General features: G+C 41.1%; 2 protein-coding genes across 2 annotated transcripts; both read right to left on the reverse strand.

Moving 5' to 3' along the window:
• Nucleotides 1-10,046: 10,046 nt before the first annotated feature.
• LIMCH1 (LIM and calponin homology domains 1) lies at nt 10,047-174,205 on the reverse strand (the record flags this gene model as incomplete). Its single annotated transcript, XM_079534909.1, has 35 exons — nt 10,047-10,072; nt 12,569-12,671; nt 13,399-13,507; nt 15,325-15,411; nt 16,333-16,456; nt 17,847-17,971; nt 18,726-18,862; nt 19,629-19,733; nt 20,772-20,864; nt 22,220-22,303; nt 22,907-22,935; nt 23,684-23,758; nt 24,905-25,010; nt 25,601-25,773; nt 27,029-27,122; nt 35,129-35,350; nt 39,355-39,757; nt 39,954-40,108; nt 42,445-42,571; nt 47,701-47,736; nt 48,621-48,869; nt 50,156-50,389; nt 50,956-51,240; nt 51,942-52,286; nt 54,047-54,301; nt 55,514-55,804; nt 60,581-60,844; nt 61,509-61,758; nt 66,072-66,267; nt 70,711-70,821; nt 73,770-73,800; nt 76,916-77,022; nt 100,421-100,490; nt 112,533-112,603; nt 174,110-174,205. The coding sequence occupies 35 exons, from the start codon at nt 174,203-174,205 to the stop codon at nt 10,047-10,049; spliced, it is 5,268 nt and encodes a 1,755-aa protein (XP_079391035.1).
• Nucleotides 174,206-196,258: 22,053 nt separating this feature from the next.
• On the reverse strand, nt 196,259-200,455 carry UCHL1 (ubiquitin C-terminal hydrolase L1; the record flags this gene model as incomplete). The annotated part of the gene is made up of 9 exons (XM_079534833.1): nt 196,259-196,345; nt 196,626-196,684; nt 197,041-197,110; nt 197,488-197,535; nt 197,611-197,696; nt 198,941-199,091; nt 199,995-200,123; nt 200,332-200,343; nt 200,423-200,455. 9 exons carry the CDS (start codon nt 200,453-200,455, stop codon nt 196,259-196,261), a joined length of 675 nt encoding a protein of 224 aa, XP_079390959.1.
• Nucleotides 200,456-265,478: the final 65,023 nt, after the last annotated feature.

Here is a 265,478-nt window from a genome sequence, read left to right on the forward strand (position 1 = left end):
TCAAACTTTTTTCCTGAGATTTTGAGACGTGTACAAAAATTCACGTCCAGATTTATCTTTAAAATTGTTCAGAATCGGTCGTACAAAACCTTGTATGCTTAAAATAATTCTGAACAACTTTCTTTCTCAGGTATTTTTACGAAAATATTTTGAAGTACTAAGAATGAAAAAAAATCACTCGAATACTGCAGTGAAAACCCGTAATTTCTAAATCTTTACTTGTGAGTTCTGAACAAAAGGAGTCTCTCTAAGCAATGAAAAATACTAACGATACAAGAGATGATTCAATTATATAACTGTGTATTGTAATTCTCAGTGCTTTATAAAAGGCAAAATTCAGATATGCTATACAATAAATTATCATTAAGACGAGACTACGGTTTGGTCTAATAGAATCCCATTATTTAGAAATGGATGAAGAAACCCTATTAGATTATATAGTTAATTTTCTGCCAGTGCTGAGGTCACTGCTCTTTCACTCTCAGGCTGGCCTACATGAAAACTGTTGGTACAGCTGAGCATCTTCTTGTGCAGTGGGGTTTTGGAAATAAAGGGGAGCTCTGTGTGGACCATCACTTTCATAAAGGAATGAAAATAGCTATGCTGGACAAGACATCTTCATATATTATTTTAAAGAAGAAGAAAATCTACTCCCACTGTGGGGACAAATGCACCAATGGCAACACAACCCCATCAACAGGTACAGGAGGATTAGGGGCCAACCTGGCCATCAACACTGCTGGGCTCTACCATTAAGCACAGAGCAGTCACTGTGGCAGGCTGCCTCCTCTTGCTCCTCAGCCCATGTGTGTGAGCTCTCAGGGCTCAGCTGCAGCTTCGTTCCCATTCCCCGGAGCTGTCCCCCTCAAGTGGGCCACCTTTTCCTCCCGGTGATAAATTAGCCACAAGGGCTGTGTTCTCTGGAGGGGCTGTCACTCAGTACTTGTACTCTCCCAGCACAGCAGTTCCAGGACAAGAAGAGCACAGATTTCAGCCGGCGGTATCTTATCATCCAGGGAGGAGCAGTTCTCCCATCTCATTCTGATACAGTGACAACTTTTTCTGCAGGGACACAAAAGCTGAGTACATGTCCTTCGAAGTGCATCAAATTTTATTCAGGGAAAAGTGCACCAGGAATATGACTTATCCCACCCTGTTTTAACTAATTCTTCTCTCATTGTTATCATGCTGCTTCCACTAGAAACGTCTGTGAGGCCCCATGTGATGCCCTGCAGGGAGATGCAAAGAGAGCTCTCCAAGTGCCTGAACAGCCCATGGATATCAACAAACATGGGCTGCTAGCAGCCCCCACCTGTGCTTCAGACAGCTGGGAAAGGAGCAAGTGTGAGTGAGGTGCTTCAGTCTGGTGGCACCTCTGCAATGGGATCTGTGGAATTAACAAATTCATCATTAACCACACTGAGGGCTGGACATACTGAAATGATTACTTGCTGTCAGTATTTCCAAGAGAACTGAGAAATAAGTTTTGTACAGTGCCATGTTGGGAGGCACAAGTCACTGTGTTCTGGAGTTAGGCAAGAAATGGGTGTAAAAAAGAATCGAATACTGCTAATGGGTGTAACTCAACAAGGACACCACACCAAGGTGATGTGCTGAAGAAATAACAAAAGTTGCCTTATTTTATCGTCACGATGTGATTTATTTTTGTAACCAAAGTCCTAGCTGGGCAGTTGTCTCACCAGCATAGAACTCAAACAAAAGAGATGGCACTGAGGTAAAACTGATAGAAAAGAAGATCTGAACAATTATACAAAGCAGATAAGCCATTAACTGCTGCCAGGATCCAAGGATGTGCTCTGCAGGACATTCAGGCTGCAGCTGTCATTAAGGCGGTCCTGAGTCATTCTGGTGCAGAGCAGAACACTAACATTGGGAAAAGTGCATCTGTAGGAGCTTCTGGGCAGCCTGGGTTCAGGCTGGTGTCTGCCGCAGGTTGGGGCTGAAGTATCTTTAGGGTTTGGGGCTGTGAGACAGAATTCACTTGTCTTTTCTTTCTTTCTTTCTTTTTTTTTTTCTATTATGTTTAACAGGCTCTCACCTGGAAGCATCATCACATCTGGCTAATGATTTCAACCTGCTTTTCCACACTGCATCACCTGTAGGAAGGTGACAGTGTAGAAATTACATTTATCTGATAAATTAAGTGCAAGAAATAATACATGTGGCCAGTTTGTTCAACTGATCCAGAGAGCTCACTGCAAGGTAGGAAGAGCAGTAGCATGTGCTGCCCCAAGAAAACTGCTGATGCTCTTTGCTGTTCCTGAACCACCTCAAAATCGCACAAAGGGGCTTTTAAATAAGCACTCATGCAGCATCACTCTTGGCTGCAAGCTCATTCCTCTTCCAGCAGCACTGCAGTGTACTCCTTGGGGCTTTCTGTTAGCTATGAGGTGACTGGAGGAACAAATCGTGAATATCTAGAGTGAATGGGATATTCCCTCCCTGAAGAGAGACATTTTAAGTGTTAACTAATAATTTTTAAAATACTTTGGTGAAAATATCCGACATGTTTAGTTTTATTTTCACTGATCCATTTGAAATAATTAAATCCATAAGTCTTTTTCAGAAAGCGAATTATTGTCACAGCCTCACAGCACCAATTTATTACCCAGGGTAATAATCTTGGCCAAAATGCCTATTTCAGCTCTTGAATAAGGGCTTGGTTCACATGTCCAATGCCCTGTGCAAGAGAATTAGCAGAAACTCATCTCAATGTGGTTTCAAAAGAGGAAACTAAGCAGACAGCCTTGTTAATTTAGCATATAGACTTGGAATAAAGCACAACATCCATCATCTCTTGAAATTCAATTAAAAATTGGTCTTGTGTCCAAGGAAAAGGAGCCAATTTTCTTCTGGAAGCAGAGCCTTGGAAGATCACTAAAACCCTTAATGGTTCTTTCATTGTGGGAGCCAACATGAAAGGAAATCAGTTTGGGAGTTCAGATTACCCCTCCCATTAAGAGCCAGACCCTTCACAGGCGGGCCTCTGGCTGCTGGTGATGCTCCCTGCCTGCACAGATACAGAGCTCTGGCTCCTGCTCTTCCTCCAGGCCCTCCCACTGTCATGGCTGAGGCCACACTGCCTGGCTCCATGCACTGCACTGCAGCCCGTGTCCTCCTGCTACCACGGTGGTAAAAAGATGCTTGCAAACATGTGCTGAGATTTAATACCTTGGGAAAGGGAAGCCTGAAAATATGTTAACAAGATTTTCAGCATTAAAAACAATTTTGTTTCAGATTTCAGCTGTTAAACATCTTAATTTGTTTTGCTTTTTACTCCAGTACCATAATGCTAATAAACTCTGACAGCCTGTGACTCTGCAATGAGGAGGTTTCTCAAACCAATCTCTTTACTTGAAATCTGATTTACAAAGCCTCAGTCCTTCAGCTGGATGGCAGCAGTTGCATCAATGGCTCGACATAGGAGCACACGTTGAGCGTCTTAGGGGAGGGACATCTTTTGCTTGTGTGCTTGTTTTCTTCTAGTGGAGCTAGAGGATTTGCTGAGATGAACTAATTTTCTTAACCCTATGGTATCCTCCTGTATCAACAAACCCCTTCTAATAATTGCTGTCATGCTGTGTTTGCTACACTCCAAAAGAAATAGCGGATATTCTTCTAGAACAAGCATAGAACTCTTGGTGCACAATATAGGTAGCGTCCATGCAGTTTATTTTTAGGTTTTATCATGCTTTTCATGGTACTCTTCTGTTTTTGGTTAGTTCAGAAAGCTTCTGGACCCCCATGTTCTCATCTCAGCCCTGCCTTGGTTGGCTTCTCCTTGCTACTGATATGTCAGACTACTTGCTGGCCAATGCTGAGACACCAGGGCCATCTGCTCCAGCTGTGGCCAGTCCCAGCCTCATGTGGGTCATCATCTTCCTGTGAAAGCAGGGATTTGTCCTGTGAGAAGTGCATGTGATGGCTTTTCACAGGATGGCTGAGGTGCAAAGGGACATTTGGGTCTACCTGGCCCAATTCCTGCTCCAGCAGGGACACCCAGGGAAGTGTGCCTAGGCCCATGTCCAGGTGGCTTTTACAGTTCTCCAAGGATGGAGATATTATATCAGAAAACCCTGCAAAGCAAGCATGAACAATACCAGACAAACACAAATGTCTGCTCTCCAAGGTGTTCATTCAGATTGCTGCCTGCTTTTGACTCCATGCTGAAGAGGCTGGGTGCTCAGGTATTGTGGTACTTAAAATTGTTCAGAATCTTGTCCAAATTGTGTTGGCTTACTGAAGTGCAGAGGAAACAACTGATATTGTATTCAGTCTGCAGCTCACTGTCAAAATGGGGACAACTGTTAAAACTGCAATCCAGTGGAAGGATGTTGTAGGATTTATTTTCTTTCCATGATGAAAGGTGTGAGGGCAGACAGTGGAGAAATGCATCTTACCACGTTGTCCATGCTAGACACGGGGATCTAATAAAAATTATCAATGCAGCATGCATGCAGCTTTGCCAGACTGGTGCTGCTTCAGTTATTGATATGGTCCTACAGGAGTTCCCACTATAGGCAGAGGCTGCTTGCAACTCTCCAAAGCCCATCAGGCAGATGCCATAGTTATTGTTGGCCCATTTTCCTAATTGGGATTGGACAGCAATAAGGTGAAAAATGCTGCATTGATAAATTGGGAAGAATTTCTGCCCTAATAGCAGAATGCCTGGCATCTGAGGGGAGGTTGGTGACTGGCCCAGGCCTCTTCCTCCCCTACACCTCCCACCACCATCAGCACAGCATCCCCAGCACAGCACTCTGCCTTTGCCTCACCAAGCATCCATCAGGCGTTCATCATCTGAAGAGATGATGCAAGTCCTGCAAGTGGAACTACAAGCATCGTGAGGAGTACTTCCAAGTACATATTCTATGATGTCTCACATTCACACAAAAATACGTCCTTTAGGAGATTAATGATGCTGTGAGGCAGCAGTATATTTGCCATGCCCTGCTGAGCACGACATCCCACCCTCAGGTACTGGGTACACACATGCAATTGTTTTCTTTTGCAAAAGACTTCTCCCAACAGCAGCACTCATGCTCTCTCAGATAGAATTAATACAGAAATTTTTCTTGTTTGCAGAGAATACTGATCTTCATAGTTTACACCGCCGAACCTCTTAAGGACTAGAATGATGGCTCATTTCTGGTGATTCTGAAGCTCCCATAGTTCCCAGAGACGTGGGTGGCGTATCTCTGTCCCCATGCTTCTCACTGGAGCAGTGTGTTATCCATAATCAGAAGTGACAGAGAAAAGGAATTTTTTCAAATCTTATTTTCTGCTTTCTGTTGATAAATCTTATTGTTCAAGGAAAGATTAGCATTTCTATTATTTTTTCTTTAATTTCTACAGACACACAACCAGCCCCCAGCACATTTTAAGCAGCATGTGACCTGCTTAGAGCACATGGGTCTGCAAATCATGGATGCAGCATTAGCTAGGAGAATCTGCAGTGCCTCATATGCGGCGAAGCAGATGGACTCCACAGATGAGTTAGCAGTGACTCATCACATTGTATCCAATGATGGATTATTTTCACCCAAAATGATTTAAAATCCCATATGCTTTGGAGAGGATAGATCCAGTTTGGGGAGGAGGGCTCCAATGGCTCCTCCAGCAGAGTGCAGGGGCTTTGGAGCAGAGCAGCAGCAGCACTGAGGCAAGCATCCAACCTCTTTGCTTCATTCATGTTATATGTTATGAAACAGATGACCAAGAAAAGTGAAAATCCCCAGCTTGCAGCCCCGCAGCACACTGTGAGGACAGTCACAGCCCAGCCGTGCCTCCTATCTCTGTTTTGGGCTCTTACTGCTCTCAAAACTTGAGCAGTTTCCAGTTTAGTCATTTCCCCTTATCAGGAAATTCAGATGAAATTACATTCCTACCGGAGGCTTTTAGTAGTGTAGCGGAGCCCTATTCAGCCTTTAAGGAGATGCATTTTTCTGGCACTTGCTTTCCAACCCAGGGGGAGGGGGTGACCTGATTGGTCCCAGTGCCCACAGCCCTTCCTACCCTCATTGTGGACGTGTCCCTGAGATAGAGCTGTTGTCACCTTGCACTGCTGCCACCCAGCCCCCAGGAGAGCAGAGAAGAGTGATTGCCCTCCCCAGATTCTTTGAGCACCATCTCTAACCACTGCCTGCTGTCAGGAAGGGGACCATTTGACCACATATATCACTTTGCTAAATCAGACAGCCAGAGCTGCACCTACAGCTGATTGTCACAGAGCTGAAAGCAGGCAGCAACCACTATCCCTGATGAACAGTCACCAAAGCTGTGCCCAGCAGCCTCGGTGCCAGCCCCCACCCCCCCCTCAGGACACCTGGTGCACCCACAGCTCCTGGCCCTCAGCTATGCAGAAATGGTGTAGTTCCATTAAGGCAGCTAGGATCCAGGCATCAGGATAAAAATCTACTTTTGGAAAAAATCAAATTGTCCATGCTTCCCTGTGACTCATCTAACAGTTGAGATGTGCTTCTGGCACAGAATCAAACCGGCCATCCAGAGTGCCCAGATAAAAGGAAGAGAAAGGGGCTCAGAACTTGGTGTGAGCATTCTGCTGGTTACTGCTGAAGTAACCAGAGACTGATTGGGATCCACAAATTAGCACATGCACAGCCAAGCACAAACTCTTAGAAATACCTAGAAACAGAATTACCCAAGCACAAGTTCAGTTCTGCAAACCTAAAGTGTTTTATTGAGCCATCATCTGAACCACAGCCCACTGCCATCAGTGAAAAGCCTTCAGAGGCTTTGGGTTCAACTCACAGCCACAACAGCCACAGGAAGCCATCTGTGCTTGCTATTTCTCACATCAGGCACACGTGCCCTTCTACATACCCTGGAGCAGTAGCCCTGGAGCTGTGTCCTTCCCCTGCATGCCTCCCTTCCTGTCCCACTCCACTTCTGCGAGGCTCAGCCTACACCAACCATGTGGCAGCTTTTTACTGTGGGATGCTCACACCCCACAGTCCCACAAATACACCACACACAGCACAGCAAATTAGTTACAATAAGTAAAGAGACACCACCAAAGGTAATCAACATTTTATTTATAAACATACATTTACTATAAAAGCTGTTGCATTTTAGACAAGTTTTCCCAATTTCCAGAGGCATTTTAGAATAAATAAAAAGAAGGAAAGATTAGTGTAAATGGTATTCAATATCAGCACAGCAAGGACAGCAATCCCTGCCCTGACTGGACACGCACATAGGGATGGTCCCCTCCGGTGCACTGACCTTTGGGACACTGATTGGAAACTACAGATGTGCGGTGTCAGTAACACTACACAGCAAAGAAAACACACCACAGGGAGAGGGACAGTGGGACACAGATGGGCTATGACACCTAGTCATGTTTTCTGGAGTAATGAGAGGCTAAATAAGTTTTGAAACATTTAGAACCCATTACATACATTGTACGTGCTTAGCAATAATAAATCCTTTTTGCAACGAATGCATTTACATTGTAATTCAAATGTCGTGAAGCGTTATTTTCTTTCTGTGCTTAAAGTTCCTGATAAGAAATGTATCATAGTCATGGGTTGAAACAGGAAAAAATGGAAATAAAACAAAAGAAATTAGCCTGAATGAATTTGCCATGCAAGACTCCAAAGGAAATACAAATCAAATGTAAGCTGTTGGTATGTATGATTTAGAAAACTGTTGAAAACTATTCTGTGCTGGTGAACAGATGCTCACTAAGGGAAAATCTGAAGCCTGAGGACTCTGCTGCTTCTTTTTGCTTTACATACAATCATATTCACTACAGCATGCACATCTGACACTGTGGACAGACATGGGATAAGCTGAGCAGCCCAGAGATTCTGTGCCCAATCCCTGCTCATGCACTTCAGTCCCATGCATGCTCCAGACATCTGGGGCTCTCCTCACAAGGTTAAGGATAAGCACACCCCATCTGTGACGCCAGCTCTCCTGCACACCTACACTACAGCATGGGGGGAAGCTGTGTCTGGGACCAAACAGACACACAAGCATGCACTAAAGGTTTTCAAAACTTAGGCCCAGGCACTGTGTATGTTCACATACCCTTAATGCAGCACATGGAACTGCGCAGATGAACGAAGCAGTGTATAGAATCTGCTTTTTGCTTTTTCATGTTATGCATTATCTGCAGGAAAACATTACATTGACCACATGCAAAGGGTAACCATGCTGGTTACCAAAACCTGCTAACAGTAAATCATGCCACAAATCATGTTAATCAAAATATTGGGCTTCACTCTTCTACTCCCAAAGCATTTTTCTGATTTTCAGTTTTTTAAAAATTATTCCCCATGTGAAGCCCATGAAGGACTTCAGGGTTTTGGATATATTGCATCCGTAAGTCATCGCTGACGGTGTGCAACAGCTTTGTGTTTTCTAAGGCACAATTTAAGGAGGTGACACTTCCCAGCCCATCGCCACGATGTCCCCAGATGACAGCACTGCCCGTGTGTTGGCAGTGACGTGCAGTTCTCAATCGGTGTGCAGCTCACATGCAAGCAGTTGCCTTTGTTTAAACAAATCGTTGTCAGCTATGTTACAACCCCAAATTATTGCTGTCCTAATAACAACTTGATTTCCGTTTCCCAGCAAATCAAAAGAAAATGGATGAGCACATACATAAATCTCTATAACTTAATCACGGTTCTAAGGCAAAATAAGTTGATGTTTTTCCCTCCATTTAAGTTGCATTGCAAACAGCTAAAATGGGATACTGCAAATAACCATTTCCTTTGTATTTTACAGCTGTACCACATCACCTAAACTCATCTGTGTGTTCTGGCAAGCTCACACAGCTCTAGCTGCTGTTTCCACAAGCTGCAGGAACTCTTCACAAGGAGCACACACTTCACCGAAAAGCATAAACACTGGAGCAAGCCACTGCCTGTCGCTATCAGCTTCTGTGCCCGTGTTCCACGCTTGTCGGTTTTGCTCATTTTGTCTGAGAGGATGGAAAACAGAGCTTCACAGCTGTGTAATTCAGTGCTGAACTAATGGGAGAACTCTGGAGAGGGCCAAACACACGCGTATTTCTCCCCATGAGATTTCAACCATGCACAGTGTTTGCAAGTGGAACAGCAGACCTCAGAACAACTCAGCCCCTCAGCAGGATGCTGCACAACCGGGAAAGCTTCACCGTAACCATCGCTCTGCAGCTCACAGACTCACAAGGCATTGCGTCCGCCCATGCCGCAGCCTCCCCCTGAATCACCCCATCCTTAAACCTGGTAACAACACTGGCTTCTGAACCTGCTGAGGAGGACTGCTCCTGACGGGAACCTTGCAGTTGTTAACGGTATACAGTCTTTAGGTTTAATGAAGAAATCTTTATTTGAGAGAATACCAAGCTATAGTCATGAACATTACTTGAGGTACACAAACAAAAAATCCTATTGCTAAAGGTGCAATAATTTATTTGTATAACGCCTACCCTCCGCTGAAGGTAATATAAACACAAAACGTCTCAGAATTACAGGATGTATTATCAAACTAGTCTCCGTATAAAAAAAGTTATAGCTTCAGTTATAACAGAGCAGTCATGTGCTGTGATGCTTAGTTTTTCAAATGCAATGATTAGAGGCTATCTTAAAATTACTTCTCATCTCAACTTGGCATATTCTATAAAGGCTTGTAAACTCAAAATTTTAATTCCTAGAAATGTTAACACAAAACAGCTTTATTGCATGTTTATTTTCTTATTACTTTCAGGAGAACAAAGTAACAGACTGAAAATCATAAACATACCTGAAAAGGTGGGATTTGTTTTTGTTGTTATAGTACTTAGGCTTTGCCTTAACAAATACGGTCATACATATTCTGCAAATTTCTTAAGAAAGGGAAAACCAACATATTGCATTTTAAAGGAGCAGGTGCAGCACTTGTATGAGCTTTTCAAAATGAGATGAGAGCCACGATGTCCATGAATTCAAGCTCTTACAAATGATTGTCTGGAGGCAGCCGATACATGTGAGAAGAGAGTTCCTCCTTGAAAGTTACTAGCACTGAAAGTCATGTCACAATGTAGTTGGCTGTCCAGCAGCTGGAAAAACAAAACAAAGTTGTTAGCTTACAAATGTTAACAAACATTTTTCCTGAAGAAAATGGAATGCCAAGGATTTTCTTCCTTCCATCTCTATCATTAAAAAAAAAAACAAAAAAACAACCGGAAAATATGTATCGTTTGTGCCCTGATTCTCCTCCTCCCCGCAAAGTTGGGGCACCAACTGCAAAGAATTCCGTGCCATTTGCGATCTGCACGCACTTTTATTTCATTTGCTCTGGAAGTACTTGGGGGTACATTTACTTTTAGGCTCTGCAGTGGCAAAACAGTGAAGCAAAGGGCCGATGAGTCATCTTCAGCTGTGCCTGGTTTGTGTTATCTGACAATACAGAGCCCTTGTGTCACTTGGCCACACAGAGAATCTCTTCAATTTGCTGCTCGCCTTTGACTTCAACATCCACAGATCTGTAACTGTTTGTATGTTTATCATTCAATATTGAGCTCCCCTCAGTAATTGCCATGGGGAGGTTCTGGGGTAGAGAAATAATCTACCAAAATCCCTTATCCGTTTTCATTTAGAAAGCAGAAATATACCCTGGGCTGCTATAAAATCTTTAATGCATTTTTCTCTTAAGGTTTTTCAGACTTGATTTTGGAAAAAAAAAAAAAAATAAAAAAATAAAAAAATCACCCCCAGTTTCAAATAAGCAAGATGCTGGCAGTCAAAATATTTCACTGAGATGTCTGTAAGCATTTCAGAGCAATACTGATCAACCACGGGTTTGTCAGAGATCATCAGCTGTGTACACTGCTGTGTAGGCTTTTTAGAGTTCAACAGAGGAAAGCAACTCATTTTATATTTAGCAGCAGACTCTGTCGAACCAGAAAGCAGCACATGAGCATTGCACCAGTTTGTTTTTCATTTCAGAAGTGGAGTTCATCAAATTTAAGTTAAAAATGAGAGTGTAACCATGTTTGCAGGTTGATGACATCAAAGCAGGTCCCTTTGAGCTTGTCAACATGAACCAGTTTTTGAGATTTTGCATGAGGCACAGACACAGCACAAAGAGGCAGTATGCAGGAAAAAAAAAAAACCCCAAACCTTTGCCATTATTATTTTTCAGAAAGTATCCATCTGCACAAAACCTATTCCCACAGTCATCAGCCTGATTCCTATTGTGTTCAAAATGCATAAATGCAAAATCTCCCAGCACAAAACACTGTACATCACTTCTGTGATGCCTCTTCTAGCAATGCTGCAGTAGAAATGATAATGGAATGATTTCTACAGCATACAGGCTGACACATAATCTAATTAAGCTTTCAGCTATCCCTATGGGACCTCAATTCTTGTTTAAGCAAAAAGGATTATGAACAAAAGAAAAGAAAAATATGACTTTTATCACATTCTTCTCTTTTTCGTGTAGATGCAGATGTCTAAATGTGCATTATAAAGATGAGGACTTGACCTACAGGAGGGAGTTTTACGGTATCAAGACTCGAGGGAAAAACTGTTTCTAAGTGCACTAGGTTAAACAGTTAATACAAAACGTCGCTAACATTTCACAGTAGAATTCAAAAAAAGCACAAAGGAAATAATTATACAACAGCACCCCCTAGCTCTGCTGATGGGGAAATGTCGCTGACATGAAATACCTGAGAGAAAAAAAATCAGAGGCGCTTTCCCGACTCCTGGATGTCTACTGCTTTGGAGGGAGAGGAGGAGGAACAGCAGGAATAGGAGAAAAGTGCTCTATATCCCTACTCCTCAATTACAGCTGTAGGCAGTGTATACACAGAACACTGACAGGTAACAGGAAGGCAAAGATTACTCCATCTTTTTTTTCTGCGCCTTCCAAAACGCTCCAGCAATTTGGTAACAAGTCTTAGAAACCCAGCACTAGAAAGAATTTTCAAGTGACTGACTCCAGGACTGAAAAACACATTAGGATTTCTTTGACATGCAGTTATCTGGCTCAGTCTTCAATACTTGCAGCAAACTATGCCTGAAGATCCCACCACAAGGGTTCATTATGGGAAGTTACAGATAGTTCCTAATATTTTCCCTCAATTATTTCTGTACAAATAGACGTTTAGAGACATTAAAAACAAAACAAAACAAAAACTTCACCAAATAAGGCCCAGAGTTCTAGACCTAGTGGAAGTATCTGTGTTGTCTCACGTGAGGTGACAGATCCAAGCCTCCAGGACACATAGTGTGTGCACAGTATAAAGCTTGTGTTTATACACTGGAGCGACCTTTAAGCCTAATATTGCTGGACAGATATTTTCTGGGCAAGATTTACTGGGCTTGAAAGTATTTATGTTACAAGAGGATGTCTCAAATGAGGTTGGGATGTTCCCCTTCCAAAGGCAAAGCTATGCCTGAGTTGCAAAGCCATTTGGGCATAAAGCACTTCTTCCAGGAGGAGAAAAGCCCATCAGTTAAAAGCATGGAAACAGTATTATTAGAATTCACTGTGAAATCAGAAAAAAAGAATGCACAGAGACTGTAGGACAGGATTTGGTACTTACTTCTGGATCGAATGTAACAATCATTGCAGTTCAGAAGACCATTTCTAATCCTGACATCTGTCCCACTTGCTGCATCTCCCAGCTGTCCCTTGCAAATGCCACACTGCCAATTGAAGCACAGTAAAGGACAACAGATCACGTCCTAGCATCTGTCACAGCTCTCCCAACATTTTGACTTTTGTTTCAATAGCTTTGAGAACGGTCAGAAAAAATAACCCCCCCCAAAACCCAACCCATAGTCCTGTAGAGCAGTGCAAACCAGTGACAAGTTTGCTCTAGGCCAAATGGAATTTTAGGACTGGACTTCAGCAGTCGCCACTCACACAGAAATGAAGTCTAGTGATTTTAAGAGACATTTGATTTTTACGTTGCATTCTGGAGCCAATCTGTGCAGGACAAAGCTTAGAAAGGCCAGAGGTTTATTCTGAGTAGATATCTAAAAGTAAGGTTTCACAAACAGTTAATATCAACTGGGATAGAGATATCTCCAAGGGACACTTTCTGAGTTACTTAGCCAACACTATCTTGAGTCATTACCTGAGACATGGTTACAAAGTATTTCTGTGGAAATAACTGGAAAGTTATTAGATGCTTCCCTCTGCAAGCAAAGCTAAGTCTACTTACTAAGTGATAGGTTTAACCTAATATGTCTGACAACAAACACATTAGCTACAGTTAATGTTACTTTCACTTGTCCACAAACAAATGTAACAAGCGTGCAATCCTCTATTCTCTTTTCCAGTTCCATATCTGTAGACCTCAACACACTTTCTCCTCTCGCTGAATGATGACTTGAGATTTTGTGCAGGTGGACACAGTAAGAGACATACCCTGAAACACTGAATATGGAAATAAAGACCAAGCGTTTCAATAATCATGGCAGCTCCCTTGCCAAGAGGAAGCCCACAGGTGGAACAAAGCTTCTTTCCACTGACAGACCTAGGAGAAAAACACTGCTTTAAGAAAACAGACCAGAAACTAAAACACAACCAATTGCTTAAGGGGAAGGACATAATGAGGGGAAGAAGCACTAGGAGCAGCCTATGGTGCTGCAGCTACATGCCTGTTATACTCCAAGTTGTTAGATTAGAGCTGAAGTCAGACTTCCATCTGCAATGTGAAAATACTTCAGCTTTCACCTCAGATTCAGTCCTGTTTAGACATTTCTAATAGATCAGCTGTTTGATGACAGCTGGGCCCCACACACTCTTTTTCATAATGTTTTTAATGGCAGTACAGGTGTACAGTTGTTCGCTTTTCACGCTCTTCCCTTCTCACCTGTGTGCTAGCCTGCCAGAACTGATGTTCATCTGATGAGATGAACCTGAGAACAACTGGAATCTCTTGTGATTATGTATCATACAAGTTTTTTTTTCAGCCAGGGCTGAAACCAAGAGAGAAATTTCAGGATATGTCAAGAACTTTGAGGAGATGGTTTGATGAAATTATATACAGATAAGCAAGTTTACAATATTGTGCTTCATGTTTCCAGTGCAGCAACCTAGTGAACCACCAATAGAGACAGATCTGGGCTGCATCACAATTAAAAAGCTACTTTTTTTTTTTCCCCAGAAGAGATAGAAGCAGAGAAAGACTCATCACAAGCAGAAAACTGCATTTGCTTCCACCTAATCTCTGTCACTACTGCACTTATAATTTTTTATCCCACCACATATACTGGATAGCACAGGCACTTCACTCCCTTTTCATGTTTCATTCTTTTTATTATTTCTAGAATAACTTCCTTGGGTTCTTCTCTTCCCTACGACAATAAGCAATCTGCTCTGATTGCCTTATCTTTGAATTCACCTTTGTCTTCACTTCTTTTCCACTATCAGAGTTACTATATGGCCAAGGTCAAATGTCAAATCAAAGAATAAAGTGGGTGGGGAAAAAAATTTAAAGGAAGTTTTAAAGGAAGTTTTCTAACACTTTACTGTAAGAATTAATTACATCTTATCCATTATTTTCAAAACTCAGATTTATTTCAGGAGATCTTAGAAAACGGAGACATGTCAGGTTATAACTTTTAAATACTATGAACTAGCTATCATGATTAGCTGTAATGTGTAGCAATAAACAACGTGCAATACCACCAAAACTGCAGCTACTGTCAGAAAAGAAATGAAGAAATTATTAACACTAAGAATTCCCAACAGTTTCATGACAATGACAGTGGCTGTCAAGCCTGAAGAAAAATGTAATTTAAATAGAACAAAGTCTTTCTAAGGTTTCTGTGTTGTATGATTGTGCTATTTAATAAACCAATTGATTTAATACATGAGAAGTTATCAGTGATTCAGTCAAGCTACAGCTGCTATCTATTTAGAGCTGGAAAATCTATTCTCTGCAAAATGCACAGCTCATTGCCTGACAGAATCAGGGACACAACTTACTCCTGAGCATGTGACTGTTGACAATAAAGACAATATCCTTTGGCTTAACTGCTCTGAACTCACGCTTAACTGCCTGCTTTTGACTGGGGCTTATATTATCCCATTTCAGTTTCACTGAAGTTTCAATGATCAAGCAGTCCTATAACTGATTTCTGAACTGTGTTATTTTAAAACACAACAATATTGCTGAAGCAGGCAGGAAATAAGGGAGAGGGAGCGACAAATTTATTATGTAGATGGTTATGAGCTGCAACACTTAGAAGAATTAATAGTGCATCTACATAACACAAATATAGTTTACACTGTAGCAGTTCACCAGTGACCACGAAATGTATTCAGTCTGCGGAATTTCTTATTGACCTTTTGTACCTGTTGGGTGACTGACTTGGTGCAGCAGGTGAGCAGGGAGACGAAGGCCCGGATCGAAAGTTCTCATGACAGCCTGCCCTAAAGCAAAGGAGAGAAAATGTATTGCTACAACTGAAAAACAAGCGAAAACTGAGGTTTTGTACTGAGAAATTCTACTGAATGAATCTCAGGATTCCCAGCTCCAAAGATTTTGTTGAAGGAAAACAAGCTATAAATTTGCTGTCCCCTGCTGTTTTGATACAATGAAAAACAACACACATATTTTGGTTCAGCACCTCAGTTTGCTTGCTATTGCTCACAAGGCAATCATTCACGTGTTGACCTCTATCCACCTATCAACACAACATGTGTTGATGATGGAGGCTCAAGCCAAGAGGATGTGTGTGGAGGCACACTGGTAGAACAAATGTGGGGTCACTGACAGAGGGTCTGTGCCCTTCACTGAATGAAAGTAAAGCTATCAGCATTGCGAAGTGATTTGCAATCTGCACCCATTCTACCTTGCAAGAATTTGGTGAGAAAAGTCATGTGTGTTTTCTGTCATCAGAAACCACAGAATTGATTAAATCTCTCACTGCTTAAAGCTGTTTACAGATTAAAAAACTAAAGATAATTTTCAAATATTAGGCAAATATATCGCTTGTTTAGTGAAGGAACTGGCATTCCCTTTCAGTAAGATTTACACACACACACACAAAATAAAAACCAAAAAAACACAAAGAAAAGTACCAGAGAAGGAAAAAACCTCATCAACCAAAGTTTGCAGCAGAAAGAAAATACTACTCTCTACATGTCTCCTTTTAAATGTCATAATCCTTAAAGAACTGGAATGAAACAATCTTTGCATGTTTAGAAGCTGGGGAAGAAGCTCTCAGATACTGACTTCAATGAGGCAGATTTTATTGAGCCAACTTAACCTACAGAGAATGCTGAGCAAGAATATAGAGGAGCCAGAACGACTCCTCACACTCTACAATAACCTCTATTTTGTATCCTCACCTCCTCCCTTCCCCTGCGGAGGCTGGCTGCTGCCCTGCACTCTGCCCCAGAAGTGGTCTCTGCCGGGCGTCTTCTGCGCGGTGCAGGGACTGCTTCGTCAGCAGCTGCTGGTTCCATGGGACATCTGAAATGGGAGGTGGGGACATCTCAAAGCTGAACACAAAGTCACAAAGTGCTTTTTGTCAGTGCTGATTAACCAGTATTGTGGGCGCACCATAAAGCATATGAGAGGTAAAGTCGGAATGAGGTGAAGACAACCATCCTGACTCTTGTAAGAAAGCACCAGGAGCTTTCAGTTACACACAGTGGAGTATTTTCACATTCCCAAACCTCTCCTCAGATGACCCACACCTCTTTGAAAGCACTGCTGTTTCTATTACTTCACTTAAGTTACTTATGTTTCAGATGGGTGCATAAGGCTTAGTGACAGCAGCAATACGCAGTGAACTGTAGTGCACAGGCAGCTGAGCATCCCGCCTGTGAGATGAGCATGCCAAGCAGATCCTTCCTGACCAATTTTGTGGCTCACTGGTCAGGAAGGGCCTTACCTTTCAAAGCACCAACCAACTGGGTTAGAGGAGAAAAAAAGCTGTACTTGGGCCGATGAAAGGCCCGTTACCTACTTTTGATATCAATGTCAAAAAAGTCCTAATCCTGATTATTCAATGTCTTAAGGAGGGAACAAGATGTGATGTGTCAAGAGAAAAGAAGGGAGCATGTCAGAATACTAATGGTGGAACAAGTTGTGGAAGAGAACCTAGAAAAAGCCTTATTAGCAGATGTTAAGCTGTCAAATCTTTGGGTTTTGCTTAATCACAACTACAAAACCAACATGCTGGGCAGCATCTTCTGTTTTCTTTACTTAAGCAACATTTACCAGAGCACTAAGAACACAATAAAGTTGCAACAAGGTGAGTAAACCTGTTAAATTTAATAAACTGAATTTGCATTTGGAACAAGTAATAATACAGAAACCTTTCCTATCCATAGACAGTTCATTTCTTAGCATCATCAATTTTTATGCCAGACTGAAAACAAAGACTTAAACTTGCTTTCAAAATCTACATTTGCCTCCTATACTTTGTCCTACTCATTTTCTCTTTACAGAGAAAATTTTTCCCTTTTTTGAGGGTGACCCTGTTGACAATAATACCTTGGAGAAATTCTTTCACTCCCAAAACAGCAATATCCCTGGAAGCTCAAAAGAGATGTATTAAGATAAATTCTGTGTGTATGGATGATTACATAACAGATGGAAAATAACTCCAAGTGAAATTATTGAAAATGAGATTTCTACCTACAGTCAAAGCATTAATTGCTGATGTAAATAAGGTTTTAAATTTCACCTCAACACGCTTATCTTTACTAACAGAAGACAATTCTTGAATCCAAGATATTCATTTTGAGGAAATAAGCATACTGCAATTTCCGAACTTTCCTGAGTTAGTTTGCTAACCATTGTAAATACCCACAAGATTCCTATTCGGAAAAGAATACATGCACATGTCTCTCACCCTGAGCCAGTGGCAGATTCAACTGGGCAGGCGAGCAGCGCTCCATCACTGGCACCTGGTGCTCCTGGTCACCTCCTTTCAAGATACCCATCTCTGGGAGTCCTGAGAGTACCTTATTTCCACTGCTAAGAAAAGTATATAGATGCATAGATGAAGCCACAAAAAAAATCCAGCAATGGCATAATCGTAAAATCAGACTTCTGAATTTAAGTCTACTACGTGCACAATTTTTGTCTGTGGGTCAGCACTGACAAACCAATGGGTAACAGTCAGGAGTTAAACAGTTTGACTCTAAACATATCATGCGTCCTTCCTCCCTCATACATTGACACTTACATACACTAGAAAACACTTTGGATTTGTGGAAAATGGTTTATTTGATACAGAAACAGCTTTTCTCAGTGTTAATTATACACTATTCAGCACCATCAGATGCCTCTCTTGTGAAAGCTGTGTTTACCAGTTTGATGAAGACCAGGACTTTGAACACCACCTAGCAAGTCTGAATATGGCATTTCCAAGGTAACCAGGTAATCTCAGAAAGATTATGAGTGAAAATAGCTACTGCTTCTCCATTCATCCATACGCCTAGTGAAATTCACATGCAAAGTATAGTGCAATGACATACTCAGATGTCTGTGCTATCTAAGCTGTAAGATCTAATTCTGATCTGGATGATGTGACAACCTCTCAACAAAGCTGAATGCTGAGACGGTGAGGTTTCTGATACTAGCACTGTGTATGCCATACATGTGTAAGCCTGATCAGGCTGTATTACACCTAACACCAAGCCAAAGAGGTCAGATGCTCCAGCATCAATCATAGGCAAATGTGATGTTCCAGAACTCTACAGCACAGAAAGCTCCATGGGGTCCATACCTCCTCTTTTCTTGCCAGCGTTCATTTTCCTTGTTTTTCAGAGATGGCATACTGTCCTGTTCCCAAAGCAGCTTTTTCTGCCTTGTAACTTCTTTTGGTTTGCCTTCCTCTGGAGAGCCATTTGAATCACTTGTGTTCTGGAAAACAGCAGGAGATGGAACCAGGAGCCTCCCATGAACTCAGCATTAGCACACATATGAGAACCGCACAGGCTGCACTGAGGTATATTGTGTAGCATTGTAAATAACAAATAAGCTAAAATAATAAAATAATTATATTAAGTGGAATGTGAAACAAAAAGTTATATATTGACCAACTATGAGACAGCATTCAAGATACCCAAGTAAAATTCCCATCTGGCGGAAAAGCTTGAATGAATTTGAGAAGCTAAACAGACCTTACTGGTCTGGGAATCCTGCATTTATTCTACTGATATCCTCTGAGGTGTCATTCTCTGTTCTGTGGCAAACAATTATATGCAAGATACGCCAAGTTAAACATTCTGTATGGCAGAATGCATAATGCACTGTCCTACAGTTATGATTTTGGATGCAGGGAAACAACTTCAGATTTTGTTGGCTTTGAGAAGGTAGGTAAAACAAACTGGAACAGGTGACTTTTTTCACAGCACCAGTCAAAGAAGAGAAGCAGCTGCAAAAGAAAGAAAGTTTCACCCTCTATTCTAATAAAAAATGGGACTATGGCAGTTGGCTTGGGATTTTAGTTCTTTGCTTGTAAAAATACACAGGCTACACTAATCTGAGGTATCACCAGCTATGAAAGCCATCCAGGAAATACTCTTACTCTCATTGTTCCCACACTGTTAGCCTTTAGCAAAGATTGAAACTCTGCACTCAAGATGGCTTTGACTTTTATTGCCTTATGACTCCACAAGAAACTCACCGCTGTTTTATTTCCTTCAGTGGTAGAGGAAGAAGAGGATAGGAGTTCTGCAGAATTTGAAGAAACAATGAATGGAACTACAGTATCCTCAATTATCTTACGTTCCTAAGAAAAAAAGAGAACCAGGAGAGAACAAGATTTAAAAAAAAAAAATCAACGAACAAAAAAAAAACCCAACACCAAATAAGCAGAACGTCACCTATATGCTAAAAAATAGAAGCATTAAGTTTTGAATACATTTTTGTATTTAAATGGCTAGGTAAGAGCTTGTCTTAACATGAACAATGGTAATAACTCAATTTTTAATTTACTTCAATGTTTTGTACTCTTTTTCCTTTCATTTTACTCCTTTGAAATGGGATGTCCAAAACTAGCCAGAATATGGGATTGGGATGACACCTCTGTTTCTCACAATGTCAGTCAATGAAATTACATATAAAAAAATGAAATTACACTTGGTACATAAGAAATGTATTCCAGAACTTGAAAAAAATTACCTCCTGTTGAGACCACAAGCATGATCCTCAAGCACAGATGATAAGACATCAATTTGTGTAATGCACAATTAGACAGACAACATTAATATTTTCCAATTTCCTGCAATAATGACTTACATATAACAGAATAAAAATATTTTTTGTCTATATTGTTATTACTCTACAGCTGCAAGCTTTGAACAGTTTCTGCTTTTTTTTTTTTGTTGTTGTTGTTTTTTTGTTTTTTTTGTTTTTTTGTTTTTGAGAAACAAGGCTGTTTAACAACACATCTACATGATGATGCCCAAGGCAGACAATTTCACCTGGAATTCCACCAAGGCACCAGGTATATGCCAAAGCACAAAAGGCTCTCTCTGGAGGGGAGCCTGAGCATGCCCAAAAACAACCGTTATGACTCACCAGACTTGCATAGCAATCAGGCACCTCCACCTGTGCAGAGATTCTGAGGATACTTATCTAAATATTCAGACAGTTTTCCCCAGAGCCTATGGTAGTATTTAAGTGAAATAATTCTCCTGAGAATTCAAACTTGAGAAGACTTTTTGCTTATTAACTTAGTATGGGATTTTTATTTTATTTTTTTCATAACTGAGCGCATTTAAATAGAAAAAAGTCAATAAATAACCTCCTCCTTTCAGCTTTATACCTCCTCGTAGTATCTACGCTCCTCCTCTTCAACTTCTCTCTGTGCCTTTTCCCATTCCTCCTTCAGTTTGTCTTGCTCCTTCTGATACTTCTCCTGTAAGTGGAGACAAATAGAGGTGAGTACAAAGCATTTTGTATTAGAAGTAAATTCTGTATCACCTCCATAGTGAAAATAAGCCTGTCAAGAATGGCTTTATAAGAAACATGATGAAATACAAACGTGAAGATTAGATACATCCATGCGTCTCAAAAGTTTCCTTTCTTCTTCCTACTAATTTCTAGCTCCTACAGTTAATACAAGCAACCACAAGAAATTTAATTTGTTAGATATTTTTATACACTTTGCAAGAAATGAAATTTATTCTAGACAATGTCAATAATTCCTTGTTTGTTATCAAGTTTTAAGAGTTGCAAAAAGCTACCATACATCCCAAGGCACTTAAGCATGCATTTTGGCATTAACAATTTCAGCAAAGTAGCATAGAAACAAACAGGTTTTACAGATGCTGATATTGGCACTAATGTAAGAGAGATGCCAGTACTATTTAGTGAACGATGAAGGCATGCACAAGTTTAGAAGATAAATAGACAGTGTTTAAAGGTTTGAAGAAGGTAAACTCGTAATTGCTATGCAATTCTTTTTCCTCCTTGATGGGATCATTTCTTGAGAATAGTTTTCACACAACTTTATGTGAAGATTTAGCACAAGGAGATCTTGAAAGAGATTTTAAAGACAGGGAAACTCAAGTTCTCAGGTACATTGCACTTCTCCCAGCTAAGACAAAAGCAAATTTTTTTTTACAGTATAGCCTCACCCCAGGCAAAAACAGTGATTGTTGAGAATGGGTTTCTTCCCCTCGCAAAATAAAGCCAAACCAAACCAAACAACACAAAAACCCACTACCTCTGTGTACAAATTTATTTGATGTTCTCTAAGAAGAACATGTAAATGAAGCAAAAGTCTACAAGAAGCTAATTAAATTACCATTTTAAAGAAGAATTATGTTAAGAGTCAAGGTTAGTAAAATATCAGTCTCATGAAAGAGGCTCAAAGTAATTAACAGTTTACACTGAAGGTAATTTAAATATAGTGGCAAATTAACACTTGGCTGAACTCTGTAATGGAACCCAGAACTAAGACCTTCCAGATTCCCTGAGGGTGGGAAAGGGAGAAGTAAGAATGCCCAAGCCACAGAGAGTGCACGGCTCATTTACCTGCCAAAGAACTCACTTAACTATCCACAAGGAGTGGTGATAAATACAGCTGGCCTTGATACTGCCAGATTCATTAAGGTGTGATCTACGTTTTGATACTGAAAAATTCAGCCAATCTTACCAATGCTTCAAGCGTGGAAGACATGACATGAAACACTCTACTTTAGTGCAAAGGAACAATGTAGCTGGAAACAGCTGAGCCATGGAGTGGAAGAAAAGGATCGTGTTCCTTACCTGAAGTAGGCGTTCTTGCTCGTGCTGCCACCTCTCCTGCCGCTTCCGCTCTTCTTCGGGGTCCCAGGACCAGAAATTGAAACGCTGGGGTGAAGGAAAAGCAAGCTGTTAGACTTCAACACTTCACAAGGCTACCACTTCACCTAGTCTGCTCTGACAGTAATGCTAGAATGGCAAATTCTGAACTAGATAATGGTTCTCTTGGTGAGCAGACAATATTCTGAGCTTCACTGACACTTGGGATTGCCTGTGGGTATCTAAGTGAGACAATAACCACTTGGTTTGCAAAGAAAGGCTTGGGAAGCTACAGCTGGGGGGGAGAAAGAAAAAGAACTGAAAGAAAGCTCTAAGCAGCGCTGAACAGAGATGCCTGCAGGTACCCAAATTTAAGAAAAACTTCTATTTTTTTTCTCTGCAATCTTCTTTTCAATATGTAAAGCAATTTGTGAAGGTAAAATACATTCTCTCATTTCATGTCTACCAGCACAACAGCTTAAGGAATTGCTTTACATTTTTATCCAGAAAAGAAGACTTAAGTTATGGATTCAGATGATGTCTTGATTTGGGTTCTGTTTTTCTTCTCTCATTCTTAACTGGGGATGTTACAAGACAGTTTGGATAAAAACTTCATTTTTGTTAAATACATATCTCTAAACCAAAACAACAATGCAAAAAAAAGGTACTCACATTTGATTTGTCACTACTGCCAGGATCAGCTATTAAAAAAAAGAAAAAAAGGGAAAGGAAAAGTTAAAACACAGCAAAAGAACCCAAAGAGCTCAGTCTGCAATTAATGCTACGTTGTATCTGTACAAAAATCAGTACAAAAAAGTACAAAAATGTACAAAAATCTGTACAAAAAAGCTTCATGTTTGCAACCAAATGCAGAGAGGAACTGCAAGCAAAGAAACCAGAAAAATAGATCATGCCCAATACCAACAAAACTACTTCTGATTGGGATACAGAAGAGCATGATTGTAACTAACATCAGATGCTACTCTAAAACTAGCTACTGCCATCTACTTCTGGCCACAGCGTTAGCGGGATCTGGACACTGAGTGCTACCTGCTTTGATCTACTTTTCCCTTTCAGGCTCTGTGCAAGAAAGGAAAAAGCACAGGAAAGCAACAAGGATGGAACTACACTATTCAAGAGCCACAGTTACGAAGAGGACCATTGCCATTTTCTACTGAGACATCTTTGGATTAGGTTGCTTAGAAGAAATTGAGGAAGAAGTATTTACAGGTAAGTGATTCCATTCGGGTGCTGAAGCCAGAGCACCACAGCAATGCGTAACCCAACAGCTCTTTGTCAACTGTGCAACAGGAATAGATGTTTTCTACAAAGGCGAGAGGAAGGATGAGTCCCCGTGACTGCTGGCTCTCACCCACCCCACAGCTCAGGATGCCTCGCACTGGAGGCAGTGGAGGGGTTAAGCTGCTCTGCCCTTCAAATCGTGATTACCTGGCTGTGAGAAAAACCGGGAGCGCCGCCAGTCATTCCGCACCCTGAGCGGAACTGTGACCCCGCGGGGCGGCTCTGCAGGAACGGCACAGGGTCAGAACAAGAAACTGTGATCAACAGGTGAGGATGGGCCATCAGACCCATCAGCAGGGTTCTTACTGCAATAGCTTTGTAAAAAGCAGCCCAACACTGCTAGCTCTTGAAGGACTTGTAGATCTCATGGAGAACACAGATTTGAATGCTACTTTTGCAATATAGTCCCTAACCCTATATCTTACAGAGAACAGCTTGGGTTGGAAGGGACCTTAAAGATCATCTAGTTCCAAGCCCCAGTATGAGTTCTAGCAATAGTGCTAATTCACTCTTACATTCGTTTCTATTGGAGATGCACATTTTAAAGGATTGTGGAACCTTATTTGTAATATACGTGCTGTGAACACTAGAGAGCAGCCAAGTGTTTCAGCATCACTCAGAACATGCCAGGGAGACCTACACTCTGCTATCCAGTATTTGAACTGATTTGTGCTTGAAACTAAACAGTATTACGTTCAGTTATTCCTATCCTGAAAACACTCTGATAATCATTACATTACTTACACATACACAAACAAGACAGCTTCAGATAATTATTCCCTCTTTCACGATCCCCACATATATGCATCTCTAAAATCAAGATGAAATAAAACAGCTAAACATTACCAATCTCAAGCAAAACTTTGTCAGGAAGGCAAAAGAAAAAGTTCTGCTTTGCAGGAACTTGTGATCTGCACTGGTCAAAGATGTGGCCAGATACAAGCATTGTTTATCTATAAACATGAGCTACAGCTGAGTGCAGAATTAATCTCTGGGAATTTTTGTTGTGAGATAAAACCAATCATTAAGCCATTTTCATCTGTGAGCAGCAGTACTAGTAAAATATAATAGTCATGGCCATAACACTGCATCCTAACAATTGCTAAGCTTGACAAGTGCAAGTTAGTGCCTATCCTGTTCCCCCTCCTCCATGTCACAATCCTGCTGTTGCATTTAAAGGGAACAGCAAGAAGAGTCCTTTGCATCACAGAAGACAGACTTCTATCAGTCAGATGCAAGTAGAAATAAAATATTTTATCTCTTGAAATCTCCAGTTCAATAATTAGGCATTTCGCCCTGAACACAACACACACATCTAGTTATGTTCAGCCGAGTTCTTTGCAGCTTCCAACCTTTCTTTTTGCTCACCTTGCAGATCAGAATTATGCAGAGTGACCTGGCTGGTCTCTGGCAATTTCTTCAAAAATGGCAATACTACACTCCCTTCTTGTTCTAGGGCATTCGGTTTCATTACCTGTTCAGACATTTTGGAACAGAAAACTGCATTAAAAAATCAGCAGATACAATGAAAGGTTAACTTAAAACCCTTTCCATTTATTTTCTGAAACAACATTATTAAAGATCAGTAAGCTTCTGTCTCCAGAATTACAACGTAGACTTGCAGTATTAAGTTCTGGAAAATAACCATTAGTTCAGTATTCACACTATCCTGCACACCAAAGCTCATTCTAACCTAGGACCAACAACTAGTGTTATCAGTATGGTCACAGCCATTCTTTAAAGATGTGCTTATTCAACACTTTAAGAAGACTATGCAGCAAGCCCCACTGCTTACACCTTCTTAATGCCTTGCTCTCCCAACAGTGGAGGCACTGGGCTTTGCAGGCTAAGCATCCAGTTTCTAGGTTCCTCCAGAAGGAGGGACTCTTGATGATCACTGGATTTGGCACAGAGATCAACCTTCAGCATCTTGACATATTTTGAAGGAACTCCTGATGTAACGTTACACAGAGAGGAAATATCAACCAGCTATTTGCACAATACACATTTCTTTGTGAGGTCCATCTTTGCTTCCTTTTCCACTCCCTTTCTTGCTGTACATACCTCCTGCATAGCAGGGAGCGCTGCTTTCTTCTGCTTCTCCACTTCAGGTTTCTTCGCATCTTTCTCACATGGAACAGTTTCCTCAGGAGGGACAGGACTAGGAGAAAAGTCTAAGCTCTTCACAACAGGGCTGGCACAAACTACAGTTGACTTGAATTGCTTTTGTTCTGAACCTACTCCACATATACAAAAGAATGTCATTAGGGTATGATATTTTTTCAAATAAAATACTGACTTATTTCTTACAGTCCAGTTTCTTAGTGAGCATATTTTGAGCCCATAAACTGGTTATGTATATACATACACTTTAAATCTCCTTTCTGCAACACAAGTAAAGTGAATCTCTCAGGGAACACAAAACTTTAAGGATGAAATACACCTGACAGAAAGTAGATGCTGACATTTCACTTGGTCACCACCATGGGACATCTATCATGGTCAACAAAAGCACAGAGGCACTTCATGGGGGGAAGGACCACTCTATTATATCAGGTACTTCTCATTCTCTGAAATGAGCTGCAGCCTACAACATGCCTGCTGAGGTACAGATCTCTGTGCTGCACATTCCAAAGCTGTGTGATGAAGCCTTCTCTAACATGCTATCCAGTTACGCACATTGCCTACTCTACAAGATCACACAGCTTGGACGGCATCTACCCCTGCAAAGCAGACACCATGAAAATCCACCCTTTTACTATTTTAGCTTTTACATTCTCTCAGTTTTCTTAGTCAGTTTCCTTTGCTATCAGTGCTTAACATTTAGTGTTTCTCACAGGTGTGGAGCCCGACAAAATGCAGCTTTGTGATTTGTAGACAAACATCCCCAGCTTCTCACCACTGACTGTTGAGAAGAAAATTGGCTGGTTCAATGCTAGACTGCAGCTTCTGTGTGACTTACTAGGTGGAATTCCAGATTGTTAAGCTCTGTGCTGCTATGCAATGATTTTCCTACCTGAAAGGCTGGTCTGTTTCCATTTATGAGACCAAGTATTTAAGTAAGCTGACATTGCTAACAGCCAGTGTGCATCACAGCTGTCAAGAAAAGGCTGGATGTGCTTCTGATCTTGGGGTGATGGTACCCATTGATGCTTGAGAGCAAAGCTCTCATTAGATCACATTTATCCTCAGAAATCACATCAGTGTATTTACATGCCAATTACAGGAAGAGATTTCCTTTAAATACCTATTTCAAACAGTACCTTTAGCTTACCCACATCAAGCTGAACTTTGATAGATCCATTTAAAAAAAATGGACAAAAAAATGTTCACGATTTCAGTATGATAAAACTCGTATTTTGAGACTTTGAGTAATGCTTCAGAAACACCCTCATGAGCAGCTTTGCATTTTACGAGCAAATTAATCTCCCCACATGAGGGAGGCTCTTCCCTGGATGGGCAATCAGCCTGGGGCAGCAGCCATCCACCCACCTGGGGACAGCTCTGCTGGGCTCCCGTGTCCCACTGCTCCAGGGCTGCCTTCTGCCTGCTGGCTGGTGGCCGGATCCGCTTCCCCCAGCAAGGTCTGTGGAGGAGTGAGACAGTCAGTACAGTGGAAATGGAAAGATGTATGACAGAAGGTCAGGTGCTTGCTGCTGCTCTGTAACCTGACGGGCTGTTTAGAGCTCATTGGGAAGCAGCACGCAGAATGAGCTCGTGAGCAGCTCTGCTGCTCTGGCACCAAGTCACTGGGCCTTAATCTCCTCTTTTGAAAGTTCAGCAGCAGCCATTATGCAGTTGCTTTAGAACAGCTCATAACAGCTTTTAGAATTGTAGGATATCTCAAATTGTGTTAGCTGGAGATAAGCATACATTTCACCCCCAGTTTTCTCTTCCAGAATAACACCAAAATGTATGCATCAGTGAAAAAACAGCACAGAGGAGGGCTTTAAAAGTGTCAACGGAATTAAATACTTCCCTTATTTCATGGTTGTCTAAACAATCTGTTATCTGAAGGGAAAAGCCAGAGTTGGTATTGAAGGTAATGAAATACTTGAAAAGTTATTGAAAGAGTGCTGAAAAATACGGTGAGACCATATCAAGCCCATAATCCAAATTGCTGTGAAAAGGCAGCTTCCTGCCCCAGCACAGCCTGCTGCATAGCTAACCACATCAGCAACACACCAGCAACATTCCAGCTGATTGATTTAGCAGCTTCCACTTCACATCCCACTTCCCAGTAGGCAAATGAAGAAACACTGCAGCAAATCGATCAGCGGCTGATCTAACACAGAGAGAAAATGGCGCATTCAAAGGGAAAGGAAAAAAAGCAGATTACTTTTCAGAATGAAAAGCAACCATATCAGAGCTGGCCTATCGTAGATGTCCTTTCCTGTCCCTGTCTCTCATTTATCAACAGCTGCAAGAGTGGAATGATGAAATTTGCTCCTTTCTGGGGGTAAGATTCACACCTCTACCTTCTGCATGGATCTGTTCTGCATCCCCAGAGACAACTGTGAGTCTACAGCCCCTCAGCCACTCACACTCACACCCCATGGGCTGTCCCAGCTGTGTCACCAGGAACATCTGGTCAGTATGCCAGTGCCCATGGATACGCGCCGGCTTTGGAGAGCTTTTCTGTCAGCAGTGGGAGCAAATCCCTGTTGCCTTTCTCCTCTTTCTCCTCTTGGGGAAGTGTACAAGGGGCGGGGAATGGTCTGGGAAACCACTCTGTGAGCAAGGTCTCAGTGCAGGGCTGTGGTTAAGGAAGTGAGCAGAGCAAGCCCACAGGCAGTCAGCAGCTGGGAACAGCAGGAGCAGCCAGGGGCTGAGCCCTCACCTTGCAGCAGGACAGACGCCAACGGCAGCTTTGAGCATCCCAAGTGGCAGCACATCCCCACCTGTGCTTGCTGGGGAGGGCTGCCCCAAGCACTGCCTGCTGCCTTCCTGTACACCTAAGGCTTACACTCCAGGCAAGGCAGAGGTGGCAAATCCAGGCAAACACAGCAGGTTTGCCCTGTGCCATTCTATTGCTCTCTTCTTCCGCATAACACATCTGGGCCTTCCCCAGCTCACCTTTTCCCTCCAACCTTGCCCAAAACAGATATAAGTATTAATTTCTCCTCTAGAACAACCAGGCAGCGTTACAAATTACCATTTCCATCCTTGGAGGCTTTCAAAGCTTCAGTGAATAGTAACTCGGTCTGCTCCCACACCTCTCTCTGCTTTAAGCAGAGGACTCCATTAGAGACCTGCAATCTGAGTTATTCTGTGGTGCTACAACCTCTAAAAACTAAATAGCTGACATTGAAAACTCAGTGTTTGCCCTCAACAAAGCACATTTTAACTGGAAATTCAAAAGGCACCTACCCATCAATCCTCTTTATCCACTGCCCTAAAGCATAAATCTTCCAACTGTTGCATGTTTCAACCATTAATCTTCAGATTATTATTATTTTTGTTAAAGCAACAGAACTCACGCTCCCCTCTCAAAAAGCAGCTGCTCAAACTGCAAATTTAAGAGGTTGAGCAAATGCATTGAGCTGATGCAACCTTCTCCAGTTCTAGGGTTCTCTTGAAAACCTACACATGGTGCTATGTGCTGCTGCTGTCCTGCATAAGTGAAAGTACAAATAAATCTACCTACAATCTTAATATCCAGTACGAAGGTTGAGTAGGGTATAGGTACAGATGTTATTTATGGAAAAGAGAAGTTTAAAAAAAGAAAAAAAGAAAAGAACTACTACTTGCTGCAGGAAAAATGAATTTGAAAATGACACGCTGCTGCAGAACCCCTGCTCCTGCTCATGAGACTTGTCTCTTCTTCCCTCCACTGAGAAATTATATGTTAGCAACATAAAGCTAAAAATATAAAACTGATTAGTAAGTAATTTACAAAAAAAATTAAATGAACATCACTGGGGAATGCTCATTCCCAGTATATCTAATTCTATTTAAAATTCCACGTGATGTAATATTTTCTTTTATCCACAGGTATATGATACTTTTAAAAACGTTTTACCACAGATTATCACTTGCATTTCATAAGTATTTTGTAGTCAAAGTATGATATTATCACTGGATATGGAAAAAACATTAAACATTTTAATAGCAGCTGCAAAGTCTGTGTTTTGACATGGCCACTGAAATCTCACAGATCTCACACTTGAGGACAAAGGACCTACACAGACTGTATGCACCACAGGTATTTGTGTGGGAAGAGGCATCACTTACTCTGCTACACGTACCTCAGAGGGAAGCTCCTACGCTGTGTTACCAAACGCCTGCTTGGTGTGACAATAAATCAGTTCAGCTCATGGCAGAAAGGACTTCTATCCCACGAACAGGCATTTCTTTAATTATGACCGTACAAGCCAAGAACAGCCACAATGCTTATTGCTGCATCAGATCATCATTAAACCCTAAAAATACTCTAACTAGGAACTCCCAAAACACTGAACTTCACAACTTCTACAAGAATTCAAACTCCAAATGAAGTTACAGTAGAACTTTATTAAACCTCATTGTAAATTAAACCAAAATGTAGGTCAGTTAACACTACTTGTACACAAGATCACATAAAATGTTAATACTGTATTTTGTATGAAAACGTGACAAAGCAAGCTGTCTAGAACCAGCAAGAACACAGAGAAATATGGAAGAATTAGATTAGAACTGAGGTTTGAGTTCTGTAAAACCATTCAGGGATGTAATTGGTTGCAGTATCAATAGCCACATGTACAAGTTACCCAATACATCTTTTAAACTTCTTCAATGGAAATTGTATACATAGCATTATTTTCCATGTTCTACTGTAAGATTTTAAAATGCCATACCATGGTTTTCTAATCAGAGCCAGCATTTTGTCTTCTGAATGGTAACACTAACATGACCGCGGGCTGCCACAGCCAAGTGCTGTGTGTGCCATGTCCATGCAGTACTACCGCCAGAACACTGCTCTGACATGCTAAATCATCTGCCTCTTTTACTGGCAGCTATATAATGCTATAATCAGATCAGCTCTTACAGCCAAAGACAGGGTGGATCAGTAATTGACAGAGAAGACTTCAAAGTGTTGAAAGAAACAGTGTTAAGTATTCCTACTAGAGTTATTTGTTCTAGTTATCGCTCAGTTGGGACGTAAAATCATCTCCCATCACTGACAGACACTGAAAATTGGATGGGGGCCTGGAGGATGGGAGACATGGATATTAAATTCATAACCACATCTCAAGCAGAGTTCTGTTCTACCTACTTCAAAGTTTCATTGCTCCTATATCTCACCCTAACTATTCAGGTAACCCAGCCCTCCTTGCATCTTCCTGTACATGGTTCAAGGAAAAGCTGTCAATCTGGAACATATCTACTTACTCTGCAAGTGTTTCTTGTAATGAATCAAAGAACAAAGACTTGTCTTACCAGATCTGTACAAATCAAGATTTCAGTCCTGTTCTCTTGTAGTTTGGCCAACAATCCCCAACCACAAGAAAGCTTATACTTTAATCTCAGTTCAACCAGTGGATTTTTGAAGATGAAGGAGAGTATTACTGGGATATAGAAAAAAGTTTCTTCTTGTGCCAAGTAAGCAGTGAGTAGAAATGGACATGTTTAAACCAGCTAACTAAAAGTTAAAAGAAAGCCTCAATCTCCCCCCACCCGACCCTGATTGTTTTAAAGTTGCTGTCTACATTTATTTTCTTTGTGGTTGATCAGAGCAAAGCTATAATTAGAACTATAGCAAGCCAGTCATTTCTAAATTGTTATTCAAAGTTTGGTTAAAGTAAAGTGATGTAACTCTGACAAATTATTCCCTCTATACTAAAATCTGCATGAATATTGTTTTAAAACAAAACATTTATTTTGCCAACTTCTAATTCAAAGAGTAAGAGAATACAATTTCTCAGTATTTGTAATGTGTGTAACTGCTATGTATATCAGAAAGAAAACAGAACCTAATGGCTGACAGATAGGACCAGGCTCTGGAGATGATTTTCACACTGTTGCTGGCACTATCAATGCCTGACCAGAGAATTCTGAGCATTTCAATTTTGGGGCCCTTGCCCCAGTTTTTGCAACTGGAAAAGGGAGCTGTGTTTTTTCTGCCACCTCTCTTAGCTGCACATTGCTCCGCAAATACTAGTGGGATATTTTCATTCTGCTGATAGGCCAAATTTACCCTTCCATGCAAAGTCACCCTTCAATCAGAGACAAAATATGACAAGCTACTTTGAATCAGGGCAAGTCTGCTGTAAAATCCAAAAGAATCTAAGAACCTAAGAACATATAATACAGACACAAGCACAGTTTCTTGAAAATATTCTTCTTTACCATTCATCTTACCTGCTGCACCTTTTGCATCCCAATCCATAATGAATTCAGACAGGAGTTGCCTCTATTTCCTACTCAGTCTCTGAACACCAGTCAATACAGAGTTCACGTACACGTGAGGGTGCTTCTTTGTCAGAAGCACAACCTCCACTGAGGTATTACCCTTACAAAAAGACTCCTATGTCTTTCTACTCCCCAAACTCCTAAATCATACTGGCGTTTCAAGAGGTACAACTCAACTAAACTTTTTTTCCAAAATTCAGGCCAAGAGAGCTGCTGAAGTACAGCTGCACAGCATCTACCCATATTGCAGACAGTGCCTGAGGCCAGCCGAACAGATTTAGAGCGGGGCTATGGAGCTTCAAAGGGAAGGCTGCCAGGCAGAGAGAAGACAGGAACAGCCACTCTGACAACTGAACTGAAACAGCAGGGGAGCAGCCAGCAGAGGGATGGAGGAGGAAGGGGCACGCAAGGAACAGGAAGAGAATCAGATGAGGAGGACAGGAGGGACAAAGGTAACACGTGTATGAAAAGGAATATATGTTCTCACAACAGAGAGAAGAGAAGGAAACTGAACAAATAAAATACAAAAAGAAAACAAATCCAGAGGAACTGGAGGGAAAAAGAAACACCCTACCCTAGAAACAGCATCTCCTAGCAGACAGAGGAACAGCCTGATTCTTACTCCAGGCTTGGGAAGGCTATAACTAACAATTCTCTATAACAATCAAGAAAAGCGTAGAAATAAACACAGTGAAAGTGAGCTTAGAAAAGCCTTTGAAAACATGCATTGAAAATACTGCATCTATTTGTAAATTTTCTTCTCAATGGAAAATACATTAGTTGCTTCTTTCATTTTAGCTAGCTCTGCTTTTTCATCTTGGCTGTTTCTTATCCCTGCTCACGTCTTCTCCTCTCCTCAAAATACAGTAGGGGTTAGCATCAGACAGAAATTCTGTAAGTGGGTCAAATTAAGCATATGCTTGATCAGCCCGCTACAGAGAAAAACTATTCTTTTGAAAAATGCCACACTATTACCTTCTCACAGAAGGACAGAGTGGCCAACTGAGCTGCTGTTTCATGTGACAGTAGCAACATTACCATTAGCTAGAAGAGTCTTAACTTCAGCCTTGCCCTGGTTTCCCCAGCTGGCAGAGAAGCAGTGGCAGCTTCATAGGTTTTCCTACTTCCAAGGTGTTTTACAAGGAGTGGGACAAGCCCAAATGGCTCTTTTCTTTCCACACGTGGATTCTCAGCCTTCTTAAGAGGAGCTGTATCTTCAGAAATGCACTTAATGCTCTGAACTCTGCAGATATAGGCTGACATCACTGTACAAAGTTGTTCAGAAATCAAGGGAAAACAGGAAGGTGGCTGAATGAAGTGACCCCACAGTAGCAGCTCAGTTTCAGCAGGTAATGCCCCAGACTGATCCTATCTGTATCGAGCTGCCTGGCAGCACTGGCCTGCGTACCAACACATGGTGATGAAGCCAAGTGTAAGCACCATACCCCAACTCTGTAACTTGGTACCTAAGCCCTTCGTAGCCATTAACTAGAACACTTCTGTGTAAATTACTAAATTACTGCCTGGAAAATTAAAACTAAGGATCTGGGTAAAGAGAAATAAGTTGCCAGACAAAACAAAACTGTAAATCTCACCTCAGACTAGCAAATTCCCTTCCAGCCATAGGCAGGTCCCCTTCTCTCTTCCCTCACAATACCCAGGACATTCCATTTGTTTTTCCCCACTGTAAATTCCCTCAAAGCAGCCTCTTCACCTTGCTTTGCCCTTACTGTGCTTGACACGCACATCTTTCTTTGAGGCTGATGCACTTGGAGTAATTATTACAATTTGCACTAGTCAGTCATGTTACTGACCAGATCATGAAGCTAATGATATGAAATCTCTTCTAAGAACAGAGAAGTTGCACTATTTGTGTGCATGCTCATTCTCTCTAGATGACTTTATCATGAGTTTATCTGCCACAACTATGCTGGTCTGGAAATAGTAAAAAAAAGAAATAGTAATATTTTATTCAGCTACTATTCTGATTACCATCATGCTTTTAATCTAGAGCAAGCTGAGGACTCTCTCCATCCTCCAACCATTCCCATTACTAGCTCTCCCAGATCAGATGCAATGCCTACCTGGCTTCTCTGTTAGACCCAATTTATTCCGAAACTAGTCTCAGCTCTGCCACCCATCTGCTTTCCTGCAAACCGTTAACTCTTGACTCTACAGCAGCTCCCCCCGACAGGATCAAGTCTGTGCTCAAGACACATTCCAGTATCCATGTGTGCTGGGCGGCCTGTGGCCAAAGACTGTCATGAAGCAGGGAAGTAAGGTAAGATGTACAACTTTTGACATGAATGAACCATCACTTCCCGCCCACTCCCTATTATCCACCTGGACGATATTTGAAAGAAACCTAGATAAAAGCAAAAATTATCATACTCCAACTCTCACCACATCTCTGATTCTCTTTGTAGTTATACAAAAAAGGAATGTTAAAATTCCCATTCCTGACACTTGTTTGCAATCCTTTAACATGCATTATTAATAGTCCAGTCCTTATTTTTGTGTTGTTTTTAACCATCTACTTTTATTACAGTTTTGTGGCCTCTAGATTTCTGTTGTGATATGCTCCAGTTTTGTTTTTTTTTTTTTCTGCATTCCTCTCTGGGGAAGGGGAGAGAAAAATGAAAAGGTAAAATTAATTTGCTTCTCTGATGAAGCAGTTAAGAAGTACATTGGTCCTTCGAGTATTTCAATAGCTTCTCCCCTTTTTGAATATTTCTGAGAGGAGAATGAATGCTCAAAACTGCCTGCGCATTCAAATCCTCATTTGAAAACTGAAAACTGAGACTAATTATAATGGCTCACACAGTCCAATTATGTTGCTGATCTAATCAGCTAACATCAGGAGAAGAGTTGAATAAATGTGCACAATGGCTGGGACACAGAGTCAATTTCTCCATGGCCCAGCATATTTGAAGTATGCTTATCAGTTGCATGCCATCCAAAAAAAAAAAAAAAGAAACGCTGGCTGCAAAAAGTTTTTGAACCTTCCCTTCCCATTTCTGTACCCACATCCCAAAGGAAGAAACCTTTAATTTACAAAGGATTTTTTTTTCCTGGTCTGGGCACACCCTCTAGAAATAAAACAAACATAACCATTTGGGATTCATTAGTTAGTGATTAAATACATCATGAGACAGAAAATTGGCAAAGAAAGTAAGGCTGGTTTGTTCGTGTTGCTCTTACTGTTGGCTCTCTGTGCACACTCTGAGTGGCAGGCCTCTGTAAACTGAGCTCAACACTTGTGGGGTCCTTCTTCAACTCCATGGGGGGCCTGTCCCCGCTGGCTACTCCGTCAAATTTCAGAGATCTGCTTGGCGATTGAGTAAATATTACTGTTGTACACTCTTTATCCTTCTCTTCAACGCCGTTGAAATTCTCTCCATTCATGCTAACTTTTCCATCTACCTGCAGAATACAGTTAAATAAATACATTGAGGAAATCAGCACTCAAACAAGCTTAGGGAATCAGCAATTCAATACAACATCACCATCGTTAACAGAGTCTACACCATAATTACAGGACAGAGCCAAGCACACACTTCAACAGGACAAGACAGCAGAAAACTCCAGTCTAGATGGTGTTCCTAAAGAAAATACAGAGCAGAAATTATGGATTTTCCTGGATTTCCCAGTTACCCACATTTTGTTCTCCCAGTAACAAAAAAGTAACCTTAATGCACAAACCCTGGATTTGAAAGAAGAACAATGCTTTAGGCTATATTTAGACCAAAACTCCAGGGTTTCACATTGTGTCATGCAAGAGGCAAGTACGCATTCCAGGCTGACCTACTCTGTAACCTGACAGCCTCACCACAGCATTACTAGATCATACTTCAGCCACATGAATTTGGAAGGATCAGGAGCAGCAGTGTTCATCTACTTGTTTATCTACTGTTTATAACAGGGAAGCAAGAAACTAACAAATAAAAGTGTGCATTCCACCTTCTCTGTGAGACCATAAAATAAATACCCTCTTTCCCCAAGAAATGACTTTATGCAGTCACTGTGGAAAGGAGAGAGTAGAAACAATTTAACTACTTTTTTCTTAAGCTTAAGCTAAGAAACACCTTGACAGCCCTACATTCTCACTCTTCAACAAAGAAGAAAATACAAAATAAGCATTAGTTTCTTCCTTTGCACTGATTCAGCTTTCTCTTAGGAGAGAATTACATTTTAAATGATGCTTTGGTAATGCTTCAACAGTTCCTTCCACTTGGCAAGCTGTCTGTAGAAATGCAGCCATACACAGTTACTCACAGTAAGAGATCCCAGCTGGAATCCACAGAGGAATCAGAAGAACACCATCTATGAGTACACCCCATTGCTCCTGCTTACCTGCAGCAAGAGATGCTTACAGGCTTGTCAGCAGGGCTCAGTTTTAGGTAGATTTGGAGAAGGATTTTGCAACTCTGTGCATAGAGATCCTTCCATGCAAGAGGATCACCACAAGAGACATGAAAATGGTAGAGTAAATGTAGACAAATTGTTCCCTGCTACTGACTGGACTTTGGGGGAGTAACAGCACAGACCAGTGATTTCTTTAAGAAGCTATACGGGACACATATGGTGATGAGTTCTTTCAAATTTCTACACAGGTGCCACACAAATGAAAAGCAAGTAAAAACAAGCTCTAAGGCACATCTTTCTTTGGAAACTTTCTGTTTATTTCACTGTTATGGAAAACTGATGCAAGAAGTGTCAAAATCACCTTATCAAACTGAAACACAGTTTAAGAAAAGTTCTTCCCAGCTCATCCTCTCCGTCCCACTCCTTAGCTCCTTATTCATTTAATTTTGGTACTTCACTGGAGTAAACTCAGTATATGCAATCAGTGCTGTGCTAAGGACAAACTACAACTGCTGACTTCTTGTATGCATGTATCCAGAGATTCATTCTTCCTCTCAGGATGATTAACCCAGAGGCCATTCCCAAGGCTCGGGGCATCCTCAGAAGTTCAGGGAGGTGAAGGTAATCAGCACCTCACACCACTGGTCCCCATACTGGGGAGAAACAGCTCCGCAAGCACTTTACCATTACTGACTGCTTTTCAAGTGAAAAGTTCCCTTCCTTTCCACACTGCCATCACTCCCCTCTGCACAAGTTTAAGGGTTTATTTCCAAATGCAAGTGTGGGCAGACACTGATCCCCAAGTCTTCTGGGACTGTGTGCTGGATTATCTACTAGAGAGACAGGTCATGAAAAACCTCAGAAATATAAAAGCCAGAAAAACACTGGCAGGGCACACCATCCATTTTAATGTCTCTGTTTAGACTAAGACATTTCTCTATTTATATTAGAGAGGAAAACCAAATGTTTGAATGATCAGGACAGATGCCCTCGCTTCAAAGTTAAACAAACACACTCCTCTCCTTCTGATCTGGAGCAAGTCAATACATTGTCACTGGAGCCAAGAATCACTGAAGACTGGTGTTTGAGTGCAAAATAATGCAATAGCTACATAGTCTAGGGAGTCATTCTAACTAACTCACATTCTTTGACATCAAGCAAACAAGATCTAGACAGATTTTTAGTGGGGGCTAAGGTGAAGGAGCATTCACGTGTTAGTTTCTCCCTGTATATGTGAACTATATATAGACTAATGTAATGTCCAAATCCCACGAGAGATCACAGAAAAAAAAACAAAACTACACACAAAAAAATTTGACTGGGTACTAAAATGTATACTGTAGGAGAAGACCAAACGAGGTTGAAGAAAAATAGGAATTGCCAGTTTCACATTTCATTAAAAAAAACATTGTGTGGGAGGCGATTTCACAAGAGCTGGGACTGATTTCAAGCACTTACAAACATCACAACATGCTTCTTCACCATCTGTATGAAGCTAACTTTTTGTAAGGGTAAGCAACCTGAATACACACAGTAGCAATGCTACTGGGACATCAGCAGGGTTGCAGGGACCACAATCAAAGTAGCAGATCGCCATGGCAGAGACAAGGGACCAGACGTATGTAGGTTTGGGACACTCTTGCCAGTAAGTTTCACACTGCCAATTGCAGAGGCTGCCATGAGACTTGGGGAAGCCTCAGTTTTTGTACAGGCACTGTTAGAAGCAGATTTCTTCAAACTTAGCTTATCCCAGCCTGTTCTAACACATCCCAGGTCTTCATTTTCTCCACTGTTTCAGCATCCTACTCTCATTCTCTGCACCTCCCTTCCTTGTTTAAAAACAAAAAAGGCATGATAACATACTCTTTCCTAACCTGTTCCACACAAAATGCCCCTTCTTTATTCTGTCCTCTGAAGAAATTTAGCCTGATGAAAATGACCACTGCAAATATTCTTATCTGAATGGTCAAGTTGCTAAGAAGGTTGGTAACCAAGAAAAGACCATTAAGTTGAAAAGGACAAGGCATGCAGCTGAATTTTTTAACGTCAGTATAATTCTAATTTTTTTTTTTAACTTAAATTGCATTAATTGAGGGGATAATGGCCACCCTCAGCAAGTTTGCTGATGATACGAAGTTGGGAGGATTGGCTGATACGCCTGAAGGCTGTGTTGCCATTCAGCAAGACCTGGATAGGCTGGAGAGCTGGGCAGAAAAAAACCGGATGAGGTTTAACAAAAGCAAGTGTAGAGTCTTGCATCTGGGGAGGAATAATTCCATGCACCAGTACAGGTTGGGGGATGACCTGCTGGAGGGGAGCTCTGCGGAAAGGGACCTGGGTGTCCTGGTGGATGACAGGTTGGCCATGAGCCAGCAGTGTGCCCTTGTAGCCAAAAAGGCCAATGGCTTACTGGGGTGCATTAAAAAGAGCGTGTCCAGCAGGTCGAGGGAGGTGATCCTCCCCCTCTACTCTGCCCTGGTGAGGCCTCATCTGGAGTACTGCGTCCAGTTCTGGGCTCCCCAGTACAAAAAAGACAAGGATCTCTTGGAAAGAGTCCAGCGGAGGGCCACGAAGATGGTGAAGGGCCTGGAGCATCTCTCCTATGAGGAAAGGCTGAGTGAACTGGGTCTGTTCAGCCTTGAGAAGAGAAGACTGAGAGGGGACCTGATCCAGGTCTATAAAGGGCAGAATGGCGAGGCCAGACTGTTTTCAGTGGTGAGTGGAGACAGGACAAGGGGAAACGGCTGGAAACTGCAGCACAGGAAGTTCCGCACAAACATGCGCAAGAACTTCTTTACAGTGAGGTGACGGAGCACTGGAACAGGCTGCCCAGGGAGGTGGTGGAGTCTCCTTCTCTGGAGATGTTCAAGACCTGCCTGGATGCCTACCTGTGCGACCTGGTGTAGGGAACCTGCTTTGGCAGGGGGGTTGGACTCGATGATCTCTGGAGGTCCCTTCCAACCCCTACAATTCTGTGATTCTGTAATCATTTACAGGTTGTGATTATTTAGTCAGGATCTCTTTGCTACCTAACTTACTTACAGGAGTGTGATGTATCCTACCTTAAAATTCTTTAAAACTTCCTGTGTATTTTTGGGTTGAGAATAAGGCTTGGGTGTCAGCATAGGCACAGCCTTGGAGACAACACTTTTGCTGGGAGACGTGCGGCCTGTCGAAGCACTGGGCTCTAGATCAGTGGTGGGAACAATGGTTGCTTCAATGGTGGCAGTGAATTTTGGAGCAGGCAGCGATTGTTGCCTTAAGTATCTCAGAGGATTTGGGTCTTTCAGTGGGGAATCTGGCTCCACTGAATGGCTTCTTTCCAGGATTTTTGGCATCTGCAAACGCTCAAGGACAGCTTCACTAATGGTGAATCTCTCGATGTACTGCTGGAGAATGCTCTCAGCCTCCTCCTGGGTCTTTGCGTTCTTGTACGCCTCATGAAGCTCCCGTTCTCTTCTCTCTCTGCACAGGAGATGACACAAGAGAGATCATCACATTAAAATTCACACTAAAAATCATTCCTACTTCCTCTGCTCCATCATTATCCTTCTCCTTCCCTTACTCCAGCCCTGCAGGCACGGCTGTTCACAACCACCTATCCCCTATGAAGCATACAGCATTTTCAGACATGCCTCTGCACTTCAGTAAGAAAACATACTTCTCTTCCACAATTTCTCGGTAGGTTTTGATGCTTTTTCTGCGCTCATTTGTTCCCTCTCCAGACAACAATCTTTCCATTTTCTTTCTCTCAGCTTCTTTTTTAATTAAATCCTGGGAAGCACTCCTTCGACGACTCTTCCACCTAGCCAAGTCCTGTGAGAGAAAGAAGGCAGCTGAATGCAGAATTGCAAATAGCTAAAAACCAGCCTTAAAGAATCAATGAATCCAGCCAGCCAAGCTTTGTAATGCTTGCATCTGCCTGTGGACCAGGCTCTGGTGTTTGCTTTAAAGAGAAACGGTGATCATATCATAAAATGAAAATGTTACTTGTCTCTTCCTTACAAGCGTCCCCCAGTTATTTTGGGCCCAGATCTCAGCAACACTATGGACTAAAGTGGCTCACACCTGGTAGACTTGTGATATGACAGAGAAACAAGACTATCATTTGCACGCAGCAATACAGAATTATTGTTGAATACGCAATACATTCTTGTTGAAGTACTAATCATATTCTACTTGGAAGCCACCTGTCCAAAAATGCCAAAAAGACCCAGTGACTCTAGTTCCTTATCCTTCCTGCAAAATCAGCCTGACTCTAAAACTAAAAAATACAGAGGAGGCACCTCATGTGGGACACAACTATGTCCTGCATCCTGCTTGGGTTATGAATGCACAAGTAATATATACAGAAAAAGAATTTGTTTCATAATAAAACAAGCGAAGAAGTGTTTCTAAGCTGTAAAATTTCTCAATAATCAACTAGAAAAGGAACAGAATTTTACAGTAAAAATTAACCTCCACAGAAGTTTTGCAAAGAAAAATAACCTCACAGGAAACCATGGGGGCACATTTGCAATTAACTTTACAACATCAGGAGATTAGTATACAGATTATATTTCATGCACTCTAACAAATTCTGGTATTAATAAAAAACAGAGATTCTGTACACATACTCAGTTCAAAGGTTATTTCATTAATTACATGGTTTTCCAAATATTTTAATTGCATTTCTATTGGTAAACAGCAGAAGGTACTGCAAGAATAACTTATTTTATTAAAACCAGGAACAAACCTTGTCACTTTTAATTTAGCTTAAAGCCACAAATTATTGGCATTACACTCAAGGGAGTGCTCATTAAAGTATTTCTTCACGTGACCTACATATATCAGTTCATAAACCCCTCCATGAAACGTGGTCCTTTCCTCTTCCTCAGTTACTAATAATTCTCATTGAAGTACAAAAGCACTTCTTTATTCAGCTACTCCCACTATTGCTTATTGTTTGGAAATTAGTTTTTCATTAGCAAATGTCATAACATAAGCCTTTCTCTCTCTGCAATTAAATAGAAGACAGGTTTATATTTTTTCAGCTCTTATTCATTAGAAAAACAACAGAAATAGAAAAAGCTATGAAACTGTTAATTGTTGGCAAATTTACAGCATGAGCACGTGAAGAATATGAGACCATGAATGTAGTGTCATCTCTACAAAACCCTCGGAATGCCAAGGACATTCCACTGCTGGAATATTTAGTAGCTCTTCAGAACTTTTAGTTTGGTGTGTAAGGTGCTAAGGGCCTGGAAAAGTTGTGCACTTTAGCTCAGAGGATTTTCCATTCAATAGCGAAGAGTTCTCAAACCTCTTGAATTCCTCTGGGCTCATTCTTATCTCTGCTGGGAAATTATGGCTTCCCACACATACAGACCACTCAGCTGAAATCCTTCATTGTTCTACTAAAAGTTTTTTATTAGCTGTATATACTGTTCTTTTTTGGGGCTTTGCCTTGAATTTTCTATAAAAACCTGTTTCATAGCAGCTGTCCTCACAACTGGAAATTACTGTACTAGCTGTTTGAAGAGATATAAAAGAAGAAAAACAACTCCAATATTCCTCATTTAAAATCAGTCTTTAGGAACTAACAGGATTGATGCTGAAGCTCTCATACTAATTTGCCTGCAAATTGTGAACAATGTTTTTCTAATGCTTTCAGTTTACTGAAGATAATGCAAAATTGCCACGACAACTTAAAAATGCTTAGAATAAAGGCAGTTTGGAAAGGGCTTGCAATGAAAGCAAGGTGTATCTAACTTAAAGGGGAATGTGTTTGCTTGAATAAGATGGAAAATCTTTCTGTAACCAAATCTATTGAAGCCAAGTCCAACCTATATATTTATCACTTTGACACTTCAGGAATTTTCTACTTAGAAAAATTTGAGAAGTTACCAAATGGGAGTGCTCTGCTTTCATTTTTATGCAATCAGATTTTAGATTTTAATTACATTTTCTTAAAAAGCAAAAGAGCTGGTTCATCTGTGTGTCCTGTAAAGCACAACAAAATAGGAACTTCTATGCTTTTCTCAACAAAGCACTGAAAAAAATGAAGAAAAAGAGTTCTGATTGAGAGAGCAACCATAGATTTAGCAAGCCTTGCTTTTTTGCCCAGCTGGCTGGCCCTAATGCCAGCACTGCAGACACTGTGGTACACTCACATCTTGCCACCTGGTCTCGTCCTCCTTCAGCTGGTTGTGTATATTCTGCAGCTTTTCATGGCGAGCTTTGCTGTGAGGCTGAGCCATGGCTTCTTCCTCACTTCTCATGTCAAACATGCTCACGCTCCTAAACAAAGAGGGAATAATAAGCAGCACAGTGTTATTTATAACCTTATACTTCTTCAGCTTTGCAAGAGCTAAAGCCACATGAGGGTGCTGCAGCAGGATCAGACACCTGCACTGTTACGGAGCTCCCAGTGCAGCAATCCCTGAGAAAGATAATTAGCACCCATACGACTTCCACGCAGTACTTCAGGCACTGTACTCCTCAATTTTCTCTTGTTTTTGTTAGCCAACAGCAACTTTGTCTCTCACTGTGAAGCATTTCTAACCATAAAACTCTGACACTGGCTTTTGTTAAAATTATCCTTTTCAGAGGTGGGTTCAGAATATTTAAGTTTTTGAAGATGTTTCCTATTGGGTTCTCACTGACCCACTGCAACAATATTGCAGACAGAAGCTTCCATTTAACTGTAAAACAAGAGAGGCTTGAGAAGTACATCATGGGTAGTGTGGCTGGCTAAATGCTACTGCTACAGGAACCAGGAGAGCCCGCCCAGAGAAGCACATGCAGCGCACACAGCATGTTGCCTCCTCTTCCCTCCCTGCCTCAAAGAAACTCAATGCTATCAGCAGCAACTTGTTCATACAGTTGACCTAACAAAGGGAAAGCTGACTGTACAACAAACAATTGTGTTCGGGACAAAACAGTTTCTTTATACACATGCTATTTTTGTCTCTGACCTTTGGAGAGTTAAAGGAAAAAAAGGTCATGGTTTGATACTATACCATCATTCATATTATTTAAAGATCTTCACATGAAGATAATGTACTTACTAGTTCCCCCCACTACCTATTATTAGTGAGACATGACCTCAGCTGGGCCATTAAAAGCAAAAAGGGGGGAGAAAAAGCCATGCAGTTCCACAGGAGGTGACTTCACAGCAGTTTCCAAATGATTATCTGCAGCTGTAGGTGAGCAAACTAGCAGGAGAAGCACCAAATGAAGAAGAGTTGTAGGCAACTGTGGACACAGTAATTGAAGTGAATACACACTGAAAGCTGTATATACATGTATTTAGCTGGCATTTATATTCAGGCAAGCAAAGATGTGAACAACTCACTCTTCAGGGGAAATGGAAGGGTCTGGACAGTGGACAGAAAAGGACATGCACAGATCCCATCCTGTTAGTGGGCATATATTCAGAAACACAAGACAGAATACACACCCTATAGCCTTCAAGCACAAAAGGTAAGGTTAGCGCACTACCATGCTTCATCCCTTAAAAAGAATGCTGAGGGGGGTACACTTCTTTGGGTTTCTCTGTGGGTAATTTAAGAGTTGCATTGCTCAGGGCTGGATTGGAGTACTCTGAAGAAATAGAACCCAAAGAAACTGCAAATTTTGTTGTTTTTAAAACTGAAAGTCTACTAAAGAACATTTAAATTTCAGTTCTGTTTTGCAGACTAGTAAGGTAAGTTGGGAGATGCATTAACACAACCCATTAGTGGATTTATTCCAGTTTAAGTGCATTTGAAACTCATACTAAGGAAAAACCTTTAGTCTTAAGTATTTGCCACTTTGTGCCTGCCAGGTCTGACTGACTGTATAGATCCCTTCTCATACCACTCCCCCATATCAAAGAATATTTCATTCGCATAGAGTAGGAGAAAACAGAAGACCTGAAGTGCTGATAACTGCTCCTGCAGAGGGTGTGAGCCCTCTGTCATCTGGGGTGGGAGAATAAAAATAAAAATACTCTCTGCCAGGTATACTGACATTCCAATGAAAAGCTAATTTTTTGCTTCTCTTTTTCCCCACCTTCACTTGGAGTAAGCAAAAATAACAGAACAAAGACTTTATAGCTATTGACAGTGCAATACAAAAGGCACCCTGGAAAAGGCTTTAACCTACCCCAGGAATCAAGCCATGCACTACAGCCCCATATGCACCTTCTGTTTTAGCTATTCCCTCATGCTGCTGGGTCTTCACTGCCATGGATAAGCAACCAGATAGGTTCAACCAAACAGCAGCTCCAGTAACATGTTACTGTGCAAATCTGCCTCCCCAGGGGAGCAATTTGAAGGAGTCATCTCAAACCATTCTTTCCTGCAATGACCAACACATAACAGCCATTGACAAGATCCATCTCATTTCCTGAACATGGGGAAAAGGCCAACCAGATGGCCTACACAGATTTCTCTGCCATGCAAATTCATCTACGGAAGAAAACCAGAGGCCAGAACTCATAGCTTCCATCAGAAGACACTTTCACTATGAGTCCAACATCATTTCTTCCTCTCCCTTTTTTATATAATTTACACATTGCTTATATAAGCTACAAATGTCTCCAGTCTGTCAACACCTGCATGAATAGATAGAATTACTTCTTCCTTCAATCACATGCCAGATCAACAGGCACAGAGCATACATGTAAATGGGGAGATTTAACAATACAGAACTCATAATCACAAATCTTCTGCAAAGCTCTTGGGATATCATCTACACTGTCTGGATGAAACAGGCCTCTCTTCTGACCAGTATCAGATATGCTGTTCTGACAAAGATCTGGAAAAAAAAACATTGTGCAAACCAACACTATAATTTGAAGGGTTGATTCTTTGGAATACTGTGATTGTTTTTAAGTTACACTACTTTGTTCTTTCAAATTACAGTTATTCTTGTCAGCGGTGCTATAGAGCTTTTTTTTTTTTTAAAAAAAAAAAAAAAAAACACAACAAAAAACAAGTCCAAGTAAGTATTGAATAAAAACGTCCTCAAGGACTTGAGTGGTCAGACTATTTAATTTAAAAAATGAGAAATATGGCAAAAATTTTTATAAGAATATGTTAAAATACTTATGCAGAGCATTTATTATGTGGCTGCATTACCATTTATAAACACAGTAAGATTTAAAAAACCCTAACAAAACATAAAAAAGAGACAGGATGGCTAAAGGATCAGACTCCAGTAAATAAATACTCAAAATTCTCAGTCCACTATAATTCATATGTTGGTCTTAAAGTACAAAGTCTAAGCCTAAATGAACACTGGGCTGTCACACTGCCAGCAAAATTCAAAGGATCTCTTTGAGAGATGGGAGAGGGACCGATCAGCAACAACATGCTAGGTATGTGGAAGGCAACTCCAAGGAGAATAGATACATCCATGAATTTCAACCACATGAAATTAACCTTCTTCTATGCCTTTCCCTTTTTAGCGGAGACTGTACTGCCAACAGTTTGCCACAGAACAGCGTGCTCAGCTATATCACAGAGAGAGTTTTCTCTCTCCATTTCGCTCAGTCTAATCTGGAGAGAAATGAAGATGCCCCAGAATATTGGCACAGCCCCTGCCAGACACAAAATGGCTCTAACTCATAGGCTGGGCAGAACACAACAGGAAAAGCACTGAAACGCAACAGGAACTGGAAACCTGACAGAAGGCCACAGAAGAGTCTGGGAGCAGAGAAAGAAAAGAGGGAACCACAAGCCACCTTTGCTGCCCTCCCGCGGTGTTCACACAGTTGTCCTCTGCCTTTAATAAAGGCTGTGGACTCCAAGCAATCACAACATCTAGACAGGGCTGTCTCCTTTACTCCAATTTATGCTGAGGATTGCCTTTTTGGGAGCTGGAGACAGCCCTGGGGCTGCTGACACAATTTGGTGGTGACCAACCAGCAACGGGAACTTGGTTAGTCTAACATGGCAGTTCTGCTGCTGGAATAGCTCCAAGTTTAGGGCTGAATACAAGTCACAGTTTTCAAAGGAGACTCGACAAACATTTGGGAAGCATTTAAAATGTCAGTTCAATTTATTTTTCCTACTTGTGAGCCCCATTATATTAGATTTTTTGCAAGTACTTCAGAAGGAAAAATGCAATCTTACATTTGTAAGAACTTTACAGGCAGTTTAGGAAAACAGTTGCTCTGTAAACTGTGGCACATCTGGAAAGGATGACAATAAGGCTTGAACATGTATTGTTTTGCCTTCTTAAACAAAATGCATGTGAAATAAACAATATGATTTATTCATGTCTTCGCTACTCTCAAATAATACAACCAAACACACTCTGATGCCTCCGTGTATACTTTCTCTCATGTTTCCATTTAATACAGACATGCAAAACTGTGGGGAAACAAATAAGCAAATCAATGAGATAGGTAATGCTCTACGAAATGGCAGGAGAGGCACCACTGTAAAGCACAACAACTCTGTGTTGTTATGCTATCTAATCTCTCATTTTGATCGATAGGATTTCTGCTTCTTGAAAATAATTATATTTACTCTGTGGCTCTGTGGGCAGCGGACACAGGCTTTGAACAGCATGAAAGAGATACACTTGTACACTACAGATCTTGTAAACTAAAAAAAAAGCCTCTATGCCATTTTATTTTCTGATTTAATTTGGGAGACAGGAAAGGTTGCATGCATTTCTGTGAACAAAATAAGGATATTAAAGACACATTATGTGAGTAGTCCTTAATTATTTCTTTGCTTCTGAACTCCTGTACTTTGTAATTTTCCAACACGGCTTTTTAAGTAACACTATATATTATTCTGTTCATATTCATCCACAGACGAAAGTTTTAATTGCTATAAACCTACTCCTTTGGTTAAATGTAAAGCACAGAGGTGAGAAGCTTAAAGAAGTAAAGTTTAGTGTATTATTAAAGTAAACCCAACCTAGAAGGAATTCAAAAGAAAGCTTTAATATACAATAATGCAACAGCTGAAAATTTGTATTCCTGACAATTATTCTGAAGATCACAATGAATTTTATCTTGCTTTGGGCTTTGTTATAGGTCACACTTGGGTTTTTTTTTTCCCTCCAATACCCAGTCCAGGTTCAACCCAAATCTCCTAACCTACAGTGGATTAGAGGCAATGAAAACTCAGGAGAAGAAAAAAAAAAAAGAAAAAAAAAGGAAAAAAAAAAGAAGAAATAATGCTTTAAGCAATAGCTGCACATCAGTGTTATGCTCAGTTTTTATGAGTTTCTATGTATAAATTATTTTTAGCTGCAATGTAAGCCATGTTGCATTCCATTTTTCAGTACATTTCTGAAAAATTTATTTGCTGAAACACTGCAAAATAATTATGAGGCATCAACTGCATTTTAAATTAGTAGGAAGACTGGAAAGCATGCAGTGTAAGTTGTTTAAAACAGAATCTTGTGAACACAAGACAACTTACTCTGCGTCATCAGACACAGCAGTTCTGGGGCCGAATCTACAAGACCAAATATAAAATTAGAGCGTTGATAAACACATTATATATTAATTGCAACTGGACCCATAAAATCTGGTTAACAGTCCCTTGAACATCCAACCTGTCCTGGTAAAGCAAACCAAAAGAAAATGTACCATACTGTTCAGAGATGATCTATTCAATACACAGCACTTACCTTATTAATCATTCAAAGGTCAGACTGCCCAAAAACATCATTAATCCCTGCCTAATATCCCCATTATAAAAACGTGCTACAGTATACCTAAAGTGGGTGTAGAAAATAGTTTTTGAAAGTAGACAATATATTGACATTTACATTAAAGTGCCACGTATATGATAAATGGAGACAAAACTTAATGGTTATATTCCACAGCAGTGCTCAAATCAACATTACCATACGATTTCCTTTTTTTGTTTGTTTTGGTGCAGCTGAAAAAAGGTACTGGTAATACACAAGTCAGTGTCATTCACTGGAGTGCCTGCCTTGTTTAGAGTGCCTGTCATGCAAATGACATGTCCGTATCTGGCATTTATCATAAAACAACATCAAATACAAAAGTCAACACTGCAATATTTTCTGATCACAAAAAAGCAAGACATGCATCTCTAGAGATGCCCAGCAGAGCCTGGCTGAACTTCTGCTACTCATAAGCGATTCTTGTATGCGCACAAATATTGCAATCAAATATTTGTTTTCATTAGTTGTAGAAAAGAAAACGTTACACAAATACTCTTTTTGTTTTTTCGAAGTGTGTACAGACATACAGGATTTTAGTCTGGACTGAAAACACACCAGGCAATGCAAAATCTGAATTCTGAAGTGCACACACAGTAGAAGAGCAAAGAGTGTACAAGCTGCGTGATTCACACCATTCAGAGCTCACGTTTGCAGATGCTCATCCTTGGATGACAATGTTTCAGTTCTGTTTTCCTCAGGAACCACCTGAAGCTTAGATGTTTGATCAAGGTGGACTTCATTAACGATATGATCACCCACTTGGGCAGTGCACACAGTATCCTCTTGTCCTGCAGAAGGGAGACTGCATCTTTCCTGCCCTTGCTGCTGCTCTCGCTGAGGTGGAATTACAGGTTTTCCAGAGCTAGTAATGCAGACTTGTGGACATTTTTCAGGCCTGAGTGAGCCAAAGGCAGCAGTGCAAAGAAATGTATTAAACAACATTTGAAAAATCACATATACATAATGAAAAGTGTGACTGCAAGTTAATAAGAAAATTCTACAAACTCACAGCTTTAGGTACACAAAACAATTAGAGCAAAATGTTTGTATTTCCATTCTTCTATGCCAGTAACATAAAATTCCCAAAGATTGATATTTTGAGAACGTATTTTAACTAAGCTATTCAACTGAAGGTCTTCTCAACACCAAGCCACTCCTGGCTAAGCTGCACATTATTTTCCATTTATGTATGCACAGGTATCTGTGTATCTTTCCTCTCTCACAGAATCACAGAATCACCCAGGTTGGAAGGGACCTCAAGGATCATGTAGTTCCAACCCCCCTGCCTAGCAGGGCCACCAAACATACACATTTAGATCAGGTTGCCCAGGACCCCGTCCAACCTGGCCTTGAACACGTCCAAGGACGGGGCATCCACAACCTCCCTGGGCAGCCTGTTCCAGGGCCTAACCACTCTCCTTGTAAAGAACTTCCCCCTAACATCCAACCTAAATCTTCCCTCCTTCAACTTGGATCCATTTCCCCTAGTCCTGCTATTGTCAGCCCTTTTGAAGAGTTTACTCCCCTCCTGGGTGTAGGTTCCCTTCAGGTATTGATAGGCTGCAATGAGGTCACCCCGCAGCCTTCTCTTCTCCAGGCTGAGAAGCATGCACTTTGAAGAGGCTGATGAGCGATAACTTTCCAGTCTTGCTTGCACATAGCTCAAACAGCCAACTCATGGCTCTGTCCAAAGGCTTAAACCTCCATCTTCCCCACACTGTGCTGCTCATCTAAACAAAGACACCAAACCTTACCAGGAGGAATCTAATTCCAGAACTTTCTTATCTTGTTTAGGAGTCATTGACACCATCTAAGCTATAGACAAACATTCATCTACTGTATCCACCACCTCTGTTTCTAGCTGGAAATATTTTTAATGATTAGCACCTATTTAAATAGAAACCTCTACAAATGTCACACAATCTTGCTATATAAATACCTATTTTCACATGCTGTTAGAATTTTGCATCCACTACCTCTTTGGTCTAAGACTTTACAAGGCTCTACCAAAAAGGCCAGAAAACCTACATTGCTTACTAGAGCAGAATGAGTTAGCATAGATTCAAGGATGAGTATGGAAGAAATGACTGCTGGGCCAACAGCAACTCTTCCAGATCAAGAGATCTTGACAAACAGTCCACAGGACTCACTGCAAGGGAAAGAGAGAACAGAATTTCTTACCTCACAGTTTTCTTTTCAAGTTCTCTAGCTGTGCCCTGTTTATTCTGCTGCTTTGAAAATGGCATGGGAAGGAACTGCTTAACACTTGGCCCCGGCTGTTTTAGAAAAGCTCCAGTTCTTCTGGCCAACATGTCATCTCTTTGTGGATCTGGAAACTTCACTTTGTTTTCTGTTCCACCACTCTGCTGAGGAGGGATTTCAAGCTGTTCTTGGCTCTCTTCTTGCGTTACAGTACTGCTCAGAGAGACAAGTGACACTGTTCCATGATAATGTTCACTTGTACAGCCCAAAGGAAAGCGGCTGTTGAGGCAATGTGGGATACTGCTACTCAAAACACAGCTGCAGGGTGATGAACAACCAGGCATCTTTAACTACAGTGCAAGGAGTGAGAGCAAGAGGAAACTACACTGAATGCCACACTTATGTAGGTGTTATGTTAGAAGCTGGAGACTGCATAAAAATATATGCAAGGAATTATTCTCTTAGAAATTGGCATAAAACTCTGGGGAAAGCACCATGGATTGCAAAAAATCCCCCCAAAAGATGAAAGACTGTTTTCATGCTGAACAGCAATTAACAATTGAAGTATTTAAATATTATGAAAGAAAGCAGACTGTTTTATGTTCATAGGATACATTCTTGTAAGTAATTTCATAAAACAGAACACATGCCATGATGAATGAGTAAAACACATCTTTAAAGGCTGAATGCAGAACGGAATAACACTGCTGACTGATCCAAGTTCACACCACACACAAACCAGGCATGAAGCTCAGAGTGATCTGCTTCTGTTCTCTGACCTCTCTGCTTCCCGTGGAGTCTTCAAATCCTTCTCCTGAGCTACTGACAGAGGAGGACAATGTATTGGAACAGTGCTAGTTGTGCGTCTCTGAAAGGTCCCCATCCTTCTAACCAACATATCGTCTCTCTCAATGTCTGGTAAATGTGCACTGCTGTCTTCTTTGGTGCTTTCTTGCTGTTTGTTTGAGCTGCACAGGGCTTGTTTCTCAGAGATGACATCAGTAGTAGCAACAGGTGATGGCATGCTTCTGCAATGTTCATCTGTACCTGGCTGCGCTACTTCACTAGTGAGGGGGTCATGAAGAGAATGAGGTAGACAAAATGTTCTCAGGTCAAATGAAACAAAAGGGGAGGAGTCCTTCAACTCAGCTTGCTAAATAAGCACACAAACTTCACGGAAAGAATTGCTTGTTAAATGCATTCATTAAAAAAAAAATCTTGCTATAGCTGCAGACTAAGCAATTAAAGAAAAGCCAAATAAATTTAGGCTCTGTTAATATGTTAACTTCCCTGAGCTGTCATTCTCTCCAGATAAATGCCAGAAACACAGAGCACAAATACACCTTAGTTTCACAGCACTACATCTTCAAAAAGAAAGTAAATCCATTAGGACTGAAGAAAGCATTTTCTGAACAGCAGTGAGGCCAGAAAGCTGAGCAACAAATTCCTAATGCAGTGAAAGCAGACAGAGAAATACTGCTGAAGATCATGAGGCAGAAAGCTTTAAAGATAGCTCAGCTTCTGAGATACCAGCGATTTCACCACTAGCCAGAGCTGTCGAGGTAAATGCTTGGAAGGCATATGCACAGCATTGTTTTCCATAACTCCAAACATGTTATGATGCTGGGAAAGCATCAGATGCCTTCTGAACAAGGCTGTGCATGCAAGCAGCTCCTAAGCATGTGCCACCCCCATGCAGCCCAGCCTCCTGCGGGAACAGGTCCAGATTCCAGCTCAGCAGTGCATCCTAAGCCACACCAAATACCTGGGCTCATTCTGTGGCTTAGATACTGCATCACTGTGCTCAGCAAACTGGAGACTGCCAGAAGTGGTTGGAAGAGAGCTTTCAACATCCGAGTGAACCTTCACTCTGTCTTTCCCGCTTTCTTCTTCTGCTTCACACCTGCGTGAAGCTCTGCCAATGCTGAGCTTGTCCCACTTCTGCTGATCAATTTCAGTTACCGGCCCAAAATGCACAAATTTCTGCTTGAGGCTACCAGCCTTTCTGTTTGCTCTGGCTTTGCGGACAGCAAAATCATCCTGGACTGCTGCTTCCACTGTGACTTCAGCTGCTGGTGGAGTGTCACTGGGACATTTGCAATCTTCTTCACTAGTCAGAATGAGGAATAAGAGAATTCATCCCAAATGAGACCCCAGACTAAAGCAAATTAAATGCCCTTAGTTTTTAAAGGGGTCTTTTTTAAAAATTCAAGGACACAGATAAAAAGAGGTGTGGCACACTGTGATCTGATAGATAAAGTCCATGGACCTGTTGGGAAAACTCCAGGGTTACAATAATGAAAGCCCTTCCTTAGGGGAAGGAAGATAGCCATGACCCACTCAGAAACAGGGACTTTGTCCTGATAAAGCTTTAGCTCCCTTATCAGTCCACACAGACCTGGGACGGCAGCACCAGTGCACCCCACCTGTCATGCAGGGGTGCCAGTGGCACAAGAGCATCACGAAGGGCAATTCACCCATCTTGAGAAGGGGGAACTGAATCTTGATTTGAATAATAATTTAATAATTGACCTCAAATGTAATGGAGAGATTACTAATATCTTTGAGATGAGAGAATGGTTGATTTTTGGTGGTTTGTAATAGAGCTAGAATTACATACAGTACTCACATTGTTAACAGAATGCCTGAACAGATGGCTACCTTTAATTGGAAAATGGCATGCGCCTAAACAGGAAGCCCAAGAGTTGTTACCCTTTCCTCCTGAAGTCACAAATCACCTGCATACATTATGGTCCATCTCCGCAGGGAAATAGCTTAGAATAACCACTTTTTACCAGTTCCCTTTGTGGAGCCTTAGCTTGTGATATAAGCATGTTGATGCCATATGACAAGGCTCCTGCAGCCACTGCTGCAGTGACAAATAGCAATGGCATATTTACCCAGCATCTTGCTTTACAGTAAGATGCCATGCAGATACATTAGCTCAGGTCTCAAACGCAGTACAGACATATTAATACAAAGAGATGCTGATCAGTCTGGGGCCTCTCAATACAGTAAAGACATTGAGGCCCTGGAGAGTGCCCAGAAAAGGACACAAAGCTGGTGAAGGGTCTGGAGAAGCGGCTGAGGGAACTGGCATTGTTTGATCTGGAGAAGAGGAGGTTCTTTACAACTGCTTGAAAGGAGGTTGTGATGTAGGGGTGAGCCTCTTCTCCTTGGTAACAGCAACAGGATGAGAGAGAATGGCCTCAAGTTGTGTCAGGGGAAGTTCCATTTGGATATTAGGAAACATTCCTTTTCAGAAAAAGTGGTGAAGCATTGGAACAGACAGCCCAGGCAGGTGGTAGAGTCCCCATCCCTGGAGTCACATCTACCTAAGAAAACGTAGATGTGGCACCTAGGGAAATGGTTTACAATATTGATGGTGGGTAGATGGTTGGACTAGATGATCCTAGAGGTCTTTTCCAACCTTAATGATTCTGTGATTCTCAGTTAGTTCTCCCAAGGTACAATGCCCCATGTTCTGCAGACAGCTCTATTAGCAGCACCATCAGGCTACTGACTTAGCAGTGCCATGTGAACCTTTGTGCTGTTCAGATTAGAGCAGCTTCAGAGCAGACTGATTCTCAAAACAAAATGAAAACTTTGCTGAGATGACATTAAGAGCAAAGCTCAATGGGGAACTACTGTAATTTTCTAAATAATGGACACGTTTCTGTTTCATGATAGATAGCACTCCTACAAGGATTTTTGGATGCCTCATGAAAATTTTAATAGGTGAAGACTGGTTGTCATCAAGGCATTCTTCAAGGTTAAAAACACAAATGCACACAAACAGACCATGACAAAACGAACATGCAGTGTTCATCCTACAGTGCCAATCCTGCCATCCACAGGGACAAACTATACCTGGGCTCTCCTGACAGTTTCAATCTTTTCCATGTCTCCAGATCTGCTTTTGTTATAGAGGCATTCACAAAAATCGTATCTTCTTGTAGCTGAGGAAAGACACACTGAGATTTCCGTTTAGCCAAATCATCTCTCTCAGCGTCAACTACTTTCACCTGTTCTTCCTCCTCTGACTTATTCTTCTCAGTCTGCAGAGGTGGGTTCTCTTTGCATGTCACTGTTTGTCTTGCTGATGCCAAGTGCACCTGGCTTCCTCTAATTTAACACGTTCCATTTCAGCAAGAAAAGACATTGTGAAGGAGCAATGATAAGTCAGTATCAATAGAAGAGGTTCAAAGCACAAGAAGAAAAAATTTATAGCAGATTATTTTTACATTTAGCTTAGGAAGTAAACATAAGAGTTTCAACATCCAGTGACTTCATCTACACTGCTCTGCTCATGTACCACTGAGATCACTTCATTGCATGACTTCTGTTTCTAGATCAAGCAACAGAAATCTTGGAGTTATTACTGTATTAAGCATTTCTGTAATAAGCCTTCTCTTGAATTGTTACAAATATGTCATTTGCATATTATTAGCAAACTGAATTCAAGTTTTGCCTGCAAACATACTAGAGAATTTCTTTGATCTTAGAGTCATGTCAATAACATTAGAATACTAAAATGTGGCTGTGAGTTCTTCAGATGCCCTGCCAAATCACTCACTGAAAAATGTTAATATAATCACACCAGAAACCAAGAGACAGATTTTGCATAACTGAAAAGAGCTACTAGATATTAAAAGAATTTTTGGAATGTATTAGTTATGACAATCAAGGTCCCCATGCAATGTGTATATAGTGGTTTTATCTAGGATCGTTTCTCTTTGCACAAATAATCAAAATACTTGATTCCTGAAAAAGACGGGTGCCTCGCAGATACTTATATACAGCAACTTAATAAGGGTTAGTATCACTGATCTGAAGAAAGAAGAGATTTTCTAGGCTGAAACCTTTAAGCTGTGCTTCATTTACAAAAGCATTACCATAAAAGAAATAACAGGTTTATATGTGACAGTTAAGTCTGTGTAGCAGGTACAGGTATTCAGTGCATTAACTTAAGACTTATCTGAGCCCATGATTTATGCAGAGTATTAAAAAAAAAAAGAAAAAAAGCATTAGATGAAAAACTTGCATTCAAAAGCATGATTCTAAAATGTTCAGCAAAAGATGGCACTGGCACACAAAGCATATCTTCTATTTTACACTAGTCACACTCATAAGCTGCCTCAGGTTAAGCTCTCCTGGTATTGATACTCTGATAGAAAGCTACAGTAGGTAAGCTATATCTATTTCCTGATCATTTTTTGATAAAGCATTTATGTCAGTTTACCCTGAAGCTTTTTGTAGACAAGACAGCTCTAAGCCCTACCCAGTGACATGCATTGTGAAATTAAGCATTATAATAGAAACAACATGAATGCACACCTTGCACGTTCCTGCTTTTCCACCTTCAACGGCTTTTTATTGTCTTCCAATTTACTTTTATCTTTCTGTGTATAGGGTCCAATTATAAAGGAGTTAAATGGAACTACGTGTTTGGGTTGATTCATCCTGGCTCTCCGAGTGGCAAAGTCATCCTTTTCTAAATCAGGAACTTTGCTTGCTGCTTCATCTTCTGAACCAGAATCCTTCCCTTGATAACGTGTCATGAAGGGGTTTTCCCTGCGAAGGATGATGTCTGGGGTGCTTCCGTTGTCTTCACTTGTTTGCTTTTTACTGACACAGATCAAAATTAAAGAAAGCTCCTGGTGCACCAGGGAAGGAGAGGGGAGTGGCAACAGGCATCTCCAGGTCATAACACAAGCACAGTTAATCAAATGCGCTTCAAGCTGCTGTTAGACTTGGCAGAGACTTGTTATAAATAAAGTGAATCATTTACAGGTTACAAATCTACAAGGACTTCACACAGAAAATCAGCCATGTTGGACCTTTACTTATTTTAGCTATAGCTAGAAGAAACAGTAAGAACTAGTTTACCATACAAGATGCACTGAATGCAGTACTGTGAATGGCATTATTAAACTTCTCAAACACCTCAAAGCAAAAAAGATTCAATGCAAATACCTGATTCCCAGCCAACACTGCTGAATCCTGAAATACCAGGTTTTGGAACTTAGGCTCAACTTATTTATTAATTATTTTATCTTTAAGATCTGAGTAATCTCTGAGGCTGCATGCCCATATATTGCTAACTGCTTTTTCTTCTCATACACATCCACACATAATTCTTCCCCTAACCACCCTCCCCTGCCCCCCTAAATAAGCCCTCAGCTCCCATGCTGATATACAACAGGGTGTTCAGTGTGCTAGCGATAACATTATTCTGGAGCACAGGGCCATCTGCCTTGCTCAGAAATTACACCACTACCTTGTTGCTACTGAAGATTACCACAAATACCCTTGACAGCTGGTGCCTAGAAAGACTAAGCTTATTGTAACTTGTAGCAGTCAATGTTCTTAACTGAAGAGACAGATGGCAAGAGCTAGGTGACTCTCCTGTCTGAAACCAAAATTGTAATCACTGATATTTCGAATATTTCTCCAATTTCAAGAATTAGAATATTCCACAAAGCTATTTGGTAGTTTGCAAATATTTCAACTCTTGCTCCAGATTTCCAAACCTCCATACTCAAGTACTGTCCAATCCCTTGGCTTCCATTCACAACAATATCTTCTACTTTTTTCCCCTGTAAACCATGGTCAGTAGTTTACTTTGGATGTTGTCTCTGCAAACACAAAAATGAAGAGGCCTACAAGGTCATCTTCATGTTCGAATTTCACAGCTGAACAGGTATGTCACGTCACTCAATCCTAAATAATGAGTTAGCAATACACTGCTGTAATGTGCTCAAATTCACTTTGTTTTGCACACTTGCAATACTGGAAGTACAAACTGACCACTGGGGAAAGAGGCTTAAATAATAGTTACAAAAAAAAAAAAAAAGTTTGCCTTTCAAGTTATGGTTGCCTATGAAATTTGGTTCACCCACTATGAAAGCTTTAGAGAAAATACACTGATCTAAGTTAGATGAACTGTTCTTCTGAAAGTTTTAGGCACCAAAGAGAACAAGTACCAGTTATATGCGCTTGGACTTGTTCTGCCAAGTAAGCCAGGGAATATGATTAAATTGATGAATCTTCAATTGGACTTGACTAGTCGTTCCACTACCCTTCCTTTTTAAAACTAACAATTTGGAAACAATTTTCAGAACTCCAGACACACAAGATGTGTAAAATCACATAGTACTCCATTAAATCATGTTTACATTTACTTCTTAAGTGAAGATCTGAAGATGAATGATTATTTGTGTAGGTAGGTTGAGGGCATTCCTTCATGCTTTTAGTTTCTAAGATTAAGTGTAACCAAGTGATTCTTTAGTAAAAAACAAATGGATTTTTCCAGTCTCATGTCCACCAATGCTACAGAGCATTTTTAGCCACTTTTAGTGTTTTTAGCAACCAACAAATTGGGACTTAAAATTTGCAAAAAATAACAACTGTGAGTCACTGTAATGAGTAGCTGAACAACTTACAGCTTTTCCTACATAACTAGACTCCCACAATAGTTTCTAGGTTAATAATATTTTCCATTCATTTACATTTTGTTTTTACTGGAGTCAGAGATAAGCTGTGACATTTTTGGGTCTCCTGAATCAGTGTGTGACAGTTCCAGAAGTACCTTTAAGGGTCAACTTGCAATAAAGAAAGCAGAGTGTAGTTGCGAAGCCTGCAGTGGGTCAGAATTCACTACAGATTGGCCAGTTGTGCTTGCGCACCCAGCTCCAGCCCTCACAGAAACACCACATGGTCCATGCTGATACAGCAGCTGCTACCTTCCCGAGTGTCAGACCCTGGGTGTTTGTGCTCCATGGAACAGGGTCCCATATAGGCTTGTGGATACTTGTATTGCATGTCGGAATAATGAGAGGCTTTTGCATGCTTATGCACCATCAAAATTAGAGTCCATATTCCTTTTGCAAAGAATGTGTCAAAAACTCTTGATTTGGTTCACGTTTCTCTCCTTCCCTCCCCTTCTCCATCATCTATAAGTTCTCCTCTTTTTAGGGAGTCTCTGAATCTGATCCGTATCTTTCAGATACAGTAGTGTAAATAAGAGACAGATCCACAGCCAAGCATGGAGGATCATATGGCAACAAAACATTGTGTTATAAAGAGATGATACACTCCTTTGGGAAGGATGAATGCCTTTTGGCATGCATTTGTCGATTGAGTCCTTTCCTACAAAGTGCTACAGAAATGGAGATAAGTACTTAGATTCTGAGCAGACAATGTATTTGCATACAAGTTAAAGTTCTTCCTGTGCTGAACCCAGCAACATCCCCGCTGAGTTTCAGCTTAGGGAACAATTAGATGGCTCCTAGAACACAAAGTCACAGCCGGTGTCATCTAGAAGTCAAGAAGTTGAGAGGAAAATGCCTGTAAACAACTCAGAACAAGTGGAAAACAACTGAGCACCTCAAGTGAAAAAAAGAGAAGCTGACATTGTAGAAAGATGTTGGAAGAGCAAAAGGAAAAGGTCACAGTATAGAATTAAGAGAGACAGAGAACTATTTGGTGCCCTTAGTGCACAGAAATTTGAATTTGATGCCAAAAAGATAGAAATTGTGCAGTTCAAAGAAGAGGGAATAAGAATGAGACGTTAAGAAAGATGATCAAACCCTCTGCTGCGTCCTCAAGTATCACCACTCAATTCTTCCCTTTCCCTCACTTGTTAGTCTTCCATTTTCACAAACATATCCTTGTTCTTTCCAAACCTCTGTCCCTCTCCAATATGTTTTCTACAGCCCCCGGGAACAGGCTTCTACTTCACTACAGTGAAGCCTGGGCTGCCAAGCTCTGCTCTTGACTCTCGGCTTGGGTAGAAAACCAGTGGCTCCTCCTTCTCCAAGCTGCCGAATTCCAGGATTTGCTTTTCCTGAGAACATGCTTGTTATACCTGCTCTTTCTTCCTTCAACCGAGACAGAACAATGGACTGTCCCAAGAAAGAGATCAATTCTATGCCAAAGAGACCCAAACATTTGCATATATGCACTTCTTACTTGGAGAAGAAGAAAGAGGATCAAATGCAGGGTTGGAAAAGGGGCTCTAAACTAATTTGGTGCACATTCTCCTGATGCAAATGCAAATAGTGCTTTTTGTTGTGTGCAGAACTGCTAAACATGAGCTAATGCTACAGATCACCTTGAACAACACAGACTTAGACTTCGAAGTCTACTGGTTTATAGATTCCACATCAACTGGCACACTAACTGAGCCACTAATTTATAATTTAGTGAGGGACTAATTTATAATTTACACTTACTCCTTATTAGTATTTGTCTTTGTAAGTAGTAGACCACAACCACATGCAAATACTGGCTCTTGACAGCTTCTGAGTGACCAAAGAAAAGGATGTATGACTACGTGACATGCATAAGGCTGCAGACAAGCTTAATTGTATCTACAAACAAGCTGCATAACTTATGAGCTGTACTTTCAACTACTGCTACACTCCAAAGCCCAGATTGTAGACCAGCATCTGCTAAACTACTCACTGTCAGGGTTTCACCCCATGTTTCACCAGTTTGGATCTCAGGAAATTTCCTCTATCAGAATAGAAATGTGATGAAGATTTTCCTCAACAATTCGAAAGAAAATGTTTCAGATGGGAGGACACTTGGATACTCACCCTTTAGCTAAATCATTTTCATCATTTGTTAGAGCATAGCCCTTGGACATGCTAAAACTCTGTTTATGCAGGCCATCCCCATGAGGATTTGACATCAGATCATGAAAAGGCATGGGCAGTGAGCCTAGCCATCATTCAGCTATTCAGTTAAAGAACAGGAAACAACCAAATTGAACTACATCCAAAAATAAATAATGCAGGTAATAAGTGAATAACTACTGATACTCTATGCCAAAGCGAGTCAAATCATGATTGCTGAACTATGCGTCCATGCTTTAACTAGCACATGTATTAACAAGCACTGTACTTTTACAGTTCCTGCCTTTAAAAATAAATGCAACATTTATTAACACAGCTAAAAATATTAACCACATTAGAAGTGTGAGTCAGTAAACTAAAACACTGCATTGCCAGCAAGTATGTCTATGAAACTTCTGCCCAAGGAAAGCATTTTCAATATACATTTACATGTTTGTTTTTTTAATTAAATGCAAGAAAGCATTAAGTAGAAAGTGACAAGTAGTTTGTGTAGCAGTTTCCTTGGTGTTTGTTTACATTATGCTGTAACATAATTCAACCACTCAACACAAACACAGTTAGCATCAAACAACTCTCCAATGCACTACTGCCACATCACAAGCTTTTCCATACCAACACCTTCCTAAAAGGCTAGCCACTGTGAGTGCTTAGCACGCTGGATTTTTGTTAGGAGAAGTGAAACTGCAATGGATTGAGGAAGCCCACACTACAGCCAATCCTAAAAATGTGAAGCGTGCACAAATTCCCACACTGTTGGGCTAACCTGCTATAGCGCTGGGCAGCTGACATGACTTTAATGCCAGCTTGTTCAAGTCTTCTTAACTTTCTGATCTCTGCTTCATCTTTTCCCTTGAGTGATGTTTCTTTTACACTACATGAAGGAGACTGATCTATGGAATTTGCTTCATTTTGATTCAAATCTGCTTGTATTTTAACAAGGCTTTCCTCAGGAGCCATGGAGCCCATTTTCTCCTTTTCACACAGTCCTGATGTTTCACTTTGTTCTTCTTCTATGGTTTCAGGTTTGCTAATGAATTATACATACAAGGTAGTTTAATGCATGTTGTGCCTGGTACATAGATTAGCAAATTCAGTTTCTATCAAGAAATCAAACAATATTCTGATGAATGAGGCAGGAAGATGATAATGCTCTTTACCAGAAGTTGCTCTACGGCCTAATCAGAAGTGAAATATCAGTTGACAAAAACAGCAGGCAGAAGCATACAGTCACAGTTACATAAACCATATCAATGTTTAAGATACAACAAACAAATCAATTAAAAAAAACCCCCACAGCACGAACATTACTTATTTTAATTAGATACATCAAATATTACTTATCAGTATCATCTGGTATTGAGCAATTGTCTTGAGAACTGAAACAGGTTATCCACAATATTTTCATCCAGCCTTGAGTTTGAGATCACAATCGTGATATTCGCTATAAACAATATCTTGTCAAACACAAGTTATACAGTACATCGTATAGTAAAATACTGACATCGAGACAAGGATTTTTCACTCTTTGCTTTTCTACCGTCTTCACTAATTGCTACAATTTATCAGTACCATCTCAGCAAGAATTTATTACAGTGCAAGGCACTTCACATGTCTTGTGAAAAGGCAACAAACTGGCTAAGGGTTAAAGCATCATCACCAAGGAAGGGAGAAGTTGAACAGGCCAGTCTTACCTGAAAGGTCTGTCTCCAAGTGGTGAAGTTGCAGTGCTCCAGCTCTTTCGATACTCTTCTCGTTCAGCTTTCTTTTTCCGAAGTGGAGCAGGTACATAGAAAGTCTGATTGCTCTTGTTTGGGAGGTACTGGTTAAAAGGCACAGCTGATTTAGGTTCACCGTGTGAGGTCCGCCTCGCCAACATATCATCTTTTTTCACATCTGGCATCTTTCTGTGTGGCAGGTCAGTTTCTGAGTCACTTCCTCTCCCTAGTGAGGAAGGAGAAAATAATCATTCTTCTCTTCTTTTCCATCTAGGTTTTTAAAAAATCATAAATCAGAGGAGATGTCAACAAAAAAAATGACAGCATGTGAGCACCAATAATTGAAGTTGTTCTTACCTGTGTTCGTATTTTAAAATCAGCTAGTGAAGGTAGAAGCTGCAGTATCTACATAGATAATAGACAGTTTTTCTAACAACCCTAATTTTTACCCCTGAAAAACTCATCTTCAGCCACAGGTCACCATGCAGGATATTCCAACTTACTCTGGGTCACATTAGTCCAGATCTGTTACTCACACAGGACACTTAGAGCAGCTTACCTGACTTATGTCCAACTGACTCCTGGCAGCACGTATGGGTACACCTGACCTGGTTCACTCTCTTGAATCTAGACTTACAATTCCGTATCCCAAGCTCAAACACCCTGCATCACCACAATGGCAGGGATCTGTGGATGTTTCTGCAGACATGTATTAACTGCACTTTAAATGCGCACAGCATCATCCTAGATCAAAATTTTAGAATAAACATCAGCTGCTACAGATCAGAAGACTCAGGTGGTCTGTCTCCAGTCTCACCTGGTTAGTCAGTCCAGTGCAAAAACAGAGAGACTTCATCTTCAGATGTAAAAGGAAAAGCTGTAGAGTTTGTGGGTTAGAGCAGCACTGCGAAGACTGAATAATACTTGTTGACAAGGAAAACAGGTGAGAGTTGCAGAGAATAAAATGGGAGATGAACAGAACTCAGAGATTATTTTGTACAAATGAAGTAAGCTTCCCGATATTCACAACCCACTTAAAAACTGTATTCACAAAGGTGAGGAAAATGGATTTTCAGGTTGAAAATACAGTCGCAAATAGAACTCCCCAAGGGTAGGGCAAATATGTTAAAGAGCATTTCCAGTGGAACTGCCCTCACAGCCATTTTAGGAAGTACTTTGTGGACATTCACTAGATTCCCTGCACAATCATGAGCCTTTTAAAGTAATTCACAAACAAGCCGTACAAATAGTTCTCTCCCAGAAGTGCAACTTCATCAGAGGCCCTCATTTGAAGACTGAAAGTGAGTGAAACACACAGCCAATTCTCCCACCAGCATTCGAACGCTCTCCCAGCTTTGGAGCACTGGCTCTCTGGCACTTGGCCCCTTGGCAACACTAGCATATGCAATAGCTGTTCTCCCTGCCTGGGGAGAGGGGGAAGCCACCCAGACTGTGTCCTCTTGCTAATTCACTGTGCTAATAAATTACTAGCTAATTCACTGAGCTACCTCATGAAACACTGAAAACAATGAAGTCATAAAAATCACAAGTAGCTTGCATGTAATTCAAAGCAGGGTGAAGGAATAGAGGTCTAAATATGGCAGGAATGTTATTTGCAAAGAGCTTTTGCAGCAGATTTCATGATTCAGTGTTTGCATGGAGAGAGATGAAGAAGGAAAGGGAACAGTAAAACAAGACAAGACGACACAATGGAAATCAACTAGAAAGACAAAATTCACAATGTGCTTTTTGTCAGAAAGGTTTTGCTTGGACAGTTTTGGTTAAGAGCATATGACAGCTAGCACTGTGATTGGCAGCCTCTGCCTATGTCTAAGCAGAAATTGGAGACAGCCACAAAATCACAAACGTCTGAGGGCAGCAAAGATTTGAAGAGCTGTAATACCATTAGATTAAGCAGGGCCATAGAGGACCTCAAAGTAGGTGAGAAGATCCCTTCACATTATTTGCTATTCTGTTTACTCTTCCTTTTGGTGTTTATTTTTGTATTGCATGAAAACTAGTCTTGAAGAAGCGGACAGAAATACTGGAATAGATAATCACAGTAGCAGACAAATAAAAAGAGATTCCTCTTCCTCATTAGCTGTGTGCCTACAAGCATATCCACGCTTGGTACTTCAAAGGAAAGCAGCTTATTTAATTATTCATCTTTTACTCATAAAATTATTTTCAGCTGAGATTAAAAAAAATAAATAAATCATCACTTTAAGCCAGAGCACTCAGTAGAAGATGCAGCTGTGCTTTACATTCATAACATTAATTTTGTTCTTCTGCATTTCCAAGCAGAAGAAGCAGCCAGTTTCCAAAACCCATAACAAGCAGTTATATACTACAGATTTGGACACAACAGTGTGTCAAGAGACCTACATGAGTTCATAAAAGGCACTGTGCACAACTGCCAGCCACGCAAAAGATTTATATGCTCCTGGATACATCAGTGACTCTGGAGCAGGTCAGACTGCAGTTCTACTCATTTTAACATACTGTTCTGCTCTGTCACTAGTCTTGTTTCTTTTTGCCAAGTGACAGAGGCCATGTAGGACACCAGAGCAGCACCTGAACAGAGATGCTGATCACAAGTGGCAACAGGGAAGGTGGTACTACTTAACGCTTCTAGCTTAAGTCATCACTGCTTTACAATCACATGATCTCCATCCATTTTTTTTCTAGGAGTACAAGGTATCATAATTTCATTTTACTTCCTATTCTTAGGTTTATAAAGATCCTATCTGCGAAAAGCAAAGTGAAGAGTATCTTTTCCTCCCTCCAGCTTTGCATATATAGTACTTCTATCAACAAACATATGCAGCTGAGTGAAACACTGGCCTGTTGGGGCTGCAAGGGAGAGGTTAGATAGAAAAGAGGTCAGCCAAGCGACACCTCAGCTGCAACTCTTGGAAGAGACAGCTGTGAAGTCATGGCAGCAGCAAGTAGGGAAAATGGGATACATTAGAAAGAGTCTTCACAATAAGCCATACACATGCATGTTACATCTGCATGCACCCCCAGTCTGGAGATGGTTAAAGATTAATTTTTAAGAACAAGCTTTGTACGCTTGCATCTTATCTTGTGATTGTTATGGACTCAAGAATGTGACAAGACAGTATGTCTTAGCTACAGCAACAAGCAACCAAAAAAACCTTACAAAAATCTGCTAACACAGCAGAAGTTCATTGGAAGCAGTTTCAGGAAGGGTGTAACAGGCTGCCCAGCAGCTCCCAACAGGCAGGGAAGAAGTCAGAAGGAAGCAACGCTTCTCAATTAGGACAAGCAAGGTGCTCCTATTTGCCAACAACACACTTTTGTTTAGGAAGGCAGAAAAATGGTTTCTAACATGGAGACTGAATTCAGTTCTGTGTCTGAGGGGTCACAGGCTTTTTCAAGCCATCAGTCCCAGTGGCTGGTTCTGGATGGCTGTCCAGCAACAGTCACATAACACATGCCACTCAAAACAGCTGAGCAGCAGAACGTAACCATACTTGCCCCATAGCTCCTTTACAACCCATCTGTGTTACTGGCTCTCCCTGCCAACTTTTCGGTTTTAAGGAGTTCCCCATCACCTCAGGAAATCTCTCAGGCATCCGGTTAAGATTAGCACCAGTTTCCTTCACGCTGCCAAAAGCAGTATGAACATCTGATTCCTACCAAAATATCTTTTTGACCTTCCTTTTTTATTAAATTAATAACATTACTAAGGAGAAGTGATTCATGCATTGAATATAACTTCATCTGATGATGTTCAACTTACCCATTCGTTCACCATAAATGCAATCAAGCAGATGGAGTCTGAATCAAGCGTCCTTTGTTCTGACCTAGAATCCTGCTCAACGCAGGCAACTTGAGTGCATGCTCTACACCTGCCTCTACAATACCCTTCCCCACATTGCATGCTGTATTTGCAAGCCTCAGGAAGCATCTGGGAATCAAACAAGAAAGATGGAGAAGCAGCATACCACCTGCCAGGCAAGAGCTGGACTCAAAGGGGTACAGATATGGCCACAGCTCTGATGCTGGGAGCTGTTCAGTTGCCCAGTTTTCTAAATATCATGAAAGCTCACATGGCACTTGGTGGCATGTTTTATATCAGACTTCAAAGCTCAGACAAGTATCAGACATTTCCAAGATATTTCTAGGTCATTTATCTGTCTAGGGTTTATTTAGGCAACATTTTATTCGCTTCAATATTTCCCCTGTTCCTGCACTTTTATTTCTTGCTCCAGCCTAGCTTAAAAGTTAAAATGAGTCTGCATAACATCCTCTTACACCATAACCCAGAAAAGCACTATCCCAATAATAAAATTACACTGCAGTGATGTAACTCATTTTCCAAAACTCTGCTATCCAAATTGAGGCAGACTTCAAGTTAGCTGTTGGCAAAGTCATCTGAACCTCGGGGAGCACAAATCAGCATTCACAGTGAAGCTCTCCTGCAGGATTAGCGCAATTCAGACGCTGTGCCCAGCTTCTGAAAGGCACATTTACTCCAGAGACAACGCATGCCTCGTGGCGACAAGTACTCACCATCACTGCTTCCCCTGAGCACTACATCTGGGGATGGTGTCTGCTGTGAGCGGGAGCCAAAGGAGTCCAGACTGTCAAAGGAATCATCTCTGCCGTGGCGCGGGGGGGAGAGGGAATCACTGCGCTCCGAGTCCCAGCAGTCTATGTAGCCGCTGTCGCGAATGCTGCGCTTTGGGCTCTCAATATCCTCTGTTTCCTAAATGAAGTACAGTAGGTACCTCTTCAGAAAGAAGCCACTGACATACCAATGAGATTCATTACACATCAGATAACGCAGCATCTTCCAAATAAAAACTTCTTCACCTGAAAAAGATTTCCTTGCTTTCTGTCCCCTTTCCCCTTCAAAACAGAAGTGCAAGCTTGCAATAAACCCAATTTTATGCTAATTAACAGCCAAGTATGCATATTAGATTAGATTATAAGCTGTGAAAAAGTTGCAACAACCAAGTCAATAAAGTGATCAAAACCAAGAGAAACCTGAAACGTGACTTGTCGTTCATAGTCCATAGCAGCAACAAAAGTACTACAATTCTAACATCATGCCTGCATCAGGTTTAAGTCTGTTGCTTTGCAAAGGATTCCCCCTCCCCTTGGCTATCTATTGTATCTGGCTGGGACACCAGCAGACAGCATTTGTTGTTGCTGCTTCAGCTCAGCAAAATAATGAAGCAGTGTGCCCCAGCCTCCCTCTACCTTGAAGAGAAATTCCTGTTATGAAAGAGGGATGTCTTTCTGAAGCAATCAGCAATGAAAAATATGCAAAATGCTTTTCCTGATGCCTCAGAAGAATTCAGTTGTGCTCTTTACTCTTTGCCAGCTCCTGGCTCTGGGGGATATGAAAGCGCTTGTAGCTGACCCACATGTTCAGAGCAGTGAGAACAATGGTTGTCTTTGACAGCCCTGTGATTATAAATTCTTTCCAGTGCAAGCAGCACATACTAAAACACTGAAACTCCAGCAGAGGGAAAAGGTCAATAGAAGCCATCCTCACCCCTGTATTATAATAAATCCCTTGTTTTAGAGAGTGTCTTAATATTAATTACAATAGCACAGGCGGAGAAAAACAAAAATAACTTTTATTCAAAGATAAACCTGTTTTTTTTTTTCCCTCGACAGTAAGCAAAGTCAAAAATGTGGGTGCCATTATCAGACTGACATTTTGTGACCCAAGGAGGTTGGAATGTGCTTTTTTTGTTGTTTCTCTTTTTCCTTCCAGAAGCACTTGAATATTAATTCCTAATTAAGAAGCACCCCCTGGTCACCACTCACTGGAGCACAAAAGCTACGTTCAGTTCAGCTCCCACCAGCCCTGACTGCCCGGGCATTACCCATCATTGGCACAGCCAATGACGAGATCAGCCTCAAACATCCCCATGTGCTCTGGCACCCCTGTGACAAAGCACATTTGCTGGAGTAGTGACTACAGGAGGAGAGCACTGCAGGAACACACAAACAGGAGGCTCGAGGACTGCAGAAAGCAGACTCACCATCCTGCAGACTTCTCAGGAAGAAGGCTCAATGAATGCCTATTATCACTATTATGCTGCCAAAATACCATGTTAAGGACAGCAGCAGACACTTAAGACCAAGCTAACCTGTGATAACATCAGTGAGTAACCTCATTGCAAACAAAATTAAAATACGTTCTAAACTAAAAACATATCTAACAAAGTAGTAATTGAACCCTATGTCATTTCCTTCCCCACTCCTGCCTAGCACATGGGTTAAAATACTGCCAGAAATGCCAGACAACAAAGATTTGTCTCCTAGAAATCTGCATGGGTTACACAGACCCAAGAACAAAACTAGAAATCCTATCAAACCCTGTTTGTGACATGATCCAAAATCCTTCTAAAATCCAAATTCCCTAAATCCCCTCGGCTCTTCATACCAATCAGCTATTCTCAGTCCTCAGGCACACTTCCATTTTCCCGAACTACTGTGTCTGAGTGACACAGAAATGCTCAGCAGCCACAGGACTTAAACTCAGACAAAAAAGCCCCGTCCTGTGCTTGCTATCTTCCAGAGTTTGAAAACAGTCCAATTGTGAACTAATGAGTTCTGCAGGCCTTTCTTTCAAAAACCTGTTTATGTTAATTCCGCATGCAGCTCACCAGGAATTAGGAGGCAGGCACCACGATGGTATCCTAGACTTCTGCAAACACGTCCTTTATGCCTTCCCCTTGGCAAACATCCCTCCCAACCAAATGCTGTCTCACAAATGGGTGCTTGTCCTGCCCTGAATGAACGTCATCTCCCAGATGTTGTCAATGGGAAAAAGAAAGTGGTTATCTGCAGGACTGATAGCTCAGAACAGCTCATTGCTTTTCACCTTATCGAATTAAAAACATAGTATGTCACCTTACTATGGCAACGGTATAGCATGTCATTTTGCAGTAGCAGAAGGGTGGCTGTCCAATAGAGGATGCATTTCTGCAGGAAATTCCACCCCCCGAATATGATCAGAAGCTATGAATGTTTTGTCATTGGGAATTTCCAGTTTAAAACTAACAGAGACACATATCCAAATAGTTAATGAAATTAAAAACAGAGCAGTACGAATAAAATTAGAAATGAATAGTCTTTTCAGGATGGGAAGTAGAAAAAGATTAATCCGAGACAACTTACATCTAGCTGTCTTTTGATTTCCTTATTTAAAAAGGAGAGCAGAGGGGATTTATAGTGGAAGAACCAAACCAGACTGAATTTATGGTAGATTTAATTATTAAATTCTGTGCAAAAAATTGCCTGTAGAGAATGTGATAAAGTGTCTTTTCAGCACTCAAGCTCAGCTATAAAGAACATCAGAGTGTTACACAGCATGATTAACATGTTCCATTTTACAACCAAATCCTCTTCAAATTTAGAAAGAGAAAAAACCACGACAGCTGATACGGAGTACCGCAGGGGAACAGGAGCAGAACTCAATATGAGTTGCCAGTGACCCTCATTACCAGCACCAGCTGAACAGACTTTTCAGGATGGTGAAATGCTCTGTTTTTACATTACAGGAGTATGTAGCTTTCAGCTTTTATGAGATCTCTGCTCTGCTCCCAGTTCCAACATCTGCAACAAATCAAGTCCCAGTCTCTTGCTTTGTCTTCAACCTGCAGGCTCTGCCCTGCTTGCCAGGCACTCTGCTGTGAGCTCTGCTGAGATCTCTTCCTCTGGAGTCCTGTGCCTTTGTCCCACCAAATGCCCCTTCAGATGATTTGTTAGATGAGTAAAAATGACATGGAAAAAAAAGGAGCCTCATGTTGTCGATTAAATATTAAAAGATAAACTGTAGCACCATGCTCCACTAACACTCCATCAACCTGCACTTTTTTCTGCCTTAGCTTTGATGGTTATCTTTGTTTTGCCTTCCAGATTACAAACTTTGGAGTGGGGACTGCTCCTTCCTGCACTGAGCAGAAAACAACTCAAGTGTTAGCTCAATTTCTTTTGTGCTTAGTCTCAGTTGTACTGCTCCTGTATTGCGAAGTCTTGAGTGATTAGTGAAGGCCCTTTCAAATGAAGACCATAACAAACCTGTACAGAGAAAGAGAAATGTTTCTTTTCCTTCACATTGCTCTGTGCTCACAAACAGAGACGTTATCAATCTGAGAGCCTCCTGACACTAGAATGTAGAAAATGTAAAAACTGATATCAATCAGCCAAATATCTCTTCCTGTCCAGGGGCAGCCCAGTGCCAGCCCTCTGAAATCCAAGAGCAAGGATCTGCAGCTGGTGCAGATGCAGGAGTTCAGAGTTCGGTTATGACAATGTGAAAATAGTCTCCCATGGTCCCCAAACCTGTGGGATGGGAAGGAAGTGGCAGGCAGGAAGCTGTCTGAGGACCAGAGAAGGTACCTGCACACTACTTCACGAGCTGTATGCCCAACATATGTAACATCAGGACCAGGTGTCTGCTGCTTGCTGCTTCCAATCCCAGAAAATGCATAAATGGATGCCAATGCTAACCACTGCTGAGGCTGTATCCCATAGCGAGGCTGCAGGCATGCTGTAGGGCTCAGCCATAAGTCTCTATAGCACTCTACAGCAACAGCAACTTTTCTTTTCCAACAGAGCTCAGCTCATCATAAGCCACCAAATATGTTTTCAGTCAGAATTTAGGGTCTGCCAAAACACAGGTTCACCATAACTATGCCCTTTGTAAAGCATAATTTCTTCCTTCTACCCTTCAGCTTTATTTAGATACTTTGGTTTGATGCTTTATGTTACAACTTAAAAAAGAAAGAGCTGTCTGAGAATGAATGTTTTAAAGAAAATAAATCTCTCCAAAGTCCCACCAGCCTACTTTTGAGTCTCAGCTCTTCTAGCTAAAGCTCTATGTCATAAATGAAAATAATTCAAACCAAAAACTGTGGAAATGAAGATGACAGAGCCAGATGACATTTCTCAAGCCCTGTTCCACATCAACTGCTGCATCATTAATATCACCACAAAGCTGGCTGCCAAAGAAAGTCATGTTTATGGCTTGGTACAGTCAGAAACATTTTCAAAGGAGGTGGGGGTTTACAAGTAATTTGTACTCAAATCCACCACTTCTCTTATGTTTAGCAACAAACATGTTATTTATGGGAGTAATCCTTTGAACTAAATTTTTATTCCCAAAACATAACAAAAAGATAGATACCTTTCTCATTTGTGCCAGTAAACCTTCAAACTCCTTCAGGTTCAGGGTTGATCCACTATATGATGTGCAGCTGTTTGCTGCTTTTCCTAGCCAGTAAATGGTGACTAATACCTGCAGAAGTTAATAAGAATTAATTGAAGCCATCTTCACAGTTACTTAGCTTGATTTACTTCCCTTAAGCATTTCTCATTTATTCTAAACTGTCCAGTAGCACAAGACTTTGTTATAAATCTCAGTTAAAAGGGAAGAACCTGTCGATGGTTAGGCATAAACACATCAGGCAACTATGCAAATTTAATCAGGCCAGCAGAAGATGTAATTTAATACATTACATTCCTGGTATTTCTTATAAAAAATGGTCCTGTCATGTCTGCCTGGAAAGTAAACAGCAAAAATAAATCTGAATAGAAAAACCAGGCAAGAAATTTGAAACTGTCCAGAAAAGACATTTGCAAATATGCCTATTTGTACATGCAACAGGAAAAAACCAAACACCTAAAGAGTACCTGTACTAGTGGTTGTTAATTGAAACACTTACAACTAATGGAATAAATAGAACATCTGAAATGTATTTCTACCCATTTCAAGGAAATAAAAGGTAGTTCAATTTTAATCATCTTAATGTACTTTACCAGATGATATGGGAACATTTACTTCCAGTATTCTGCTAGCTTAAGAAATGCTCAGTGCAAGATTAATCAAAGGCCATGAACATCTGATTGTTTCTAATACACCAAATGGGAAAGAGTTCATGGTTTCATTCAAGTTCTGACTTTATTTCTATCCATAAAACAAGAGTGACTTCAAAACCAGCAAAGAAGAAATGCCAAGAATTGCACTTTCAAATGTTTATGTACCCTCTCTCCTTTAGGCAGCAAAAGAAATCTGATCTGAACTGAACATCAGTGCATCAGATCAGTGCAGCGATTGTTTTAGGGAAGAAGAAATTAAGGTGCCTAGGATGGTCAAACTCAGCACCTCCAAAAGCAGTGACGTTTATGTCATGCAAGGAGAGCAAACAGTTCTATGGACCCACATGTGTCCGCAGTTATCAGGCAGCAATATCTTTAACAGAACCTGTGAAACAGTAATTTGAACTGGAAACTGCTCATCAAAATTACCTCAGGTCAGTGTTTTGGATTGGTTAAAAATGTCTAACACCTCAGAACTTACAGCATTTTCTCATATAATGCTCATTATTTTTGCCTATTCCATGGCACTGCAAAGCATTTAACTGCAGAATAAATAGGAAATATTTTGGCGTGGAAAGCTGGTGCAACCAATACTAAACTATAATTGTCTGTAACAATTGCTATTAGTAATCTTCCAAAAACTGAATAAACTGAAATACAGTATTTTAAGTACTGACAGGTCTGTATAATGTATACTACAAAACATGGTATGAAAGGGATGTAAGACAACCTGAGGGGATGCAGCGACAGGTACTGTTCTTCCCTAAAACATGCAACCAAATTCCTTCAGTATTTCCTCCTCAGTCACATTTACTAGACTTCTGATTGCCCTTTTTTCATCCAACTTTCTCTAACGTCCCCATTTCTCATTCAAATGTGATGTTCAAAGTCCCACACAGCGCTGCAGCTGAGGCCCTGCTAGACAGCACTGCGTATCATGCAAATTGCCCGTTGGAAAACACAGCCATGGTACACTGTATAAATAATACACATACCATGAAGTTGCAGAATAAATTTTTTAATAATAAATTTTTAATTTTTAATACAGTTCAAAGTTGTTTTTTTTTTCTTCTCATTTTAAGAAGTGCATACATGGTGACACTACCGTCACGAGGAAAACGAGGTAGTTTTGCCAACATATTTTTTTTTTTTTTTAGTCTTTTGAGGGGAAAAAAAGTATTTGAACTGTTTTCATTCAACAAACACTATTCAACATAGAACAACAAATTTATGTAATATCTCTTATAGTATGTGTTCTCAAGTGAAAACACTTGCAAACCTTGTATTATAGCAACGAGGAAGCTGTCCAGTTCATTTGGCTGCTCAGTACTCTGGTGAAAGTTGTGGTATTTCTATTTCTTTCTGCTAGCATTTGATCACTCTTTCTCTTCTGTTCTTATCTGTGGCTTTTTCCCCCCAAATAATGTCATATTTGCGAGCAATTCTGATTGGCTGCCAGCCGAGACTGCATTTAATTTATATGCACCTGGAAAATATACACTGAAAGTATATGCTGTCTACAAACACACTGTAGAGGACACTTTTGGAACTTTACCTTTAAAACGATACATCTATACAAATACATACAGCCAGTGCCCATAAGGGTGCTAAAATGGCAAAACTAAACTCTTCTCCTATAACCTGGTGTGTTAGATGCAGAAGATACTACTTAAATATTGGTGGGAAAGACTATTGTTCTTTTGTTTTTCTTCTTCTTTTACCTGCCGTCATGATTACTGGCTTGAAAAGTTATTAGGAAAAGGCCTTGGCATTTCTTAGCAGTCTATAGGGATATGAGCTAAATATAAAATTGAATTTATAGCAGTTTCTGTGCCTATAAAGAAGAGACAGCTTGTTAAGCTTTGGAAGAATAACTAACTCTGACTCTAACAAAGTTTAGCCATTTTCTTTTCTACTTAACAATTACAGAATCTATTATCATTACCATTAGTTCAAATCAACAATAAAGTTCGGTGGAATTAGCCTTTCTGGGAAAATATTAATTTGGAAGAATGGGAAAGCTAGTAAAGACTGGTGTGCAGATCTAACGACCACTTTGCTTCATTTAAAATATTTTGCACAAATTTCTTTTTATTCAGGTAATGCTGCAAGGACGTAGCCTCACGACTGAATCAGACCATTCTGGTGAAAGCCGCAATGGACAGCACAGAGGTTTGCTTCCTTATCTAACCAAAGATGGCTGCTCGGCCATAGCAGCTCTACCTAAGTTTCCAGTACAATCCAGTTAAGATTTGTATGCAGGAGGACATATCAGAAATACTCATCTATACTTGTTTTTTCTGACACAGAAAATCTAGCAGAGGTCAAATATACCCAACAAAAAAATACTCTAAGTCACATACTTACATTTTTCAGCTTCCTACTACAGTCAATGTTCCTGGTTGCACATGCACACACACACACAGAAAAAAAAAAAAAAGGAAAAAAAATCAGAATGCAGACCCATTTTTCAAGAGCATGTATGCAGCAGATCATGTTTTCCCCAATAAAAGTCTGCAGAATGCTTCTGCTAGCTAGAAAGACATGAAAGCTAAGAAGATGTTGTTCACACATTCATGTATTCATAACGTGGGAGTATTTTGTCACCATTATTTCAATCATTAAATGATACTTCTGGAAGTACAAAAAGAAAATGTGTTTGTAACAATCCCACAGTGAAGTAGGGCAGTGCCAAAAATATTTCTTTTAAACTGTGTTGTTGATTCATTCAAAAAAGACCAAAGTCCCCACTGCTAAAAACAACTTTGCAGTTATCCAGAAGTCAGATTTTGCTCAGTGATAAATCATGCAACTCGTATAGATTCTGAAAGCAACTGAACATGCATTCGACTCCAAGGAAATCAATGAAATACAGCAGGTGTTTCTGAGGATACAAAGAACAAAGCAGGTAGATGAAGCAATAAAGATCCTGCCACAGACAGAACCTTTACAACAGAACCTGCTGCGTAAAGTACATTCTATGTTTTGAATGTACACTCTAGAACTCAGACTGGGCACCAGTTTTCATCAAAAAGAATGGAAGTTTGAGAAACAATAAAGCAGAAAGTTTGCATAACCACAAGAAACAATTCAAAATTCAGCAGATACTACTAGAAAAAAGGAAGAAAGAAAATGTGTACTGCATTTAAGTACTGAAAAAAGAATATTTCTGATTTAGCACAGATTTTTTCCTTATTACTATGTAATAGAATTATCAGTTGCCTTCTATATAATATGATCCACTCCAGCATTAAATGTTACCTGGCAAAAAACAAAAATACTTAACTTAAATCTGTGAGAATAACAAAAGCCTAAATATAGGCAAAACTAAAACCAAGAGTTTTTGATAACTTTTTTTAAGCCAAAATTTTATCAATGGTTACATATATGGTAAGAAATATAAAACAGCCCTACTTTTTAAAATAAAATAGTGGAAAAAAGTCTTGTTTAACAAATCAGGATGAAATTCTTTGCAGCATTAGCTCATAACCTTTGTAAGTTGAATGATCCAAAAAAAATAGATCTAACACATACTTCAATTAGCACCTATATGAAAAAAGTTAAAAATCATCATTACATTAATCATGTGCAATAATACAATTTTTACTGTGTTTAACAAAAATAACCCAAAAGTCTTCAAAGAGGGGAAAAAAATCACCTTCCTACTTTGAGATCTAGCTAGATGAAGACAGTCTTGAACATATTTCTTTGCAACAGTCATGGACTTGGCTTGTACACCTCACTCAGCTACTCAGTGTGAACTTGGACAGTCCTGGGAAAACATTTGGCTCATTTCCACAGCTGCTTTCTCTGAAGAGTTGATGAGGGAAAGATATCCATGCCAGTGAGCCACTTCACATCACTTGAGCATCGCAGTCAGCTGTGGGATGAAGCAACTCTACAGTTTCTTATTCCTGGTGGAAAAGGTTTACGTGCGGGTAGGTCTCACTGGAGCTGCTACCAGATGCTCTGCTATCCTCAACTCCTAAAGATGCAGCTTCTTATAAGGACCATTTATCTGTGGTTCTATCTGGAGATTAGGGACTATTTTGCAACTCTCTGCAGCCACTCACTGTCAATATTTCACAGGATGTCATGAAGAACATGGCAGTGTCACCAGATTTAGAACAAGGCTGGGAAAGCTCGCTGCAGACTCATTACATGGTCCTCTCTCAACGGCATATACCAGAGCCAGAAACTTGGAAGCGAACAAAAAGTAGGAGACTGTTCCTCAAAGTAAAGAAAGAGGCCAATGTGATTTTCAGAACCTTTGAATTTTCCCGGACAGTACTTGAACACCATGAAAACTTGCCCAGCTTTCAATGCCAGAGGGGAAAAAACTAGAATGCTGCTGAGATTTAGTAAATTGTTTCCATACACTTTTCTAAAATGAATATGTCTGACCAGGATTTCATTAGCAATCACTTTGACCAAATGAAGTAAGATTTTTCAATCAACTCCGCAGTATTTCCCTGTCTATAGAGCAATAACTTTTTTATATTACATCACAGATCTAAAAATGTTGTGAAAACACCTAGATAACAAGTATGTATCTTGTTAATTCTGTGAAGCAGTGTTGGGTGCTTTTGTTTTTGGGGCTGAGCAGTTTGACTGCCATTAGAATGAACTAGTAAAAAATACAATTTGATTTCTTCTGTTCCAACAGGATAACAAAATCTTCCCTGAAAGGAACATTTTCTGTTTAAGGCCTCAATCTATGGCCATACAGACTATGACTAAAGACTGTTCTGTGCTACCTTCAGCAAGACCAGTAATTCCTTCTGTGCCAGTTTCACATCTGTCTTTTACATCACTTCATAAATCAAATGTTGAAAATACAAGCATCTCACAAAGAGTGTACAAACCATTGCTAAACTGAACTAACTGAATTAGTTATTAAGAAGGAGAACCCCTTAGCATGTGTGTGGTAATCCATGTGGTAGAAGGTGTGTGGCTTTGGCAAGAATTATCTGAATCAGGGCATTTTCAATTCATACAGGTTAGACAGAAGTCCTCAGCCCTAATACTGTGTCACAACTTACTGTTCTTGATAGAAAATAAACAAACCATTCTCATTGTCTACATTTGTAGAGTCTGAGAGGCCCATAAATGTCCTATAAGGCATCTTCAAAACAATTATGCAACAACAGCGCAGTGTTTTTTTTTTCCCCCCAGCTTACATAGTTTGTTAGTTGGATAGACAAAAAAATGCCATCAATTTAGACTCAGGAAACCACTTAAGTCCCATACAATCTCATTGTTTAAATTAAACCAGTATTTTGAAAGGGCTGTGGCTGCTTTCTCTGGGAAAAAAAATAATAACCTTTAAAGAAAGGCTGCTGAAGAGAACAATGTATTATTCCCAGTGCTGAAGGTTTCAAAAACCTCAGCTTCCTATTTGCTTTATACAAATGACAGTTCCATATCCTCTTTGCCCATTCTCAAATATTTACCATCTAACTGCATGCATGTGAGGTTATAACAGGCTAATCACAAACTGCTGTTGTACTTACTTGACAGCTACTCTGTTTGAGGTGTCCTGCAGGTCACCAGGATCAAACAGCTGAGATTCCTTAAGTCCCAGCTCTTTGCAGCCTCTTAAGAATAAGATGATATTATCCTGAAATGAGGTACACACACACAAAAACAGTTTTAACTTTTCATCAGTTGCAAAGGTCATCTTATTAAACCAACATCTCCCCAATTTAGTAACAGCTCTCTAAGAGTCACATTGTTAGCTAGGTGAAGAAGCAAAGCCATTGCCAGTTACATAACTTAGGAAGTCAGTATAGGTTATGTTTGAAAACCAGACAAGTACTAAATAAAACTTTTTTTCCCCCCCCCCCCCAAATATAACTGCAACAAATTTGTTTTCTCTTTCCAAACCCAGATGTTGGCAATTTCTTTAAACAAAAAGGCCCTCCTAATTTCCTCACCTACTGCTGTAGGCTGTCAGCAGAATTTCAGAGTGTTACAAGCCAGAAAAGAAACAACTGGATTTCTAAAACAAGTGATTAAGGCAGATGTGGAACATCCACCACTTAAGCAAACAGTTCATAAAATGTGTTGTATGTCAATACGAACTCAAACCAGTTACTCCCATTACACACAACTGCCCACTTGCCCCTCTGAGCTTAATCACTCACTGGAAACAGAGGTAGGTGGTCTCTCCACAAATAGATGCTTGAAGCTACACTTCAGACAGCCACCGCCTGTTAGCAGAAGTAACCCCTCCCTTTGCAGTACTGTTCATAGAGGAGTTACACTGTTAGAGTAAGCTCGACCTGATACAAACCATTTTGAAACCAAAGAGGGCTGATAACAGATGGGTTTGTGTGGAGGCGATCAAATCTGCTTGTGTGCACATATGTCTACTATATATTTTATACTTACACATATGCATGTACAATACCACCCTTTTATAGAACCAGTGAAGCTTTTATATGCAAGATAAGTGCTGAAGATCAAGAGAACAAATTATTAGATATATGTGCTGCTCAATCAGCAGATGCAATGATAGATGGGCCGACAAGTGAAGCCTCAACACACAGCTTGGTATCCTTTAAGGCCTCTCATGTAGAAATTCCAATTGGAGGCATCCTGCCCCATGGACTGAGAGGAGGAGCACCATGTGCGTGGTGACACCTGAACAACAGAGAATTCCACTTCCATAGAAATGAGGAAGGAAAGGCCAGAAGATACCGGGTAGCTCTCAGTGTATTCAGCAGGAGACCAAAGCCCTCCCTATGCTGGGTGGAAGGCTTTGTCTGCGTGCCCCTGACACAGCCTGGCAGGGAGCAGCCATCAGCATGCTAATCGCGGGATTCTGCATGCCAGCACTCTCACACACAAAGCTTGCTGTCACCAGCCACCCCACACAGAAATAAGGACTTAGAAATTTAGAGGAGTCCAAATCTCTCTTTCTTCCCTGGCTGAAACTTAACAGCTCTGGAACAAAGCCAGAGGGAAAGAAATAGCAGTTGAGAGAGCAGAAAGCCCATAACCTTGAGAGACAGCATCATTCATGACATGAAAAGATGCTTGTAAAATTCTCCATCTGGCTTGCTGTTTGCATTATAATTTTTCCACAGTATTTCCAACTGCAACATGAATAACTCTTGTGTTTAGCCTTTGAAGGCGGGCAGTTCTGGTCAGTTCCAAGTGGTGGGTGGAGCAATGTGTAAAACTAATAAAATGCAAAAGCCTTTAAAACAAAAGTTGCCAACAACATTTCCTAACAAAAATATACAGGACACACACAATACAGTAACCCAATAGGTTTAGAAAACAATCAAGGGAGGGGAAACTCCAGGGGTAACTAATTGTTACCATTTTTATGCCAGAAGTTCATATCCAAGTTATGATAAGCAGTAGCAAAAGTATCAGTCATTTGGCAGCCCTTTAGCTTGGACACACTGTCCTGCTGCTGATGAACAAATGTCCACTTCTCAAAAAAACCCCCAAACACAACAAAACAGTATCATAACCCTACGCCTGTTCTTGTACATGCTTACATTCTGATGGTCATCATAAAAACATTTGCCAACAGTCACTAGCACCATCACACAAACAGTTCCTTACACAGTTGGTGTTTTATTCTGGCATGAATAACCATGGATGTCAACAAGATGTGATCAGTGAGCACTGAAAGAAGTTTTTGCTTCTGTTAACAGTTTCAGAGTTTTTGTTAGTGATTCTAAAATTGGCAATTTACTTCCAAGGATTAAACAGTGACAACAAAAATTGCTTACAGGTGACAGATATTCAGGTCAAGCTTGCCTGTCCCCAAGTCAAAATGTACCTCACAACACTGCAAAACTAAACATTTCCTGGCTTGCTTCAGTACAGTTGAAACCTATATTTTGTATTTACATTGAGATGCTGGAGAACAACACTCCTAAACCACTGAAGAGTGAAAGGAGTCGTACCACTAACACTTAGCTCCTAGGAAGGCTTTTCTTTTTGGATTAGCACACAATTCACTGGCCAAGTCCTGGTTTCTTCAGTTCTCAGAAAATTCTGCTTACATCTTTTGAGAGAAATTACAGCTCCGTATCTGTGAGCTCTAACCACACATTTTTTGTAGTCCCTTATAAAGTAGCACCTCTTTGTTGCTGAAAAAGGAAAAGGGCGCTGCATACACAAGTAGCAGTGCATCTAAAACACTCTTACCTTACATAAAGGACTGAAAACACACATCTAGTGTGCGTGTCCAGCTCCCTACAACTTGGCAAAGTTAAACAAGGCGTGCAAACAGGTTGCAGAGCTGAGGCAAGGATTGCAGTCATCTGGCATGCCTCAGTTAGCAGGACTGTATCCTTTACAGTGGGCTCAGGAAGCAACACTCACTGCCCCAATGGGCAATGTGACCAAAACGAATTCCCTCCTACAAGGCAGTACCACACGATTCTCTCAATACACTAAAGGAAGGTGTCAGTGCCTTCCTCTCAGTGGTTCCTGGCTGCAGTAACAGAGATGGAGTAGATGAAGCATCAGTCACTTGGTCAGCACATCGCGCACTATGTGCCCTGGGGACCTGCAGCTGCCTCTGGCTTTGTGTAATTTGGGTTCATGACACTGTTCAGAGACTCCCTTATATCACCTTCTTCTGGTTTTGTCCTTGTACACCAAGTGGAAAAGCGAGCTTAAAGCCTAAGTTTCTTCCATTAATCGCACAATATTTTAAAGCAGAAAAGTAGCTTTTATCTATGAAATTACCTCAAGCACAAACAGGCTGATTACAGAAGAGAAATGCTTCAGTGTGGTGACAGATAAAGGACACAAGCAGAGGATACACTGACAATAAAAACCAAATGCTTTGTGCTTGCCTAAGCAGAGTCCTGACAGTCACAATGAGGTCAGCACTTCATGCAGTGTCACTTACTTATAAGTACTGGAAATGCAAGAGTTATCAATTTTTTGCTGCCCTCAGTGTCAGAACAGAGAACAACCAATTGCAGATAACGCATGCAGGATTGAAGGCAGAGGGACTGCACCTCCATGATGGTGGAAGGAGGGAGATTATAACACCTGCCATTTTGTTTGTGCTGTTCTTTAAAAGATGGATAACCTCAGTGCTGTGTTGGTGTGAAGGGACACGATCATTACACTGCATTAGGTAATTTTCCAAACACACAAAGTAGAGCACGAATCCTAAACCCTATAAAAACCAGCAGAAATTGGCAGCTGTGTAGGACAGACACCCTGGAAAGCCACCACAAATTCACACAGTAGCACTGCCAGCACACAAGATAGTTTGAGCTAGTGAGAATCAAATATTCACAGCAGGCAAATTCCCTCCATAGGATCTGCTGATCAGATGCAATGGAAAACTGCTTGAATTTGGCCCACTTCCATGGCTTTCATCTGTCACAATAGTATACTATGTATTCTTGCTGTATCCACACTGCAAACCAGGACTGCAGCTTACTGCTGTGGAATGATCATTTGTCAGATGCACCACAACACAGCCCAGATGAGATGCACAGATAAATGCAGGGCAAACAAAAGAAAACCGAGCTATATGTCTGCACAGAGCACCGGCTGAAACGCCACATGCACACCACATCTGAGTGCTGGAGATATGATTAGCTGCCAGCAGCACTGCCCGGCTCAGTGGGACAGCTGCTGCCAAACAGGTGGCCTTCTTCATCCCTGGAATGTTGAAATTTTCTCTGCTCCAAAATAAATTGCAGATTTCTAAAAATATCCATCTTCAAACTGCTTTTCTGAGCAATTTCAAATTCAGGCTCCTAAGAGCCTTGTGTTTACTCTCAGCGTTTCTTCCTCATTCCCTCATGTCTCCATTTTATATAAATAATTAATGACAATCATTTATTTATGTAAAAGTGACGGATCTTGACGGATTCACGGGCTGAAACTAAACATACAAACACTTGATCCACATCCACCCAGCAGGAACTTTTACAAGAAAAAACAGGAATTTTTCATATATATAGAATCACAGAATCATTTGAGTTGGAAGGGACCATTACAGATTATCTAGTCCAACTCCCCTGAATATATTTTATTGTATACGGAGTATGGATGTACACTGCGCATACAGTAAAACAACACTTTCACCAAACACTTTTTTCTGTGATGGATTCCAAATCAGTAGATTGAAGCAACTTGATCACAGCCAGGATACATCCATTTAGGAACCTAGATAAAAGATAAAAGACTGCAGCAGAGCAGACCTGAAGGCAAACCCTATTGGGGCATTAAGAGGGGGGTAACCCCTGACTCCCGCAAAGGATCCCAGCCTCACCTAACCAAGATCAAACACAACATGAGGATAAAAGGAGAGAGGTGACCTTGGGAGCAGGGAGGGAAAGCAGACCTCACCAGCCCTGCTCCATGCCTCCTGACCTGCAGCAGCAACAGCCATGAGCCCAGGCTGAACAGCTGCCATTTGTGAGCACTACAAAACCTCCACCCACCTCTGTTCGTGTCTCAAATGCTCCAACAGAAATACTAAGAAATGCAGGCAGGACAAGAAGGAGCTGGCTCCTCTCCTTCCTGAGAGCAGCACTCCCCAGCACCCAGACAAAGAGAAAACAGCAGAAGGGCAAAGGAGAAAATGACTGCTGGGCTTGGAACCATGTGAGCCTCTATGAGAAAAAAACAGGCCCTGTGATGATTAGATTAAAACGACAAGAATAACACAGTGGTCAAAGATGAAGTTGCACTGTTCTGAAGGTGGGGCTGGAGAAGTAGCAGGGAAAAGAGCCAAGCGTGCCTGGAGAAGCAGCAGCAAGGAAGCCTGACCAGCAGCAGCTCTGAGGGCTCAGCCAATGGGCAGCGAGGACTGTCCTGGCAGAGAACGAACACCAAGCCGTCTCCTGCTCCTCTCTGGGCAGTCAGCAAGCAGGGAATATGTCTCCTCCAAATTTTGTAACCAAAATCCCCCAAAAGGAATAGCCATGCATAATGAAAGACAAACACAAAAATACAAAATGGCACAGCAGGTCCAGGGCAGGCAGTGAAAACCTCATGCTGGGTACAGGGTGACCGAAACACATCATATATCTTATTTCTGCAGAGTTTCAACATGAGCAGTATGGTATGATGTATATGGAGGGAAGAAACTATGGATAGGAAAGGGGACATATAACAGGGAGGAAAAGAGGGTGAGAGAAGGAGGTCCATTTGAAAGAACAGGAGCAAGAGCAGCCTCCAACTCAAGAGGCAAGAGCAAACCACATAGGAGTCAGAGGGGAGCACGCAGTATGAGCACAGGCCCTATGACTTCAATGATTAAGCAGGTCCTCAAATATCTCACTGCATCAGGTCATTATACCAAGGGCACAAATAAAGCATGTAAACAAATAGGAGCTCAGTCAGCACCCTAGTCTTTGGGGGGAGAGAGCAATCAGATGATGCATAGTTCTTCAGATTTGCCAGACCCAAGATACACCCAGAGTAAGAGGGCTTTGTTTACAGCAATGAAGACTGGAGTTCAGGCAGGCAAGAAAAAAAATCCCTAATCACTTTCAGACTACTCACTGGCTCTGATGCTGATGAAATCATAGCCACATGTCAGCATCCACCCTATCTTGGAGAAGAGGTGCATGTCTGATGCCATACTTTATGGTAACAGCCATGCTAAGGCCAAGAAAGTGGACAAAATTTCCTTTTCCTCCCCCTCCATAGTTGTTCAGTACCAGATCATAGTGCTCAGTTTTTAAGTGTTTGGGCCTCATTTTCATGACTTCTGTTAGCCACCTTACAAATTTTTGATAATAAACCTCACCAAAAACAGGGTTGAAAACAAGCTCCTGTGCAGTGAAGTGCAGCCAAGCACTCCAAGGCTTCTTCTGAGAATTCAGCTTGCAAATTTAGAGTCTTATGGGTAAAAATACCAGGATAGGGAAAACACCAAGAAAATAAAAGCATAAAGAACCAAAGCCTGGTTCTTTCTACTCTGATTGAAAGGACTGTTATTTACCAGGCTCTGTTCTGGTTTTTGGGCTATGGATTATATCAGTAGAAAATTTACTGCAGAGAGGGTTGGCCAGAGAAATACAAAAAAGAAGAGAATGAAAGAAACATCACAACAGCAATGTGCAAACTGAAGCTCAGCATCTGTGGTGCATATTCCTTCTTACCAGCCTCCTGGCAATATTTGTGCTACCTGAAGGAGGGGGAAAAAAGTCAGAAATACAAATTCAAACTTCATTTTCACTCTTACATTTAGGTACTGCATTATGTGTGCCAGGAACATGGCTAACCTAAACACAGGTTTCATGAGCCTAGTGACACACTGCTTTCCTCTGAACGTCTTCTTGGGGAAACTGGACATTTGCCGTTCTCAGTGCACCCGTGGGGCAGCTCTCTCACGACTGCGCTCTACAAGAAAATGGGCAAGAAATTCACAGCTATAACGAAAATGTTGGTTTCAATGTTTGATTTATTTGTGTGATTTAATGTGAGGACACAATGAAGTGTTAAGAAAAGTAGTCAGAATGTCAGTCTGCTCCAAAGATCTCAAAGGCAGTCATCCCCAAACAAACTACTTTGACTAAATTAAAATACACTGACTTTAAAACTAGAGCTATAAATCATAACAACTATTAAATCACAGTAAGAAAGCTTATCAATCTGCGTATGAAAAGAAGGAATTCATAGATGAATAAAGTTGAATTACCTCCTGAGTTACATACCCAAAAAGTTCACCCCTGGGAGTAATCTCAAGGAACACTGCTAACAGCTTATCCTCCAACACAAACACATCTTTTTACAGACAGCAATCAACTACAGTCAAATACTGCTGAACAAACCTTTACCTCTCCCAACTGCCAATCGTGTGCTAAGCCACAGCACAACAGATGTTTCTCAAAAGCTATTTATAAATGTGGTTCCTGCTAAGATGTTGTACTGCAGTAGTAATGAAGATTAGTTATGTGAAACAAGTTCACGCACTAAATTTTTCTCCATGTTTGCCCTAAATATATTAGTAGATCTATTAAAAATACTGTATTTTCTCACAAAGTCAACCTCTCTGACTCCAAATTCCAAGTTACAGGGGATCATTTTATCACATTCGATATTTCAGGACGCTGTTATCCAATGCCTGCTCTCTATATTTTGACTGTGGAGAAAATAACCTGATTTTCCAGGAAGAGGACTGTTGCCTACTTCATTGAACCATGACATCCAGCTTGTCACAGGTCATTTGAGATGCAGTAGGGCTAGTGGAAAAAGAAAACTAGGAAAAATCTGTGCATCATGAGCCTCTCCACTTGACAAGGTGTGTCTGATTAATTACTTGAACTAGCGTGATCTATCATCATTGAGTAATGAATTAGCATAAGTAACTTAAAGCACATCTGAAAAAATGGTTCTCAGTTTGTCATCACTACAAAGACTGTTTTTAGTTTTTCTCTCTCCATAATCAAAGCAGATAGCAGGGACAAAAAGAGTAACTGGAAAGAAGCAACAGGAAGATTTAAACCTGACAATATTCTGAAACATGGGAACCTAATCAACCATACCAACTCAAGATGTTCTATGATTCTATAATACTGTGGTTACATACTCTACCCTTGTCATTTATGTGCTGTCTTCCTATTCAGGCACAGAAGCAGATCTCATTCAAGTCATACAGTCTTGGAAAATACAGGATTTTTATAAAAGTATGTGCATCTTGGTGGAGAAGGCTTTGCTGCATCTGTCTGCACTCATATAGCTGAGCATATAACATTGGAAATCCATTGCCATAAAATGGCAGAAGTTTCATACAGTATATTTTTAAGCTTTGAAACTGCAAAGGTACATAAGAAACAGGTACTTAAAATAGAACAATTTGATGTGAAACTTCTGAAGGTGAATGAATGCAGCACCCCATTCATCTTTTCTAATAGCAGCAACTATTAGCATGACTTCACATTCTTGTTCTTTTCCTTTACAAGATATGTTCTCTTTTGCTTGATATATTAAACAAAGCTATCTTCTCTTTAACTCCAGCAAGCAGGAGGAGTTGGCCAGCACTCGGACTCCTCTCAGCAAAGACAGCAATCAGCTATGCAAGGTTCAAGATACTCCACAGTCAGAGCAGTTGGGAGGCCTCTGCATCCCAAAATCTAACTACAGCTGCTGTAGGTGGGCCTCAAAAGACACAGTAAAGCTGCCTGTGGGAGCTGAAGGCCTGGCAGTAGTTGTTAAGATCAGACCAAATCTCTATTCCCGAAGGCAAACAGCAAAATAGTGAAACCGCCAAGGAGGACTCATTCCTGCTCAGTTCATGACCTCTGCAAAAAAAGCAACAAATTCCTCTTCTCGTTTCAAATTAAACATCTACTCTTTATTGCCAAGGAATATGTTTTAATAATCTGGGGTGTTCAAGGTTTGATAAACATCAGAAATCTCTTTGCTGCTGTTACATGATACCTGACACACATTTCCCCCCACTCACAGCTTTGCATTTTCATGCCAACATAACATAAAACATACTGGACTTCTTTAATGTACAGGTTGGGGTTTCCTTGCAAATACTAAAAAAAAAGCTGCTCAAGTCCAAATAACATTTCTTTTCCCTAATTGACTTTTTATGCTGAATGAAGTTCCGCAACATTCCAGTTGGAAAGCCTACAATATTTTCACTTTCAGTTAGAAAAAAAAAAAATTAAATAATTTCACTTTTAGATGGTTAGAATGAAAAGAAGGAGGAAATAATTCAGTTTCTTTCTAGTACGTTTTACAGAGAACCAAAATATCTGTGCAAAAAGATCTTGAGTAAGTCAGCGCCTACTCTGAACTCTGATATGTATTGTAATTGCCTAAATTATTGAGTACCACCACCATTTATCTGCTGTTTCCTTCTCAGACTTGAAAACATCCATTTGATGTTCAGGTAACATTTCCATAACTGACAGTCATCTTGATTATCTCCAGTTTTGGATTTTTTACAGTAAACATTCAAGTCAAGATGAACTACCCAATAGCTTGGCAACAATTTACTTACCATCCCTTTTCAGCATCTAGTAAAGCCCTCCCTAGATGGAATTTGAGAAACAACACAGCTGCTCATGAAGCTAGAGTAACTGCAAATTGAGGTGAACTATGCAGAACAGCCAACCTAAATTACTACTTTTGATTAAGTCTACAGAGACCGTGCAAACGTACTTTTGAAGCTCTATTTGAAAAGCAGGAATCATGGAATGCATTTGGATGGCAGAACAGTTTGCAGGGTAAGCTTTCAGGAAGAATAAAAAGTAGTGCAATAATATACAGTATTTAAGAATTTCTGTAAGTTTGTGGGTATAAAATCAAAAGGGAAAGAAAGAAACTCTTCTTTAATACAGTGTCTTCCAATTGCAAGGGTTTCTCCCAGCTCTTTCAGAATGGTTCTGGTTCTTCTGGGCAGTGGAATGTAAAGCAGAAAAAGATATTTCCTCAAACAGCACAGATATTGCTGTTGTTTCATTTACTGTGAGCGCATCGGAGGTACATTTTAGGTGTACATTCAATTCTCCTCCAAGAATGCAAAGAGTAACAAGAGTAGGAGAAGGAATACATATTACACCAAGTCCTACGAACAGGAACTGTGGAGTGAGAGCAGAGAAATAGCTTGTCATGTGTGTTGGTGGTGGGAAAAGAAAGGGGAAAAAAGTCAGCTATCATTGATAAATCATTCCCATAATTTCAGATTATATCATAGCTTCCGCACTAACTAGACTTAAGATGACCTTTTGTTTGTAGAGGAAAACAACCAAACCATGCTTACACTTCAGTTGTGAGTAAGGCTAGCAGTGATGCTCATGAATCTTACAAACAGCAAGCTTCCAACTCCTGAGATGATAAGAGCACATAAAGGAAAAGGGTAAACTTAAGGCAACCATCATTTTTTTCTTTACTCAACAGAGGGACTTAGACTACAGTTAGTTGATCAGAGAGAGGTGTATTTAGACTGCAGAAGCAGCAGAGTCCTGCAAGATTATCCAAAGCTTCATGGACCATGAAAGCAGCTGTACTGGCTTCAGAGCCAACACAAATCGCCAGCAATTTTGCTGATTTAAAGCACAGCAGAGCCCCAGGCCAGCTTACAACTCCAAAGTTCTCCTGCAGATACAGATTTCTGGAGAATGCAAATGTTATACACGACTACCCAAAATCATCTCAAGGCCAGCCTTGCCTTTGGCAAAAACCTCTACACTGGCCTTCCTAATGGCTAGGGAGTATACACAGGACATGGTACACGATGGTGACTGAATGCTGCAGTTTGTTCAGGCTCAGAACTGTGCTCCAGCTCATCAGCTCTTCCACCTGCAGACCCTACTACAGAGCCACATAGGGCTTACAGAGTCAATGGATGTATCCCCACCGAAAAAAATAAAAGTAAAATGGAGCTATCTGACCATTTATTTCCTAACCCGAGCATGGCAATTTTGTTCCTCTAATACATATTGTATAGTTGTAAAGGACAAATTTATACACAGCATATAAACAATACTTGTATATCACTATACAGCAGAATAAGTCATACTAGAAGCTGCAAAGGATAATACTGACAGCAATCTGCAAAGTTTTTTGATCTTCAGTTTGCTTACATAATAGTTTGTATGCATGCCTAAGTGCTGGATTACTAATATTTCTCATTAAATTTCAGAAAAAATAATGAAATAAGCAATGTGAATGACTCTTCAGAAAATAAAACTAACCAAAAGAATTTTTATGGAAGTACTGTGAAAACACCGAGCATGATTGCAATGACTCGCAGTTCTTAAAAAAAATAAATATGTGAAAGTCTGGAATCCGAGCAGTTTCAGCTCTCTAAGATCGTATTTTAGAAAGTAAATTTTAATCAGGATTGAGTGGCTCAAAAGATTGGGTAATAGTATTTAAAAAAGCAAGTGATTAATCTATGATCAACCAGAGAGTAAGGACTAAAGAGCATTTGAGGTCTCAAACACTCCTGGAAACTAGCCAACTTAGTCTAATACTGTGGGTGCTGACTCTAGGCAGATTTGGGAATTTACACCTTCTCACGCAGTCCTCATGGTTATGAGTAGCTTCCTCTAAATTTCAGTAGAACCACTCTAACAGCCTGGGCAACGTAATAAAATAGAAAGCATTGCTTTCAGAACAGCCCTCATAGCTCCTTAACTCCTTCAAACTAATCATAGCATTGGGTTGACTTCTGCTCTTTCGGCTGTTTATAGACAGAACGAAAGAGTAAGCAACAACCGGTGGGATATTTATGAAGATAAAGTATCACTGACCCCGAGACAATTCAGGTAATACCTCGCTTACTCAAATCTTTGAGTGACAGCAATGCTTCTCTGAGAGGATGTAATTAACTCATTTCTTCCGTGTCTAAAATTCTTGCTCACTGAAATACCAAACTGTACTCAGCTCATCTTCAACACTGCAAAAATACAACACTACAGTGAACACTAAGAAGGAAGATGAAGCTGGCCTACCTGTTTCTCAAATAAAAAAAAAGCAGACCAAAACAAAATCCAGCCCCCAAAAGACAAACAGTCACATTTTTTCTTTTCTATTTCAACAAAGGATTGTTACTAAACTCTGACTTCAGTAGCAAATGCCATGTGTCCTTCTGGTAAAAAGAAAGCATTTATCAATAATTTCTACCTCTTCATAGGCTTTTATAGAAGTTGAGACGATTGCTGGGAAATGTTCTTTATGGTTGGCAAGTTTGTTACTAATTTTGCTAATGACTGACAAAATTCTTGCATTTGTTCATAATTTGTTTAATCAAAGAACATACAACGGTTCCTCTGAAAGTAATACCTCTTATTTTATTATGTTGGCCCACAACATCAGAGGCAGAATTTGATGCTATGGAAGTAGAGGTTGAACCTTCCTGCCAATATCCCACTACATTTTGTTGCTGTGTGACAGATGGCAGCAGAGGGGCAGTCTGACAAAAGGGGATCCGATGTGGAAGTACGTATGATATAAAGGGGTATCACTGAGTTCCTCCATGCAGAGAAAATGGCACCCACTGATATTCGTTGACACCTGCTGAATGGTTATGAAGACTAAACAGTGGATGTGAGCACAGTGAGGTGGTGCGTGTTGTATTTCAGCAGTGGTGACAGTGGGTCAACTCTGGTGAAGCAGATTTTTACAAGCAAAGCATTTAGGTTCTTGTCCATCACTGGCGAAAATGCATAGCTAATGGTGGTGACTGCACTGAAAAATAGTGTTTTGCAGCTGAGAATTTGCACTATCAGTGTTACTGTGCTCTTCATATCTGTTGCAGTTTCCATGGAAATAAATAGGAGGCACTACTTTCTGAGAGATCTACATATATTGTGTTTAATATATATTATCAAGTCCGCAGTGACTTTTATTTTATCAAAATTTGCTTATATTTTCTTTGAAAACAAACAGTACAGCAAAAGATCATGTCAGGATCACTGTGTGGTGTTCTCAGGGCATTTCAAGTTATGTTTTTCATGAAATTGTTATCATTTAAGAAGCAACTACTTTCTGACCTCTTCAGAGATAACAGAAGAAACTTAATGAAAGAAAACATCCGAGAATTGTACAAAGAGAAAGGATTTTTCTACTTCTGCACATGTCAGGCAAAAGCTGTATAAACTGTTTTTCTACATCAACAGTTGGGAGTTTTATTAGGTTGTGCAACTGACCTATGCAGACAGTTTTCTGGCACTATTTTCACAACTTGTACTCTATCACCTCAGTTATCCAGATCTTCTTGTTATCCCAGCAAGGGTCACATTCCTGGCACGTATTAATTACGCTGAAAATTACCCTGGATTACTTGAAACCTCAAATAGCTGATCCTATTCACCATCCTCCCTTTTAAATAACAGAGGATATATTGTATAGTGGTGGTAATACTTTGTATAGCTGTAACTCCAGAAAGTAATACATGAACACCTCTTACCCAGCAGATCTGCTGGCTTTGCTCTGGGAACCTGGACCCAGCTGGGAACAGTGCTACCCACTGACATTGCTGAGGGCAGGAGGGGACAGGAGGCAGGAAGGACAACCAGGTCAACAACAAAAACTACAAAGCAGCATTCCTGATCCATGCATTACTGACCAAGGAGACAGAGCTGCTTCACAGTTCTGCAGCTGACAAAATGACCTTGAGTCCCTCCTCCAGTCAGCCAAGAGCTAGCTGCTGCCTGCACGGTACATGTACATCCCACAGACACCTAAGCTCTCATCTATATGACTCATGGTCTCCATCTCCTCATGTGTGTCACGTATCTGGTAGGCAGGCCTCCATCAGGCAGCTTCCAGGACCCTCTAGAACTACATCACTGGAGCTTGAATGTGAAGATGAGGACATGAAGGCCAACCAGCATTGCGCATGGTCAGCCAGTACCCGAAGGTCTTAAAGGTGTTGCTAGGTAAGAGTTGCAAAGTTGGGATTGGTTTTGGAAAAAAACAGCAAGCCTCCTTCCAACTGAACTAAAAACAGTATCCAAAGGACAACAGCAATGAGGCATCATTTGCTCAGAGAAGGCATTAGAAACATCCAGGGACAGCTAGAAACACCAGTGGGATTTGCTGGCTGCAGAAACCAGCCACACAACACACACCCAGTTATATAAGGCAAGGTGTGGGCAAAGTACCCTCAGTTCCATCAATCTATGGCCTGAAGTTTGTTGCCTCTGACAGGTGCAAGGGTGAGGTTCACATCTGGCGCTCAGGCCAGCGAGGAGCCCAGCACACTGATACCATATATCAAGTCTGCTAACATCTCTCTAGCTGCCACAGTAAAAGGAGAGGCAGCAAAGCCCACATCACAGCTGAAAAAGAGAGCTGGGGGCAGCATGCTAAGAGTTGGCTGTACAGGGAAACACAAGTTTAATTCTAAATTCTGCATAGGATCCATGCATTAAGAAGCAGCCTATATACAGCTATACAAATTCTGCATAGGAGCTAGTGCAATTCACAGAGAAACACCAAGGTGAAGAAGCAGCATACAGAACAGACTGAAAAAAGTTAAGCTGAACTCAGCAGATGCATGCATGCACACATTTAGCAAGTTCAATTCCATCCCTCATTTTGAAGTCTGAAAAGAGACCTTCTTTTCACACATTTCACAGTAATAAATCAGGGCACAGTACTGCCCCCAAACAGAAACAGACATTCACATCTCTGTAACAGTATTTCGTGCATGAAGATTAGGAGGCAACAGCAAACAAAAGTGGTAACAGAGCCGGGACTTTAGCAGGACACCACTCCAAACAGAAGAGGATTGCCTCTGTATTGCAGTATTAATTACCTAGACCATTACTTATACTGCTTGTCCAAAAATGAATGCGTAACTCTTGGAGATAAAGCGTGGGGCAGATTTCCACACAGTAGCACAAGGCTACACAGCTTTCAAATGGTTAACACCTAATGGCTTTGATGTGCCTCAGTGAGATAGCTCAGCCTACCACTGCATTTTTTTTGCACAAGCAATTAACTAAGCTGCTTCCTTCGCAGCATTAATTTTAACAGCTTTGCAATTGTATCATTACACCTCTGGACATTAAGAGGAAGTACATTACAATTGGAGAATACCGCTCCAAGCAGGAAGCAAGTGGCTTCAATCCAGGGGCACTGAGGAATGCAAAAGGCAAGGAGACTTCAGTGTCAGTCTCTGAACTCTTGACTACAGCACCAGACTTCAGAATTGCACTGGGCTCTGCACATGGAGCTTTAAGGCACCTGGGCAATATTCCACTAGCTGGTCTTTCTGCTTGTTTGTTTGAAGCCAGGAAAACAACTGCAGTGTGATCTTTGGAGGGAGACACGTCCCACCATCTGCCTTCAGCACGTATGCTCCTGCTGGCGACATGCACAGCATCTGACAGCAATCTGCTCACACCACCAGAAAAGGTTTTCTGCATAGAAACAGTACAGACAGTTGCTAGCGGACGGAAAGTGCAACAGAATTCACGTTGGCAAGTTGATCCACAGCCAAAAAGGAGATTAGAGGCAGCATTCTTTCTCCTCCATCCTCCATGCGAGGGCTGGGGTCCCAACAGACCGTTGCTAATTTGCCCTGGCTCTCTTGTCCCAGGAGGATTTGAGAATAGGGAGCTTGAGCCCCCTGTCCCACCAGCAGTTTGCAGATCTGCCAGCAGCAAGGAAACCTCTGTCCCTGCTCACCTGGAGGAGTTGATCTGGTTGGAATTATTTGGAAAGCACCCTCCTTTACCTATCCCAAAAGCCACTGCCATCAGCTATCAAAATTCCTTGGGATATGTATCTGATCACATGGATTTTACAGGCAGCACGATATCACAGATACTGAGGGATAGCAGTAAATACAGCAAATATTTTCATTTTGATCAACTCTATTTGCACTGCAGTTAGCTCTTACTCTGACAAATAAATATCAGGGTCTAGCTGCTCCCCAGTGCTAAGGTTGCATGTCACTGAAAAAGACAGTTGAGGATAAGACTGTATTTATAGCACAGACCTACAGGCTCCAATCTGTGAGAGGCTTTCCAGAATTAGGAAGCAAGAATACTAACTACAGTTTTAACCACAAACAACCTTTAAACTGGAGATTTCAGTCTGAGACTTTCCCAGGTCCCTATATCCTTAGATTCTGACCAATAACTTCAGGATTGCATCTAAGTTTAAACTCTTTAGCAACAGCCTTGCAACTGCTTTAAGCTCATGGAAGTTCATCTGGTTGCCAGAAGGGACAGCATCTCCTGGCATTAGGTGAAACTATCATTCTTCTGGTACTTAAAGATACTAGAAATTTGTTCTTTAAAAATTTGTCATTTCTAAAACAGTCACTTGACTAAAGCCAGCAAACCAATGCAGTACAAATCATGGCTGAATTTGCAGGAGCTGAATCTCAAGATTAATGCAGTAGTCAATCTGCACTTTCCACAGATGCAAATGAGCTACTGGTGGAAACCAGCTGCCCCCCCCCCCCCCGTTCCCCTCCAACACAAACCAACGCAAAGACTCTGTCATTTATGGTAGAGGTTAGTTTAGTGCCATGATAAGGGCAAGTTCACATTTCAGCTACAGTTTTTCAGCAGTCACAGTGTTCTTGTGTTTGCTATTTTCAAGTGTTATGTTTGGAATCCTTCACTTTTTTAAACATACTGTGTCCAAAAAAACCAAAACAAAACAAAGATTGTAAACAATCATTAGTCAAAGCCTTTATTTGTATAGCTTATAAACATCTCTGTGAAGTCACCTGACAGCCCCAAACAGGTAGATCCTTTGGTTTCAAATGAACTCTGTTTTCTGAAGTGTGGGAGTCAGCTAACTCCTCACAGAGCAAGAAAACCATCAACGTGGAACATTAAAAAAAATTCAGAAAGGAACTGCTCTTATTGCAGCCATTCTCTCAGGTCTGCATACACAAAAAGCTCTCCTTCCTTCTGAATTGCATGCCAACATTTTAAATTATTTGTGAATGTGAATAATGTGAATAAAGTTAATTGTTAATATCTTTTCTATCAATTGTCAATTAAAGCCAAACTTGAAAACAGAAGTTGGGAGAGCAGTCTAAAAACAGGCTGTGAATGACACAGGAATGCCTGTGGTATTTTTGTAAGTGTTATTTATTATTTGTATTAACATACTGTCTAGGAGTCCTGGCTGCAGAGCAGGACTCATGGGGTGAGGTGTTAGACAAAAACAGACCAGCAGATGATCCTTCCCACAAAGAGCTTACACATATTATTAGCACTTGGCCAAAGCAAGTCGTGACATTCCCTGTGGCAGTGCTTAACAGGCTCAGGACAGAGGTTAAGCTGTCTGTTAAGCTGCGCCTTTGAATCCCAACCCATCTAGTTTTGGAACAGGTTTTGACCACACAACTATGTTTGCACCTGCCTATGGCTGTGGTGTACAGCATGTGCCCTACAAACCTCCACACACTGGCTTGTGCCACCCTAACCAACAAAGAAACCATGTGAGGTGCTCGGGGTGCTGTATTACAGACTGCAGGTTTTAATAGGGGACAGTGGAAGAAAGCATGGCAGAAACAGACAATCTTGTTGGAGTTGCAAGTAGGGATTGCAGCCAACAGGCAGCTTAGCTTACCCAGTGCACTGTAACATGGCTGCCAAAGAAGCATCTACAGGAGGGGACTTCAGGATGGCAGAGAGGCTGGTCTGTGAGTCCAGTACACAGAGCACAGAAAAGCTTGAATAATCTCCTTTTCAAAACCAGCAGAGCAAGGTGCCCCTCACTCCAGGTTCTACCTCCAGCCATCTAGTCTAGCTGGTAGGTAGGGCCAGAAGGGTCCCTCAGGCCAGCTCATCAGACAGAGTGGCACAACAAACACAGAAACTGCTAGGACCTGGGGTTTACAGTTATATTCAGCTTAATCACAAACAGATAAATAAGATGGGGTAATTCACCTCTCCTTCTTTGCTTAGTTGGTTTCTGATGGCTCACCTCTTATTATTTTAGCCTCTCTTACATCTGTACTCTTAGAAGTCATTAAAGTCCAAACTTGGAAGTCATCAACAAAATCTCAACCCAAGCGCAGCAGTGGATCAAATGGATGATTAGTTTTCAGCATCAAAAGTAAGTGAGTTTCTGAACCGAACACAACAGCACAGCAAATAAAATCGTTTCAACCCATAAAATGTGAAACAAGATGCCAACATTATGCTCTACATTTGACTCACAACTTTTTCTCTAAATGGAAGAAAACAATGTTTTCTGGACAGCATTTGCATGGTTAATTGGAAGCAATATGAGCTTTCAATTCAGTCTAAAACCAGTGAATTTCAGTTTAAAGTTTTTGTTTTTATTGGTTTGTGTCTTCCCAAGAGCTGCCAAGTCTGAATTGATGGGTGTTTTCATCTTTTTCTATGACTTAACTGTACCGTCACCGTAGATGGATTGTTCTACACAGATCCAGTTTAACAAACAGTTTGATTAAGAAACACCTGCTAGTTTACTTTGTATTCTTCATAAAACTTAGAAATCACTATGTCATACAGCTAAGTTCATTAAACAAGAACTTCGTAAGGTAAAATCTGCCCAGCTCAGATGACACCAAATCAAGTAGGTGGAAAAACAAATGAAAAGTTGATTCAAAGGAGAAGTGTAGAAAACTTGGGGGACGGGAGGAATAAGCCTACAAAGACATTACTGATGCAAACTTTTTTTCTTCCTTTCCCAAGGACATTATTGATGTAGTGTCGTTTTACATTATGTTATATGATGAGCCAAAGCACACAGTGCTGTTCCAAACCACTGGCCAGACCCTAAGTATTGTTCTAGTCAAACACTCAGACACCAGAACTGATGGCGGGCACAGGAGGTGAACAGAAGCTAACTACTACAAAGAGATCCAAAAAAAACTATAGCAGGATGGTTTGCACAGAGCTTTGTTATGATGCTTGATGCTTCGCTCTTCATCAATGTTCACAAAAATGCTTTTGGGATATGAGTGCCAAGAACTTACTGTTTTTAGACAGTTGGGAAATTTTGCTTCTGTTTACTTCTCATGTACCACAACTTACACAGCAGGACTTCTGTATTTTACGACTGTACTAGCAAATGAATTTGTCCAGCAGATAACAAAAGTACAAAACAAGAAAACAGAAATTATCATGTATTACAAATTTAGATATTACAATGGAAGTTGTCTCTTCCCAGGAAGTACATAAGGAGAGTGAGAAATTAAGAAAATTGTCTTCTTATTCTTCCCTTAAGGAAACAAACACCACCACTGAAGTACAAGTTGGAAAGATTAATAAAAAATAATAGACATCAGTTAGAAGTTCATGTATTTCGCTATCTTCTAAAATCATTTTTGACAACATTATGGTATATCTGTCTCTTGTAATCGTATTTTCAGGTTCATATCTGCATGAAGAAAAATAACCTTATTTTCTGAACATAATTCAAAGTACGAATTCCTGAAAGCTAATACAATTCTCAAATACTGTTGAGACACCAAATGACATCGATTTATGCAACAGGACAGCATAAAAGCAAATCACCAGCACCATCAGACAGACAACTATTCTTAATAAGGTTCATAGCAAGTTTCCCAGAGAATATTTTGCCAAAAGAAACTTCCTAGGAAAATAATCACTGGGAAAAAAAAATAAAAATAAAAATCTTGTTTTCAAAGGAAGCTTTTTCTAAACAGTAAGTTAGAGTTCCATTCACCTTTGTGCAATAACTATTCAAGCAGGTGATTTCACAGGGCTGGTTTTTTTTTTTTTTTTTTTTTTTTTTCCATTGCTAAATCATACAAATATTGCAAGGATGAAGCCTATATGCAAGCTGAAAACCGGATACCACAGTAAACAGATTTTTATTCAGTAGTGATGAAACATGAGCCAAGATACAAGCTGAAGTTCAGCCCTTTAACTTTGTCTTGGCTACTTCCTTCTATTATATGTGAGACTCTTTCACACAGTCTCTGAAGTGTCTCAGCTCCTGTGGGGATTGGTCAAGGAACTGAAGTAATGCTATAAACTCTTCTAAACCCTATCAAGCAAAAGATAAGGCAGAAACATTTTCTTTTCTCACAGAGTGATATTACTCAGGGACAGGAAGCAAGAAGTAGGATTTTTTTTTAAGCAAAAGGATAGCTAGCTAACATATAGTTAGCATTAGAGAGCAGTGCTTACCTAATTACCTAAAATGCTGCAAATGCATTATTTTCATAGACTATACAATTCCACAGTTGTACAACATTGCTGTTGGTAGGAACCTTAAAAATAAGTTGTGTCCACTATGGATGTCCTACCAAGTGAATGAAACCAATTGCAACTGGCTTGGTAAAAATCACTTACAATGTAATCACATTCATTGTACTCTAATAAACTGTCACTGTGACCAAAATACTTTTCCAGCAATTAAATACATGAAATGATACTTCTGGAAAGCTGACAGCCTTAAAAATAGATGTTAAGTATCACTTTCTAGCATGAGAAAATTTATTCTGGTAACGTGGCTCTTTCAGCAAAGCCTGTTATTCCTACACGCGTTTAATATGTGTTTTGGATGTTTTGTGAATTTCCTTTTTGGTGGGAGCATTAGCATTCTGGATTAATGGATAATGAGCAGGAATAAGAAAGCATTTCATCAAATTTATTGCTCACAGTAAGTCTGAACACTAAGCCATTGGTTCTATCTTTTATTTCATTAAGGCAATGCATCATCTCTATTGTGATAACAGAACCAGTCGGCGCTTCTGGAGATCAAAGCGAATTACAAACAGGCCTGCCAAGCTGAGCATATGTAATTTTATATGTAATGTTGCATACAATCCACATCCTGACTCAGACTTGCAACCAGACAAAGATAATCTTTGTCTATTTATACGGCCTGCACTTACTACAGAGGTGTGCAAATCCTTGGGTCCTAGCTCTAACGCTACAACACTATGAACCAATAAATTTTGCTAACATGATTGCTGTTCTGGTATACAAAAGGTCTGCAAAATAAGCCATTCCTTCTAAAACCACATGAGGAAATCACTGGTAAGATTTTCAGAGTAACTATGGATTCATATAGCTTTAAATACCAGGAAAAGTTTGAACAATTTAAGCTGTCAACAGTAGACCAGTTGCACATAAGAATTCACGGTTGCATTACAAGAAATCACTCAAACACTAAATATGGGCAATTTTTTTTTCAGCTGACAATATTCCCAGATGAATGCTTCAGCATATCTATAATACATGCCTAGAGTTTACTCTCTTTTCCTTCAATATAGTGTACATCTTCATTTGTCCTTACAATAACAAAGGAGAAAAATAGTCTAGGGCTTGGAGAACTGAACTAGATTTGAGTAGACATTTTGCAGAGCAACATTATATATGACTGCTTATGCCTCTGGAGCTTAATGATGAAATAAAAGTAACAGTGTGTAATTTACAATTACTCTTAAGCTTTAACTGCAGTTCTCTCAAAACAAAAATCTACCTATTTCCTCCACTACTATATACTTACTCTATACTGCTATATACTATATATCAGCTATTGGGATGAAATTAAAATAGAATGATTAAGCTAGATTTTTAAGGCAGAAGGATAGAAATTTAAAAGCACACACTTTACTCAAAGCAAATAAAATAGCTATGCTCCAAGGGCATTTCTGTGAGCACCGGAGTAAACCACACATACTGAGGTGAAATAACTGGAACAGTTAATGTATACCATGTCAAGCCAACCGAAGCTAAGATAATAAAGAAAATTCATCAATAAATAATGTTCCTCATATGCAGCCAACTAAGAGGTATAACTGTTTCTAGAAAGTAATGCCAATATTTTTTTTTCAAGCACACGGACACGGTACAGGTGAGAGAAAAGAATACACAATATGCTCAAACACAGTAGTGATATCTATACTTTAAAACATTATGCCATAAATACATTTCAACAGAGTAGAACACTCAATCATTTAAAATTTGCACATGATCATTTAAGCAGCCACTGACCCCCCACTAAGTAAAAATGGCAAAAAGTGTCAGCAGGTACAGGGCAAGACATGTTTAAAAGCAAGCCCCATTTGGAAGGCTATCCGTGTTTGGAAGAGAACATATTGCAGGTAAAAACATGCATTAGGAAAATAAGTAACATTCAAAAAGCCAGAGGCACAAGTAAACTTCTCTAATAGCCTGTTTTATTAGGGGAAAACTACTAGGGAAAACATTTAGAATTTAGAACTACTTTACTAGGAAAAATATTCAGCAAAATAATTAGTGAAGCTAGAGGATGTGGGTACGAAGGTCAAAAAGAAAAGTCACCTTCCAACATAAAATTAATCTGCTGTATCATTAACAGTCTGAAAATCACTACTTTCCTGCTGCTTTGAAGACATACATCTTACACTAGACTTATCTCAAGAAATGAGAAGAATGCAACACAATCACTTTTTCCATGACCTCCCTTGTACAACCAACTTACCTTTGGGATTTTAATCATGAACAAGGAAAAAAAAGCAATGTAACTCAATATCGTGCTCTTGGAACAGTTGTAACAAAAATGGAGTCTTGTATAAAAGGGAGCAAAAGAAAAGAGAATTGCTCTAATGGTATCTTTTGCAGCAACTTATCCCAAATACACCTTTCAATAGGGATGGAATATGAAAAAGAACTAGATGGATTTTAGAGACAAAAGAAAAGCACACCAGGAAACATCATGCAGTATTCATGAAGAAACGTGCCTGTCAAGCTACAGGTTGAGGGACCCAGCCTTAAAGGTTCTGAAACTTTTTAGTGCTGTTCATAAAGGATCTCAAATATCAACAAATAATACGTTCTGAATCTTAGACAACTAAGTTAAAACATCAGTAGAGTTGAAACAGAAAGGATCTATGTATGCAAAGGTATCATTAGTCTAAAATGAGGATGGTCACCCTCCACATGTCCAAGAGGATCTTTCATTCCCAGCCACATCTCCAGGCAAAAATACAAATAAAAAATAAATTAAAAAAATAAATACAGCCATATTTCTAACACTGATCCTACTCAACCCAGCATCTGTTCATACCCCACATTCTTTCCTGGCAGCGGGCACAAGACCTTGCCACTCTGAGACAACCTCCTGAGCACCAGAACCAGCTGGAGTGAAGTGCCTTAAGGGGCAGATTCAGAACCCTTACAGGCTGTAAGCACCTTCTCTGCAGCCCTCTGCTTTCTCTTACAGATTATGGGCAACTTTTATTCTGTCCTTCAAGTCAACGTGAAATGGTTCCCTAGATAGTCCTGCAATGAATGCTACCTGCAGACAGTGGCATTCTGAAGAAAAGGCAGATGAGACAAAATATACAAATACATCTGCCTTTCTTTCCAAAAAGTTATCTTTTTGTGATCACCATTTGAAAAACATACAAGTGAGAGAGCATGTAACCAAGATTATTTTACTCTAAAAATACAACCTCCCTCCTGAGTACTTTCCACTTCTGGAAGAAAAAGACAGGAAGGTCTTCACAGTACTGCACTGTTCAAATTTCAGTAAGTCAGGAGTCTGAATTACAGAAATAATTGCTACCTAAATCACACAGTCATGAAATCAAAGTGCAAAAAAACAGCAGGAAAAGATGTTTCTCCATTTAATATACTCACCAAACCTGCAATGGGGGTTGGTAGTCTATTGATCTTTTTGACCAATCCTGGCTTTATTGCATTCAGCAACCTGTTATGAGAAAGGAGTATTTATGAGTGCTAAATCACAAAACCCAAATTATCAAATACTTGTTCCTGGCATATAAACATTTCAGTATGGCTGGAAGAGATTCTTCCCATTGTCTTCTCTTGCAAATGCACAAACATATCTGAAGTTCCATCATTGAAATGAAGGAAAGCTAGAAAGAAAAATGCCCTCAGTATCCCAGGGAAGAATAGCCTGACAGTTTCTACACTGCAGGGTGAGGCATTTTCATCATAAACTCCTCTTGTTACAAACCGTGTTTCCCTGCCACTCTTCTCCCAAATGAAAATCTCATGCTTTTTATCCAAAGGATGAAAATTCCATCCCAACCATTGAGAAGAAAATCATCACATCAAGATAGTCACTTCAAATTCAAGATCTTGAAAGAGATCAACATCAAGGACTATGTTTAAAACTCTACAAATCAGAGTACCCACAATGAAACAGAAGAAATCTCCCAGTGTGCTGACAATGGTTCAGGAACCATTCGGGAACCATCCTTTCCAGCAGCCTATTAAGCCTATTTGCCATGAGTGGCAAAGAACACAACGTAAATGGCATTCAGATGAGCTGAGGTGGGGGAGCAATTTTTATTTTATTTTTTAAATCTTTTTGCAGTTAGAAACTGTAACTCAACCTCATAAAAACTGCTGTACTGCTCCCGACTTTTGCTTATGATAAAATCTAGAATTCTCACATCCTAGAAAACAAATGATGAAAGAATATACTTCATATCAAAAACCCAACACTTTTTTTTTTTTTTTTTTTTTTTTTTTTTTTTTTTTTACCCCTAGGTACATAGAATAGCATAGAAATAATAATACATTTCTTTTCCTATGATTGTAATTTTATTGCAGAGAGGACAAACAAAAATTACTTTGTTTTCCCCAAATGCACAAACTTGTTTTTCAGACTTGCAAAGCAGCAGTCCTATAAACCAATATTTTTCATTCAGCTGCTGCAACAAGCAATGTAAGATTTCTTTTTCTTCATGGCACTTTTTGAATACTCTACTTCTGTTGAGACTTCAATCTACAGTGCCTATTCTGTCCCAAGGAAAAAACTATATATTAACAAAAGTATCCAATTTTCTTTATTACTAATATGTGAATATACCAGGCACAATAACACATACTGCAAGAGCACATCAAATGCCATAAACAACAATAGAAAGTAAAATAAAGAGGTCTTAATGGAAACCCCAAAGCCAAAGCTTGTTCCCAGTAAACTTTCAGACTGGTGTGTACAGGGTTCTCTGTGAGATATGGGGGAGGGGTAAGACAAGAGGAAGGAAAAGAGTAGGGAATAAACAACACTTTAGATCACCATTTGGAGTCTGAAGTGGGAGGAAATGGGCCAGGGCAAGATGGAAAAGCCTGAGGAAGAAAGGTCTCTATTATTAAAATGTTTACCTCCTGTTGGAAACATCTCTAAATGGTCTGGCACTAAAACCTCCAGGACTGGCCCACTGCAGAACGTGCCAAAGGCAGATTTCTTCCAGAGCAGTCTGGCTGCTTCTAAATTATTGCCTCATCTAGAGCAACAGTCCCGATGCCAAAATACTGAGTGTCGCCAGCTTGCCCAGCCACCAGCCTGGCTGAGAAGCTGAGCTGTTCACACAGTGTCACAGTGTCAGCCTTCAGTCCCATAGATGCTATCTGCTCATTTCTCCAAGAGAGCTACCAAACATACCACTTCCTGCACAAGCCAACACACACAAACTAATTTTTTCTGTGCTCTTTGGACTCATATAGAGCATCTGTCTTGATACGTGAATATCAACTCCAGCAGGTTTCTGTGAAAACACAGAGCCAACAAAATACCCATCGATGCTGCACTGCAGACTTGGCCTAAGCAATGACCCAGGAGTAAATCTTGCTGTTGGGAAAACGCTTTCTGATCCAGACCTACCTACAGCAGCCCCTTTCCAGCCCTGCCATAGCAGCAGCTCCAGGCTTTGTGATGCTCCCAGTCCTATCCCTAGGTGCATTCAGAGGTGAAGACATGACCCCCAGGGAACAAATTCATGGAAGAGTGAATTTTTGCTGCCTAACCCTTCCTACAACCCCACTACATTGGCTCTATTTGCAAGACCTCTACAGCTACGGCTCTTGGTCTTGTCACTCTCCCAGCCGCAGCCCTGACCACAACAGCATGAGCTGATTTGCTTATAAATATTTGCCATTTGCAGTACTTTCCCTTCCACTCAAATAAGATGTCATAAAAAATCCACCAGAACCACTTAGAAACCTTGGCAAATGCTACCTGGCAAAGCACTGTTCTAGCTAATGGACTGCAGGCATCCAGAATGAGATGACATGACTGTAACCAGAAGCAGGTATTTTTTCTGCACTTAACTGCACAGCAAAGCTAGATGATTGCACTACAGGCATCTACAGATAGGGGAACAATTCCAGCATCTGTTGTCCAGCCATATGGGTCATCTCTGAAAATTTTATGAGATAACATCCTTCCTATCCCCCAAAACAAACAAAACAACTTCAGAGTCTTCTGTCAGAACAAATGTTGTAGGAACAAGGTAGAATCCATCAGTTTCCACATCCAGTGTATCGCATACACGGTATTCTATGTTTTATTTTCACAAGTTTATCTCTATTACACAAGTTAACCCTATCATTTTCAGGCCACAGGGCAGGAAATCAACATAACCCAAAGTGCTAAGACCCTACCTTGCAGTCAGGTTAGACAAGTTAGTTCCATCACTTTTGCAAGCATGTGACAAAAACTGAGACTAAAAAGTGTGTCGTCTATTTTTCACAATATGAAAGCCTCCTCTAACTTTTTTTTTTTTTTCCAATGACTTGGCCACTCACTTGTTCTTGCAGCAGGAAAATGCTTGAAAGCACCAGCTGAACAAAAACTGATGACACACATACAACCCTCTGCCTCAGACATCTGGTTAGAATGTCCAGATCAGCAATGGTGATCAGTTTATTGAAGTCACCAAGGTCCCTGCTGGCAGGGTTAGAGAGAAGTTTTGAGACAGATACCAAATCGTACTCAGACTCTGAATGACCACCTGTTTCTCTGAGAAACTCCTAGCTCTTACTTACCCTGTCTCCCACTTTCTCTTCCAAGGAAGCAGTCCTTTTCCTTGTGCAGTAAAAATTATCAAAGTTCAGGTATTTTCATCCCTGTGAGGGTATCAAAGGCAGACATGCAGTTTGCTCTTAATGTAAATGTCAACCCTCCTGTTCTTCCTCAAAGATAAAGAAAGGTCCACAAGTTCCAAGCTCAGGTTTTCTCAAGCACACATCTATTAGTTCAGGTTTTTGTACAGTTGAGTTCTTCAAACAAAGAAAACCCACAAGCAGATTTTCATCCTCTAAAGACACAACAAAACCTTTATGTCACCACATACTACATTCTGCTATGTAGAAGTTGGTAAACTACTGTTTAAATTGTCAGAGTTGAAGCACAGAAGTTGGATTTTTATTTTTTGCTAATGTATTGGTACTATATTCATATATTTCATATTCCTGAAACCAGGAATCTAGAAAACCAGATGCAAGTGGGAAAAGTCCAGCTATGTTGTCTTGAGAAAAGAAAAAGAAAGCAGAAAAAAAAAAAAGAAAAAAAAAGGTTATTTTTAAGTCTTCCGTGACTTTTCCTTTTTCCCTTCCCCTCCAGTAAGACACTGCTAACTTAAGGTCTGATATGAAATTGTGAGGGAATAGACACTATGAAACAGTGCCCTTCAGTGCTGTTCTCAAAAGGAGATCATAGGTACCTTCCCTAAGTTTGACCTTTTTTTGGTTGCTGGGGTTTAATGACCCACGAGCATATTGGAGATGACTGTCAAACAAGGTTATGGAGGACTTCTAAAAAACTTGCAACAGGCAACTTGCTTCACAAAGTAAACATTTTGGAGTCTTAACTACTACTGTTGCTAAAAGCTATTGATATGAAGAGAAAAAGAAAGAACATACTTTTCCTTCTGAGGGAATTCTGGTTTCTGATATATCCTGCACTTCTCTGACATAACCAAAAGGAGCAAATGACGAGGAAATCTCAAGAAACATTTTAAAGTAAAAGAAGAAAAAACATAGCAAAATGAAAATACATGAGGCAGAATAGTTCTTGAAAAGAATTCAAATATAATATGATGGAAAAAAAAATAAAAATCCCACCAAACCCCCCCAAAACAGCAATCCAACACAGTGTAAAACCAAAGCTCTACAGGTTTCCTATGTAAAACAGCAGTCCCTGCATGCACACACCTGACTCATTACCAAGGTCCTTCAAACTCTCAGCTAGGATTTCTGTCCAGCTTTTCTGGCATTTATGCACTTGTCCTGAGACAAGTCAGCCCTGTTTTTCACTTCTCTCCTTAAAGTTCTCTTTCCACTTTCAACACAACATTTACACATCCATCCCATCCACCCCTTCTCTCAACCAGGCACTGACTTAGATCCTTTAGTGGTCAGCTCTTACGTGCAGCTTGCTAAGACTGCACAGGAACAGCCTTACCTTATGAAAATATCAGGGCACAGAGGCAATGGAAAGTTGATCCTCTCCCACTCTTATAGGGAGAAGGTAGGTCACTTCCTTCCCCTTGTGAAAAACAGCTCTGGTACGTATGTGGAGAATCAATTGCTCTATTTGGTACTGTCCCCAAGGCTTGAAATTCCAGGAGATAAGGTATCTCTGCAGTAGAACCGACAGGCTGAAATCAGTACTAGCCGCTGTGTGACTAACCTATGAGACCTTCCTGGGGCTGTTTATCACTGGTTAAGAATTTGAAAGGCTTCTGCCAGGAAAAGAAGGCGTTTCAGGCAACAGCTGATAAGAGATCTAAAAAGATCTGAAAAGCACCAAGACAACTGCACATGAAATTCTTGCAAGAAAGCGTCAGTTAAGAAAATATTCAAAGGATGGCTGCCAAATCCAGCCTCCAAGAAGACTTAGCTTCTAAGAGGAAAAATTTCAGAGAATAAGCTTCAGAAATGGAAAAACGAAAGGTTGAAATGATGTGTGGTTCACAGATGAATCCAGGCTGGATGGGTATGTATCCAACAGAGTTCTTAGCTCAAACTGCAGATCATATTCCTAAAAAGAAAAGCTGACTAATGACCTACACTTAAAGCAAAAAGGTATTTCATATTTGAGAGTTCAGGAAATCCTATCCACTAAATCCTATCCACAGCAAACTTTCAAGGAGACAATTCTCTATTTAAAATTAAGTTTTACAAATTTATATTTTAACAAACAGCTTTTCAGCTCTTGACAATTACTAGTCCAGACAGTTTTAGTATCTACAGATTTTAAACCTGTGCTATAAGTGGCGCCCTCCAACATGCCCAAAATAGTTGAAAAGATGAAGAAAACACACTGTTGATCTTAAATATGAACAAAACACATTGATACAGTGCAGACAACAAAAAAGTCACAAGATTTTGTTGCAAAGGAAGCAGCAAAGAAGTTTCAAAATACAGAGTTGTTCTTGAGGTCACAAAAATATTTTGGGGAAAACATTCTTGAGTGATTGCTAATGATGTCCCTGTTATTATTTATTTAGCGTCAGATGAACAAGGTGCTTTTTTAACGTGCAAGACAGAACTGCCTTTGTCATATAAGGGCCTCACAGTCCAGTCTGATAAGTGAAAAGAGAATAAATAACTACGAAACCAGTAGGACTAAGAAAAGTCAAGCCAAATACAGCATAACACAGGCTATACTCTGCCAACTAGAAATAGGAATAAGACAGAGGTCTTGCAGAGCAGCTCAAGAAGGCAACAGGGAAGATTGTGCCTTTAAAAGGACTATTTATACAGAACCTACCACCACAGTGAATGACACGTAGAACATCTCATGTACCTACACATTTACAACTCTCAATTTTACAAGATAGCAATAAGAATGGATAATTTCTCAAAGCATTTATTCAAAACAAGCTTTTAAGCATACACTCTTGGAAAGCTGAAACCTCTCACAGGATTACCTTGCTTTGCACTTCAGCAAAACTCAGTTTGAATGGATCAGTGTTCCAGAGCCTTCTGCTCTGTCAATCACAAACTTGCACTGGAAAAACCCCACTATTTAGTCTGCTGAGATGCTTTTTTTTTTTCAACATAATTACAAAGACAGGCCATTTTAATAGCACTTGAGTATCTCATGCACACAGTATCTCTCCTTCTCATGCACACAGCTAAACATTATGGTTTCCATCACCCTTAACCCCTCAAACTAAGCTATACTAATAAGTAGCTCATCATCTTAATGTTGCAGTAAAACTTACAGATGAAAAACCTCGGGTCCATATAAAACTGCTTCAGATGTCCTCACATGAACCAAAATCTCAATGCTTAATGAGCCTTGGGGCCCGTCTCTCCAAATTGGAGCCATGCCAAATCCACGATGCTGATTATGTTTCAGCTTTACAATAGCAGCCTGAAAACTGCAGGAGAACACCAATCCCTTCTTACCTTAAGGCATGGGTCACATTCAAAATTTCAAGTACGCCTGTGAAACTCAAATTTCAAAAAAATACTTTCTTGGCTTCCAGGAATAGCAAATTCAAACAAAATTTAATTAAACATACGTATCTGCACTGTACACTGTACAGCTGAGCACTGAATTGATGTCGGGCTCTTACCAGTGGCAGATAAGTAAAACAACATACCAAAATCCTACAATCTACAAAAGTAACTGCATACTTATTTTCCCCAGGTCTCCATAAGTGGTAATTTTAAATAAAAGACATTAGCTTGCAAGAAGAGTCCGATTTTTCAAGAGCCAAAACGAAATGCCATACTTTCAACTAAAGCTGCTCTGAAATAAGGTTCCACACCTAACACCACATTGACTCAAAAATGAAGTTTTCCTATTCCATAGCGTTATACTTGCACTGTTCTGGCACATATCCAGCTGTTAGTGAAAACAGCATTCATGCCAGCCCAAAGCTTGGTCAGATGCATGATAGCCATGATGCAAGCCTTAAGAAAGTCTGCTCTCTGAGAATAAACAGCTCATTCATCACTAGAGACATAGAGAACACAAGCCAAGGAGATTTCTTATTTATAGAAGAAAATTATTCTCATGACAGAGTAAATGATAAATTCCATTAAGTAAATCTTAATCACAATCACTTTCAGCTCATGCACATTTATAATCACACTTCATTTTTTTCTTTAATTTCAAATAATCTATGTATATTATGTATATTACTAACTTCTTTCTCTCTCTCTCTTTTTTTTTTCCCCTCAAATTTAAAAGTACAAAAAAGATTGCAGGCTTTTTTTTAAGAGCATGCACAATTGAAAGTAAGGGCCCTTCCTGGACTTTTGCTTGCACAAGAAAAAGGATAAAATTTTTCCCCTCCATCACTGTTTGTTACCAATTTTACCAAGACTAAGAGCAATAAACTACCTCTATATTTGCTCTTTCACAAAAGAGAGAAGAGGTTACAGAGTCACAGTGCTAACTAAAAACAATAAACATTGTTTCTGCACATTTTACTAAGCTACATAACACTATGTACTAATCTGCAAAATAAATGCCTTGGAAAAAAAAAAAAAGAAAAGAAAAGACTTTGGGAAAATGCTCATAAAATGGTATCCAGAATTGCACATACAAGTGGCACCTATGTTTGATCATGTATGTTTATTATTCTTTCACTTTTACACATTAATGCTTTCCAAGGTATAAAGTTAAATGTGTGTTAGCACTTTCACATTTGAGAAAAATCAAAGACTTACTACGGCTGCATTTACTGCTATAAATTGATTTGTACACAGACAAAGCAGACACGCAGATAATCTGTTCTACATATAGAATCTACGTTAATACCTCTCAGCATGACACTGCTTAACTTCACTGCAAAGACAAATCACTGGTGCAGATATACGAATCTGGATTTGCTTTGAGTTTAAGGCCCTTTGTCTACAGTCCACATCCCAACTGTTGCTACTCATCAGAACTTCACCTTTTGGTCCTACTCCTGACATTAGAATCTCATTAACACCAATATAAACTTACACTGTGGCTGGACTCCTCATATGGCTTGATTCCAGAGAAAGCTTGAGAGAAAATATGATGCCAATTGCTTATCAATAAATGCTTCCTGTTATATTTCTCTACTTACTAGGGACTTTCACCCTTTGCTAGTCATATTAAGGCAAATAAATAACTTGGATTTTTCAAACCTCACATCCTCTTTAACTGGTGAATGTGAAAGGAGAAAACTTGCAACAGAAGGACAGGACAAGGAGAGATACTAAAATATCAGTACAGCAGGTGAAGGAAGATAGCATATACTTTTTCTGTTGCAGTTAACTTTCATTCTGATGCCTGAACATGCAGCATAGCAACACTCAGCCCTAAATAACAAACTAATTTACTCTTGAGGTAATTCTAGCTTCTTATGATACCTGGGTCAAACTGTAACATCAAAACTATGTAACAGTAACAAAACAGGATAAACCAACCAACTAAAGGAAAAAGAATGTGTGCCTGAGCAGAAATTGGGATTTCAAGGGGTATTTGCTGCTGTTGATGTTGTATTCCTCCATCAAATTGTTTCCTGTCATGTCCCCAGCATGGAACATTTACCTATGCATGCAGAGTGCAGCCAGGAAGCTCCTCAGTCTTTTCATGTAACATTTTAATACATAAAGCAAGAACAGTTTGAATTGCATCTCCTATCTATGTTGATGCCCCTTGCTGAAGTCACCATCTGCACTGATGTCAGACAGCTTTGCTACAAAGCCATGAAATAAATCACTTCAGAGAAACAGAAGTGGTAGTCATTGGCTTCTGAGCACAGCTGGGTGAGCAATCAGAGCTGGTACTGTCAGGGAAACTGCACAAGTGGGCTTTCAAATCCAGAAAGAAGGAAGAACTTGTGTTATTCCCATCTGTCAGCGTGTAACTTTATGGCATCCTGCATTGTTAAATATGCTCTTGAACTGAGTGCGACAAGCTTTAAAAGTATCATGATGAAGCCACATCTAGATGCCAGCAACCATACAAACACTACCAGGGAATCAGGCACAAGAGTCTTAGGTGCCTGTGGCTAACTTGAGTGTGATGCTTCCCACTAATTAGAATGCCAGAGCACAATGCCCTCCCGAAAGCCCATGCTGATGGCAAGGCACAGTTATATTAGTTTTCATGTACTGAAATATGTGCATGGTTGCTAGATCATAGAATCATAGAATCGCTCAGGTTGGAAAAGACTTTAAAGATCATCAAGTCCAACCATGACCTAACCACACTACCCCAACTTTAACAACCCTCTGCTAAATCACGTCCCTGAGCACCACATCCAAATGGTTTTTAAACACATCCAGGGATGCTGATTCAACCACCTCCCTGGGGAGCCTATTCCAGTGTTTAAAAATCCTTTCTGTAAAGAAGTTTTTCCTGATATCCAACCTAAACCTCCCCTGGCACAACTTGAGGCCATTTCCTCTCGTCCTGTCACCTGTCATCAGTGAGAAGATACCAACCCTGCTCTCGCTGTAATCACCTTTCACGTATTTGAAGAGAGCAACAAGGTCTCCTCTCAGCCTCCTTATCCCCAGACTAAACAGCCCCAGTTCCTTCAGATGTGAATGAGTGATTTATAACCAGCATAACGATGTCTGCCAGACTCAGCAGTGGATTGCTACAGTAGTACCTCAAGCACTGACATCTCGGTAGTGTGCTAATTGCCAGAACCACAGCTGGGAGAGATTTATTAGTCTAGGGTTTGTCAGCACAGAAGGGAAATGCCACAAACAGCTTGTGAATGCCACTACAGGTTTTGAAATATCCCTTTAAGAAGCACACAGAAGAGGGAAAGATTTCTGTTATTGCCCTGCTGAAACAGGAACCTGCACTGAACAAGTATAGGACACAGACATCGCAACCAACTGGAGCGAGGCCTGGCATTACTGCACATAAGGCTCCAGCAACCTGCTGCAGACAGACAAAGATGTCCCCTAGGTCATTTTGCACATGGCTAGTCCAACTGTTATGAGACTGGACGCTGCCATGGAGCCAACCTCTCCTCCCCTCCATTTTTATGTACAAAAAGCTTGCCCGGAGCAGTATTTGGGAGAGTCCTGGCACACTGACAGATTCCACCTGTTGACATTAGTTCCCAGCCTTCTTGCTGCTGGGTTCCCTCAGGACCCAGGCTCACTTTCAGGTCTCATCTTAAAACACAATAATAAACAAGAACATTGAAAAAAAACACATGAAAGTTAGCACTACTCCAAGCTCAGACAAGCATCACCCATAAACATCCAGCAGAGCTGTCAGCCAATGGCATTACCAATTAGTGCCATTCCACGGGGGTAAGCTGAGACAAGTTTAGCTTCTTCCTAAAACTTCTGAGTAACAAATCAGATAAACTGGGCTAAAGGTAATGACTTCTTATATTTTCAGAAACCTGCAACACCTAGAATTCCTTTCTTGCCTTCAGCAGCTTCTCAGAGACGTTGAGATACAATTTTCGTTTACTTGTTGAGGTCAGCTGAGACAAACGAGGTTAAGGGAGATACTGCCTGTGGTAACTTTACTAGCAATGCTTCACAGAGCAAGAGATACAAAAATTAGAGGCCAAAGTTTGTTCTTTTCAAAAATGCATTAAGAGTTCCTCAGTGTTATATTTCCAAGTTTCTGAGTTCATACAGTGAACTCAGAAGCAGCAAGGAGCATGTTTTTATTGCTGGCCTCAAACTGTTCATCATTAGCAAGGCCAAAGTGGAAGCTATCTTGGTAATGCTTTGTAGCCTAGTAGAATTTTATCTACTAACCACTTAAAGGGCATTGTGAGGTGACTTCTGTTGAACACTGGAGAGTGAGACCTTGTATGAGAGGCAGCCCTTCCATACAGAGAGGTGGACACAATGCTGCTCCTGAGTTTACACATTTGATCAACAATAACAACTACTTCCCTCCTCTCAAAGCCATTCCTCAGCAAAGACATGCAACTACAGTTAAACAAGATCAGTTCCCTTATGCTCTTCCACTCTTTAGCTGCTGAGGTTGAAGAAGATTACTTACACCTGTGAGATATACAGCAGTACTTGCACAAGTAAGTTTCAAAGCTGTTGTAAGCTACCTACAGTTGACTTACAGAATATTAGCTCAACCATACTACTGAAAACAAACTCCATGTTCTTCCTCCTTTTGTAGTATAGAAAAAACAGTTGCTGAAGTGCTTTGGCTAAGTGTCTCAAGAGATCTCTTTCATAAATTTCAATATCCATTCAGTTCTTCTGCACAAGTTTAATCCTTCTGGTGTGCAAAGACAGCTTTTACCCACTTTATTGACAAATCTGCCTTCCCAGGGAAAGAAAATAGTGCATACATATGATTCAGGTCAGTTAATTCTCCGAAACTCCTGACATCCTGCATGGGATTTTCAAAGATCTAGGGGCATAGAGCACACTTCCAAATTTCTCTTTAAAGTCACTAGCTTTGGCATCTGAGGTCACATGTTTTTGGAAGACTGCTGAAAAACTTGCTGTTAAAACCACAGAGAGAAACATGAAGAAGCCAACTTGCATCGCCTGTCCAAAAATTACAAAACACATCATTCCAACACACCTTTAGGTAAAATTCAGAGGATGTATAAACTTTCCAGAAACTATAAAAGCTGCTGAGTATTGATGGTGTTCAGATGGTTAACTCTTGACAGTGCTTGAACCTGGCATTGGTCCAAAACACTTCACCGGAGCAGAGAAATCTGCAGGCACGTGTGGAACACCGTTAGCCAATCTGTGGTTAACGTCTTAAAATGAAACCAAAAAGAAAACATCATTTTCACTTTACATAACTCTACTAAGGAGCTGGGGCGGAGTGAGGGAAGCACTCTGTAAAACTTGTTTTCTTTAAGCCACATCTTGATTCTCACTGTAACAAGATAGTGTTGGCACTGAAAGGATGCTGCAGTGAAATAACCAGCATGCACAATGTCAAAACTTGCAAAAGGAAACCAGCAATCAGACATACTAGCTAAAGTTCATTTCATCTATAGTCAAGAATGTGTTCAAGACTCAAAACTGTGTTACTTACTCACACAGAAGAATGCCGTTTTCTAATCCAGAACGAAAGTCCTTCTCACCAAAACTTCTGCCAGTCACTTGCTGCGAAAACACAGAGGGAAACAAGAGTGGCATACATTAAAAGGTGTTCTTTTCAAGAGCAACTCATAGCACACAGATAAAGCAACTGCTGCAAAGGAAGCAGCTGAACCTGAAAGGCATTGCCAAAGGGCTACATCGTGTATATCAACCAGGTTCCTCCTTCCTATTTCACTGAGCTGCTTAACACAGAATGAAGTATCCACTCTGGCTAATGCAATTACGGATTATAACAGAGCTGTTGCTTTGATGTTAAAAAAAAAAAAAAAAAAAAAAGAAAGAAAGAAAGCCCAAAGATGACACCGAAACCTTCAGAACATTTTAAAAATTTTATTCTAAAGCACTATGAATTTCAGAACTACTGTATTTAGACAAACTAGACAAACTATGTATTTGTGCTGCTTTTCTGCACCATGTAAAAAAATTTGCATTGGACTTGAACTTCGGGTCTTTAATCTGTCACCTCTATGGAATAAGCAAATCCAACCAGAAATGCTGTTGTAGCCCTTCAGACACTCTCCGCAGTACTCCTTGTCATATGAAATATTTCACATCACAAATTGTGAGGGTGAATATAAACTCAGCGGAAGCTGAAGTTTAGGCACCTACTCATCCCTGTCAGGGATGCTTATACCAGGGGGTATGTTCTGTGTAATAAACTCTTAAGCTAGCCTCTGCTGCTTAGAGGCAGGCCATCAAGGAAACACCCAGTAACCCTCACGTTGCCTGAAGGTGCAGATGAAGGTGCAGATGCTACAAGCATGATAGAACTCCTGTGTATGACTCACTGCCATGCTGACAATGCGTTGACACTCAGTCTCAAACCATTCACCACCTATGATGTGTTCAGGTAAAGGTAGAGAAAGCACACTATTGCTACCAACAAACATGTAAAAATAGTTGCCATGCTAGGAACAAAAGAAACAAGAAGGCCCGCCTTGTTTTCAATTGTTCACCAAGAGGTCTTCTCCTCCAGCCTCCTTTTCATCCAGTCAAAACATTTACCGGATGCTCACTAAGTTCTCATGGACTCCATCCAATCTTTCTACAAGACCCGTGCTCCTGGCATTGCTTTCGCCACAGAGAACAGCGGCTCAGGGATACATCTGCCTGACATACCAGCTTTCTCCTTGCTGTTCCATTCAGATACAAGACCCTTCCCTCCCAGTTTCCTGTCATAAAGACAGCAATTTATAAAAGCTGACAAGTTTGGCACTTTCCCACGGGATTAGCGGCTGCACTAGCTTCACAAATGCTGGTTGTGACTACACACAGCCTTAGACAGAGGACAACACTTTTTTTTTTTTTTTTTTTTTTTTTTTAATTGAAGTGCAAATATGAAGCCTCAAGCTTAATCCTCCACTTACTTATAAACATATTCTTTTTTCAGTATGAACGAATTTCTCCCACAAACTGATATGATAATTTACAAACTCATATTCTTTCACACTCTTAAGTCAGCAATCATGCTTTATTCAAATATGTGAAGTAGAACAAGGCACTGGATTGCCCTCATATTTCAGCAGAAACCAGACAATTTGCCAGTCGGAAATCACCTAAGCTATCCCTAGTCCTAGAGTTTCATCTCTAATCTTGATCTGCTGGGACAGAGGGAAATTGTAACAACATAATCATTAACATTTGGGATGAACCACAGACTGAGCACATCAAAACCAATATTTGTTTCATGTATAGAATAAAGTACAGAATATGAGAGAATAGGAAGAACTCTTTCAACAAAACTTATTTCATAGGGGAAGACCTCTGTGAAGGGAAAAAAAAAAAGAGATAGTAGTCACTGTATTTCACTCCTCAACATAAAGCAACAACAAAAATTCCAGCTGCGGAACTCAATCTTTGTGTGTGTTTGTTGAACATCCAGATCCACCAGGGAGCAGTACCAAAACTGTTAACACAGTTAAGTAAGAATCAACCTGCCAACAGCTATCCCATGAGCATTGCTGTCATTACTGCTGATGTAGGAGGGTTTAGTATTATGCTATCTGGCTGCATGAATAAAATCACGAAATGCAAATACACAGCTGGAACAACAACTCTAGTGAGAGGCACAACAAGAACTGACAGCAGGTGAAGAAAGATGGGAAGGTCTAGAAACAGTGCAAGCCTGTTTAAAAAGGAACTGGATGTAAATGAGGCATCAAGAGGCTTATGCCTGTTCTAGATGCCCCAGCTGCAGAGGGGAAACATTAATCAGGTACAAGTCTCCTGACTCAGCTAGTTAACATGCATGAAAAGCTCAACGGATAAAGGCTAAAAACTCAAGGTGAGTGTGAAGATGACATCGTAAATATCAAATATAAACCCAAAAAGTGACTGAAAGAAACAAGACAGCTGTATTCATTTTTTTCAGAGGAAATTAGAGCTCCATTTCCCGGCATGTGCACACACACATACATGCATGCATATACATGGAAAACATGTGTTTCCACGATATTACAAAACTGCTGTATGCTTCACAGGCCTATGTTAATACTGTGAATATGATCTCAGCACAGTTCTGTTCCCACCAGATTATCCTCTTACAGTGACTGCTGTAAGCAGCACTCATATTTGTGCTGCTGCTGCTCAGCTTTTTTGCCAAGCTTTACTGGACAGAAGAAAGCTGTACATCTGCAGCCATGTCCAGAAAAATGAATAATGGAGTAACAGACTTCTAGGCCACCAGCTTTCACACTACAGAGAACTGATGTTCAGAACTGAACCATGTCACAGGTATGGACAAACACACTTTGGCAGCCCCAGGGAAAGCAAGATCCAGTGATGAGTTCCTTACTCACTGCTGCAATGTCAGCACATTGTAATTCTCTGCAGTGCAGGAGCCCAAAAGTTATAAGCGTCTTAAAAGGAAAAAGCTGTACCTTGTGAGCCAGTCTGAAAGAAAAGCCTGACACTTTAATAAGTTCTGTAAGGCTGATAGGAAGAGTTGTCTTTCCATATCATACTGTAATGCAAAAATAGAGAACAGAAGTGAAACAATATATTTATTACTGTGCTTCATTTATGTGAGGAGGAATTCTTTTTTTCCATCATCTGGATAATATTTTCCTCTCTAAAAAGCTGCAAGCATCTTCAAACAGAGCCATTATTCCACTGCCGGATGTGTTTCTCAGATTCACTACCACTTAGCAACACAGAAAAGCAAACCTAAAATGAATTTTAAAAGTTATTACAAAAGGAATATTAGGACACTAAACCACAGCAGGCTGACCCTCTATCACAAGCTTAGGCAACAATTTTAATATGTATTTACACACTGTAACACTTCTTATATACAGCACTGTTGCTGATTAACTCCTTTGTTCTTTGCAGTTACGCATGCCACTAAATCTATGTCATCTCTCGTGGCTGTCATCCAGCCACTAACCAGTGCCATATTACACAACTCTATTTTCACCATGCTTCAGTTCACATTGTTTTCCTTCCTTGCACTTTTTATTGCTGCTAGTGCTCCATAAGATGGAGCCTGCAAAGCCTCTGGTGTCAAAACAGCTTAAGGGCACGAAAAAGAAAGGCATCAAATTAGCAGATGATGTCCTCAGGTGAAATGTATGTCAGCCAACAAGATACCAGTAGATGAATAAACACTAGGTCTTCACGGACAACACTTTGAAAATCGCTATCTTGATTTTCTATGTGCATGCCTGAAAACAGCACATAAAGCAGTGAACAAAAATACAGACACAGCAGTGAGAGGTATTTGTTACTCATTACTTTTGAGAGTTTGTGAAACATGAGGTGAATGGGATGAGGTTTAACAAGGCCAAGTGTCGGGTTCTGCACTTTGGGCACAACAACCCCATGCAGCGTTATAGGCTTGGGGATGAGTGGCTGGATGAGTGTGAAGAAGAGAAGGACCTGGAGGTGTTGGCTGATGCTCGGCTGAACATGAGCCGACAGTGTGCCCAGGTGGCCAAGAGGGCCAACGGCATCCTGGCCTGCATTAGAAATAGTGTGGCCAGCAGGAGCAGGGAGGTGATCATCCCCCTCTACTCAGCACTGGTGAGGCCGCACCTCGAGTACTGCGTTCACTTTTGGGCTCCTCACTACAGGGAAGATGTTGAGGTCCTGGAGTGTGTCCAGAGAAGGGCAACAAAACTGGTGAGGGGTCTGGAGCACAAGTCTTATGAGGAGCGGCTGAGGGAGCTGGGATTGTTCAGTCTGGAGAAGAGGAGGCTCAGGGGAGACCTCACTGCAATCTACAACCTCCTGAAGGGAGGTTGTGGTGAAGAGGGATTTGGCCTTTTCTCCCAGGCAATGAGCAGGACACGGGGAAATGGCCGTAAGTTGTATCAGAGGAGGTTTGGGTTGGACATAAGGAAGAACTTTTTCTCTCAGAGAGTGGTCAGACACTGGAATGGCTGCCAGGGAGGTGGTGGAGTTGCCGTCCCTGGCAGTGTTCAAGAGGTGTCTGGATGACGTGCTGCGTGATGTGGTTTAGTGCTTGTGGTGGCAATGGTGATGAGGAGACGGTTGGACTAGATGGTCTTATAGGTTGTTTCCAACCTTGTGATTCTATGATTCTATGATAGCAAGGAACAGATTTTCAAGATACTTGGTGGGCTGTTCATTTCTTTTTATAAGTGCACTGCATTTCCATTTTGTACAATCTTTTTATTCCTCTCATATCAATTTTGATATAAGTAAAAAGTCCACATCACAAAACTAGAATACGTGCTACTTTTATTTCAGGGAGGTGTGAAAGTAAGGCTTGAACAATCACAAGTATGTAAATAGGATGCACTGGATCATATAAGCAGCAGGCAACACAAGTCACCAATAGATGATGTATGGCTGTTTTTAAGATATCAATCAGGATAGGCACTTCCAGAGTAATAAATTCCTATCTCCTAATTTCCAGAATTACATCTGAGCTAGTAACACAAGAATGCAAATTAAATTCCTCTTTTATATAGTGCTGAACTAAACAATGCTGATGAAGTTAAAGTCTGCTTTGCATTTGCGAACAAGAACTGAATGGAAGGAGAGCCTTCACCAACTCCTGCTTCTGACAAGCTTTGCTCTGTTTGTAAAAGAAAACACAATGCAACATCTCGGTATGAGCTCTCTCTCTACTGAAAACCACAGGGATTTAAATTGCTACAATATCATCAATGCTACAATGTTTATCATAATATAAGCCAGTTCTAAGCAGCTATATATATAAAAGTCATGAGGGAGCTAGAAGCCAGCACAGAAACGTGGAGACTGCATGAACACAGAGCAACACATCTTGGTCCAGGTGTACCTATCTTTCAGCATCATAACAAACACTCTGCAGAAAGGTTCACAAGGCTATCCAGTGTTGAGGTAATTTACTATCAAATCAATAAAAGGGTGAAGAACTTAAATATCTTTGGTGTGGATTTCTGGACAAAGTCAGTATGAGAGCAGAATGGCTAATGCAGCCATCAGTGAACCACCTGAAATGTTGCGGTACAGAGCTCTGAAGTTTAAAGAATACAGGGGAATAAGAATTCACACCTGAGTAGTAAGATTAACTTGTAAAGAAAGCACTTGATATCATTTATCTTCAGATCTCCCACTTCTTGGTTACAGAAGTTTAACCGCAGTTTGCAAAGTTAACTAGCCATTCTGAAGTCTCCTTTGTTCTCTCTTGCTCCACACCATTCTTTGAAGTGACAGAGAGCTGACTTGCTCTTTATCACACTTTATAGGGATTCTGTTTCTCCTAGTAACAATAGCATAAAATATAGGAAATCAATATTTTCCTCTATTTGCTTTAAAATCCCCTCTGTCACTACAGTTCTATCAGCTGGGTTAGACGACAGTCAACATTCAGCATGAAAGAACAATAGCAACTGACACAAACACACTCCCATTTCTAAGCCCCCACAAAAAGGAATTATTTCTTTGCTACAGGATCCTATCAGTGCATTTTCCATCGAGAGTGACATCTGATTTTTTTTTTTTAATTTTAGTTCCTCTGTGCAGTTTAGTGAACAATTGATCTTAAGAACGGACACACATATTTAACGCGCACAAAAAACAACAGGTTCACTTAGCACTTCATTTAAGAAACCTGTCAAAAGAAACACAGGGGAAAAAAAAGTACAACAAACTCCCACTCCATCTGTACTCTTCCTATTAAACCTTTTTTTTTTTTTTTTTTCCCCCCAAGAGGAAGACAACAGAGCTCTGCTTATGCTCAAGACAAATCACAAGGTGACTTTGAATAACCACAGAGTAGCCCCTGTTCCGGTGACTTGGGTCTTGAGATCATTGGGTCTCTTACAACCTCTCCTTGTTGTTTTAGAACACACCAAAAGAGATCTGCCTCTGAAAATCTGCCCTGTAGCTCTGCCCATTGAATGGCGAAGGCACAATGAGAGAAGACAACTGCAGGTGAATGAGGCTTACTGCTGCTGATAAAGCACAGGCATCACGATTTCTCCTATCTCCATTAACATACCACTGCCATCAGCAACTATTACCTATCCAAGGCTTTAAAGTTAAGTCCAAGAAGGTTTTGATTTCATTAATTCCACGCGTCACTAGAGCTTTCTGTATTGAAGTTCTTCATTTGTAATACACGTATTATACATATGGAGTTGCCATACACTGTTTGGATTTATGATCAGAGTGATCTGTGCACATCTCTGCCAGGACATCTGGTAGTACAATTGAAGCTGACTGGCAAAGTGCTATGCAGGGTTAAAATCTCATAACAGAGTACACTGGGCAGGCTCCTTTTTCATCTCTTCTCCCTATTCTGTTTGTATACATGCTCAGGTGCATTGCCAAACGTATCAGCCTTCCCTTAGGGGCAGGGTGGAACAGAAAATGTTTCATTAAACATTGAACATTTTGTGGAGAGAAAGAGCAAAGAGCAGCAGGAGAGAACTTAAAAACAACTTCCATCAGACTTCTCTTGGCTGCAGAACAGTTCCTAAACCCTTCAGCTAGCATCAGGTCATCTGTTATATTAAATTTGTATTTGAGAGCCAGTAAATTACTATTGCATCTTTTGTTATTATTTTTTCTTTATATAGGTAACTAACTTCTTATCTGTACACTTCATGCAGTATTGTCAAAATTAGATATTAGGCAACAGACATGAGAGAATAGCCTAAGAAATCTGGTTTCAATCAGTGGTTCAATTTAGGAATCTTTTTATAGCTTAAAACAATAAAGATAAGGCATCTATGAAAAACAACAACAACAACAACATCAACAACAAAAAACCACCCTTATTTCCTGTACTGTAGGAGCCATCATCTGTTTTAAGTAGCAATATGTTTTAAAGAAGGGGGAGCTGCAGGCTTTTGCATAGATTTACCAGTCAGGTGCTTATTCATCCTCTCTTTGGGAGAATAAGGAGAAATTAAGTATTACTTCAGGAAAACAACTTTTATTTGATAACAGCAGCATCTAACCATAATGATACATCCTGTAGTTCCGCAGCGCTTTCTTTAAGAACAAGCCCACACGCATGTGAGAAGAGCAGAGACCAGGATTAGCACATACCATGTAGACTCAACAAGTGCAACAACATAAAACAACAGTGCAGAATGAACTCTGATGCAAGGCACTCATTAAAGCTCATCCCAGCCATTCCCACAGAGCCTGGCCTCACTCCAGCACCTAGAGGAGGCTCCCTCTTGGCTGCCGACTAGGTAAATTGAGGCATCCTTTACTATGGCCCATTGCACTTCAGGGCAAACCAGTCCTTCTTGGAAGCTCCTAGCCACACCTTTGAAGGGCAGAGAAGCAGATGACTAATGATTACTAGCTCTCTCAAACACCTTACAGGCTTACCTTTCTCCAGGGTCTTGTTATTTTCTTACTGAACCAGGCTAAACAGTCTGCTCATTGGAAAATGAAAGGCTGATAAAGTTGCTACAAATTTTCCAACTTCTTTATTATGATTCCCTGAGACTTGCCAGTACAAACGCCTGCACTGCCGTGCTATTGTTCCTCTTCTGATGAATGCAGAAAGAAAAAGTCTACATAGGCATCTACTCTTAAAATCAATAGGTATTCATTTCAACTTCACTGTTTCCTTAACATGGTATTTCTTGAAGCTGGAACCAGTGCTGACAGAAAGAGAACTCAAGCTCTGGCCACTCAGGCTACTCAGTGTAGCTGTTAGTCTAAAAAGACAGTCTCACCTTTTTTTTTTTTTTTTTTTTTTTTTTTTTTTTTTAAATCAGGCAAAGCAGAAATTTTTTCCTTTGCCTAAGGTTGGTTACACTAGCAACTATCCAACAAAACAGGAAATAAGGCATCTGGGCATCTCTGAGAGCGCAAGGAACTAGAAGACAAAACCCAAACCTGCACCCATTCTACCCCCTTCCTAGTGCTGAATCTCACAGCAGCAAATCCACAGATGCTTGAAAAAACATTCCTCCAGGATATCTACACTGCATCATCTAAATGCTGAAATCAAAACATCTGCTAGTAAAATTCTATATTTTCTCTCCTCCAGCTTGAAGAGAACCTAGAACTTTACACACTTCTGATTCAGGGCTGTCTGACAACTAATTACAGCTGGAAAGACAGAGCAAAAACTCAAGCAGCAGATTCCAAACTGAGCTCAATGGCTCATCTCTCCCTCAAAGCAATGAAGAGAGGCATCACTGCAGAATCTAGATTGGTTAAATTAATCACCCCTTCACACTGCTTTAACCTATTTTATACTACCAATGCAATTATGTTTTACTGGTCTGCTGCTTCTTGGACAAAGCTGCTTCTTGGACAAAGAACTTGAACTTTTTGACACCAGTGCATTGCTTTGTGTCAGGAATGTGCAGTTTCAAGATCACACACACTAGAAGCCAGACAGAGACAGGAACACAAGAAGCTGCAAGTTCAGCTTGTCATTAGCCACTGTCAACTGACAGACTGCAAAATTCAGTACTTACACAATGAAAAATGCCTGCCAAGAGACACTAGCTTCCTTTTTTGAAGAAATCAGGTGCTCACTTGAGCCAATCATTATGGAATTTAACCAACCATTTAAAGATGACACTATGCCTTTAGGTCACAGTGGAGCCTCTGAAATGCCACTGATGAGCATCACTAGGCACCAGTCTACCTTGAAGCTTGTAAATTTAAAGTCATATCAAGACAAGTCCATATGTAAACTGCCCCATTTACAGTCTGTACAATTTAAATATATATATATATATATAAAAGTGTAGCTCAGCAAGATGTTTAAAGATCTGGTTCTGCAAACAAGCCCAAAGCAAGCAAAGCAAGAAACTGCCTATGGGAAATAAGTCATTTCACATAGACAGTGCTAAAAGCTGAAAAGATTTTATCTAATGAGTAACTGCAAAACTTTGCTTCTTCCAAACAAAAAAGAGAAAAACTATAACACTTCTGAGCGTTCTATCTCAGCTCCTTGGATGTTCCCTCCAGACTCTCTCTCTCATCACCTGGCACATTCTCCAGCAGGAAAGGAACTGCATGGCGTAACTTTACAGTCATGTGCAAAAAAAATGCAGAGCTATCAGCTTCTGAACAGGAAAAAAAATAAATGCTCATTTCAAAAACCACAGAATGCAGAAAAAGGATAACCTTAATTTGGTCATACGCACTTGAGGTCTTCATTAATAACCTGTTGGAAGTAGATTTATTATGAGATTAAGTGAGCTTTTGTTCCTGCCTCCATAGAGACGAGCTAAGGAAAAGCATTTACCCTCTGAATGATATTCCAGCTTTTAAGCACCATTTGGCCACCAGGCCAGGGTGGAGCCAGGCTCACAGTGCTAAGAGAGCAGCAAGGACCTACAGCAGATCACACCCAGCCTCAAAACAGGACACAGTCACACGGGGCCTGAGCATATCAGGCAAAGCTGGGTGATGCTAACAACCTACAGCCTAGGAGTGGCAAAGTGATAAACTGGGTCTAAGGTTTACCAAAGCAGTTCAGTAAAAGGGGACAGGGCCAGAGACAGAACTAGAGACATGGCTACAACACAGGTTTGAAGTTCATCCAGAGAAAGACTTACAGTGGCCAGTGTAGATTTACTGAAACCTTAAGGGCTCCTGCAGAAATTAAACTGTGACCCTAAGTCAGGCTGCTGCAATCTACAGGCAAAGACCCTTTGATTCACTTTGTCCATTGTATGGCAACTGAAAAATAAACAACAAAAAAACAACAAAAAAACAACAAAAAAACAACAAAAAAACAACAAAAAAACAACAAAAAAACAACAAAAAAACACACCACCTTCCCTCTCTCCTCACTTCTTATTAGAAAACTGGAAAGGATGGCACATCCTTTGTGTCAAAGAGAGCAGTGCCATAAAAGGCAGAAACAAAAAAGGAAAAGGAAAGGATAATAAGTCGTGGTAAGATAGAACAACTATTTCTCTCAAAATGATGATAGCATTATACTCTGAACAGAAAGTCTATTGCAGCCTCTACTCAAGGAAACTGGTTTTCTGTTCACCCCCATTTGCTCCACACCCTCAGTGTCCTGAGAGGACATCTCTGCAGAAGGCAATTAGAGCTTCCATTACAGCACCAGACAGAAGCAACAGTTAAGAACAGCTAGAATGAACCAAAGCATTTGAGCAAGTCTCTCCCAAAGCTAATATGATTCAACGCTAAACTTGACTGCCTTACATAGAAAATAAAGTACTATAAGATTTCAAATGCCAGAGTGCTCTTGTAATCACACTTCCACAATCAGTGGTAGGCTTGAACAAAACTAAGCACCAGAATCTCCTTTTCTCCCTTCCTGCAAAATTTTCTCTCCCCTCTGCTCTCCCTGAAAATTACTCTTTTCCCAAGAGAAGAGTGTTTAGACCTATCTTTCAGCACATCAGTCCCGGAGGAGTAGACCATCTTGCAGTGTGTAATGAGCACTAGAACTGAAATCCATTTTTCATTCATCCTATTTAGCTGGAATAGGACAGTTATTTGCAGGCATTTATAGAGTTTTCTGCTAAGTATAATTCATAAATCTGTATCATTGTCCCTCTGCAATGATAAACACACCACTTATAGATCCAGAGCATCAAATCAAGATCCATTTAAAGGCTGCCCCTGAGATACAAAACAGCAACACTACACAGGGTAGATTACTGCTATTTTCTCCCCTGCTGCTCCAGATACAGGGAGTCTTTGTTTGGAGGACACTGAAAACAGAGCGAGAAAGGGAGCAGGATTGATGATGCTTACAACAATAACAAACACTGCTCTTTTCCATTACAGGAACACCTGCTGCCTCCATCCATCCAACTCATCCATTATGCAGCACGCTTGTAGCTACGGCTCCAGAAGCAGCAGCTTCGAAGCCATGACAAACCCAGACCAAGGCTCAAGAAACAAACAAGCAACATTGCATTATCAAACAAATGATTTTCTTTGCTGTTCATTGCTGTGTGAAACAAATGCTGGGAACCATCAGATTAAGCATCTGCTTCAAATACAGACAGGAATAAAAGAAACTGCCTTCAACAAAATTCACTTATTTAGCCTTGTAGCAAGTAAATTCCTGAAAAGAAAAGAAAATCTAACAACTATTTTAATTGCTGTTACTTTTATTTTTACTGTTAGTGGAAGCCATGTAAGGTCTGAAATGGATTGAAAGGAATGTAATTATTTCACCGTAATGCTTTAATAGTGGAAAAGGAGCCTATTAAAAACATGCTTAACATTTCCAACTTAAACAGTAAGAACTGAAAGTCTCAAAACATTTGCTACATTTCTACAATTCAAAAAATCTCTGGAATTGGCCACAGCCCTGTCAGAATCAGACTTGTCCCATGAACGTTTTCATGCTTCTACTACACCACCAATCCATAGGACCTCATTTGAGCCAGCAGGGCAACTCCACAACAACACTGAACGTGCAGCACTGGAATCCAATACTGAAAGGTATCTTAAAATTATAAGGGCTGGAAAGCAAAGCAGTTTTCAGAATTAATTCACAGTTTCCATCTGCCAAAAACAAAGGAAAAAGCATGACTGAAGTTCCTTGTCACAAAATATCTTTTCCATGTATCTCTTAGCATTCATGTACAAATGGCAACTGTCTCCAAATCTGAAATAAATTTAAAAAAAAAAAAATCTAAAGATCTTGAAACTATCTATTAATTCATTCCTCATACAACAACATAAAAAGAAAATTTATTCAAGTTATTTCACTAAATAATTTGAGTACTTTTGACTTTCACACATCATTCAAATAGCAGAAGAAACCAAAGGCAAATAAATATCATCAGAAACTTTTTTCCCACTAAAAAGCATAAGTATGTGGCACTCTTCAGTAATACTGTACTTCCTAATGTGGAAGAGTACTGCTGTTTCACAAACAGAAAAATCATAGAATCATAGAAACACAGAATGGCCAAGGTTGAAAAGGACCACAATGGTTATCAAGTTTCAACCCCCTGCTATGTGCAGGGTTGCCAACCACCAGACCAGGCTCCCAGAGCCACATCCAGCCATCCTGGCCTTGAATGCCTCCAGGAATGGGGCGTCCACAACCTCCTTGGGTAACCTGTTCCAGTGCATCACCACCTTCTGTGTGAAAAACTTCCTCCTAATGTGTCAGTACTGTTCTCACATGTTCAGACTGACTAAGAATTTCATCTGTCAGAATAAGAATGTTTGCTCTAATTTACAAGCAAAATTACAGACAACTTTCAGGAAAAGGATATGGAGAAAAGGAAAAAAGGATAAAAAGAGAAAAAGAAATTGACACTGCTACACATTTAAATAATACCGATATTCAGTGAATCAGCCAACATTTTTTGGAGAACACTGCAAAATATTCATTTGAGAAGGCACTCACTCATAGGAAGGTGTATTTATCTCCCTTTGTTCTTTAAGGTGAAAAGGTATCTGCATGACAGCAGGAGCTCTGTTGTTCAATTCAAGTGCTCTTATAGTCTGTTCAATCCTTTCTGCTTCTACATACACCAAGGTTACATTAAAATCTAAAATAATAACTCGTGATATTTTAAAAGCCAAAACTCAGGAAGAACTCAAAGGTTCTTTCTCCCTGGCTAAAATTAAAAGCTTATTGTGTAACGAGCTAATTCTGAAAGGTGCAAATTCTAAAACCTCTATTCTAAATATTGTCCCACTAGACAGGAGGAAGGCAAAATAGTGGGAAGAGCCATCTGACGCCAAACTGTTACATGGAATTTAGAGCCCGTATTTAATGCTTCACATGAGAAGGGGGAAAAACACATGAAAAAGACAATATTCCCAATTTCATCAAAATCTCCACTTCTAGAGAAAGACAAGGCTATGAAAACACAACAAACACACGTTTCTTTGCTACAAAAGAATCAGTTCACACCTCACTGAAAAGACAGTTCCATCCAAATGACCAATCCAGTTTCTGAATACATTTTCTAATTTTTCACTGCAAGACTATGGGCAGAATATTGAAGTGTTTCACGGAGCTGCAGAGGCCACCACAAAAGCAACCTTATTTTGCCAAGACTGATCTGTTGATACACCAGCAGCACCGCCTGACTTAGCTACACTAGTTAATCTGTTTTAAAAGCTATTTTTTTTCCTGGTATCAATCCTACCATTCCTGTTTTTGTACATGACGAAAGGCACCAGGTATCTGAGCATAAGCTTGGTCTTTTTAGCCAAAATAGGAATACCAGCACACTGCAACCATCTGTTTTTATCATCAGCTGCAAAAGGTGGCCAAATAAGTCCAGCACATTTGTAGCCTTTCACATACTCCGAACTCTGACTCCACGCTTTAGAGATCTGCTGGAGATTTTCTTCCCATTAGCCTGAAGTGATACTTGCTTATAGTCATCACTCATAACCCCTCATTAATAAAAGGAGGTATTGTTCCTTCTAACAAACAGCAGCAGGTAGAAATGTTTAATACTACAAGTACTTACATGGGAGCAAATAAATTTAATGAAAGTACATTAAAAGAGAGGAGAATAACCTTTCTGCTGCCTTGCCCAGTGGATGGCAGAGGTAATGCTGGAAAGGTGTAAATGGGAAGGAAGAGAGAGCAAGCAGTGCAGGTGTATTTGATTGCATGGTGTTGCACCACATCAGCTTTCTGTTAAAACAAGAGAAAACACATGAGGAGCTAGACAGAAATCCTTCTGGTGCAAGTTAACTCCTGACAGAAAAGTACAGCTGCCAAGTCCAAAAACTACAAAACCCATGTTTGTCCAAACATTAGGAACACAAGAATAGGGCTTACAGCATTCATTCCAGTTATTCTTTTTCTGTTCTCATGGACAAACGCTGCATAACTACACAAGGCATTTCCATCAATACACATCTATCAGGTTAATTAAACTGTGCCTCAAAAGTTAATTCTATATTCTTATGGCTTATACGAAGAATCATTATATAATGGAACAAAATTGGATGTCTGTTACTGTGAAAAAAAAGATTCACCATCAGAAAAAATAATATTTTGCATGTTTCACATCCAAACCACAAGCCAACAAATGCTAGAATTTTCTCCAAGACTAATAAAAGTAGGTTACTTTGTGGTCTTTGGTTACTGGTCTAAAACCAGACAGATCACTTTAGAATTTGGTTTTACGTAGCATGGTTTGCAATTTGAACCAGGCAAGTGAATGCAAATGAAATATTGGGCAACTGGAGCCTGGTTTTGAATAATGCTCAGCACACCCTCCACCCAGGCTGGAATTGTTGTATTGGGTTTACCTGGCAACGTTTCAGTAGCAGGGTGCTCTCTGTGTGTGGAGCCCAACAGCTGCCCCATGTCAGATCAGAGCCAGCTCCAGCTGCTCCAAAAGGGACCCACTGCCGAGCAGTGCTGAGCCATGAGCTACGTGGGCAGAGATTGACCACAAAGGTACAGCAGAGATGAAGCACTGACTACAGCCCGCCCTCCCATGCACCTCTTGGGGAGAGGAGGTAGAAGAGTGTGGATAGGGGAGGGAAGGTGTTTTCAGTTTTCTTTTAGTTCTCACTATTCTAGGGCATTAGTAATAGCTGATAAATTACATTAAGCTCCCTACATTTAATCTGTTTTGCCCATGATGGTAATTGGTGAGCAATCTCCCTGTCCTTATCTCAATCTTGAGCTCTTCTCCATGTATTTTCTCCCCCTCTTCTCGTATGGAGAGGGAGTGAGAGCAGCGTGGTGTTCAGCTTCCCCTCAGGGTGAAAGCATCACAACTGGTTCTTGAACTGCTCCACAAAACCACATCCTGTTGTGATTCAGTTGTGCCATTTTCTCTCTAGTCCTCCCCAGCTTAACTCTGTACAAGAAAATGGACTGAGGATATTTCTGAGAGAACCAAAGTGACATTCTATAGAGACAAAATGCAGATTAATTGCCTTACTACCAGAGATTCTCAGATTCTAATAGCATTCTTTTTGACTCTACAGAAAATTATGTTCATTCCCGCTTCATGCAGGAGGACAAGATGGAATAGCCCTGTCTAAAGCCAAAATTAAGAAATGATATTGAACAGGCAAATGGAATAATTAAAAAAAAAAAAAAAAGCTTGCCCCTTGCTACATCACCAACAGATGATGATGTCTTTTGCAGAGCTCTTGAGTAGAAGCAGGCTGTTACCTCTAGATGCCCAGATCTGCTATTTGTTTTTTTCTTTCTGCTACAATTTCCGCAACATAACCTTTGCAAAATTGAGCAAGCTGGGCAGAAGTTGTTTCTGATATGTAAGGCAAGGTCTTGAAGATGCTGGAACAGGTTGCCCACAAAGGCTGTGAATGCCCATCCCTGGAGGTATTGAAGGCCAAGTTGGACGGGGCCCTGTGCTATCTGATGTACACGTGATTGAGCAGTTGGTAACCCTGCCTATGGCAGGGGGGTTGGAACTCAATGATCCTTGAGGTTTCTTCCAACCCAAGCTATTCTGTGAAAGTTAACGACCTACATGATCATGCAGCACCCAGGACTGTTGTACTTGATTTACTCTGATGAAATAAACCACATGTGGAAAATGAGCAGTAAAAACATATGTAAACAACAGCAATCCAAGGTGATGCATCCAGGTGACCTGTCACAATACTGAGTGAAGGAGATGAACTTGTAGTGTTCATTTCTGCCCATGCTTAATGTCAGCTCACAGAATCCTTCATCTTCACTGACTCTTTCAACACACCTCTGGTTGCTGTTGCAACCCATGTACCAGCTCACCTCTGTTTGACAATGTTCCTGTTGCTACTGTTATTATTATATGCTATTATAACACACTGTTTTACCTAGTTTTGTAATAAGAGTAACAAAAAGCATTTCCACTCAGAAGTAGAAATTAATGTCTAGCTAAATAACCCTTTGATGCCAAAGCAATAAAAACTATCCCAACATCTATTCAGATCAGTGGAAACAAACCCGCTCAGCTCTTGATAGGGACCACCTCTGCATGAAGCAGTTCAGCCGTGTGCAGGCCATTTATGCTAGAGAAGGCGCTACTGTCTGCAAGGTTGAGATTTGCTGTTTCTTTAAGTGCCCTAAAATAAACAAAACCCTTTGTTCCATTCTCTTGTAGGAAAAGAAATCAGATGGGGAAAAAGAAATAAATCTAACAATGGTTTTCCTGATTATATCGATTTTATTAGGAACAGCTGTTTTTCCCCAACTCATTGATATATCTTAACTTCCTAATGGCTTTACCCACAGAAATCACTTCTGTATTTATTTATAATCTATTATATCTCTCCCTATAAAAGACTTTAAAATCTTCATACTACAGATTTGCAGCTAAGAACATCCAGCAATTCACCAGATTTGAGAATCTTTCCAGCTAACACATTTTACAGGTTCTATCAGTTTGCAAATTCACAGAGCAGCCTCACAGGGACTCACACTTGCATGTCTCACAATCAAAACAAACAAAATCATCCCTTCTTAGCAAGATATTTAGTAAACAAAATAAGGTGTGTGCTGACTAAAGGATTAGCATAAACAAATGCCACTAAAATTATTTTTCCCATGCTTAAGAAATCAGAATTCTCTCCAAGTCCTCTGGAATATGGCACAGCTTGAATACCTACTCCAAGTCACCTTAATGATGGGTGATCAGTACCTAGAGAAAGACCTCAAAAACAGTACCTCTCAGAATTTAAAAAATCATAACTTGACATGTGACTGTTGGTAAGTAGCTTGGATAAAAGAAACATTAGCAGTAAACCTGCCAGCCCTTAGGCTGACCAAATCCCATAGGGTAGGAGGGAGATGAGAATTACTGGCACCAGCTCCTAGCAGAACTGGGGAGGGTGTGGGAGAGGAGCGGAAGTGGAAAGGGCAATGGTTTCACACATTCCAAGACTGTGATCTCCACGTGCATTACTGAAACAATTAGATTACACTGCTAACTACTGGAAGCTTGAGTTCCTGTTTGTGATGTGTGTGCAACTAAACAGGATGCATATCAGCGTGCAGCTGACTTGAGCCAAACTTAAACCTCATTGGTATCAAAGGCTGCCACTTCTCATGCTAAATAATGATAACTGCAAACATTAAATGCTATTTTTATATTCAATCTATAAAGAAAAAAAATACCAGGTGGCAAGTAAAGCAGAAAGAAAGCAGAAATCGATTGGTTTCAACAGCAAGCACAACCTGCACAGAATATTTTTGAAGGAAGCTACAAAATAAAAACAAATTTAAACTTTAAAAATGTGTTTGGAAACATTTCAGCTGCTTTTCTTTTTAGTATTTCCCATGTAACTGTTTGTGGTTTGCTTGGAATTTTTTAATATTCATTTGATTTAACAAACAGATACCAAAGCTTTATTTCAGAATTCTGCTTAAGAGTTTAATTTATTTTTGAAAAGGAGCTAATAGGCTTTAAACTTCTGACTTTTCTTCAGCAGAAAGCCCAGGGAAAAAAAAAAAAAACAAAACAGCCAAAAGTGAGACTTGATAAACACATATCTATGAAATTCAGATTAAAACAATGCTTCCTGCAACTAATACTTTTTCTGCATTTTCCTCAAAATTGTCTTTTTTTTTTTTTTTTTTTGTTGGGACAGAGGGCAAAAATTCTGTCCTGTAAGTAAAGTTTAGGAATATTATTCATCTTTGCAACTTGTAATCTATACAGAGCCACACAAAATGTGTAAGTGCTCTGGATAGGCCATTTTCCCCTTCCATTTCATAATTACTCATACGGCCAAGGCACAAGATAAAAGCAGCTATCTGATCCAATAGTTAGGAAATAGAGAACTCCCAGTCAGACTCCCAGCCCCAGCCAGATCTCTGCACCTGCACCCAGCAGCTCTCTCAGCCATGTTTGCCACCCTGGCTTGTACTGGACACCTGTGCCATGCTGCCTCTTCCCAAGGGTAGCACAGCTGCAGGGAATACCTGGCAGCCACTGCCAGGCTGACCCTGAGGGTCTGTAATGGGCTCCTGCAACATCCGAAAGCCAGCAGGAGGAAAAGAACAGGCACTCTACTTAAACAATGTCTCTTCGAGCTATGAGACTTACAGGCATCTGGGTTTATTTTCCAGCCATTTAGCTCAGGCAAAAAAGAACTTCAACATATCAAATACATTGTACAACCTCACCCCATCTTCCTCTTGGAGCTCAAGCCTTACGAGGAGCAGCTGAGGGAAATGGGATTGTTGAGTCTGGAGAAGAGGAGGCTCAGGGGGTCATCGCTCTCTACAAATGTCTGTAAAGAGGCTGTGGTGAGGTGAGGGTCGGCCTCTTCTCCTAACAGTGACAGGACAAGAGGTAATGGCCTTAAGTTGCACAAGTGGAGGTTCAGGTTGGATATTAGGAAACTTTTTTTTTTTTTGTCAGAGAGAGTGGTGAAGCATCGGAACAGGCTGCCCAGGGAGGTGGTGGAGTCACCATCCACGAAGGTGTTCAAGAAATGTGTAGATGTGGCACTGAGAGACGTGGTCAGTGGGCATGGCGGGGATGGTTGATGTCTGGTCTTGGTGATTTTAGTCCCTTCCAACCTTAATAACTCTATATTATACGCACTTTTTGTTAAGTGTTATCTTGGAGCTTACTCATTCAATCAGCATATTGTTTTATAAAACAATGCACCTCTCACGAGCCTTTAAAATCTAATTATTTTTCTGGACCAGCCACTCATGTCATACAGTTCCTTTGCACAAATCAGGCCACCCAATTTGCAGACATATGTACTCCCTTATTAGAAATGGAGGCACTTTCTTATAACAAAAACAAAAAACTGCTCACAACTGTCAGATTAAGTAGGACACACACACAAAAGAATGCAAGAATTAGACTAACAGTTCTGAAAAAACAGATGCCAAAGTTCCTCTAATGTACTCTTCATTAAGAAATAAGCAACTTCTGGAAACTGGGTATTTATCCATAAGTTTCCTTTAATGATACAAACAAATAGAAAGCTAAGATTTATTTCTCTATATAGAATACAATGGCCATTCTGTTGTAAGAAAGTCATCTACAGTTCAAAACAAACTGCTTTCTGTTCTGAAGCTCCCACTGGTCATGCAGGAAAAGTAAGTAAATAGAAAGAATGTAAACAACATGAAACATGTTTTGGGCACAAATATGCATTTACTATCTGAGTTATTGATAGTCTCTGAAGAAGAGCTCCACAACTCAAACTAAAAATCAAAGAGACACCAACCGCCAGCTTCATATTCTCACATTTTTTGTGTTCCCATTTCTCATATCAGCTCCAGCATTTTACAGTACTGCTTTTCACACTCTCACAAAGCTACGAAGAACTCAGTTCAGTAGATGTTTAGGTCAAAGTAGAGTTGACATAAGCATCATACTTAACTTGCATGTCTGAATTCAGAATACATTTGGGTTAACCTGTTAGTCAAAATTCAGAAAGCTGAGAACAAGAGACATCCCGCTTGTTTGCACATCACTTTCTGAAGTAAAAGCCCTCCCGAGGAGTTAAGTACAAGAGTATAAGCATTTCTTTCTTCACTGAGATAAAAATACTGTTTTATCTTGCATTATTCCAATGTGGCCATTTGCCTCATTTAGATGTTCTGCTGAAAAAACTGATAGTCCGGAAGGCCCTCAGAAGCCAAAGCACTTCTTAGCACCCTTCTTCAAAGCTGAATGAGATATTTCGAACTCAAAATATCTGAAGTTTAGGTTAAATACAACTGTATAGCAATATTTCAACATTAGCTATTACCAGGCAGCAGTTATTCTTCCTGTAGTAAACCTGATGGAAAGCACTCTAATTTCTTTATCTTTAAATGATTTTTTTATTTGATTACCGCAATTTTTTCTGTAATTCTGCACTCTCAGAGATATATCTGATATATTTTTATACTTCAATTTTTCATCTAAGAAAAAAAAACATGTAAGCAGATGCATATTGATGCACTGTATTCTGAAATTGCTTTTTCACTCAGTACTGCTCTGCTCACTATAGAAGCTACAAGAGCCTCTTCTCTGAAGTAGATCATGACGACACGCATCTAGCACAGACCACTGAAGACCACGATTCCCTCTGTGCTTAGCAACAAAGTCAGTGAACAGCCTCCTCCTGAAACAACAGACATAGATTGATCAATTCTCATTATTAAGAACTCACTTCTACTCCATATGAAGATCTCACACTGAAAAAAATGCTTTTCTTCTGAAAGAATGTTATATTAATGCAGTATTTAGTTTGATAAATGAGTGAATGCAAAGCTAGCAGCAAACCTCCATTCTCCCATTCATATTTCATCAAAACCATTATAAAAAAATGTCATGTACAAAGAAGTACCAGCAGAACTCTTAGGCCACTAAGCCACAGGATGGAGAAGCAAGCATTTTAACTGTTATGTCAAATATATAAATATTCCTTGAGCTTTGACACAGCACAGATAATAGATTGCATGGTAGAACCCATCACCTACAGCTGTCTGCTCACATAACACTGTGTAAAAGGTTTCAGAATGTCAGATTTCATGCACAAGGGCTCAGTGTGGCAGGATGTGCCATCCTCTCCAAAATGTTTTATTTAGAAGGCAGCACTGTAAGATGTACTCTGTCACCACCAACTTGCTTTTCACTCTACAGAACAAAGCTAAAAGGATTAAGCAATTTTACCAGGATACTGAGATGCTTTCCTAGGAATCATCAAATGTGATTATTTACTCAACAGCAGCATAAAATGAATAAAACTATGCTAGAGGAGCATTTTCATCCTCCTGAGCCTCCTTCATTAATGAAATTAATCATCCCTAATAACAGCTTACAAAGCCAGCTGCTCTTGTCAATGTGGTACAAGCTAGGGATATACATGATTTTAAAAGTCTGTGACCCTCCCTCTGTCAAGTACTTTGTCATTATGCAAAGGGCATCCAGCTCTTCCCTTCGCCATGCAGACTGAAGGCAGGCGAAACGTGCTGTTCTTTTCTTCTGCCTTAGCGACCTTTCCACTGGAGGAATGCTAGAATGCTAAAGAAAATCCATTGTTCTCCCATCACTCCCATCAATCATTCTTTTAGACAAAGTCATCTCCTGCCTTAGCGTCCAAAGTAAACACTAATGCATCTCAGGTAAGGGTGCCTTCTCATGCAAGTCTCTGCAAAATGACAGAACTGACTCCGAGTTAGATGAGTTCATACTAGAACTCTGCTGATGTATATAAAGGATAAACCACATTTCTTGTAACAGGTTTGTCATTTGACACGTAGCACCAACTGCTTTATTGTTTTCTCCAATTAGCAGAGTTATTTTCTACCCAATTAAAAGAACAGGGTACATTTAGTCTGCAGACCATTCTAACACACAAGCAAAAGTCTTTTGTTATCGGTGAGAAAATTCACAGAGAACGCATACAGCACAATCATTTAGCATTATGTGTGAAATTCCACATCATTAACCCCTTAAGAAGCATATCTTCCACACAGCTCCTCCATAAGTAGCTTCAGACAGGTCCTTCTAATCCACTAGGAGCAAATTGGCTCATCAACTAACACAGCCGCCTGCCCGCTGGGGAAACAACAGCGGCAAAAAAGTTGTGTGTGGTAAGCAGCAAGCATCACACTCTTGAAGACAAAAGCACAGTTGCAAGGCAGTAAATACTGTTGTGGGGTTTTGTTTGTTCGTTTGTGTTGCAATTTACAGTGGTTACAAGAAAATGTGAAACATAAAGACAAAGATAACCTTACCCCTCAGCAATCAAAAGCCAGCTGGCCAACCACTGAAAAGTGTTGCCCAGTAAGGAGTCAGGGAATAAAGGCTTTGTGAGGCTGTTGCTCATAATACTGTTTAAGAAGAAAAAAAGTACATATATACACACACATACACATATGTAATCTAAATAGAAATGGTACGTAATCAATTTTTACACATACATAATACTTTTAACTGTCTTATACTTGAGCTACCAACAGCCTCCAGCAGGACTTAAGAGACTTTTGGGCTGGCCCTACCCTGGGCTCCCAGCAAGACACAGCTGTGCCTGGGCAGCTTCAGCCACACAGAACATGGGGGTCATTGCATCATTTGCACAGCCAGGCTTCATCAGGGCCAGTTTTGATGGTTGGCTCACCCAGACAAGGATGTCCTACTGCAAAAGGCCACAGATATCACCTCACTGTTCAAGATATGGTAGCAGAAGTGTGATGAAGGTTCAAGGATAAAGGATGAAGGATGTGGGATGAAGGGTGCAGGATGAAGCTGCAGGCAAAGAGAAGGTGAAGGATTTGGGGTGATGGAGCCAGGAGTTAGACTCATAGATCTTTGTGAGTCCCCTCCAACTTAGGACATTTTGTGATTCTGTGATTTTCAATTACTTATCAGAGACAGTCTATTTCTGTTTTCCCATTAGAAATGATGCTAAGAATGTTCCAGTGAATCTGGGGCTGAGCTGTCACCTCTTCTTACATGGAAAAGACTGCATGGCCTGTGCATACATCTTGAGTTTTGTTCTGCACATTCATTCTCATTTCTTATGAGAAGAATCCCATGGTAATACTAGTTTCCAAGCTATCTTCTCACTATGAGAAAACACTTCTGCACATTGCTTCATTGTTCCTCTTACTTTGAAAGTGACATCTGACGATCTTACCATTTTGTAGACTTTACATGCCTTAGCTGCCTATAGCAGCAAGAGTTTCTCTTGGACACAATCCTCTCTGGTCCTGCACCCTGAGGTTTCTGTGCTGCAGTACGTGTCTTCCCAGAACTATTTCAAAGTATTTCAAGACTGGAAAATGAAGCCGCACTTGCGTTAGGATTAAACTGTGGAGCACAGTCAAGCCCCCAGTAGAGGAAGGCCCAACAAGTTAGATAAGCTAAGAATAAGATAATTCCCCCAGATGACAAGCAGAAGTTATTTTTCTCCTTGACAGCTGAGGACATAAATGCCTTCAGTACACTTCAAATTTTCTAACAAATAAACCAATTTATGGATCACTTAACATGTATGAAATCACTTTCCAAAGAACCAGTCCGACTGCTTTTAAATATTTGAGGCCTTATCCATAGGCTAGAGGCAAGGTGAGGAGAGTATCATAGCCTCTTGAAAAATTTTACAGGAGGGTCATGAGAAATACATAAAATGCCTAACCAAAAGGCTGATGTAGTTAGATAGTAGAAAGACTCCGCTGCACAACTCCACAATCAGCTCACAGAAGGACTCTGCAGTCACCTTGTCCCTGAGATGTCTGAGCTGACATAAGGATGCAACACTCCAGTGGCTGAAGAACACCACCATGCAGCTCCCACTGGCTCCTGCAAGAGTACCAGTCACCATCTTAACAGCAGCAGCTGGATAAACAGATGTTTGCACTGAACATAAGGTTTCTTTTGTTTTGTAATGAAAACCATCACAGCTCACCTGCCATGGAACCAACAGTAGTTTTAAATACCAGGCATCAAAGAAGCCCAAGCATGGAATGCAGCCTGAGCTCTGGAACTCGTGCCTTTTAAGACATATATTGCACACAGAATTACATCCCCTGTTTCCACACGTAAAGCTTCTCATATCTGTGTTGCAGACCTGACTAAAGCACGAATCCAAAAATATTAGCTCTAAATGGAGAGGTTTTCTTTAAAGAGAGTTATTGCTTCCTCATAAAAGGAAAGCTTTCTCTTCTTTAAAGTTCTACTAAATAAATGACAATTCTGAGTGTTTGAAATCTTCAGCCTGAAGTGCCTCTCCCAGTGCCTCCCAAACACTGCTTGTGGACAGAAGCCAGAGAATCCATGCTCTGAGCTTTATGTTCTTCCTCATCTTTCCCTTCTCCCTTGAAACAGAGGCCCCTAACAGAACCAAGCTGTGCAAAGCAGCTGTGAAGCTAGACAAGCTCAGCTGATGATAATAATACTCATAGGATCAAGTTAATGACCTAAGTAACACAGGATGCAGTTCCCTTCGGCACTGCACAATCTATTAGATGCATTATGCACATCTATCCCTGCATTAAAAAAATAAAAGGACACCACCACAAAACCATACGAAGCTTAACAAAACACACTATGCACCGTCAGTGGATGTAAATCCAACGTAAAGAACCTGCTAAGCAACGGGCTGTGGACACTGGCACAATGCACAGTTGAGTAGAAAGCCAAAGGTAAAGCTCTGATACAGAGGAAGCTGGATGAGTGCCAACAGTTGTAAGGAAAGAAGGATAGGCGTGGGATCTCAGAAGACACAGTGTAAGTATATTTGCATGTAACAAGGTAGACTAGGATGAGTCAGCCTGAAAGCCTGCAAGCTTCCTGACAGAAACCTACAGACACAATCTTCTCAGCAGATGCCTATAGAAAGATTCAAAGAACATTCTTAGTCCCAGAATGGATTTATATAAAGGAGCACACATTGTAAGTAACTTGAAACTACTAGATCTGTTTCTGCCATAATCTTCCTGGTGAGGCTGGCCTCCCCAGGTCTCCTGTTTGTCCTTCATGATGACTGGCCTGATATTTGCCAATTACAGCCTGAGTGGACCTCTCCCAGACACCACGACCTCTCAGTGACAGAAGAGAGTCTTCCTTTCACTGCCGGTGCACTGCAGAAAACCTTTTTGTTGCTATTCACATCCCCCATGCATCTCAACACCAGCTCAGTTTTGGCTTTCTCAGTTTGTTTGCCGCCTGCCCAGGTAAAGTTGCCATATTCCTCCCAGACAGCATGCTCATTCTTTGTTTTACCTTCTGTACACTTTCCCCGTGTTCCCCACTCACTGACAACTACCAGTCTTTCTGCACTCAGAGAAAAAGAGAATGAGAAATGAAACTGAGAAGATTATCTCTGAAGACCAGCCAGCTCCCTGGGTCTCTCTCCTTCAGAGTAACCTCCTACAGGATAGCCCCACCAGTTTCCTGAGCAAGCAGATGTCTGTTCTCCTGTAGCCCAAGGGAGTTGATCTACTATGCACCTTGTCATCATGACAATTTTAAATATAATTGCTTTGTAGTTGCTGCTGCCAAAACTGTCATCAGCAACTGTATACCAAAACTTTATTCCTCCCTCTTCCCAAGCAGCAGTTCTGGCAGAACCACTATGGGAGTCAGTTTGTCCAACACCTGTATCAAAAACTCAGAAACAACAACAAGCAGTGTGGGCTGCAGTTTCTAGAAAACATGCATTTTCATCATATGGGAAAAACTACAGGATGATTACACTTGAAAAGACAAAGTAAGCTAACAGTTTCCAAAAACTGGTGTTACCACATTGCTCTTCTTACACAATGCAAAGAACAACCAGTTGTTTAGAATGCAGAGGGTCAACCCATTGCATTTCCAAGGGCACAGCTTCAGGCAGGACTTCCACAGAGGTCCAAGGTACCTTTAGCAACCATCTGCATTCTTAGGAAACTGAAGAGCTTAGGCTAAGTACATCAGGAATATGAACTGGTGTCAGTCTAGCTTTTCAGTATTTTTAAGAAAATGGGAAAGAAGAAATGAAAGAGGCAGTCATGGAATTTGACAACATAGTCTTTGTTTATCATTTTGAGGATCCTGATCTCTGGCATACACGGAATTTTCAGAAGGATTTGACTGTCACAAAGGGAAACAGAGTCCAGATGTCCAATACTCAAATAACAGAGCCTGTGTGCAGTTGTTGGGGAGTCAGTGTGGAAGAAGTCTGGTATATTTACGTTCTCTATGAATTCTGAAATACAGTTGTCTGATGAGAAAACTGTATGAATGCTTGGATTTGGACCTCTGAAAAACTGGAGAGCACAAATAAGCTGCAGTAGGCCTTAACTATTGGTCAAGTGTAGTTTTTTTTGTTGTTCATTTTTAAGGCCAAGCATGTACTAAGGAAGAGTTAAATATGAAGGTTATCTTCTGTGAGCAGGTTTTCTTTATTTTATAAAAAAACAGGACTTTTTCCCTTCAGACATTTCAAATGACAGACTCCTCTGCTTGGACATTGATACTGATATGGTTCATATGGCCATGATTCAAAGAGCTGCAAGCACTTTAGATAGTTAGCTTTGGTTTTGGCCTTCATGGACAATGCTTTCCACTTTCTTAGGTTTTTGCTCCCTGCAAAGTAATCTTATCCTTAGCTTGACCAGACTGTTAGAAGACATACATACTTTGGCATTTTTCAGTGAGGCTTCACGTCTGCACCTCTGCTAGTCTAGAATAAAAACGCTTCAACTCAAACAGACACATTTACCAATACTGTTTTTCAATCAGTGACTTTCCCAGGCAGCCCTAGACATACTTAGAGCTTATGCTCAAAGACAGCTGTACTAGAGTCAAAATAAAGGTGAGAATTGAAACTTCGCACCATACTCAGTAAGAAACAGTATGACAGTAAGTAGACTCAATACACACATACACCCCTCTAAGAGGACTTCTGGAGCAGCTATGCACAGGAGCAATCTCTTGTAGCATGCAACCTTTCAGTATTTCCCAAGCTACCTTCCTTCTAGCAAAAGTTACTCCACACATAACACCCAACTGGAAGTTCAAAGCAGATTGCACAGATAGCAGTGAAATATACTGAGAATTTCAAGAATGCATAATCTTTACTGACACCTGGCAAAATAGCTGTTAGTGCTAAAACCTATAAATCCTTGCCAAAGAGGCTTAAAAATAAATAAATAAGGAACTTTAGTCATCTGATCTGCATTTGCAAAATTGCTGTGGGAATGTTTGTTCTTGTTTTCTACTCTCGCAAAGCATACCACAGCGTTATTACAGTTCTATCACAAAAAAAGATATCCTTGGGGTGCAACTCAGGAAAAGTGTAACAAAAGAAAACAGTACTGAAAGAAAGAAATGATGGGAAAGCTGTTCCATCCTCAGTAAGATCCCTAATAGTTCCAGCACAGCTCTGCATCAATGTAAATGTCAACACAACCTTCTTATACATTTCAAGATGTGATAGCATTTCTACATGCTCATGCTCTTTGTTTTGTGGAAAAAAAATAATATATTGCTCTAGGAGGGGGCAAGACTGCAATTACATTCCCCCTCCCCCTTTCAAAATTGCATATATGGGAATATTTACATTAAGGTAATAGATTACAAGAGGTAAAGCTCTGGGCATCTCTGAAGGTCCATCTTCCATTCATGGGAGCACCGTTCTATTCAGAAGGGATGTAACATGCCTCTCTCATGCAACATTTTTCCTCAATTGCATTTCTGCACAATGATGGATAGAAAGAAATGGATTTACGTTTCCCTGGTGACAGTTCTTCACCCCTAATCTCAAATATCTCTAGCATGCAATATTAGCAAATAGTTCACAAAATTCTCTAGACACATTTACAAGCATAATTAGTTTTACAAATTAATGCGCAATCATAAAGATCCCATGGAATACAGTACAAAAGGATTGGAGGCTACCCAGGAAGAAAGAATTTCAGAGTAAACTTCCTCTTATTAATACACTTGCAATCATAGGGAGGATTTCTGCAAGTGATAACCAACAGCTGTTACCACCAACTGCTGATATATAGATGAATAGATAGATTAGTATTTCACCTTAGGAATCATGTTTTAACCTCTCGACTCCATCTGCAGTCACTATGCAGTGTTAAACCACTCATACCTTTGCATCAAAGTAAACATTCACAATCAAAAGAAACTACTTAAGCTACACAATTTTGAAAATTCATTTTGTTATTAAGTCTGCTAAGACTTCAGTTTAAAAAAATAACGTAATAACAATAAAAAACAGCCATGTTGCAGTTTCCTTCCATAGGTAGGATTGTTTCTTCCATCAGAACAGAATTTAAGAACATCTTTTCAAGTTAGCCGAGTGTAACATTTTCCTGGCTTACGTGAACTTTCTGATGTCATTACATAGCCAGCTGACTGTTTATTTTCATTTAGTTAAAAACAACCAAAAAGAGAAAGTCTTGAATTTGCTACGTTACCAAAAGATACTCGTGCAAATGGTACAACAGAAAGCTTAAAGTTCACGCATTAAGACTACAAGAAAATTAATCCACATAATACCACTCAAATAATAAATCTAAATCAGTTTCAGAAGAAAACAGAGTGAGGGAGCTGGGTTTGTTCAGTCTGGAGAAGAGAAAGTCCTAGGGAGACATTACTGTGGCCTTCCAATACATGAAGGGGACCTACAGTAAAGATGGAGAAGGACTCTTCACCAGGGCCAATAGTGACAGGACAAGAGGTAATTGTTTTAAGCTCAAAGAGGATAGATTTAGATTTGATACAAGGAAGAAGTTCTTCACTCAGAGGGTGCAGTAGCACTGCACAGAGAAGTTGAGGATGCCCCACCTCTGGAAATGCTCAAGATCAGGCTACATGGGGTTTTGGGCAACCCAACCACTAGGTCAACACTACAGTCAGTCCTGTTGACTCAAAGGGACAAACTGTACCCAGATGAGAAAGCTGGCTGCCTCTTGCTTTCCTTTCACTTCACTGCAGATAAAATCCAGAATCGCTGGAGAGGTAAAACAGGTTCTAATGAACTTCTAAGATTTTTCAGAGTGCCGAAAATGGGACATCCTGCTAAAATCAAAATTGGTATGCTATACATATATACGCTATTTCAATCTTAAAATGTTGTTTAGGAATAACAAACCATGAATTTCCTCTGAAAAATGGATGAGGCTAAAGCACAGGATACATCTGTGGACAAAGTGCTGTCTCCATCACAATGCAAAGGCTCCGGAAAATGTTTCAGATAAAATAGAACTGCATCAATTATACTGTAAACTCATAGAAAATTATCTTGGGCAACAACATGAAGACATTTCAATTCGATCAGGACTTCCTGATACCCATATAACAGTCTCAGTTCATGTAACTCAAAGCTAAGAGACACGCTACACACTAAGACACGCAAACTGAGACATTCATAAAGTTTTTTTTATTGTTTATACAGTTGGTAACCATTTACTGCTAAAGGCAATATGCAGTAAAGGAGTTTTTGGGGTTTTTGTTTTGTTTTTTTCTCCCTTTTTTGGAGTTGATACCACATGCTTCCACAGACAAAAGAAAAAAATCATCTGTAAAAACCAAAGCAGCTAGATTCATTTTGGAAAGAAGCTTGCAAAATCCCAATGAATCACATCTGCAGAATAACTGCAATACTGAAATAAAGTAATCCCCACTAGTTCCTACTTCTTGTGTACTAGTGTAAAAATTTATTCTTTTGCTTTAACATAACACCGTCTCTAGAAAAGGCTTTTTCTGTCTTGTCTACCATTTAACCCCCACTGTATTAAAACCAGTTAAGCATTCCCACTCCATCGGTCAATCTAACACCCTCATCTCATGAGATTCTCTGCTGACACCCCTACAGAATTTAGTAAATAAGATGCGACTGGGGCAGCCAAATGAAGCAATAACCTGTAACTCCTGCAGTAAATTTCGCTGGCTTGGAAAGATAAATATCTTGGACTAAAATAGCCCTGCAATGACTTCAAGGAGTTGCATGAAAGAAGCAACTCCATATATCTGTGCTTTGAGCGGCTGTCTCATTTCAAAGCAATTCCACAAGTTGGCTTTAGCTGCAAACATTTCACATTTTAAGAAGTGTTGTGTTTTGGTTTTTTTTTTTTTTTTATTGCAGGTCTGCAATAGGAAGCCACACATATTCAGAAAATGAACTCAAGAAGCAAGACAGACCAGACTTGGCCACAGACTACTCTGAACTCAGACATGGAAGATTGACAAAAGCTCAGTCTACCTCTACAAAAGCAATGAAAAGCAATGAAAACCCTTGGGAAATCCAGGAAGCCTGTCTTGTCTCTCACTTCATCTGTTCATTGGAGGAGTTGGGGGAGAATTCCATCTGTGCATAGAAAGTTCCCAAATCCAATACTAGACTGCATGCTGTTAAATGAGTACATTCATTAGTACAGTGTTTTGGAAATATGCCTCTATATTGTGTGGGAAGGAAAAAAAAAAAAAAAAGAGAGAGAGAGAAGTTGCCCCTAGCTAGACTATTCTAACATCTCAGTACCAGTAAAAATAATCTTAGATCTTACTCTGATGAACTTCTACATAAAACTAATATCTCAAGCACCACAGTAACTAGTAGTGCAATTACAAACTCATCATATTCAATTCAAAGAATAAACAATATATAAGATACGCCTTCAGAACAGTTGACTTGTTTTCTTGTTAAAGATCTTTATTCAGTCTAGCAAATACAAACAACTCTTCCTAAATGCAGTTATGCATACAATGAAGAAGTCCACCTTTTCCAATTTCAGACCCCCATCTCAGTACCAGCACTGATGCCTCATCTTTATGTTTCCCACTGTCACTTCTTACCTTAAGTATGATAAGCGTAGTAAGAAGTCACTTCCTCACTTTCACTCATTGTGATAGACAATTACTGCTTACTTCATAGTGCAGCCACATAAAATAATGGCTTAACCTGGCTTTTGACATCCCTAGGAGTTGCTTTCTCTCAATGCTGACTACACTGGCTAAGTTCAGACTCCTGGCAAGGAATAGGATTCTTACCAACATTTCACCTCATTTAAAGTATTCCTCCATTGGCAGCTCTACCCAAATGGGACAACCCCGCTTACAGGCACCTAAGAAAACTCAGGTATTTCCATTCCTTGATGTTCTATATAACTTACAGCATCTAATACTATTGTTTTCTTTTCCCAAATTTGAGACCCGAACATTATTGATGCCAGTACTTCTATATACAAATACTTTCAGCATCCAGTTTTACACTCTATCTGTATTCCAGTTGCTGATATTCTCATGACTTGAAAACTGCTGCCCACATGTCTTCAATCTGTGGACTGAAGTTTCAAGAATGTTATACTCATCAACAAAAAACTAATCAAGTCTGAACCTGCAAGCACTCAAGTGCAACAGTTTTCTGCACAGAGATGGAAGTACTCTGAGTGCAGTAGAATCACTAGGGTGTGTAAAGTTTCTTATGCACTTAAGCACTTTAGGTTCTGTCCTTAATTTTTTAAGCAAGTTTTCTGCCAAAATGGCAAGAAGTTTCACAATAATCAGCAGTTCTTGGGAGATTTCCTCTTCTTGTTCTAAATCTTATAAGAACAGCTGTTCTGGAGAAAACTTGGCTATATCTGAATGTCCACACAGGCTCCAAAACCACAGGTGCAGGCTCCAAGCCAGGGATGCATATGCAAGTCTCCCCTTCAATAGCATTCAGGTTTTCTCCTTTCTCTGATGACAAAACCACTACAGAAGGCACAGGGATCAATAACTGAGCTTCAGAGCTGAGCACACATACTAGTCACACTATAGCCAACACTATTAATGAGATTTCAGGTTGAGACAGTTTGAGACTTTCTGTACCGTTCCCACAGCTGACTAGGCCTGTTGTATTAAGCTTAGAGTGTCTTTGTTTTAGCACTGCAGGTCAGTAGGGAAATGGCCAACAAAGAACCATATCATTCAGTGTGTGGGCAAGGTTCTCAGGGGGCAGAGGGCTACCTCACTGTATTACTAGAAAAGACATTTGCTCAAGGCATTATTGCAGTATTACACGTGCTGTAATCAGTAAGCACTGGCTGTGACAGCTGTGTGAGCAATTCCTACTGAAGCTTGTTCTTTGTAAGCTTTAGCAATCATCACTAGGCATGAAGCAGACACTGCTGTTTTCCATTTACTGACCAAGTTCAAGAGAATTCATAAGGCTTACTCTCAGCTAAATTCCTGGGTTAAAGAAAAAAAAGATATTCTCACCTACACTCTTAGCAATTCCTGTACCACTTCACAGCATACCTGCCTTCTATCTTCTCCAACAGAAAATATGCTATTAGTCAACCTTTCAACAAGCCAGACATTTTTTCCTGCCATACATCACTGAGAACAAATCTGGATGAAGTTCTGGAATTTTTTTTTTACTTGTTCACATTAATTTCTCAGAAAGAATATTATTTTGCTGATATAAGTTTCCCAATTTGTCAAGAAAATTGAAACTGCATACTCAGCTACTTATTTGAATCTTGTGCCATGGGCACTTTCTCCAGAAGTCATCACAAATCCATGTCAACAGTCAGTATCCAGAAAATGAGAAAGGTGAAACAATTTTAGATAATAAAGTTACAAAATTACTTTTGTAAGTAAGTTTTAATTAATTAAAAAAACAAAATTGGATTTGTGGCTAAATCATTCACTTAGAATGTTTTTGCTCAATCAGTTTAAGCATAATTTTGCATTGGGGATCATAGTTTCCAACCATGCTCGTTACACCAAGCATTTCTAGTTATGCTTTATTAGACACTAAAGAGACGGTCTATTTCATGATACGACTCAAATGCAATCAACTGCAAATAATGGTCCTAGCTTGAAATACTGTTAAAAAAAAAAAAAATCAACTCTGAAAAACTGCTTATTCAAAACTCAACATAGGCTACTGGATTCAGCAAGCAGAAGAAAATACAGCAGCTGATCAGAAAAAAGCATTCAAAATATCCCCTCCACATGTTCCAACAGCTGTATGTCATTCATATACACAAGCCATTATAATCTTTCAGGTGAGAGCAAAGTCCAGTAGAACATCAGGTTCACTGAAATTTCTGTGGCAGCAGCAATTCCTAGAATTTTGCGGTGTGTGAGGTACAGAATTTTAAGTGCTCTCTGTTGCTCAAAAAAAACCAAAAACAAAAACAACCCAGCACCTTTTAAATTCCTCATATACTCTTTGCTAGCTACAGAACTTCTATAACCTCTAAGGAGATAATTTTGATAAGACAACAGAAACTCAAGTATGCTTTATGGCAGCTTTTCATGCTCATTATTACCCTCTCTTTCCCTTGATGCCTAAGTTGCATTGCACTCCAAATTCTACATGAAACAATTAAAAGTCAAGAGAAATCAAGCCCCAAACAAGCACCCCCTCTTAGATGAAACTAAAACAGTTCATGGACTGCTACAGCGGTAGTGTCAGTGAGTGCATTTACTGGTATCCACCCCATGCAATCCCCAGTCAGAGCTCACTGGCAGCGGACAGCAGCTGTGCATCAAATAAGCCTGGACTCATCACACATAATTACAGTGTGTTTCTCCTGTCGGCCTATGGGTGGGAGTGAGACATGGGACCCTGCGTGGTATGACTCAATTATCTGAAAGATTTCCAGATAGCCAAACCATTCATCACAGTCCTCACCCACAACAAAGTCCCAAGTCAATTCTCCGTCAGTATTTTCTTGGCTTGCAGCTTCCTTCTTCTGCTTCACAGCAGCAGTGCTAACACAGAAAAAGAGTGCAACCTGCACAGCACAGATACTGTGCTGCTTGAACATGGGAAGGATCCTAGGATGAAAATGAAGGGTAAAAACAACTGGTTTTCTAAAGGATAAAAGCAGCTTAGGATGCTTGATGCATGTTTACTACAAAGCCTTTACTATAAAACTGACATGGAATTGAGAGCTCAATTAGACCAGAAAACTGCCTAAGCTGCAGGAAGCGAGTTAAAAAGCAAATGCCATGAAAGTTATGCAAGAAGTTTGTTTCTCCTCTCCATGTTCAAGAGTGATTTTGTCCATAGCAAAAGTATTACATAAAGGATGAACCTAACAGAAATGAATGACAGAAGATTACGTCATTTTAAGCTTTGCTGCCAGGGATGTTGTTTATCTTTCAATACAGAACTCTACTTAATCAAATTCTTTAGAGCACTGCTTCCACAAATTTCTCTTTTGAAGTCCCCCATTCACATCAAAAACAAAACAATGCCATCCACCAAAGCTTATACATTGGTTTCATTCTGTACCATAAGAAAGTGTTATGGTAAGGTAGTGTAATGGTAACATGAATACAATCAGCTAACTCATTTCACAACTGAAAAAAAAGAAAAAAGGAATTCCTCTAAATTTTTTTTTTTTTTTTTTTTTTTTTTTTTAAGTCACAAAATGAAAAAGAAAACATTCCTACTGACATGACCAGCTTTCATTCTGATATGCCTTTTGTTTAAACATAAGTAACACTGGGAAGAGGGGAGAACAGAAAGAAAGGTGGATGTAACATTGCATATATCTACGAGTGGCAACACTCCCAAACCTGCCATATAGATTTATTGCATCATCGGTGGCATAGTCAAAATTCATTAGCACTGTATGCACGTTTGTGAGTATGAGAGAATAAGCATCTCACACATCTGCTTTCAGTCCCTACACTGAGGAAATCCACACAGCAGACACATTAAATGTCCTTAACTCCAACCTGAACCAAGGTGCGAAAGAGACAGAACATTAGAAGTGTTCCTACCTTTCACAAAAGGAGCTGCAAAAATGAGTCACTAAATACTAAGACTGTTTTTCACTTTAATTAAAGCGTCAGAAGTGTCAGTAAAAGTTTGGTTCAGAAACTGAAACCAGTAAATTAATATGAAAAATACAGCAGACAGGTATTCTTCATTGGAACTACCAAGTGGCATCACACCAGCTTGTTGAGAAACAACTCAAAGCTGAGACATGCTATACCCACCTCCTGTGAAGATAAGTGGGATCCTCTCTTAAATCTGATTAACTAGCTGTAGATATGCAATAAGCAAGATGATCTGATTTTCTTTACACAGCTGTGTGGCTATAATACGCAAACAGAAGGTGCGGGGACTAAGGGAGGCCAACTACGTTCCTTGTAATGTTAAGGACTAGAAAAAAAACCTACAAAGCACTCTCTGCTCTCCCCATTCACCGAACTCTGTGTCACATAACAAGCCAATTCAGGTTCAAGTGGGAGAATATCCCAGGGGCCAAACCATGAGAGCAGTTCCCAGCTCTAATCCACCTGGCAGGACTCTGCTCTGCACAAAGCATCACCAGAGGGCCTAAGTCACGCTACAAAGCTGATTCAAGCAGTGGTTACATTAACCAAGGCTAAAACAATACCTATAAACATCTCTTAGCACCAGACTGCAGAAAAAATAACTACTTTGATCACAAGCAACTGCATGTTAGAGACTGTCTTCAACTTCACTCCCATAAGAAATCTCAGTGGTGACAGCATCCTATTTATAGTTTTATAGAAGAGTTTGGGTAGATCTGAAAGTCACAGCCAACTTCACTTCTTTTTATGTCCTATAAAAGGGAGGCCTCCTTCTAAACTTTGAGTCTATAAAATGTAATTTTGTAATAAAAAGAAAGCCAGACAACTCCCTGGCTCTATTTACACTTAGACTTTTGCATTACTGCTCCATTTCTGGTTTTGAAGCAGCACCAAGGGTCTGAAGGAGAGTCTAAACAGTCAATGGGAGTGGTATTTGAAATAATTCTGTTAGCAAAAGAAAAAGTTTTGGAAGACAAATAATGTGCCCCGCATCTATCGATACCCTGTGCCTTCAGCTAGTTCTCAGCTACGTTAGTAGGGTATTTAGCAGTCAAATCTTCCTACATTTTCAGTTCTTCTTCATGGAAAACTTCTATGCCAAGTCAAAGTCAAGATTAATTTTAATGAATGCCATAAACTACTTGGGAGGGAAAAAGCAAGGAACAGCAGAATTTTTTAAAGCTACTGGAATTCTACAGGCACAAAAAAAAAAAAAAAACCCAGACCTTCATGCAAATATTTTCTCAGTCCCTTGCTCTTGTGAAATAGCTTTAATTATTAAAATTTTCCTGGCAGGACAACATTCCTCCTCCAGATCTTTTCATGCCTTGTACAAGTCTCTGGGGACAACAACAACAACAAGTCATCAGTATACGTGAAATTCAAAGAATCAAGTGACTATTCAAGTTATTTGCCACTGAGGTAATTTTCTGAGCTCTCTCAAATATTCTGAAACACCACAGAGATGTAATTTCACACAGAATGCTTAAAATGTCTAACGATCAGCACAGTACAGATGCTGAATGTTGGATAATTCCTAGTCATGACTCCTTACACAATATCAGGTAGCTTATAAGGCAGAGATGATAACATAATCTGTAACAAAAGTATTATCTCGATTACGATAATGTGTTATTTATAAATATCATGGTTTTCTTCAGTACAATAGAAAAACCACTTCTTCAAACTTTCCTTTCCATTGATTACTTGAAGGTGCTAATCATTATTACAAACATGGAACAGAAGCAAAGCATGTGTATATTTATATACACTTACAGTATTATAAATATTTAAGTGCATAAATATGGGTGATTTTATAATACAGAAAAAAGCAGCAGGCAATTTTAGCCTCTTTCCTGAGAAAGTCTCACATACATATACTCAAATCAACTCTGCTCCTTTACCTTAACATCATTTAATACAAATCAAAAGCCACTTTTTTTTCCTCCAATCCCAATGCTTAACAATCAAGACCAACACTGCAATGATGTTTTTATCAGCAATGCCATTTTTCCTGTCCAGTGAAATTTCCTGCCCCCTATTCCACAGAACCTTCCTGCCAATGTGTGTTTTGACCTGTGCAACTGAAAAAAGCCTAATGCATAAGTTTGATGATGACATTTCATAGCAGCCAGAAATAAGCGAAGCATCCAAGTATATAAGGCCTCCAAATTCTGTTCCAGAGGACATAAGCCATTGTACTGCATCTGGCCAGAAATGCTGGCAAGTACTGGTGAGATATGACTTATGGAAAGTTAAACCTCAGCAATAGTCCAGCTTAAAAGAATTGTTTTCGTTTACAGTCATAGAGCAAACATAAATCCATTGTTTACGGCTTGGCTGCCCTTTCCTCAGCTGTCCAGCTTTGAGCATCAGAAACCTTCATGACCACAGGATCCCCCACAAGTCTGATTTTTGTTCAAGTCTCAAACTCCCAGAAGCCATTAATGTGAGAGACTGTGTAGTACACTGCAAGAGATCATTCATGATAGGAATAAACTGAAATATGAAGAGCAGCTAAGAAAAAAAAAAACAAACCAACAACTATCTGAAAGATCGACAGGAACCACATGCAGAACATTCTCCAACAACATCCTCCATCCTTAATGTCCTCTTTCAGCATTTTATAGATCAGATGTCTCAAAGAAAAACAATTAATTCTTCATTTTCTATGGCCTCCTAGCCTTAAAAACTAGTGAACAGCCTGAATCAAGCCCTCCCTTGAGTTAGTATACATCCACCTACCTGTCAAATGCAACCACATGTTACCTCACCCCTGTCATACTTCACCCCAACATACCATTATGTCTACCACTTTATCAGTAAGCCATGTAAGGCTGAGTGTAATGAAATGAATGAAAACCATAATTTTGAGATCAGTCTACTAGTAATTTCAAAATTAAGTGACAATGCACACAATACAGCTGGCACTCATATTTCCTAAGGTCATAAGTTAGAAACACTTGCTTTGAACACATTGCTAATACTGAACAAATAGGAAATGAGAAGGAAAAAAAAAAGGTAGAAGCCCTTCCTAAAATGAATTATTTGGGACTGTAAAGTTGTGAACAAGATTCTATTTTTCTGTTTCTCCACTGCTTAAATTAAATTAAATAAAAAGAGCTAGAAACTGCAAGGGGCACAGTATCAGCCACAGAGGGAGAAGCTATGAAAGCTTCCAGTATCCCATAGGAAAGCAAGACATCGAGGACCAAGGCTTAAGTAACTGCAGTTTCACTGTGTTTTTTCACACCACAGATTCAACACGTGTCCGCTACAGACTCCATTTTACTACAAAGGCCAGATTTATAACCTGAATATTTTGAATTTCTGAAGGACTTAACTTTTTTGTAATAAAAGCTTCAGTGTCATGTTCTGAAAACATTTTCTCCATCTTTTGGAAAAACATTTGGACTTTGTCATCCTTAAGAGCTGTCAGAATTCTAAACCATTAGGCAGTTCCATAAGACCTAGGGGGATGGGAAATGGAGAAATAAACTGGGGCTGAGGGTGGAGTGGCATTCCATAGTTCAAATGGTATCAAATATATCATTGCACAGACATTTGTTCCCAGATCTACCAGTTACTGCATGCCAGGAACTACAAGCAACATGATAGCAGTTCCTAAATTTGTCCATAAGAAAGAAGCCATTTGGGCCTGCTGCAAAGGCTTACTGCTAGAGGACAGAAAGAGTGATATAGTCAGAAGTCATAGACCTGAATTATTTTGAAGATGTCCACCGCAAAAGAGAAAAAGAAACACCAGATTAATTCTACAGCTAATTGAGACACTTCAGCCCAACAGCTGCAAGCAACATCACAAGAGGAGCACAGTGCAGGGCTTGGCACCAGGCAGGACTACCTCAGCTGCCCTCTGAGGGACTGCTCAGGATAGCTTAATGAACACACACATGCATATAAACACAACTGCAAGTAGGAACACCTTGATACTCAAGAGTTTCAGGGTTTCATAATCGTCCCTTAAATGGGAAAGGAAAATGAAAGGGAAAAAAAAAATAGGAAAAAGCTACATGGACAAAAAAGCCCAAACTACCAATTCCCAAGAGCTGAGACAGAGCATCTGTATGGCATCTGCTGAGTCCATGTCAGAAACTCACTTTGTTTCTACTGATGTTCAGAAGAAAAGGATGGAGTTGTCTTCAGTTTCCCTGAAACAATGTATATTTCAATCATACTCCGGCAGTCCTTTTATTTGTTGTCATTTGTTTGTTTGTTTCCCCAGCCAAATAATTTGTTCTCATCTTTGAACTAAACAGAAGAAGTGTGGGATTTTTTGCTGGCCATCTGAATGTAGGCAAGCTGCAGAGGCACAGAGGGGCACAGACCAGGGCAGCAGGATGACATCTTGTCAGCCCCTCACCTACACGCAGTGATGTTAGGGACTGGCCAGAACTGTACTAACACACCTTAAATGTAGCACAAAGTGTCTGTAAACATCAGGCTGCCCAGGGAGGTCATTCTCTAGAGATGTTCAAGACCTGCCTGGATGCCTACCTGTGTGACCTGGTGTAGGGAACCTGCTTTGGCAGGGGGGTTGGACTCAATCTCTGGAGGTCCCTTCCAACCCCTACAGTTCTGTGATTCTGTGATCATTCACAGGAAAGCTTGACTCCACTACCACTGGAAATCCAGACATCAAGATGCAACCACAGGATGACAAAGAATCAGATTATTTAGGATTTGATGCTACTTTTCTTCACTGCATTCCTGGCCTCTACACAGTTCCCACCAGATGTCAGACTCCCCTGACCAAAAACCACTAAGATTTTTGCCATGCTTTTTCGCTTAGTACTACATAACGTCCACCAAAATTTGAACAGCCCAGTGGTTGTTCCCATAGAGGATGCTACTAGTGCTGACTGGAGAATGTAAATTAGTGGCAAGAGAGCTGCACACTGATTAGCTGTTAAGATTGCCTGTGTATTTAGATATCATCAAGTATCAAGTATTTAAGGACTCAAATACTTTGTTGTGCAATGTCTTTTTTTTTTCCCCTCTAACACAGGCTAACACCTACAAAGCAAGAGATAATGAAAAAGAGAGAAAGTGGGGTGATATTCACACCAGGAGGAATTACCCCCCTGGGAACGTGCCTCATAGGAGTATCAGTTGCAAGGCCAAAAACCACATGCATGAACATAACAGCAGGAGAAAAAACAAGGGGGAAGTATTTTCACATAGGCTCAATGGTGTGGCTGAAAGAGTTGCAAATAGCAGGTTCTTAGCTTTACTGAGGTATCCAGGCACTATCAAAGGCACCATGCCACAAGAGCACTTGGGAAGCTTCTGAACAGCAAAGAGTCAGGCCAGAGGCTTGCTGGTTGCCCACATCAATAGCTGAGCCCATTCTGGGGTCCAGCAACCATAAGGAGATCTATGCCAGTTAATTGTTCCTCATAAGTCTAAGGGGCTCATTTTGATCAGTAGATGTACAAGAAAAAGATTAAAACAAGAGTGGAAGCAGAGAATAGTAAAAGGTGTCACATACTTACATATTCAACATTGTTTATACGGCTAGATGGAATAAAAGCAATCAAAATCCCACTTCAGGCTCTGTGTTCATACTGCTTTGACTCATAAATAATGAGAACATTTCCAAAATGAACTTCAACTGAATGTCATAACACTTATGTTCAAACTCATTTTCCTGTGAGATGAAAATGGTGATGCTCCTCATTCTGACAGTCACAAAAATCTCCAGTCTCTGAACTCACAGAACAAGTTTAGGCTTTGACACCCTTTTTTCTGAGTCAAAAAAAAAAAATAAAAAAATAAAAAAAAAAAATCAATACACCAAAAAAACTATTCTACATAAAACTCGAATATTTAGTTGAAGCGACTTGAAATCCTATTTGTGAGAAAGTCGAGTAAGAAAAATTATACATTTAGATTATTTTATTTACTACATTTACATACTATAAAAAAAGTCTCTAAGTGCTAAGATGTGACAAAAACTTTAATCAATTTATTCAAATTTGGGTCTGTTACAAGAGTTATTTTTGCAAATCTTTATATGCACACTTGCCTGCTTGCTTATTTGCTCCTCATTTATATTTGTACTTAGAAACTGGATCCTCAATAATACCAAATGGGTGAACTCAATATCATATGTCAGTAAAGCACTGCTTTTATTTACTTATTTTTAACTGCAAAAGCTTTATGTTCTTCCACTATAAAATTAAATAAAAACTTCAGTAGGACTTCTGAAGAGTCATAACATTTTCAGATTCATTCTATGAGATCATCTGCTCAGAGACATCACTGTTAAAAATCTATTAATGAGTCCACAAAAATATATTCTACAGCCCAAACTCTAAAAATTGAAGGCTGAAGTTAACTACATACAGACTAGTAAATCGTGCCTGTCTTCTCCAAGGCTTTCTGCAGTAGCACTCAAGAAAGCACAGAGAGATATAGTCAGCAGCCTTTTTCCACAATTTAAAGAATAAGAAGCCTAATGGTGCTCACATATATGAAGGAATGGGAAAGAAATAAGACTCAGTTGTGATAATTGCACTCTTATCTGCAGGATACAGCTACCCTCTTTACTATATTTGAGGCTTTTTCTAAAGTTAGCATAAAATGAAGTCCAGATCAAGTTAGTGCAGTAGGCACATCCCAGCTTGAAAAATCTGCTTAATCCTCTTCTGGTTAGCTTCATTTTACCAGCTCCAACCCTAACTTCAAGGTCAGCTACTTCAGGGAAAAAGGGGGCATTTCTCAGTTTTATAAGATACTTTTCTTGGTGCCTGGTTATCAAGTGTCTGCCATGCAACTTTCCACAGTCTCCTTGCCATCAACACAAACCTGCACAAAGCTACCTTGTGCTAAAATCTCAAGTTTCTCCTCATTTCCACAAGAGACACTAGCTGCAAGCATTTTCCCAGGGTTCCAGCCAAAACTTTCATTCTGCTTCCTTGTGCCCTCATTTGGGAGTCTATCCTCTCTTTCTGCCCACTGTCATAGTGCAGCTATTGTTTTGAGAGATGATTTCACGCCAGCACACCAAAAGATACTAGTATGATGTAGACCCTGTGCTTCAAAGCCAGACAGATAACATTTCCTTTATCAGCATGTCTTATGAAAATGGTACTAGAATTCTTATAATGACATCCTAAAACTTAACTATACAGTTTTCCCAATTCCCTGAAGCCTTTATGGAGATAAGTTCACGTTACAATCACAGCGCAAAAGCAGATTTAAAAAGAAAGAAACAAGCTTTTGTTGTAACAATAAGCGTGTCGTCATGTACCCTCCACATAGCCAAAATGTTTTACAACCTGACAAGTCACCAAGGCAAGACTTGAAGAAACCTTGGACCTCAATTTGACACTACTGCTTTACTATCTCCAGAGTATTCCAAGAATTAGCTGGAGGGAAAGGTGACGTAATTTTTAAATGTATGGTTGGTGTAGGGTGTGGATGTGTGTACACATACGCTCTTGGCACGCACCTCTTTAGATCTCCCAGTATCATGGTGGAACAGAATCACCAGCTAATAGAAGAACATGATCTTATCAACAGTTTGCATCAATTTTACTCCAGAAATTTTCTAACTGAAAGGTTTTATGTTGAGACAGTGCTGTCCTTTCAAATGCACTGAACAGTCTGTATTATGACAAGACTGGTACACGTTCAAAGTAGTACTGTGAAGACAAAAAAAAGAAATCCCAAGCACACTGGTTCAGATTGAATATTCTTTAAAGAACCTTTTGTCAAATTCCTAATAACTGTTAATTTCAGTGTGTTTTAAGTTCGAAAGTTCAAAATACTGTTGTATTCTGGATCACACCAGACATACCACTTGGACTCTTGATCATACTCCTGTGATACTGAATTGATTTGTTGATCATGTATAGATGTGGAGTCCTCAGTACAGGAGAGAAGTAGACATGTTGGAGCACATCCAGAGAAGCCACAAAAATGATCCATAGAATGGAACATTACTCCTGTGATGACAGGCTGAGAGACCTGGAAGCGTTCAGCCTGGAGGAGGCTGAGGGGTGACCTAATAGTGACCTATCGGTATCTAAAGGAGGGCTACAGGAAAGAAGGAAACAGACTCTTTAGCAGGGTCTGTGGCAACAGAACAAGGGGAAATGGCTTCAAGCTCAGGGAGGGTAGATTCAGGTTAGATATAAAGAAAAAATTTTTTACAGTGGTGACACTTACAGGGTGGTGAGGCACTGGAACAGGTTACCTAGTGTAGTTGATGCTCTGTCCCTAGAGACTTTTAAGGCAAGGCTGGATAAGGCCCTGGGCAACCTGATCTGGCTGTGGTGTCCCTGTTGCATTGCGGGGCAGTTGGACTAGACAGCCTTCAGAGGTCCCAAGTACAGATCATTCCTTTATGGCTGCCAGCCCCTAAAGGAGGTTAGGGAGGAGACGACCCCTTTTGGTCCCACAGGTAACTTGCTTCCACCTGTGCTCCTGGGGCTGGCTATGCCTCTTCACCTCAATCACTGGTTCAGGTTATGATCCAACAGTTCCCATACACACCACTACAAAAAAATTATATGCATCTGTTCTTGTTCAATGTACCCAATAGCTTTATGCAGTTTTTAAATGTCATAGTAGAGTCACAGAATCATAGAATGGCCTGGGTTGAAAAAGACCACAATGATCATCTAGTTTCAACCCTCCTGCTATATGCAGGGTTGCCAACCACTAGACCAGGCTGCCCAGAGCCACATCCAGTCCAGCCTTGGATGCCTCCAGGGATGGGGCATCCACAACCTCCTTGGGCAACCTGTTCCAGTGTGTCACCACCCTCTGAATGAAGAGCTTCCTCCTAATAGCTAACCTAAACCTCCCCTGTCTCAGTTTAAAACCATTCCCCTTGAGTCAAAACCATCCCCCCAGTGTCAAAAGAAGTGATATTTGTAGATTTAAACAATAATAAAAATAAAATAGATCCCTACTTCAGATTTGCCACAAAATGTGTTAGATATCAAAGAAAAAAAAAAACCTTAACCATGAGAATGATGGGTATAAAATGACTCATTACAGCTTGACTTTTTATTATTTTAACAAGTTAGTGAAGATGTTATTGAGATAAAGCAGATTTAGAATAGCATAGTGATATCAAGCAGATCCACTACCAAGACAAATTAACAGTGTATTTCCAGAGTTTCTATGACAGACAAGTTTTGATCTATTAACCTCCACTTTCTGAATTTCAGCCAAAGAATTCCAACAACCTGCATACCAAGGAATTGACGATTCCACACAAGAACACAGATGTTACTGACTAGTCTGTCCCAGACCACTCCATTACTGAAGGTCATTCCAAAATTCCTAATGTACAGACTCCTAACTCATGACTTCTTATTTCCAGAAAGCAATCATAAAGATGAAAAATATTCCACATGAAATGCATACAGTGAGTCACACTGAAAAATAACTTTGATGGGCTTTATCAAGGAAGGTCAAGACAGAGGGTCTACAATGCTTATCAAAACAATACTCATAATTACAGCAGCTATTAGTAAGGGAAACAGAGCAGAAGGATTCTACCTTGGTAGAATAAAAAAATATAATTCTAGCTGAAGGCATTTCAGCTTTGCTTCCCTCCACTTAGAACCAGTAAGGATTCACTTACTGGAACACATTTCCAAATCTTGTGATGCCACAGCACCCACACTGCTCTCTCATTCAGGTCAGCGTCAGCTTCAAAGCACACAGTCCACTGAGACACAGGAAGAATGTCACCAAGAAAACAGGAGACAAGGAAACTGCCTGAGAATGATAAAGAGCTGATATTAAAGCAAGAAAACTTCATTAGGTCATTTAGTATCACATCAAAGGAGACAGATTGAGAGCCTTACAGAGAAACAGTTCAGGCAAGGACAATGACATTTCCTTGCTCATATAATTTGTGTGTATGAAGCACAAGCAGGAAAGAATTGCAGGCAGCTGAAAAGATAATTTTATATGTCAAATAATCACATATCTTGCTCTGAGATTTGACTATACTGGCTTTTGCTACAATACTCAGTAGTGTTTCTTATTAAGTTATTTATAACAAGGTTTTAATAGCTGATCACTAGTCACACATCCCTCATTTACTAGGAGCATCTGGCATCCTAATACATAGAAGAGAGCTGTAGTTTTGCCTCCATAATGCTACAGAATGCCAACTACGCTGCAAAGAATGCAAGGTCTAAGGAGCTGCAAACTAGAATACAGTCTCAAATTGATGTTCTCCACATCACAGTGCCAATAATGACATGAAAAAGACTCTTGTTTGCAAAGTACATTTTTTGCAAAGATACTGTAGTGATGAGCACTAAAAGAGTCTGAGAAAGTCAGGAATTCTGCCCTCAGGATTTGGTTTGAATAGCACATAGTAAACGTGGCACAGGACTGCATGTTGAACAGTAAGGAGAAAGTGAAACACTGAATAGCTGTTCATTAAGAGCAGCACCATTCATTTTGTTCACTAAAGAGATACTCAGAAGAAAGACAGCAGTGACCATGTATTTAATATGCATGCCCATGAAGGGGAATTGAGCTTGCGGAGACAACAATATTCTATTCTTTTAGCAGCCCTGACCCTGCAAATTTCATCATGTTCTCCAAGGCTGAAGACAGAAACTTGCAAATGTAATTATTCAAATAACCCTCACTTCACGAATGTTTAGCAGTCTTCAGTGAAAGCAGATTCCAAGACTCTGGGTATTGCATGAGTGAAATAGAAACCCATCTATTTCCGTAGCAGGAATACAGAAGTGCTTTTGGTAATTGTCTGTTTTTAAGTTTTTATGTGCAGTTCAATCTAACAAATGCTGTGAGCACCAGGCAGGAGATGAACGGCCAAAGGACTAAACAGTCAAAGGAAGCATATGCTCAAAAGAAAAACAGTAAGGAAAGAGGGAAGAAAAAAAAAAAAAAAGGAGGGAGAAGACTGGGAGAAGACTGAGAGAAGTTTTCTTGGGCTGCCCTGAAGTCAAATAGCTTGACTGTGTTTTAGCAGAAGCTAAAATTCCAGCAGCAGCCTGTACACTGCTGAGATATTTACATATACAGGAAATGATTATTTGCATTAATATTCATCCATTTTCTTACATTTTCTGCTGTTCAAAAGGGCACCAAGCTGGACTTTCTGCACAGTAAATGTGAAAGGTCTATTGGTGTAGGAAGTTGCGTATCCTATGATGAATACACTGAACCATCCTCAATTCTGCATGGTAATAAAATTCACTATAATTGATTAAAAATACAATAGTAATTTAAAATAAACTGATGTATCTAAGAAGTGCAAGTCATTTATTTTCCCATACCAAACAACTGATCGTTTATCCTTTGGGCAATGGAATTTGCTTCTATTAACCTAACAGAAGATAGCAAGGTTATCCTTATCAAGTGTGCTGAATTCCTAAATTACACATCTTCTGTAAACAATTAAAGGTATAACTTTAATCAACAAAAACCACTAACAACAAACCAGGAGTCACTCTATCACACTACAAGCATGACCCTAAAATCTGAGTGTGGGAGGACAAAGCCAGCGAGTGCCTTGTCTCAACATGGAAATGAGATATCACCACCACCAATAGAAATGAGTAAACATACTCTACCAAAACACACACTTATGGAATATCTCAATCCAGGATTTAATAATTAAAAAGGTCACATGCAGATAGAATCTTGCCTCCAGCCTGAGCCACTGTTGAAGGCTGTCAAACTCCAGGTGATATTCGTAATGGAAGAATTACACAGGAATGCCTGTAGGCTGTAGCACACAAATTCAGCAAAGGAGAATGCCAGGCAAAGGCCCAGAAAGCCATGATCTATCCATTTCTCAGTAATTACATATTAAGTCTTTTTGCTCATGAAATTTAAGCAAACAATTCAGTTTTCTTTTTATAGACTTCAGTTTTAAAATGTACTTTTGTATTACGAACAGAGTAGCAGGAAATATTATTACTAAAATATGATTTAACATCATTCTTTCTTTCTACAGAATGAATCCTTTTGTGTCAGATTATATTCATAAACACACATACCTACTTACCCAAATATTTTCCAAATGTATATTAGCTTAAAAACCAAACTTGAAGTCTAAAAATACAACATACATCAGCTGGACAGAGTACTGGAAACTTATCTCTTGTTGAAAGGGCCATCAGTTCTTTTCTGTTCAAGGCTTTGTTCTTCCTAATAATGAAAACCACCTTTGTTCTTCTCCTTTCACACCTATGATTAAATCCACAAGAGAATTGCTCACCAGAAGCATACAGAATTTATTCAGTGCACTCAGGCAGCAGAATAAATCAGAACAAATTGATGAGGCCAGGGAAAGGATGTTGGCTTGATAAAAATTAAAGGCATTATCACAATTCTCTCTAGAATTTTACTGAACATTATACAGACACAATGTGAGAATACGTGTCTCTAAAGCTGAAATCAGATACAGATCATGGGAGACCGATACATTCTCTTTATCATGCAAGAGATCCAAGGCCAGTGAAAAATGTATTAGAAAAGAAACTGATGCTTTATGGGCATGGATTGAATCAGAGATCTTCCTTCTATCTGCTGATCACCAGCAAAACAACACGTAAGGAAATAAAACCTCTCTATCCAGCATGGATCAGTGCCAGCTCCAACTAAATTACTGATTCTTGATTTTAATTAAAGGAGGAACACTTGTACCTCAGCTTAAAACTGGAGCTCCCACAATAGCACACAAGGTAACTTCCAGGTAACTGCTAAGAAGCAGAGAAGAGAGAGGAATGATCATTTGAGTACCAAGGGTCCAAAACCCAAGAATTACTTCCCTCTAGCTACATCTGGCCCAACTGTGCTGGCAAGAACACATGGTGCCACCTCCATGAGAGACGAGGAGGAGGGCAATGATCAGCACCGTCTGCACCAACAAGAAGTCACAGAAAAGGCACTGGCAGCATCAACATCGCTATTAAAATAACTGTCTTCCCAGGACTATGTTACCTATGTGACTAACCATGGAAGCTACAATAACAGTCTTCAGGAAGTGAACAATACAAATACATGCTGAGAGAGACTTCCTTGTTGCCGAAAGACTTCACTAAGTGTTTGTGGAACACCTGTATACAGAGCCTCAAGCACACAGACAGTATCTGTAGTGCCCCAGAACAAGCAAAGCTGAACAAAAGGCTTTTAAGTTCTTGGCTTGAAAATATTGTGGGAAAGAGAAGAGGTGGGGGAAAAAACGGTATTTATGGTAACTCTGTACTCTTTGCCCACAGGGCAGAGAGGTTATAACTCTAAATACAAAGGATGCAAGACAGGTGAAAAATTTTTAAGCAGTGCAGAATTAGTTGTTTAATGGGTCTGCTAAGTGACGGCATGCTCCCAGTAAAGAGTTCTGACAGCAGAAAGCCTTTAATCCAAGTGAATAACTAACTGGGAATAATGTCAGCAAAACAGCTGCCTGGATGCTACACTGCTCATCTTGAATAGACGAACAATTGCCTACAATTGGAAAGCAATACATTTCAAGCCAACCTCTAGGTGAAGAGCAAGAACTAACACCACAGTTTAACTACTATCTGCCATCGTCTTCTGCATTAAAAATGAGAGTATGAGAGAGGATGGCAGAACCACATAAGGAAATAACTGTTCTCTTCAGAAACACAGCAGCATAATTCCAGGAACAAATTGAGAGGTATACAAGTCTCTTCCAAAGAGAAGATGTAGTAAGCTAGTACATATTCATTCTCAATGCGGAAAGGCATACTAAACGCTGGTGCAAAAGAAATATTAAGAAAAGAAATAACTTCACAGAATCTGTCTACCAAAGAAGCTATTTGAGAATCTTTTGAACATCTTACTGAAACTAGCATGGCAATCTCATACTTCCAGCAGAACAACCTGCACCTCCCCTGCATCATGATCAAGCCTGCCATCCAGATGCCAACCAGACCTCCCCCAGAGCAGGAGAAAATAAACAACAACTATAATTTTACAGTGAATTAGAAAATGCCTGGTTTAGGTTATATTCTCTGAAGTGCCCATTCACTATAGGTTGCCTTCTCTTGATGCTCTCTATCCAAAATCCCCTCCTCTTAATCTTTTCCCTTTACAAAACTTTTTTTTTTTTTTTTTTTTTTTCCCCTCTACATCAGATTTGGACTGGCTTGCCCCAGTGTTGAAAGAGGATAAAGATATTTCAAATGCATTCATCAGAAGCTCCAGGAATAACAGCAGCTCTGAGCCAAGACCTTACCCACACCTGGGTAAGTGCCAACATACAGTACAGGTAATAAGAGATAACAAATCTTACATAAGAATTTTACTCAAGTTCCTATGGTAGCTCTTCAATTGGTGAAGCAGGTTTGACAGTTGATAAAAAAAAAAAAAAAAAAAAAATCCACCTATGCCAAAACACAGGAACAATAAGAAAAATCTTGATATTATATGCACCAGAAGATACAAGGAGAATGGATGATTAAACACAAGTTACTCCAGAAAGTTTGCAATAGCCATTTTTCCACATAAAGATATCTAAAACACTTTGGGCACATAGTATGCAGCCAGCTGGCAGCATCCACATGACAAAGATGCACCTTTTGCCACTTCATCTGCTCTGTATTAACTGACAGATTCCTTGGCAGCCATTTACAGAAGGCAAAATCCCCCCAACCTTGCTGTATAGTCAATTAATATAAAGATGTCCTAATTATGAAATAAACAAGAGAGTTTGGCAAAGCAGACTATAATAACAAAAAAGGAGAATAGATAGAAAGCTTACCTGCATCCTGGGCTCGCTGCAAAACTCCAGAGAAGGGATCTCCAGAAGAGATCCTTTCCCACTGGCAGTCAGCTCTTAAATGGCTCTAGGAGAGGTGCAGCCAGGCTCCACCCTTCCGGCAGCACAGGTGAATTGCCTTCACCTGTGTTTCCATGTCTGACTCATTGCTCACCTCAGGTGATTGATCAGAGGTTCATGCCGTGATTCAGCAGTTCCCACACATTTGCCCACACAAATGGTGAGTACAATGGCCCAAAGCACTGAGGCATCCCAAAGTTAGATGGGCTTTGATGAGCAAGAAAGTCATTCTGCTTTATTAGCAAGAACAAAGTCATGATTCTCTCAATTTTATTAGTCCAAATCTTCCATCACAGCACCAGGAGCAAAGGCTATACTTAATATACTCCAGAAATTCCCACATATGCTCTTTCCTTCCAACAGCTTCTGCTATCAAGAAATCCTAGTTCTGAGGAGAAGGACAATCTTGCAGATCCACACACACTGCTCTGAGTGTGTTTTTTGTAGATACTTTCAAGAGATCCATACATGCAATTGCACATGGAGAAATCATCAGACTGCAGCTCCTTTCATCTCATGCCACTGTCCTGCGGAAAACTGCACAATGTACTGGCTGAGAACACAGGGCATGAGAACACACTCTTCTCCCTGGACTAACGGCTTTCTACACGTAGAAGAGTCATTGTTCTAACACATTTTTCATTGAAGATATTAAACATTTTCCTCATACTCTAAGTAAACACCAAGTACCAACAAATCTCCCTCCGCCAGGCACAGATCTAATGACACTATCATATTTGCTTTACCAACCACTTATGCTTTGTACACAGTTGTAATTACATCTGAAGGCCTCTTCCTCCACAACAAAACAGGAGCTTGTGTTTTGCTCCTCCATTCCATTTGGTGTTTCAGATACCCACCTCTTCCCTCTCAATCCTAAAAGAAAATAACAAGCTTTCATTTTCTTTCTAAAGTGGTTCAGTTTATCTGCATCAATTGCCATCCATCCCTTTCCCACAAGCTGGTCAGAGCTTGCCACCGTATACTAAGGTTAGAAATAGTGGCAGAATCACTATGCTGACTTCTAAGAAGCTGCTGGACTCCAGGAGACCTCCAGGAGCCTATGAATAGCAGTAGATGCTATTACTCTGAAGCTTCACTTCTGTTTGAAGCACCCCTATCATAAGCATATACTGGAAAACACTCACTACCCATAGTCAGCACCAACCCCCTGCTCTTCAGCAGCACCTATTCCCCTGTAGCATGAGCCATGGGAAACTTTCACATTGAGGTCCCCATCCTGTGCCAAGGCTGCCAGCAGTGCTACTTCTGGTAGCCTGCTTCTCGTAGTCATACGGAGCATGTACTCAGGCCATACAGGGGCATGATTCTCCCCTTCCCCTGTGCAGACAACCCCTTACATTCCTCCTCCTGAGAGATGCTAAGAACAGGAAAAAGGCAGAAAACAAAAGCTTTCAGCACAGTTTGAGATCGCAGCACTTTGAAGAAGTCTGCTCTGGCTTTAATGTATTGATTTCCTCAAGGCCCTTCATGTGGGAAGTTAAAAAGCAAGTTTCCTCCACACAGCTCTAAAATGAAAAAGAAAAGCCTGTATGGCATTGTAGGCTTAAGCACTGCACTGAGAAACTAACAAATGCTGAAGGGAAAGTGGGGAACCACAACACCAGAAGTGCCTACAACTAGAACGTGCTCTCAAGTGTCTTGGTTGAAATAAAAAAAAAAAAAAAAAAAAAAAAAAAAGCAAAGACTTAAACCTATTATACTGCATTACTACTTCAGAGAGACTAGCAAACTACAATGAAAAGAAATTAATGGTTAGACTCCCAAGCTCTGGAAGACTCAAACTGCCAGGAATGTTGTCTCAGAACTACCCCTGTGAATTTCCATGGTTATCCCACAGCCATTTACAGCAGCTTTGCTTACTTTCTCCCCTGAAGCTAGTCAAGAGAAGCAAAATGACGGGAAGGAACAAAGTAGCAAAGTATTTATTACAGAGACAGTTTTAAATGACAAATCTTTTTGTTTGGCATACTCTGAGAGAACTCCAGCACCAACTGAAGCACATCCTTCAGAAGGGCAGCTGCAATTAATTCCGTGTGATGTTCTTTGCAGAGCACGGCACGGAGTGCGCCTCTGCGAATGGAAGTGGCTGCTGCTATCCAAGTGAAATAATCACTGAGAGATATGTGAGGGAGGTGAAATTACTCTGCAGCTCCACCAGCTTTATTTTTAACGCCCGGCTCCCCTTACACTTGCCTTCACACAGGGCATGTCTGACCCCTCAGCTGTGCTACGCCAATCTAAGAAGCTCAGGATGCCAGGAAGCGTGGTGCAGCAGCCACCACCTCCATGCCAGACGTGGCTGTGTGCCACACTGTCCCACAGAGACGTGCAGTTCCCTGTGCCCATGGGCAGAGTGCTCACCCAGAAGCGGTGGCCATCAGTCCAGCACTTGGCCAAAGGGCAGTGCAGGCAGGGTGGCACTGATCTGAGAGGAGAAAATACCGCCCCAGCAAGCCTGGAGATCTGCATGTTCGTAATTAAAATGTTTCAAGGGTATTTCTGCTTCTCCATAGAAAGGCAAGCTGTTTCTAATAAAAGATAATTTGAGTTGCTTGAGCTTTGTTGATTTATGCCTTTTTTTCATGTTACTCCAAAACTGAAGGCCCCTTGTCAAAATAAGAATTGGTTTTGGGAGGGGTGGGATGTAAGGCTAAGGGTTTGTATCATTTCTTTCAGCTTTGAGAGAGTCACCTTTACAATTCACTGACTCTGAGACTTTTCTCTTCCTTGATGGTGCCATTTTTCTGGAAAACAGTTCATTCCCTTGGCTACCTTCAGTCAGTCCAAACCCTGGCAGAAGATGCACACTGCACATGCGTGCTCCAAAATAAAGACTTCCGTTTTCTCCAAACCACCACCACCTTAAAAAACAACACATCAGATTCAGGAAAAAGAGAAACAGAAGAACTTTTACATACTTGCATTTTTTTTTTTTTCCTCCCATTTAGATTACATGTTTTAGTTATGCTTCTGGACTTAAAGAAAGCTTTGACCTCTCTGTTGCTACAATACATGCAAGTTAGCCCACTGAAATGAATCTGAACAACATTTACTCACAAGGCATTCAGCTGAATGTTCAGGACACTGCCATACTTGCCTATGATGCCCTCACAGAGACAAGTCAGCCACTTCTATCTCTTCTCATTCCTCCCTACCCTTCCACAAACCCAGTCAGAAGATACTCACTGCCAAGTAGCAAATTGGAAGGGAAAATAACAAAAATGTAACCCCCAAATCCATACCTATTCTATTTGTTCTGAGATGTTGGAAGAAGACCTGCACGTTCTGTCAGAGCCACGACCTTCTGCTGGAACTATAAGGGCATAACGCAGCCCTGTGAGTTCTCTGAACATACTGCTTGCAAAGCAAAGCACCACGAAGAGATTTTAATCTCAGCCCTGTGTCCTCTGTAGCCATGCAACCATTCTCCTCCCACTTGCAAACAGTTATTTATGGGCATCAGCCTACTCTTACGCAAAAGAAAGGCTTCTTCAAGTCAGAGTAAAGGTTACCACTACTTGTGCCAATCTGCAGCCTGTTCTTGAAGTACAAATTCAGCTGAGTTTCTTGGCTCTCTAGTTTTAGTTGCTCAAGCTATTTTTCCCCTTCAACTCTGCTACCTTTGGAGATGGCAAGTTCCAGTATTAGAACATACACTTACTTATTTTCATCTTCATGTATCTCCAACAGTCCCATCCTGTATAAGCAACTTCATGTGATGCTACCAAGCACTGTCAGTTCCTAAAGTCAAAGGCATTGATTTGCACCTTTGTTGGATGTAACAGAACTGACATCAATTTTGGGAACTGTTACTTGTTATTAATTTTTTAGAGATCTCAAGTCCTCATGTTGGGGAGAAAAGCCTGAATCACAGCAAAGTACGATGAGGAACAGAAAGCAGGTAACAGCCTAATTTAAAAATGAAATATGTTAATCTGTCCAGAGACTTCACTGCTCATGACTGCAATACTGAACTAAAAATTGACCAATGCCTCAGTAGTAAGGTATTCTCAGGAAGAAGACTTTTACAATTTTTTTGCAGCGCACTGAACACCTACGGCCACTTTCTGTGTAGCTTGTAAATAACCACAGGGCTGGAATGAAGATGGGGAGATTCTGGAGGTTGGAAGAGACGTCACAAAGAATTTTTCCTTTTATGCTGTTCCTGAAACTCTCTGTGGGATCACAACATGGAAGAATTCCTGTGCTATTTCCAGCATGAACAAGGATCATAGAGAAATGTCTGTGAAGGCGAGATCAATGGAGATAATTTCCCTTTTACCCTACTCATTCAACTGTAGAAAGCAGAGTTAAAGAATTGCTTTTCCATCACGCAGCTCCTCAGTCTGTAAAGTGCCCCATGAATCTCTGCCAATGATGCCGGAGCCAACAAGGCACAGCAATATTATTTTTTAAAACTTTAGCTTGTCAAAGCTGATTTCAAAATCAAACTGTCTCTGACACTAGGCAAGATATCCACAAGCGGCAGAACGTAGCACAACAGGGCTTCTCTTTAAATAACAAAATTAAGAGAATTCTGTCCTTTCTCTAACATCGAAGTCACTAGAGTATTTTAAATTAATTTTAACATGAGGAGCAAGCATTGTTAATAACTGCATCGTTAAGCTAGCCCTTCTGCTAAGGTAAGATTAGTACCAACAGTCTTTGAATCATTCATAGAATGAATCATAGAATGGTTTGGGTTGGAAGGGAAATCTAAGACCATCTAGTTCCAACCCCTGCTATAGGCAGGGACATCTCTCACTAGACCAGGCTGCTCAAAGCCCCATCCAGCCTGGCCTTGAATGCTTCCAGGGAGGGACATCCACAATTTTATCCACAACATTATATATACATATATTATATAAAAGAGTTAACAGTTTTGAGCAAGTTATAGTAGACCTGATCAGAGTATCTATGAAAGCAAAGGATTATTATAACCAATTAATACCACAAACAAAGAACCACTTAAGGATTTAACAATCGAATTCTCAAGAATTAAGCTTGCCCATCATCCCCTCAAGACCCAAAAAGCAAGTGGAGCTCATTTTTTATTGGTCAACAATAGCTATGCAAAGTGAATTAAATAACAGAATCTCACCAAGCCAGCCAACCACTCATGTTTAGTTTTCTAAGATAAAAGAGGTTTAGTAGAAGTAGTTAGATTGGAAGCCAAACACATTTTATGCTGCCTTGAGGAGTTCCCACAAAGGAAAGTCAGTAGCGTACCTAGAAAATATTCATCAAAAGCCACAGGAGTTTTGCCTCCATAAAGAGAAGATCTTGTTCATGTAAATAGATGCTTAAATGTGGTGATACTGTAAGCGTCCAATAAAGCAGGATTAAAAATAAAATTTAGCAACATTCACTCACCTGCTTTCAAGAAACCGCAGACCCACAGAATTATTCAGGTTTCTGGGGTCCCTGAGGGCCTCTAAGCCCAAGCTCCTACCCCATACCAGGGCAGAAGTCAGCCAGAGCTACTTGTTTGGAGCTCTTTTCAGCTGGGCATCAAGCCACCCAGGGATAGGCAGCCCGCACCAATGCTCAGCTGTCCTCATGAAGTAAGGAGAAGCATCTTTGCTAAGTTAGAACCTTTCCTCTTTTAGTGTGTGACAGGTGTCTCGTTCTCCTGCCCCATGTCTCTGTCCTCTCAACAACCTGCCTCAAGCTACTAGGCTCCCTGCCATGCACTTCTTCTTCAGCCTAGCTCCCAGGGAAGGTACTCCAATCCCAGCCAGCTCCAGGGCTCTCTGCCAATCTCTCTCCAGTGTCCCAATGTCCTTTCTGTGCCATGGGCCCCAAAACTGGATGCAGTATCGCAGGTGTGGCCTAGCAAACAAATAACCACTTCCATCAACTTACATCAATCCTTCCTGCTGCCAGGACGCAGCTGCCCCATATTTAGCCTGCTGCCGTGCTGGTCCCCCCCAGGCCCTCTCCAGGCAGCCACTCCCCACACACTGCACCACAGCAAAGGGTCATTCAGCCTGTCCCAGGTACACTAAGTACATTTCTGTTTAATAAATAAGAGGCAGTTTAAGTCAGGGTGTGTTCTAGTTCATCACATTCTTACAAACCTACCTCTAGGGCATGTGGTGCAGCCCTTTCACCTGATACTGTTCTCGCCATAGCTTGAAGAGGTTTCAGCTATTAACTTTGATATTATAGTACCATAGTAGCTGTAATTATCATAACCGAGGGGACTGGGTGAAGCAAGGGAGCACAGTAGTTTCATTCTTAAATGACACACTGAAGGAGGGAAAACTGAGATCTTCACATTCTGTATGCCAGAATGCTCACACCTTCCCCCATCCAGCTTTATCAAGCACTCTTTCCAATGATGCTTTCACCCCCAGTAAATTTTGCTTTTATTGTACTAGTCTTATACAACTGTTCTTGTTGGGATATTTACAATACTAATACATAGAAGTGTTCATTGGTGGATGAAGAGCTCATGGACTGGCAGCTTCTACAAACCAAAGATAATATAGCTTTTATAACCTGTTGTGAAATAACTCTTCCTTGATTGACTAACACATTCTAGACAACAATTCTGCCACACTGATCAGCTGCTTATTCTCCAAGCTAAGAAAGATTCCAGCTTTCTAGATGATAATTTTCTTTAAAATAAAAAATGTAGTTAACACTAGAAGAACAAGTGGAAAGAGGTTGAATAGTTGCATCCAACAGATCTTTGCAACCAATTAGACAAAGACATTCCAGACTCTGGTTTTTAAGGGCAGATCTTTTACCTATTTTAGAATTTTAGTAATGAAAGGAGAAATTAATTCAGTTTTAAGGAAATTAGCAGCACAACCCTACATTTCTTGACATTATCCCTTTATCAATAGTATTGTTGTTCTCACTATTCTCACCCTTGTGTTACGCACTACTTGTAACATAGCTTACACAGATCTCATGACAAGGGAATTGGGTCAATGTACATGGGACACACAGCTGCCATGCAACTGGGGGAGGAAAATATTTCCAGAAGTTGATGGTTTAGTATGTCAGAGTTTGGACATGTACTTCCAACCCTTTAAAACAATTTAGTTTTCATTCCACTGAATGACTGACCTAGCCAGAACAAAGAGCACCCCATCAGCCTCATCTGCCCTCACTAAATGCTGCCCTGGAGATGTAGAGAAAGAATGAAGAATTCCATTCCCAGTCATAATAACTGCAGTAAAGTTACTCTGAACACACATCCATCTTTTGACTCTTTAAGATTGACTTATAAACATTATGGGAAATATTAATCTAACTTTAGCTGTCCACAGATTAGCCAGCTGGTCCATTCATATTAGTTTCTTCCAGTCTGAGGAACATCCTCATAGAATCATAAAATGGCTTGGGTTGGAAGGGACCCCAAGAACCATCAAGCTCAACCCCTCTGCTGCAGGCTGGCCTGCCAACCTCCACATTTAATACTAGGCTTTATAACTTCCACCATGATGAGGGATTTGTGACTAGCACATATCAGCTATAAAGTTAGGTGCTTAAAGACAGCCAAGATGGATACTAATCTGTCAATTGAAGCTATTTTTCGAAGCTCAAGGCCTGTGTTCAGGGCTCACTGAAGTAACTGAGAATCTCTGCTGTACTTCCCCAGTGGATCTGGGGTTGCATACAGCAGCCTTCCCACAAGCTGGACCCTCTTACCAGCAGGGCAGACACCTTCATTGTACAAAGCTATAGACCTGAAGTATTACCAGGTCAGGCACTGTTGGCCTAGATAACTACGCTTGTCCCTTTAAGTTCATTCCCAGTACATTATGTAAAGTACACAAGTAAAACACTCTTCCAGTAAGAGAAGAAAAAGAAACACAAAGAAAACAGGAAAGACTAGAAACTGAAAAAAAAAAAAATAAATGTCAGCTGTGGGCACTGTTTGCAGCATAACTCACCAACTTTCCTACAAGATTTGCTTAATAAAACCATGTAGTCCTAAGTCTTATTGCACCTTTCTACATGTGAGTGGTTGCATTCAGATACTTTCAAGGCAGTCAGACTGGCTTCTCCAGAGCTGCGTGCTGCAGAAAACATCTGCTGGATTTAATCTATTCCTGAGTATCAACAAGACTGATGGTCCCAGTCTTGCTAGGGCACCATGGTTGTGGGACTAGAGTCCGTAATCAAAGATCTTAAAATCCCTTTGAAAGCAAAGGAAGAGTTGATAGATAGCCTAGATACAATCCTGCAAGAGACAAGTTTCTCATATACGTAGCCAATCAGTAGGTTTAACCAGTATGTTCAATAGAAGGAGCTTTATCTCTGATATTCCTCCAAGTCAGGGCACGCCAATCAGTGTCACACCATATTTTGAAGGCCATATATACCAACGTGTGTATTCCTCAGGTTCTAGACACCTTCAGTAGATAACCCAATCCACTTCCTTCATCATATATGATTTTGTCAATGAGCTACTCCCACTGACTTTTAAGCAATGGGAGACATAAGTCTCAGCCTTCTAGAACTGCATCCGCAGAAGGGAGAGACATCCTAACAAAATCTTGTTTCCAGACTCCTGAGGCAAGACAATAACGTGAAATTTACTTGCCCGGATCACTGTTTTTATACCTCTCACACTGCCTCTAGATATGGTGGAGCAGATGGTGGCATGGCTGTTCTGCACAAAAGGGCACTTCCAGAAGCACCAAGTAATACACCTGCCCCCAGTTCTGGAAGCAACCAGCTTAAAGCTGCTGCCTTCAGAGAAATCTATTGGAGGTGAAGAAAAAAAAACACACAACCAACAAACCCCTCTGGCTCACAGGCTTCTTAACAACACAACTCTCCAGTAAAATACATATGAAAGTGGCAGAGTTAGAAATTACTGCACGTTAGCCCATGCACATCTATAGGGAATGGCGAAGTCAAACACTGACCATAGAGGACAGAAAGCATGCCTTGTTTATTATTACCAGACAACAATAGAGGAAGCATTCTTATCAGCTGGCAAAGTTTCTAAGGAATACAAGTCTATGGAAAAGCCATCCCTAATTGAACCAAGTTTCAACAACGAGGACAGAGCATATTAATGAGGCGATGAGGAGATAACAATACCCTGAGGAGCTGCACCAGTATTAAATGTGGCTTTATTACTGTATTGCTGTTACGAATCCTTGCAGCAAGAACGACTGTTTATACAGATGTTCTTTCAACCATCAGTTATTGTAGTTTAAGCAAACACACTGGGAACCTTGACATTTTAAAATTATGGGCCATTAGATTAAATTAGATTTGTTATTTTGCTTTAGTAAGCCACTACACTTTACAAGGCTGATACATTCTTTCAGTGAAACTGAGCTGTGTTAATTGAAACGAGATACTGCACCTTTAATAATGCAGGCTGATGGAGCTGCCTTGCAGGGTTTTTCATCTGGTGCCTTTATTTTAAGTCTTCTGAGTGCCACTAATATGGTTCACTTTATCATTAAGAGGGCATTCTTTGTGTAAGTAGCACATGCCAAGTCAAACTAAAATAATAGAACTGGTTTACTGTTACACAGGGGGAAGTATGGCTGATATTTGTGCAGAACTGAACATGTGAGCAAGGCTGAATTTCAGTTTCCTATCAACAGTGACTTGTGATTGGAGCAGAAAGTCCACAGAATCTCCACATCCCAGCTCCTGTCACACGCAGATCACATCAGACCTGTCACCACCACATCCAGATCTCAGGCCCTTCTGCACACTCAGATGGACTTCAGTGCTTCTGTTCCATAGCTCAAGGGAGGCACAAAGGGGATGGGATTGTTATGAGGAACCACCCACTTCACTGCAAGCAGGATTCTCCTATTCTTCAAAGAGTGGAATAACTCTGAGAGAGGAAAAAGATGACTTCTAGCACCCAGCTGACACGCCATTGTGAAACATCAAATGCCAAGGAGCAAAGGCAGGCCTCTCGGACACTCACTCTTAGCCTTAGCACTTGTCTGTGCAGCGCCCAGCCTGCTCCTGGACTAGCAGAATGCTCCTGCAGCATAGACAGCACTTGGATGATATTTAAACTGGATGAGGATCCATCCCTGAACCACACAGCTGGTTCCTCACCAATAACAACGTGCAGCTTCAGATCTGCGTGTTTCTGCCTCAGCTTCCTTGTGTGGCACTGCTCTACTGTCTGACAGACTCCAAGCTCTCTGCTAGCACCCTCACTGCCAATCCTCCACATCCCATACCAAGGACATCAGCAGCCAGCTTACTGCAGTTGCTGCTTGTTTTATTTTCATTTGAGAGAGACATCCTTGTAAATTCTCACCACTGAGCTGGAGGCCACCACACACACAAGGATTGCTAACACCTCTGGGCCAGCATATACAGAGCTGAGGAACAACTGCAGAGCTGAACGAGGTGGACCTAGCAGCTAGGCATGGCACAACCCTATTTCTGGTTTTCACTCAAATCAATGGGGCTTAGTACCTACAATAAATAGATAACATCTTAGGATGTTACAATTGATGTTGCTTTTCAATATCCTTGGGCTAACGTATCAAGTTCCACACCATTTGCTCAGTCCAAGTCCTCCAGATTTAGGATGGTGAACGCTGACCGCACTTTTCTAAGAGGTGTTAACCCTCATACCTCAGAGCTTAACACAAAAGGAAATACCATGCACAAGGCACATGGGACCACACCTGCTTCACAGGCAGCTGACAGCCTCACCACACACATCACATGTTTGCTATCCATGCATCAAGAAGATGAAAAAAGTGAATAAGGAAAGGTGAGAGGTTACATCCAGCTTCCTCTATCCACATGGCTCTCCTGGGCCAGCACCAAGGAGTTAAGCCTCTTCCTACTCCTCTTACCTGCCCCATCACACCAGCATAGGCATGAGAACTTGGGAAGACAGGGAACTGCCCAGGAGGGAGGTTTCCGCCTGACCCACACGCGCTGCTTCTAGACAGGAAGGCTCACACTCCCTTCATTATCATCATGCCCAGAGTGATTGCTGGCAGCCTCATTACCTACCGACCTGCTTTGCTGCTGAGTTCCTGGCATCCTTAGCAGCCAGAACCAACAGTCATAAGCTGCTGTGCACCGAGCAGGGTCACATGCCTCCCTCCTGCTCCTCTGTTGTAAGGAAGGATACACGGGGACCACCTCATTCATCTGCCCTATGCAGCTGCCTGCACGCACTGCACTTCTCCCTTGAGCTGTACACTGGCACAGAAGTCCTTCTTTCCCCATTCCTCTGCGTTCCCATCTCTGGTCCTCTTGTCCTCTCTCTGGTCTACAGCAACTGGCCAGCTATGTCAGTGCCTGACATAGCACTGCCGTTTCAGATGACGTTGGAGTCAACCATTATTCCTGAGAATATACTTGAGAATGTAGGAATCCCACCGTCGCGGCGACTTTACCAACCATTCGCCCAAACACCGCAGGAGAGCAGAACCTAAAGCCGCAGATTAAACTCAAAGCCTGCAGCTGACGGGATCTCCTACCCGGCTATCTCGGTTTATGCCACATTCGCGGGTATTCTGCACCAGCAACACGGCGCGGAACTACTCAAAGCGTCGCTATTGTTACACGCCAAAATATTGAACTACAGCATCTCACCTCCACCTGCCCGTCTGCGCGTTCTACAGCGCGAGCAAACCCCGAGCGAGACCCGCGGGGCAGCGCCGCATCGCCCTCAGCTTTCGGAAGCGGCACAGGAGGGGATGCGGGCACCCCCACCACCACGCGCCTTTCCGCGTTACCTTCGCGGCCCTTCTGCGGCCGGGGGTGCCCCGGGGGGTCTGGTCTCCAGGAGAGCCGGGGAGCCCCGATGCCCCCAGCCCGGGAGGAAGCGTCGGCTCCAGCACCTGCGCTGCTGTTTACGGCCGCCCCGCTCAGCCCGAGCCGGGGGCGGGCAAGGGAAATACGATTAAGGGCTTAAATCCGGCGTGGGGGCTGCGGCGCGGCTCGGATGCCGCAGAGCGCAAATCGCGCGCTCCGAGAGCCGCCGGAGCCCCGCGGCCAGGCGGCAGCTCGGGACTGCGGCACGGCGCCCACACCGCGCTGCCATCGCCTTACCTCGATCCACTTCTGCGCCTCGCCGAACGCCGGCTCGGGCTGCGGGCAGTCGGGCGGGGGCTGCGCTTCTCCCAGCTCCAGCGCGGGGCTGGCCATCGGGGAGCCGCGATGAGCGCCGGGCAGCCGGCCGGAGAGCGCCGCAGCCTGTGCCGCTGCCTGCCGCGGCGGGGCCGGGCGGCTGAGCTCTACAGCCCGGCGGCTGCGGCTCGCCTGCGGTAACCCCGCGCCTGGTGCCGCCTCGGTCCTTCCTCCCTCCCGCCCTGCCTCCGCCCCGCCCGCCGCGTTGCCGGCTAAAAATAAAACAGACGGGCCAAGCGGCTTTGCCTGCAGCCCGGGCACGCGGCCCGTCCCCCCGGGGGCGGCCGAGCCCTCCCCGGCTGCAACCGGCGTTGTGCCCGCAGCCCCGTCCCTCAGCTCACGGCAGCGCTGCGGAGGGAGAGCGGCCGGGAGATGTCAGAGTGATGCCCGAGAGCTCTGTGCTCCAAGGTGTGCTGAGAAACACCGCACGTGAGCGTGGGTTTAGGGCGAGGGAAGACAGCAGAGCGCATCCTGCATACCTGCGCGGCTGATTAGGCGGTGCGAGCAGTCCCAGCTCGAGCAGAAATACTCCTAAGCCCTGAAGTGAAGCATAGAAGTTTCTAGAAATTGGCAGGAAAACTCTTTCAAAAGGCCTTTTTAAAACCAAACCCTAAAAAAAACAGTCCATTCATCTAGTCGTGTCGGAAAGATGAGCTAAAGTTAGTCGTTTGTATTTATTCCAGCTTAAAAAAGATACCCACTTGCTGGACACCTGCGTGCTGGGCACGGGGGTGGGCGCACATTTGCTCCCAATCAGTGCAGTATCTGAGCGGGGCTCCTCGAAGCACCTGGCTGCGCTCAGCTGTAGGCGGTGCCAGCAGTCTGCAAGCTGCAGGACTTCAGAGCTCCCTTCGTCCGGATGTGAGTTTGCCTCAGTTCTAAAGGTCCGAATCTTGCTCGTCATTAGACAGCAGCCAGGGAAACAATGCTCACTCTTCCAATCACCTCAATCTGCATATTTAGCTCTGTTCTCATTCTGAGAGTTTGTTTTCATTGCGTTTAGCTTTGGACTCTGTTTATGGTTTGAAATTGGCTGGAGAAACAAGGTGCCTGAAATCAGCTCATAGGGGTTCTTCTGAAAACAGTGACAAGATGAAAACATTGTTTTTGGTACGCTAACCTCAAACATCTAAAGGGAACTAACAAGTATACTTGAAGTACTTCTGCCAACACAAACCATTTTCTGATTCTTGTAATATTTGAATAACACTGATGTATATCAGACACAATTAACTTTGTTTTCCTAAGGCAGAAGGCTGACAATTTAAAATCATTATCCTCTTATTATTCTGCAATCCCAACTGTATGGCTGTGCTGTTCAACGCTCCCAATGCCCAACTCATGGAGAGCTACTCGTGGCTGCCCACTGCTTCATGCTGTGTCTTGCTTTGGAAGGTGGGCATCCTTCTGCCATTTACACACCCAGTTTGCGTGGATCACTAAAGCTGATGTGCCTCAGTGCTCATGCACCCTCTCGCATTCGGGTGTATACTTTTTAAATTGCTGAAATCTGCATCAAGATGTGTGATGCAGACCTTCAGAGAGCCCTGCTTTGTGTTTAGGAGAATAGGAAAACCATGCATGGCAGAGGGAATCTGGCCACTTCTTCGCTAATCCTAATCCTGAACCTGCTTCCATCCGGTCAGATCTGAGCAGCATCCTTACCTCCCTGTTCCCATGGCAACACGGCTCTAGCATCAGCCCAGCTTGCTTTATTATTTTTTTTTTTTTAAGCCACCATCTGCCTGGGGAGCAGCAGGCCTTTCTGTAAGCCCCTTGACACCAGTTATGGATTTTTGCAAAGGTTTTCTTTCCCTTTTGCAGCCACCCTGCTGACTGGCAAAAGAGGCAAAATACGCAAACAAGCACTTGGAAACTCCAGGAGGGTTTTCTTGATGTCATTTTGCCACTCCAATCAGAACAGCAACAAAATAGAACAATTTTCCTTGTAGCTGTTGTTTTAAAATGAATGCTTCAGTTCAGCCCCTCAGGTTTTCTTTCCAGTAAAACTCCAGCTCGCATCTCAGCAGTCTTTATCACCCCACCACCATCTGCATCTGTGTTCATTAGACAAGAGAAAGCCTTTGCAGGAGCATACAGCAGTGCCAAGCTGTGTGCATTGTGCAGCTTTGCACAGGTGCACTCACCCTGCCTGAGGCAGTGTGCCCACAGTGAGTGAGGAACTGTGCCAGCAAGCTGTGGGACAGTGTGCATGGGATGGTCATGAGAAGGTGAAAGCAGAGGAAAGATGGGCTCCTGAGTCTGTCAGGGCTTTGCTACCTTGAACAGCAGGGAAAAAAAAACAGGCTTTTGTGAAGCTGGTTTCAAGTGGAGTGGGGGTTCAGCTGGTTTGGAACTGGCTGGTGTGGTCTGCCACCCAATTTTGTTTTCTCTGTTGGGAAGAGAAACTGTTTTATTCCTGTCAGCAATCAATCTAATGTCTTCAAGCCTGGGCAGCACCAAATGAGTATCTCTTTGGTTGTTTCCTCGAGCACTTGCATCCATTGAATTGATTTGCTTGTCTCTTTTTCTCCCTTTATCAAACCACTGAATGTCCTGTGGACAATTTGAGCATGTAGAATACTTATTTTAGAAAGATTGCTCAGGGTTCCTTCATTCTCTGAGGTGCAGAACAAGGGTAGGCACATCCAGCAGCCGGTTAGTTGAGGGCCATCACACAGGACTGCAAAAAGCAGTGCAGCTGTCTGGTGAGTGTGTGCTGACATGGAACATCGTTTATTTGGATACTCCTCAACTCCTCAGGCATCTTAGAATCATAGAATGCTGAGTTGGAAGGGACGTTTAAAGGTTGTCTAGAAATCCTGTCTAGTCCATCTAATACTCCTGGAGGTTTGGAGATTTTTCTGCTGACTGTGTCAGGACATGCACTTCAGACTTGTTGTGCATGAAGGGGTGTACGGAGGGGTAGGCTGAGTGAGCAGCTGAGAGAAACATTCACAGCAGCATCGGCCAGAGCAGAGGGCTGTGGGAGAAATCTTCACCAAAAGTTCAACATTTTCTTCATTGATAAAACTAGATTCAAAGACAGTTCCACTCTGCAAGCTGTCTTTGAGAGCAGGTTGGTAAGGGTGTCCATTTAGGAGCTAGAGAAAGCCTAGTTCTGAAAAATGATTCAGAGGAAGGCTGTTCATGTTCGAGAGGTTTTTCAATTTTTATTTTTTTTAACATACAAGCTACAATAGAAGTAACACTGTAGCTTTAGTTATTTTTGTTTCCCATGACAGTCAGTCATTCTGAGATCACGAGAGCTTGTTGATTTTCTCAATCACTTAAGCAAATGTTGTGACTCTGCATTTTATTTAATTGGGGCATCTGCTGTGGCACATTTGCAGCATTCAGCATTTGGCTGACAGCACCTGTCTGTGTGCTCCTGCCGTGCTGCCTTCCATCACAGTCACTTTCTCTGCACTGCCGTTCATTCAGCAGCATACTATCAGACTTGGCATCCACGTTCTGAGCCATTCAGAGGGGTACAGGACTGGCTGGGTCTCCTGTGCTTGCTCTTCCCTTAGAGAAAAGCAGCATTACCCCTTCTCACCCTGTCCTGGGAGAGAGTATGCTGCCCTTTTGCGAAGCAGGTTTTCTTTACTTTGTAATCACAGTTTGATTTTTGAAAAGTAAAGCACCTTATTTTACCAATTTAATAGTGGCTGAGCACTATTTGACACTTCTATTTTTCTGTCTTTGCATTTCATTACTTCTTTAGATTTGAAAAGCTGTTGATTATTCTGGATTTGATTCACTTTGAAACACAACGCTCTTCAGTCACAAGCCCCACAAACCAGGCTGCAGGCTGTTCAAAATGAGAGACCGTGCTCATAAATGCCTGCAAGTATTCAAGCTGAACTCCCCTTCCAAAGCACAATTCTTCGGGCTCTCCTCATCTTCTCTGTTCCCTGTGTACCAAATCCCTGATCCGTATCTCTGTTCTGAGTGCTGATACTCTTTAGGTGTGGGATTTTCCCTGCCTGGCCCCCTCCCTGGCTGTGCACTTGGTTCTCCTTCCCAAGGCCCCAGATCCCACGCTGATGGCTCTGCTGATTGCATGGAGCTGGCTCAGCTTCGCCTTTCATCCACAGCCACACTCGGTTCTCCTGCTCACCCAAACAACCATTTCCTTCCTTCTTTATATTGTTCTCATCAAGACCTGCCTTTCCTCTGGGGTAGGAAGTTCCTATATCCTCTTTAAAAAGCATCATATTTTTTCACCCCCTAGCCCAGCTGACTTCCTCCCCACCTACCACAGCCCCCATCTTGGCTCTTGAACTTTGTCCATCCCTGTTCTGCCTCTCCCCTCCTTGTGTTGCCAAGCAGTAGGTGGAGGAACAATGTGCCAAAGAGAAACTGTGAAAACCCCTGAGAAAAAAGGGCAGAAGGAACCCAGTGAAAGAAGTAGTATCACAAGCAAGTCATGAGTGCCTTTCACCAGTGTTATCAATGATCTTGTTGGACTGCTAAGATAAAAGCTCTGTGTCTGTAGGGCTGTGTACCTGCCAGCGTGGTTTCTCTAAAGCAGAAACAGCAAACAGATATCATTTCTGTGCTAAACTGGAAGCGGCATAGAAGGGCAAAGAAGTGTTTGCCTGCCAGGTCTCTTCTGAGCTTGACTACTTTTCAGCTACTTCCCCACAATCTACTTCATTAAGAACTGGAAGTGGACCCAGGGTGTTCTTCCAACAAGAAACTCCACTTCCAGGGTGTACCTGCAATCACCCTACAGCTGATTTTGTACTAAGTAGACAGAGCAGGTTGTTCAGATGTCCACAAACCACTGTAGTGAGCTGTAGCTTCAAATGAGGGCTATAGGGTTGTGTTACTTGGGGATGGGCAGGGCTGTCATGTATGAGACATCATATAGTGAATGCAGCTGGAAACTGACAAACTGGTGTAAAATAAGATGAAAATCAAATTTCTAGAACTGCAGAAGTGGGTGATTTGGAAATCAAGTCTTAGTTTCCAAAGTAAATTCCTGTGTTCTGATACTCAGTTCCTTGATACATATTTGTATAATATAACCAAGTAGATCACCAAACTATGCTGTTGTATTAAAAGTGCAAAAAGGACAAAAAAATAAGTAAATAAAATCTCTCACTGATTAGAGAAGCTATTTGCTAGGTAGTGACATTTGGAAGTTTGACTAACCTGGGAAAAGCCAGATCACATTCAACCTTTAGTTTTAGCAGTCACTTGCATCATCGAGAAAGAAGTAGAGAAAGTCTTCTTTTTTGTTCTCCTACTAGGTTTAAAAAAAGAAAACCTATGCCTGGAATTAGTCCTGGGCTTCATACAGATTTTTTGGGGGATATTAGCTGATTCACAGTGAATTACAATGTTTATTTACTCAAGATAAAGGAATAGGCAGCTAAAAGTGGAAAATGGAAACGAAGAAGAGAAACAGGCTAAAAAGAAGTAAAAAGAAAAAGGTGAGAAAGGTAAAGAATAACTTTATGCAGGACAACAATTTATTTTAGTTAGAAACATTACAATTTAGTTTCATGATACAGGAATATATATATTTACCTATGTATTGAATTTTTAAAGGACAACATTTAGCCAAGGACTGTGTTCATCTGGAGACAAGAGAAAGCTGTGCAGGGTGAGATCTGGGTGAGCTTGCTCCCTGAAGGCAGGCTGTCTTGTTCAGTGATCTGCAGCCCGGCAGTCCTTGCAGAACAAGACATGCATCAAAGCTGTGGAGAAGCTTTGGTGTAGCACGTACCATCTGGGAGAGACAGCATCCATCATATCATCACAGGCATGCAGTCACATAATCATAGTCAGGATGACAAAATCAGACACCAGCCCAAGCTCAAAATGAAGACTCTTATGTTGTCTTTACTTTGCTCCACCCATTTTAAAAGGTAGAGTATTACTTGCGACCCTGTCTGAATTACAGCTGTGAGATGTGGACATCTCCCCAGACAGCAGAATTTCTTGTATATCCATCCTTAAACTGCAAGTACCAACAGGCTGATAAATCAGATTAATATTACTTCACCATTTACAGACACACATCAGGTAAAAACTCATTCACTGGAGCTTCTGATGGAAACAGAATACTTCTTAATATGTATGAGACATTTAGGCATTAAAGAAACACATAGCACCATACGTATTTGTTGGGCCTTCCATAGGAAAAGTTATAAAACTTTTAGCGCTTCTCAAGAATTGCTGTTTTCTAGACCTCCTGGGGACCAAACTTCACTTTACTAAAAACTCTGGGACTTTTTCTGAGTCCTGTCCTGCAAGAGTGTGAGTCCAGGAGGGCCTGGCACATCTCTCGGGGTTGGAACTTGTAACCAAAGGTGCAACACGATCCCAGAATGTAGATTCACTCTGCCCTTGCTGCCATCTGCTCAGATGTGAGCCATCTCCAACCCAGGAGTGACATCACTGTACTGCTGGCCAACCCTCAGAAACCCAAGTGCCCTGGAGCAAGTTTTGGATCCAAGCTGACTCTCTTCAGGGTTGCTTTTAGGAATGGATGTGGTGCCATCATCTATTGCACTATGAAGGTTTATCTCCTATTTAAGTCCTTGTTGACAAAGTGTCAGGGAGGATATTACACATTGTTGAACTGCTGTCTGGACCACTATGATTTACTACTTAAGAGCTGCCCACCCAGATGAAAGTGTAGCTAATGAGATTGCCAAGAAATCACTGCTATTGTGTGTAAGCCAAAAAAACTTCATGTGGTCTCCTCTTAAAAATAAAAAAAAAAATCCTTTTAAGTTATTTTCATAAGTTTCTCTTATTATTACTTTTTTTTTTTTTTTTTTCTTTTCTTCTTTTTTTCCCAATTATGTCTTTCTTTCTCGCCAGCAAAAATATCTGGAGTTCTTCCCAGTTTAGAGGCCCAAATGCTCCTCTCTGGGCCTCTAAAAGAAACCCAAAGGTTAAGAAAACTTCATCTGATCATGTAAGAGAGTGGAAAGAACTTTCTTAAAGTTGATAATCCATGTTACTGAACTGATTTCCAAAATCAATTGACTCATTTCTCAGGCTCTATTTGGCTGCTGATGGGGCTGCCTATCACACAAGCTCCTGATCTAGTTGGTGGGAAGGAAAGGGAAACCATAGGTTGCAGGGTTGTCAGACCTGCAGCCAATCCAAGTCAGCACTTGGGAGGATATCTACATTTTTTCTTTAATCGATGCTTTTCAAAATAACCTTCTTTACTAAGCTTTTTTCTTAAAATATCACATTCCTGGATTATATCTTCTCTATATTGATGATACATGCTCAGGAATCTGAATAGAGATTTTCATAAGACTTTAAAGGAATTAGATGCTCAGATCCCATCAAAATTAATGGGATCAGCACCTAAGTCCCATCCATGCCTTCAAAAATTCCAGTCCTAAGACACCAGTGACACCATATTTGCTTTGCGTGCTGGCAGGCCGGCAAAAGATCAGAACAATGGATGGCAAATCTTCAAGAAATTGGAGCACTAGCTTCAGAAAAACCTTGTAGAAATAAAATCTTCAAGTTTAGGCCAAATAGTGCTGGGAACACCGGCATCACTTTGCAAACTTGGCCAAGGAGTCTCCAGAAAATGATGTATTTTTCTGAAGTTCTAGGTTGGAAGGGTCCTTAAAGCTCTGCCATGGGCATGGACACCTTCCACTAGGTGAGATTTGTGTCTACTGTACTTTAGGCAAACTTCACTGTAACATTTCATTTAAATATTTCTCTTTATAGACCACGTTGCAACCAGAATATAATAAAGAGATTTGAAAAGGAGGGAACAATCAATCTCAGAAGTACCTTGTGAGACTGAACAGCATCTTACACGCAACAGTGAAAGTGGGAAAATACGAGCCCATTAGGGATAAAGACTTTTCAGTCTTGCTGGCAGTCGAGACCTGTGGGGTATTTGTTCCAGTGATTAAGGAAAGACATACAATGAGTTCCACAGAGTGAAAAATTTTCCAGCAGTGTGGCTGGGCTATCATCTGTTGGAGCTCTTCTAACATGACACTTGTCTTTTTTGCTGCCTTGCTAGGAGCCAATGTTGCCTTTGTACCTTGGAGTAGGTTGGCAGCACTCGAGTGTTCATGATCAAAGCCTAGGGGTGGGAGACACTTCAGCAAGGAAAGTGGAGGCTCAAGTGTCAAGAGCATCTCCTAGATAAACAGTGCTTCTTCAAGGCATGTGCTGAGACAATCCGTAGGCATATCCCATCATCACTAGGTTGCTATAGTCTTCTCTTTCCCTTTCTGCAGTAATTATTTCAACAAAATGCTGAAACACTGTAGAAGACTTGAAAACAGACACTGAAAGTGACAGAAGGTGCTCATGGCATAGAACCCAGCTGGAAACTTGTGGTGGCTGGAGGAAACTGTGCTGGAGGTGCTGTGCTGGGGAAAAGGGTAAGAGCTGCACATATGCTCCATTAAGCCTGCCAATTCTTAGGGCTGCTTTTCTCAAACACTGTGTGACTTTTACTTTCTGAGGCCTTGAGAGTGCTGGGGACTCCAGCAGAAATGTAGGGGAAAGATTGAGATGCAAAGAAAACTCTTCATCTCTCGTTTGAGCGAGAAGGAGGAGAAAGGAGAGTCATCTTGCTATTTAGAAAGTTGTATTTATATACAATTATATTTGTATCTTTAAATACTCAAGATTGTAGAACCCCCAGAGGAGAGAAAGAAAGATGGGGTTTATGAAGCCTGTCTGCTTCCACAGGAATGCTAGAGTCCCGAAGAGGAGGCCATAATGTCTGGAGAACACATAATAATGTCCAGGATTCACTTCTTATCTTCCTCTTAAACTTCTGGCCCTTGATATAAGAACTGTAATGACTTTATTGGAACACTCTGTGTCTCAAAGCTTGTGATAATACAAAAGCCATCCCATGGCTGATTTCTTCTTACAGAAACACTGTTCAGAAGGATGGAAAGAGATGTTTACACCAACAGATATCCTTGGTTTATAACATGTTGAGTGATTGCAAAACTTGGGGCTGAATTCCCAAATCCATTTAAGTTCTCAAGTGATCATAATATAGTTAACATATCCTTTACAGAAAACATGCACAAAAATAAGGAAATGAATGCTTAAACACATAATAAATCTTTCACTCTCCGCAGAATAAGTGCACTATTCTTATCAGGTATAAACCATGGCCTATTTCTTCATAATCATAGTCATAAATCTGGCTCAGTTATTGTATATATTTTACTATCTGTGTATTTACTTTTGAAGAATACTGCTGTAAATTTCCTAAAGATAAAGGGATTCACTTTTTTTCATAGGTATTTACAAGTTACCAGTTCTGGTCAATAATAGCAGGAGTTCTGTTGAAAAGGCAGCTATTTGATGGCAATTTCTCTTAAAATTATGTATGCACCTTTAGTTAGCATTTAATAAGTGGGATTCGAAATGCAATATTGATATTGCTTTTAAAGCCCTTATGTAGTGAAGAAAGAACATAAATGTTTTGGGGTACTGCTGAATGTTATATAGAAGGGTTGTGTTACATAGAAATATACCTTTTGTTAAACTATCAGCGTGCAGGCTGCATAGGATCTGGGACATATGTCACTGCTTGCTACATTGCTTTCAGGAGTGTGCTAGTTGTTCACGCAGAGGCATCTTTCTACCTGAAATATCCATGAAGTCCATTTGGCTGCAGTGTGAGCAGAATGCCCATGGAAAAGCCAGGCTGTTGGGCTGTCTGTGCTTATTTTGTGATGGGTTTTGACTCTGTTAACCAAAGTAATTTGTTAATGCCCCGCTAAAATTTGATGAACTAACAAGTCCTTTCTTGAACGGTGTTTCAATCAGTGATATTTTTGGAAATGTTTTGTGTTTACAAATGGAGTTGCTTGAACAGGTATTGACCCCGGTATTACTGAGAATGGTGTTTGCTGAGCTACCAGTGAGCGCACTGAGGGTGGTGACAGAGCCGTTTATACGGGGTGCTTCTAAGATAGAAGTGTCCTTATCATGCAGAAGTTGTGTGCAATGGGAAAAGTAGTGGAGGAAACCAGCTACGACTAGTAATTTTTAAGCAATTGGTTTTAGTTAGCTCCTGCTCCTAATGGTAATCATTTGCACAATAATTGCTTCAATTCTCTTACAGAGCACTTTTTTCACTTTGAAAAAAAAAGACAGAAGCCATGTTTCCAACAGGACCATCTGCTTTGCTGTGGATGCTTAAAGTCTACGTGGATGCAAAAGAAAATGAAGACATTCCCCGAAGAAAAATCTGTCCAGGAACATTAAATACAAAGATGCCACATCTGCCCTTGTGGTGTCCCTGCAGTTCCTGTAAGCTGGTGCAGCAGATAAGGGTGCACCACTGTGTTTTTGTTCTCCTCTTACATCACACTCCAGGGAATATCATTGCGATGCCATTGAGACCAGGTGCTTTTTGATCAGATCCAGTAAAATGCTGCAATGTTCTTGAGACTAGAAATCACACTTTTGATTTAAGGTACATCTCAGTGTTATTGGTGTTTTTGAGTTTTGTTTTGTCTTTTACCTTTGATATGTGGGTTGTTTATTTATTTATTTATTTATTTTGAGATAGCTTAGCACTGATAACATCAGAAAAATTATGGGCAGGAAAGGAATGCATTTGGAAAGTTACAGTGCCATCTATAGAAGGAGCATCAACCTGCAATCTCAGACCTCACTGCCTTCAACAACCTTATTTTGTACCTTCAACAACCTTATTTTGTACCTTCAACAAACACCAGCTGTTTTAACCATCAGCTGTAACTAAATAGCACATCCAACAGAAAACTGAGCACTGTACTGCACTCTTAGGCATGACTCCAGTCCTCACCTACATGTTTGTTTTCCTTCCTCATGCTCGCTTACCTTATTTTTTCTGCCAGCATTGTCCTGGTTTGTGTTTGGTTTTGGTGGCAGAGTTTCATGTCCTGGTAACCCAAAGCTGCCTGGTGGTCTCGCTCACCCTGCCAAGGAGACAGATCATCGAGGGTGCTTGGATGGGGCCTTGTGCTACAGGGAAATTGGTTATACATCAAGCCAAGGAGAAAAGTTGAGGTGCTGACTTCACAGTGAACAGTAAGGAACCAGGTGGAAGAGTCAGATTCAAGTCTGTATTCCAGCACATATTTTATGGCTTATAGGCTTACATTCATTATTGCTTGAATATATTTACACACAGAGAACATTCACAGGAAGAGAGAGAACCATTCACCACAAAGTGCCAAATGGTGCAGTAGTTTAAGTAGCTAATGCAATGCATGGCTGGAAAGACCCTTGCCCCTTGTGCTGGCTCCGGGCAGCTCAGTAGGCCTCATACTGCCCACATGCTAGCTGAGCTCTCCTGCTCAGCACAGCAGGCAGGAGGGGGTTTGTCAGTGCTTGTCAGTGCCTGAGGGATCAGCCCTGTGTGCTTTGCTTGCAGAAGCTGGAGGCAGATCTGGACATTGACATTAGGCTCCATTGACGAAGCTCACCTGCTGTCCTCCATCCATTTGCTATAGCACTGTGACTTGTCACTGTGCATCCTTCAGCTTTGGCTGGGAAATGCTTTCTGTGTATTTTAAACCATTAGATTTTGGTGAGGTGGGCAAAAGAAGACCGTGGATCTAATATGGTACCATTTAACATCACTGAATATTTCACCACTGACTTTGACTGGTTTAGAGTTGGTTTTATGAACTTGATCAAACTGCATAAACTGTTCTTAAACCAAATTAAAGGAACAGTTCACTCCAGTTGCTTTTATGAAGTCTTCTTCCCCAACCTTGCTTCATTCAGACCCTGATTCTGGAGGATTTTACCTCAAAAAAATTAATTTCACTGCACACCCACAACAGTGTGCTTCTATTTTCAACACTGGCAAATATTTACCTGCAAAGAAACTCCTAGGATACAAAAACAAAAGGAAACAAGACAAAAATCCACAGATATTTTTGAAAGAAACAGCTTAAAGTCTTTCACTACTGAAAACCACTTTTAAAATATATTTGCTATTTACAGAGAAATGCAGTGTTATCCTTACAAAAGCTTTAGATATATTAGATTTGGGGAAAATATTTTGAATGAACAGGGAGAATTGAAATCTGCTTTCCAGGAGCAGGGCTTATGATCTTAGTTCCAGAGGGGGTGACAAAATTGTTGTTAAATCACAGAACTAGGCAAGGCAAATCTAGATGCTGCCATTCACAACATACAGACCATTAAGGCTTTCAGTGCTGTTCCCTTGTCTGTCTGCTAAGTGATATGTATTCTTTTTCTTTCCTAAGTACTCACCAGGCTGTAGAAAGGAGCACAGAAAAGTGTGGCACTTTCTTGCAAACCAAATATCATACAAGCCAAATTAGGCATGGATTAGTCCTACCCAAGCACTAGAATTTTAAATCCTTACTCTTGGTTATATAGACACCTAATGTAAAGTAATTGTCTTAAAAGAAGTAAACCCAATCACAGGGCAAAATGGTACACCATGAGAATAAGGGTATAGCAAGGGGAGTTAGCTAGGGGAAGCCATTGCTTCTCTGTGTAAAGTCTTCTTCATCAATTCGATTGGCACAGGAGTTCAGGATGTGCTGTGGGACCCTGACAGCTAAAGCCAGCACCACAGTTTACAGCATGGTCTAATCTTTATGGAATTAAAAAATGCAATTCTAGCTGAGTTCTTAAACCCACACGGACCTCTTTGGACAGAGGTCCTCATGCACAACAAAGGGTTTTACAAGTGAGATGTGGGGTGGGAAAAGAGAAGCTGTCTTAAGAAGGATCCTGTTCTGGAGAACAGTGCCCATGTGACTGCATCCAGCCACACTGCAGCATACATAATGCTGTGTGACTGCTGCAAAGGAATGCAGGGCTGGGCTGCCTCTGTCTGCCTGCTGTGTCTCATCCCAAAGGCTTCTGGACCAGCAGGCTTAAAGATGCACTACAAGGAGTACACTGCAACCACCAGGCAGCAGTGAAACTTATCACTGATTCAACTACAAAATCTGCATGTTGGAGTGCTATACAGTTCTAAATACAAAGGCGAGTCCAAACTGTGAATAATTTTCAGATTAGACAGATTTCTTAATGAACCACAAATGAGAAGTCTGTCCATCCATACTGTGGGCAGTGGTTGCATAGCTGAATGCCATAAGTACAGATTTGTAAGAGCACTGCTGCGCTTACTTTTTCTTTGTTGTGGATTTCACTGATCATACCTCACTTGCAAATAAAATATGCACAAGCATTTATTTTGCTCTAGATAAGAATGAATACAAATAAATAAGCAAGTGGGGATTGGAAGCCCTTTCTAGCTCCTGCATCACATTTCCCTTCTGAAACAGAAGTCAGCCTGAATGCTTCAGACAAAGCTTGCTTTGGAAATAAGCATTTTTGCAGACTGCTGACTGTGGAACTGCATTTACTAACGAGTTACAGTCACACAATGGTTTGCCTCCGTACGATCTGGGTCACAGGCCAGAATTCTCCTGAATGCTAACATTTTCATTTAAGCTATGTTTGTCAGTGCACAGCAGAGATATTTTCCTTCCTAAAGCTGGTCCTAAATGGGAATGCTGTGTGTCACATCTGATGTCACTGCTTATGGTTCACTGTAGAGTCAGGGATGAGGCCCTCTTGCCGTGAGCTCCAGGATAGTGGAGCACCAGCCCATAGCGTCACTTCCCATCCTGTAAGGTCACAGTTGTTGGTGCCATTAAATGACTCCAACAGACAACTTGCAAGGTACCACAACCAAATTTAGCTAAATCCACTCTGCACCCAACTTTAGGCACCTCATCAGGTGCCATTTAGGCACCACTGAAGAGCCTAATTTAAGTAAGGGTACAATAAGCTTTGCCTAAATTTAACACAGTCAGTGACCAATTAACTTTTTGCTCCTAACAAGAATATTCTTCTGAATAGCAGCTCTATCACAAGCATTTTAAAGGAATGTCATGCAAGATCTATTGACTATCTTCAGGTTTTAAGATTTGTATTTAGCATTGAAGGGTTTTCAAAATTATTTAATAAATTGACCCATGCTGCATACTGCACCTTTTACAATGTGGATATGGTATTATATCTCACTTAGGAAGAAATGATGCTGAGTCCTGCTGAGAGATTTGTTCAGGTCAGTGCAAGAAAACCTAAAGATGAACATTGTGACTTGTTTGGTCCCTCGCTGCCACTCCTATCCTTCACCTGTTGGTACCTTGTACCTGTTTGTCTGTACAAAGCGATTACACGCATATAAAAGCAGCATATCTTGGCCTGAATGCCAGGAAGAAGAATAGTAGGATCTTGCCACAAACACAAAGAATAGATGGGATTGGATAAACCATACCCAACTTGTTATTATTGCTTAAGGAGCTCTATAGAGCTTATTTCTTAAGAAGCTTTCCAGCAGCATTCTTATGAGAAGAAAAAAAAACCCAAAGAGAGGGAAGTTACTCTGTTGGTGGTCACTGCTGATGAGAAGTCTGAAAACCTTCTGTCTGAGAACAACAGCAGAGACAGCCCACACAGGTCTGAGCTCCCCTAATGCACACAAACGTTATCTATTACATTGCAGTCTGCAAATATGTTAAAAATGTATACTTTATTTATACAAACTCATGTTTCTGCTGTAGCAAAATATATTTTGGAAAGCAGTTGGACTTGTGAACACTTACACTTCAGACCGTAGTTACACTGTCAGGATTCACATTTTCTGCCTGGATATAATTTATAAACATTGGATTTAGTCAGGGAAAGTCTTCATAGAGGTTAACTGTAATTTCCTGTTGTAAATGGAGTCTGATGAATGAGGATATGAAATCTTGGAAAAGTTTAATCATTTTAAAGAAGGCTGTCCCACATGATGGAGTAGAATTTGCACAGCTTTGCAAAGAATTGGCAGTTTGCTATTTCGCTGTCTGCTCCAGAGTGAAAAATCACAAGTGAGGGGCTTCTGCTTGAAAGCAAATGGATTTTTGCCCTGTTAGTAGGATGAGATCAGGCTCCGAATCTAAACAGATGTGGAAATATCATTACATTCCTGACCAAGGAATTTATGTCTATTTGTACACAGCCTCAGCTATGTGCCCAGGCCCAGCTGAGGCACTGGAAGTCCTAGACTAGCACTGAGCTGAGGTGTTCTGTAAAATCAGAGCCCGAGTACTGTGTTATGCTCCAGAAGCTGAACTCAGCTACTTCCTATCTGAGTAGAGAACACATCCCTGGCTCTAGCTGCCCCCATGAGTGTCATGGAGCAAACTACCAAAGTGATAACATGACATGCATAAATATCAAGTGAATATCAGTAAAAAAAATAATGTAATGGAGTTAACATCTCCATTTTTGGCAAAGGGTTATTAGCTCTGTATGATCACATCTCACAAAGGAATTGTGTGACTGTGGACTCTCCTTTGAAATCTTCCAGCTAAGCCTATGGGATAGTAAAGATATCCCAATACTCCTCGTATTGTTAGCTGCTGGTGGGAGGAATATCTCAAGCTTTGAAAACTCTGAGCTCTGGCTGCAGACCTCAGTGGTGGCAGCCACAAGCTACAGACATCCAAACTGGAGCTGAGCAAAGGATTACGCCAGCCACCTGAGTGATACATATCCCTGCAGCAGCTGTGGCATAGCGTGCTGTAGAAATGAAGAAACTTCTGTTAAAAGCATTGACCAAGATTTCTGGCTGCTGAAATAGCACTTTTTTGTTGCCCTTAAACACGGCACTTATCCACAGAGCAACTGCATGAAAATTTTCCTAAGCCCTCACAGCCTCATTTGAGACAGTAAAAACGCTCATACCAGAAAGAAGATCTTGCTGCCTTTTACAAAAGATTTGCGTGATGTTTTGCAAGGAAGTTTGTTGTCACTGCTTCCTGTGGCAGTTGTTTCTCAAAACACAGTAGAGGTCACCTCATGGCCGATTTTCAGGACCTTGTTGTGATACAGACCACTGAAAAGCAAGTCACAAACTATGCCTCATATTTAAGGGAGATCATATCCACCTCTGTACATAGTACTAGGCTGCATCAAAAACCTCTAACCACTGTCTTCTGAAGTAAGAAAAAATTATCCATCCGTTATCTAGCCTCTTCCCTAGCTTTGTTCAATAAGAATTGCTCCTGTCATTTATTGGCATCACTTGACCTTCAGTTCCATTGCTCAGTTAAAGGAGAAAGAATGGTGGTGAAGTTGCAGAAAACATCAAAGCAGCCCAATAGTGGTACTTTCTGATTAATCTTGTTCCTTCATCAACACTTCTCAGCTATGAAAAACACCAAAATATGGACACAACTTTGTCAGCCGAGTCTTCTGTTTGTCAGAAAACCAGAACACTTGAGCCAATCTTTTCTACAATAATTTGCAATTTTGATTTATGAAACTCCTCAGCTTCCCCAAATACCTAACCTTTCTGTAGGATGGGAGAGGGGAAAGGAGGGAGAAAGTACTATTTCTTGAATTATGATGCAGTAGAAATCTACCAAAGAAATATCTTGAGGGGGACTCAGGATTAAGTGTTAATACAGACCCTCTTTTGCAGACAGACATGAGTTCACCTGACTGTTCTCAAAGCCAGTCAAGCTGTGGTTAGCCTAACAGTCAACTTTAGCTAATAAGCCACGCTAAAAGGTAGAATATATTAACTCAGGCCCATAGCCAAACTAGTGCAGATATAAAACTCTGCCTGAAAAACAAAACGTACATGGTTATAAAATGAGTTTTAATCCCAACTTCGCCATCAATTTGATGTACTACCTTAAGCAAATCACTGAATCTATGTCTCAGTTCCTTACTTGCACAGTGGGGATAGTAAAAACACATTAAGAGTGGAAGCTGTTCTGGTAAGATTCTGAACATGCATACTTATGAAGTCTTGAGGAGAAAATGCAGTTCAGCCTAGTTACAGTGCCACAAATAATAATGCTTCTCAGTCTGACACTGAACAAATGTAAGCAATTGAAGTGTCTTTTTTTTTTTTTTTTTTTTAATTGTATTGAGCTTAAAATGTTAACCCTACCAAAACACATTAGCCCAGCCCTGTCCCTCCGATGCCATGCAGCTCTCCTCACTTCTTATACCCTGCTGCAGGCCTTGTAATATCTGCTAGCCACATCTGAAAAGCAAAAACTACACAAGAAACTTTCAAATCAGTTCTACATTTTTTGTTATCCACACATTGAGTTCCACATACTTTTCTGAGGCATAGCAACTTTTTAAGGAGCTGAGAAATGTCATTAAATTATCTTACAGCATTTGCAGTGCTAATAGAAGGATGACTTATGAGAAACGAGCAAGAATTGTCTCTTTTCCCATTTTGTCCATCAAGTATTCACTGATTTTCTTCTGCACTCCATTCCCAGTAGGGGTCCTGTACGTCCTCATAAATTGCAATGCTCAGAATGCTGGAGATGATTTAATCCTACCCCTTGCTCAGAAGCATTGGCCATACTGGATCACTTCAGCTGTGGCTTTCTCTAGCTAAGCTTTGCAAGCTTCCAAGGCTGGAGATGGGTTATCATTTCTCTGCTGACTTTTTCCCAGTACTGAACCACTTCCCTTTAAACAAGTACATATCTAGTGTCCAGATGTCCCAAATGGAACCTTCCAAGCTGCATTTTGTGGTTACTGCTATCAAAAAGCTAGCTTTATAATCCTTGTAAATGCCCTTGAAGTAGTTATATGGTACAATTGGATACTCTCTTAGCCTCTTCTATGCTGGACTGGAAAAGTCAACCTCAACCAGCCCTCCTTGCAGGCCATGTACTCTACATCTCCAGCACCCTCCTGCTGGATCCTCTCCAGATTCCTCCACATCCTCCTTAGACTGAGGTCCCAGAAACTAGACATCAGTCCAGGTGCAACCTCACCAGTGCCAAGTAGTGATGGATAGCACCTTCCCTCCATCAGCCAGCCTCACTCCCTCCAGTAAAACTCCCAGTGTAATATGCAATTTGCCTTACTTATGATGAGGCTTATATTCAATTTGGCACCCGCCATAACCCCAAGGGCCTGCATCCCAGCTTGTCCATACACAGAGTGGCTCCAGCCAGGTGATGAGATCAGCAACTCATTGCATTAAACTGTAGGGTTCTTTTCACTTCATGCTCACTTGAGATCCCTCGGGTTTGAAGCATTTGGTGCATCAACCACTCCCAGTAATTTAATATCCCAATTATTTAATATGCAATACTTAAAAAATGAAAAAATGTAAGTGATATTTTAATTCCTTTGGTCACCAAGGAATTTAAACACTGTTACTTGGCTTTCAGCACCTAGGATTTTGTCTTCATTTTCTCAAGTTCTTGATTGTTCCCACTCAGTTCATAGTCTCACTGAGCTTCAGACCTGTCGTCAGTCTCTCCTTAGTTGTTGGTAGCAGCAGAAAAGGGAACCTGTGACAGTGAGGTTTACTGCCATTCCATCTTTTCTCCAGCACACAGGCTAAGGGGATCAGCCAGCCACTTGAACTCCCCAGTGCCTCTGCATCAAAAGGCAGCAGATACTAGTACTCCCGTTCCCCTTTTGAGATTATTTCACTATCTTAAGTATTTATAGATTGATCTGAGCATCAACAGTTGGCTGCTACTGGAGTTATTTCCACTCTTTCCTTACTCCTCTAAGAAAATAAATATTGAGATAGTAACATAATGTACAGGGGATGAAGTGGTGCATGCTATATTAACTACAAACAAGCTGTGGACCTAAGCCAAAGGCTATTGAAATGCATAAAAGGCTTCAGATGTTGCACTGAACTTGAATTAACATTTAACTAAATGGGCGCTTTAGTTTGTGAGCAGTCCAACTGGAGCTGTATATTTCACATTACACGCACCTTCAAATAAATGAGTGGCTGATCTCCTGAATCACACTTATTGCCATAAGTTTCCCAATACTGCCACCTGCAGAACAGGCTAATTACAGCTCCCAACAGAAAACTGTTAAGAGGTTGAGCACAGACAACGCTGGATATGATTTTAAGTTACCATGTGCATGCCTGGGTACATAAACCTGAAATCCTACCTGAAAATCCTAAATATTTCTAAAACATTTCTAATGCTCTGTATGTTAAATACCCACTTCTGGAAGGCTGTAGAAAAACCACAGTAACCTGCTGATTCAAATAAAGTAATTTGCACAGTAAAATCCTCACATATATGGAAGATCAGCAGTGGCAAGAACCAGTCATTGATTTCTTTTAGAGATGCATGGAACACTGTCAGGCTTCGCAAGCTGATTCAGTAGCTGTCACAATGAGAGTTCTGAGGTGAAAATTTTGGGCTTTGGATGAGAAGACAAAAAGAGCTGATTTAATCATGGAGGATGTGCAGGAAATTAAGATAACAATTCTATTCAGAATTAGAGATTCAGGATTAAAATGGAAGGAAAACAAGCACAATGAGCTCCACTTGAAGTAGGACGTAGCTAAGAGTGTCAAATTATTGAAGACCATATTTTCATTAAAAGAACGTTTTTTGATCATAGCTTGTCGAAAGAAAAGCCTACAGCAATTTGCACTGCTTGGTCCAATACTTTTGCTAAAATGTGACACAATGGACAAAGATGAAAATTGAAAAGCCATTTGCAAGCAGGTAAAGCTAGCTGGAAAACCTGCATTAAAAAAAAGCTTATAGAGTGTCTATAACTCGATGTAAATGACTGAAAACCATCCTTCACTACTTACATATTATTCTAGATGGATACACACTTCTAAGCATGCTGACTTTGTAATGTATTAAAATACCTTGAACAGTTGAGCTATTAATACACCAAAAGCTCCTATCTATTTAGCTTTCAGATCCTTACCAATTGGATCCTTACCTCCAGAGACAACTATCACAGCTCATGAAACTTTGGATCTTCTTAGTTATTTCTCTTCCTCTAAGCAAGTCATTTTAGAGGAAAGTCCAGTGCTTTGCCAGACACCTGTGTTAATTTTAAATAGATGAAAACAACCTTGCTGTTGATGCACATGAGTGGATTGATAATCAATTGCCAGTCTTCCATCTTTTGAAAATGTACCTACAGCCAAAGGGTACCAAAGTAACAAGTGAATGCCTCAATACTTCTACTTTTCCAAAAAGAAGAAATTATTCAGATGTCTGAAATTTGGTAGACCTGAGATCTAGAAACCTGAGTAGATTGGGGAAAAAGAAGCTTGATAAATGCTACAGCGATTTCACTAGCTCTGCTAGACATGCTGCTAGATTAAAAAACAAACACATGCCGATGCAATCACTGTAAGAAATATAGTCAGAACTCAAAGGCACTGTCAGGTAGCTTCAGTATTGCCTACGCAGTAGTTCACAGGCACAGTTACAATAGGTACCCAAGGCAACAGCTCAAACAGCAACACCCCCTGCAGAACAAAAACACAGTCCCATAGGCATGGCACACAGCTGGCTGGACTCCACTGTTTCTACTACATCTGATGGTTGCTGCTCCTTCCAGCCCCCTGTGATCCTGCCACAAGCAGTTCCCTCTCTGGGAGACTTTGTTGCTAGGCAGCCTGAACCACAGCAAAGGCAGAGAGATGGCTGTAGGTCTCTGCTAGTGCAGGAGGCTGTAGCAGAAGTGCCATGAAAGGCCTTCATCTGTGTTTTGTCAACTAGAGAAAGATGCTGTTGAAGAAGAGTAACATGCAACAGCTTACCTTAGCAGATGCTTCCAACTTCCCAAAACTGAAAGAGGCTGATGTTTAGAATTGAAGTACTCTGATCTTTTAAGCTTCAGAATCTGAATTTACTTTGATAATGCTTTAATTAAGAGTAGCAATGAGATACAACTCAGTACACTTTCAGACTACACATGGCTTTAGTCAAAGCTTCTATTTTGAATTACTCTTCAAAAAAGCCTGAAAGCCAGGGGCAGTTCACAGGGAACAAAACAGCAGCTACCTACAGAACATACGAAATTACCAAGCACCACAGAACAGAAATCTACACTGCACAGAAGCCCCAGCTAGGACAGTATGTTTGTAGACCTTGGTTGAAGGACACTTCGTACTTTCTTATGGTTACCTGAAGTTTGGGCAAGGAGCTGCAGATGAATATGTGAAAAGCTTTCATTTAAGAGGGTCAGAGCATTAAGGCTAATGAGTGTTTTACCTTGAATCTTTTCTTCCTATCACTTTCTTTCTACTCATCCAACCTGAAATTTCTCCCTACAACTCAAAATTCAATTACTGCAGCTTCCCAACCTCTCCACACTCCCATTTTCCAGTCATTTTGGAAGAAACATGTGATCTCTTCCAAGGCTCTCCTTAGCAGAGTAACAAGTTAATAAACCCACACACAAGCTGCACAGGCTGTGTCAGCATCAGACAGATTACTTTTTGCAACAAGTAGGAAAAAACTGTTCTAGTGCTGCCTACCAGAGGATGAAACAGGATCAGTTAAATGGACACTGCTGCTTCTATACAAGCAACCTTACTGTAAAAGCAGATTGTTTCAAGTTGTCATTTCAGCATTCATTCATTGCACCTTACCAGTAGACTAAGTATAAAGAAGGATGTGAAATTACAGCTGAAGAGTTTGGACATCAGGAAAAGCTTTAACAGAAGCATGGTACAGGCCTGGCCTTCATTATCCAGACACAAAGGCATCTCTTGACTCAGAGGCCTTTCTCTAGTGTCTTGAAGCTACATCAGCCTCAGCTGACCTGCTCACCTTAGGCAAATAGTAACCTCTTGCCCTGAAAAGAACTTTGAGCGGCCTTTACAAAACAAGGTTCATAGCATGCCACAAGAAACTCTTGGGACAAGAGGAATGATCAATAAACTCCATTTAGTCTTCCAGCAGAAAGTTTTATTCTTATTAAGGACAAGGAAATATCAACCAACAGCTCCATTAATAGACACAGATTAAACAAGCCCTGTTAAGCACTTTCTACTCAACATGTGAAAAAAACAGAGTCTAAAGACATCATGTGTCCAAACTGTTCACATTAAAACTTGAGCTCATCCTTTATCGTAAGCTCAAGTGATGTTGCTTCTGTGAATAGCAAAGGGTGGAAACAATTTAAGTTACCAGAACAGCTGTGTTTAACAAGTACTGAAGCACTGGAGTTTCGACTGCATTTACTGGTGTGCTATTAGGTGTGCTTTCCTTCAGAGCCTCAGGCAGACTTGCAGAAAGCCACAGCAGAAAAACGAACTTCTCCTTTTTCACGTTCTGTAAATTGTCTGCAGATCTTAGCAGAATCCTTAAGAGAAAAAAAAAGCTGTTTAGACGACTGGAACATGTTTGCTTAAAAAAAAAAAAAAAAAAAGGAGACCCTAAGTCATGGCAGAGCTCTGGGTCCCCACAGCTGACTTACATAGTCTAATAACACCAGTTAATACATACACTTTACAGGTATCTAGCTCTGTGGTATAGTACTGCTTTGTTACCAGCCTGCACAGCAAGTAGGTACAGCCACTATACACTGCAAGAGTGCCCCCATCCTTTTAGAAGCCATACTTGCAGGGAAACAGAAGTTTTACCTTCAATAGCAAGTCATCTGAGCTTGTGCCATGGTTTACAGGAAACGGCAAACGCCCATCTGTGAAAGAAAGGCCCATCACTCACTAAGCTTGTTGAGTATGCATTAGCAGAATTCAATATAGTGATGTAAGAAACCAGTACAGACTGTGAACGCAGTCAGAAGAAATTGTCAACACATGTTTAAGTGAAAAGGGAACCCAGTATTCCCAGCTCTACAGGAAATGTCACTTTACGAGAGTATACAGGCATTCAGTGTAACTCTCCTTCAGCTGCTATCTTTAAGTAAAACTATAAATTGGCTTTGACAATGCCATTAGAGAGCTACACCAGTATCAAGTTCCTAGCCAGAGCCACCAACACTGCTATACAGTGCAAAGCAAATCCTGCTTAATTCCAGACCACTCAGGAACTTACCTAGTTCATACAGATGTCCATCCACATTAGCAAACAGGATGAAGTGGAAGTTCACACTGTTGTCCTCAACCTTAGGACAGACCATCAGTCACATTAGTTAGACTAAGAAAAGCCTACAACTACATCTAGAAAAATCCCACTTGTAGCTACAAGACAAAGGAGATGTCTAGAAGAACGCAAAAGCAAAGCATTAACTGATTCAGCTTTAGTAGCCACTGCAAGGCCTCCATACATTACAATACATTAAAGTGCCAAAGCCTTAACATTCAGCCCCCCAGATGCAGCCTGAACGCAATTTTCAACATGTTTGGTAAAGAAATCCTGCATTCACCCATCAGTTATTTACCCTGTTTCATGAGTTGTGACGCTATCTGCCAGACAAGAAATGCACTGCTCTAGCACTTTCAATAGCCTCTTCTCCCAAGGTTTTACCCATTCGTATCTTACCCGACACTGTCCTTCTTGTGCAACAGAGTTATGGACTTCTTGTATAGCCTTAAGAGAAAGCACAAAGAAGTTATTGCATCCCTTAAGTGATGATGCTGACAGTTATTTGTGTAGTTCACATACCTTATTATTTGCAAAACGCTTAGCTCTCTCTTCAGGAGACAGATCAGCTGTTTCATCAAGAAATTTCTTCAGGGCAGATCCCTCATCTGCACAAGATTAAAGATTTTCTTCAGCACAGTTAGAAAAACAGTTGCAGTTCAAACAGCCCACACCACTCAGTGCTCACTGTGTTAACTAGGAACAATTACTTTCAGCCTAGAACCATCTCCAGCATAAGCATAATGTAACTACCACTTCAAGTCACCAGAAGCTATTGATGACCTGCACAAACAGCCAGAGTCCAAGTGCCTCAGGGTACTCCACATACTTGTCTTGAAACAGACTTACAAACAGATTTTGGCTTTTCCCATTTCTCTCTGCAGGTTTGGAAGAAGGAAAGTCGTGTCTTAAAGAAATTATCCTATAGCTGGTATCTTTCATCAATGCACATTCTACAAGACACTTGATTTCTGCCTTTCCGAAATTGCAAATCTACATACACGTCACTTGCTCATGCTAAAACCAAAGCTTGCTTTGGTTTTCCAGAGCTTGAATTAGTAGTGCAGCATTAAGAGATACAGAGTTCCTATTCTTATAGGAAATACATGCTGTAACACTGATAACATTCAGAGCACGCTCAGAAGTCTTTTAAGAGTAAAGCAACGGGGGTCTTAACTTTCTTTCCACACATCCTTTAACTTTGTATAAGAAATACCACACCATGCAAGGGGTTCAGATTTTCAAGACAACAGCAGGAATTTACTTTATTTTGCAGTTCTCTATTCAGAACAGTAAACATTACCCAGACTCAGTGACAAACCTTTAAGAGGAATTTGTAATCTTGTTTCCTAGGAAACAGGAGCTTCCAGCCACCCATAACCTGGACTAGTTTTATACCTTTTTACATAGGAGAATCAAAACTGTCCTCTTCAGAAAATATACTTCCATGCTATTACCAACCCATATGGCTTTTCTCACGGAAAGGTATGCATGTTTAGAACTGATTTATAGACATCAAGCAAGTCCACCTACACTAGACATAACCAGCATTAAGAACCTACTAGTCAGTTCATGTCAATTATCAGTGTCAATGGTCATTTCTAAACATGATGTTTCCAACTTGTAAATACATTGGTCAGTCCTGCTCTTTGCTTCCCTGTCCTGCAATGCTTTCTACCAGGATAGGAGTCAAAATAATGCCACTTCTGCAATTTGTGCTTCTCTCCAGGAGAGAAAGGATGCACACTGTATAACTTCAGTTTCTAAGTATCTTCTATAGTCCACAACCACTCAACTTTCCACTACTGTAAAAAAGCTGGGAATTCAAGTATTTTAGAATATTAATACTCACCAAGTTTAACTTTGTCTTTGTTATTAGCAACTGCATGTATCAGACCAATTGTCCCACAGGAGTTACTGACAGTCTGCTTCAGGAAATACACCTTGGAACTGATTTCTTGGTCCTTTATTTTCTCAGTCTGTTGTTTCCTAAAGTTCTCATGCTGTAAACATGTAATTGTTTTCAGTGTTTCACTATAGCATTTTTTATTGTACAAAATCACTACAGAGACAGGCATACAGGAGAGCCATTATCAGGACTAGACAGAAGAACTTACCCAGAAAGTCATCTTTGTGGCACAGGTCCAATAAAGCATTATCTGTGTATCCTGGATGCAGGCCAAGCCTTAATGGACTACCTACATGACTTAATCACATCCTAAAGGACTGTTCTTGGTTTCTCCATCTGTGTTGTACACTGGAAATAGCTTGAGAAGGAAGTCATAATGATCGGCTCTTTATCTGCTCTCTCAATTGTTTTTACCTATTTGATGGGACTACTCAGCATATCTATCCAATAGCTTGCTTTTGTACCTTTACACCACTTTCCTTCCTTAATCCATATCCATCAGAACAGCATGTAGATCAACATAAAAGGTTATAACCCTTCTTTTAAGCATTTGTTAAGCACAGTTCATTTTTAAGTGCACCTCCTTGTAGTTCCTCAGCATGTTGCACTATAGGCATTACCATGCAGCTGTTGCTCAGGCCTCCCTGGATCCAGCGAGTGAGTCAGCAAGATGCAGAATCACCGCTCCTCACACTCAAGGCTGCTAACAGCATTTTCTTTAGTCCGGTACACAGAGAAAAGCATAGGAGGCACGTTAGAATAAGAGCTTTTTTTTATTCCTTATTTTTCTCTCGTTGGAGCTGACTGGAGACCATGGCCAGGCACACCACATCACTCCACTGCAGCCCGGCAGAGCCACACCCACCACCACCAGCTGATGCCGGCAGATCACTGCGGGCACCAGCTGACAGCAGGTGCAGCCCGGCTGCCGACAACGGGTTTTGTTCCAGGAGCAGCTGGGCCGAATACAGCCCCCCCACCGAAGCTAGGCACCTACCTGCTCGGTGAGAGGAAAGAGGAGCAGCAGGGCGCAGGCCGGGCTGGGCACGGCGCCCAGCGCCTCCTCTTCGAAACCCAGCACGTCCACGAAGCGCCAGCCGGGGCTCACCCCGAGGCGGGACAGCACCTGCGGAGCGCAGAGAGCGAGTGGCGGGGCCGCTCGCCACTCCCCGCACCCCCCCCGGCCGCGGCCCCGTGACACAGCACAACGCGGCGCCGCCATCGCCGCCCAACCGCGGGCGCGGCCCCGCGCAGCCCCGCAGCTGCGGCCACCGCCGTCTGGGAGCGCCGAGGGCGGAGGGAGAAGGAACGGTCGGGCCGCGGCGGGGACTCACTTTGTTCAGCATCTGGAAGACAATGAGGGAGAGAAAGGTGAGTCAGCGCGGCCAGCCCACCCCGGCCCCCCGCGCCCGGCTCCCCGCTCACCTCGGGGTTGATCTCCATGGGCTGCCACGCCATGGCTCAGGACGGAGGCTGCCTGCGCGCCGCTCCGGCGATGTTCCCAGCACCGCACAGCACCACCTGCGTACCTCTCCGAGCTGCCGTCAACGCTGCGGTGCGGAGCCGCCCACCGTCTGATATATAGAGGCGGGCCGGCCCACTCCGCGCCGCCGCGGGGGGAGAGGGCGGAGCAGCGCGGGGAGGACCCCGGCCCGGCGGTGCGGCGAAAGTGCTAGAAGCGGCCGGCCTCCCGCCGCCGTTCCGGGGCGTCGGGTCAGGTCTCACGGACCGCGAACGGGTCCCACGCCTTTACCGGCTACCGGGTCCCCTGGACCCGCCTGCGAGTGGCCAGTGGTGGTGAGCGGGCAGGCCTTGCCCTGTGGCTGCCCCAAAAACGCTGCCTTGCTCATGGAACAGAGCTGCGGTTGTCAGGAAGGTGTTTGCATCGGGATGCCCTACTGCATGTGTCGTGTGCAGTGTGCGTGGCAGCATCGATATTCAACGCAGGCATTAGATAGTGGCTAAAATCACAATAAGATGATAAGGCTGCTGTCGTCTGCCTGCTGATGGCAGCTGTGCGGTCTGAATCCGTTCCTCAAGAGCAGTCTGCTGTGGTTAATGATAACATACAGGGCTTCTTACCTCTTTGTTTATGACCTGAAGATTTATGCATTTCATGTCTTTCATCTAGAACGTCTATGAGCAAGGAAACAAAGCCATCCTTTGCAAGATACCAGGAATCTCATTTGAGGAACCAAAGTAACTGCCCAGTTTGCTGGTAAATAGCCAGAGCCTTGTCAGTGAACCTCACTGTTATCATCCTAGAATTGCTTGAGTTGGAAGAGACTTCTAGAGGCCATCTAGTCCAACTCCCCGGCAGTAAACAGGAACACCTACAGCCTGATGAAGTTGCTCAGAATTCCATCCTGCCTGACCTTGTGTGTCTCCATGAACGGGGCATCCACCACCCCTCTGGGCAGCCTGTGCCACTACCTCACCACTCTTATTGTAAAAATCTTTTTGCTTATATCCAATCTAAATCTCCTCTCTTTTTTCTTATATACTCCCTTTTAGGTACTGAAAGGTCTCTATAAGGTCTCCCTGGAGCCTTCTCTTCTCCAGGATGAGCAGCTCCCGCTCTCAATCTGAATCTTTGAAAGTGTGAATACTGAATAAAGTAATCAGCCGAGTATCTTCAACCTGCTTCTTTTTTAGTAATTGCTTCCTTTGTTTTCCATCCTGTTTCAGAAAGATTTGAAACCCAGTGCAGCAAAATTTCTAAGTGCATGTCTAATTTCCAACAAATCTGTACAAACTTTACATCTCCTGTAAGTTAATGGGGTATCATTCCATTCAGTGTGTTGCACTCATGTATTTGAATGGAGACTGTTCATCAACCTCACTCTGTTCACAGTGAACTCCTAGGGAAAGAATTTTACAGGTTAATCTTTGACATGACTGCAGCGGGTCCAAGATGCTGTGTCACGTTGGGTGCACCTGTAGCAAGACTTGAGTAACAATAGGCAGGATAGCAAGGTCTTGATATTTTTTGTGCAAAACTGGGATGTTGCCAGATATGAGAAAGCCCCAGGCAATCTTGTCTGATCTTGCTAAGTCTGATCTCCCTGCTTTGAGCAGAAGGTCAGTCTAAAGGCATCCTGAGAGCTCTTCAAACTGATGCATTTCATAACGTTTTGATTCCTTCCATCACAGTAAAGGCAAGGACAAAATACACTGAGCAAAACTAAGAAATATGGGGAAGGGGGTCACAGTAAGTGGTAGCAGCCTATATTTCTGCTTTTTCCCCTTTTGGGTTTGGCTGAAATCATTGCTATCTATGTGCAAGCTCAAGGTGGTCCAACATATTTTTTTTTGGTGTACATTACATCTCTGGCTGCCATGCTTTTTGTGATCAACTGTGCATGTGCTGGAAGATGCAAGTATAGAAAAGCAACTTGAATTAACATGTATGATGCTAATGATTACTAATACACGTGTAGGAGGGATTGCATGCAGCTTCTCCAAGTGGATGGCAAAGCACAGGTCTTGCAGCCTGGAAAAAGGAAGGCTGAAAATGACAAGGAAAATCTTATTTCTGGCTTACTTAAATGGCAAATGGTTGTTATAACTTCATCTTGTCTCACAGTAATTACTATTACTTGAATGCTGGATGCTTGGATGCTGGGGTTACAGGCATCCTGGGGATGGACCCTGTATCTGGGCTGTTGGGAAGACTGCGGACAACAGGGCAGGCATTGTTGCAGTCTCTCAATGCTGCAAGCAGTACACAGGGGCTGTAACAGGAGCGACCATTTCTAAAGGATAATCTGCAAAATCTATCAACACATTACTTTAAAGTAAGCAATAAATACAACTGGTAAATTCTGCTGCAGTTGCATAAAGATGTCTGCCTCTGGGAAGTGACGTAAAAATGAGTGCTGTATCACGTCCGTTACCTAACGCTATCCAGTGCCTACTTCCTTGCAAAAAGGGAGTTTTCATACCATCTTTCTTCAGTGCAAGTAGATGTTGTATGGGAACTACTGAGTCACGGCCTGAACCTCTGATTGATCACCTGAGGCGAGCCATGAGTCAGCCAGAGGAGCACAGGTGAAGGCAATTCAGCTGCGCTGCCGGAAGGGTGGAGCCAGGCTCCCCCCCCCCTCCTAGACCTATTTAAGAGCTGGCTACCGGGGGGAAGGATCTTGTCTGGAGATCCCTCCTTCTGGTGTTTTGTGGTGAGCCCAGCATAAGGGTAAGCCTTCCATTTATTTTCTCTTGTTATCATAGTCCACTTTGCCTAACTCTCTTATTTGTGATTGTAACATCTTGATATCCATTGATTATACAGATGTAAATGGCAAGTTTAACCCAGTATGTTCCAATATTTCAATAGAATCAACTCACCAGAAGAATTGAATGGAAATATTTATAAGCCAAACAGAGGTATTAGCTTTGGGTGGTGACAAGCTGTCATCCATAAACAGCAATTTCTCTTCCTTGATTATAAAGAGAGCCTGAGGGACCCAGCTCAAGTATAGATGTCTACAGTATGGGCAGTGGCTTTTAAATATATGAATCCAACTTTCTCTCTCCAGAGAGGAGAGAATCCTTGCTATTCATCACAGTTAATGTTCTGATAATGTCTGGTTGAGTATGCATTATGACAGCAAGGACAGACATGGTTTCTGTTTTGGACTTTACAAATAGCAAACAGGACTGCTGTAAGTCTGCTGAAGCAAGTTCTGTTCACAAGGACTACATTTGTAGACTGGTAGCCATGCGGCTGTGAAATAAGACAAGTTCCTATCACTTAGCAACTAGTATGCAGTATGGAAAGCTCATAAAGCAGTCTTTATTTTATACCACTATTTTCTTCTATGTTAGGATATCTACTTCTGTCAGTGTTTGCATAATTGTGAAGGATGGATGTAGGAGAATTGACCACAACTGCATTTGCATACTGGTCCATCAAATGGGCATGTTACATTCTCTGTGTCGTTGTTCCAGCTCTACCACATGATATAGCTTTTCAAAAATAGAAAATTGGGATTTACTGAAAGAAGCCTTTCTCCCAGAACAGATGCTGGAGAAAATCCTATGTCTGATGCATTAACCTCAGTAGGCAGCTGAGCCCCACACAACTTGCTCACTACCCACACTGGGATAGGAATAGAGGAGAGAATCAAAAGGGCAAAAATGAGAAAGACTGTGAGTTGGGATAAAGACAGCTTAATAAACAAAATGGTTTGAGGGTATGGAGAATAATGTTTAAAAAAAAAAAAAGACAGAAAATCAAGTGATACTGAAAGCTGTCAGCACCACCTGACTGACAGCCAGCCAGTTCCTGAACAATGGTCTCCTGGAAGAAATCCCTGCGCAAAGTTCTTATTGCTGAGTGAAGTGTTACATGGTGTGGGATATCCTTTTTTGTCAGCCAGAACCAGCTGTCCTGGCTGTGTCCCCACACAGCCTCCTGCCCAGTGTACTTGCTGTGGGGGAGAGTGGGAAGCAGAGAAGCCCTTGACGCTCTGCAAGCACTGCTCAGCAATAGCTAGAGCATTCTTGTGTTATCAGCACTGTTTTGATCACAGATCCATAACACAGCTGAAGCTGGAAAAAAATTAACTCCATCCCAGCCAGACCTAGTACTCTGTCTTAAGGTACCAAACATAAAACATGACAAACATATCTGAAGCCACAATAAAGACAGTGATCATCTGGCATCTGCATAAGACTGTAATGCCTCCGTTTTCTTCTGGTAGATTGTTTGGAGCACAGTAGTAATTCATGTGTATTAGTGCCACAGCCATTAGAAGATCAGATGGACAAAGAGGACAAGCATAAGACTGTTATTATAAAGGGGCTGGGTCCCTGGGTAGCTTTGTGCAGGACCAGGAATGTATATATGTATTTCTGAATTGCAGCCAGGTTCTTTTAAATACTTCAGTGAGGAGTTTCAGTGACTGCAGCACAGCACTGTGGGGTGATGCATGTCCAGTTTGGCACCAGGCAATCAGTAGCTTCTCTCCATGTTGGTGGGATAGGAGCTATGGGCTAAAAGGTCTCCAGGTGTCAAATGGCAAGCAGGAGTAAGACTGGGAAGAGAAAGAAATTCAAAGAACATCAGAGCTGAGCTAGGAATAGAGGAAAAAAAAAAATAAAATCTTTTTTTACTTAATCTTCGATGCTGAGGTTAGAACAGTTACTTTCTCCTTTTCCCCTTCTCCGCAAGGAGGTAATATTTTTGGCTAGGAGATGGAATGACTGGAAGCTGCTGATACAGAGAGCTACTGTGGGTCTAACACATGATGAGGGAGAGGGGTAACTAAAGTTATGCAGATAAAAGAGCCAGGATGATGGGGTGCTCTGCTGAGGGCTACCTTTCTGTTTATTGAGTGCCAGCAATGACTCTGCAATTGCTATGAACTACAGCCAAGTTCTCCAGCATGTGAAAAACAAACAAACAAATAAGAATCTCTACACAGTGCAATGGCTTATCTGGAAATCTGTAAGTGGAAATATTCCCTGAAGTGCTAAAAAGCAACTTTAAAGGCCTGCCTTGAGCATCTCAGTTCTGAGGAATGTGGCTGAGGTTTTCCTGAATTCAGATTTGTCTGTCAGGATGCTCATGATTTTTTTACCTTGTGGCAATGCAAAATTGTGTCCACCATATGGTGATAGTGTCTATCAGAGATACAGCAATAGCATACTGTATTTCATGGTAGAAGAAGGACAAACAAGGAGTGGCCCTTTTCTCTTTCCACAAAGAAAGGCAGGAGGGACAATACCTGTTGATAAGGGTATCTTCATTTCCCATCAAATGATATACTATCTGTTTTTATTTGTTATGAAAGCTAGCTAGACTTTCAATGGATGAGGAAGACACCTGGATAATCAGCATGTCTCTCATTTTCTTTACATGCTTTCTTTGAGTGTTGTTAGCCAAACACTCTTTCTTCAATGAAAAAAGACAAGAACAATCCATCTTTCCAGTCTGTAGAGGAGAAAAATCCTTCCCTCTCTTTGTTAACTTGTACATTTGTGGGAGCAGAGCTCTTTACCTAGGGATATAAAATATGCATCTTAAGTAAGAGGACCACATTTTATGTAGTGTTTTAATGTAATACATATAATAGCTAATAATGAATTCTTGTTTTGATGTAATGGCTGGATGATGGCTGTGATAAACACATAGATAGCTATTTACATTTTCATCCAGTCAATGCTTTCCTCAGATTAACAGGCACAAGAGAAAACAAGATGAGCCATGTGAATTAAGCTGCTGCTTGAAGGAGACATGAATAGCAGCCCTCAACCTGTGCAGTGCATGTTCTTGGACAACACTGAGCCTCTTGTCGAGGGCTATGTTGTGCCAGGCCATCCCACTATGCTTCTCCCTTGTGAGCTTCAATTGTTTCACTCAACTCAATTAGCAAGCTCTAAACTTAGGCTTGCTTTGAATACTCTTCACCTACACAGAGCACCCAGGAGGCATCCACAGCCTCTCCTTTGGGCTGGAGGATGTTACTTTAGAGAGAATGAGCTGCTCTTGAAACAAAATAAAAATAATAGAATCACAGGATATCCCAAGTTTGAAGAGGCTCACAGGGATCATCAAGTCTGATTCCCAGTTCTGCACAGAACCACCCAAAATTCAAACCCTATGTCTGAGAGCACTGTCCATATGCTCCTTGGCACTGCAGCTTGGGGCTGTGGTCACTGCCCTAAGGAGCCTGTTCCATGTCCACTGCAAGAACTGTGAAGAACTTTTCCTAACACCAACCTGACCTTCCCCTGATGCAGCTCCATGCTGTTATCTCAGGTTCTGAGCTAAGCGCTGCCCCTTCTCTCCCCTCATGAGGAGCTGCAGGCCACAAGAAGGCCTCCCTTCAGCCTCCTCTGTTCTGGGCTGAGCAAAACAAGGGACCTCAGGTGCTCCTCCTATGTCTTCCCCTCTAGAGCTATCTTCCCCATCTTTGTAGCCCTCTTTAATAGTTTTAAGTCCTTATATTGTGACACTCCACATTCAGCTCCTAAGTTGCTCCAAATCAGTTCCTGATCTGCTCTTATGGTCAGTGAGATGTAAGAAAATGAGAGAGCTGAGGAATATTTTCAATCAGTTAAAAGAATGTTGAGGCAGTGACACATTTAGTACATTAAGATGTAGAGATGCACTTTCTCAGGTATAATTGTATGTGGTTCTGAGGGAAAGGCATGGGTCACCTACCAAATGCCTCTTTACATCAGTGGTCTCCATTCTCAAGAGTAAAACCTTTACAGGGAAAGAAAAGAATGTATACCTTAGGGAGCTCCTGAGGAGGAACCTAAATTCTGGACCATGTTTGTTGTCATCTGTGGTTTCTTTACAGTCTAGCCTGGCTGCTGTGTTTCTCAGGGGAATGTGAAGAGCAAATGAAGAAATTGGCATGCTTGCTGTTTGATGAAGTTAGACGTAGGGCTCTGCCAGAAAGAAGTAACAGAAGCAAATGTGTCTGCTGCAATGAAGGAGCTAGCTGCTTGCTTGACAACAGAGGAACCTATAGGCACGACCTCTCTTGTGAAAGAGTTTTATTGTGAAATATTATCACACTTCCAGTTAAACACCACAAGCCATCTTGTACTGTGTCCAGGAGATCAGATTTTTTGTGGGTGGAAAGGTATGAAGGAAAGAGGGGCTAGTGAGGCTAGTGATGGGATTAACCAAGATAAAAAAGGCTGTCCTTCATTGTATCTTTTTGTACAAACATATATTTATACAAATATTTACATTTAGCAGAATGTTAAAGTAGCTGACAATGAAATTCAGTGAGCAACAAAGCTGTTCAGCTGAACTTGTTCACAGAATGCTGAAAGATGCCTGCTTTGCTCCAGACATCTGGCATGGTCCTGTTCTCTTGCTGTATCTTAGGAGTAGTCTTCTGATGAAAATTTCTCCTCCAATTTTTGTGTATATATTTACCCAAACTGAATGAATCCAAATAAATTCTGAAACAAGGTGCGCTCAGCTCAACATGTTCTCCTTAAAGATCTATTTTGATAACAGGTCAGGCAGTACAAGTTACCCTAAAATTCTATGCAACAAGGACATGCATACTACAATAAGGATTTTCTCCCTAACTTATATGTGCATAGTCTTGATAAGCATAGGGATTTTGCTTTTAGAAAAGCACCCTGAAATGAAGCTTCAGCCATAGACCATATATGAGAAGTTCAAAAGTATTTCTTCTGTTAGAACCTGAACAGGGATGTCAGCATAGAGCTGCTGCCACTGCAGTAGGTGAAGATCAGTGCCAGATTTCCCTGGATTGCCTCAGAACCTGCCTGTGCATCTGGTCATTTCCTTAAGTGGACAGCCTCTGCCAAAATGGATGAAAAAGTCATTTTCTGCATATAAGCTGGTCCTCTTCATCAGTCCTGCGGCCTTTGCATTTCTTAGAGTTTCTAGCCACATAAATATATATCTATATTCAGTGTGCAGCTCTTCAGGGCTGGTGCCTTGGGAATGACTCAGTAGCATAGCTCTGGCATTTTCTCAGTGTGACTGCAGCAGATGCAGAGCCTCACAGACCTAGATCTGTGCTGCTTTTGCTTCTCCACTCTACAGTAGTATGTAGAAGCATTAAACAGAACCAACTCCTGTGTTAATTTCAAATTATGAGTAGCTATTCACTTGTACTTATTACGAGAAAGCTTTGATTTCAAAACATGTAAGAACAAGTGGCTTAGTCCCACATTAATAACCACTTTCCATAAGTATATCTGGCAGAATACAGCCCTTTAATTCTGTCACAAATTGTTTTACATGTGGTGACCACCCAGTGCATGGTAATGAAAAGCAGTTGTGTTGTACTTGGTGCTTTTACTGGCTGAGGGAAACAGCAGCTCTGGAGCCCAACTGCTCTGACTCTCCAGTGCATGCCACGGGAGGAAGGTTATTAGCCCTGTCTCATCTCCAAGCAATTATATTAAATACACAGTGAAACAAGTCCAGTTGCCCCTTCTGAGCTTGCCCTTGCCCTAAGCTGCTTGCAGAGAAGCACTATGCAGTGCATCTCCAAGGCTGGTTGCAAAGACCCCCAGATCATTAGCAGAGGGGAGCAAATGGAGGTTTTCTTCCTCTCTGCTCTAGGAATTTTTCCATATTCTTCAAGGAGGAGAACAGAGAAATTTGTAGACAGTGTTCATCACTGATGGAGAAATATCAGTTTAACAAGCACTGTTTTGAAATGTTGAACCAGACCACATATAGTTATGAAGAACATCATCACTGGACCTTCAAGCCTCACCTGTTTTAGTGGAGGTGTTTAGTTTGTGAATGTGCATGCCAAAATATATTTATTTGTCAATGGAGAAAAATATTTAGATGGTGAGAAGAACTACATATGGATCAAAACCACTGCATCACACAGTACTGCATCACATTCTGGAGCTGTAAATATAAATGCAAAAGATGCCACTCTTTCCAATGTATGTTTATACACAAAGGGCAAAATTCCCATTGAGTGCATTTACAGTGCGGGCTTTTCTGGCTATATTTAGACCATTAAACACTGGACTTCTGTCTTTCTTGTTTCAGAGACAAAGCTCTGCTGTTAGTAAGCTTAGCATTCCAACTTTCTACACCATTTTTTAAAATATTTGTTAGTGAATATAAATGTGTATACATGTGCATATATAAATGATGGAAACAGTCATTGTGGCTCAAGAAATGGGTTTCCTGATGGCCTCAGTGGGAGCTGTACTGCTGCATATCTCAAATGCAGATTGGGAGCCAGAGCCAGCAGTGCAGTATTTGCAGGGGAAAGCTCCAAGGTGCCAAAGCAGTGGGACTGAAGCCCAGCAGCTGCTGGTGATGCAGAAGTGTCTGCCTAAAACTTAAAAGCCATGGTTTGTGTTCTTCAAACGACCACATTCTCAAAATATGGAAAAACTCTAGCCTCAAAAGCAAGTGATATTCCCAAATCTATATTTCATATTCCTACTTTTCAGATGTATGAAAATATCAAAGATGATATGTTTTGGTGCCCATCAAAAAGCAGAGGTTTATTTCCCATATTCACTTTAAGAGTGTGAGGCAAAAAAAAATCTAGCTCCATTTTAGCTTTGCAAGTATGAGCTACTATCTTTATCTGACTACCTTTAGTTTCTCTCTTAGGACTTCTGAGTGTTTTTCACGTGCCAGGGCCACATAAAACAGTAAAGCTTGCTTAAATGTCAGTTTTGAAGGAACCTACTGTCTTCTATCCTAGTGCCTAAGCAGCTGCTTTAGGATATAGAAACTCTGCACCTTTTCTTACAATTTTTCCTTGCTTGGCTGCTCTAGCTAGAAAAAAAAAAGCCCAAAATGGATAGTTTAACTGCAACGATCACTTGTTGTGTTGAAAGACTTGTAGTTCTCCTTTTCAAATATTTGGGAATGAAGTCATCCTTCTCACCTTTCTCCAGAACTTACCTGGAGTGATTTCAAAAAATGATCAGTTCCCAGCTTTATTTCACTATTGGAGTAATCTTACCTGAACTTCTGATGTCTGGCTGTTGTTGCTTCTCTGTAAGTGACATGGAGAAGAACCCTACAAGGAGAGAACTTTCTCTATGGCAGAACTAGTTCTTTACTATATGCTTGCCCAAGGAGCACTCATCATAAAGAATCACAGCATGACTGAGGTTGGCAGGGACCTCTGGAGGTCATTTGGTCCAACTCTGCAGCTCAAGCAGTGACACCCAGAGCAGGGTGTGCAGGCTTATGTCCAGGCAGCTTCGGGATTGTCAAGGAGGAGACTCCACAGCTTCTCTGGGCAACCTGTGCCAGCACCATACAAATGGCTCAAGAACTCCAAATAACAAGAAAAATACATGATTTCACACACATGCCTGGGATACTGAACCCTCTGTCCTCTCTAAAAAAAAGTGCATATTTAAGCCTGCAATGAAAAAAATGTAATTCCAGTCCAATATTTGAATCTTCTAGGTGCACGTGTGTAGTGTTGTTCATCATGGGAAATCATTTGATTTTATATTTCAAGGGGGAGACTTGATGTAACTATGAGACATGAAAATGTTAAGAGAATCAGGTCCAAATAAAATCGCTGTCCTACTGTAGCAGAATTTTCCTCAACAATTTCGATGTTAGGCTTGGATTTAGGAGTAAAATATTCAGCAAAAAGTTATTTGATGGTATAGGTTATTCTGAAATACTAAACTTCAGTTACACCGCTAGATGGTAGCCTTGCTTATTCTGTGTTCACCTTTTTTTCTAATCTGACCTGCAGTGAGAAAAGGCAGGATCACCGCATAGTTTTGACTATCCCCATACAAGGAATAACCCTTAAGTAAAAAAGCTGGTATATAAAAGAAGATGGGAAGAAACCATTAGCTTCTCCTGAGAGAGCACTTAGAGGCACAGTCAATCTCAGTATAAGTCTGTAAATCTATGCTGTACAGAGGAAGGGCGGTTGCAGACAGATATTTGCCAGAGGAAGCTCGTGTGGCCAGTCAGTTCTTACTGCAAAGTTGGATGGACTATTCCAAAATAAATTTGCAGTCGTGGATCAAACATAGAAACTGCAAGATGATGATGAAAATGTTTTGTTATGAACCAGTAATATAGAAAGGTCTCTTTACTTTCTGTTGTGTTTACAAATGTTGCGTTACTAAATGGTTGTCATAGGTGTGGAGGTAGTAACTGCTCTGTATCAATTCCTTAATTAATTCCCAGAACTACAGGCACTCTCCTTAAGTCTTCCTTTCTTTGACTCCTTCTTTGAGACCTGACCTTGAATGCCTCCAGGGATGGAGAATCCACAATCTCCATAGGCAACCTGTTCCAGAGATGAAGAGGTGCAGAGGTAATAACTGCTCTATATCAATTCCTTAATTAATTCCCACAACTACTTGGAAAGTTAACACATCAGACTGCTCTAAAAGAAGGCATCTATATTTGATGAGACTGGCTGAGCCTATGCAGGCAGCATATCCACCTGGAAATGTTGCTGAGAGTCTGAGTGTATTGAGCAGCTGTCCATTTAGGATGTATACAAAATTTGTTATTTAGTTTCCTCAACACTTCACTTTTATGACTCTGCTTACTACATTACAAACCAAAGTACATTACATGGACCATGTAACTAAATGTTAATCATAGTTTTAACCGCATAACAAAACCACAATGCAGTGCAGATACACTTCTCATCAAAGGAATGTGAGTATATGAGTATCTTGCCTGGCCACTGCTGCAGGAGAACATATTAATAGGGTATTCAATAATAATCTTGGGCAACTCAATAGTTGTCTTGCATCTCTTGAACAGAGGAAGTGCAAATTCCATGGAGAGTTTGGCTTCAATATGCCTTCAAAGTCTCTTTGCATGAAAGCTTTCCCTCCTGCTGGATGATGTGCTCTGTTGAAGAGGAAAGCACCCTGATTTGCAGACACTGGAATCTGATGAGTCACCTTTGGGTGTCTCAGAACCTCGTCAGTCCTTCCTGAATTGAGCAGTGATACATTTCAATTGCAGATAATTAGAATTACTTGGAAGGTTTTCTTTGGATATTCACCATAGTTAAGGATAGTGAAGTAATGAATTAAAACATGAGTCTTAGCATATAGAAGTATTGTTCCTTTTATGCAAGCCTAGACTAAATCATGTCCCCATTTGATATAAATGTCAGTACTGCCATGAACAAGAAGAATACATTTAGGAGTAATTATTAAATTCCAAGTAATTATTGAAGTATAATTTGCAAGCGCTTTGCTCTGAGCTATCGCACCTTTATCTAATTGCTGCTTTTCCTTTTTCACTGCTGCAGTGCTTATAATTGCATGTTCTTCCCTGTTCTTTAGGCTGACAGATGTCAGTGTGGTCTTCTAAAAACATGAATATTTCAAATTAAAGATTCTATATTCCTATTCATCTTAATGGTCCATTAAATTGTAATTAGATCCTCAAAGCTCTGCTGTTACAAGGAGCATAGTTATAAACTCATGAAAGAAAATACCAAAGGCTCTGGGACGCATGGGAAGAATCACCATCCCTTCTAGATAAATAGATTTACCAGTAGAAACACTGCCATAAGTTTTGAAGCAGACTTGGGCACTCTAATAGGATCGCTGAGCGTGTTTTCATTTAAGAGAAAATCAGACTGGCCATTTTACTATTGTAATGGTTTTCTTTGGCCTCTTAGTGCACATTTGGTTTCTCTGATAACAGCACTGTATTGTAACACGGACTGCTTTGCATCTGCTGTTCCACAGCCTTCATGAGTTTATCAGGAGGTGCTGGAGTGAAAGATGTGCTCGTGGTTGCATGCTTTCCACTCAAATATTACTCCATGTTAAAATCTTTGCTTCAGCACTGAGCAGTTTCTTCCCCCTAACGTCAAAACCTTGACAGGACAACCCCCCCCAAATAATTGCTAAGGTTTTAAACAGTTTCCCACCGGTGTACTCGTTTAAGCCCCACTATTAGCTACTCGCTGCGTCGCTGTGAATCCTACTGCTGCATCTCAAGATTTGCCCAGGGACTCGCAGCCCTATCCTGTTATACTGCAAGCGTGTTTAGAGCTGGGAGGCTCAGGACTGGCCCTCCTGGCCGTTCTCCGTGCTCGGAACGCAGCCCGCACCGCTCCTCCGTGGCCGGGAGCGCCCCGAGGCGTTCCCTTGCAGGTGGGAGCCTCGGGCACCCAACGTGGCGCCGCCGCCCCCAGCCCGAGCGCCTCCGGCGGCCGCCCCGCCCGCCCGGTCCCTTGCGGCCCGCGGCGCTGGGCGGCGGCCAGGGAGGAGGGAGAGGAGGGGCGGTGGCGGCCGGCGGCCGGAATCGTTTCCTGGGTAAGGCTGGGAAGCGTTTCCGGCAGGCTGGCTGCATCCCGCTGCGGGCTTCGAGCGCCCCGGGAGCGGAGCGGCGTCAGGTGCGTTCTCCCCGCGGCAGGGCTGGGATGGCCGGGTAGCGCAGCGTAGCGCGTCTCGCGGGGACGGAGGGGCTCCAGGTACGCGGCCGCCTGCGGTGCCGCGGCTCCGCTCCGCTCCGCTCGGCGGAGCCCCACAAAAGGAGGGCCCGGCCGGCGGGCGCTGCTCGAGCTCCGCTGCCCGTGCGGGGCCGCATCCCTACCCGCAGGCGGTGTGCTGCAGCCCGCGGCTCTCTGCCGGCGGGGCGAGGGCGGAGCGGGAGCGCGGAGCTGCTGCTGTTCTTGCTGCGGATGCTGGCGGCCCGGGCGGCAGCGCGGTGCCGGCGTTCCCTCCTGCATAGCTAGGGAGCTGCGGTGGATCTCACTTTGTTGGATGTGGGGAGGTAAAACGACATGGGAAGTGGGTAAAGTGTCTGTAGAAGTAGCTAGTGTAGTTGTTATTATAAGTTATAGAATGTTAGACTGCGCTTTTTGCAAGTTCGGCTCCGGTTAAATAATACTTGAGGTTTGTATGCAGGATTGTGAATGGGAGTATGTAAAGAAACAGTCCTCAGAACAAAATGTGGACCTGGTGTAATTCCTCTGAACTTCTTAGCTTAGGTCTCATTACAATAGTGAAGCTGCTTCCATTGCGGCCCGAGAGAGAATTTGGGCAGATGAAATAAAACGAGAAGTGTCATGGTTTGTATTTGTACTTGCTTGCTTTGCCTGCTTGATCACTGTGCTTTAGGTTCTTGGCTGGGCTCCTGCTTGTTAGGGAAAATGGCTGTGATTCTGTGCTTTAAATGAAAACCAGGCTGCATTCATAGTGTAGGTTTGCTAGTAAGCATTGTGCAAGCTGCTGGTAGTTTTGTGGGGTGATGATGTCTGCAGCAAGTTGTGTGGGATGCCAGTACCTGCAGCAAGTTACAGGGCTTTGTGTGAGACCCTCTGAGTTATCCCAGAGCAGAGATACAGGCTGCTGACTGCAGGCTTGCTGTGTCCTCTGGCTTGCTGATGTGTGTCTCCAGTTCATTCTAGATCTGATATATGGCACCATTCTGCCATCTCATGCTGTAGCACTTTTGAAAAGCCTGAATGAGTTGACTGTCTTGTATCTCGAACTATTTTCTGCCAGCCTTAAGTAAGTTTAGTTGAAATGTGTGCAGATGTTTTGGCACTTAAAAGGAGAGACATCCTCCTGTGATGATGACCTTGTGACAAAATCTTGGCTGAGTAACTTCCTTGTGTAGAGCAGCCACATTAAGTGTGTGGGTATTTTGTTTTTTCCTTTGCAGCGATGGGTGTTTGATGGAGTATTTCTGGGTTCTCTTCTTGTTTTTCTGCTGTTTTAGAGAAATGAAGGTTCGGAGAGGACTCTTCAGGGGGAACGCAGGGATGCATACTGTGGAAACTTGGATTACTTCTTTTTCCTGTTTTTCCATTTTTGCAAATATGCCAGGGATCAGTGACCCAAAATGTTCATTTTTATTGGCTCCTGGGTGGATTCTGCTGTCCTTTCTTATCAGGAGGGCAGTACTTTCCTTAGGAAATACTTAAGCAGTACTGCTGAGCATTGCAGCTGCAGGGAGTTGTGATTTGGGGGGTTGGTTAGGAGAGATTTGAGTACTAGACAATGCCTGCTGTAAGGATTTCTTACTAGAGGCTGGGCAATGACTGAAACAAATCATAGTAGCTAGTAGGTGATGGTGAGTAATCAGTGGATGACATCTCAGCCAGATAAAAAAATCCATACTGTCCAGAAGCTCTATATTAGGATGTGCAATTACACTTGGAATCCATGCTGAAAACACACAATGCTGTATTGTATTTGTACTGCATTGTATATAGATCTCCTGTGGGCAAAGATGAGATTTTGCCTTTGTTTGCTCTACTGTGAGTGGAACTTTGCAGCTGGGAGCAGCATAGCAGGAGGAGACTTGCTGGGTGTATTAGCTCCTCTCAGGCCACACTGCTGCTATCCTACTGCTGTGGGCAGGTGAATGTGGTGGTGAAGGACTGGTGGGATAGGTGAGAGCTCTTAGGGAATGCTCGGTGCTTCAGGTGGGACAAGTGCAGAGGATGACTGGGGAGGAGAAGCAGCAGCGTTACCAGAGGAGGTGAGCAAAGCCAGGCCTTTTAGCCAAGCGAATGAGGCCTGAGAGAGGGGATATGATTCCAATCCGCAAATACAGCAGGGATATAAACACTAGAAGAGGAGAGGAGCTATTTAAACTAAAGAACAATGTTGGCATGGGAACAAATGGATGTAAACTGGCATGAATAAACTTAAGCAGGAATTGAGACGGTTACTTCCCTAAATGGAGTGAGGTTCTGGAATGACCTTCAAATGGGAAGAATGGAAGCAGGACCCCTGACTGCCTCTTAAAGATATATCGAGGAAGTTTGTCATGTGCTTGGCTGTGGTATATTAAAAGAGAGACTTGGTGACTCAGGAAACCTTTTCTGTACGCCTGTGCTAACTGGATATACATTTTCTGTGCCAGTGTTTCTTATTTTAAAAATCTGACATTCAGAAATGACATTAAAATAAAATGCTTGCTTTACGGATTGTATCACTGCTTAGAAAGCATTGCAGTATGCTTAGTGGATGCTTTCTGAAATATTTTTGCAAGTTTAGGCTTTTTTCCTCCAAAATGCTATGTGTTGACTTAGAGTAGTATCTGATCAAGTCAAAACTTTTTTTTTTTACATCAAAACTGTGCAAAAAGAGACAATTCTTTAGTCTATGTGTGACCTGTTTGAGCTTATCCTTCAGGTTAAAAAATAAATTTCAGAAAACATTTTTATTAGCTGAAGTAATTCACAGATTCTCAAAAACAGAAATTGAAAGGGGTGGCAAATCCAGATGGTGTGAACTGAGAGCAGTGCTCTAAACTATGCTGTGGTTAGAGGACTGAGATGAATGAAATGTGAAGTAACTTTGAAGATAGGTCTAGTGTATGTCATTGTGCATGGGATTTGTTTCACTTACTGTTTTGCAGAACAGCTGAGAGTTATCTTGAGTAGTGGTTGCAACAGTTCCACTTGTTCAGAAGCCTGTAGACCATTCTAAAAATATTGTGTGTGCAATACTAAGTACAACCAGCTGCAGATGCTATGCACTAGGTCCTATGACTCTCATAAGTACATGACAGCTTCTAGAAGATGTAACAAATGTAAAAATGGAAGAGCAGCTGCAATGAACGTACCAAGGATTAGTCCAGTGCAATGGCCACACAGGATGCGATGCTGCCACAGGGCACTCAGCTGGTCGCACCTCTGAGCAACACCTCTGAGATGCCTCTGAGTGCTCCTGCATGTTCCCCTTCCCTTCCTGTGTGCTCTGACAGAAAGCAGCCTTGTGCCATTGCAGAGAAGGCCTCTTGCAGGTTGACTTATACTTTAGGCTGATTTGTGGCCCACTGAAATCAAACATGAAAATTCCCTGAGGAAGAGTGAAGATGGGTGCATTTATGCTTTTCTGACTTACATCCCTTGCAGAAGACCCTGGGACACATATATCTATATCAGTTCTTCTCCTGGCTCCTCCAAACCCTCTTCCCAAGCATAAGGGTGCTTTTTGCTGTGTAACATTCCAGTCTACCACCCCACCAAAAGCAGAGATCTTCTCACTGACCTCCTGCTGCCCCTCTGAGCTGCTCTGTGGGCTGATGGGCTCCATACCTATTGGGCAGCCACCCCAGCACTACTGGGCCTGTTATCCTGTCCTTGTCTTGGTATGGATCTGAACAGAACATTGCTATCCTCAGAGCTTTAAGAAGCAGGGGTTACCATTGAGAATGCTTTGTGTGGTGTCCTGCTTGAGTTGCCCTTTTTAAAAAATATATGTTCTGCAGGGAAAAATAGGAACAGGATGACCTTATGCAGAAACTCCTATATGTGCTCTCAGAGGCTCTGGTTGTTCTCAGCTGGGGATTGCTGGAGCTGAGTACACCCTCTGCTGTTCTCAGAACGTCTGGTAGCTTTCTATCCCAAATACTAATCTGATCTGTCTGCAGCCCCCCTGGGACCTTATTGCAGGCACCATGACCTTTGGTCAGGTGTGCTGCATGTCTGTAGGCCTTCTTCGGGTTGTTTGAGATTTCCCTCATTCTCTTTGTTCTTGTCTGGGCTCCTTTGTTTGGAGACTTAGTTTTCAACAGTAGGTGAGCTTTGGTGTTATGTAGTTGCTTTGTTTTCTTAATGATTTGTAACATTTTATTAGCTTTCTGGATTGCTACCAAGGTAGTTTCCTGGATATGTCAGTTTGTAACATTAAGATGTGCTGGTGTGTGATCATTTTGGAGTCCATTAGTTGTGTGAAATTATGGTTGTACCTTTCTCTCGTACATCTTTTGCCACTTATGTTTATTTGTTAGTTCACAGCTCAGTCTCACAGGATTATCTGGAATTCCTCACATCCCCTCCTTGTTACCCAGATAGCTGTTCCATCAGCAGCGTCCTCAGCCCACTGCTCAGACTCCTTCCTGATCTCAGGTGAGTGTCACAGAGCTCAGGTCTGAGCACAGATGGCTGCGGAACTTCATGGTGACTCCTGCTCACTGCAGGAAGAGACTGGGTACCCTTATTCTTACCGTTTCCATTTTTCAGCCCTCTTATCTGTCCACACAGGACCTTTCCTCTTATCTCTCTCACCTGAGTTCCCTTAAGAAACCCCTCACCTTCTGGGGAGGGGAATTTGAAGTCCTTTTGGAAATCCATGTAGGTTGAAGCGTATGGCTGCATCCTATCCGTGTTTGGTACCTTTGAAGAACTTCGATAGTTCCAGGCCTTGTGCATCTGCAGGCTGCTGCTGAGCCTTGTGGTCCTCTGTGTGTTTAGAATGAAAAAATGAGGCTCAGTTTAGTTGAAGATCTAGGCTGGATCTCTAAGTTCTGTCTCCTACAGTTACATGGATTTTCTTTTTTTAAACCGAAACGTGCTGAGCTTCTGTCTCCCCTGAAAATGTGGCATTTTTTGAGTAAGTGTTCAGATTTTTCATTTCTGCTGAAGAAACACTGCATCTTGTATAACGCTGATTAGTGCCTTTTAAAGCATTCTGCATAACTGTTAGCATGATTAAAAAGATGCAGATTTCTGCTTTTATCAGTAGCTTATGTGCTGCAGTTGATAGAAATCTAAAACAGGTCTGAGATGAATGGAGTCAGACATGGTTTACTCTTGGGTATTTCTTCATGAATGTAAACTGTTAGCTTCAGTGATAGTACAGTAAGAGTAATGCTGCTTGACAGAGAAAGGTTTGGTACAGAATGTGCAGGTTTTCACTTCTGATCTCAATGCTAGATAGCCAGCGTTTCTAATTCTGGTTTATGTTGCTTTACGAATAGTGCTGGTGCTGCTGAAATACTCCTCAGCAAACTTACGTCAGGCTTCTTCTTGACAGCTTAATCTTTTGGACTTCAGAATTTAAAAACCTCTGCTGAAATCTCAGTGGTGTCCCTCTGTAACAATGCCAGAATAGAGTTGTAACCTTCTGATTCAGTCATCTAGCTCTTACTGTTTCCCTGTCTTTTTCTTTCTTTTATTTTTTTTTCCTTTAGAAATCTTTCTTTCCTTTGTCTTCCTTGCTGGGTTGTGTTGCACCCCAGGTAATGTATCCCATCAGACAAGCATCAGCTCTGCCTGCCCTTGGGAAAACCCTTGTTTTGGAAGCATAAGGCATGCTCGGCTATGATGTGCTTTTAAGCAGTTCTGCAGTGTTTAGTTTCTTTGTTGAAGGGTGTGGGGTTCTTTTTTTTTTGTTCTTTTTTTTTTTTTTTTTTTTTTCTTTAATGCAAGCACAGTTTAATTTTCACAGGGAGCGAAAGAAACATTTCTAAACATCTGCAGATATCCAGTGTAGAACACATGTTTAAAAAAACACCCGTAGGCTTGTTATAGGCATTAAAATGTGGTTCATACAGGACTGTTTTAGAACTAATTTTTCTTGTGTTCATTAGTTGGCTGTGGGGAGAGGTTTCCTGGTATAATTATTGTGTGTAAAGGACAGATTCCAAAGGGAGAGAAACTGGCAGGCACAAAATGTTCTTTACCTTTATGAATCAACTTGTTAGAACAGAATAAGCCACCCTAAAGTTTTTCTATTTTGTTGTTGTCTGTTTATAGAAACATATAGCTTCTTTGTAGCATTTTCAGGATAGAATGTATTCCAGTCATTGAATTACAGTAACTTGGTGTGACTAATATTAGCACAAATTAGTTCAGCCTTTATTGGAAACATCTTAAGTATAATTTCACAAATGGGATGGAGGGAGGTGCTGCAGGGTGCTTACTGGCTAGCTGCCTAATTTAGAAAAGTAGGAGCTTGACATTAAGCCATCCTATGTATTTAATACAGAATTTCATTATCTGGAAGCAGTAGCTTAGGTAAATATGACAACTAGTTCATTGCTACAGTGTTTACATTTGCCTTGTTAATTCTATTTGCAAAGAGGATTATTGTCAGGAAAGGATGTTTCTCTGCAAGGTATGAAATTGTGTGGCTATGGAAGATGAAAGGAAATCACAAGGCAGAGGAATATGGAGGAGGTGTTCTCTCATAAGAAGAATTCAGTGCTATCCTGATCAAATCGGGATTTAAACACAGCATAATGGAAAGATAGTTTAATTTGGTTATTTACACAGTGCAAAGATATATATACATGTGGAATGTGATGTACAGACTTATGGAGCTATTTGTCTGAAAGTAAATGCAGTAGGAAACCTAGATGATTTTGGCATGCATAGTACTTAGAAAACCTTAAGCATTATGCCATTGTGTCGCCTTACAAAGTATCCTGGGTGCCCTGGATCTAGTTTCCATGGCATACACAGAGGTGTAGGGCCAATACTCTTGGAACAGGAAGGAGGTCTTGCTGGTTGCTCTGCCTTCTCCATCCACCACCAGGGAACATCAATGGAGCTCCTGCAAGCCCTGTGATTTCCAGTGGAGCTGGGAACATGTATTGGGTGTTAGTCCCCTAATTTTCCCAGAGTGCCACATCAGCTTCAGGTTTTTGCAGAAGACAGAGCTGGTAGGCACTTGGGTGTTAACATGAAATTGAATCAAAATTTGAAGCCTGGTTGATTCATGGACAGCTGCTGGAGTGGTGTGAGATGGCAGTGAGAGATCTCTTTGTTAAGTGGAGCAAGCAGAAATAATTTCCAAAAGACATGCTGGCTATCCTGTGGGTTGTGTCTGGAGACCTCTGCCACTGAAGATGATGCCCATGGTTTTGCTGCAGGGAATTCTTGTTGGATGCATCACTGGGCTGGCTGATCCTGAAAGAAACAAGCATAGGGATAAAACATGTTCATGTTTCTATTGAAGTGTGTTAGGACAGAGTTAAATTCTGGTAACCCTTTTTTCTTAGAATGCTGTAAAATAATTCAAGGAGAAGTTATATAAATATCTCTTGCTGTTTTCTCTAAAAAAGTCTCATCAGCCATTGGTGCTCTCCTTCCCATCGCTGGGATGGGAGCAGGGTTGATCCCGATGGCTGCAGGATGGAAGCCTCTTTGTCTGCCTGTTGGAGATGCTGAGGAATTGAAAACATGTGCAGAGATGTAGGACTTCACAGGATAGCAATGTGCAGAGGGTGTATGCTTCTACAAAACACAATTCCCACCAAGATTTTCTGTTCATCCAGGCTAACATAATGAAATCATTCTTTTCATTACTTATCGTCAAATTCTTATTAAGCTGTGAAACTTGAGAAGAAAATGAAACAGTATGAAACAAACTTTGCCCTTCAGGAAATTAAATTTTATTTTGATATTAGTTTTTCCCAAAGGTACAGATATGAGGGTCAGCTTAAAAAACAGTAGAAATGACATGTATGCTGATGGGTAAAGAAGAAGGGAAAGGTGCTGAAGATTATGTCACTTGAATCTGAATAGTGGTGAGAGCTGTGTACCTGAGAAATAAGTCATATTTTTAAAGTCCAGTGAGAACCTGCTTGCATGGTTTTGCTATTTTTTTGTTTTTCTTTGTTTTGTGTTTTCACCACACTTCTGGAAAACAGTGCAACAATGTGAGGCCGTCAGTATAAGGAGGGGTTTAGGTAACACTCCTGGATGTGGAAAGCTTTGTGTTTTCTGGCAAATAAGATTTTTTTTTTTTTTTTTTTAGGAATTTGAAGTTTGTTAGCTTAAAAGGCCATCAGAAATAAGAAAAATGTTTGAAAACACTTGTGTATGTGACACAGAAGCAAAATAACTTCAAATATTCAATCTTTCTGCCTCAGAAATATTTGAGATTGGATGTATTGTTATATAAGTTTGTGGGCTGATGAGATGGCTACCCAAGGAGATTAAAATAACTTGGTGAGAAGACAGTATTTGCTTTAAACATGTGCTGTTACTTAAACATGTGCAAGAACTGCAAGCAAACAATGCTTGGCTGTATCAATGTGTTCTAACCTTATTTTTATGATCTTTCCATGCTGTTACATCAGGTGTTTATCTAACTGCATTTTTCGCCAATTCTTGTTTCTTCTTAGCTTCGTTTTCGGTGAATTCTCCTATATATTTCTCTTTGACACAGAGATATGTTTAAAAAAAAAAAAAAAAAAAAGACTAAGCTTAATGATCAGTATATTTTATATACCAAAACAATATACAGGAAGCAGGTTGGGGTAGATATACGGGCATTCAGAAGCTAAAAGATCTCTCTTGAAGACCTACGAGATATACTCTAATGTGATAACACTGGGTGCAGATCATCAGGCAGTCACATAAGTGGTCCTGGGAGTTGGGTCTGTGAAGCCTGGCAGTGTACTGACAGCCTTGCAGCAAAATATAAGCCTGATGGAGGGATATGCAATGAATTGAAAGCAACCACAGGATCACAGAATGGCTTAGGTCTTGAAGATCATCTAGTTCCAACCCCCTCCCATGGGCATAGTTGTCACCCACTAGATCACTCTGCCCAGGACCACATCCAACCTGACCTGGGTGTTCCTAGTTTGGGGAAGGTGATTAAGGTGGGAGAATTGTTAGTCTCCTAGGGACATCAGAGCACTGCAGGAGATGTGGAGCCAAGGCAGACCAGGAGTGATGGGAAACTCTGATATCAGTATCACTGATGCTTTTGTACCTCACGTGGGAGTTGCATTTTAGCTGTTTCCTGGCCTTTGTTGAGGGTCACCAGCACTGCCACATCTTGGTAGCTTGGTATCTTGGTAACACAGGTATGGCTTGTGGTTTTTCCAGTGTCTTTGTTCTGGGTTGGGCAGCCAGTGGGTAGCCACAGATGCAGTAGTGTTGTGTGAATTTTTTTATTTTTATTTTTTTTTTTTTTGGTATAGAGAAAGTTCTTCCTAACTCAAGTTTTTTGTGAATGTGTTGAATGAAATGGTTATTCTCCTAAATTTAAAGCTTGGGTTCTCCTTCTTTGAGTTCTTGTGGCTAAAACTGTGCTACACTGTAGATCCGTTTGAAGACAGATAGCTCAAGCAAAAGATTCACTTTGAGGGATTTGGCCTGCTCCTCTGCTTCTGCTGTGTGCTTCTGAACATTCTGGAAGTGTAAGTATGGGCCTGGAAAAAGTAACAGTGAAGCTGGTTGACAGTATTCCAGCTCACATTAGGACTTAATTTGAGAAACATGAGCTTGTGCTATAAATCTGAGATTTGGGCTTGTAACCCCTTAATTTTTGACCTGATAAATCCTGTCACTCCCAGCAAGCTGTTAAGGTTCATCTCACTAAGTGCCAAGGATGTTTTAAATCCATGGATTATTTAAGTTATGCCCGTGCCAAGGTTTAAAATAAGACTGCTAATACACGGAACACGCCAGCAGTAAAACCAGGAGTGGACGGTGTGGGATCAGTTCAGGAGACATAGTGAAACTGGGCTTTGACAGCATTGGGGTTCTTTGAGGTTACAGGAAAATATTTTTGATGTAGGTAAACACCGTGGTGGGATAAGATTCTTTGCAGGAGGAGGTGTGGAAACTGGAGAAGAAAGTATTAAGCTGAACTTAGATTTTAAAAAAGACAAAGATACTCTAAGGATAGTGTATAGTGATGCATGTACTTGTGACTCCAAAATGAAGGTATTCATGCTCCCAAACACTGGCTCGAGGATGATACTTGCCAGTGCTCAGGTGGAGGCAGTAGCCAGCATGTAAATTGATTAATTTTAATTACACAAAGGGGCTGGATGATGAAATGAGCTGCAAGGCTCAGGAGTGAAATAAGCCAAACTTCCACACGCAGAACTAGTTGCTAACCTTGAGATAAAACTGCACTATGGAGCATTAGGAAGGCATGCTTTATACTGAATACATTATAAGCCCCCTAATGATGTTTTGCGTGTATGTGTGTATGTATATACACATGGATAGTTTTAAAACTATGCATTTAGTTTTTTGTTTTAAGACCTTATTTGTTTTAAGACCTGTATTTGTCCTGAAAGATTCTAAAAGAAGCTAAATTTGATAATAAATATGATTTGTTTTCTCAGAAAAGTTTGGGTCTAGGAATTTCAAGCTATACTCCTTTGCATTTTCCTTGCAATTCCTAATGTAGAGATGTCTGTAACTTTTATTTACTGTTTGTAACTTAGAAATGTAAGATAACTCAAATGCTTTCATGGCACAGCAGAAAGTTTAAGAAGGTCTGGAGAGATGCAGTATAAAGCTAGTAAAACAGGCAGAGCTGGATGATAAAAATGAAAACAAAACCCAACATTTTCCAAGAAGATGTTGTCTGAATGTGGCGGGCTTGGGGATGAGCAGCATTTCTGCCTTTCTCAAAAGCTTTTCATGAAAGAATCCTTTTTTCAAGCAGATCAGTACATGCATAAAAACTTGGCTCCTGTAGAGAAGCTTTCTGTAATATGATGCAGAAAGTATTGGCATACTGTATGGAAATAGGTGGTAAAATTACCTGTGCTTTTGAAATGGATGTTTTGATAGTTGTGAGTCGTAGCTGCTTCGAAGGCACCACGTTATCATCTCAAGTTCAATAAAAAGCTTAAACTTAAAACAGTTACTCTCAGGAGCTCCAGCTGGGGAGAACTCAGTTTTGCAAGGTGAGAGCAATGCAGCTGTGAAGCAGGTTGGTGCCATGGAGTGGCCACAGGAGATTAATGGGGTTAACCATTGTACTGAAATAACAGTTCAGGTCTGGACCAGTGGTGTGACCTCCACTAATAAAAGCTTACAGGGACCAAACAGCTTGCAAAAATGGGATTAGAAGTGGTCAGCCAAAGCTGTAGCTACCTCGCTGCCTGCCTGCCTTGCTCAGCTCTCAGGAGGCACCATGTGGTAGCTACCTGGGGTGGCTCCTGCCTCCCTGGTGAACCTGAAGTACATCATGATGGAGTTGCCCCAGAGCACTGATGGGAAGATAGGTTGTTTTTTTTTTTTTTTTTTTAACTGCATTAAGGCACTGAACTAAAATGTTGGATGTAGATTGTATATTAATAGTGGTTATATTACCTGTTGCAGCAACTGTTTGGACAAGTGGCGCAGTGAAGTGGTAGGAATGCCGTTGCTCTAGGTATCGTATGGCAAAGAACAATTGGTGCATGCCTTCTGTTTAAAAAGAAAAAAAAAAAAGTAGATGTTTAATTTTTCTTCTTTTGGAGGGAAAACACAAACTGAATTTCCATTTCTTAGCAAACTACTATGTTTTGGGATTATTGAATGAGAAGCTCTAAAAAAAGCTTGTGTTTGCTTGGGTGACCTTAACATGTTGTTTATTCTTCACTCGTACATCAGCCCTGTCTGTACTGAAGAAGTTTTGTGGATTTTCTGTGTTCCATGGTTGGCTGTTGTGTGTTTTTGTTTGTTTTTACCTTGAAACAATTTTTAAACTTCTACATTGCACATTGAAGTGCTGAGTTTTCATTCTTTGCTATTTCTTGATTTTTGTTTCTAATAGAACACGAACTTGTGCAGAAGTGATTTATTGCCCTAAATGGCAGCAGTTGGTGTGTTGGAGGCATGACACTGTGTGTTTACAGAAGGAACAGGAATGTGATATGTAAGGTTTTAAAACAAACGTTGAAGGAAAGAGTAATTAAAAGCCCAAGGGGCGAATTGCAACGTAAGTTTATCCATAGGTAGGCTATGTTAGAGTGACTTTCTTTAACCTTGAAATGTGAGTTAAAATGCGTGCATTGAATTTATCAGGTCTTTATTCAAGCAGTTGTTATGGCTTGAGGTGGAAAGAGCAGCATAAGAAATATGTTTTTCATCTATAAAGGGATTCATCACCGTTGTTAATGATGCCAACTGTGTTACTTGAAAGGTAACAGAGTTGGGGTAAGACAGGGCTGGCTGTGAGGAGTGCTGTAGCCATGGCTTACCTATGGTCACTTATGGTCTCTTGTGACTGTGACTTAACCATGGCACTGAGCATACTCAGTTCTGTGAAAGACATTGTTTCAGCATCCTCAGGGCTATGGGTCCCAATGGTTTGGGATACTGCTAAGTCACCACAGGGATTTTGCTTGTCTGGGAAAATGGCTTTACGTGCCAAAAAGAGCTTGTTTATTTTACTTACCAAGGTGTAATTCTTCTGCCTTGTTTTTGCATTTTAAGCAATGTCTTAACGCCTGTAGGACTTTGATTTGTGGCCAGCTTATTTTCCTGCTGATGCTGATGGGATAGATGGGCTGAACTACTTCCCTCTGATGCTCCCGAGGCCTGGTTCACGTTTCAAAAGCATGTCACTTAGTCCACGTGAATGTGTGCCTTTTTCCCACCTCTACTACAGGGTTTATGGACTGTGCTGCCTTTTCCCCAAAGGGGCTGTGAAGGGGGAGCTGTGTTTGGATTAATGTCTCACAACTGTGCACTGGCTGTAGTATATGTGATGCAGCACAGCTGTCAGAATGGAGACAGAGCTGAAAGCAGTTACAAGGCATCCAAACAAAGGGATGCAGATGTGGATCTATGCTGTGAAGGTGCCCATCTCTGCTCTCTGCATAACCGCATTGTGCTTAATCACAAAAGTATCTGCTTGAATTGGCAATGCAGAAGAATTTAAGGCATGTTCTAATGTCTCATTTATGTCAGGATTCCTGCATACATTAAATATTTGGTAACTCTGCTGGTGTGTTTGGGGGAAAAGGTGGAGGGATGTGGCTTGAGTAATGCTGTGTAATTGGCAGTAAAATAGATATGCATCTGTCTATCCTTACTGAGCTGTAACAGGAGTGGAGACATAGGCATCTCCAGGCATAGCTCCTGGGGAGACTTCTTCAATGCAAATGCCTTCTGTGAGTGAGAAATTGCCTATGTAGACAACAACTAATGCATCAGTGAGTGCGTCACTGGAGGTGGTGGCACATCCAGGAGTGGGGACAAGTGGAATTCATATGGCTGGTTCTTCAGTTCAGCTCTTAATGTAGATCATGTAAGATGAAGGAAGACTTCGTAAATGACCTGGAATCACTGGCAGAAAAAGCTGACTAGAAGATAGCTTTCTAGCCCCTTTTGAAGTAACTTACATGTTTAATCATTGTTTTTTCCCCATCAGCAATTGCTTTGTTCAGTGAGGAGGGTGAAGCCCAGCAGCTCATTGGCCATTCAAGCAGCTGCACTGATCTGGAGGCCTGCTTCTGGCATTCTGCACTGAACTGAGGCTCTTCATATTGAAATGAAGAAACTTTCTTGGAAATGTAAGTTTCAAGGCATTTTTGGAATAAAAAGAGACTTTTTTTTTTTTTTCTTTTATGTTCCCTCAGATATGTGCTGTTAGAAGTATGGTCAACATTGTGATACATCAGCATGCTTAAATGTGATCCAAAAAATGTATGTGGCTAAGTACAACTGCTTTTCATTAGTTTCTCGCTCAACTCTTGAAAAACATTAATATTGAGATACTCTATTCCAACAACTTTACACAAAAGTTCAAAATATGTGGAGAAGTGAAATGAAGAATAATGTGCATCATGCCAGAGCAGAGCAGAACGCAATGAAGGTATTGCAACTCCTGGCACCTATTTCTGCCTTTCGAGCCAAAGTTGGCATGGATGGTGGCATGGTTGCTGGAAAGGGTGGTACTGGAAAGTGTTTTAACATGATAGCAAACCAATGAGCTGTATTTATAAACATAAGTATGGTAAATATGTACAAGATCATATCATATGTATATGCATGTGATATTAGTTACTGATGGTGTTAAACTCTTATTGTTAGAAAATCAATGTGTGGCACACTTGATTGTAGAAGGGTTCCTTTCTGCTTAGTGCTGCTAACTGAGGACATGTATATTGAATAATTAAAATAGTGTGGGAGAGGGGTTGCTTGCATTACTTTTGTACTGTGCAGTGTTGGGATGGCTGCAGTTTATCTCTGTTGAATATGGAGATGCTAATGGCCTTCTTGACTCAAACAGAAGTTATATAAATGAGTCCTTCAAAAGCTCTTATCGGCTGTTAAGATAAAAGTTATGCTATGGTTAATGTGAATTGCTGCTGAAGGAATAATGAAGAGAAGAAAAATGGAACATAAGATATTGTTTTAGCTCAGCAGCTGTGGTCTCTGTGATAAAGGCACATAAATCCCTTCACATGAAACAAACCACAGTTCAGGAATTCTTTTAAATATTTTAGCCTGTTTTGATTATATATTCCTATTAAAATACTTTAAACTCTGAAAGGAAGTTTTCTTCACCCTTCCCAATGCTCTGTGAAGTCCTCTGAGGGAAGAGGAAGGGAGTGTTCAGAAAACTATTTCTGACAGTAAATGGCTTCTGAAATGCTGAGTGGGTAAAACCTTGAATTTGTGTTTTGGGAGTAGGCGTTTGCAGGGCAGGAAAGGTTTTATTTAGAAGTGTCTGGTCCATGCGGGGCCGTGGAAGTGTGCGTGGGTCTGGGGTGTCCATCAGACTCCAGCATCAATCCCTGGCCTCGCTCTGTGCTAATGGTGGGATTGGCAGGGTGCTGTTGCCTAGCTTGGGACTGACTGCTCAGCCACAACCCATCTCCTGTGCTCCTTTCTCACCCCGCGTGCTGTCAAGCTGAACAAATTCCAGTGTTAGTGGAGCTTGTAATCAATTAGGCACAAGGTGAAAAGGATAAGAAAGAAATACAAAAGGCAATAGCTGAGTGTGAAGCATCAGCAGGAATTCATTAAGGGCCATGTGATTGATGGCTGCCCAGCATCTTGTTTGTGTCTGAGCAAGCTGTGCCAAAGCCATCCGTAGCGTACGCTGCACACATTAAATTTGTTTTTATCCCCACATCTAACTATTTGCACATCCAAGGATGTTCTCTACTTCTATAATAACCCAACCTGTTTCACTGCTCTCACCCATGTAGAGGTTTGTTTCACTCTCACACCCCAAGAATTTCTGGTCTGAAAAAACAAGTTTAGTCTGAATTTTTAGATCTTTTAACTTCATCCTTATTTAGTTTATATCAGCAGTTTTGTACAGCTGTCTGAGGAGTTGTGAACACCTCTCACAGTTTGCACTCAGTAAGCTTTTTCTTCAAGTTTTTAAAGAAGAAAAATGTGAAGTGTGTGAATCAGACTCCAGAAATGCTTCTGTAGTGCTTGCTGCGGCTCAGTGTGATAGGGGAAACAGAATTCTGGAGGGGAAATCTGTCATTATGGCAGCAGGAATAATTTCTCATTGAGACTTGCTATTCACATGCTGCTTTTATGCTTCCTATTTCAGTCTCTAAAAGAGTCTGTGTATTATATGGTGAACTAAATGGCTTTTTAATAAGCTCGTAACTACTGTCTCCCAAACTCTGTAATTTAGACACTTAAGTGAATAATAGCACATGATGTATAATAGCATGTTGCCTTCAGTTTTCCATACTCTATTAGAGGGCAATGATGCACAAATGTATAGTTAATTAGGTCTTAATTTTCAGTTCTTTGCAGTCCACTTTGTACAGATATCTTTATTTGTATTGCACTGCAGTTGAATCACTGGAATAATCTGAGCAGTTAGACTATCCAATTATGATTGCAGTGAGGTTAATAAATGAAACTCCTCCTCCAGACTTTGGTTTTGTTTTGATTAAGGCATACAATCACAGTAGGGAAGAGCCCTCTGTTTTTAATGTATCCTTCAAATTGGTTTAGTATATGAAAGTACATCTAATAAATCTCTGATGGAAGCCGGATTCCAAACATGGCTTGTATCTGAATGGGGATGCTGGCTCCTAGCACCTGCTGAAAACAGTTGTGTAAGGTCACCCTGGTGTAATGCAGAGAACAAATTGCATTTGCTTCTGGACAGGACTAACCTGGCACCTCAGTAGAGAGGGATTTGCTGATGTCTTGGGTCCTTATGGTGGATGGGATTTCATGTTCTCGTTTTTAGTGTTTTTCTTCATTCTTCCTTTTTTTTTTTTTTCTTTTTTTTTTTTTTTTTTTTTTCCTCTCCCAAGATTCTTCTGCAGTGAAATGTTGAATAGATATCGGATACCTCTTTTCTTATTGACGTCCCATTTGGTTTCCCATTGTCCTGCTTCTTGCAGGCATAGCCTTTCATTAGAGCTGATGGGTAGATTTTCTGCTTGGACTATATTGTGCTTTCATATCCTCATTTTGCAAGTGCCTGCTCTTTGTTTTTTGTGTTTTGTTTGTACAAGTCCACTTGGCACCTGCATCCTGAGGACAGGCCTAGGGCTGTTCTGAAAGAATTGAAATTGAGCTGAAAGGATTACTGTTTTCATCAGCAGTCCATTCATCTTAGATTTGAGACAAACAACTCCATTTTATGTTTGAGTATAGGTAGCTGTTTTTAAGAATTGATCTTTTTACACACAAACTATTCCTGTCAAATCTTTATTTTGTTCCAGTCTTGTAAGTTTTAAGTGGCCTGGGAAACACTTAGGTCTGGACAAGCCATCTTTTTCTACAAGCTGTTGTCTAAAGAGTTCTTATGATAGGGAGCAAAATCTAATGCAGCCTAGAAGTGACTGTGGAGAGGATCAGCAGGCAGTGGAGCTGATGAGAGGAAACAGTGGAGGATTTTCAATTGCATCTTCTTTACTGATGACACTTGCATCTTCCAACCACACAGATCTATTGAGTGCTGGTAATTTACTGTTGTGCAGGGACAAGTAGAAAAGAAGGAAATTGCAAGGTATTTTACATATGCACACAGTATTATTGTTGGCACTGCACTTCTCTAGCGTCTGTACTGAAATAATTACTGGTGAATTATTTATTGATTGATATTATATCCTTCCCTATGGATTGTCTTCATGTTTTGGTGAATTAGTGAGGGTTTTTTTCTAAGTATGGAGTGGCTTTCATCATGTTTAAATGTTTAATCTCAATGGAATTGGTATCAGGAAGGAGAGGGAACCTGGTCATCATCTTTCTGTTGGTAAAGAGGTAATGCCTGGGTTTTTAGTAGTGAAAAAATACGGGTAGGGACACGCTTTTCCCAAGCCAATGTCTCAAACCAAAGGGGCTTTTAAAAGGAAATCCTGTGAAGAAGATGGGATGTTGATGACCTGGAAGATATTATGCACTGGAAAAGAGAGCAGCCTGAAAATGCAGTGACTTGGACAACAGTACTGGTTCTCTTGTAGGTGAAAGGAGCAGATATTTGGACTTGTCATGAACATTAATGCTATATAAGGAAAAGTAAGAATTTTCTTTAATGATTCCTTTGAGTAGAAGAATGTTTTGAGGACGCTGCTGCTGAGCCTTGCTTTAGTCAGTTGCTGTCGTGGGCTCCTAGAAAAGAGACTTTTGTGAGTCTGGGTTCTGGGTGGCTCTGTGTGACCAACAGGTCTCCATCTGCAAGGTTCCTATCCGGAAAGCTGAAGGCTGGAGGCTTAATGACTTTAGTGGTCTGCTTGGTGAAACACAAAGATACAAAGTTCACTTGAGAAATGTAACAAATCTTGATGGTTTCAGCAAATATTGGCTTTCAGAGAGAACTTTTTTTTTTTCCGTGTTGAAAGTTGATAATGTTTTCTTTAATTCTGAAAGGCAGAAAAAGGCTTAGAGTTTTATTTTTCTTCAGCTTGAAAGAAATTCTTATGGACTCCTCCCAGAGAGCAGTGAAGAGCTTTAATCCATGGGGTATTGATTTATATAAACTTCAAGCCAGGACATTAGTTCTCTGAGAAAACAGATCTTCGCCCACTAAACATGCCTTAAATATGTACTTCCTGAGGTGAAAAAGTTGAGATGTCTTTAGCAGGATGTGCGCTACTGAGAGAATTAGTAAGGAAATCATACATTCCCAAAGGCTTAATATTCAATTTTTAAAACAATTTAAGCTTCTAGTGATTTACATAGGGGATTCTGTTGTGGAGTAACAAAAAGAGGGGGAGAACTCTGCAGTTTGAGTAGATGGTCTGTCAAATCTCCAGACAGGAGGTGTACCAAAATGTCATAAAAATCCAAATTGTAGAGCTATGTAACAAGTGAGTCAGTGATCAGACAGCATTCATGGTAACAGTTTCTCTATGCAGCTCTTGGGTGCTGTTTACCTTGCACTGTCTTTCCACATGCATGGATGTTGGAGGTTCTGACAGGCTGTGTTCTGCATGAACACCATCTCACAGATTATCTCTGATTAAAATTTGCATTTTAAGTATCTGATTGTGGCTATAATTTTTCTGGGTCCTTTCCCAGAGCTAGACATATTTCTTGTTTCTGAAACCAGAATGGGTTTAGTAGCATCTTTTGGAGTGGTTGCACACCACATTACTCTATATGAGTTTGCCATATTGTCTTTTAGAAGGCATTTATTAGAACTTCATTAGAACATTCATTCATAGAACTTCATAGTGTCAGTTTTGTTCATGCAAGGGTGTGGAATTCGTGGTTGTGTTTTCTTTTGTGTGGTAGGTTTTTTTTTTGTCTGTTTTAAACCACGGCTGCATATTTGAGCATTGATTTTTATTTATTTTTTTTGCTGAGCCATTCCAAGTCCCTTTCTAGAATTTATGGTTTAATTAAAAATCCTGTAAGGTTTTATAACTTATGTAAAAGTTAGCATTTCATGTGTATTAATTTACATTTGTTAATACTGAATTTCATTGATGTTATATTCCTTGTCCATCTGTATCACTTAATTCTCCGAGAACTCCTGACAGTCCTGTCAGATCTTGCTTTACATCAGCATGTCATCTGCTGATGCTACTACCCTTCATCTCTCCCCTCACAGCCTTGCTTTCACTTCACTGATCTGTGAAATATTCTGTAGCACAGGGGTATGGGAGACTGCTGCTAAACTCAACTACCATGCATATTAAGCCCTTATTTTTCTCACCTTTGCCCATCTCTTGTGTGCCCTTCCCTCTTAACTGATCATCCCTTGGGAAAACACGCACGGCAGTCCTTGTTTCCATCCTCTCTTGACTGAGTAGGCAGCACAGAATGCGCCTTGTTCAAAATGCTTCAGGAAATACCGAATGTTAAAGCTGCTCTAAAAAATGGTTGGTGCGTTGTGGCTCACCAGAGTTATTAGATGTGGGGACCAGAAAAGTTTGGGCTCATGTTACAGTTCTTGGTGGCACTCAGAGCAGTCCAGTTCCTTTGGGTTCTTTTGTGAATTCATCTTGTAAAATACATCTGCACTGATAATCATATGAGTAATGCAGTAGCTCAAAGAATGAAGGCAGGGTCCTGCCTTGATGACAAGAATTAGGGAAAAAAATATTTTAACTAAAATTAAATGGCTTTTTTTCTTTGGCCAGTGCTTCTCAATTGCTCTGGAAGCACTGAAAACTTGCGTGTATTCCATTCTCAAGACTTTCTTTTCCTTTTCCTTCCTTACCAAACGTCATGCTGAGAAATACACCAACTCTGATGACTCAGGCATGAGAACTCTATTTCCTTCCATTTTTAGTTTACCTCTCATATACGTGTGCATATTCTATTAACTTTTTTTTTAAAGTCACTGTTTGGTGTTAACACTGGGCAATAAAGATGAAAGTGTGCAGTCCATTCCATGTTGTGGAGCATTGCCTTTATTTGCTGGTTGCCATCCTCTGGTCCAAAACTGATGGGTAGGGCTTCGGTAGTTTTAGTTACATGATCAAAAAGTATATCCTTTAAAGTACAGCTTTCTGAGCATTTCTGTGCATTGTAGTTAAACTCTTGAGTGCTGAGGGCATATCAATATCAAATTTTAATGATTGACAATGGCATTTTTTAACTCAAAATGTAGAATCACTATCCTGAGGAACCAAGGCTCTGTGGTTTCATTAAATATCACAGCAGAATCCATAGAACTTGATGTTAGGATGGCAAAAGTCTGATTTAATAAAAGCACCAGTTTGTATATAGCTCTGATTTTGGTGTGTATGAACTTTAATCTTCAAAGGTTCATAACTATTCTCTGTTCAAATGTTAATAGAAAATTTGGGGTAGCTTCCAACAATAAAATTAAACTGGCTAGCTTTCCTGTGAGACTTCCTGTGTTTCCTGCTTCTGTTTTGGCTTAAAGTTAATAGTGTTAAAAAACCACCCTTTCTTGTATTGCTTCTTTAGCCAAAATGCAAAAGCAAGAAAGCATTGCAGCAGGTTTTTAAAAAAAATAGCACTATTATGAACAAGAAAACAAATGAAAAACAAAAAAACACCTTCAGCACAATCACTTTTTTTTTTAATGATATTGGTCAGAATTTCAGGTTTCTTCCATTGTGTTTAAATAAAAACACATTTCTGTGCCTGCATGTTAACATCTCAGCACTTACATGTGCAGAGAAAAGGCCGAGTTTGTAAGAGAAAGGAGGTATTCAAAAGAAGACATTCTCTATAAAAAATTTCTTGACTTGAGGAACAACTGGAAGATTAGCCCAGGCAATGGCATGTGTGTTACTTCAGGGAAGTTTATCAAGCAGCATGTGAGCACTATGCTGAGATCAAATGGTGATTGAGTGTTAATCAATAATTCTATTCATGTGGGTCCAGTATTTTCCAGCTCTTAGCTTGTTTCTGTATATAGTACTCTGATTGGACCCATTATTTCTGTTGCTGTCCAAGATAGTAGCCACTTTCTTCTTAATTTAATTTGTCTTTTCTTTGGACAGTCGATGTCAATTACTTTAGAAGCATTGAAAATGTGATGCGTTGCATCAGATTGATTCTGGCTTTTATCTGTGATCCTCCGCATACAGTTGAGTGGTGCTCGCTCAGGGTAATTATTTCTTTCCTTTGCTTGAAAATCTTGCCACCTCGCATGTTTAGCATTAGGTGATGAGTTGCAGTGTAGGTGGTGGTGTGGAGATGTCTGAAAAAGAACGGCACTTCAATTTTTGTTATAATAGCATATGCTGAATGAGAGGAAGTCCTGCAAGCAGACTCACAAAAGGAAATGTTTCATTTTATGAAGCTGGTACGCTGAAGGAAGAATTAGGATTCTACAGATTTTATTTGCTAAACCAGTACCCAGCACCTACCCAACTAAAACACTTCAGGGCAGGATTCCACGTGCTACTTGAGAGCACTTTGTCTTGTTCAGATACGTGTTGCTGGAATTTTCCTGCATTGCGCAGCCCACCCACTCTGTGTTATTGTGGGAGGATTATCAGCGTTGCACACAACTGTGCGATGGGTGCAGAGGAGGTCGGAGCTGGTTCCGTGTAATTGAGTTCAGGCTAGAAGCACTGTGCTGCAGATCGGGTGGCTCCAAGCAGCCTTAAGCAGTCTGGGCCAGTGCTGCACTGGGGGTGTATGTCTGTGTTCTAAAATCAACATCAGTGTGCTCCTGTACATCAGCTGACGTTAGCTCTCCTTTTGCGTTTACTGTTTAAAAGAAAAGGCTTTATAGTTTAAAAAAAAAAAAAAGAAAGAAAGAAAGAAAAATCACTTGTTAAGGCTTTCAGTCCTTACTATCTTTACATTTTGACTCCAGTATGTTATATCACTTAAATACCTGAAGGTACGTAAGCCCTACTGTTTTATAAATTTTGAGTTTCAATGGGGTAAACCTGCTGATATAGTCATCAAATTTAGGTTAACATGAGAAGGAAGCTAAGTCTCCTGAACAGAAATACAGACAATTGTATGTAAAACGTTAGGAAGCAATGTGTTCTCTGTTACAGTTTCAGAGATCTTCAATGAAAGACAGGACTTATGTTTTTTGCAGGCTCTGAGGAATGCATTCCCATATAGGTGGGGTACCTTTGAATGCTTCTAACAGCTTAATCAGTGCATAAAAACCACCCCAAAGGCTGCTTTGTTAGTGGAACAACTGTGCTTCTGTGGTATGTGTTTCTGGCTGAGTCCAGGTAGGGGTTTTCTGGAGGCCTTTTGCATTTTTTGTGGTAACCTGATGAACAAAATATTCAGACAGCACACCCATGCTGTGTTCCCAGCCCTTCAGTTTTGTCAATGATCAGCAGTCTAGAAGAAAGTATGTTACTTTCTTTTTTCAAGATATGTCTTTGACATGTGTTTTTATGCTCTGCAGTTTGTAATGTAAAGAAAAATAATGGCAGTATGCTCTTAAAGCATTACTCAACAGCAGTGTAAACCAGATTATACTGACATTTGTGGTGGTGATGCCTTTTGGGCAAGCTGCTAGATTTGGGCTGCAGTGTTAGCAGTGTGGGTTGCTGCCTAATTGGACGTCTGTGCTAGAAGCAACTGGATGTGTTTCATGATTCCTGGAGAAGCAAAGCGTTCAGTTCCCTGGGGTGAATTTCCTCTGATTAGCTGTCAGACTCTTCGCTTTCAAAAGCTGGTTCTTATCTGATAGTACAAAACAGTCTGACTTGTCAGGTTGGTGCTGAGAAGCAAGGAAGATCCTGTTCCTGCTTGTGCCTTGAAGAAGCTGGGCACACAATTTATGAAATGCTTCTGGGAGGTGCCTGAATCCAGTTTGTTTCCCTGCAGATCAGGGACAGATGATCTGGACCTGTTGCTGCATTTCAGAATTACTCTAGTCGTAGCAATGGATATATGTTTGTCTGGTTAGCTTATTGTGCTTCATGGATGCTCGTGGAAGTCGTTCATAAAAGCAGAATGCTAATGCTTTAAAAATACCTCCGATTTTAGAGGAATCTAAATTTGTTATGCAGATATATAGCTATAGAACCTTCGCACTGCCTACAGCTGGCTTGTGTTGTTTGTTTTTAAAGCCAGCAGAAGCACAGAGGGACCATTGGTGGTGTTCAGTTCCATTTTCCTCAGGAGACTTTGTGGGTGGTGATATACAACCTCAAAATCCAAACCCTTTGTGGAGAACAATGGAGCAAAGCACTGGTGTGGTGTTTCTTATGAATAGCCTCGTTCAGGCACTTTTCTTTCTTTCTTTATTATGAAGGATTTAGCCTAGGTTTTTTGTGGTTTATTAAACCATGCTCTACTCTTTTCTCTTAAAGTAGCCTGCAGTTTGTTAGCTGGGACAGCTGAATTGTGTGTACGTGCACTCTCCTTTCATTGTAACAGCAAGCTAGAGGTATTTTTTCATCTTTTTTTTTTTTTGTGTGTGGAACCATAAGAACTGTGCAGGGACTTTCAGTGTGTCCATATGGTTTCTATATTCTCTAAGTAACAGTGGCATTAATTCAGTGTTAGGTCAAGTACAGAGCAGTGTATGTATGAAATTGTTGGACTGTATGGCTAAAAAGCAGGAATATTGGCAGAATCTGACCAACAAAATGAGAACTCTGTCAGAAGTATGCTGCTAACTGAAAAGTGCAAAGTGATTTGCTTTAAAGGAATTATTCTTATATAGACATTTAAAACAGAAGTTAAGGAAGAAGGCAGGCTTTTGATGCTCACTACGCACTTTTCAGCTGACTGCATTTCTGTCAGTAATAATTGCTGTGTATTAAAGAGAAAAGTACCAGACTGGAAGAAGTTCTCAAGATGGGAAGGATAAGAGATTGTTTCAGTAAGTGACAGAAACTGTGGAGACCAGAGGAAAGGCTAAAAGCAGGGAGATCATGTTGTGTTGGTACTGCTGGTGGCCTTTCTATGGCTGTGATTCTGGGAGACTCAGCTGCTGTGTACTGCGGAGTTAGAAATTTTATACTTGGATGGAACGGTAGCTGAACTGAGTTCTGTTGTGGACAGGTACATACAGGGGGTGATTTCCCTTATCTGTTAATGGGGAAGGGTGCTAATCCTTTTCTGGAGGATTCTTTTAAGTCTGAGCATCCACAAAAGTGAACCTTCATGTTTGTATTAAAAAACCCAAAGATATGAGGTTCTTGTGTGGCCACCTATTCTGTCCAAATTACTTCTCTACATTGTTGTCTTTGGGACTATTGCAGCTGAAATTGAATGAGTTGTTGGGCATTTTACTGTGTGGGTTTTTTTTTTTTTTTTTTTTTTTTTTTTTATGTCTCAATATTTATTTCAATTCTTCATCTCTGCTACTTCTGTCTTTTCCTTATCCGCAAACTGGATATAATGGCTGTCCCTCCTAGACATGTTTGTCTCAACATATGTAAAAATGCTTGTGTGTTGAAGTTTGCAGCTGCTTGAGAATATTAGCATGCAGCAGTGGGAGTGTACAGGAGGTGCACTTTTAAATTGGCAGTCAGAGGCAGAAGTACTTGGAGTGGAGGGGATGCCCCAGAATTACTTTGGAGAGAATGTAGCAGAGTGCCCACCTAAACTGTGGTTTGTGATTCTTTCAGGCATGATTTAACATGTCCAAGGATAGAGGGAGGAAATATTTGAAAGCTTTGTAGAGTGCTTTTCAAAAGTTAGTGGTAGATCTTTCAGCAAAACACATTCTTGGAAGAACAGTAATTTTGAAGCAGAGATGTTCTGTTAAGAACATTCCAGAAGACTTTGTTTGGAAATACAGAGGTGACTGCAATATTGTTTGCAAAGCATACCTATGGCTGGTGTGTGTCTCAAGGTGTCTGTGATGTCTCCCTGTTTAAACTCCTAAGTTGTGTTTGGTTGGTGAGTAGGAAGTTGAAATATTTTGTTTTCTTTCTGTGATGTTGAGATTAGTTGGATTTCTGATGCTAAAGGAGGAATATAAGCTACAGGTAGAATATGATAGGCACAGCAAAACTGTAATACAAGCTCTTATTTAAAACAAAAACAAAACAACTACTGTGTAATGTTATTCTTTACTAGCCTGAAGTAAGCATTTTAGCAAAACTGAGTGCTCATTCACAGGCTCTCGAGTCCTGCTAAAACTTTCCAAGTGTTTTCTCTTTCCCTTATTTTTTTGGACTGCTTCCCAATGGCATTTCATGTTCTTGACATAAAGCAGTGGGGAAAACAGTGTGCCTTTGTCTGTGCTCAGGCGCTGCCATTTTGGGGGTGGGGGTTGGCAGAGGAAGTGGATGGCTGGTGCTTACAAGCCTCTGGAGGAACCAGGCAGAATGGTCCCCATTGATGGGGCCTTGCTAGTAAATACCTTCCCAGGTCTGTCACTGCTGTTTTGATTGGCTCTGTGAATCGTCTCAATGACTGAAAGCTTCTGGCTCTCGGTACTCAAGGATATTTGGTATAGAGTCTGGGTTTCCCAGCCTCCTCCCTGCCATTTTGTAGTGGTAGTGAGTATGTGAAGATTGCTTACTGTGGGGCTGGAGGCGAAATACTGTCCTGCTGCAACCACTGCTGAATCCAGGCTGATTACGTGCTGATCAAACTTCTGGGGCAGAAGGCTTGTGCCTCACGGTAGATATTTCCACCCGACACAGGAGTAGATGACTTTGAGACAGAGCAGTCCTTAGCTATGACTCCTAGGTAGGCACAGCAAGGATGCCTGGGTTGTCTTCTGCTCAGTCTTACTTCTGGGCATCAGGAACATGGCAACGCAGGGGTCTTGCTACATGATGAGTTTCACATTTTTTTTCCTCTTATTGTAGCTATTTTGGATTGTTTCGCTATGAGGTACTCTTACTGTAGCTGGTACCAAGTACTCTTACTGGACCTGGGTAGTTCTCAAAGTCCTGTGTAGCTTCGCTTGGAAGTTGTGGATGTATTCTAAAACTTGCATCAGGAAGGGGGAGGGTTTTCCTTCTCCTATATAAAAATAGTCTTAGCTAAGGAGGAAAAAAAAATTCCCAGAGCTTGCCTGAATGTAGTGGGCAATAATGGCCTGCTCAGAAGTGCTTGCTGCAGGCTTGCCTGTGAGCTCCCAGAGAGAATACGTTCTGTGTATCTGTAGCAACTAAGTGGGCAAAGTGGGAGAGAAACAGTCTGCAATTTGGAAAGTTAATCTGTGATATTTGAGGCTAAAGACAAGCTGTTGCCAGCTGCTGGGGCTGGCATCCTCCTGGGAAACAGACATCGGTGTGTATGTGTGTGTGTTTGATTTAGTTTATTAACTCTATAAGATATGAAGGTGCAGGGAAAAAGAATGTTACGAAGTTGAGCAGTATCGTCGTTTACTCAGTAATGTTAATACAAGTGTATAGCTTCATTAAAATTCCCTTCAGCCTTTGCAGGAGAGCTGCAAAACCAAGAGAAAGTTAATTTTCCTTTACTGTTTAGTCCCTTAAAACTTCTGAATTAATATGTGCGATTTTCGTACATAAAACTCACTTCTGTGCATGATTTTTAAGGAAATAGACATCGTTTTCCATTTTTTTCTCTGCTTTGGAATATTGCAGAGCAGAGGTATTACATGTTTTTGCAGATAAGATTCATCTTCCTCATCCCTTTTAGTGGCTCTTTTGCTGATTAATACCAGTGTGGTGTAGGTGTGGTGGCTGGAGCTGTTTGTATTGGGTCTAGAGTGTTTGCAGAAGGCAAAAGCTGCAGGGGAGCTGTTCTAATAAAAGGTATTTGCTTTGCTCTAGTACTTGGGCAGTGTCTCTTTTAGCAAGATAACTGACTTTTAGCAAGATAACATGACTATGTTGTTGTGTTGGAGAACTCCATCTGAAGTTACTCAGTAGAGGTTCAGCTCTATTCAAGTCAGTGATTTGTTTGCTTTGCTTTTCTTCGTACTTAAAATAGTTGTAGTGATTCTGCTGTTTTGGACCATGGGGAATGAAAACGTTCAAATTATAAACTGCAGTCCTTTTACTTACCAGTTACCACAGAAATCTAAATAAAGAATGCTTTTCAAATAGTGTAAATGCAGCACATTTACAGCTCTCATCTTCTTAAAATGTGATACCATTGTTCAGGTCTCTTTAATAATTGATCAGTTAATATCTACTGCACATATTCAGACTAGAAGTGCAGTGAAAGTGTTGCATTAATACTATTTGCAAAGTATTCTCAATATGTCAAAACTTTTCTGCTACTGATTTATACATCAGTTTGTTGCTGAGATTGGCAATGATAAATGAGACAGGAAAGGCTGCTTCGTGCTCTTTATAGAGCTGCAAAGCACTCAAGATTGTATGGATTCTGTCGCCTGCAGAGCTGTTCTGTAATTCCAGTGGGAAATAGAAGCCAGTGACATGCAGAACAGTTTAAAGTTACAGCTAGAAACCTGGCAAACATAAGTCTGGAAATGCTCTGCTTCTTCTGTGTGCTTCTTAGACTCTCCCCAGTCTTGCTTTCTGACATCACTTATTGTATAGAGAAGCTGTAATGCAGGGGAACTGGAGTTTTGACTTACTTTGGCCACTGCAAGAGGCATAGCACTACTCAGACTAGTTTTTAGGAGAGGAGAGCTGCTCCAGGTTTTCCCTCCGCCTTTAGAGACCTGCCAGCCCCTCTGCTTCAGAAGTACTGGAAGGCAATTTTCTGCAAGAGAAATCCTGCCTGTCTACCTGTGTGTGGCAGCATGGCATTTTTGTCACTTTTCATTGTTTTCAAAGTAAACATTAATGCATTTTTAAAAGCAGTCACTGATTTCAACAGTTTACATCTGCTTCCAGTCATCTCATATAATGCAAATTACTTTCTCTCTTTTTTTTTTTTTTTTTTTCCAGTTGCTGTCTGGCTGGTGGTAGTAACCTTGTAGAAAGGCAGCTAAGCATGTAAGAATTTTAAATGAGTTTCCATCTGGTGTTATTTTTGGCTTTGTAACAGGAATAAAAATGTCTCGCATATTTACAAAGTAGAGGATTTTTTTTTCCTCCTGATAATTAGAAATTCAGTCTAAAAAAGCAAAATGGAAATTTCCAGATTTCCCGAGGCAGATCACTGAGCTGTGCCCCTACATCAGCACATTGCTGAGGGAATCCAAAAAGCAATTGCACCGTGTGACATATGGGCAAACTGGCTATTCTAATTGGTCAGTCTGAGCTAATATGGCTTTCCAGCATCTCTCTAAGCAGTGTGGAGGTACTCCTAAGCTGTTGCGTTCTTGGAATCTTCTAAATTAATTTTACTAATCATCTCTAACTAAAATACAGTCCCTAGGTCTGCATTGTGTTCAGTTCTTAGGTTGGATGATTCCATGCAGCACTTCTTTAGGCGCTGACACATCCTTTGCTACTTAACTTCCTGGTATAGGTTTGGAGAAAACGAGGGATAATTCCGGACTGGTAGAGAATTGCCACCTTCTTGAATTTTTTATCTTCTTGCTGTCTTGCCCTTCTGTCTCTAGCTGTATGAAATGGTTGGAATTTCTTGTCTGAGTGCTGAGACTTTTGCATATGTTGCCAGTTTTGCTGGCTTTGTCCTGTGTCCAGAAAATCAGGCATCTTTCTAATGAGCAGGATGGTATTGTAATAAGGATGAATGAGAGATGACTAATTTTTTTGTATGTTTTTATGGTTTTTACTCTGTAAAGGTTTAAGGTTGAGTAGGATTCCAGCAAGTTTCAACATTCATCTTGGCTGTGCTGGGAATCAGTATAATTTTTCCATTGTTTTTCCTTCCAGCTGGTTTGTTCTTCTTTTGATCCTGTTTTATGGCTCCAGATGCTTTAAGACACTTCGGAGGCTGAGGCAAGGTTAATACATGTCTCTGGTATTTGTCCTGGTACCTAGGCTGCGCTGTTCCAGCCAGGATGGTCAGCCTCGGTGCTCCATCCACTGTCTCTGGCAGTGGAGACAACCAGGCCAGCTGGGCCCCAGCAGTTTGATGCAGAGGCAATATAGGCATTGAGGAATTGACATACCTTGGTTGTTTCATGTAGAACTTTGCAGATGGAGCAAGCCCAGAGCCCAGGGTAGGGTTTTGTATTTGCAACCCCAACATTGCATGGCAGTACTGGTGGCAGGGTATAGAAAGGCATTTCAGCAGACATTCAGTTTTAAGATGCCCACTCTTCTTCCTCAGTTATCTTCCTCAGTTACTGTCCCTGTGTTATAGGGTGCATGTGGCAGCAGTGCCTTTTGTACTGTGCTCAGCTCAGGTGCCTCATTGGGGAAGGTTGCTCCATGTGGGTCCGAGTCATGTCCTAGGGACAGCAGAGGAGGAATAGGATAGAATGGATCTCAGCTACAGTGTCTGATGTCTTTCTGAGATCAAAAGCATCTGGGGAATGAACCTGCTTAATTTTTGACAGGGTGTATTTGATGATGTTTTGACTTTGCCAGAAGAGAAATAGTTGTTTCAGTTGCAATTTTACCCAAATTCTGTGATGAGAAAGAAGCTGAACTCAACTGTCTTTTTTTAACTGATCTACAATTATATTCATTTTATTTCTTGTCCAGCATTTTAAAAAGCCAACACAGCAGATCTAGCAAGTAACCTATTGGCTGTGTTTTTAAAAGGTTGCAAAAATAGTAGATGGCAGAATTGAGCTAAGCAATTCTTTCCTTATATTTGTGCTAATATGATCTTGCATTTCTTTTCCTCTACTAAGTCATCAGAATTGAAGGCCATTCTCACTAAGGCCTAGCAGGATAAAGAAAAGTTGAATTTAGATGCGATGTTGTTAAATAGTAATAGTCTAGCACTAGTATGAATGTAACTTGAAATATGCTTAATTATGTTCAGGATTATTTCAGCTGTAAACTGATATTATGTTTTTTTTTTTTTTAAAGGCTTGAACATGGGGTGGCTATTGGCTGTTTTTCTTTCTCTCATCACAATAAAGGGATTTATCATTTAATATTTATTAAATTTGTTATTTATTTTCATGTCTCTTCTACAGTTATCTGAGATCATCTATTTTTTAGGCTGGGGGCTCTGCCAGTTCCTCACTTCAAAGAAAGTGAGATTGACAAAATAGTGCAGAAATGTTAAGCTGAAGATTGGAGAATAAAAATGAAAGTTTGAAGTCAGAAGCTGGGGACTTAAATGAAAGCAGAGATGTCAGTGCACGGTCTGCTTGCAAAACTTGTGATCTGTGTCCATGTACACAAAACTGATTTCATCTGATGATGAATGAGGAATTGGAATTCTGTTGCTTTCAGAGGAACAATGCTATTGTTTTCTGTATTGTTTTATTTTTTTAAATTATTATAAATTAGAGTTTTAAGTGCAATTACTGAGCTTTGCAGCACTTGCTTTTAAGAAGTGCCTGCAATTTTGTAAGCCAGTTTGGTTCTGAGCGCTGCAGAAATAAGAGCTTCAACTGAATTGCTTCAATTATAATTGAAAGGGAGAGAGGATGAGTGGGTATTGCTACAGAAGGTTTTCTGGGAAAGGAGTTCTGAAAGGCTGAGGGACATCCTTTTAGTCAAATGGCTTTGAGTGGGAGGAAAATTAGTTTTATAGCTATGCTGCTGGTGGGTTACCTTCCTTTTTTTTTTTCCTTTTTTTTCCTCCTTTTCCTCTACACCTTGTATGACATTACCTTGCCTCCTTGTTTCTGCCAGATCTGGTACTTTTTTAATCCAGCACCAGGAATTAAATATACTATCCAGGTTCATCCTACTCCCTCTGCCCCCCTTTGCATTCTTCTGGGTTATTTCCCTATGTAGGTTCTCTCTAGAAAGAGAAATCTCCTCTTGTGTACAGAGCACTGTCTCTACCCTAGCAGCAGAGTGAACCTTTTTTTAGATCTTTTTTTTGCTGAACCTGTTTGTCTTCCTCTGATGAAGTAAATATATGCTAATTTTCATGTTGATTACCTGGTGCAGTACCTTTATTCACTCTAAGTTACAGCAATTCACCAGCTTAAGGACCTTTGACACCAGTTTGGCCTTGTGTTTTGTAGGCATCAAATGTACATTGTACTGCACTAGTCTGTCAAGTGAACATGTTGCAAAATGTGAATGGATTTTGAGAATAAATGCTATTAATACTTCTCCAGTGTAATGCTATTAATACTTCTCTAGTGTAAGCACCAGGAATACAAAGGTATTGTGCAAAAGTGCTGTAGCTGCTATCGGATTTAGTTCAATCGCTGCATTTGGCAGCTGTTCTGAAAGCCAGCTCTCACAGCTGGGTTTGCTGCTGCAGCCTCTGCAGAGAGCAGAGCTGTTGGATGTGAGCTCAGGTCTCTCAAGCCGTGCAAAACTTACTCTCATGCAACTGCATCAGTGTTATACGGGCTTTTCTAAAGCATCTAAGTAGATGAGTATGCAGTTTTATTTAGTTCTCATAGGTGCTGTCCTTTGAGGGTCTGGTTATACTCTGCAGGACACAGAGTGCCATTTCCTGTAAATGCAAAGGGAAACAACTGATCAGTCTTGAGGTGTTCTTCCTGTTCCTAAAACAAGGAATTGCACCAGCTTACTGTGTGTTTGCTTGCAACTCAGCTGTAACACAAAAGGTGGTGAGGGTCAGAACTGCGCAGTCTTGAGAGATCTTGCTGTTGGAAATTGATTGTGGTGTTCACCACTACTGAGCTGGGGTAGCAGTTATCTGAAACACTGGCTGTGGTAGGAAAGGGAATGCTCCATATATACTTCAGCTGTGGGCTGTGGCATGTATTATTCCTTGGTTTGTAGATTGTTCAGTAACAGGTTTATCGTTGTTAATAGTTGTGTTCTACCAAACAGAATAGAACAACTAAGTGGACTGCTTAAGAAAAAATGCTCTTGCTTGAAACCATTTAAAGACCCCTGGGTTTTCTATTGGTTAAGATTAATCTTAACGTTAGCTTTGTGCTAACATTATATGCTCCACTCAAATGTGAGTATTTATTACCTGTTTTCTCATATCCTCTGGAAGGTTAAACCGATGCACACAAATTACCCAGTATTACTGCTTCACATTTAGGGAAAAGAAAAAAAACCAAAAAACTTCTGTATAGCTTTTTTCTGCATAGCTTTTTTGTTATCAATCACTTTACCCTGATTTGAAATGAAGGAAACCATAAGAATATAAAACAACACGTATAGCTTATGTTTACTGGGGAGAACATGTACGTGATGTTTTATTTTTTATCAGAGGTTCTGGACATGTTTTGCAGACTTCCAGCAACCCTGTTTCATCCTGTAAATGAGGAGCCAAGCACGCCAGAAGCAGCATGATTTCAGACAGCAAGTTGTGTTACAGTAGTAGGTGACACTGTGCTCTTCATTCATCCTGCCTGCCTCACGTAGGCTGCTTTGGCTGAAGTCCTGAAGGTTTGTCTAAGCTTGCAGAGGGGATTTGGTGCAAGAGTTGGGATGTGAGTCGCATCCTTATTTGTGAGTAAGAGGTGACTTTGTTCCTGTATGGCTGTTATCGTGTCCTACTTGCTTGATTATTGCGTTATTGTAGGGGTCACTGCTTTCCATGTAGCTTGGAGCGAACGGTGCTGTCTGTGTCAGCTGCTGCATCTTCTTTCTGGATCTTCAGTGGAGGAGGACCTGTTGTCTGTGCTGAAATTAGATCCTTGCTGACTGTCTTGGAACCCTGTCAGAAATTCCTATGAACCTGTATGTGGATTTCTATGAGCTTCAAGGAAGGTTCCCCTTTCCATTTTCAAACAGCAGTGAATAATGAGAGCACAAGTTGGCCAGGATATGAGTTATGCCTGCTGTTGAGGCTGCGTGTGTCATCTGAGTCCTTAGTGCTGATGGTATTCTTGGCCTGCTGCAGGCATTAGACATGACATCTTTCAGTTAGGTTTAAAGATGTGGCAAAGGATTATGAGCATAGATTCATACCACTTTAGACTGCTCCAGATTTGTTGTTAAAGGCTGTTGTTGACAACAGCTGTCAAAGGCTGTCCATATTCAAGTTACTGTGGACACCTGATCCTTGTCTGTGGCACTCTTGTACTTCTGTACAATCTGACTGATTTGAGGACCCAAGTGAAAATGAACCCCTCGAAAAGGAGGAGGGCTTTTGATCTGCCCGGCACAGATCTGACTGTGGTAGCCCTGGAGCCAGCAGAAGTGGGGAAGTTGATCCTTAAGAAATTACTGGATTACTGTGTTGATAACACTGTCCCTACCAAAGAGCATCAACACAACCCAGCTCTTACCTGGACCAGCCATTGCTTTGAAGCCTTCTGCCTGGGGTGGGGAGAGGGATTGGCAGCAAGAGAGGGGGAGAGGGATTGGCAGCAAGAGAGGAAGAACTCAAAGATCGATTGGGGTGAGTGGTGCTTGGACTTGGACCAGCCATAGAGATTACCCTTCTGGCAGTGTCACTGCAGCGAGACAGCTGAGCCATCCAAAGGCCAGGTCCTGCTGGAAGGGACAGTTGGCTTAAACGTAGCATAGATGAGAAACTATGATTACAGGAAGCATTTTGCTTTGCTGAACAGCAACATTTACTTTCTGCAGATGAAGGTATATGAAATAATTCCTGAAGCTGAGGCAGTCATACCCAGAGTTTATATTGTTGAGCTCAGGACCCTTTATTCAGTTGAAGTTCTGCCTGTGTGAAGTTTGACATTTCCAGCTCTTAAGTTTATATTGTGCTTTATAGCAATACTGACTTCCACTGTTCTTGTTGACTATGGGAGTAAGCTGATTTTTAAATGAAGGTTCAAAGTTGGTTGGCCTTGCAGACTTCTTAGCTGTGTGTGTAGTTCCATGTACACCTATACAGACATGCACGCACAGATGTGTATTTTTTAAAAGGAAGTCTTGCAGCCACTGGCTTCATCCCAGGGGCTATGAGTGCTGCCAACTTCCTTTTTGGGTAAGCTAGGAACAGTGGAAGTTCTTCCTTTTGGCTGCTGTGGGCTCAGCTGGGGCTGTGAGTGCTCACTCGATATCTTTTAGGCTTTCAAAGTATCTAGCATCTAATGTTTTAGCTTCCAGCCACCTCTGTTAAGTCTAAGTGATGCTGTAGCCAGGGACTTCAATCCTAGAGTTGCTGTTCTGCACTTAGACTCTAGTGGATTCTGAGATATCTTGGAGATGCCATGTGTGAGTCGCCTACAACAGGAGAAAAATAGTTTGAAGTTCCAAAAGAGTTCCAAATTTTATTTTTCAGTTATAGCAAGACCTCGTTTAGATCACAGACCTCTCTAGGTTCTGTGTAATTAGTGGTTAATTCCAGCTGATCTACTGAAGTCTTCCTCAAACTCTTATGAGTACTACAGCCCTATTTGCCTTATTACATACTTTGTTTCTTGTTGTGGAGCACCTTCTTTTTTTTAAATTTCATAATACATGGCATCTTTTGTCACAGTTTAGTCTGAGAGGATCAATACACAGAAAGCTCCAAAATTTTTCTGTCTAAGACAGAGTTATTCACATGCTTCTTGTTATTAATGGTTCTCATTTATTGAGTTGGACCCCTCTGCCTCTGGTGAAGAGGTCATATTTTTTACTATATTGATTAACTTAACCATTTTGAGTAAATTTTACAGCCCGTGGCTGCTCTTGACCCTGGATTCCTTGCAGCACCTCCAAGCAAGATGCTGAACATAGTTTGCATTCCTGATGCTACACAAATGGGTGTGTTGTGAATTCGTGGGCGCTAGAATGAAGTGTGTATCCAGGAAAGTCTTTATTTAAAAAAAAAAAAAAAAAAAAAAAAAAGACAAACAGCAAAGCTCAGTCTTATTCTATGCTGAATTTAATTTGGACTTGCTGTGTTGACGGTGAGCTATAGTTATATATGTTATAGTTATATATGATACTCTGGTTTCTTATGGGATTGGATGGCTCTGCATGAGTAGGAAAACTCAGTGGGTGGGAAATCAGTGCAATTCTTTGGAACTAAGACCTTATTTAAAACAGCAGGATTTCATGAGGTTTTAATTGTTTCTGGTGATGAACAAGAATATAAGTGAGTTAGGGTTAGAGTGAGGGAATATTGGGTGCATTTTAATATTTTTTTTAATGTAGTTCTTTTTAGAGCATGTGGTAATAGCTGCTGTCAAGTCTGTTCTGACATGGTATTTCTTGTGTTTTAATGTGTAAATTATTGTAGCAGTGTATGGAGTGTTTTACTGTAGACTCAATATAGCAGCAAGGTATTAATTCTTGTAGTTCCTCTTTTTGGTATGGATGTGAAGTGTAAATATAGCCATCTGGCACTGTGCGTCCAGTGTGTGTGCAGTGTCCTCTGAGAAGACTTCCAGTTCAAGAGGAAGTTCATTTAGAAACTTCCTGTTGTAATGAAGTCATAGGCACCTCACACGTGTGATTTTAGCTAAAAACACACATGTCTTCTTGATGAAATCTCTGAGTCTTAAGACTTTAAGAATGGAGAACTTGGAAAGAACCCAATACTGAGCATAGTATTATAATTAATCTACAGCCTTACTGTTGTTAATTTGTTAAACACATTTTAAGTGATTGTTTTTTGAAAGAACTTCCCAAGCAAACAGCCTCATTTATACTTTTTTTGAATAAATGACAAGAAAAAAGATCTTGGAATTTTTTGTTTATCTGATGAATAATTGCCACATCCTAACTTGTGAGCATGTATTGTATTTCTTGGCTGTCTAGAGTCATACAACAGCGGAAGTCATTACTGACAGGTTGTTTTTAACTAAGTAGAAGGACCGAATGCAGTCCCACAACATGTAGCTCTTTGAACATCATACTTTCTATTTCAAATGAATTAAGAATATACTTGTGTGTTGCATGATAGAAGTTGGCTACATTTATGGGAATAAACTTAGAAGCCTAAAGGCAGACTTAACGCTCTTTTGAAGTCAGAAGTGCTACTGAGAACAATGGAAAGCGCTTGGTCCAAACAGGATGCAAGCGTATGATGCATGAGTAATATCTTGGACAAACGAACATTGAATTTTTTCTCATCCAGCACTTGTCCATGGAGTTTGCTCTCCAAGTTTCTCCTGTTCTATTACCGATGGTTTTGTGTCTCTTGCCTGCTCTTCTGTGAGAAATATGTTTTCCTGTTATTATTACATTAGCTAATGATTTTATTTTTTCAGGAGAAGCTGCAGGATCTCTTCTCAAGCGCGTTTTAAAAAAGAAAAAAGTGCTGATTGTGTGGACCAGCTAGTGGCATTAGCCTCATAGCAGATCCTGTGATGCAGTGGGAGGACATTTGGTTTTTGAAGGTGAAAATGAAAATGAATCCTTTCCATCAGGCAATTCCACCACTGACAGCTCTCCCTATCATAGGTGAGGAATTGGGCAAATGCTGCAGAGCACTCGACCTGCAGCCTTGACTAAGAAAAATCAATCTAAATATATTTAGCTTGGTGAGAATTCTGAGTCTGCAGCTGCTGCATTTTCTTCATCCTTTTCACTTCCTTAAGACATCAACTCTAATTGGTGAGTCAGATGGCCAGCAGAGATGACAAATAAAGTAATAAGCTAAATAGGGATTTTTCTATTAACCACAGTTTTTTCAGCTAGACATATTCCATGTCCCTCTTAAAACTATTTTGTTGTTTCTTATTTTATTTTTTAAATTAAAATCAATTGTTCTGTTTGAGATAATAGAGATAGGACAGGTCTGATGGTTACCCTAACAGTGGTCCTGCCGTAATTCCACTAAGTACATTTAAATGATTTGTTCCAAATTCTTCATAGGCTTGCGTGAGACCTTTTGTGGTGCAGGAAAAGAACATAGTGTTGCTGCCTTCTCCTATCCCCATACTGAAGTAGCCAGTGCTTGTAAGGGAGAGGAGATCTCCTGTTACAGCTAAGCAGCAGTTCTGCAAAAAAGTTTGGAAAATGTGGTCCCAGTGTGCAGACACAGTGTGGTGGCTTCCATTACTACACACTGCAGAAGTTGTAGTTAAGGGTTTTTTGATTGTCTTTTGACTGGCTGTGAAGTCAAATTTGTGAGGGCTTGTAACAGTATCATTACAATTGATTATGACTGAAACTGGAGAGACCTGAGCCTTTTATTTTGCATTTTTTCAGTTCACTCAGTTTAAGTGAGCTGAGTCTGCCTGATCTTTCATGAAAGCAAGATGGTCTCCTATTGGGCAAAATTGCTTGCATAGATTTCCTGAATATATGAAAATAACGTAAAATGAAGGGTATGAAACGATGCAGATGCAGACAAAGACACCTTCTAACGGCATCTTAAATGTGTTGTGTGATGGCCAGGCTGATGTGAAAAGCAAGTGAAGGGCAGCAGTAATGGTGGAGGCTGACCAAGCAGCACACAGAGAGGCAGAATGCGACTGGGAGGCTGGGCAGAATGGGACTGCTGAGTGCCTTGTCCCAGGTCCCCTGGGCTCTGTAGGCTGCCTGGTATGGGCAGTGACAAGGATGCTCTGAGATAAAGCATCCTCTTGCATGCTGCTTGAACTGGAGAGTACCAGAGAATGTGAGGAGGAGGGTAATGGTGCTTGGAGCACAAGTGGTAGTGCATTTGTTGTTTTTTGGGTTTTTTTTTTTTTTTTTTTTTTGGTTTTTTATTTTATTTTATTTTAAAAAGGAGCTGACTCACACAGTCTGATTGCAGTGCAGTTCGCTAGTCACAAGTTAAGACTGAGTGTGGCTCCATCTGAATTTGTCCTGATTTAGCTAATGCTCTGTGGGATTGTCTTAATGATGGGAAAGTACATCTCCTGGGAGCTGTGAGCAAAGGGCTGCCTTGTTGGAAATTGGCAATTCTGGCTTGGGGAGCTCTGAATAGAGTAAATGATGTATTTTAACATCATCTTGTGAGAGGAAATGTTGCATTTTTGTTTGTATCCCCTGTGTCCTGCAACGACTCTCCCTGTTTTGCTGGGTTTGGTCTGTTAGTGTATGTGCAGAACAGGAAGAGAAAATTAAAAAAAAAAAAAAGTGTGTTGTGCCCTAGAGGGGATGGATAGCTTAGGCTGAACCGCTGCCTCCTTCTCCCGTGGGTATGATGTGTGGTAGTGACTGATCTGCATTATTCATCACCTCTGGCTGCTGCTGTGATGTGGGTGTTTATCACGTGAGTAGTGATGCTGTGCATTGCTGCAGGAAAGGTGTGTGTGACTGGAATGCTCATTGCCCTCAGGTCTTTCTCCAAGTGACAGATAAGATCTGGCCTCAGGTATGGTATGTCTGGTGAGCAGCTGAATCATTTGGAAACGCTTTTATCATGAGCAGCTTCTGGATTAGCATTTTTAGTTGCTCTATCTCTTATCTTATGTTTGATTGGTCTCTGTCACATACTGGCATGAATTCTCAGACTTTCCATTCCTCCCTTAAAAACTGATGCATGTGTGAAAGTAAGGTTTGCTTTCTAACATTTATTTTGTTGGAAAATTGTTCAGCTAGGTAAGATGCATCCCATTGTGTGGACCATTAAGAAAAAGATCTCTAAGAGAAATTCCAGGCTGCTTTGTTTACAAGTATTGGTTAAGGTTTCCTCCTTTTCACTTAATTTTTCTCCTTATTTTCTACCCCTCCAGCATGAGCATTTTCAAAGCATACCTGTTCTGCTAGTGAAGCATTAGCAGCAGAACTGTGCTTTTGGCTTCTGTGAACTTTAAAGCTTGGGTCATGGAGGGGTAAGCAAGCAGAACATAGACTTGGTTGCCATCCACTGGGAGAGAGCGCACTGTGGGCTGTTCTGCAAGTCAGTATTGAGCAGTACATACCCTTTGGGGATCGTGCTGTGCTTTTGGCATAGTAACCTGGAGCCATCAGCCTCAGTCCAGGTGTTTTCTATAACAGTATTTTAATAGCAGCTGTTTGTCTATTCTATAGTCATCTCTTGTTTTTGTTGTTGTTGCAAGTTCAACAGCAGACATGGTTGTAGATGCTGAAAGCTGGAGGAAGAGGGTGGGCCTGGGGATTGGAAGTGGGAGGAGGGAGGTTCTTTCTGTCTGGGGGATGCTGGGCATGCTGCAAACCCTATTCCAGAATATGGGACTTGTACATGGGACCCCACCAATTAATCAGTCTGCAAAACGTGATTATGCCTTGAATGTGTGCAGGGGCTTTGCCTGGAGGTTCGAGGCCTTATTCTGGAGCAGGGAGGCAGCGTGTGGCACAGAGGCTCCTAAGGATTGTCTTTATATGGACAAAATCGCTGTGCTGGCTGAAAAACCACTGGTGGATTTCTTCTGGAGGTGTTCAGGAGGAGCACAGGGCAGGCATCTGTGAGTTCCTTCTTCTGAGGTGGAATCCTGACAGGAATAAGCCCAGTGGTTTTCTTCTGCTGCTTCATTGTCTGCAATATAGCACAGCTCAGTGAGAAGTCAGAGCACAGAAAAGCAGAAAGTTGTGTAGTGAGGGGCCAAAATGACACCCTGGTGTTTGGGAATGACTGCTGGCAACCAGGAGGCATAGGCGTCACTTGACTGTGAAGGGCTGGAGTGGGGTTGCCAAAATGAGAATATAGATTTTGCCTGAAAGGCAAGTCTCTTGGCTCTGCCCTTTCTTCTCCTTCTCTGTTTGTGCAAAACTCTTAAAGAGGAGAAAAACCAGAACACCTTCAAATTTCCACTTTGAGCATTTTTAATAAAAAGAATCACAAAAACAAAGGGGACAGGCTTGGATGTGATTTGTGAATACCAAGCTGTCCTCTTGCTGTCTCTTCTGTGGTGGCCTTGTGGCTGCCATGCTGTGTGGGCAGGCAGGAGACCCATCCCCATGTTCAAGCTTGACACGGGATATCCTGGCCCACCTCTGCCCTTTCCAGGAGCTGGTCCTGTCCTGGTCCTGTCCTGGTTCTGGGGCTTCTGAGCCCTTTATGCTGTGCCTTCTGTTACAGGTACCCTGAGCCAGAGTGTGGTGATGGATGCTCAGCATGGGAATGAGAGCTGGCTCACAGCACTGGTACATAACATAGAGACTGTGTTTCAAAAAGCCTTGATAATTCCAGCAGATAGAACTGGGAGGTTGTTGTCCAGAATACTTTTTTACTGGGAAGGGAAAAGGTAGGACTTGATTGTAGATGGCGGATAGCTGAAGCTCTTCATTGATTGCACTTTTCAGAATTTATAAATAGTGGCATGTGTATTTTGGTGTTCACTAATTGCGGAAAAATTTCTGGACGTAGTGAAACATGATGGGGTATGTTAGAGACTCTTCCCCTACATCTTCCTGACTTTCTAAAACTTGTGAAGGTTAAATGTCATCCAAATGATGCTCTCTTCCTTTCGGTCCTCTAGGGCATAAAGTGAATTAATGTGTAAGATTCTTCCTTCTGTGCGTTTGCAAAACCTGCTGTCAAAGAAGCTCCAATTTCTTTGCAGAAGAAGATACTAAAAACGTCAGGAAATTCTTGAGGCAATGACAGCAGCTTTCTCCCTTACCCCTGTTTAATGACTCTTTTTACCCTTCGGTATGTCGTGAGCATCCTTGACTTGTGTCAGACTGAAGCTCAATGTGACAATACACCTGGCAGCTTTCATATTTGAAGGAAATCATCATTCATATTTTCTTGTTGTTGTTTAACTATTTCCACACTAATGCTCCTAGAAACTGCAGAACAAAACTCAGCTCCTCCTTCTTGCCTCCTTTTCCTTTTGAGAGTCCCCAGCAGACTAGTTACAAACAGACAGTGTGACAGTGTGCTTTCTAGAAGGAAAGAGAGAATAATTCATCCCTAAAATAGCTGACCATGCAGTACTTATTAAATATTGATGTCATGCTGGACTCTTTCTATTCTTCTATTTTTAAACTAGGAGAAAGAGTGGAAAGTTTAAAAGAGGAGTAGGTGAGATACTTCAGTCCTTGCTTGAAAGACAACTTAAGGCAGTTCCCAGTCTGGCAACAGGAATCCAGCATACTCTGCATGTCTGTGCAGAGAGAACTGGAGGACAGTGCCTGTTACTGCCTTCATACTCTCATTTCACTCATCAGTGTATAGGTAACATCCTAAATCTCATGCAATCTCTTAGCTGCTTCAATTCTAAAAGTGTGGAAGATGGTCTGAGTGTCATATATTGGAAATCACAGGGAGGTGTCATTAAATAGATGTCACTGTTTTGAGAGAGCTACAAAAGTAATATTTGTGCTAACATCACAACAGGGCTGATAGCTCCCCAGATGTTTCCTTCCTGGCTGCTGTTGTTTGTTTCTATTACTTCTAGCAGAGATGCTGTGATTTGCACAGGGGCCTGTTGCTTGGTCTTTGAGGCTGGTTGAAGAGCAATCACAGGTCCGTGTCCTATGGAAAGCCAGGAACATCTGATTTAAGCACATGTGGCTGTCGCTCCGTCTCTGCAAACAAAGCAGAGACCATTGATACTGCTTAATTTGCACCTGGTACCTCAAGCTGCCAGTTGTTTATTTTATCAGTTGCAACAGAGTCTCTACTTTGTTGCCCGTGGGTGTTTATTATGTACTAATTCAGTTCTGAAGAAGAGAGTAGATTGATCACCCTGGAGGTGCTCAAGGCCAGGTTGGATGGGGCCCTGGGCAGCCTGGTCTAGTATTAAATGTAGGAGGTTGGTGGCCCTGCATGTGTCAGGGGGGTTGGAGATTTGTGATCCTTGAGGTCCCATTCAATCCAATTCTGTGATCACTGCCTGCATGTTATCTGCCTTCCAATTTACTGCTTTTAATGAAGTCCTAAATAAATAATTTTGTTTTGCATAGGTTTACCAGGCAGCTTGCTGCGCTGTTGGCTGTCCAAGGTTTTCTTTGAAATACTAAGATGCATAAGCAGGAAGCAGATTGTAAATCTAGTCCTGTCTTCATCCCACTATCGTTGTTTTCAGACCTGGCAGTTTTCAAAGTAGGCAATATGGTGAAAGCAAGGGTGAAGAGGTGGAAGTGTCCTGCAGGATGTGGAGAGAAGGGAAGGACTGCTGGGATGGGGAAGTTCCCAGCTGGAAATCTAAAATGCTGATGTGCACTGCTTCAGGAATTTGTCAGCATTATATCCCTCTGGATTCAAAGTCAGATGTCTCTAGTCGGAACTCAGAGTTACAGCTTCTTACTGATAACTGTTCATGTGAGGAAGAGCTCTCCCAGGCACTTTGCAGAGGCACTGCAAAGCTCACCTTCCCTGTGAGAGCTGGTACTGAGCTCCAGACTCCTTCCATCTCCTGTCCTCTGCAGGGAGGGAACAAAGCCACTGTGGGCAGTGATATGTAGCTACTGCACTTTGACAAAGGCTGCCAGTGTTGCAAAATGCCCCTAACCAAGGCTGCAGGTGGCAACTACAGCCTTCTGCCTTGGCTGTCTGTTTGAGAGCTCAGTTACTTCCACCTTCAAGAGCTGTATTTGGCATTTCAGACTTTTATCTCAGAACTGGCTGCTGAACCTACATCAGTTTCAGTAAAAAAAAAAATAAAAAAATTTCTCGTTTCAGACATAAAATGCTTTTTGAGTTGTTTGATTTTTATTGAATTAAGCACTGTTTCTGTTGCAGTTATGCTAAGCTTGATCTAGGGCAAATTAAGTTTCATGCGCTGGGTGAAGAGGATTAATTGTAAGAACAGCCACATCAGCACAGATGGATGCATCCACTTGTTTCTCTCAGGAAGAAAACCCTTAGAATGAATGGGGAATAAACCAGCCCGTATGCCCGGTGTGTGGTGAGGATTGAGGTTCTCATGCTTACCTCAGAAAGTCTTTTTATGTAAAGTCATGAGCCTCAGACAGAAGGAAATGACAAGTTCCTTGTCTTTGCTGGCATGAGAATGTTAACATAATACGTATTTTCTCTCTTACACTAAAGTCTGATCGCCTGATACAAAAGTCCACAACTGTGCCCATTAGATTGGGTTAGAATATTAGCCTAATGAGCACCAAGCATTGTTCTGTTTCCTTCCTGCCCTCTGGTGAAGGTGTTTGGATTTTTGCTGTTGTTAAAGCACAGTTTTATTTGAGTGTAATTTCTTGATTTCTTCAAGAAACTTTAAATCTTAAAATTATTTTTCATCTTGTTTATAGAAATATTCATTCTTAAGTTTGCAGATAACACACGATTTCAAAGAGAATGTTTTTATCTCTCTTAAATGATCTCTTCTGTCTTGGTGCTTACTGGGATTTATAGTTCTTGAATTCCTCTTAGAACAAGGACAGGAAAAAACAAATCTCTTTAAAGTGGAACGTGATTTGCCTTACTTTAGACTGGCTTTCACTTTTTTAAAAAATGTTTTTGAAGCTGTACAGCAGATGAGATTTCTATTTTCGGTCTTTTGCATGTTTATTTTCCCCACATCTGAAGAAAATATAAAATTGAATACTTTGAATCCTAGAGCATAGCCTGACTGACATCTGCTGCTGCTGCTGCTGAAGTATCTGCTGATAGGGAGATAACGTCACTTCCATTGCTGTGTGGCAGTAATTCCAATATATTTTTCAAGACCATCCTCTTCATCTGAATTCACTTTCTGACTGATGCTCAGCATCTATGCATAGAGAAACCACAGGTCCATGGTGTAGAGTGCAGGAGAGTGCAGAAAATCCCTCCTTGATTCTGTCATAAACAAAAACTTGTAATATGTGATGTTTTTGCTTTGCAGCTTTCTTCGTTTCTTCATTGTGACCTGAGAGCGCCAGAGCTGAGGTACCAAGGACTTGGTGTTCCAGTACAGACTTTCCACTGGTGAGCTGGGGAGAGTAAGTCTTCTGCTGAATCTTGTATTAATGAATTAAATAAGTGGTAATATGTCTGAGAATCTACTGGGGGTGGAGAGTGAGCTCCTTCTGTGCATTTCTTGTTCCATATCTCAGATGATGTAGCCTCAAACTTCTTCCAGCATAGACAGGAGATACCATAAGTACTGGATAGAAATACGAATATTTATCATGATGTTTGTTAGTAAGGATGTCCCAGATCCTCTAGTACAAGAGAAGTAATCAGTTTCTTTTCTCTTGCATATTGTAGCTTTTTTTAGCTCCTTGTACAAAAAAGCACTATAACTTTGCCTTCCCATGTGAGAAAGGGTTTTATGCATCAGAGGTGTCTTATGGTAGTACCATTCCTCTGTGGTGCCAGTGTATCTGCTGATGTGGACACTCTTGGTCGATCTCAACGTTCTTTTTATAGCAGAGGTATGGTTTCCTGTGGTGTGTTTTGAATGCTTGCAATCTTTGGTAAGATTGTGAGTGCTTGCAGTTGGGCTAAGATGGAATCTGATTCAAAGATGGAATCTGAAAGCCCTGGTTTACGAGTTCCTGATTATGTCTGTAGTTTCCCAATTAAGGTAACTCTAAATAGAGTAGTGACATTTACTAACCAAAGACTTGAACTTGACACGTTGAGTAGCAGAACAGGAGGAAGAGCTGGAGGGTACAAATAGGAAACCTGGCTTTGTCAGATGCGGTGTTTGTGGCAGAAGTCATAGTCACTTTTGTCCAATCCAAAAATTCAAGAACCTATGCCCATCATATGTGGGAATAATACTTGCTGTTGAATCAAGTAGCAAATGGCTTTCCAGATGAGCATGAAGAGGTGCTTGATGAGCATGAAGCAGCTAAGCATGAAGTTGAATCCAGCCCTTACAGTTCTATGATTCTGTGAGAGGTTGTAAGCAGCAATTTCCTGCTGGGGCACAGTGGTTGTGTATGACCCCTTTTTCCAGGCAGAGTTTTTCCAGAGGAAAAGCCTGGCCTAGGATTGGAAAAACCCAGGCATATGATTTTAATAATTTGGAGAGCAGTTTTGTTTAACTAGTTCATGCTTGATGTAACTGGTTGAGTTTCGAGTTAATTTGATTATTTTTTTGAACTACTGGGAAACTATTAAAGGAGTAATGGCTAATTTGATCAATAAGTATTCTGGGAATTCCTCCTTAAAATGAATGCTTTTAGGCTAAGGGAGGAAATAAGAGCTGTGCAGCAGAGTACCTACATCTGATTTTATCTGACTAATGTGGTCAAATTCTGATGAGGAGGTGCTTGAATTTGGAATGACTGACCTCTTTACCATTTCATGTCAAGCTTTTTGTGTCACCTTGGAGCAGATGCGTGGTTTTGCAGTTGAAAGGAGCTCTTAAGTGTGTGTGCTTCCCCAGATTGCAAACTTTTGACTTTTGCTGAAAGTGCAGTGCTTAGACATTGCAGAATCTAGTAGCTCATAGATACTACCAGAGCCTTGATGAAACTGCAGTGCAATGACCACAGGAGCAGGACTGAGTGCGTGGCCCCAACGGGGGCACAGCCACCATAGACACTCATCTTGCTACATAGATCAACACAGTCAGGAATACCCAGTTCCTGGTGTAATTTGTGTAAATGCAAACAGCCTGTGCCTTCCCTCAGTCCTGTCTCTAGCTTACCAGGAGGAAAGTTTTTAGTGGGAATGCATACGTCCCTGGGGCCAGGGCTGGCCATGAGCATTCCCAGGAATGTGGCCAGATCTCTGGCTGGAGAATTGTGCAGCTGTGCATGCTGTTAGTATTTACATATGCATCAAGTGTGCTATTTATGGTATTTGCAGGGTTCAATTGAGTTTCAAAGAAGAAATTAGAGGCAGAGGGTGTAGGGGAAAGTCAAAAGCATTTGCTGCTTTGCAGGAAGGTGAAGCTTATGTACTTAATTCATCCAGAAGGCCGTATCGAAGTTCTGCTCTGTACTAACCCGAATGAGCAGCTAAGCCCAAACTTTGCTGCTTGCCTGCTTCACAGAATCACAGAATTGTAGGGGTTGGAAGGGACCGCCAGAGATTGAGTCCAACCCCCCTGCCAAAGCGGGTTCCCTACACCAGGCTTCTTCCCATCAAAGTGGGGAGAGAAGTGGAAAGGCAAAAGCAGGAAAACTGGTGGTCCATACATGAAGCAAAACTGTGTGTGCATGTTTCCTGTTTGTACAGAGTGACTCCATTAACTCTGCAAAGTGGTCTGGTGAGCTGCTCTTCTTGGCTCATCTACATGTCACATCCAGTCCATGGGGTTCTGGAACAGCCCTTGTAAGGACTGGGTTAGTGCCTCTGATGGGGTTATTGCCATCACATGCCACTGTATATCTGTTCTCCTTTCTGCACAAAGATGAACTTTCTATCATGTAACCTAATGTGCACTAATGCTTATCTGCTTCACATGAGTGTTTCTCCCAGGCATTTTATCTTCTGACACAAAACCATAAAACCACAACATCTTGTCCTTGCTACATGCATGGAATATTTGTGATTAATGTGGCCTTGTAGTTACTTGAAAGCAGAGCATATGTTTAACATTTCTACAGCATATGCTTTAAGATTTGAAGTCCATGCCAAGAACAAACTCCAGGTGGACACAGCAATAGCTCAAGTTGTGCTTCAGATACATCAGCATCTGCTTCTGTGACCCAGTGGCATCTCTGCTGCTACTAAAGGAGTTCAGCTTGCACAGCTGTATTTCTGCTGAAGAATTAATTTCTGTGAGATGCAGGCCTCTTTCCTAGGGGCTAAACTAGTCTCTTGTTTCAGAGACTCAGAAGAAAATCAGTGGTTGCTCCTACCTCAGATTGCATGACCTCTCATTTAGTTAAGCAGTTTCTTATTAAAAGCCTCATTTACAGAATCATAGAATTGTAGGGGTTGGAAGGACCTCCAAAGATCTTCGAGACCAACCTCCCTGCCAAAGCAGGCTCCCTACACCAGGTCACACAAGTAGGCGGTCCAGGCGGGTCTTGAACATCTCCAGAGAAGGAGAATTTAAAATTATTGAATACAAAGCTATAAGGTTGGTGGAATCTAACCTTCACATCCAAATGTGGTCCAAAATACATATATTCTGTCATATTTCATAGGGAGGCCAGGAGCTCAGTTTCTTGTCCCATTTCAGTCAACTTCATTTTGGCCTGCTTCTGCACTTGCAGCAGAGGAGCTGAGATCTGACCAGCTTACCTGTCGCACTTGTTGCTTGGCAGATGGGGTGCAAGCCCTTTCCTGTGGTTTTGCAGAGGATCTGGAAAAGCTGCTGCTGTTTCTTATCTTCACTTGAGACTGCAAAAATAGCTACTTGTTTGTGGAAAGCTTTATTTACAAAATAAAGTTTTGTAAATAATGAAGTGGAAAATGTTTTCTGGTGTCATAATAGCAGCACTGTACAGCGGCGTGTAAAGGGAGCTCTGGGGAAGGTCTTGGTTTGCAGCGCGTAGGTGGGATGGACTTGCGTTGGCACTGTCATCATGCTTCATTACCACCTTTTCCAACTGGTACTGGCAGCAGAAGATGTAATAGTGGTTAGTGCAGGAAATGGCTCAGCCATTTTTAGAAACGTGAGTATGTTGTACTTCCACAAAGAAATAAATTTCTTTCTACCATTATCAACTGACCTTGCAAACCATGGATATAGCACTCATCTTTCCAAGGTCATCATGGAGAGACTGGACCAAATCTTAGCTGGTTGGTTGATTTGAGCAGCTTTTCACCCACCCATCTCTCTTTTTAAACATTGTAAAATGGTTCCCTGAGGTTAACTATACTTTTTAAAAGTATATTTAAAAAAAAAAAAAAAAAGTTAAAGAAACAACCAAATAATAGCATACTTTTTTGTTATCGCTTGTAAGAGATGGTGGGACTAAACAAGTACTTTGGCAAAAAATCCTGTATCATTTTCAGTGCAATTACTACTTGGTAAACCTTTTCAGAAGTTTTTTACAAAGTTCTAAGATTTCGTTGTAGAGCATAGTTGTAGTCTATAGCTATAGTTTCTGTAGCTTCATGGTAGGAAGATGTGTTTAAAAGAAAAAAGAAAAAGAGTTGTATGGGAAATAGAATGGTGTGGGTTGAAAAGGACCACAATGATCATCCGGTTTCAACCCCCTGCTATGTGCAGGGTTGCCAACCACCAGACCAGGCTGCCCAGAGCCACATCCAGCCTGGCCTTGAATGCCTCCAGGGATGGGGCATCCACAGCCTCTTTGGGCAACCTGTTCCTGTGCGTCACCACTCTCTGTGTGAAAAACTTCCTCCTAATATCTAACCTAAACCTCGCCGTCTTAGTTTAAAACCATTCCCCCTTATCCTATCATTATTCACCCATGTAAACAGTATTTCCCCCTCCTGTTTATATGCTCCCTTCAAGTACTGGAAGGCCACAATGAGGTCTCCCATCTCCCTGGGGCCTTCTCTTCTCCAAGCTAAGCAAGTCCAGTTCCCTCAACTTTTCTTTAGATGTACCGCTGTTAAGTCAGTAGAAGTGTATGAAAGCACGCTATCTGATGACTCTACTACAGAACCAGACAAAATGGTAAACAAAGAAGTTTTATTATTATGTGATGCTCTATTTTGTGATTCTGCAGGGCTATTGTCCATATGAGTTCCTTGTGACTTTTAATTTCTTTCATATCTCTGGGGGGGGGGAGGGGAACAAAACAACACCACAAAAGCCTAACCAAACAAAACCATCAGCACTTTTTTCCCCCAAATGAAAAAGCAGGGCTGAATCGTTTTCATTTCCAAAATGCAATCCAGTTGCTCATTCCTACATATAAGCTGTATTCCTTCCTTTAAAAAAAAAAAAAAAAAAAAAGTACTGCTAATAATGTTAGAGTGGTGTCTATTGTCTAGGTCATGGCATATTGAGATTTCAGATGCTGCTTTGTTCGCTACACCTAGACAAAAAGCTTTTAAAATTAAAAATAATTCTGAATTATGCTTCAGAAACAGTTTGGCTGCTTTCAGTCATTTCTGGTTTCAGTTTCAGAGAAATAAGTTATGTGGAAGGCAGATCAAGTAATCTGTTTACAAAGTTTCTTCCAAATCCTTTCAGGTGAAAAGGTGAAAGTCATGGTATGGTCTGAAAGTTGATGCTCAGAACTTCAGTTACCTTGTTTTCACTTAGTATTTGTTCTCTGGATGTGCTTGTTATTCAGTAATCATGCAGTTTTATAACCCTGCCGGATTCTTGTCTTCAGGTTGTGGTTTAGATTCTCATTCACCTCTTGGGGAATTCCACAACTTGGGAACATTGGTTTCACAAAAATAAAATTAAATAATTTTAAAAATCACCCCATGGGATTAAAACTCTGGAAGGTATCTGTCATTTGAGTACTTAGCCCCATCATATTATCCAGTTCAGAACTTTTTAGATGAAGATCCACTGGGTTATTGTAAGGTAATTTTACACCCTTTTGGAGGCTGTTCTTGGACTGTATCTCTCTGATGTTAGGTATGTTCTACTTTCCAACCTAAATTTAGTAATGACTGCTTTCCATGCTCTTTCTTCTTGTGCCGGCATTAAAGTTCTTGTTGCTTCTCTCACCCTTCATTTTTCTGTAAGCCAAGCTCTTAATATCCTTGTACAAGATAGAAATCTGTTACCTTGATTATTTTCCAATTTCCTGTGTTTTCCATTAATCCCTCTGGTGTGTGAGGGTCCAGATGCTGCTGCGCTGCTTTGGATGAAGTCTGGGCATTACCTAGCACAATGGTGCCAGTGTTTTCCTAGCTGTAACCAGAGAACTAATTTGCCTTCCTCATGGTTGCGTCCCACTGGAGGCTAAGCAGAGGTCAGTGCCCTGCTGATGTACCTGGGTCTCTTTCTTCCATCGTTTCCAAACACTTGCATTGTAGCTCAGCACTGACAGCAGAATTTCTTAGTGATCCCCTGAATGACTGACATTGTGCTCTGTGTTATTTCACTTAATTACTTTCCTATTAGACTTCAGCTTTCAGTTTTCCTTTTGGGGACTGCATCTTTTTCCTTGCAGAAGAGCTTCCACATGTTATGTCAAGCAGATTTCAGTAATGCCTTTCATGACAAGGTCATTAATGACAACATTAATTGTAAGTTTTTTCATCATCCAGTAGTTTCTACTCTTTTGTATAATTTGTATTTCCCTTTTTCACCAGATTGTAGCAAAAGGTGATTAGAAGTTCCCCGTTTGCTTGCACTGAGCCATTTGTTTGGACCTTTCTTTGTGTTCCCTCTTGTTTACTGTTAAGGCAAATGTTTTTTGCTTCCCTCTGTGCATCAAAGTTCTTCACAACGCCTTTGATAACTGTCCATTCCCTAAGATCTTTGAAAAATACCGTGAGAGAACTTGCCTTGCCTTGTCTGGACTGTTGAAGTTTGTGTGTCTGAGATCAAAATCACGTGTGAAGAAGGCCTGTGCTAATATCTTCGTATAGTCCTCCATTGCCACAGGTCAAAGAGAGGAACAGTTGATGCTGTGGTTCATTTGTATTGCTTACTGGGTATATAATGCACTGATTTAAATAAAAATAGGAACTGGAACTCTGGTGACAGGAAGAATCAATAATGAGATTTGAACATAATTTTTGCATTAGTGTTTCACTTTGAAGGTAGGAAGAGTAAAGGCTTCTTGGGATAGTGCCAGAAGAAGTCAGAAGGTAGCTGTGTGAGTTGTGGTAGACCAGATGCTCTGGGGTAACCATTTAAAGAAACCCTGATGCTGGCTATGTGCTCCTATCGCACTGCAGCTCTCCTATGCTTGCACTCCAGAAAGCAGCTGAGCTCAGTTTCACCTTGTGCTCAGCTGTGCTCAGCTTGTCTTTGGAAGACCTTCCAGTGATCCTGTTTTGTTTTTGTTTTCCCATTTGAACAGTTAATGAACTTTTTTAGATTAGCATATTCATCAGCTTGGAGAAAGTGTAGTGCATCTCATTAGTTAATTGAGAGCTGGCAAACCTAGGAATGAAGATATTTTCAGGGGTTTCCAATCCTGCTTTGTCTCCACTTCTAAGTTTTGCATCCATTCTTAGAAGGACAGCAGCAACACTGTGTTTGTTCCTACAGCATGCAGGAAAGATGGTGGGGAGCGATGAAATGCTATAACAGAAACCCTGGTTGTGCTTGAAAATTTCCCACAGAAAACAAAAGCATACAGGCATCTGCAGCTTCAGAAGAAGTGAACATCTCTGATCTTGGTGTGAATGAGATTCCAAAATGGCCATTACAACCCTGAATATTGCCCACTTGTTTCAGCCTTTGCTGGCAGAGCTGTGCTGGCTGATGCTAACTGCTGCTCTGCATGAACACATACTCTGCCAGCAGGGCCTGGCATGGGCTGTACAGCTTGCTGGGATCTCCAACTTTGCAGTGTACATGCACAAATGTACAAACATAACTGTACAAACACTGTATGTGTGCATGCAAACACGCCTTCATTAATCTCAAAATGAGCCGTTAGATGCATAGTGTGAAAATGTTGGGATTTATTCTTCTTTCAGTGCCTGAGCTCTTCGCTGTAGCTGACCTATCTGTGCAGGGCGTGTGTGGGTTTTGAAACAATGAAAGGCATTCTCCTCCCTGTTCCCAGCATAATTGTTTCCTGATATTCAAAGCCATACTTTTAAAGGTAAGATAGTGCTTTTGTCAGAATATCACCCTAAGAGTATGGGAATGTGATTTCTTGAGTAGCCATCTCTTGAGAAACTTCACACAGTGCTTCTTTCCTGCTGCGCAGCTGCTCATTACAGCTGCTGGATGATGGAGGGAGTCTCACTTGGGTGACTTCTGTCATTTCCAGTCTTTTGTCTTTTTTCTTATCCTTTTTCTTAGTCTTGTGACAGTAGGTCTGCTGGCAGTCTGTTGTATGAGCTTTGGGTAGTCAGTATGCATGTAATGTAGACCTGTATTTGAGTGCACACGTTACGTTGCCTGTGGGGGTCCAGGAAAGGCCAAGGAATCAGTCAACAACCACTGCAAACCCTCATAACTAGCAGCATATGCAGGCAAATATATGCAAGTGAAAACTGATAAAGGTTTAACATTCGTTAGAAGTGTGGACGTTAGATTGTTTATCCTACAGACTGTACTGAAGCACACTTGACCTATCCATCCAGTATTTGAACATAACTCATAATATACTTTTAAAAAAAAAAAAAAA

Source organism: Tetrao urogallus (genome assembly GCF_951394365.1).
Source record: "Tetrao urogallus genome assembly, chromosome: 4".
Classification (NCBI taxonomy): domain Eukaryota; kingdom Metazoa; phylum Chordata; class Aves; order Galliformes; family Phasianidae; genus Tetrao; species Tetrao urogallus.